The 254,250-nt window shown below is 51.0% G+C and overlaps 5 protein-coding genes, 1 long non-coding RNA gene, 1 other non-coding gene and 1 pseudogene across 18 annotated transcripts; 4 read left to right on the forward strand and 4 right to left on the reverse strand.

Annotated features, from left to right (window-relative positions):
* Positions 1 to 3,746: 3,746 nt before the first annotated feature.
* On the forward strand, positions 3,747 to 80,038 carry LOC112924083 (cadherin-23). 6 transcript variants are annotated; one of them, XM_072754989.1, is made up of 36 exons: positions 3,749 to 3,924; positions 5,133 to 5,261; positions 6,349 to 6,477; positions 7,235 to 7,462; positions 47,069 to 47,290; positions 47,596 to 47,715; positions 48,379 to 48,559; positions 53,370 to 53,503; positions 53,959 to 54,168; positions 54,690 to 54,797; positions 56,144 to 56,246; positions 57,603 to 57,728; positions 58,459 to 58,662; positions 60,105 to 60,563; positions 64,043 to 64,159; positions 65,189 to 65,413; positions 65,994 to 66,163; positions 66,367 to 66,504; positions 67,412 to 67,531; positions 69,042 to 69,219; positions 69,375 to 69,586; positions 71,684 to 71,875; positions 72,017 to 72,130; positions 72,703 to 72,832; positions 72,940 to 73,191; positions 73,270 to 73,431; positions 74,936 to 75,192; positions 75,503 to 75,600; positions 76,016 to 76,136; positions 76,215 to 76,294; positions 76,432 to 76,472; positions 76,653 to 76,713; positions 77,188 to 77,317; positions 77,521 to 77,643; positions 78,059 to 78,163; positions 79,057 to 79,835. In XM_072754989.1, exons 4-36 carry the CDS (start codon positions 7,337 to 7,339, stop codon positions 79,381 to 79,383), a joined length of 5,346 nt encoding a protein of 1,781 aa, XP_072611090.1. In that variant the 5' UTR covers positions 3,749 to 3,924; positions 5,133 to 5,261; positions 6,349 to 6,477; positions 7,235 to 7,336; the 3' UTR covers positions 79,384 to 79,835. The 6 variants fall into 6 exon arrangements, with proteins under 6 accessions (XP_072611085.1, XP_072611088.1, XP_072611090.1 ...); XM_072754984.1 differs by lacking the exon at positions 79,057 to 79,835 and having other exon boundaries at positions 3,747 to 3,924; positions 76,638 to 76,713; positions 78,059 to 78,593; XM_072754985.1 differs by lacking the exon at positions 78,059 to 78,163 and having other exon boundaries at positions 3,750 to 3,924; positions 76,638 to 76,713; positions 79,057 to 80,038.
* On the reverse strand, positions 13,876 to 38,284 carry VSIR (V-set immunoregulatory receptor). The gene is made up of 7 exons (XM_072754992.1): positions 38,038 to 38,284; positions 27,726 to 28,151; positions 27,055 to 27,111; positions 21,670 to 21,777; positions 18,327 to 18,354; positions 16,931 to 17,127; positions 13,876 to 16,757 (listed from the first exon to the last, which is right to left on the reverse strand). The coding sequence occupies exons 1-7, from the start codon at positions 38,117 to 38,119 to the stop codon at positions 16,720 to 16,722; spliced, it is 936 nt and encodes a 311-aa protein (XP_072611093.1). The 5' UTR covers positions 38,120 to 38,284; the 3' UTR covers positions 13,876 to 16,719.
* A 314-nt stretch (positions 80,039 to 80,352) lies between the features above and the next one.
* Positions 80,353 to 112,945, reverse strand: PSAP (prosaposin). The gene is made up of 14 exons (XM_026004101.2): positions 112,748 to 112,945; positions 96,281 to 96,414; positions 93,957 to 94,031; positions 93,260 to 93,385; positions 91,960 to 92,160; positions 91,230 to 91,373; positions 89,857 to 89,913; positions 85,739 to 85,870; positions 84,144 to 84,239; positions 83,667 to 83,853; positions 83,427 to 83,584; positions 83,021 to 83,101; positions 82,650 to 82,757; positions 80,353 to 81,530 (listed from the first exon to the last, which is right to left on the reverse strand). Exons 1-14 carry the CDS (start codon positions 112,785 to 112,787, stop codon positions 81,495 to 81,497), a joined length of 1,575 nt encoding a protein of 524 aa, XP_025859886.1. The 5' UTR covers positions 112,788 to 112,945; the 3' UTR covers positions 80,353 to 81,494.
* On the forward strand, positions 95,445 to 95,548 carry LOC112929083 (U6 spliceosomal RNA). The gene has a single exon (XR_003236873.1). It is a non-coding gene; the product is annotated as a U6 spliceosomal RNA (small nuclear RNA).
* Positions 112,946 to 113,393: 448 nt separating the features above from the next.
* LOC112924097 (RNA-binding motif protein, X chromosome-like) lies at positions 113,394 to 117,161 on the forward strand (annotated as a pseudogene).
* A 1,636-nt stretch (positions 117,162 to 118,797) lies between these two features.
* LOC140598428 (uncharacterized) lies at positions 118,798 to 142,364 on the reverse strand. The gene is made up of 3 exons (XR_012000856.1): positions 142,219 to 142,364; positions 141,200 to 141,522; positions 118,798 to 119,013 (listed from the first exon to the last, which is right to left on the reverse strand). It is a non-coding gene; the product is annotated as an uncharacterized lncRNA (long non-coding RNA).
* An 18,293-nt stretch (positions 142,365 to 160,657) lies between these two features.
* On the reverse strand, positions 160,658 to 161,792 carry LOC112928373 (NPC intracellular cholesterol transporter 2). The gene has a single exon (XM_072756239.1). The coding sequence runs from the start codon at positions 161,762 to 161,764 to the stop codon at positions 161,315 to 161,317; it is 450 nt and encodes a 149-aa protein (XP_072612340.1). The 5' UTR covers positions 161,765 to 161,792; the 3' UTR covers positions 160,658 to 161,314.
* A 12,562-nt stretch (positions 161,793 to 174,354) lies between these two features.
* Positions 174,355 to 209,020, forward strand: CHST3 (carbohydrate sulfotransferase 3). Of its 7 annotated transcripts, XM_072756241.1 has the most exons (4): positions 174,467 to 174,844; positions 200,393 to 200,559; positions 201,420 to 201,644; positions 202,846 to 209,020. In XM_072756241.1, the coding sequence occupies exons 3-4, from the start codon at positions 201,505 to 201,507 to the stop codon at positions 204,137 to 204,139; spliced, it is 1,434 nt and encodes a 477-aa protein (XP_072612342.1). In that variant the 5' UTR covers positions 174,467 to 174,844; positions 200,393 to 200,559; positions 201,420 to 201,504; the 3' UTR covers positions 204,140 to 209,020. The 7 variants fall into 7 exon arrangements, with proteins under 7 accessions (XP_072612344.1, XP_072612342.1, XP_072612341.1 ...); XM_072756243.1 differs by lacking the exons at positions 174,467 to 174,844; positions 200,393 to 200,559 and adding an exon at positions 174,355 to 174,460; XM_072756240.1 differs by lacking the exon at positions 200,393 to 200,559.
* Positions 209,021 to 254,250: the final 45,230 nt, after the last annotated feature.

The raw sequence follows: 254,250 nt of genomic DNA on the forward strand, positions 1-254,250 counted from the left end.
GCTAGCGATGAGAACACAGATGGGTGCAGCACCCCACTGCTGGGAGGGGGCTGGGAGCGCTGCTGACTGCTAACCATTTGTACCCTTGCCTTCTCTGCCTTCTCTCTCCCTTGGCCTCCTGCGGGTTCTGTCTACAGAAGGTGAGTGGCCTTGTGGACTGGGGCTCCTCCCTGGACTGTTGGCTGTGGCCAGTGCTGGCCCAGTCCCTGCCTGGCGCTGCACTTTCCTGCCTCCCCTGGAGATGGGCCTGTGGACAGGCCTGCAGCAGGTTCCTGCCCAGACCCTTCACAACCACTCTAGTCCAGTCTCGGGCACATTCCCCGCACCCAGTTCTGCCCTTCCTGCCAGTTCAGGGGGCATCTGGGGTTTGGTGGGGAGGGGGGAGGGTAGTGGTTAGATGCTAGCAAGCAGTAGGTAAAACACACAATGGAAGGAACACTGAGGCTTTGTCCCAGCTCTGCTGTGTGACATAAGCAAGTCGCTCAACCTCTCTGTGCTTCTCTTTCTTGGGTCTAAAACGAGGCTCATGCCAGCAGCCCTGAAGCTGGCAGGAGATGACAGATAAGAAGGCCTCTGTAAACTAGGCCCCAAGGAGCATATGAGGGGAGTGGCATCTGTAAAGGGGAACCTCGCCCTCTCTTGGGGGCTGGGGGAAGGGGCGTGTTATGTCACTGTATACGTGGGGTGGGGCACATGGTGCCCAGGCCCGGGGTGTGCGGGGCAAGGGCAGCCATGGGAACGGGGTGAGTCACTGCCCTCAAGGACTCTAGGGCAGGGACACTACGTGCTCGGAGCGTTTTGAGGAGGATGACCACTGAGGTCAGAGGTGTCCGGCAGGGTTCCTAGGAAGGTGGGCGAGGCAGGCAGGGGACCTCAGGCTGGGGGCTGAAATGGGGGAGTCCCCAGAGGAGGGGTTACCAGGAGGGCATCCTGCAGTGATAATGAGAACATGACCAATGGATTGGGCTTGGGCATCCAGCTCATCAGCACGTGGGGCGTCCAGCTGATCGGCAGCCTTGGTTACAGCCACATGTCCACTCCCCACTGAGTCCACATCACGTTAGTCTAGAGGCTCAGACACCAACCCACTGTCCAGGCTAAGAGGCACATGCAGCTGCTTGGAGTCCTCTGCCCCACTGCTCCCTGGAGGTGCTGAGTTCCAGTGGCCCTGGCTGTGGCTTGGCTGGACCACAAAATCCATCCACATGGGGCCAGCCTGGAGATAGTGGGGCCAAGAGCAGCCCCCTCCACGCCTAGTGCTCTCAGGGGACAGCCGGTGAGCAGAACCCTCAGTGGTGGACACTAGGCAGGTACGTTGTGTGCCACAGCTCCCAGCTCGGGCCCCTGGCCACCCCATCTGGAGATGCTGAGGCTCAGATTAAATGGGGCCCTCTCACCAGGCCTCAGCAGACTCCTCTGTAAAATGGGCCCAGTTGCAGCTCACCCCTCATTTTTATGAGAGTCTGGGAGCTGAGGCCAGGTGGAGCCTGCTAGGCAGCCAGGATGCTGCCCGCCGAGGCCGCTGGAACCCTTCCGTAGCTCAGCAAGCCCCCTTCCTCTGCCTGGGCACACACTCCTGCACAGGCCTTGTGTCTCCACAGTCACTTTACCCTCTTCCAGGAAGCAGGACCTACAGCCTTTTGCTCTGCCCTGGCTTCCTCCCAGGCCCCAGGTCCCACTGCCCCAGATACACCAGCCCTGTTGGCCCCAAGCACTGGTGGAGGTGCGGAGGCAGGCGGAGGGACCTTTTAAAGGTGGTAACATTTCCTCTGTAAGGCCGGAACCCCCAAACCACAACTCACCTCCACCTGACTCCGCCCAACCCCCCGCAGCCCCCGTAGGCCCTGGGATGGATGGGGAGGCAGCAGGAAGGGGCAGACGGGGGCGGGCTCTTGCATAACACCTTCAGGCCTTTGGAGGCAGAGGAAGCAGATTTGGACAGGGAGGCCCTGGCTGGGAACACAGACCCAGATCTAACTCTATAGACCTTTGCACCTGCCCCCCGTTCTCACCCACTGAGGCTGACTCTCTGCCGCTGGGAGCACCTCACGAACATCACAGTGGTAATCCCAGAGGAAGCACCTGTGTGCCAGGCTCTGGGCTCAGGGTACGATAGGAAACCAAAATCAGACATAGCCTCTGCCTTCACAAACCTAAGACACAGTGCGGGAGGGACTAAATTATCACACCGGTAAATGTATGCTACAGGAGAGAGGCTAAAATAAGATGTCAAGGAACTCAAGCAGGGCTTCCCTGAGGAAGTGGCTCAGGCTGAGATCCACAGAAAGCATAGACTTTTACCCAGCCAAGAAGGAAGAGTGTAAAGGCAGGGGGGGAATAGCATATGCAAAGGCCCTGTGGTGGAAGGAAGCTCAGGAAGCCTGAACAAGGCCTTGAGCGGAGCAAGAGAGTTTGGAGGAATCAGAGCATGGAGGCCTCCGAATAGCGTGCTGGGCATCTTTATGCCCGTTTCACAGATGAGCAGGCTGGGCTCTGGGACTTCACAGAACTCCCTGACCAAAATCATGATGGATGGGCAGAAGCCTTAGTGAGTGGGATCATGCCAGGCAGGAAGCAGGACGGGGAACTCCTCATACTGCCCTTAACTTTTTGTTTGCTCATTCATTCCCCCCAAAGCATCCTGGCACTCTGTGTGTTTTTGTTCCTACTTTCAGCTGAGAAATTAGAAAATCAGAGGGGTTGAATAATTTTTTCCAAGATCACACAGCTGATTAATAAGTGGTGGGGTTGGTCCTGCCACAGCTGATTAATAAGTGGTGGGGTTGGTCCTGCCACCAGACGTGGCTTGTTGCCACGTGGTTCTGACAGCTGCCTAAGGATACGGGGGCATGGCTAGGATGGAGAAGGAGGAAGGCCCGATCGGCAGGGAGGGTGCAGTGGGTCTCCTCTGTGGCAGCAAGGTTCTGCAGCCTCTCTGTGGGGCCTGTGTACACTGGAGACAGGCAGGCCAGCCTGGGAGCCCCATACCCCAGGCCCAGGGAAGGAGAGGATGAGGTTCGCCTTGGTGCGGGGCAGTGGGGGCAAGCCAGGCCAGGGATTCCTAAAACCTAAGCCCCTCTCACCCCCTCCGAACCTTCCATCAGTGAGCCTAAGGGGCTTACAGACACAAAAGCTACAGACACAAAACAAAACGCTCTTTGCATACAGCTTGCATGTTGCCATCTGAAAGTTGGAAATTCCTCTCTTCTCCCCACTGGGACCACTAGGCCACCTCATGATCCCCCACCTCGTTCTGAAGCCCCGTGTCCTTCCCTTTAATCCAGGTCTACAAATGAAATGGCCTTTGGGCAATGTCTGGCCGTCAGATGTGTTTTGGCCAGCTAGCACAAGTTTTTCCTTTAATTTTAATTAATCACATAATTCCTCATAAAAATCTGGATTCCTGGTTCCTCTTGAAAAACAGGAAACTCTACCAATGCCAAGCTGGCATTCCTCATGGATTTTTTTTTCCTGAGTAGCTTCTGTCCCCTGTAGCCAAGGCCCCATGCCTTCCTGTCTCAGCCGCACCACCTCTGAGCTGCGCCCCCCACCCCTGGACCCCTTTCCCGGCCTCAGCATCTGAGCATGTGCAACCCTCCCCATCACACTGCTAGGAAAGATATGCTCAAGACCTCTGCGTAAAGTCCAAATGCTAGTCAACCTTCTGGAATTATCAGAGCTCCAGGCCCCAAGTGGGCCCACCGTGGGAGCCTGCTGTTTGGAGCCGGGAAGGGGAAGGAGGTGGGAGGTCTCTCTGGCTGCCTTCACCCCCAGGTCTACATCACGGTGCTGGACGAGAATGACAACAGTCCCCGGTTTGACTTTACCTCTGACTCGGCGGTCAGCGTGCCTGAGGACTGCCCCGTGGGCCAGCGAGTGGCCACCGTCAAGGCCCGGGACCCCGACGCCGGCAGCAATGGGCAGGTGGGCACCTAGTGAGAGAGCTGGCTCCTCCCATAGCCTCTCAGCTAGAGGAGGGGTGTTCAGATTCCCCCCAGTCCCAGCACCACTGCTCTGTCTTCACCCTCATCCCCAAAAAAAAGGAAGCAGCGCTGTGCAGGCTGTTGGCCCTCCCTGGGTCAAGTGAACATGAAACCCGAAGGTGGGTCACAGCTCAGCCCCCCATAGCAAGCTGAAAGCAGAGGGGGTTCATCCTTCCTGGTGACTCCTTTGTCACCTTAGCCACAAACCCCTCAGCATCTAGGTCCTGTGTGCCAACCAGGTCTCAGAGAGGACATGCTCCTCCTCCTTCCTGCTTTGGGGTCCTGTCCCACAACAGGAAGTGGTCATTCCACATGCACGCTCCCCAGGTCTGGACACCCTAGAGTGCAAGGAGGAGGGGTGATAGAGCATATCTGTCTTCCTGCTGCTTTAATCTGCTTTAATCTGTCCTGTGAATTAGGCGGTATGTTTGAGGAGGTTTCCACCGTTTAAAAATGGCTTGCTCAAGGCGCCTGGGTGGCTGAGGAGGTTAAGCGGGTGACTCTTAAATTCAGCTCAGGTCAGGATCTCAGGGTCATGAGATTGAACCCCACATTGGTCTCTGCGCTCAGTGAGGAGTCAGCTTAAGATTGTCTCTCCCTCTGCCCCCCCGAAAAATGGCTTGTGCACCTTTGGGGGACTGACTTTGGGGTCAGAAGCACAGGTATTCAAGCCTTCATTCTCTTGGGTATTTGCAACCCATGTGACCTTGGCCAATTGTTCCATGTTTCTGAGCCTCCTGTCTGCAAACTGAAGACAGCATCTCCCTCTGAGCGTTGTCGTGAGGGCCAAATGGAACCCATGTCACACTAGGGCTTGCGCCTGCTTCTAGCAGGGCCTCCAGAACTCTTAGTACTTCTGCACCTCTGTCCTGGGAAACATCTGTGCAGCGGGACTCACACCCACTCTTCTGGCCTCTGGGCCAGCATGCTGGCATCTCTTTACCCGGGAACCTGCCACAGGTCCTGTGCTGCCTCAGTGGGCCTGCCACACACATTTTGAAGGACAGAACCACATTTGCATAAAATGTTCTCTTTTCAAATGCCCTTACTGAGCAGAGGGCCCGGGAGGGCAGAGGTGGGGCCCTTGGCTTAACCCGGTGGCCTGTCCTCCCCACTTTCTCGCCCCTAACCCTCCCTCCTCCCTGACAGGTGGTCTTCTCCCTGGCTTCTGGCAACATCGCTGGGACCTTTGACATCGTCACCACCAATGATTCCATTGGCGAAGTGTTTGTGGCCAGGCCTTTGGACAGAGAAGAACTAGACCACTACATCCTCAAGGTGGGAACTCCCCGCCCACCCGCTGCCCTCGGCCTCTGTTGACCATCCAGAAGAGCTCAGCACACCCTGGCAATCGGCTTTCTGTATCACTGGTCCTCAGTGGACCCAGAGCAGGAAGCAGCAGAGGTGTCCGTCCCTGTCATAAGAGCTGGGAGAGAGAGCCCAGCAGAGCTAGTAGAGCCCTGACTCTTCCACAAATAATATGACTTCGGGCAAGTTATTTGCCCTCTCTGTACCTTGGTTTCCCTTCCTGTGCAATGGGAGTTGCAGGTGAGAAACAAGCACAGGTGTGAGAAGTCACAGAGGCCATCATTATTGCTGAATTGCTATGGCCGGCACGTGTTCTAAGGACCCTGGGAACCCCAGGGCCACATTTCTGCAGGGGTCTGAGCCTAGAGAGCACTTTCTGCTGCCCTGCAGGCATCCAGGAAGCATCCAGTCTCCTAGGCACAAGGTCAGGGTACGGGGAGAGCTCCAGCTCATTGCTGAAGAGATTATGGAAGGCTCTCTCTATGTGCCAGGGCTCAGATAGGAGTGCTCAGGGGTGGGATCCCTGGGTGGCGCAGTGGTTTGGCGCTTGCCTTTGGCCCAGGGCGCGATCCTGGAGACCCGGGATCGAATCCCACATCGGGCTCCCGGTGCATGGAGCCTGCTTCTCCCTCTGCCTATGTCTCTGCCTCTCTCTCTCTCTCTCTGTGACTATCATAAATAAATAAAAATTAAAAAAAAAAAAAAAAAAAGGAGTGCTCAGGGGTATCTGAAGCTAGAGGCAGGAGCCCAGGGTCAGGTAACGGCCATGGTCAGGGGCTGGCACAGCCCAGAACACAGATCAGGAAGTAAAGACCGGGCACACCAGACTGATTCCAAATACTGGCCCCAAGTCAGACAACAATTGGGCAAGGATTGTTTGCAGCATGGGGCAAAAGGTAAAATCCTGGGGCGAGCCCAGGGCTGGCAGGCCACCCAGGGGTAGGGATGGACCAGTGAGTCTGTCTGCCTCCCCACTGGGCAGACTGCCCTTTTGGACCCCGTATTCCTGATCCTTCCCCTCCTTGTAGCCCTGAATCCCATCATCTCCTTTCTCCAGGTTGTAGCTTCCGACCGTGGCACCCCTCCACGGAAGAAGGACCACATCCTGCAGGTGACCATCCTGGATGTCAACGACAACCCTCCAGTGATCGAGACCCCTTTTGGGTACAATGTCAGCGTGAACGAGGTGAGGGCAGCGCTCGCGTCCCTATAGCTGCACAGGGGACGTGAGTGACCCTGAAGTACCTGTTTAAATGTCTGCCTGGCCCACGAGGGCCTCACATCCGGCAGGTGGGGTGTGGCCCACTCATTCACAATGCCAGCCGGAGTGCCAGCTCCTGGAATGCAGTATCTTTTTGTGGGAGGCATAAAGAGGAGACAAGAGGAGAGAGAAAGAAGGAAGCAACCTGTCTCCACTGCCACTGATAGGGAACTGGGATTTATCCCCGGGAGAGCTGCTTTTAAACAAGACAACGAGTTTACTATTCATTCTTAGACTAAGCCACTGAGGGAAATTTCTGCCTAGCATCACTGGGTATCATGCCAGTGATAGCACCACAAAAGCAAGGTGGTATAGGGCTTTAAAGGCCTGGTCTCAGGCCAGGCTCCCATGATTCAGACCCAGGCATGCTACTGAGAGGCCATGTGACCTGCATACATCCTTTCCCTGTATCTCCATCTTCTTGTCTGTGAGTGGAGATGACATCATACCGAACTCATGGGGTTACAGAGAAGAGTCGGTGAATTCATGCAGCCCCACGTGTAGTGGGCGTCCACAGAATGTTCACGACCAGCATCTGTATCCTCCTCATCTGTGCTCCACAGAAAACAGAGCAAAGCTTTCTAAAGGCCCAGGTGAAGCCCTTGGGCTCCCAGGAGCAGGTGCTAACCTTTGCCACCCAGGGTTTGAATCCAGAATGACCTCTTTCCTGCTCTCCCTGCAGAACGTGGGTGGAGGGACTGCTGTGGTCCAGGTGAGAGCCACCGACCGTGACATTGGGATCAACAGCATCCTGTCCTATTATATCACTGCGGGCAATGAGGACATGACGTTCCGCATGGACCGGATCAGTGGGGAGATTGTCACGCGGCCCGCCCCACCCGACCGTGAGCGCCAGAGCTTCTACCACCTGGGGGTTACGGTGGAAGACGAAGGCACCCCGACCCTGTCGGTGAGTAATGGGGGGGGGCGGCTGCAGGGAGGGCAGGGTGCTTGAAGGGCAGCTCTGACCTCTGTGCACGGGCGAACGAGGTGGATGGGGTGGGATGCCCGCCGTGGGTGAATCCTTGGCAATTCCTTTATTGTGCCTTTAGAAGGTCAGCCTATGAGTGTTTATGGAGGACCCGCGTGTGCAGAACTGGTGTGCTGGTGCTCCTGCCTCTGCAGCCACTCAGAGCCTCTGTTCAGCCCTCTCTGCCCAAACAGGGCAGCTCTGTGGGATGGTACAGATTGAGCCTATACCTTAGGGCCTGGCCAGCCCCACCCCACTTGTCACGCTGTATTAACCCATACTCCGCCAGATAAGAAAAGGTACTCTGTCACGTTGCTATGACGCGCTGTCACAGTATGTCTAGTTTGGACGGGAGGAATGCTCTTGGTCCAGTCTGGTGCTTGCTCAGAAAAAGCGCCCTGCCCAAGGCAACATGCAAGGTTTGTGAGGTTGGAGAAGGAGGCAGGACCCGTGGGACCGGATAGCAAGACAGTCTGGGGGTGATGGGCCGGGGTGCGAGCCGTTTGCACATTGAGAGGGGGAGATTTGGAGTCGGGAGCCCTGTGAGCCGGTTGCGCCATCGCCGGCAAGTTAGAACCTCTCGGAATGTCGGTCTCGTCATCTGTAAAGGTGTCTGGGGATTTGAATTAGCTCATGTCTGTGGAAGTGCTTGGTAAGCCCTGAGGAGGAGGATTGTATCAGCTCTGAATGGCCGCGGTAATGCTGCATCGAAACCCAAACCAAATGGGAAGACGGAACACAACCATTGATTTAGGGTCAGCTTTGCAAACTGTCAATTTAGGCCTGGTTTAACTGGGAGCCCATCTGTGTTGGGGGGGCAGCTATGTGGCGTTGGAAGGCTCAGCTTTTGGGGGCGGGTCGCCTATCTCTCCTCTTCCAGAAGGCTAGCTCATGCTTGTTCACGTGGAGCTAGAAAGGGTTCAGGACAGACAGTGAAAGCACACAAGGCCTTTTGAGCCCAGGCTTGGAACTGTACCGAGGTTACTTCTAGCACATTCTGTTGGCCAAAGCAAGTCACAAACACTCATCTTTTGAAGAAACAAGTTGCAAATGAGTTAAAAAAGAGTGTGGATACACAAATACAGTGTAAAGGATTGGGGACATTTTTGTACTGTCTTTCCTAGGAACTGATCTTCAATGAGGCCTCAGTCCCGTCCCTCTGCCTCCTCCAGATGACTGTTAGACCCCTCCCCTTTGGCAGCAGCCCTGTAGACTGTGAGGTCAGAGCAGGCCTGTTTACATGGCGTGTCTCTGGGGAGGATGGTGGAATTTGACCAATCCCAGGAAACCACATTCTGAGATGCCCAGCATATGGGACTGGCTCTGGGCACACCCTGGGCATCCTTAGTTCCATAGCTGCCAGCGTCCCCACTGGTCACTTCAGCCATTCCCACCCAGTGAGCTAAACAGAGGCACATTTACAGGACACATGCAACTACCTGAGGGGGGAACAGGTAGGGGTATCATTACTGTGTGACATGGAAAGAGTCCATTTTGACAACCCCTCCCTAATTGCACCTGGCTTTGGGGCAAGTCATCATCCTGGTCATTGCTCCAATAGTATTTAGAGACATGTTTGGCTATAAGTGACAGAAACTCTAGAGTTATAAATAAATCAGAATGCATTTTATTCACATAACAAAAATTCTGGAGAGAATTACAAATGTTGATTTTGTGCTCGGTGACGTCAGAGCTAATGCCTCCTGACCTTCCCCCATGGTTGCAAGATGGCCACTATGGCACCAGCCATCATGTCAGCATTCAAGACAGGAAATGACAAGACAGAGCTATGCAAGCCACTCCTGCCCCTTTATCAAGAAAGCAAAAGTTTTTCAGAACTACTCTCCAGAGTTCTGCTTATGCCAATGGCCCAAAGTGGTTCATATGGGCGCCCTCGCTACAGAGGAGATTGGAAAAAAATGACAGGATTGTCAGGACTGGCTTATAATATGGGAGCCAGATAGATCATTGCTTCAGACAAAAACAGAGCTCGTTAGTGAGGGAAGGGTAGAGGATGAATTGGGGGTGGGAAGCTGAGAGCGTGTGCCGTGCGGCTGCTCCTCATCCTGCCCTAAACCAGTGCACACACCAATCTCACCCAAACCCCACAGAGTTTCCTTGGGAGGCAGTCAGTGAGACCCATGATATCCTGAGACCCTGCATTTTGGAGGCAATATCTGGCTTCCTTTAGGTCCCCAGAAGAAAAGACAATCAGGGAACTGTGAATCACCCCAGCCACACTTAACCACCACGAATGGGTGGGCCACTACCCAAGCAATTTCTGTAGAACTTGAGACCAGTCCCTGTGGCCAGAAGGTGTTTTCATCTGCTGACACCCCACCCCCCCAGAGACCCAGCCTAGCCTGGTTGAGACCCATGAGCACTGCCTCCTCACCCATGGGTCCCTGATATCCTGGCCCTGCCTCGAAGCACGTCTCAGGCTTTCCAGCTCCCTGGCAAGACTATGAAGAGTTGGGTGATGAGAGGTGTCCCTTTCTCTACCGTCCACATTCTGGTCATCACCAGCTCCGGCCCCAGAAAGGAAAGCACCTTCCAGATGACTAACATCAGGCATGGGGGTCCCTGGGGCCATGACCGAGAAAACATGTGTTTGGCTCCTGGGCTGTAACACCATGCGTGATGCAGACAAACAGCACCAGGTACCACCAGGGAAAGGTTTACAGGAGACATTTTTTAGGTCCTTTGAACTTTCTTTCCTCCTCCTTCAGGTTGAGAAAAGAGCTCTGGTATTTGACTTGTGTAAGGGACACCCCACAGGGAAGAATGGCAGTGGCCACGGGAGTGTAGTTGAGAAGTGAGCACTAGAGCTTCTCTGTCCATTCATTCGTTTATTCATTCATTCATTCAGGCAGCCAGCCAGCCAGCCAATGTTCCCCAGATGTCCCTGTGTGCTGGGCACCAGGGACACAGGGAGGACCCACTGTTGGTTCCTGCCACAATAAAGTGCAAATGAGTAAGGGAGGCAGTGAGGCTCTCCGTACATTGAGGAGCACTAACAAGGGATTGGAGAAGGCTTCTTAGGGGTTAGAGGAGGTGACACCTGGGCTTCTTGTCACGTGGTCATAGCACAACAAAGGATATCCTGGACCCGGAGAGCTGCCTGAACAAAGGCCTAAGAGCAAGCAATGACCAGGCATGGCTTTGGGGAGCCACAGGTAGTTCAGGCCCAGGGGCAGCATTCAGAGCCGAGAGCATGGCTCGCTGTCTACATATCCTCCTGGGGACATTGTCTCTGGGGCCTGCCTAAGAGCTGATCACACTATCTTCTCAAGTGTCCCCTCTGCTCCCTCCTGGCACAGGACAGGCTGCAACTGGCAAGCCAGGGCACCGGGAGCCAGTGCTGCCCCACCATGATTGGCATTTGCCTCCAAGGAGCACTGGACCCTTGAAGATTTGCTTTGCTTCTGTGGTCAGACTGTCCCCTCTAGACAGTGAACCCCTGGGGTCAAGCACAAAACCGAGGACCAGGCCAGAGGTGACCAGAGGAGGTCCCTACCCTGCTATTGGGCAGATTTCACCAGATGGATATTCAAGGGTAGGGTTGTTTCAAGCCCTCTTGCATCAGTCAGAGCCTTGAGCAGCATCAGAACAACCAACCGTCCCAAGGTTTTAGGAAAAGTCACCATGGTTTTATGGGTAGATGCCACCCCACACATATCTGTCTAGGGATGCCCAGCAGACCCACACACTGTCCTCCTGTTTCCAACTGCAATTATCTGCCTGGTCCAAGCCAGCCCTCACTGGCCCAGGACTAACCTTACAAGGGCAAGTAAGAGTCACTCCTTTCTTCTTTCCTTCATTCATTTAACACCAAATACATGCCAGACCTGTGCTGGAGGCCGGGAAGTCAGACACAAGTTGGGTACAGTCCTGCCCTCAAGGAGCCTAAAATCTAGGGGGCAGGTGGACAGGTAACAGGAAGTCACCACTCTGGGATGTAATAAAGTGCCAGGAACTTGGAGTCAGGAACCAAGGAAGGTTTTCTGGAGAAGACAGCATTTGCCTCTGTGACTTACACGGTGAAGCCCTCTTACCCGGGGAAGCCTGCTATTCAGCGACCAAGAGAAATCTTGTATCTGAACCCTCTTATCTCTTCATTTCTCCCTGGGCCCCACACCCCAATTTCCTGAGAACTGTGCATTCCTGTCCCCACCCAGCTCTGAGCCCTGTGTCACCCAGAGCTAGGAACAGCTGTGCACCGAGGGGCATCCGGGCCAGCCCAGGCCCGCCACACAATGGTGTGCCAGCCAGCCAGGGGAAATCACTGCACGGCCTCAGCTCTCTGGATAGCTCCAGGACACAGGCAAAGGAGGCCAGGCTTGGGGGAGGGCTCTAAGTGGCCGGCAGAGAGGCCCCTGCAAGAGGAAGGGCCGGGCCCAGGGAGGAAGGATGGAAGGCAATAGCACCGGGGAGGTCAGGAGCTGCCTCCAGCCACAGAGGCACCTTGGCAGGAGAATGGAGAGAGGGAGGGCCTGACGGGGGCCTCCCTGCCGCACGAATCACAGCCAGCAGGTTAGATGATCCCAGCCAACCAGCTCTGGCTTCTCAGGCTGGGGGGTCGGGGAGGGGGGACCTACAGAAGTCGCCTGTCCAGGCAGAAGGTCAGAAGTTGCCCCCTGCCTGCTTGTTGGTACAAGAATTTCCAGCAGTAGCCCAGTGAAAGTCTGAGCTGGGGACATTGCTCTTGGCAGCTGACCTCTGATCTTCAGGACCAAGAGCTCTTCTGTCTATTAAACTTGGGCCCCACTGTTGTTGATGAAGTTTCCCCTGGCTCGAGCTCAGGAAACCCCCGCCTCGCCCCTTCCCTGCGCCACACACCAAGTAAGCAGGCCTTCTCTGCCCCACAGTGACATCCAGATCCTTCCCTTACCCCATATCTTGAGGGAGGTTCCGCAGCCGCTCACGTGCAGTGCAGGTCTCCTCCCAGAGACCCTGGTCAGCTGAGAGCTCCTCCCTTCCCCTCTCCCATAGTGAGCAAGCAGGGAGGGGATGGTGCATGGGCCCCCAGGCCCACCAGGAGTCCTGTGGTTTCAGGGTTGCCAGGCAGAAAGGGGAGTGGCCAAAACCTGCAGAAGGAAGGTGAGCCACGGGCCTGCAGGCACAGGTTCACCCCCCAGGGCCCTGGCATGTACCGTAGACAGGTCCAAGTCCTGGCCTATGATGACATCCGTTCAGTGAAGAGGAAGGAGCACAGGCCTGAGAAGCAGAACACCTAGACTTTAGTCCCAGGTCCACCTTCACTTATTGTGACAAGATACAAGTCTTTTGGAGTCTCATCTTCCTGTGCACTAAATGGATACAATAAAGCCTCTGGTAGGGGAGGGGGAATCAAAAAAAAAAAAAAAGGCAATAACACATGTGTAAATGTTTTTGGAAAACACAGTATCGTAACAGAAAAGGCAAAGAGATAGCACACCAGCTGCCACTTCTCCAACATGTGCCCGGGGCGCATTGCACGCTCAAGTCAGCATTTTCTCAGTAAGCTATATTGATATTTCAGAATCCCTCCCAACATATATTTGAGGAAGTCTTGCCACTGGATCAGAATTGCAAGGTGAAATGTGAAATGAAACCTCGGCGCCCCCCCGGCCCCCTAGCCCACACGAGCTCAGGGCTCTTGGGGAGATCCCACTAATCACAGACAGAGCTGCTAAGCACTAGAGCTAGTAGAGGGTCAGAGGGGGGCCCTGGGAGTGTCCAGAGAATAGGACCCTGGCATCCTGGTTCAACCCGTCACCCCGCAGCTATGCTTCAGTTGTCAGCTGTGCAACTAGGTCTGAAGGACAGGCTGCTACTGGAGCCACAGACCTTTTTGCACTCAGAGTAGGTAGGGAGGCCGCACCCGTACAGGAAAGAGGGGCGATGCTGCCAAACAGGCACGGTGAGTGCCCAGTGGAAGGGCTACATGGCCGGTGTCCACTGTGGGCTGGGACTCATGTGGAGCTGGGCTGTCTACTTCTCGAGAGGTCTCTGCACCTGGTGTCCTGGCTGGCAGTCCCAGTCCCTTTCTGCCCATTGCTGTGTAATCACAGACCAGCCTGGGCACTCCAGCTGACCCCCAGGAAGGCCCCTTCCAGCAGGCAGCGCCCCAGCTGCAGTGGAGAGTGAACCGGACCTCTACAGGTTGTCTTCCCGAGGCCCTCACCCTAGAGTACTCCCTGGAGAAGGTGGTGCGTTGGACCCCCTGCCCCGGCAAACATTCCTGCATACCCACCCCAGCACCCCTTGGCCCAGACCTCCCAGCCTGACCCAACAGCAGCATCCCCAGTGGCTTCCATGGCATGTTTTCAGGGAGTGACGATTCCATTCCCTTAACCTCTCCCTTGGCCATCTTTTTTTTTTTTTAAGAAAAAGATTTATTTATTTATTCATGAGAGACACAAAGAGAGAGAGGCAGAGACACAGGCAGAGGGAGAAGCAGGCTCCATGCAGGGAGCCCAACGTGGGACTCGATCACAGATCCCAGAATCACGACCTGAGCCGAAGGCAGCCGCCCAACCACTGAGCCATCCAGGCGTCCCATCTCTTGGCTGTCTTTATAAAATGCAGACTTCAGAAGATTACAGGAAGATGGCCCTGATGGTCCCTGATATATCTCTTAACAATGATTAGTGCCTGAAAGTACAGATTTCCTTCTGAGGGCCTCAGTCGGTGCCGTGATCTGTGAGCCTCCCAGCCCCAGCAGAAGCAGGCACAGTGATCCCCCTCCCCTGCTCTCCTCTGGGCACCCCAGCCCATGGGCACTGAGCTAGGGCCCACAGGGACCGGCCCCCAGGGTGGTCAGGCATCTCCTGAGGCACCACCACCCCCAGGCAAGCAGGGGCGTGGGCGGGGTGGGGGGAGGCCACTCAGCCTCCTGCCCTCCTCGCTAGCAGCAGGGAGGATGCCTTAAGGCCTCTAGCGGTGGAGCATGTGGTCATGGATGCAGATGGAGCCTGGAGCTCAGCGTAAATTTCAGTGAAAACAGGAAACCACGAAGCTGAAATGTGTTCACTTTTAAGAGTCCAAAGAAGAAGAGCTCGAGGCCATGCAGGAGGAAGCTGGGGAGGAAGTGTGGTAGCTTTTTGCTCTGGGCCCTCCTCCCTCCCTCCACACAGCCACAGCCAGGCTTGGGGTCTACAGCCAAATTCTTAGAAATTCTATCGGCCTCGAGGTCAGGAGCTGAGGACTGGGCCAGGCCTCCCATGAGGGCAGGAGCACTCTTCCTGAGCCGGGGGATGGAGAGTCTGGTCTGCAGTCTCCTCCTTCAATCTTAGGGGTGACCCAGCTCAGCCTTGGGCAAGGGTCACCACACTCATCCCTGCCATGGGCCCCCAAGGGCTGTTAGAGCAGCACCCCCTTTCTGTGGCAGCCAGCACTGAGTGTCCCTGGCAGCAGGTGAAATAGGAGAGGTACTCCCCAGGGATATAGCAGGAGCCAGGATTTTGGTGTACTGGAGGCTTCCGGGCAGCCTCAAGGCCCAGGCCCATCCATCCCTTGAGGCCCCCAGGCATAGCAGGCCACCCACACTGGCCCATGCCCTTGGGCCTGACAGGGGCTTTTGGAAGCAATGCCATGCATCCAGGGGGAGTTGCCTGGTTCTAGCTGCAGGCCTGGGGGCTCTCACTGCTGCTGGAGAGCCTAGAGCTGCTTTCTTCAGTCCCCAGCTCCTGTCTCCCCGACCACCAGGCAATCCAGCAGGTTCTCCCTGCCTGCTGGGCCCTTATGCAGGCCTGAAGTCCTGGCTCTGGGCACCCGGGCCCAGCTCAGCGGAGCCCTGGTAGGCTGCTGGCAGATGAACGCCCTCCTCAGTGCAGTGCCTGGGCCCCTACCCCACTCAAACTCACCCCTTCCCTTCTTGAGCCCCCATCTCTGCACCCCAGAGTATGCACAGGCCCCCCACTTCTCTCCCTGTTTTAAAACCCTTTAATCAGTATTCCACAAAGGATCCCCTCCCATAAAAACACATCCAGGACATGCCCTGAAGCAGGAGACGTAGCAGAGGGCCCAGAGCAGAGTGCCACAGACCCTTCCCTGTCCATGCTCACCTGACAGGGTCACAGGTCACTCTGAGGTGAAGGCTCAGCACAGATTAAATTGAATGGAAGACCAAAGATGGGGGGAGGTGGCAGAAAGGAGGGTTGGGAGCTGGAGGGGGAGAGGTGCTCCTTGGACCTCAGGCCCTCCTGGAAGCAGAGCAGGGATTAAAACCCAGCATCTACAGTCTATTCACAGGGTTTGCACTTGTTGCCCGTGGAGATTTTAATGGCACCCCCTCTTTCTGCTAGAGGGTCACAGTTGAGACAATACAGTATGTGGTCACCCTCTGTACTGAGCATGCTGTCCGGTGGAGAGGGGAGGGCGGGAGGCGGGGCCTCTCCACTCATCTTCCCAGCAGGCTCCACCTGCCCTCCCTTACCCCCCTCTGCAATGGAGAGTGCAACCTCTGGCCTGGCCCCCATTGCCCAAGATGCCAGTTGGCCCACAGTGGCCACTGTGCCTTGGTGTGCACTTCCTGTTTCAGGGACCCAGGCCAGTGAACTCTGGGGACCAGAGGGCAGGCAGCAGGAGCCCAGATTTGCTCAACTTGTTACAGTTAGCCACTTGGTAGTAGCAGACAGCTGGCCAAGACTCCCATGGCCCCAGGGCAGGCAGCCCAGCCCCGGAGCCCCAGGGTTACAAAGAAAGAGTCCGACAGATGAACAGCCTCAGGCGAGATCGGGGAGCTGGCTTTTTCCACATCTTGTCCTGTGTCTCAAGCCTGGGAGGATGGCACTGGATGAATGTGGGGGTGGGGGCGTCTGTCCAGTGCCCTCTTGTCCCACCTGTGCTGTCAGGTCACAAAACTCATGTCCCAGGGAGAGAAGCTGCCATAGGCTAGAAACTCTTGAGCTTCTAGGATGTAGGCCATTTGGCATTTGTAGCTGGTGAAGTTCGGGTCTCTGGGGTGGGATCTCAGCACCCCACCACCCTTGAGACGGGGACTGAGAGAGCCAACACCTTCTCCTTTCTGCCCTGTAGCACTCAGAGGAGTTGAGGGTCTGGCCATCAGAGATATCTCAAGGAGTCTGGGCTCAGAGCAAGAAGGGAGGAAACCAAGGCTGGGACCAAGGCTAAGAGGACCCCTCAGAGGGCCAGCTCTGCCTCAGATGCACCTGCCCCGGGCCCAGCCACAACTGCCACTGGCCCCAGCTGGTCTAGATGGCCTCAGAGTTTGGGGAGTCAGGCACAGGGTCTGCAAAAGAAAGGAGAAGTAGAATGAAACAGGGGCTTCTCTCTCTTTCACCCCCTACACCCACCTGGGAGGTTATAAGGCCACAGAAAGAGTGAGGCTGGTGCCCTGCAGGCCATGGGGAGGTCATGACCTTGCAGGCTCTAGCACCCCAAGGGTTGCTGGGAAGCACTCACCAAGGGTTGGAAAGAAGACATCCCCAGGGCCTGGCGGAGACAGAGGAGTGGAGGGCTCGGAGAGCAGGTGCCGCCCAGACTCGGACGGCTGCCGCTGAGCCATGTAGGACAGTGGAGGCCTGGCTTTGGCATCCGGCATGCCGTGGGGGGACGGAGAGATCTCAAAGCCAGGGTTTTCGATTCCTTGCGTGTTGTTGCTAGAAAAGCAGAACTGGCTCGGTCAATGGTACTGCTTGGGTTGGGGCCTTCACCCTCCTGCCGGTCCCACTTCTCTGCTTCCTTCTCCTCCTATGCCTTCACACCCCAGGCCTCAGCACCCCCTTCCCGGGAGGATCTGGGGTTAGAGAGAGAAAGCCAAGGCCGGCACTGTCCCATCTCCCCTGAGCTGAGGGCATCCAACCCCAGCTCCACCTGATCATTTGGCCATCTGCCCTGGACACAGGCAGGAAGCCTGGGGTCAGAGACATGTTGAAGACACCAGACTTAAGGATCTGCAACAGGTTCTTCTTTGGTCCGTAGAATTGATGGCATTAGGTTCGAATGTCCCCACATCTTGTAGTAAGCTGGAGGGAGGGACTTACCTTGACCTGGAAAATCATCCCTTTTGGACACCTAGGAAAGGTCCCAGGGCCAAGTTCCTGGGTGTAGCTCATTCCTAAAGACACCCTCAATGCTGGGCTCCACGTTAGCTTCCTGCCCAGAGCACCCCGACACACTCCCCTGGCCTATCTATGCCCAGCCCACAGCCCTGCTCAGAGCAGCCTCTGCCACCAACCTCCGCCCTTGTGGCCTGATGGCTTTCTCCTTGGAGCGCCCTGCAGAGAGGGACCACAGCTCCAGGTGTGTTGTCCTCCTTGGCATGTTTCACTGTCCTGCCCCTGACCCCACACCCCCAGGCCAGCAGACACTGAGGCCTGAAGGTAGGTGCCTGGCTCATCTGAGCAGCAACAGAGCTCAGCCCACTGGGTAAGGGGTGGCAGGGAGAGCAGCCAACTCGCACAGATGTGTAGGCCTTGGTGGCAGATGGCAGACAGCACAGATGGCTGGGCTTGGTGGCTGTATAGGGACCCTCCTGCAGAGCCCTCCTTCCTGACAGCTGACCCTGGGCACAGAGGACCTGGGAGGCCATGCCCGTGTGCTGAGCCCTGTCACAGTACAGGTTATCAGTGGAGGGAGAGGGTGAAAGGATCCTGGGGAAGAGGAGTCAGTCCAGGGCTAGAAGTCAGCCCCACCACCCCCCCCTTCTGCATTAACCCCAGCTATGGTCTGAGTGTAGACGCTGCCCTGCAGAGCCACAGGCCCAGGGACGGGCAAGCAGAGAGCGCGCCTGCCAAGCTTGGAGTTGGGGCCGGGGCAGCTGCGGGAAATTTTCTCAGGAAGATTCCATGGGCCTTACCTGTCCATCCGCACCAGTTCCTGGGCACCTGGGGACATACAGACAGAGAAGCTAGTCACCAAGAAGAGGCTTCCCTAGACGACGCCCCCTCCCCTCCCCTGGCAGATGCCCTTCGGGGAACGGGAGCAAGCCCAGGCTGGGCCACGCTCAGCCCCTTCTGTTGGCTCGGGAGGCCCCTAGGGCAGCGTTCATCCTGCAGGCAAGGCCTCGGCGCGCCCGGTGTTTTAGCCAGTGGTAACAAACTCGGGCTGCATTTCACAAATATAAAAGACAGCGTTCATCACCAGGAGGCCAAGGGCAACCAGTGCTTTCTCCTGTGGCTTAACTGGGTGCTGTGAGACCGTCCAGATTGAAGTATCAACCGAAAGCCTGACTCCTGAAATTGGTCTTTCCTGTTTGGACATTTGCCACCCTCTGGTCTGTCGCCATGAGTTCCTGAGTGGGAGGGCTTGCAAGGTCAGTTCCTAACTGGAGGGTTCCTGGTCCTCTCTGGCCTGTCCTCCACATCGCCTAGAGGGTGGCTTTAGCAGTGGCACCTCGTAGAGGAACCTTAGGGGCCTAAGACCCCGTTACTTTTCAGCCATTCTGCCACTTTCTGCTGCTCCTCCAAGCTGCTACCAGCTTGCCCCATTCTTGGGATTCCCCACCCCCAAACTGGCCACCAGCCAGATGCAGTGGCCCCAACTTCCCTCTTCCTTGTAGCTCCCCATATGCGTCTCATTTGCAAGAGCTTTACCAGATCGCTGTGGGGAGCCATGGTGGGAGGGGCACACACAGAACACACATGGGAAGTTGCACAAAGGTTCCTAAAATCTCTGCTCTCAGAAGGAACCACTGTTTCGAGGGTGGCTCTGCGCATCAGGCTTCGTGCAGGTGCCCAGCATTCCCTGTGCTCGTCCTCTCCACTCCTTGATGGCGGGATTGCTGGCCCCACTTTAGAGCCAGGGAACCCAACCTCCGACTAAAACTGGATTGGTTTCCACACCCATCAGCCTCTGCAGCAAGCTGCCTGCCTCGGTGCCCCCAACCCTTACTCTCTTCCTCCCTGAGTGTGGCTCACCTCTGAGCATGCTCTGGGAGCCAGCGCCCTGCCTACCCACAACGGACACACACTCCCTGGCCCCTTCCCCCCTGACCTGCCATCCTGCTGGGGCGCTTAGCCTCTGCCCTGCAGCCTGACTCCCGGCATTTCCCAGTGACTTCTGTTTCCATAATTCCAGCAGCAGCACTTTTCTTGTGAGGCTAGATGAAAAAATGTCCCAAATCTCCGCTCCCTCTCCATTTCGCACCTGGTTTCTCTCCCGGCATCTCTTGGGTCTAAGACTCTGATCCTACAACTCAATTTATTATTTATTTTTTTTTTTTTTGGAGTGGGTGGGCAGACTGGCCTCAAAAATACTTGTATTAGAAGATAAATTATTGGCATCTTTTTGTTACTGAATATATTGAATTTGGGGATAAGGAGCTGCAAGCAGCTGCATAATCAGGGTCCGTTTAGAGTTTCAGAGGACGTGTACTGCCCTGGTCACGGCACAGCCCTAGCGGGCCCACTGGACCACCTGCCCCCTTCTCAGCCCAGTTCTTCAGCCTCCAGTTCATCTGTCCTTTCCCGGGTCTTCCTCAGTTGGAAGCCCTCTAGGACTGATCCACCTCAGTCCCAGGGCCTGGAGTGGGAAATCCTAGGGGCTGACCCCAAGCTCCCCATGTCCTCAGGAAGCCCCCACGGTGTTTGGGCCTGCCCCCTGTCTCATTGACCTTCCTCTAGCCTGGGGCACAGGCACAGCCTTAGACTAACCTCTGGGGACCCCATGCAACAGGCTTTGGGGCAAGAAAAGCAAGAGCAATGGCCACCCCATGCCGATCCTCTGCCCTGAATTTGTTTTCCCATCCCTGTTCTCCCATGGAGGCAGTATAGTGGTCTGAAGTGAGGGGCACAGAAAGCACCTCTTTACTGGGAGCTGAGCGTGTCTCCCTCCTCGTCCCTTCCTCACCTCCATGAAAATACTACACAGATGAGCATGAGCTCCATGGTGATTACTCTCCCTGCCTGAGCCCCTGGGTTCCTCTTTCTGCTCTGAGCCCTTGACCTGCCCCCCAACTCCCCTGCCAGCCTCAGGTATCTCTGGAAGTAGGCTATACCGGGTTTCATGAAAGGAGTATGGATGTCCTGAGAGTAAAGGAAAGGGGATCACAGCCCCAAGTGAGCCACTGTGGGGGCTCCAGGTTGGGCCCCCAGGAATGAGGGGTGTCCAGGTGTTATGGTCCAGCCAAAGGACATCAGGTGTGAGCCAGAAGCCACCTGGCGACAGAGCAGCCCTCTCTCAGCTACCTTATGCAGCTGGCCAGGGAGGAAGAGGCAGGGGAGGTGACGCAAGGGCCAGAGTCAAGGACTCCCCACCCTCTTGCACTTAGAGGTCCCTGGGACTAGCCCAGGCTCATGGGTGGGGTCAGAGGAAGGGCAAGGGGTATTATCACCGCAGAGAGGGTGAAACGTGTTTGTGACCACAACTTGAAGCCTGACTCCACCCCTTAGTCAGTGTGAGGTTCCTCTGGTGAGTTCCTGAACCTCTCCCTGCCTCAGTTTGCTCAGTTGTAAAGTAGGAACAGTTATAAGACCAAGATTTCGCATCGTTTCAAGGATTCAGCAGGAGAAGGTATATAACATACTTGGCGTGGTACCCAGCACAGCAGCCTTCCCAGATAGGGGTTAGTGGCGAGGACACTCAATGCTGATGGGTATTTTGATGATATGGTGGGATTATATTCCCTGGGAAAGGCACGAGTTGAAAGCTCTGGCTTTGAGTCCCAGCTCTGCCGCTTAGTAACTTCTATCACATTTAGTTAATTATTTAACCCTGCTAAGAAGCTCAGGTTTCTCAGCTATAAGCTGAAAGAACTGAACTAAGTTATCTCCAAGATCCCTTCCAGTCCTGATAATCCAAAGTTCATATTTGTCCTAATGGTACTATGCTAGTTACACAACAAGCCTACCCGTACATTTAAGCAGGTCCACAAAGGATCTCCTAGTGGCAGCACTTCTATAAACCAATTTGAACTACTCCAAGTGATTATTTATTCATTCAACTGATATTTATTGAGTGCTAAGCCAGGACCACTTGGGACTGGTAGGCACTAAGCCCCCCCCCCCCCACCAGTGGCACACCTGGGTCCCCTCCTCTCTCCACCATTGAGCCCAGCTCCTTACAGGGACTGTAGCAGCTCCCATCTCTGGAACAGAGAGGAAATGTGCCTGCCTCTTGCCTTTGCTAATCTTAGGGGCTGAGCTGAGGGCTGGGGCAGATCACACACACCCTCACCCAGCCAGGCAGGCAGGGATACTCACGGCGGTTGGTGGCCACCTGCCTTTGCTTGTAGACGAGGAGCAGGATGAGGGGAAGGCAGAGGATGCCTACGATGCAGGCTCCTGTAGCCAGAGCAGCAGCTGTGATGCCTATAAAGACAGAGAGACAGCCAAGGTGAGACTCCATTCCCTCTGTCTCTCCTGAGGGGAAGCTGGAGCCCAGAGAGGCAAGTTCGAGGCAGCAGGGCGACCCAGCTTTACCCAGGCCCCACAGCCAGACCCTCAGTGACCCGCAGAGGCACAGGAGGCCCAGGGTCCTCTTTCAAAGAAAGCCCCATGCCTCCTCCCCAAGTGCGCCCAGGGCACATAGAAATGAGGCCAGGAGTTTACAGCGGAGGCAACACCAAGAAAGAGAAAGAAGGGTCTTCATCCCAGCCCTCCGGGGACAGCTCACCTGCCCTGGGCTACAGGTTGTTGCCTGAAAAGGGAAAGCAGGTCCTTCACAGACCCTGTGCCATGAAGTTCAAGATCAAAAGGAACCCCGGTGGCGAAAAACCTTTGGAGATACATAGTAGTGATGGTTGCACCACTTGGTGAGCAGAATCAATGCCACACACTTAAAAGGGGTGGAAATGGCAGATCTCATGTTATATATGTTGTGCCACAATAAAGAAAAAAATTCAAAATGAGAAAAAGCCCAACTCATCCGGAGAGACCCCTTAGCTCCAGACACAGCTTCTGGAAGTGATCTCACATATACAAGTCAAGGGGCGGGGGAAACGTGAGTGAGAACTAGAAAAAATGTGAATCCTTATCCCATGGCTTAAAATGTTTAACTTTCTCCTCCTCCTCTTCCACTCGGGCCCCCTGCAAAGAGACAATCACCGTCCCCACTTTTCTCGCATCTGGCCCAGATTTGTTCTCTGCGTATACAGCATACGGCTGCTTTTCGTGACGATCGCTTTTCCCACTTAGCATGGCTTGGACATCTCTGCATGGCACAGAGATCTACCTCCTTCTGCCTAGGGCTTTCTCGTGGGGCTCACCCTAGAATTTATTGAGACAGTCCCCTATCGGTGGGCATGCAGATTGCTTCCGTATTTCAACATATTTCAAATAACGGAGCAGCGAACTCCTTGTGTGTGCATCTTCGCTCGCTTGGGCAGGTACCTCCGTACATAACCTCCCAGCAGTAAAAGTGCTGAGCCAAAGAGTTTGTATATTTTCTTTGAGGCTATTGTCTAATTCCCCTCCACAAAGGTTGTACCGCTTCACCATCTCACCAACAGCATGAGAGGGTTGATTTGTTCCAGCCCATCTGCTGACACCAGGAATTTAGCTGGGAACAGACATGCCCTCAGAACCACAAGCATCGTAAACACGTTTCCTTCCCGATTTGCACTCTTCTTGAAATATGGGCTGGGATACCTTGTCACGGCATCAGCATAGCCCCGGGGAGCTTGGGAAAGGTGGATGGGCTGTAGTCTCAGTGTTGCCTTTGCACTATTTATCTGGGAATAAAGGCTGTTTTTATCTCATTGTATTGCTAAACAACCTGATGGTGTAAATAAGCTTTGGGCGGGGGGGGGGGGGGGTTGTTCATAACACGGAAGTGAACAAACTGTTTACAGGCACTTTAGACATACCCACCAGTACAGGAACAGTTGCTGTGCTAATTATAAAGCAAGTTCGAAGCCACGTAAAAGCAGGCTCCCTGCAGATCTTAGCAAGGCTGCATTTTGACATGGAAGTGTGAAAGTAGACATGTTCTATAATTCAGATATTTGAGGATTTCTAAATGACCATCATAGGACCTTCTTGTGGGCACTGAGAAGGGGGTTGCAAAGTGCTCTATTCTAGTCATCAAAGCAGGTCTCCGGATTGCTACTAAAGCCACGTTCAGTGAGGTTAGGTGCTCACTCACTGTGACTCCCTGTCCCCCTCTGGGCCTGACTCCTGTCCCCAGGCAGAGAGCCCCCTCTGCGACCCCTCTAGGGGATCAGGACTTGGTTTCCTTACAACCTGGGCTGAGTGTTGAGGCCGGGACAAGGAGGCAGGAGTTTGGGGACAGCTTTGTGGGCCCATGTGCCCTAGTAGCTTTGCAGAGCCCAGCCTCACCACAGCTCCCTACCCCTTCCCGCAAGCATGGCCAGTACCTGGGGAAGAGGGGGTGGATTGCATCCAGAGCCAAACTCATTGGCAAGGTAATCACGCACTGGCAGAGACAGCTGCCAGGCCAGCTCTGAGAATGGTGCCAGGCTTTACACAGCAGGCTGGGATGGGAGGGCCCCCCCCAACATTCTCAGCAGAGGATCCTTGTCTAGAGCCTGCCAGTACCCTGGAGGTAGGGAGGGAGAGAGGGAGGGAGGGAGGTACAAGAAGGGAGAAGAGCATTTGGTCAGGCTGCCTTGTCCCCCAGAAGGGGGCTTGGTGAAAGCAAACCAAACATCCTTCTGTGTAGGGTATAGGGAGGTGGCTTTGCAGGAGGTAAGCTGCCCAGCCCCCTTCCAGTTGGTGTTCAGTAAAAAAAAAAAAAAAATAGACCCTCAGCAATTTGGGGCTCCTTAGGGACCAACTTCCTCAGCCTCTCTCTGTTGCTGCTGCCTCCTCCGACTGACTTGGGCTTTCAGATGACTTCCTAGGCCAGCCACCCTCTTACTTCCCAAAGGGAATGTTAGAAGACAGGGCTGCAGGTAGAGGCATCTAAGCTGCTTGTCTGGAAGCATCATTAGCTGGTTAGGTACCAAGGTGGGCCGTGGGGCACCTGTCTTCAAGCAAGCAGGGACTAAGGTTTTTCCAAAGGTAAGCAGCACTGATGGCAGTAGCCAGCAGCCAGCCCTGAGGCCCTCTAGCCACATGGGTCACCAGGCAAATGTTTCTAAACCATTAGAAAACAGGTATGTGTCTACTGTCTGTTGTCATCTACTTGCCATCCTATCACGGCCTACACAGTATGTAACTGCTTTTGTTTTGTTTTGTTTTGTTTTGTTTTGTTTTGTTTGCCAACACTTTAAAATTGAGAGTTTATGTAAAATCTGGACTTCTGACTTTGCTTGGAAATGGAGTGGCTCTGGCATCCCCGGGGCCTCTCCAAGCATGCAGCAATTGGAATTGCACTTATAGGCTGGCAGCTAGCTGCTCGCCACAGTCTCCACCCCTCCCTACTGTCTACTCCCAGGTCCCTGATCCAGCCTCTTGGATAATAACACTGGTTACCTCCCTGTTAGTGGGAATGAGACATGCTTGCTCCCTTTCTCCGTGGACACATGACAGCCTGAAAATGGAAGTGCTGTCTCAAACCCCCCACACCACACCCAAAAGCATAGCTGGGTTTCTTTTCAGCTGACACCGTGCCCACCTTAGTGACAAGACTCCACCACAGCGATAAGTTTCCAGACCTCCAGAACCAAGAGTCTGGAAGGGGACTCCAGAGGTCCCCAAAGCCATCTCCCTGCCCTCAACAGCTAGGATAGAAGTAAACACATCCCTCTGCCCTTGGGGAGCCAGTTCACTGTGGCCAGTAGTTCAGGGAAGCAGGGACCAGAGAGGGAGGCTGCACATCCCTATAAATTGGAACGTAAGGCGAATGTCAAAAGCTGAGAGCAGAAGTGCCCAGCAGAGGAAGCCTGACCCACTCGTGACAGTCAAGTTCAAAGTCACCCTCAGGTTCTTACCGGCCAGACTCCCAGGACTTTCCGGGTGACTTCCATTTCCTTAATTCCAGCAGCTACTTCTCTAGGAGTCTAGATCGAGCAAAATGAACCAAATCTCTGCTCCCTCTCCGTTTTGCACCTGGTTCCTATGGGGTCCCTACTGGCATCTCCTGTTTCTGTCCCCAGGACTTTTAATTCATACAACTAATTGTCAGAAAATCGGTGTTGACAGAGGGGCGGGCAGCCTGACTCCCAGGGAAGGGTTTGTGACTGAGAATCAGGCACTCTGGCTGAGAGACTGGAAGTAATCCCTGTACTTTGGTTTCCCCATCGGTGAGAGGTGGGCAGTGGCACAGGTGAGCTCTGGGAGCTCCGGGAAGAAGAAGGGGGACTGCAGGGTTGCTCAGAATGGAAGGAGCAATGGGGAAGTGAGCACGGGCAGGCCCCTCCAGGTGAGGCTCCCTGCCTTCCCCTGTGCTCGCTCGGAGCACACCGTCCACCCTCTCCGGGGAGCTGCTGGTGGAGGAAGTGAGGACAGCAGCAGCTTGGTACCCAGGCAACACATAAGGTCTGCGGTGTGCAGGGACAGGGGCTTGAACCAGGGTTCCTTAGTTCTATGAGGGTCTGGCTCAGACTGAAATGTGTGTTCTAATTTTATTCCTGGCTAAAGCTGTGCGTCGGTTCAAAATAGAGTAGTTGGAGTAGAAAGTCACCATGGCCTCTGAGCTGGGCTTTGGCTGGGGCTGTAGTCTGAACTGTTCTCATTCCTGCCCCCACTCTATATGCATGTCCTCCTGGAGGGCAGGGGGAAGGTCTGCACTTTTGGGTCTCCAGGGCCTGGGCAGGGGCTGGTTACACTAGATGCCCAGTCAATATTGATGGATAAAAGGCTCTGGAAGCCAAGACCTTGTCCTCTCAGAAGAATGGAGCGCCCCTGAGACGTCTCCCCTTTGCCTGCTGCCTCCAAGCTGCTGGGCATTGTCTCCTGGCCTCTGAGCGCCCAGATGTCCCTCAGAGCAGTGCCCCCTTCCTCCACTGGATGCCTCTCTGGGCAAACACCAGGGGTGGACTGCCACCCACCCACTGCCCTGTGCATCCCTCAAGCTGGGAAGAAGGTAAAGTGAGCACACCCCAGTTGTGTGGATTTGAGCAAGTTATGTCACCTCTCTGGGCTTCTGCTTCCATGTATAGAAAGTGAAAACAGTGGTGCCTACTTCAGAGGGTTCTTGTCAGAATCCAAGAGATACCAGTACTTGCAAGGACTTAGCTCGGTGCCTGGCATATAGGAAAAGCTCTAAGAACGGTAGTGCTGTCCCCCTGCCTGAGTCTCTCCGTCCAATCTCCCCACGTACAGAACAAGGAAGTTTTAAGCAAGTGGACCTAAGCCAAGAGGACCCCCCCACAGCCCTCCAATCTTCCCTTGTTGGGGAGCACTGGTGAGCAAGAGCAGCACCCACTGATAACAGCCTGTGGCACTCAGCACCTGTCGGGAGGGGGGCACTTAGCCAAAGGCCACCCCCAAGGAGGCAGAGCAGGAGCCACAGGAGCCGGCTTCTTCGGGCTTTAAGCCTTGGAAGGGGAGTGGGCTTCTGGGACTGCAGCCCCATGGCTCCAATGACGGGGAAAGCAGAAGGGAGAGGTGATAGCAGAGGAGGAAGGATGGGGGTTCTGCGGGCTTGGGGAGAGGAGGTCTGAGTTCAGAGTGGGGCCTTGGTCCAAGACGAAGGCAGAGGAGAACAGAGAACCCAGAAGGGCCAAAAGGGTGGTCCCTTACTTTCACTCTCCCTGGGTGAAGGTGGGTACGAGATGCACTGGAATGAGGCTTCTTTGTCTGTAGAGCAAAGAGAAGGATCGTTAGGTGGGCATGAGGCCAGGGAGGCTTATCCCAGCCAGCACACGGGTCCACATGGACACGTATTCTCACCCCGTGGCCAGGTATGCCCTGCCCACTCTCACACATGCCCCCCAGTCATGTAGGTACCTGTTGGCACTCACATGTCTACCCAGCGTATTGCCCCTCACGCTCTCACCTGGACACACACACACACACACACACACACACACATACATGTTCCCCAACAACTGCTCACGGGCTCACACCCCAGGTCTCACAACACGGCCACCACAGTCAGGAGCAGTACATCCCAGCCTAGGTTTGTGCATTCCCTCTCTCTCACTAGACCGAACCACGTATACCCCCCTCTCCATCACACCCCACTAACCACACAGACCCATACACAGCTCCCCACACAGTGGCCACCCCATCTCAAACACATCCCTGGAGTGTCAGCCTCACCCATCTAGCATCACACATGGTCACGGCATCAGACACACAGCACCGCACCCCCAGAGCCACAGTGTCCTCGCCGCTTACCCTTGCAGACAGGCACCCACACCGCCCCGAGTCACCGCACCCCCGGGCCATCCCGTACAGGGGGCCCTCACCTGTGTGCACTTGCAGCTCCATGGCACCGTAGACCCTCTGCTCGGAGTGATGGTGTCTAATCTCTACCACCAGGCAGCAGTAGAGGCCGCTGTCCATGGAGGTCAGGTTGCGCATGGTGATGGAGAAGTTGCCATGGTGGTCGGAGACCGACTCCAGCCCGTAGCGCTGGGCCAGATCCTGGCTGGTGTTGGCCTGGTGGCCACTGTGGTGCAGGTGAAGGTCCTGGAATGTGAGGTTGCGGATAGGCCGGCGCTCCGAGCAGACCTGCACTTCGCCCCGCGAGCTGCGGTACCACGTCTTGTAGTAGGTCACATCGTGCCCTTTGGCCATGGGGCCCATGATCTTGCAGGTGAGGGTGACGTTTTGTCCCTCAGAACACACATACAAGGAATACGGTGTGGCGACCTTGAAAGCTGCTACCAGACCTATTCAGAGAGATGAGACTGTCACCTGCCTGAGCCAGACCCACTCCCAGTTCCTCCAAAGTGAGGAAGAACGTTGGCCTGGGGCTCCAAAGATGTGGGTTCCCCGGCCACAGGCCCCAGGCTAGTCAGCTGACCTCCCCAAGGCCTCAGCTTCATCATCAGCTCCTGAACCTGCCTCCATCCCAGGCTGTGTGGGAGGAGGAGCTTCTCCAGGCGAGGGACGCCCCTGACCCCAGGGAAGCTGGATGAGGCATAGGGAAGATTGTGGGCAGGCAGGCAGATGAGGCCCGGCCAGTGGGTCTATCTCCCCACACCACCCCTGCAGGCCCTGTGGCTCTACCCACAACTGGCCCCTGGCACTTCCAGCCTCCATGCCCTGTGCTGTCCAATGGGAAGCAGAACGAGCAGCACAAAGGCTATTTGAGAAGGCAGCCCTTTGCCCTTGACCACCATTCTGGGGCCATTAGCACTTTTGACCCCTCCCACTCATAGGGCTGGCCATGCCTTCCCACCTCCTCATCACGGAGCACCCCTGTGTGCAAGGCCTGTGCCAGGTGCTACATCTCACCTGGATGCTGAGCTTATGGCCTAGCCGGGTAGACAAAGCATGCGTTCCTGACCAAGTTACCCCACAGGCTAGTGGGCAGACTGGTGCCAGCATTCAGGGCACTTGGAGGGGGGAAGACATAGCCATCCTGGGGATGGTCAGGAGACTTCTTGAAGCAGCAAGTGTCTTTGGGGTTGATGGACAGGTAAGACTTCAGCAAGTAAAGGGGGTGCCCTGGGTTGAGGAAGCAGTTAAACCCAAGATGTCTCAGGGAAGGACCAGGAAAATCATCAAAGCTCACCTCATCCATGTACCTGCTGCCACCCAGTCTTCTTAGAAATATCTCCTAGTTCTTTTTGCTTTCAGTTGGCAAACAAAACCATCCCTTGCTCCTCTTTACCCTGCCCCAACGCCCTAGTATTTAACTATGTTGACCCCTCAAAGCACTGGCCCTTAAAAGCAGAATGCTGGGGCCGGAGTCCCGGCTCCCATCTAGCCCCAAGAGCACCCCCTTCCTCACATGTACAATGAGGAAAATATTCACACTACGCATGGTTGCAAGAGGACAGAACGAGGGAAAGCTGAGAACAGAAGATGTGAGTTCTAATGCCCTCTACAGACATAGGGAGGAAAACTATGATTAGTATATATTAGTGGTATTTGAGTTTTCATTGGCATTTCAAGGGCTGTCGTAAGTCAGACAGGGAAGGGGAGTTTGGAAATGTGAATAGAATCCCAACCGACATGTGTCTTCTATTGCCTCTGCCTGAATCAAGATAAGGCCACTTCCTCCTGCAGACACCCCCTTCCTGCCTTTAGAGCCTGGGACCCACCAGCAGAGGAGAAAGCTTTGCCCAGTCCGGAGGAAGGCAACCTGGTGTAGCTTTGGAACCGGACCAGCCTGCTCTGGAGTCCAATACCTGGGAGTCAGACTCTGAGCCTCAGAGTCCTCACTGTCAAACAGAAGTGGAAACATCTACCTGCCAGAGCTGAGGCCAGGATTACAAATAATTTACTTGAAGGGCTCTGAAAGTGCTTTGCTAGTTGTTGGTGCTTGCTACACAGAAGCTAGACAGCTCTGTCGCTCGTTCCGGCAAGTCAAGAAACATTTCCCAGGAGTGAAAATAGTTCTGCAGAATAGAATGGAGAAGGCGGCTTCAAATTCTTTCCCACTAAAGGTACGAATGACCCACAACAGCTTGTAATCCAGTCTTGGAGCGCCTGCATATGCAAAGCAGAGTGTGGGGGCTTAGCAAAGCATGGCCCCAAAGAAAATGTCTGCAAGACCCCTAGAAAGGAAGGAAGACACACACGAACCCCAGATCCTTCCATTCGCTCCACCCCCATGTAAGAGGGAGCCGTGTCTGGAAGCCCCAGATCTATGGAAGACCTTTGCCAAGGTGAGAGGAGATTTCAGAACTTCCTGGCAAGATGCTGGTCTCCTTTTCAGGCAGAAGAGTGGAGGCCCAGAAGGGGAAAGTGATTTTCCTAAAGTGCCACAGAGGGTATGGACTCAGAACCTGGGGGAGCATGGGCGGCTTCAGGTAAAGCTAGATCTAATTAGAACTAGAAGGAGGAAGAGCACGCGTCCCGTGCTATGCTAAGTCCTTTATGGGCATGTCTAACAACCCCATAAGGTAGGTGGTGTGTTTTTTTTTTTCCTTTTTACTGAGGAAAAAACACGAAGCCTGGAGATGTTGAATAATTCACTGAAGATCACAGTGACTTGGACTCTCCCTCATGGGCCAGTAGGGTGGCTGTGGCCACAAAACTTCTACATGTGCCAGTAAATGGAGGTGGGGTGTAGCTAGGGAAAGGCCCCTCCCAGCCACTCCCAGGAAGAAAACCCACCCAAAAGGCAGACCAAGGGCTTGTCTGCCCTGTGCTCCCCCCTTCCCTCAGCAGGCCCCAGCAGGCAGCAGCCCACCAGCACCTCTCCCAACTGGCGTCTTATCTTCCCTGTTCCCAACCCCACATCCACCCAGAGAACCCAAGGCTGGGAAACACATCCAGCTCCAGCAGCATTTGCAGAGATCCCACACACCCCTCGGGGGCTGGGCCGATGTCTGAGGTAGCTGCAAGGGGGGCAGGCGGAGTAGTGGTGGAGGCAGAAGCAGGAAGTGGAACATGGAGCTGAGCCAGGTTGGGGTGGGGGCTGCCCAGTGGACAGAGGTGTAAGTGGGGTGAGGCTGAGATGTGGGCAAGCTGGGGCATAGCTTGGGTGGGTGGGGGGAGCGGAGCAGGGTGGGAGCAAGCAGCAGAGCCTCCAGTGGGGCCCCAGCACCCGGGCTGCCAGCAGAGCTTGTGGGGCCCCAGCCCTTAAGGTCCAAGCCTTGGTGTCAGTGAGCCCAGAATTGCCTGGAAGCCCCGGGGAGAGGTTTTTCAACCCTAGATGCAATGTCCTTGAAAACCCACAGTGGGACATAGAATCAGGGTTGAGAGTAAGGGGAGGGGGACATGAGGAGGGGTGCATTGCACAATCCCCAATACCCTACACACCCTAGAGGACTTCTTCCCTTTTTACAGAAAAGAGAAGCTTGCAGTGGGATTCAGTTTTGGGGGATGGGGGACAGCATTCAATTTTAGCAAAAGGGCCAGATAGCAGTGGACCAAGTGTTCTCAGGATCTTGTCCTGGCACGGGGGTTCAGGGGCAGGGGGGTGGGGGTGGGAACATCCCCTTTGTTGTGTCTAAGACTCAAGCCAGGTCAAAGCCCAGGACAGCCTGTCTTCGGGAGGATGTACAAAGGCGCAGAGTTGGGGAGAATAATGCACACACCCTGTGCCACCAACGACTGCGCATGTGTTATCGGGGATATACATATAGCACAGCTGGATTTATAATTATTTGGCGGGAGGATGTTGCTTATTGTCAAGAGCAGATCCTTTCGGACACCTGGGTCATTGTCAGAGACTGGGGAGAGTGGGTGGGGAGGAAAGCCCTCGGCTCCAGGGCGGCCGAGAGCATGTGAGACAGGAAAATGACCCTGGCCTGGCCCTGAGCCTGTGCCCAGCCGGGACCCATCCAGTCATTGTGCTGCTCTTGGGCTAAGGAGGCAGAAGCACCCGGAGGAAGATTGCTTTGAACCTGGGAAATTCCAGGTCTCAGGATTAAAACACTTGGTCTGACAGATCCCTGGGCCCCAGTCCCCACTTAGCCATGTCCTTGCTGTGTGACCTTGGGCAGGTCCCATCCTTCTCTGTGCCTCCCTCCCTTCATCTCAAGAGACTCCCCATGTTCCTAGGCCTTTCTAGCTCTGAAAACCTGTGGCTGTATTTCCTTAAGGTAGAGGAAAGGGCAAGAATGAACCACTTCTTATGTGTCAGGACTTGCTTAGCACTTTATAGTCCTCACAGCTAACACCCCTGATGTAGGGATCATCATCCTCATTTTAAAGATGAGGAAACAGACTCAGAGAAGTCAGGTGACTTACCCAAGACCACCCAACCCTACTTGGCTAAGCTGAAACCCACACCTTGGACACACCAGCCCTGCAGGAAGGAAGAGTGTCCCCACTAACTCCTGCAGCAGGTGGGGCCGGCACCCTCATCCTCCAGCAGCTTGGACAGTGAACTGACCCCCTCCTGACAGCACCTTCTAGGCAGTCATCCTCGCCCAGCCTCAGACCTCAGCTGAAAACACCATTCCTTCATGTCACAGATATTTAACTGAGGTCCCACCATGAGCCAGGCCCAGGGCAGAGAGCCATGGGGGTGCAGAGTTCCCTAAGGGATGGCCGCTCAGACTCTAGCCCTGCTCCTGCCACCTTCTAGCTGTGGGATCCTCAGCCAAAGGTGGGGCTCAGCCCCTTGTAGAAGCTTCTGTTCCGGCACAGGGGAGACGAGCTCTTGATGGGCTCCGTCTCGGGATACTAGTTTTCATGACTTCACCTCTTTCCACCCGACAGGCAGCTCATGAAACCCTGTGGGTGTGCACGGGATGGGTGTGTGTGGGTGTGGAGAGGCCTGTGTATTTTCCCTGCCAGGGCATGAGTTTAAGCCCACAGTTGCCAAGGCAACGCCCCAGCCTTTGGAGGTGGGTCCCCAGCTTGATTAGTCAGGCCTGAGGCCCCACCCAAACAGCTGAACTCTGTCCAGCTGCTGCTAGGGGTTGGAAGTAAACAGCCTCTGATCTTCTGCTGTTGCTGTTGTTTGGCTAGATGCAAAAGGCCAGGTCCTCGTCCTCGGGAGGCACACCCAACAGACATGGAACTGGTGGCCAGCTCCCTGCCGGGCCCTGGCCCCCAGGACAGTCCGCGGAGGGTACAGGGAAGGGCTCGGTCCTGTCTTTATCAAGCTGCAGAGCACAGAGGGAAACAGAGGCAAGGACCAACCAGGAAGTGCCCCCGGTGCGAGGGGCTGGGCCGGCAGGTCAGCCCCTGGGGTCTGGGGCCAGCAAGGACAAAGGGCATCTCAGATGTGTTTATTGATACCTGCCCCCGCAGGAAGTGTCCATTCACATCAGACCAGGGAGTCTGGGAAGGGGAAGCCAGGCTCTATTGGAGGAAGCAGCACTTCCAGCACCTTGGGAAGGCATCCGTGCATCCGGGGCTGGAGGCCGTGGGCTGGCGCGCCTCCCTGGAGAGGGCCCGGGCAGCTGGCCAGACGCCCTGCCAATGGACACTCCTCTGGATGACTCCTTCCCAGCCTCCCCAGGCCCTCCCCGAGGATGACTGCTTGCAGCCGGGAACACTAGCTCTAGCCAGCTTCCCTCCAGGGTCAGTACTGGGAGGACTTCCTAAGGTCCACGTTCCAGTCTTCTGTGCCCTGTCTTCAACGCAGGCTGCCCGTGGTGGCTGACACTCACGCGACAGGTAGCCTGGGACCGACTGGAGGGCGCATGGCCTTCCTGCGGATGGACAGGTGGCCGGGCCAGTGAAGGCCCAGCTTGCTATAAGCTCTCTCTCTCTCCCTCTCCCCCTCCATCCCCTGTGGTTACTGGGATAGCTAGTTGGCCCCAACGGAAGAGAGGCCCCAGCTGGAGCTACTGTATTTACTTGGACAGTGTATTTATTTGAGGAAGGCAACAGGCTGGGAGGATCGGGGACTGGAAGAAGCCCAGAGAGGCCCTCTGACCCTGCCCTGACCTCTTAGGCTGGGGACTACTGCTCTCTTTCTTTTCCTCTGGGAGAGCTGACCCGTCCCCTGCCACCAGCTACCGCTCCGCACAGTGGTGAATTTGCTTCTGCAGTGATGGGGGGAGGAGCTGATGGTGACTGCAGCAGAGATGGTTTTACTTTTAGTTTTATGTCATTAAATGGCATCGAATCACATAGAAGGTTATCCTCCCCCTGGTTTGTTTTGTTTTGTTTTTAACAAGGGCCGGCAGGTTTCAGGCTCAGAGCCTTCCCCAGGCTATAGTTTCTAGCTAGAATTTAATATCCTTATTTGGTTTTCTTATTGTGTTCTTGTATGATTTTGTTCTATTTATGGCAATAATACTGGCTTTCCACTGGTGGCAGTGATAGAAAGTTTCCTTTTAAAAAATCTATTTACTTAAGTAAAAGAATGAGTTGATTGGAGGGAAAAACTAAGTACATAGGACAGGTAGATGCTTCAGAAATCCCAAAGGTGGGATACCCGGGTGGATCAGCGGTTGAGCATCTGCCTTCGGCTCAGGGCGTGATCCCGGAGTTCCAGGATCGAGTCCTACATTGGGCTCCTGTATGGAGACTGCTTCTCCTCCCTTTGCCTATGTCTCTGCCTCTCTTTGTGTCTCTTTAAATAAATAAATCTAAATTAAAAAAAAAAAAAAGAAATCCCAAAGGTAATGAGTAGGAGGCTGAAGCTCAAGAAGTACTCTCCTGGGACTCCCCTTCAGAACGGGGACAGCCTCACTGAAACCATGTCACCCAGCCTCCCTGTGGCTCAGAGGGTGCATTCACGGTCCCACAGGGAGCGAACAACAGGGGCAGGACTTGACCCCAGGACCCCACAGGAAATAGCATCCTATGTGGAACATTTAAAGGATGAGGTCTGCTTGGGCAGAAGCACAGAAAGGTCATTACTGAATGATGGATGGGTGCGGCAGCCCCAAACTGGGGACCTCATCCACTTGCTGGGAGTGAGCAACCAGAACAAATAGGCTAAACATAAAGATCAATTGCGGGAAAGACCCCAGTTTGACCACCAAACCCCAAACTGAGCTGGTAGACTTGAAAGTGCAAAAAGCCCCCATCTCTGGGGAGCTTGAAGAGAATCTGCAGGTGCCTCCATGGACATTTCACACTCCCAAGTGCCTGTAGGTGCCGACAGGTAGCTGGACCTGTGCATCCTCTGGGAATATTCGAGTCCACGCCCTGAGCTCTCCACCAGGCTCTGCAGGCAGCAAGGAGCTTAGATGGAGGGCCAATGGCACGTGGCCTCAGAAAGCCAAGAGCAAGCTCAGACACCAGGCACAGTGCTGAGGTTGCACACTGACTCTTCACAGCAGGCCCCTGAGGGAGGGGCCGTCATCATCCCATTTTAGAGATGAAGACACTTGCACAGAGATGCTGAGTAACTTGCTCAAAGTCACAGCCTGTAAATGGCCATCTTGGAATTGGAACCTAGATGGAACTGACTCCCCAGACCAGATGGTTAAGTGACTGGACTGTATGGGAAGCATACAAGGCACTCAACCCCAGGTCCCTTGCTCCGCCATTCCCATACAGGGTGCCATCAGCAAGGCCTGGGGCCTGCCGGTGCTGCTGCTAAGGGGACCCAAGGATCCAGCAGAAAGTGCACTGCCAATCCCAGGTTCACCCTGCCCAGGGAAAGCCAGACTGCCCCTGGATGAGTAGTCGGCCTAAAACTGGGGACCTCAAGCTCAGTATGTGGGCCTTTGTCAGTGCCGGTCAAAGGGGTCACTGCCTACAGGCCAGATGGGCACCGAGGAGCCCTTCCTTCTTTCCCTTGATCTGCTGGGGCCCAAGGTCCATATGTGTATGCATATAGGGAGATGGCCTCTTGCAGCTTCCCAGCACTGTCCCTCCCACCTGAGCCACCCTCTCCCAGGGAGATCAGGCCCCGGCAGGTGATCTTTGGCCTGCGTGGGTGGTGGTGGGAGGCAGGGGGACAGGAACGACCAGCCCAGCTGGGGATCCCTGGCATTGGGTAGATGCCCCCTCATGCCCATGGGCTGGCCTCTGGGGCCACCCCAGAGGCTCTGGACAGAAGATAGTAGATTTCCTAAGAGCTGACCTTTGCTGCATCACAGTCTTGCACCACTGGGTTACTCAACAAAGCCCCGCAGTCTTGTTTACCATGAAGGGGAAGATAGGGTCTCCCCTCCTTAACCTCACTGCACCTCCATATGCTAGTCCCAGAATCTGGGCCTCCTGGGTCAGCCTATAAGGACATGTTGAGGCCAGGAACTCCCTCAGGTCCTAGGAGAGCCTTTTGGGAAGGAAGAGTGTGCCACCCTTGGGGTCTATGGGCCCTGGCTCTGGAGATGCTTCCCTCTACCCGTCTCCCCCTGAATCAGGCCCAGGAAAGGGGCACCTTCAGCAGAGCTTAGAAGACAGGCCTACACACCCACCTCCACCTCACCTTCCCAGACATGAAGGCTTTGACCTTGAGCAGTCCTGCCCAAGGCAGCCCAGCACCTCAGGAGGCCAGCGAGTAGGTCTTTCCCACCCACAGTCCCTCCTGATGGTGCCTGTGACCAGGCCCCCCGTCCATTAGCCGCTTGTTACACACTGTCCTGGGCAGAGTGAATATTCATTAGCACGCCCATGCTCTAGTTAAGAATACTGAGTCCCAGAGTAGCTGTAAGCTAAGAGAATGCTTCTGATCCCCTTCTGGGGAAAGCTGCTTAGAGGCCTAATCATATCCCTGAGCTGGGCCCAGGAAGAGCTGGCCCCTTGGAGTGCCAAGCTGTCTGAGTAGCCAAGGCCTCGAGGGGAGAAGGCTCCTGGCCAGGTAGACCATAAGGAGCGAGGGCTCTGAGCCTCGCCGCGACTGGCTACTCTGCGATGTTGGGTACCTTAGCTCTCTCGAGTTCAGTCTCCCTAGTTGGGGTTGCCCAACAGAGAGCAGCCCAGCCAGGGAAGGGCAGGGGAAGAGGCAGGAAAACAGAAGGACCTCTCGGGGTCACTTGCAGAGAAAGGGGCAGGGCAGGTGCTCCCTGGTGCGTGCACTGCTGGCCTCCTGCCTGCTGCCATCCCCTGCTTTTTCTGGAAGCCATGTCCTGCCATGAAGTGTGGCCTTGGTGCCAAGACTGCCTCCCCTGTCCCAGGACTAGGCAGCTCTGTGTGAGGGGTGTGGGCTCCCTCCTCCTTAGCACAGGCCAGCTCGGAGCTGAGATAACAGCTGCCTACAGGCACCCACTTTGTCTGCAAGGCACACTACAGGCTCTCTCCACTCCCTGCTCTTGCTCTGACCCTGTGCCCCCCCTCCTTTCTTCTTCTGACCCGCCCACTCCGTCCTTGTGCCAAGCGCCCCACCTTCCTCCTGCCTCTCTGACTCCTGGCATGACTCAAGCTTTCCCTGGGCCCTTCCCACAAAGTGTAGTTCACAGGCTGCCTGCTGGCCCCCTCTTCCCTTGAGATCCAGCCACTCCAGTGCTGGGCACCAAGAACCAGGCTGGGGGTACCCCGACCTCTGCCCCCACACCTCCACCCCAGGAGCCCCTGAGTCCTGGCCAGGATTCCACTTGGAGCTGTGACCGTCTGGACTTTGGAAGAAGAAAGTGGCGCCTCCCTGGTGTAGGGCTTCTGAGCATGAGCTGAGGAAACCCAAACCAGAAAGATGCCATAAGTTACCACGGGGGACCCAGAGCGGGAGCTCCTGGCTGAGTCTGGAAAGTGGTCCACAATCTCCTGGGGGGCCCACACCGGTCCCTGAGCTGCAGCCTTGCTAGGCTGCCAGGAGTCAGCTGACCACTCCGCTTGCAGCTCGCAGACCCTCAGTATAAGGACAGGTGGGCGCCCACATCTGGGAGTGGGCCAGTGCCCCCCCCCCCCCCCCCCCCGCCCAGGGTTCAGCCAGGAGGGTCCCCAGGGAGCAGGGCGCAGAGACCAGTGAGTCCCTGGAGCCCTGAGGCAGAAGGGGCAAGGAGATGCCACAGGTGTCAAAAGCCCGAGGCGTCCCCTAGAAAATGCTGGGGCTGTCCCCGCCGTGTCTGTGTGTCTGTCTCCCGCGCCGCAGCAGCTACTCCTGCACGGGGCTCCCGGCAGCCAGGGGCCCGCAGGCGGCAGCTGGGGCAGCTGTCACAACAGGCAGATGTGCCGCCGCCCAGAGAGAGCTCGCCCCGCAAGGAGGAGACGGGCGGGGGGGGGGCTCCGCGGCGACCCCCTCCCCCGCGGGGTCGTCCCGGGGCGCCTCCCCGCGCCCGCCCGCGCAGCTCCTGCAGACCTTACCTCGGGAGGCGGCCAGGAAGACGGCGAGGAGCACAGGCCCCCAGCGCCGGCCGCCGGCCTCCGGGCCCAGGGGGACGCCCATGTCGCCGAGGGGCGGCGGCGCCGGGAGCCCGGGCCGGGCGGGCGCGGGCCGCGCAGGGGAGCTGCAGGCGCCCCAGAGCCGAGAGCCGCGAGCCGCGAGCCGCGCGCACGGCCGGCGCGGAAACCTCCGCGGAGCGAGTGCCGAGCGCTCCGTGGGCTCCGAGAGCCGCGGCTCCCGCCCCCCGCCCCGCAGCGCCCCCGGGGGGCCGAGGGGGGAACTGCCTCGCCGGCGGCCCCGCGGGAGGGGCTTCCCCGGTGACTCACGGGCTCGCCGCCCTCTAGGGGAGGCAGCCCCTGGCCTGCGGGCTCCGCGCGGCTGCTCTCTCCCACGCCCCCCCAGGACCGTGCTGCTGCGCAGCCTGGACGGTGTCACCCCAACTCAGCAGGCTGCGTCCCCATCGCGGGTTGTGTCTGACCTCACCCAGCAGCCTCTGAGCTGTCTGGGGGCAGGCACTTGTCCCCAGCACCCTCCAGCCAGCCCCGGCCTGGCGAGCGGGGGAATGAATGAATGAGCGAATGAGTGAAGGAAATCTAACTTTTGCAAAGGGCTAGGCAAGTGGGAGCCGACTTGACTGTAGATCCCAGAGCCTGCAAAACCCTGGTGCGTGCACACACACACACACACACACACACACACACAGACGTGGCACAGGTGCAGGGGTACACAGCAGCCCTGGCACCCCTACAGATGCATGTGCGTGTGCATCTGGCAGCGTGTCCCGTGGGAAATCATCAGGGCTCCTCTCCCTCTAGGCCCCAGCATCGCTTCCCACTTTGCACCCTCTCTAGCTCCCGTGCCCTGGATAGCCACAGGACCGTCATGCAACGCCCCCCTCAGTCCTCTGCTCCTGCACTGGCCTCCCCCTCGCCCTCAGGGCTCAATTCAAATCCTTCCCCTTCCCCAGGGGTCCTGAGCTTCGCGGGCAAGCACCCCTCCAGACCTCACCCTTCACACCCCAGTTGCCAACCAGCTGATCTGCACCTGAACAGATCTGCCCTCCTGAGCTAGACTGTGAGCTGCTCTGCCTGAGGTTCCCAAGTCCCTGGCACAAAAGTGGGCACCAAGAAGGTGTCTAAAGCACTCTTATCTGAATGAACAAACCGAGTAGTAAACAAGTGGCTTCCTAAATGGAGGAGTGGGGGTGGCTGTGCCTAAGACCAGGGGTCAGGAGAAGGGGGGTGGGCACAGCCATTGTACCATCTACCCCAGCCTTGCAGAAGCTTCCCAGGACTTTGCTGGCCCATTAGGGATCTTGAGCTCATGTGACCCAAGCCTGAAGGACAGAGAACCACTAGAGTCCATCTGGGTTAGGGATCAGTGGAACTGAAAGGTAGCCAGGAATTCGGGGTGCCCCATGGCTGACCTCATCCTGGTTAGAGGCTCTCCTGGAAGCTCGGTCCTGGGGCAGAAAAGTGATACAGAGGAAAGGCTTTTAGTACTAGGTGACAATGCCTGGGCCCAGTCCCCCTGAGATGGAAGCCCAGGGGACCACCAGGACATAAGTGGGTACTTCATCACGATCCTGACCTTGTGACTCCACTTTGGGAAACAGCCCAGGGCCTTTCCTGCTGGCAGAGTGTGAGCTCTTCCACCCCCAGGAGGTAGAAAGCCAGGTAAAATCAGGTGGAGACTGGGCCCTCTTCCCTCCCTGGCCAGCCTTGGACAGACACGAGGTGGGGTTACTGAAGGGTGAGACTCTAGAGCACCTGACCTTTCTCCTTGTATCCCTTCCTGGCCTGGCCTCACCCAGGCCACCCTTGAGACCAGACTCCTTCTGCCCCAAGGCCTAGAAGGTGGATAAAGAGTGCAGATCCGGGATTAGCAGGAAGGAAGCAACTACCCGGCCATCCCCTCCCCCCATGAGCCAGAACACCTGATTGGGGGCCCAGTGGGGCTTCCTTCCACTTCCTTCTTCCCCACCACACTGCCCACTGGTGTGCCTCCTGGGCTTGCATCAGAGTGAGACACAGGCATTGCCTAAGGTGTGGGCATGGTCCAGAAACCTCAAGCACTGTTTCTTCAGTGCCAGGGCAGGAAGGACCCAGCTGAGAGGGCCTTTGGGGCACTGACTTCCTCCTTACTCCAGAGACTGCAGAAAGTCAGACCCCTCCCCTTCCCTCCTACCCTCAGGCCGGGTCGCAGAAAGAAGGGGGCTCTGTGGGGTAACCCCTGCAACCTGCGTGATGGTTAGACCTACTTCTGGGAGTCTGGGGAAGTGGGAAAGGCCAGCACTCCTGCTCCCATCAGCGAGGCTGGAAAGAAGCCCCTGCTGGGTGAGGTGGTGCCCTCAGGCTCTGCTGGTACCTCAGGAGGACTCCACGCTGGGCTCCTGGCAGGTGAAGAGTGCTCATAGCTGCATCCAGGCCCATGCAGAACCATGAGATGAACACAGCAGCCTTCCTATATGGCCATTTTTTTTCTCAAACACTGGAGGCATCCACCCTTCATTGACATATAATTGACATAACAATGTTCTATTGGTTTCAAGTGTCTATCACAGTAGTGAATCGATATTTTATACGATATGAAGTAATCCCCATGATAAGTCTACTCACCATACAGAGTATTTACACTACTATTGGCTGTATTCCCTACACCATACTTTTCATCCCCATGGCTTATTTATTTTGTAAGTGGAAGCTTGTACCCCTCCCTAGTCCCCTTTACTTTTTTCACCTTTTATTTTGTTTGTTCATTTGTGTTTTTTATTCTACATATAAATGAAGTCATACAGTATTTTTCTTTCTTCATCTGACTTATTTCACTAAGCACAATATTCTCTAGATCCACCTGTGTTTTCCCAATGGCAAGATTTCATTCTTTTATGGCTAACATTCCATTGTATAGATACACCACATCTTCTTCATCCGTTCATCTGTCCATGGACACCTGGGTTGCTTCCATAATTTGCCTATTGTCAATACTGCAAAAATGCATGTATCCCTTGGAATTAGCGTTTCTGTATTTTGGGGGTAAATACCCAGTAGTGCAATTACTGGGTCATAGGATAGTCCTATTTTTAACTTTTTGAGGAACCTCCATACTATTTCCCACAGTTTGCATTCCCACCAAAAATGCACAATGTTTCCTTTGATTTGCATTTCCCTGCTGATGAGAGGTATTGAGCATCTTTCCATGTGTCTGTTGGCCATTTGGCGGTCTTCTTTGGAGAAATGTCTGTTCCTTTCTCTTGCCCATTTCTTAATTGGATTATTTGTTGTGGGAGTGTTGAATTAGGTTCTTTGTATATTTTGGACACTAACCCTTCATCGGTATGTCATTTGCAAATATCTTCTCCCATTCTATAGGTTGCCTTTTAGTTTTGTTGATTGTTTCCTTCACTGTGCAGAAGCTTTTGTTTTGATGTAGCTCAGTAGCTTATTTTTGCTTTCATTTTCTTCCCTCAGGGGACGTATCTAGAAAAATGTTGCTGTGGCTCATGTGAGACACACGATTGCCTATGTTCTCTTTTAGGTTCTTTATGGTTTTATTTAGATATTTCATCCATTTTGAATTTTTGTGTATGGTGTAAAAAAGTGGTCCAGTCTCTCTCTTTTTTTTTTAAGATTTTATTTATTTGGGACAGAGAGAGAAAGAGAGAGAGAGAGAGCATGATCAGAGGGAGAGGGAGAAGCCGACTTCCACTGGACAGGAAGCTTGTGAGGGACTCAATGCCAGGATCCCGGGATCACGACCTGAGCCAAAGGCAGACACCTAACCAACAGCCATCCAGGGGCCCCAAAAGTGGTCTAGTTTTATTCTTTTGCATGTAGCTGTCCAGTTTTCCCAACATCATATTTTGAAGAGACTGTCTTTCTCCCATTGAATATTCTTTCCTGCTTTGTTGAAGATTAATTGACCATATAATTGTGGTTTTATTTCCAGGATTTCTGTTCTTTTCCATTGATCTAGAACACTTGTGATCTTTTTTGTCTTTTTAATAATAGCCAATCTGACAGTTATGAGGTGATATGTCATTGTGATTTTGATCTGTATTTCCCTGGTGACAAGTGATGTTGAGCATATTTTCATATAGCATTTTCATCTGCTATTGGCCATCAGCAGGTCTTCTTTGGAAAAAATGTCTATTCAAGCCCTCTGTCCATTTTTTAATTGAGTTATTTGTTGTGTAAGTTTTTTTATATATATTTTGGATATTAATCCCATATTGGATGTATAATTTGCAATGATCTTCTCCCATTTAGTAGTTGCCTTTTGTTTTGTTGATGGTTTGCATGCAAAAGCTTCCTTTGTTGCCCTTGACTGGAGAAAGTGAGCCAAAAATATTGCTAAGACTGATATCAAAGAGCTCGCTACCTATGTTTTCTTCTAGGAATTTTGTGGTTCAGGTCTTACATTTAAGTCTTTAATACATTTTAAATTGTTCCCATTATATATTCTTGCCTCCTTTGTCATAGATTAATTGACCATATATGCCTAGGGGTTTTTTTCTCTGTTTTATTCTATTGATCTGTATGTCTGTTTTTGTGTCAGTTCCACACTATTATGATTACTGTGGCTTTGTAGTATAGTTTGAAACCAGGAGTCATGAAACCAGGAGTCATGATCTTGCCGGCTTCGTTCTTTCTCAAGATTGCTTTGGCTATTTGGGGTCTTTTGTGGTTTCGTATACATTTTAGGATTCTTTGTTCTAGTTCTGGGGAAAACGCCTTTGGTATTTTGATAGAGATTGCATTGAACCTGTATTTTCATTTGGGTATTATGGACATTTTGACAATATTGATTCTTACAACCCATAAGCATCGCATATATCTTTCCATTTTTGTGTGTGTCATCTTCAATTCCTTTCACTGTCTTCCAGTTTCCAGAGTACAGAGTATTCTCAGGTATTTTATTCTTTATGATGTAATTATAAATGGAATTTCTTAATTTCTCTTTCTGATAGCTTGTTATTAGTGCATAGAAATAGTCAATTCATATATGTCAGTTTTGTATCCTGTGACTTTATTGAATTCATTTATCAAGTTCTAATAGTTTTTTTGGTGGAGTCTTTGGGGTTTTCTATATATAGTAGCTTGTCATCTGCAAATAATAACAGTTTTACTTCTTCCATTCCTAATTTGGATGCTTTTTATTTCTTTTTCTTATTTAATTGCTGTGGCTAAGACTTCCAATATTGAATAAAAGTGGTAGGAGTGAACATCCTTGTCTTATTTCTGATCTTAGAGGAAAAGCTTTTAGCTTTTCACCATTGATGATGTTAGCTGTGGGTTTGTCATATATAGCCTTTATTGTGATGAAGTATGTTCCTTCTATATAATTTTGTTTAGAGTTTCTATCCTCAATGGATGTTGAATTTTGTCAGATGCTCTTTTTGCATCCATCAAGATTATCATATGATTTCTATCCTTCATTTTGCTAACATACTGTATCAAGTCGATTGCTCTGTGGTTGTTGAACCATTCTCACATCCCTGGAATAAGTGCCATTTGATTATGGTGTCTAATCTTTTTAGTGTATTGTTGAATTCAGTTTGCTAGTTGTTGAGGATTTTTGTGTCTATGTTCATCAGGAATATTGGCTAGTAATTTTCTTTTTTCGTGGTGTCTTTGCCTGGTTTTGGTATCAGCCTCAGAAAATGAGTTTGGAAGCATTCTTTCCTCTTCAACTTTTTAGAGTAATTTGAGAAGGATAACTACCAACACTTCTTTAAATATTTGGCAGAATTTGCCTGCAAAGCTGCCTGGTGCTGGACTTTTGTTTTGGGAAGAGTTTTTAAATTACTGATTAAATTTATTACTTGTAATCAGTCTATTGAGATTTTCTATTTCTTCGTAATTCCATCTCAGAATATTACATGTTTCTAGTTTTTAATTTCATTGACCTTACTATTTTTTTAGTCTTTATCTGTTTATTGCCACTCTGATCTTTATTTCTTCCTTTTACTAACTTTGGCCTTTGATTGTTCTTCTTTTTCTAGTCCCTTTAGGTATAACGTTAAATCATTTATTTGGGATTTTTTCTTGTTTCTTGAGGTATACCTGTATCACTATGATCTTTCCTCTTATAATTTTTTTTGCTTTATCCCATAGATTTTAGAAAGTTGTGTTTTCATTTTCATTCATCTCAAGGTATTTATTTTTTCTTTGATTTCTTCCTTGACCCATTGGTTGTTTAGTAACATGTTGTTTAACCTTTATATATTTGTGTTTTATTTTTAAGTTTTCTTCTTAGAATTGATTTCTAGTTTTATACCACCACGGTCAGAAAAGATGCTTGATATGATTTCAATGTTCTTAATTTATTAAGACTTGTTTTATGGCCTAACATGTGATCTATCCTGGAGATTGTTCCATGTGCATTTAAAAAGAATGTATATTCTGTAGTAGGGGGATGAAATGTTCTGTATATATCTATTAAGCCCATCTGGTCTAATATGTCATTGAAGGCCAATAGTTCCATATTGATTTTCTGTCTGGATAACCTATTCATTGATGCAAGTGGGGCATTAAAGTCCTATACTATTATTATACTACTGTCCATTTCTCCCTTTATGTCTGTTAACATTTGCTATATATATATATATGGGGGGAGGGGTGCGCAATGCACACGTGTGTATTTTATATGTGTGTGTATGTGTTTCATATGTGTATGTGTGCACACATGTGCACACATGCACATGCATTTTGTTGGGGGAATAAATCCCCACCACCATTTTTAATAAAAACGAACACAAACACATTATGGAAAAGATAAAATCCATATGAGGATTCAAAGATAACATGAGAGATTTCGAAGATATTTCCTTCTTTTTTTTTTTTTAAATAGAACTAAACTTTTTTATTATTATTATTATTTATGATAGTCACAGAGAGAGAGAGGCAGAGACACAGGCGGAGGAAGAAGCAGGCTCCATGCACCGGGAGCCTGATGTGGGATTCGATCCGGGGTCTCCAGGATCGCGCCCTGGGCCAAAGGCAGGCGCCAAACCGCTGCGCCACCCAGGGATCCCAGATATTTCCTTCTTAAGACACTTCAGAGTATTCTTCTTAGTTTATGCGAGTTCCTTCTCTACCCTGGTAGAAAATTTTGAGAAATGTTAAAATAATGCATTTCCCCTCTCTGTGCGATTATTGTTTTAATAAAGATTCATTGAGATCCTAAGACCCAGAAGAATGCCTCCCTGGTAGTGGGATTTAGTCCATGTGACTAATGACCACAGACCAGAATCCCAGGAAGTTTGAGCTAGAAGGAACTGTAACTATCAAGTCAGGTTCTTTATTAACAGAAAAAGTCCAAAAAGGAAATGTAATATGCCCAGGGTCACAGAGCTCCATCTCAAGGGTGTCAGCCCTACCTGCTTTGGAAACAACTTTAGCAACCACCTAATGCCCACCCCTCCAAGATCTACAGCTTCAACTCAGTGGACTCACTGCCTCCTCAGGGGCAGTGAAAGTCTTCTTGGTTCTACATCTTCTGCCCATCTATCCCTCTGGAGATGATTCCAGAACCACCCAAGCTGAGTTCCAAAGCCCCAAGAAAAAGATACGCATGAGCTGTCTGCATCCAGCTTTTTTTTTTTTTTTTTTTTTTTTTTGCATCCAGCTTTTTATATCACTTGTTTTCTGTTCTGTGGCTTTGGCCATTTGGCCATGGGCTAGTAGTCATATTCCCTCTACCCAGACATCTTTGCAGTTATTATAACCTTATTATCTAATATTAGTCGCTAATTATGGTTTGTCTTAGTCAAGGTCCTGGCAGGAAACAGATGGCACACTCAGGGCTCAGCTGAAGAGAGTTTAATGAGGGGACTGTTTACAGAGGATTGGTGAAGCACCCATAGAGCAGCAACTGCAGGAAGCCATTACCACCCACACATCCAAAAGGACAATAAGAGGAGGTGAGGTGGCATGGGCCCAGCGAGAGCTGGAGCCATGGAAGAAGGGCCATCCAGCAGGAGAAATACAACCCCTGGCACAACTATAGTGAGGAAAGGAATGAGTGTGAAAGAAATGCCCCCACCTTTCTTTCTCCCTTCCTCCTGGCTTCTGCTAGGACCTCCTGTTGGTAAACCCCATCTGGAAGCCAGATGGGAAGGGAGCCCAGATGAGGCAGTCCACAGGGGATGTCCTCCCAGGTGGAGAAGCAGAGAATGGCAGGGGCGCAGCACGAGGGACAGAGAATACCAGCACAGAGCTCATTTCCTTCTCCCATTTATCCACTCTGCTTGTAAAGTGCACCTCAGTCATGTCTCTATGGTTCTTGAGTGCTAATCACCGAGTTCCAACTGGCTGGATATTTCATGTGGTCTGATTAAACCAAGCATCAGCCAGAAATGGCCAGTTGCAGGAGAACATGTGGCAGAAAATGTTGCTGCAGTGAAGTCATGTTCTCTGAGCTTTATTTTTCACGGTTCAACAAATCCTGCCATTTAATTGCCCCAAACCCAGTGTCTTGCCTCTTAAAAATGCCAAAAATAGGTATTTCTTCCATTTCCATGAATAGTGGGTGAAGCTTATTACTGTGTTGGGCTGAGAACATGACATCCTTGCCTTTGGTGATCTGGCAAGAGGCCCAGGGTCAGTAAGGCCCCAACCCAAGCGAAACTGTGGCCCGAGGGTAGTGACTGAGGTTCATCTCCTGTGCTAATTTTAATCGCTAGGTTGCTGTGCTGACAAGGATCATGAGGTTGCATCTAGCTTCTGCAGTGCCACGGTTGATTAGTAATGTCTGCCACGGGCAGAGGTAAAGGAGTGGGGAATGGCAGTGCCATCTCGGACCTAAACAGTTACCTAGCTTGGCTTTTGGAGGAGCCTCTGTGATTTCCTCCTCTACTAGCCTGTGACTGCCCACATTCTCATTCTTCTCTCTTTGTCTCACCATATTGGATCACGCTGAGTGATCCCAGCCTAGGAGAACATCCAGCTGTCTGCACTTCAGTCCCTCTAGACAGCTGACCAAGGAACCTGACCACACTCTTCTTCACAGGCCACCACACACGTGTACGTGACCATCGTGGACGAGAATGATAATGCACCAGTGTTCCAGCAGCCCTACTATGAGATCTTACTGGACGAGGGCCCAGACACAATCAACGCAAGCCTCATCACCATCAAGGCACTAGATCTGGACGAGGGGCCCAATGGCACAGTTAACTACGCCATTGTTGCAGGCAACATCATCAACACCTTCCATATCGACAGACACACGGTCAGCAGCTGATGGTGGGGTTTAGGAGGAGGCTCAGCTGGCTAAGGGGATTGGAAGGGACCTCAATGGCATCATGGGAGGTGGGAGCAGGGCAAAGATGGAGTATGAGGGGAAAGTATAGGGGCAGCCAGTGCAGAAGGATGCAAAGCTTGGATGGGATGGCAACAGAGGCTCCCCATCATGATCGGGATGCCAGAGCACATCTCCTGGGGTGGTCTGAGAGGACCCCCTGAAGAAACTGGTTCCTGGGGCACCCCACACCCACCACCCATTGATCCACACTTGTCCCCTCTATTATCCCCCAGGGCATCATCAGTGCTGCCAAGGAGCTGGACTACGAGATTAGCCATGGCCGCTACACTCTGATTGTCACTGCCACAGACCAGTGCCCCATCGTGTCACACCGCCTCACCTCTACCACCACGGTGGGTGGGTGGGAGATGGGACATAGCCTCAACATGGGGGAGGACAGGGTTCAGAAAGCTCTAACAGGGAAAGGTAATAGGGAAAGATTGTCCAGGACAAGCACCTAAATCCAAGAGCCCTGATCTGGTCTTGGCAGCTCAGCAACACTTGCTGTGTGACTTTGAGGAGGTTGCTGAACCTCTCTGTGTGGCTGCATCTATCAGACAGATAGTGATGCCTGCCTTTCTCCCCCTCATGGGAAGAGCACAAACTCTGGTCAAACGAACAGAAGCTCAGATCCCTGCTCTTCCACTTCCTAGCTGTGTGACTAGGCAAGTCTGTTAACCGGCCCGAGCTTCACTTTCCTCCTCCACGAAAGGGAGATAGTTAAGGCTTGTCAGGGTGTGGGAGGAGCCAATGAGAAATAACCGTTGTGCAGCAATAATAGAAGTTTGTAGCATTATTATTAATAATAATATGATGATGCCCATAAAAAGGCTCTGACAATGGCAATAACCTATCCACAGGCATAGCTTGAAAGGCCCTCCCTATCCATGATCCCTGGGGATTCTTGCATCCGCTCCATGAGACAGGATTATCAGACCCACTTTATAGATGAGGGAACTGGGCTCAGCGCAGGGCAAGTGGGATACAGCCCCCACTAAGCTTGTCCACCATCTCAGGTGCTTGTGAATGTGAATGACATCAATGACAATGTGCCCACCTTCCCCCGAGACTACGAGGGGCCATTTGACGTCACCGAGGGCCAGCCAGGGCCCCGAGTATGGACCTTCTTGGCCCACGACCAGGACTCAGGCCCCAACGGGCAAGTGGAATATAGCATCGTGGATGGAGACCCTCTGGGTGAGTGGGGCCTGAGCTGGGCACGGAGGGCAGCACAACCCGGGGCCTCTCCTCTACACCACTTAGGAGCAGTGGCCTTGAGCTCTCTGGGCCTCAGTTTCCCCACCCATAAGGTGATGGGTATACTCTTCTCCCACCCCTCCCCTTCTTCACAGGGATATGTGAGAACATTCTGAGATCTGAGACTGGGAGCCTTGGAGGATCAGAAAGGCCCCTTTGAGAATCAGATAGAAAATGCCCCTGCGTCACACCCAGAGGAAAGACTCCAGGGTGGAGGGAGGATGAATATCCTTGCCCCAAACCTTCAGAACCCTCTGGATGCATTAGCACCTGGATTTTTCTGCATATCTTGTTACCATGAATAGCCTTCACAGCTACGTCGGTGGCTGTCCTCCGTTGAAGAGGAGGGTTGGCCTGGAGGAGGAATTCCAAACTCAAAGTCCAGGCAGGGGACACACATGGGGGAGGGGGGTCAGGCAAGACAGCAGGGAGCAATGGAGCCTGTGACGGCCCCAGCTCAGCTCCTGCCAGCGTGGCTATGTCAAAATGTTGGCCCAGAGGAGCTAGGTCTTCCCATCTTCAAAACAAAAGCTAGAAATCCAAATCTCTATGAAACATCCTGATTCTTAATGGATCATGCCATAAATATCTATTGAGCACCTACCATATGCCAGTCATGTTCCAGGTGCTGAGGATGCGGAACAGTACAAAACAGACACAAGTCCCTGCCCTTAGAGAGCATGTGTTCCAGTCAGAAGACTCAGGGAATGAACATAAGTGATTGAGTAGTTAACTTAGTATACTGGGAGGTGCTAAGTGCTATGGAGAAACATGAAGCCAGGAGACAGGGCCAAGCAAAAGCTGTGATTTTAGGGTACACAGGGAGGACCTGTCCAAGGAGGTGACATTTGAGCAAAGACCTGAAGGAAGGAGGAGTGGGTCATGTGGACATCTGGGGAAGACCATTCCAGGCAGAGAGAACAGCAAGTGCAAAGGCCCTGAGGCCAGAGCATGCCCTGCCATGTTCACAGAGGAATATAAGGGCCCTGATGCTGCTGTGAAGTCGAGCGAGAGGAAGAGCAGGAAGGGATGAGGTCAGAGAGGTGGTAGCGCCAGATGTCTTGAGCCCCACGGAGCATGATGAGGACCTGGCTTTAGCTCCGAGTGATATGGGAACCATGGGAGAGCTTAGAGCAGAGGAGGTACATAATTTGACTTAGATTTTACCAGGACCACTAATTCCTCTGCCCAGAAAAGACCATTGAGGTTAAGGGGTAGAATCGGGGAGACTATGGGAGTCTGCTACAATCACTCAGGCTGCAGATGGTATGGCTGGGACCAGGCTGGTGGCATCAGAGGTGGTGACAGGTAGACAGCTCTGGTATATTTTCAAAGATGGAACCAACAGGATGTGCTGACTTACGCGATGTGGAGAAAGTCTAAGATGACAGAGGGGTTTCGGTCTGAGCAACCGGAGAGAGGGCATGACAGTCAGCTTGTGGTAGGCTGCAGCAGGAGCAGGTGAGGAAGAAGAGGTGACGTTAGGTTTGAGATGTCGGGTGGGGGGACGCCTGGGTGGCTCAGCGGTTGAGCAACTGCCTTCGGCTCAGGGCGTGATCCCGGGGCCCAGGATCGAGTCCCACATCGGCCTCCCTGCATGGAGCCTGCTTCTCCCTCTGCCTGTGTCTCTGCCTCTCTCTCTCTCTCTCTGTCTCTCATGAATAAATAAAATCTTAAAAAAGAGAGAGAGAGAGATATCAGGTGGGGGTTAGATGCTCAAGCCAGGGCCTCAGGAGAGACTTCTCTGCTGGAGGCAGGTATGTGGGAGCTGTCACCATAGAGACAGGGAAAGGCCTGAGATGAGAGGCAAGGACTGGCCCAAGGATAGGACGCGAGGTCCAAGGACCAAACATAGCACCTGGGGTGTCTTTGCAATCAAGAACCTAAAACTTTGTTAGAGCGAGGCTGGGAGCCTTGCTCTCCATTCCATTCACTCCAAAAGTCCCTTCTCTGGCCAAGCATTGTGCCTTCCACTTCTGACACCAGCAGAGCAAGGGACTTTCTGTGTTATTCTCACAAACACAGAGGCTTTATGGTTGCACGGGTGTCCCTGCGCCTGTTCACCGGGCTGCCGAAGCTTCGTGGAGAGGTGAGCGCTGGGCAGGCAGCTGAGTCCCTTCTTGGTAAGAGGCCGTCACTGCACCCAGCTTTGGGGTCAGGCTCACACCAGTATCCTAGCAAACTACAGACTCCTCCATGCCATGGGCCTTTGGAGTCATGAGCAAAACCTCCTGGTTAAATTTACACATGATCATGGTCAGCCATAGGAATTTAGGATCTTATGGGTGTGTCGCAGGAGACAGAGAGGCACCACACACACACACACACACACACACACACACACACAGAGGAGTAACAGAAGCTTGGGATCCGCTTCCCCAAGGAAGGAAGAGTAGATGTTCCAAACCCAAAGATAACTTCAGGATCCCAGAGCACGGCCCCATTGCAGGATGGACAAGTGAAGGCTGGGGGTGTGACTGGCTCCACGAGGCGCAGCTTCCACCCCGCCCACACACACAGCTCCCCCTCCCTCCTGGTTCAGTGACACCATGGTGGTGCCTTGAAAACTTGACATGCTACAAATCAGGGCTGTTTCTGTGGAGAGCCAGTGTAGTGCCCCACCAGTGGTGAAGGCACATGCCAGGGCCACCCAGGTCCCAGCACTGCAGCCTGAGCCTGGAGGGGCTCCTGTTGGAGGGGGACACAGCAGGCACGGCACAGTTTTTGCAGGCCCCACTAGGCTTGACAGAGAGGACTCATGGTCAAGAAATAGCTGGGAAACAGGCCATATCCCCTTGAGCCCCTGGCTCTTACCTTGGCCTTCCCAGGACCTCCAGTGGCTCCTCCCAATCAAGCCCACTCCTCAGACCTATCACACATCCCCATCCTCCTTGAAAGCCCCCCACTGCCTGGGCTTCCTTTCCAGGTCCCCCTAATGATACCAAGACCTGCACAGATCCAGCACACATGAGGCGGACCGAGCTTTGTCCAGCCCCAGAGCAACCCTGCAATGGCACCTCTTGATTGGCCCATTCTCCATATGGGGACATCGAGGCAAAGCTCAGTAGCATGCCCAAGGGCACATGGGAGTGAAGTCAGGGTGCAGATGGAGTGGAATGGGGGCAAGCTGCTGAGGATAATTTGTAGTGGGGTCCTTGGACTGCCCACCTCCCCGATCTTCAGTCCTTGAGCTGATTTCATGGGAGTCTAGCCCAGGCCTAGGCCCCCAGAGCCTTAGGCCTTAGGCCGCCCCCCTGAGCTCTCCGAACCCCTTTCCTTCCTTCAAGACGGTGGCTGGCTTTGGAGACAGGGCTGGATGCCATCTGATGGCACATGGTCAGGGGCCCAGACAGGGCTGGGAAACCCCTTAGAAAGGGAATCCCCAGATCTTGTGAGCCCTTGAAGTGTCAGGCTTAGGAAATCCTGCTTCAGATAGCTTCCACCCATCCAGGGAGGTACAGCCCATGAGGCTGCAGGTGGGCCACAGAAGGGCTGCTAGTATAGTCAGAGCAACCGGAGCTGAGCAGGGATGGTGAGGCCGGATGGGAAGGAGCAGGCAAAGAAGATTGTTGGCGGTTCGGGCCTCCACCCTTGCCCCCACGCCCAGATGCTGTGTGTCCACCAGCAAGTTGATGCCCCACTCTGGGCCTTTGCCCCCAAGCATCAAAGGGACAGTGAAGCAAGTCATTCCTCTCTGTCCTTAGTTCCTGGGGACAGTCCCCTTGCCTCCCCTGCTCTTCTCCTATCCCCCTGGGCTCCCCTCTGCCCTGCCCCCCACGCGCTCCTTGTCCCCACCCTTCCCTCCCAACCCCCCCCCCACCCTCGTGCGCTCTGATGGCGGTGTCCGGAAGACCACTGCCCTGTGCGTGCAGTGGGCTGAGACCCGGAGCCCTGGATTTTCGAATACTGGTTCTGGAATGAGCTTAGGCAAGTTGTCACCCTTCTCTGGACTCTCTGTTCATTTTCTGAAGGACGTGAGGGCCTGGATGGTCTCTGAGGTCCCTACCAGGTCAGTCCGAGAACCTGAGGCTCTTGCTGGGGACACTCCAGACATCCGGGCCCCTCGGCCAGGCCGGAACTAGGACCAGAGCCAAAGGGCCAGCTGAGGGCTTTCTAGTACATCAAAGGAAAGAAGTCAGGTCTGATGAGAGGCCGAGACGTGGCCCCAGGCCTGGCAGGAGCCTGTTGACACACCAGCTGTGGCTCTGACCACGCCTGTACGTGGGGCAGCTGGGGCTCCCCTGCCCTCCATCATTTCCGCTCTGTCGTACTCGGGGTCCCTCACCAAGAGCAAGCCATTCCCTGGGGGTAATACATGGTATCTGGAAGGAATGGCACGTTACAGGGTACCCGAGACCTTCATTAACCCGTTTCTGATCCCTAGTGGTGAGAGGGTGCCTGGGTCAAAAGGGGCCCCCACTTTTGCCGACGTAATGGTCTTACTTAGGGTCAGTCCCTGTGCTGTGTCCTGAGCGTGGCCCAGGGAAGGGAACTGGCCCAGCATCTCAGGCACTCTGGGGTAGAAGCAGGCTCGAGAGCACCCACACCCCTAGCACTGCTCTGTCCCCCTCACTCCTGCACTGCTCAGCCCTTGGCAGGCTCCCCGAGGCTCTGAAGCTGGGGTCCAGGAGGCCCCGCACCCAGCCATCCCCCCCACACCGGGCGAGTAGTAGGAAGCTGGGGGAGGCTAGGGCTTTCCGGAGCTCCCGGCCGGTCCCAGCTAACTCAGCCTCCCCGGGGCAACACGCAGGGGAGTTTGTGATCTCTCCAGTGGAGGGGGTGCTGCGGGTCCGGAAGGATGTGGAGCTGGACCGGGAGACCATCGCCTTTTACAACCTGACCGTCTGTGCCCGCGACAGGGGGGTGCCCCCACTCAGCTCCACGGTGAGTCCAGGGCCCCCATCCCAGTGGCTTCCCTTCACTGCTCCCTGAACTCTCCATAGAGATTTCTATGTATATATATATATGCCCACCCTTGCGCCCAGAGAGGCCCCAGGCTGACCTGGAGCCAGTCCTGACCCTTAGGGCCCTAACAGAGCTGCCAGTGCCTCTCGGGGCTCCCTGGGACCTGGCAGCCAGGGCCGTGCAGAGCTCCCCCCACCCAAACGGCCAGGCCCCGATGCCCACCCGCTGCCATTTGCACCCTGCCCTCTGCCCCAGCTCTGCCTCTCTGCTTGCTGCTTCTCCTCATTCTCATCCTCATGCCTTTTTCATTATCCTGGTCTTCCTCCGTCTTCCTCCTCCATGGCCACCTGCGCCTTTCCTTTGCAATCACCATCCCCTTGCTCTCCTGCCTCATCTGGAGCCCATCACTTCTCCTCTTCCCCCATCTGCCCCAGATGCTGGTGGGGATTCGAGTGCTGGACATTAATGACAACGACCCCGTGCTGCTGAACCTGCCCATGAACATCACCATCAGTGAGAACAGCCCTGTCTCCAGCTTTGTCACCCATATCCTGGCCAGTGACGCCGACAGCGGGTGCAATGCGCTCCTCACCTTCAACATCACTGCGGGCAACCGAGAGCGGGCCTTCTCCATCAATGCCACGGTACGGAGGCCCCAGGGCTCCGTCCGAAGAAGAGGACCCTGCCCTAGAGGCTTTCTGCTCTGCTGTCTGGGCATCTTCTGGTTCACCTTCCTCCTCGAGCCTCTGCCCTCTGCTGGGACATGGGGGTCTCTGGGTAGCATGGAATCCTGGATTTCCAGCTGAGCCATCCCTGGGGTCCCTGTCACCCCGAAGGCTTGTTGTGTGCAGAGATGGGGCCAGAGCCTCATTCCAAGATGCACCAGCAAGTCATTTGTCCTGTTGGGGTGTTACCAGCTCCTAGCCCCCACAGGGTCTTCAGGGGGCCCACCCCTTTCACACAGCAAGACTGGGCATTGGTGGATCACTTGCCCTGGCAAGACCCTGCCAGCCTTTTATGGCCTTCTCGACCAGATCTTGGGCAGTTTAGGGAGAGAATTCACACCTGCCCCTGTGGTTGCAGGCCAAGCAGCTGGGCATCTGTGGACCAGAGCCCAAAACAAGGGGCAGGTTGCTGCTCAGCTCACCAGCCTTCCATATCTCAGACAGGGGTCATCACCGTGAACCGGCCACTGGACCGCGAGCGGATCCCAGAGTACAAGCTGACCATTTCCGTGAAGGACAACCCGGAGAACCCACGCATAGCCAGGAGGGTGAGGCTGGAGGACACAGGGGAGCAGGCCAGAGGTGGCAGGCAGCATGCCTGGGGATTAGATGCACAGGCTTCAGAGTGAGCAAGTGCCCTGTTCAAATCCCAGTTCTCCCTGTCACTGAGTGTGCGGCTTGACACATTTCTCTCCTGCCCCATTTTTCTTCTCTTCTGCAAAATAAAGACCACCCCTACCCCAAAGTTTTAGAAAGGACTTGAAGGAGCCAATATCTAGACAGTCGTCAACAGTGTGCTTGGCACATGGCAAACACTCAATGAACACAAGCTGTCATCTTTTCTCCCCAAACCACTGACACTTGAGCACACGCCACAGCTGTGTGTGCATACAGACCTGCATACACTCACAAACACATACTCTGGGTTCTGAAAGGGTTGCGTTTTCCAGGTGGCTTTCCCTCAAAAGCCAAGAAACTTGGATGTCTTTGCTAAGAGGAGGTGGGTATTGCAAAGCAGTCCCTTTGGGAGTAAGAGTCAACCCTCTAATCCCCAGCGCATGAGGTCTGGGGCAGAGCCCTGGCCAAGAGCCCTTGGGTCTGGCTCCTCTCAGCTCTGTTTCTGACAAGCTGCATGACTCACTGCCCGTTCTGGGCCTCGGCTCCCCCATCTGTATAAGCCCCTCATCTGTGTTCCTCTCCTTTCTTCCATCTCTCACTTCCTGCCTCCTCCTCTTCTCCCCGGCTCTCAGCTCCCCCTCACCTGCCTGTGCTGGAGGAGGACTGGGTCATCCTGGAAGCAGCAGCCCTGGGGGAGGGAATCGGCTAGCCCCCACTCTGCTGCTAGCTTGCCCTGTGGCTTTGAATAGCTGCCCCACCTCTGGGCCTTGGTTTGCTCAGCTCTGCAATGGGATGGCATCCAGGGATATGGAGAGGTTCTAAGATAAGGACTCTACTGTGGTTTTTGAAAGGTGTGAGGTACAGCACCGGGGGAGAGTTTGGTTGAGCCCAGACTGGAGCATCAGGCAGGCCTACAGGGTCTGAAAACAAGAGTCCTCTTCCTGCCGGAAGTCCTTTCTTGCCAGGAGATGGAACATGATTAACTGCTGTTCTCATCCATCCTGGTCACTTCACCATACCTCTGTCAAGGAGTTAGGATTCCCATATGCCAGACTGGAAAACTGAGGCCCAGATAGGAGACATGATTTGCCCAAGGCCACCAAGTGAGCTGCTAGCAGCACAGCAGGGACTTGAATCCAGGTGTCTGGACCCCAAGTGGGGGCTTTTTAATCGTCTACCTCTGTGCCCTGACCCCCCACCTCTCAGCCCTCCCTCCACTGGAGCGTTTTTGCTAGAACCTGTCCTACAACCTATCCTTCCCTTGTGCCTCCCTCAGGATTTTGACTTGCTGCTGATCTTTCTGGCAGACGAGAATGACAACCATCCCCTCTTTACTGAGAGCACCTACCAGGCAGAGGTGATGGAGAACTCTCCCGCTGGTAGGTACCAGACACCCCTGGGAACTCCAGCTGCTGCCAGGCACCACCTGGGCCCCAGATGCCTGAGGACCTCCCTTGCACTTGATAGGGGCCTGGCTGAAGCCTGGCGAGGGAAGCGGCCTCGCCACATGGCTGAACACAGACCCGGCAGGTGCAGAGGGTGTGGACGGGAGGAAGGGGCACAGCTCTGAGGGGCTGATGGGCCCCAGGTTGCCACACCTCTTGGGGACCAACCAAAGAGGCTGTAGATCTGCTTGGAAAAGAAAGCTGTGATCATTGGTCCCCAAAGTGATCCGAAAGCAGCCCCATTACCACCCCCCCAAGAGGGACAATTAAGGCATGAAGACTACCCAGGAAGGGGGTAAGCTCACCCCACCCCACTCCCTCACCCCAGGAATACAAGGCATCCTAGGGGCTTCTGGAAGCTCAGGGAGCATGTATAATCAGAGGAGGGGGGCCACGGCGCCCCAGGTAGGCCAGCCTAGCCCTTACCCTGCACAAGTACACTAGCCAGCCTCCCCCTATACAGAGGAACCGAATCTCCTTTTTCCTGTGCCCCTGGGGAGGCCCCCTCACCCCTCCTCCAGCCTCCCAGCCCCAGAAGCTTGGATTCTAACTCAGAAAGAGATGAGCTAAGATGCTCCTTGTCTCTCTGGCTGGACATCCCCCCCGCCCCCGTCTCTCAATCCTGCCTGTGTGCACGCTCACACATGGTTATGCCAGTATGTGCCCGTGTCAAGGCATAGGTGTGGGTTGGCTCATGCACAGACACACATAGGTACATGGGTAGGGGCCTACACAGTGTGCTCCGCGTGCAAATGTGCCCACTTGCAGAGTCAGACAGGTGCACAACCATGGGATCCCTGGCCTGCCGGCGCTTGCGTGTGTGTGCACTCATGACCGAGGACATGGGAGTCCTGCACGCATGTGGGTGTCACGTATTCCTAGCTGGGTACAGCCAGACGCCTGTAAAGAGCGTCTTGAGCACACACGTGCAGACAGATGGGGCCGGATGTGCATAGCTTAGACAGGGCCCACACACTCAGGGAGCCCCCGACCCTCCCATGGAGTGACCCTCAAAGGCTGCTGGGAAGGCAGGCGCGCTCCAGGCGGGCCAGAGGGGCTTGCTCACGGCTGTTGTGTTTTCTCCCCAGCAGGGCTTTGAGGCTGCTCCCCAGGCATCTGCGTCAGTCTGCCAAGGCTGCCGCAGCCCGGCCCAGGGCCTCCCCACCCCGTCCACCTCACCTCCCTCCCTCTCATCCATCGTCAGCCATGGCTCACCGGGGCAGGGGTGGGGGTGGGGGAGGGCGGGGGCCAGGTCGGCCCCGCAGTGACCCCTCTCCACCCCCGGCCCAGGGACCCCCCTCACGGTGCTCAATGGGCCCATCCTGGCCCTGGACGCAGACCTGGACATCTACGCTGTGGTGACCTACAAGCTGCTGGGCTCCCAGAGTGGCCTCTTTGACATCGACAACAGCACCGGTGAGGCCTCCGTGCTACCCCCATACTCCCAGCCTGGCTCCAGTCTTCCTGCTGGGGTGGGAATGACCCACTGCTCAACCTAGGGCCTCGCTTCTCAGCACTAGATCCAGGCTCTCCGTGGAGACCTCATTCCTCCCAACCCCCATTTTGCAGCTGGACTAGGCCCCCTAGGGCCAGGCAGGAGGACCCAGCAGGAAGCTTGGAGCCAACATAAGGGACCCACTGGTGTATAAGCTCTTAGGCAAACCCCCTCCCTCCATCTGCCCATGCTCTGGGCAGAGGCTCAGGCCCCTAGTCAATCGGAAGCAGCCAAAGGTCTATCTTCAGACCACATCTAAAGTTCCCCAGAGACCATGTCCCATCATTCTGGTCCTGGACAGGAGACCAACTGGGTGACAGGTGACAACAGGGAAGGATATGTTGGCACCTGTCTCAACAGAGCAAGTCAGTGATCCTTTGTGGGCCCCTCATCATAGGCAAGACTCTGGAACACTGCAGAGGGTACCTGGGGGGAGGACAGTCACAGGGAACTGGCCGTAGGGCCCTCCACAAACATTGCTTGTTGAGCCTCTGGGGAAGAAAGTCACTGCGTTGTCTTCTCTGCTCCTCTTTCATCTCCTCCCCCTACCCTGCCCCTGTCTCTCTATCCCCTCCTGACTGGCTCTTGCCCTGTCTCCCCACTCTACCCCTTTTCCTTTGTGTCTCCCTGGTTGGTGGTACTGGGTGCCAGGCGTGGTGACAGTGAAGTCAGGTGTCACCGTTGACCGGGAGGCCTTCTCACCCCCGGTCCTGGAGCTGCTGCTGCTGGCTGAGGACACTGGGCTGCTCAATGGCACAGCCGACCTGTTGGTCACCATCCTGGATGACAATGACAACTGGCCCACCTTTAGCCCATCCACCCTCACTGTCCACCTGCTAGAGAACTGCCCACCAGGTAAGCATGGCACAGGCCCCAAGCCCCAGGCAGGAGCTACTTGGTGGTCCACAGGGATTGGAGCCTCACAGGCTGGAGACAGAATTTACCCAGTGGAGAGAAAGAAGGGCAGTAGGGTGGGTGGAGAGAGCACTGGAAAGGAAGTCAGAAAAACCAGACCGCCCTCACTTATTTGTCTGTAAAATGAGATTATTAAGATATGTTCCATCCATGTTCCTAGATGGAAAGACTGTTTTAAAGTCAAAATAGGATTAATATGATTCCCATTAAAATCAGATATGATTTGGAGGGTATATTTGATTATGAAGGTCATCTGGAAGAGTTAGAACATTTTGAGATAGAAGTATAAATAAGGCAGATTTGCCTTTCCAGATATTAGAACATATTACAAAATTGCAGTATTCAAAACCACACGATATGAATACGAGACTCTGGGACAAAGTAACCCAGAATCACATAAGGATAAATTAAGGAAAGTAATACTATGTGATGAAGAAAACAATGAAGGGTACCTGGCTGGCTCCATCGGTGGAGTGGGCGACCCTAGTTCTCGGGGTTGTGAGTTCGAGCCCCACATTAGGTGTGGAGATCACTTAAAAATAAAATATTAAAAAAAGGAAAGGAAACAATGAAATCAGTTGTGAAAACTACTTATGCAAAATATTAATATTTAGTGTAGAATCTCACCAAATATCAGACACCAAAATGAAACCCAAAGAGATCCTAGAAAAAATACAAAAGAGTAGAAAACTTTACAAGTAAAAGAAGAAACTTTGGTGAATATTTTTCTGATTTCTGATCAAGAAGTTCTAAGCAAATGAGAAGAAAACTATCAAATTTTCGTGCATATTCAATTCAGTTTCTTTACACCAAATAATAACAACCAATATTAAAAGACAAACTGAGAAAAAGATAAGTCTCCAGTTATCATAATTCTATAATTTTCATACATTGACAGATAAGGGGACAAATGTCAAAAGCAGACCATCTGCCAAAGATATTACTAATCGCTAACAATTTGCAAAAGATATTACTAATCATTAAATTATTAAATATTTTTCAATCTCTTAAATAATCCCAGAATGGGGCACCTGGGTGATTCAGCGGTTGAGCGTCTGCCTTTAGCTCAGGGCATGATCCCGGGGTCCTGGGATCGTGTCCCACATTGGGCTCCCCACAAGGAGCCTGCTTCTCCCTCTGCCTGTGTCTCTGCCTCTCTCTCTGTATCTCTCATGAATAAATACATAAAATCTCTAAAAAATAAAAATAATCCCAGAATGTGAAATAAAGTTACCCACAAAGTTGCAAACATGCAAATTGTGTAAAGGATACCCACTGGCAAGACCCAGCCCTTAGGAACCTCCAACAAATGTATCCTGGTTTAAGGTTTTTGCAAGAGCCCACTTTGCTCAGCCACTTCCCATACCCCCCCCCCCCCGTAGGATTCTCAGTCCTGCAGGTCACAGCCACGGATAGGGACAGTGGCCTCAATGGGGAGCTGATCTACCGAATAGAAGCTGGGGCTCAGGACCGCTTCCTCATCCACCCAATCACTGGGGTCATCCGTGTCGCCAATGCCACCATCGACAGGGAGGAGCAGGAATCCTACAGGCTGACAGTGGTGGCCACAGACAGGGGCACTGTCCCTCTCTCCGGCACGGCCATGATCACCATCCTTATCGACGACGTCAATGACTCCCGCCCGGAGTTCCTCAAACCCATCCAGACGGTGAGCGTGCTGGAGTCGGCTGAGCCAGGCACCGTCATTGCCAACATCACTGCCATTGACCGCGACCTCAACCCAAGGCTCGAGTACCACATCATCAGCATCGTGGCCAAGGACGACACTGACCGCCTGGTGCCCGACCAGGAGGATGCCTTTGCCGTGAATATCAACACAGGTACAAGGGCCTGCTCCCCTGCCACCCCACTCCTAACTCCCTGCCCCAGCCTCTGTGCCCTCTGCTTTCTTCTTGATCCTCTTCTTTCCGTTCCTCCCTTCCTCAGCTGTTCCTCCTCCTACTCTCTTCCCCACCCCCAACACCACACTGTTCCCTCTCTTCCCTCTCTCCCCTGGCTCCTTCCCTCTCTCCTCACTCCTCCTCCTTCTCCTTGGACCAGCTCCAACTCTCCTTTCAGGGACCCTCACTCTACCAGTGTTCCCATGAGAACGCCCCCCTCACCACACTCTTGCCAATACTAAATATTATAAAGCTTTCGTGTTTGTAATTGTGTAAGGAAAATGGGACCTTGTTTTAATATGTATCACTTTAATAACCGGGTAGTTGAATACTTTCTTCAAACATATACTAGTCATTTAAGTCATTTGTAAATCTTATATATACCCTCAATGATTTTCTTACACTATCACAAAACAAACAACTGTGGCCTTTCATTTTTTATCTTAATTTTGATGGCTTTACCATTTTCCCAAGAGTTTCATGTTTTTGCTACTCCAGAGTGTTAGGAAGGGGCCATGGGACCCCTATAGGTATACTTATTAAAAGGCCCAGGAGAGTGACAGAAAAACTAATGTGGCTATGACAAAATTCTAAAAATCATTGTTACTCAGAAAAAAGTATAGTAAAACAGCAATGATATATTAATTTTCTATATGTAATTAAGATACTGGACAGTATTGAGTATTGGTGACAATGTGGGGACATCAGAACACTCATACACTACTGTAGAAGTTTAGACTGCTTCCCCCATCTCGACAGCTATATTGCTATATTGCATAAAGTACACTCATACCCCATGATTCAACAGTTCTGCTCCTAGGTATATGACCCAAGGATATTCTCAGGTCAGTAACGGGACTGTATGCCATGCTACCTGTCATGGTGGGAGTTGGAGGCCACCTGGGCATCCATCCCTGGGAAATTGGAAAGCAAAACACGGTGGGTATATACCATGAATACTATACAGCAGCCAGAAGCAATAGATTAGATTCACAGAGAAATGTGGGTAGACCTTAAAAATAAGGACTTACTGAAAGAGTAAGAAGTAGAATGGGAGATATGTATAGATATAGGTATAGATATCACAATCCCATTTGTGTAAAGGTAAAATACACACAAAAAATAATACATGATTTTCAGGAACACTTTCAAGTCCTGCTTCAATCCCTTATAGTGATTGACCTTCAGAGAAGGACAAACATTATATGGTCTCATTCATTCGGGGAATATAAAAAATAGTGAAAGGGATTAAAGGGGAAAGGTGAGAAAATGAATGGGAAATATCAGAGAGGGAGACAGAACATGAGAGACTCCTAACTCTGGGAAATGAACAAGGGGTGGTGGAGGAGGAGGTGGGGGGGCAGTGACTGGGTGACGGGCACTGAGGGGGGCACATGATGGGTAAGCACTGGGTGATATGCTATATGTTGGCAAATCAAAACCCAATAAAAAAATATACTAAAAAATGTAATATAGTGATTGGCAAAGGGGAGAAGAGGGGAGAGGAGTATCGGAATAAAAGAGAATAGATGCATACATAAAACAAGAGTGGTACCAATGAATGAATGAATGAATGAATGAATGAATGAATGAATAAATAAATAAATAAATAAATAAATAAATAAATAGTGGTACCAATGATCACAGGGTGCAGTAAACCAAAGAGTATGATTCACTCAATATGCATCTGAGGCCCAAAGGAAAAAAGAAGACAGGAAAACCATGAGCACTAGAACAATCTCAGTAGGTTAGCCAGGCCCCAGGTGAGCAAGGTTGCCCGCCGCAGTGGCTGGTCAGGACCATGGAAAGCTGCCCTGTGCCCTGCCCCTACTTTATGCTCTACTGATGCCTCTACCGCTTTTCTCTTCTCTGTTCTCCCTCCCTCTGACTGACTCTCTTCTCTCTATTTTTCTTTCCAGTGTCTTCTCTGCCCCCTCTTCCTCATGCTTTCCCTCCCTCCCTTGCTTACCTTTCCTCCCCTTTCCTCTTGCCAGAGCCTCAGCCCCTTGAGTGCTTCTATCCAACGGGGCTCCCACTTGCTCCCCTGGCTTCCTATCCCCCTTCCCTTCCACTCCCTTCCCTCTCAAACCTCCTGCCCCTGTCTGCTCTGAATCCTACTGTACCCCATGCCCTGCTCTGCTCCATCCCCTCTACACCCTGAACTAACTGATGTTAACCCTCTTCTCTCTTCCTCATGGCTGGCAGGCCTGCAGGTTTGAGCTCTGTTTCTCTGTCACTTGCCACCTCATCTCTGCTTCACCCCATTGCCTTCCTCCATACCACACCCCTACCACCCTTCCTGTCCTGTGGGGCCCAGGCCAAGGCCGTGGCCCAGCCTTTGCAGACTGAATGCAGCCACCCTCTCCCCATCCTCGCTCCCCAACCTCGGGGACGGGGAGCGAGAGTAGGAAGAGGAGGAGGAGGAGGAGGCAGCGGCCCAGGGTAAGTGACCACCCCATGGCTGGGGACCCGAGGAAGACAGAAGCCCAGCAGGGGATCTGCCAAGGGGGAAGGGAATCCCAGATATCACACTGCTTGAGAGGGAGCTGGAGACAGAGAGAAAGTTTCACCTAGGATCAGGCCACCAGGCCCTCCAACAGAGCCAGCCCTGAGATTGGTCCAAGTGGGTCTCTCCAGTTCAAGCCCAAGCCTCCAGAGGGTTCCTCTGTGATTCAGGGGCAGGCAGGGGCTGGGGTGGGGGGGTGGTCAGGAGAAAAGGAAACAGCTCCTTGCTAGTACTAACACAGGTCAGTACTCCTTTCCCACTATCAGGCCCTGTCAAGCCTCACTTAATCAAGACAAAGAGATAGGCCTGACTACCCAGTCCACCCCACCACTGTCCCCTCCAAGGAATACCCTCAGGGATTACTCGCTGCCTTGACCTTTTATACTTGGTCTCCCTAGAATACAAGCATTGTTTAATTTGTGATAAAATTCACATAACATAAAATTTATCATGTTAACCATATTTAAATGTACAGTTCAGAAGTGTCAGTATACTCACATTGTTATAGAATATGAGCATTTTTGAAACAAGCAATTACGTGGCAGTATGTGTCAAGCACCATTCTAAACCCTTTGCAAATGTAAGCTCATTTTACAGTTATGATCCTCAAAATAGCCCCATGCAGTAAGTATTGTAATTATCCTCATTTTATAAGTGAGGAAACAGGTGCAGAGATGTTAAATAACTCTCCCAAGTTCACCTGGCTAGTGAGCAGTGAGTGAGGGGCAGAGTGGGATGCCCCCAGCTTGCAGGTGCCTGTGGTCTCATCCCAGCCAAAGATGTCACCGGCAAGCCCCAGTTCTACTGGGGATCATTGCCCTTGGTGTGGTTTGGGAAAGCTAGCCAGGAGCGCCCCCTGGGAGGCCCAGACGTTATGGGGTTCCCCTCAGACTGAACCTAGTCTGGTCTACAGGGTCCGTAATGGTGAAGTCCCCACTGAACCGGGAGCTGGTTGCCACCTATGAGGTCACTCTCTCAGTGATTGACAATGCCAGCGACCTCCCAGAGCGCTCTGTCAGCGTGCCAAATGGTAAGGTCCCCCCCCAGGCATCACCCCTGGGTAACTCAGAGCCCATCAAGGCAGAGGCAGCAGGCTGGGGACATGCACAGTGGGGGATCCAGAAGCCCAGAACTGTGTGTGATCTTGAACCCAAAGGCTCAGAGTGGGAAGAAGGCTTGATAGAGGCTGGATGGGGATTGAGAAACTGACAGGCCAGCCGAGACTTAGGCCAGGCTCCCCTCGTCAGAACCAGTGCAGAGGGTGTGGCTGGCATGTGTGACAGGGATCTCAGATCCAGGAGCAAACCATGGGGTCAGCCCAGAGGAAGGAAAGCACCAGGAAACGTGAGTGTCTGTGGAGGCTAGGACACTACTTTGGAAGGTGCAGACAGCAGAGCAGAGAGGGGCACAGGTCATTGCCCTGCCTGCAGCCTGGGGCATGACAGGTTACGGGCTGCTGAAGGAGTGGATTTTGTGTAGGCAGAGCAAGAACAGGAGGGGGACATAGTGATGGGGTGGCCTCAAGTCACCTCTGCCTTGAGGCACAGACCGCTGCTAGGATGGGGAGATAGGCCTGGCAGATAGTGGCTGCTTATCTTTACAGACCAGAGGCCCAAGTTTTCAGGAAGGAAGGGCAGACCTGGTCATTGCCTGCATGTCCCCCACTGAGAGGACAAGGACCCAGGCGGGTTACATGGAGGGGACAACTCAGACAGGAAGTAGAAGGCTGAAGAGCAGAAAGGGTCTTAGACCCTTAGACCACCACAGTCCCACCTCATTGGACAGGCTGGAAAACTGAGACATAGTGAGGGCCAGGGGCTCCACCAAGGTCACTCAGCCTGTTGGTAGAACCCAAACCCCTTCCCCTATGGAAGAGTGAGCGACTAGACCAGAGGGAAGGGTCACATGCCACCGCATGAGGGTTGGGTTGAGCTTCAGAGAGTCCCAGGAGGACAGTGAAAGGCCACCACCCTCTCCAGGCTTGACTGACACTTAGGGAGGCCAGGCCTTGCCATATCGGTGTCCCTCATGTCACCCTCACCCACTGCCTCCACCCTAGCCAAGCTGACGGTCAACATCCTAGACGTCAATGACAATACGCCCCAGTTCAAGCCCTTTGGAATCACCTACTATACAGAGCGGATCCTGGAGGGGGCCACCCCTGGCACCACGCTCATTGCTGTGGCAGCTGTGGACCCGGACAAGGGCCTCAATGGGCTGATCACCTACACGCTGCTGGACCTCATGCCCCCAGGCTATGTCCAGCTGGAAGACGCCTCAGCAGGTGGGTGGTAAACTCCAGAAGAGGGTTGAGGGACATGTGTCTGTGCCTGTTCAGCCTCTCCATGGCCCACTTGTCACCCTCCAGTTGGGGTCCCACCATAGCCCCTCAGTGGGCTGGCCAGATCCAGTATGGCCAGCATTCCCATCACCCCCAGATGCCCAAACTCCAGGAAAGGAGAGAACCTAGACCCGGGTGGGGTGGAAGCCTCCTCTGAGGTCTGCTGGATACCTGGGATACTCCACCAGCATCTCTACCAGCCAGAACAGGCTTCTACTATGAGTATCACTTAGGGAGTGAGAAGGCCAAGAGCAAAATCTCTCAGAGGAGGTCCTGGACTAGTTGGTTCTCATCCCTTTGACTTGTGAAAAGCTTTCTCACCCCTGCCGGTAAGGAGCACGGCTGGCTACCAGTTGCTGTGAGGCCTCTGGCCTGCCTGCCACCAGATAGTGCTGCTGGGCCACGGTCCTTCTCCAGGGGACCACACCTGCCCCTCAGAGTTCCCAATTCGTCTCTTTGTGCTTTGGAGAGCTTCCACGAGTGAGGAGTGGCCAGACTGGCAGTGGGTGCCTCTGTGTCTTAGGGAAAGTCATTGCCAACCGGACAGTGGACTATGAGGAAGTGCACTGGCTCAACTTTACCGTGAGGGCCTCGGACAACGGGTCTCCACCCCGGGCAGCTGAGATCCCTGTCTACCTGGAGATCGTGGACGTCAACGACAACAACCCCATCTTTGACCAGCCTTCCTACCAGGTGGGCAGCCGTGCCCACGCCTTGGGGCCGTTGGGTATCTTCCAGCCCTCCCCTGCCAGCTTCTGAGCCCCGGGGGCATGACCTCCCCGTGAGCAGCTTGGTGCTCTGGGCTGTCTACCAGATGAGTGGTTAGGGGAGGAGCAGAGCCTCCAGGATGGACCCGAGCCCCCGCTCCTCTCTCTCCCTGCCCTCTGGGCTCCCAGGAAGCCGTCTTCGAGGATGTGCCTGTAGGCACCGTCATCCTGACTGTCACTGCCACAGATGCCGACTCAGGCAACTTTGCCCTCATCGAGTACAGCCTCGGGGATGGAGAGGGCAAATTTGCCATCAACCCCACCACGGTAAGCAGGCAAGCGGGCAGGGAGAAGGGCCCAGGGTCAGAGGCTGAGAAGCCACCACAAGTATTATAGTCATCCCACTTTCTGGGACCTGCCACCGAGACCTCTGTGGTCTCAGAGGGTTTTTTTTTTAACCAAGTCAGCAAGCCTGGCAAGAGTCCCAGACATCCTGTAAGACTGTGGCCTTTCCGTCCCTGTGGCCAAAGTCTTTTGGAACAAGCCTCTGTTTGACACAAAAATTCTGAGATGTGTCCCCACCGGACTAGAAAACTTGATTCGAGTCCATGTGACTGCTTTTCAAAACTGTCAAAAGAGAGGTGTGGAAAGCTCTGCAGAAAGTGGGCACAGTGTTTGAGCTCCTACTGCATACATGGCCCTATACTCAGCTGGTGGGGAGGGAAGATGCCCCCATGGGTGCATCCCCCATGCTGCCATGGGTGTCAGACTTGTGGGAGAGTAGAAACTCAAGACAAAGGGTGGGTGATGATTTCCAGTGAATGTAAATTGGTTCAGAGCTAGCTGGTGTGTCAGCACAGGGTGAGACCACTGTGGCCTGGGGGTGGTTGGTCAGGTGGGGCCTTCCCCGGGAGCTAGGCCAGAACTGGACTGTCCCTCTGCCTCTCACTGCCCACATCCCCCTGCACTCTGTCCTGTCAGCAGGGCTCTCTCCTTCCTGCTTGGTGTGAACAGTCAGGTGGTGAGCTCCGGCCTGGGCGGTCCATCCCACCTCCAGGTGGATGGGAGTAGTGGGGGCAAGCAGGCAAGCAGAACCGCTAGTCTCCAGGCTCCATGGGGGTAGGGGCTGTTTCTCTCAGTGCCGCAGCTCCAGAGCCTAGAACGCTGTCTGGCATATAGTATATGCTCAATAAATATCGGTTTGAAAGAACTGGTTCCACTCTCCCCCTACCAGGGTGACATCTATGTGCTGTCCTCTCTGGACCGGGAGAAGAAAGACCACTATATTCTGACTGCGTTGGCCAAAGACAACCCTGGGGATATAGCCAGCAACCGTCGAGAAAATTCAGTGCAGGTAAAAGGGCCACCAGCCCGGCCCAGGGACCCCCTAAGGACTGGAATTGCGGAGGCAGCAAGCAACGCTTTTATTTTAGAGAATGCAGAGCTCCCCGGTCCCCTCTGAGACATGGTGGCAGGAGTAGACAGCAGGAGCTTAGCTGGGTGACTCCAAGTGGCAGTGGCTTAGGGAGATGGGGACTCTCTAAGAGACATCTGTTGTGCCAAACCCCTGCTGAGGCAGTTAAACAGACCCGAGTGTAACCCAAGGGGCTCCACGTGTCCTACTGTCCATTGTGTCCCAGTGAAAGCAGCACAGCCCAGCAACGAAACGTAAGCGTAACGCAGTTATCTTTATAACTTTGTTCCTTGAGGAACATTCATGGGGGATCCGGTGCCCAGACCCCTTCCCATTCCAGCCCCAGCATCAGCACGGTCACCCTGAGGCCAGCGTTCCACCTTCTGAGCTCTCTCCCCACTCCTGTCCAAGCCCCGAGGCTTGAGGCTCTGTCTCCCGTCTTCCTCCCCCTGTTCCTGCCGCTCCTCCCCACAGCAGCCTAACCATCCAAGGGGAACTCTCCTGAAGCGTGGGGGCTGTCGGGAAGCCGGGTGGGCAGAGACCGTCTTGTCAGCAGGTAGCGGCAAGGGGCCAGGAGCACTCGCACATCTGAATCCAGGCCCTGTCACACTGGCTACGCTGTGTCGCGTTGCTGTGCCGGGAAAGGCGCAGTATCTGGAGTCTGAAGACTAAGGGTGCGCAAGCTGAGCACACTGCGTTCGGCTTGGACGCTCTCTGAGCCTCAGGTGTCCACTCTGCAGGGGGGGGCGGGGGGGCAGCAATGACGCCTCCTGCCTGAGGCAATGGTGGGTCAGGGGGATGGACACTCGGAAGGTGCTCTGTGCACAGACAGGGTTCTCAGAGTCACCGCTGCGAAGGGCTCTGACGAGGGCGCCATCAGGCAGGGCCTCAGGAGCGGGGAGGAGAAAGAGCCTCCTGGCCTGGTTGGGCCCATAGGCCCCGCCCTGGTCTGTGGGGTCCACAGAGGGAGCCAGGTCCCAAGCCAGACACAAATCCCAATCGACAGGGAGCTTTGGGGATGAAAGAATCACAGTCCAGCATTACGGTCCAGAGATTAGAGTCGGATGTTGAGGGCCGCTGTGGGAAGGAGCCAAGGACAGAGCAGGAGGTGGCAAGGAGGGGTCCCTGCTTCAGGACCCAGGCACACATTACCAGGTGACTGCAGGGCCAGCTGCGGAGCGTTTCCCTGGGCCAGGCGCTGCGCATCCACACCATCCCAGGGGAGCCTTTCCAGCCCCTGAGCCATGGGACACTACTGTCTCCCCAACGTACATACAGCTAAGGAAACTGAGACTCTAGGGGTCGGATAAATGGAGGCTGGACTCCAGTTGTGGGCACTGTGTACCCTGGGTTACTCCTGTTAGGCTGGTTGGCCTGAAGCAGCCACCCCCGCCAGCATGCTTCTGACCTTTGACCTCAACCTACCCGCCCCCCCCCCTCCCCGCCCCAGGTGGTTATCCAGGTGCTGGACGTCAATGACTGCCGGCCACAGTTCTCCAAGCCCCAGTTCAGCACAAGCGTGTATGAGAATGAGCCGGCAGGCACGTCAGTCATCACCATGATGGCCACCGACCAGGATGCGGGCTCCAATGGGGAGCTGGCCTACTCACTCGAGGGGCCCGGTGTGGGTGAGTAGTCTGCACCCCACCCATGATGCCTTGGGGGCGAGAGGAGCAGGCTGTCATGGGTGCAGCCCCAGGCCGGCAGGAGGGGGAGGACAAGGAGGGGTGGGAGGGACGTCTCAGCCAGAGCCAGGACGGCTGTGCTGTCTGCCCCCTGCCAGAGGCCTTCCACGTGGACATGGACTCAGGTCTGGTGACCACCAAGCGGCCACTGCAGTCCTATGAGAGGTTCAACCTGACTGTGGTGGCCACGGATGGCGGTCAGCCGCCGCTCTGGGGCACCACCATGCTCCTGGTAGAGGTCATCGACGTCAACGACAACCGCCCCGTCTTCGTGCGCCCGCCCAATGGCACCGTCCTCCACATCAGAGAGGTACTGCTGTCCCCCGGCTCTCCCGCCTCCCTCCCGGTGCCCAGCCCGCCACATCCCCCCACAGTCATGCCTGGAACAGTGCAAGGGTCCCGCTGTGACAGTGGGGAAACTGAGGCCAGGGAGGGAGGCAGACTTGCTCGGGTCACACAGGGGTCAGTACCAGAGAGTGGGTAGGAGTAGGAGCTGTGTCGGCACAAGGTCCTGGTCCTGTCACTACCAGCCAATGACCTTGAGAAAGTGACTTCTCTGAGTGGTTTTTCAGCCACAAAATGGAACTAAGAATAATAAATACCCTATCTCTCGTTCCTAGACGTCTGCTCCCACAGGCAGCCTCCCCGGACACCCACTTCCCCTGTATTCGTGTCTCAAAATACACACACATGTTCCTTCCGTCTGTCTGTTCCTGCTGATACGAGGCCTAGGAATTGGGGAGGGGCGTCAAAATAAGAAACAAGGGGAAGTGGCTGAGGTTCTAGAACTCCCTGATCCTTCTTTCATCCCTTGCTCTCAATGGCCTTGTAAAGGCCGGGTGTACGCTTATCCCCCAGCCTGCCCTGCCTTCCTCTCAGCACCAGGCCTGACCAGCTCCTTGGGGGTACACTTGGGGTGTCTCCCACATGTTCCCCAAACTTCAGCGGGCCTCCACCTCTCAGAATGTCAGCGTCGGGTCCTTGTCACTCTGTCTCTGTTTCTTTGAGGCCCCACAAGGGGCTGAGCACCTGAGTGGGGCTGAGCACCAGGAAACGCTGTGCTCTTAGCTCATGAGTTGCTTTTCCCGGTGCCCATGGCCGTGATGGGTGGTCCTCTTTGCGCTGCCCACCAGGGAGCTCAGAGTAGCCAGCCCCAGCTCCATGACTCTGCAGGGACTGAGTGCACAGACCTCGCCCCCCTACCCCGTTTCCATTTTCCTGCCAACCACTTATTTTCCTTTACCCCGATTTTTTTTTAACTTCTCCGCTCTTGTAATAATTTACACATTCTTGTAGGTTGTCTCCAGTCTTCTTTGTAGAATAAGGCAAGATATAAATTTAAAATAATTGAGTTCTTTCCACAATAAAGGTCCCATTTGCTATGTGTTTCCCTTCAAGACACCGTATTTTGAAAGATTCCTGTCTCCCAAACAGCCAGCATTTGCTAAGTAATGCTCTTTGTCATCCCACTTTCTATTAATTAGATGTAAGTGCCATTTGGAGTTTCTGATTGTCATGATCAGTGAGATCAACAGTAAAACCATGCTAAGCTGATAATTTTTCAAGTAAAAGCCTAGAAAGTTGCTCTTTTCCTTGTGCCCTGTGCAGCCTTATTATGGGTTCCTGTAGGATGTCCATCAGATTTTTTTTTATTTTATTTATTTATTCATGAGAGACACAGAGAGGCAGAGACGTAGGCAGAGGGAGAAGCAGGCTCTATGCAGGGAGCTCGATGTGGGACTCAATCCCAGGACCCCGGGATCACACTCTGAGCCCAAGGCAGACGCTCAATCCCTGAGCCACCCAGGGGTCCCTCCATCAGATTTTTTGATATCTTTGACTTAACTCAGGGGAATCAGGAAACTGAGGTCCAGAGCTGTGAGGCGGCATGTCTAAGTCACCCAGTAAATCGGTAACAGACTAGAACCCGGGTGTTGCCTCTGTCTACCATGTCATCCTTGCCCGCCTGTCCCTCGTTTTCAGGTACCGTTGGGCAGATGCTGTTGTCTGGGGATACCTAGGGCCCTCGTGATTAGGGTAGCTGAGAGCAAGACAGACCCAGGAACAGAGAGCCAGCTGTGGCCTCAGCTTTTGGATTCCCCTCCTGCCTTCCAGAGGGATCCGAGGGATGGGGAAGCCCCTGGAAGGGCAGTAACCCTGAGAGAGCTTGAAGCACGGAGGGCAGAGACCAGGCCAAGCCGTTTCTGGGCAGGGAGTGGGGATGGGCCAAAGGGATATTCTAGTAGATGCTCAAGACTCTAGGCAAGTCCAGCTAAGCAGGCAGATGTTTCCTAAGGATGCTGGAAGGTGGTGGCAAGGACTTTCCGCTCAGTGAGGAGAAAGAGCAAGAGCTGCAGCGGGGCCTGGGAGCTGGGGTTCCCTCAGATGTACCCCCCACCCCCCGCAGGAGATCCCGCTGCGCTCCAATGTCTACGAGGTCTATGCCACAGACAAGGACGAGGGCCTCAACGGGGCCGTGCGCTACAGCTTCCTGAAGACGGCGGGCAACCGGGACTGGGAGTACTTCACCATCGACCCCATCAGCGGCCTCATCCAGACGGCTCAGCGCCTGGACCGGGAGAAACAGGCCCTGTACAGCGTAAGGGGGTGGCCCTGGGGGCGGGGCTTTCCTCTGGGCACAGGGCCTCCACCTCCCACCTAGAATGCCTCCCAAGGTGGTGACCCGGGCCCCCAGAACTGCCCCCCTGGTGCCCTCTGACTGTGTTCCTCTGTTCCCCAGCTCATCCTGGTGGCCAGCGACCTGGGCCAGCCAGTACCGTACGAGACCATGCAGCCTCTGCAAGTAGCCCTGGAGGACATTGATGACAACGAACCCCTCTTTGTGAGGCCTCCAGTGAGCTCATCCATCCCCCCGCCCCGCACCCTCCCACCAGCCACATCCATACAGGGACGCACCTGCCTGCAGGCACACCTGCACACGCTCAGTGCACACTGTGCTTACGCACGGAAACTGTGCATACACCCCCTAGAACCAATACTTATTGAGCGGCGACTATTTCCAGGTTCTGCGGGGCAGTCAGAAAAGCAGAACAGGCCTGCCTCGTGGGCTGTAACCCTCCCAGCCGCACACAGGAAACCTGAAATTCAGCCCCGCTTCACTGAGCTGGGGCTGAGCCCCTCGCATGGACTCACTCTACAACTTGGTGGGGGTGTTCCCTTGTGTGCACATGGGATGTGAGGCTCCCTGGAGACTGCGTGAGTGTGGGGGTGTGTGCATGTGCATGGGCACAGGAGTGTGCCCCCTTGTTCAGACAGCCATTCGGGGGCCGGGGTACGTCACAGAACAGGCCGGGCCCGCTCATGCTCCCTGGATGTTACAGTTCTGCTCACCCCATAGGGCCCGGGCAGTAAGGTCCCTCAGCACCCACAAAAGGCACTTAGCCTCCTGTGACCTCCCCCCTGCAGAAAGGCAGCCCCCAGTACCAGTTGCTGACCGTGCCCGAGCACTCACCACGTGGCACCCTCGTGGGCAACGTGATAGGCGCCGTGGACGCAGACGAGGGCCCCAACGCCATCGTGTACTACTTCATCGCAGGTGGGGCCTGCCAGGGCCAATGCCCCACTGCCCCCAGGGCTGGAGATGACCCCGGTGCGCCCCATCCCAGCCCTGCCTCTCACCCCGTGCCCTGGTCCCGCCCGCAGCCGGCAACGAAGAGAAGAACTTCCATCTGCAGCCCGACGGGCGGCTGCTGGTGCTGCGGGACCTGGACCGGGAGCGGGAGGCCGTCTTCTCCTTCATTGTCAAGGCCTCGAGCAATCGCAGCTGGACGCCCCCGCGTGGGCCCTCCCCGGCCCTCGACCTGGTTGCTGACCTCACCCTGCAGGAGGTGCGCGTCGTGCTGGAAGACATCAACGACCAGCCCCCGCGCTTCACCAAGGCCGAGTACACTGCAGGTGCCGGGGCCAGGGCCTGGGTCCGGGGTGCGGGCGGCCCCCTGCGCTGCCACTCACACCCGCCTGCCCGTTCTGCAGGAGTGGCCACCGATGCCAAGGTGGGCTCAGAGTTGATCCAGGTGCTGGCCCTGGATGCGGACATTGGCAACAACAGCCTGGTCTTCTACAGCATCCTGGCCATCCACTATTTCCGGGCCCTCGCCAATGACTCTGAGGACGTGGGCCAGGTCTTCACCATGGGTAGGAGCCTCCACCCAGGATCTCGGTCACTGCATGGACCGTGGAAGAGATGGGTCTGTGTGGGCAGGGGGTGAGGGCCTGGCCGGCCGGCCACCATAAATCCTTCTGTTCCCCCACCCACCTAACCGTCATACAGCCAGCCCCTAGTTGATCCTTTGCTCCATCTACCTTCCTAGTTTCTGACCCACCTCTCTGTCTACCCACCAACTTTCTTCTCTTTTCTCTCCATCTTCTCATCCATCCATTATTCATCCATCCACCCATCCATCCATTCATCCACCCATGTGTCATCTCACATCTCACAGCTCACCCTGTGCATCTGCCCACCTGTCCACCCATCTGCCCATCTGCCCACTCATCCATCCACCTTCCCTTCCTCCCTTCCATACATCCACCTTTCTTCCCATTTGTGTACCTCCCCATCCCCTGGGCCAAGCACTGGGCTAAGCACTGGGGAGCCAGAACCCAAAGAGCACATGTACCTGAAGGTACAATGTTGACTTGTGTGTTTGCCTGTGTGGATAGCTGAGCCTCTTAGGTCAGGTTCTAGAAGGTGCCCTGGTGAGTGTCCCAATACCTTACTTTCAGACCCAACCCCTTCCCCACTCTTCTTGCCTACGGGAGTCAGTATAGACTCCTCCCTTGGATGGGCTTTCAAGGTTCACCAAGTCTTCCTCCTGGATCCTCTTCCCGTTTCCACAGCCCCCCACTACCTGTGCCCACCCAAGACAAATGCCTCACCACTCCTCCAGCCTTTTCTATACCACCCTCCACTGGCCTTGGCCCTTCATCTTCCCGTCCTGAAATACCATCTTGACCTTCCCCTCTGCCTTCAGATATGCTCCCCCTGACCATCCTCTGAAGCCTAATTCCCATGCCACCTCCTCCAGTCACAACTAGACCCCATCCCTATGTGCCCTGGTCTACTACTGCTCTTAGTTGAGTAAATTAAGGCACAAAGAGGCTATGTAGCTTGCTAAAGGTCACATAGCTAGAAACTGGCAGATCTCAAACCCAGGTCTAGAGTCTTCTAAGAGAAGACTGTGACACCACCTCTGGTCATCTCGTTGGTATGGCCGTGGAATTCTGAAGTGTGTGTGTGAGACAGACAGAGACTGAGGGGCTCAGACGTGTTCCATGGTCCTCCAACATGGGACAGCAGAATCCCAAACTTACCATCCTTAGGTCAGTGCAGCCCAGAGCTGTGTTTCAACTTGCAAGTTTAAGTAAAAACTTGGAAATCTCCAGAAGTACAAGTTCTGGCCGCACTGGCTGCATTCTCTCAGGATACTAGGCAGCCAGGCAGAGGCCAGCACCACTGCTCCTTCAGATGAACACTCATGCTCATTTGTCCCCTACTCCTCTGTCGTCTTTGCTCTCTCCTGGGCCTGATGCCACCTCCCCTTAGTGTGTCCACATTCCCCTGGCCCTCGGCCCTTCCCAGGGAATTCAGGGGCACCGGGTGGCCCCTGAGCTGCACCCTGCCCACGGGCTCTTCCTGCAGGGAGTGTGGATGGCATCCTGCGCACCTTCGACCTCTTCATGGCCTACAGCCCTGGCTACTTTGTGGTGGACATCGTGGCCCGGGACCTGGCAGGCCATAATGACACGGCCATCATTGGCATCTACATCCTGAGGGATGACCAGCGTGTCAAGATCGTCATTAATGAGATCCCCGACCGCGTGCGTGGCTTTGAGGAGGAGTTCATCCGCCTGCTGTCCAACATCACTGGTGCCATCGTCAACACTGATGATGTGCAGGTGCCCCACGGAACCGCCCTGGGTCTAGGAGCTGTGAGGGGAGGAGGACCAGGCCACAGGGGCAGGGCACCGTGGAGAGATCAGGGGTATGAAAGGGGGTCGTCCCCTAGCACCATGACCTTGGGAAAGTCCTTCCATGACTCTGGCCCTCCGCATCCTCCCCTGTAAATGGGGCCGGTGCGGTGATGTGACTGGCATCATGCTTGGTCCTCAGCACTCAGCAGCAATAGGTCTGTCGGCAGGGCGGGCCGGGGGGCTCCCATCCCACCCCTTGCTCCTGCCACACCCCATAATGCCCCTTCTCGCCTAGTTCCATGTGGACAAGAAGGGTCGGGTGAACTTCGCACAGACAGAGCTGCTCATCCATGTGGTGAATCGCGATACCAACCGCATCCTGGACGTGGACCGGTGGGTGGGGGTCTGTTGTGCTCAGACCATCAGTCCCCCCTCCTGCCCTGGAGTTGGGGAAGGGACCCAGCAAAGGAGACAGCTAACACCATCAGGCGGCTGTGGGGGGGCTCTCCCCCAGCAGTGAGCAGGGCTAGTGGGGAATCGTTTGGGGGTGTCGTCACCCTCCTGCGCCTTACTCTCCCCATCTGTGAGACGGGAGCATTCCACGGATCGCGAGGAGCAAGCAGGATCCCGTGTAGGCGTGGTGAACCCCGTAAGATAGAAAGCTGTCCTCGCTGGGCAGGATCGGATCTTGCGAGGCCTGGTGGGGGTGAACGTGGGGGTGGGGGTGGGAGGCAGCAGCCCTTCCTGAGTGGGACCAGCTCCTGAAGAACGGCTGACTGGGGAGCTGAGGCCCCTGCCCCTCGCCCAGGGTGATCCAGATGATCGACGAGAACAAGGAACAGCTTCGGAATCTCTTCCGGAACTACAACGTCCTGGATGTGCAGCCCGCCATCTCTGTGAGGCTGCCCGACGACATGTCTGCCCTGCAGGTAGTCCTGGTGACCCCCAGCCCCACCACCCCCCGCCCCGGACGCTCCCGCCCACTCATGCCCGGCCCGCTCCCCCAGATGGCGATCATCGTCCTGGCCATCCTTCTCTTCCTGGCTGCCATGCTCTTCATCCTCATGAACTGGTACTACAGGACCGTGTGAGTGACCCCTACCTCCCCGCCCTGGGCCCGGCTGCCCAGCCCTGCTCCTGGGACAGTCACAGGGGCAGGCAGTGCCCTGAGGTGCCAGCCCAGTGCAGCCCCCTTCACCAGCCCCTCTCTCTGCCTCTCTCCAGACACAAGAGGAAGCTCAAAGCCATTGTGGCTGGCTCGGCAGGTGAGCAAGGGCTGTGATGGGGCTGGGGCGGGGGGGGGGGGGGGGGGGGGGGTGGATGAGAGGGCAGAAGGGGCCCTAGGGGCCTAGAGGGCTTGCCTAGGCCTCATGAGGCTGGCTGGGGCTCCCCCAGCCCAGCAGGGTGCATCTCTCCCCTCCATGCCCCAGCACTTCTCCCTACAGGGAATCGTGGTTTCATTGACATCATGGACATGCCCAATACCAACAAGTATTCCTTCGACGGGTGAGTGGGGTCCCTGAGCCCTCAGGGTGCGCTTTGGGGAGGCCTGCCCAAAGTCGGAGTGGATTCTCTACCACCCCTCAAGCTCTGAGGGACCAGACTAGCTAAAACCTGGGGTGTGGGTGCCCCCTAGTGGGCCAGGCACCCTTCTCTACACTCTGAAACTATTGGCTGAGCTGGGATCCACACCCTAAGTAGGCCCCCAGTTCCAGGGGACACAGACTTTGGACACCAGAGGCGGAGTGAGGCCTCTGCAGCAAAGCCAATCCGGACCCACAGGCTGGCCTGGTTCTTTCAGGATCCTAGTGCGGGGAGGGTGCACCAACAAGGGCCACAGGCAAGGGCCTACTTCTCATGGCCCTGAACCCCCAGGCCCGTGCTGGCCAGGGAAAAGGATGGGGGTTAGTGGTGGAGAAGCTACAAGGGCATCTCTCCACTCGGGCTGCCCCTCCTTGCTCCCCTCCTTTCCCCACGCAGAGCCAACCCCGTGTGGCTGGATCCTTTCTGCCGGAACCTGGAGCTGGCTGCTCAGGCTGAGCATGAGGATGACCTGCCGGAGAACCTGAGTGAGATTGCAGACCTGTGGAACAGCCCCACCCGCACCCACGTGAGCTGGGGCCAGAGCTGGGGGCGGGTGACTGGGGGGGGGGGGGGCGTGCAGTCGTGAGGGACAGGACGGAGGTAAAGCAGGTCTTCACGGCTCGCCAAGGGGCTGCGCTGTTAGGGTGGGGGTTGTACCCACCGCCCCGTGTGCGTACCTGTGCAAACACGAGGTCTACCTCTGCTCCAGCCAATGTTCCCTCTCCCCAGGGAACTTTTGGGCGTGAACCGGCAGCAGTCAAGCCTGATGACGACCGGTACCTGCGGGCAGCCATCCAGGAGTATGACAACATCGCCAAGCTGGGCCAGATCATTCGGGAGGGGCCCATCAAGGTGAGTCCTCCCTGCGGCTCCTGCACCCACACCCCGTTGGGGCCCTACACCCAGACCTCTGAGCTTGGACTGGCTCCAGACGATACAGGGATGGGGGAGGGTCCTGGAAAACAGCTTTCTCCGCCTCTAGGCTCAGCTAGATCTGCTCTCCACTGGGCAAGAGACAGGGCAGAAATGGGGGCCCGGGCACCGGGCTGATAGGGCGCTGCTTCAGCCTGCAGTGGCCCAGAGCCCATGTGGGTCCTGGCCGGTCACGGTCACCAGGCTCTGCTCCCAGCCCTCTCTCTGCCCCTGGATCGGGTGCCTGTGCACCCTAGACTATTAGCACCTTCCATCGCCTCCAACAGTTACGGGAGTGAGGGGTGTGGCAGGCAAGGGAGGGCCTTGGTGGGGGTTAACCCTTTCCCTCTCCCAGGGCTCGCTGCTCAAGGTGGTCCTGGAGGATTACCTGCGGCTCAAAAAGCTCTTTGCACAGCGGATGGTGCAAAAAGCCTCCTCCTGCCACTCCTCCATCTCTGAGGTAGCCGGGCGGCCCGGAGCTGTGTGCTGTGCCCCAGCACTGGGGATGCTCACTCCTTCCCTGCTTCCCTCCCTCCCTCTCTCCCTCCAACCCTCCCTCTCGCTCCCCAACCACCCTTCTCTTTCTCAGAGTCTCTGGAGATTAGCAGCCAGGGCCAAAGACAGCAATGGGTGGGGTCCAGGAAGTCAGGTGGCAGCCCCAGGCCCACTCTACTTTCTGGGCTCTGCAGGGGGCTGAGGAGTGTGTCACACTTGAGGAGCCCAAAAAGGTGCCTTGAAGGAGGGATGTCCTATAGGAAACTGATCAGTCAGGGTCAAATGGGTCCACGTAGATTTGTTTGCCTGCAGTGATGTCAACACTTTAAAAAACTCAGACTTAATGTTTAAAAACCCAAATTTCCAGTAAGACCAACCATTCCCAAATGGAACAGGCTAAAGCTAACAGTTCCACACAGAAGTGCCACATGCTGAGTCCCACTATATCCCATCCCCTCCAACTTCATCTGTGGACCTACCTGGTCAGACTTGATCCTGCTTGAGGACAGACTGGTAGTAACACATCCAGATACTAAAACTGCCTCATGGGATCTTTAGAGATCATCAAATACACAAAATAGAGGATTCTTATGGGAGGCCCACCTTCTAAGAACACAACTGTAGCACCCTAAGTGCCCATGGTTCCCCTTTGTACCCAGTGTGAGAAAACACGGTCAGCTGGATGGCGGCCTACTGCAGCATGAGCCCAGAGACCCCTGCAGTTACCTGTGTGCAGTAGGGAGGAAAAGGGGGACACAGCAGGTGCGGCTCTGGGCCAGCCAGCTGCTCAGCCCTCGGGCATGGCCTTGAGCCCACAGGTGGGTCCCAGAGCCATTGGGGGATCGTGGCCTCTTGCAGCTGATCCAGACTGAGCTGGACGAGGAGCCAGGGGAGCGCAGCCCTGGCCAGGGCAGCCTGCGCTTCCGCCACAAGCCGCCGACAGAGCTCAAGGGGCCCGACGGAATCCACATGGTGCACGGCAGCACGGGCACACTGCTGGCCACTGACCTTAACAGCCTGCCCGAGGATGACCAGAAGGGCCTGGGTCGCTCGCTGGAGACACTGACCACCGCTGAAGCCAGTGCCTTTGAGCGCAACGCCCGCACAGAGTCGGCCAAATCCACGCCCCTGCACAAGCTTCGTGATGTGATCCTGGAGAGCCCCCTGGAGATCACAGAGCTATGACCAGACGGGGGGCCTCGGCGGCATGTGCAGCACCTGTCCCCCATCCCTCCCAGGGCAGGGCAGAGCAGGACCACAGTGCGGGCCCCTCCCCAGGCTGGCTCTGGGCCTACGACCTCGGGCAGGCCTGGTGGCAGCCCGCACCAGCTGCTCAGCGTCCACTTCCGCCAGATGCCCATTCAGCACCTGACCTCTACCTTCATAAAATTTGTTATTTTTTTAAGAAAAACCAGACACAAATGATAAGCATCTAAGGACAAGGTAAGGAGGGTCACTGGGGGCCCCAAGAGTCAGGACGAACTCAGCCAAGGCCGAGCCCCAAGAGGCGGAGCAGGCCCTCTTCCCCACCCCACATCACGCCCGTCCCCCTTCACCCGCGCCCAGCACCAGGGAAGGGAGGCCCAGAGCTGGCATTCCCACCTGGCCTCGACTCCCTGACTTCGGTTCCAGTCCCAGTGCATTTCCAGCACATCGCCAGCTGGACAGTGATCCCTGCCTCCCCACGTGGACATGCTCAATGTGAGCGAACTGTTCTCTACATTCCACCGGCTTCCCAACTGTGCCCGGCTCATAAAGAGAAATGACTGGTGTTCCCCTGGGTTCTGAATGTAGAGTGTTTGTGTGTATTCCTTTTTTAAATTAAGTTATTCCCTCAACATTTCCCCTTGATTTTGTTTAACTAGTACTCGGTGAACGTTTCTGGAATGGTCTGCATTTTAAATAAGAAAGGCAACTCACAAGAACAGCAAGTCGCTGTGCCTCTAGTAAACTACCCTCGGGGCTGGGCAAGGGGGAGAGGGCCGGGCAGGGCAGATGTGTGCCTGACCTTCAGGTGTTCCCTTGACCCACTGCGCCTTCTTTCTGTGGCCAAGAGGGCCAGAGGACCGCTGGACACCCACAGGTCTGTGGCCCTGGAGCTATTCAGAAACCAAACTCACTGGCTGAGGTATTACAGAACCACTCAGTCTCAGGTCTGGTTAACAGATTTTATTTATTGTTAAATCACAGAAACTTTAGTGCAAAACAAACCAAAAAGTCATTAAGTCTATTTAATAGTAACTGCATGTCTCACTGTCTCCTGGCAACTTGAAGTGAACAGAAGAGGTGGCCAAGTGAGAGAGGCAGGGCGGCAGCCAGGGCCCCTGGAGAGCACGCCTAGCACACCCTGCACCTGACAGCCAGAGGCTTAGGAGCTTGTCATCCACATTTACCTAAAGGTCAAACGAAATGGGGGTCGCAGGGGAGGGGGCCGGGACGCCCAGAGCAAAGGCGGCTCCGGGCAGGACTACAGATGCACAAGGCAAGGCTTCAGCAGCCGGGCGGACACACAAGAGCAAGCAAGAGGCAGTCACCACACACACACACCCACACACATACACAGACACCCACACACACGAGCCAAGCCCACAGGACCTCCACACAGAGCTAGCAGATTACATTCAGGAAGGTTCTTCCCCTCCCACCCAAACCCACAGAACTTCGGAACAAGGCATCACCAGGAAAGACACCGCAAAGCTGAATCAGAGGTTGACCCGGGGACAGCAAACCCGAGACCCACCCAGGCCTCCTGAGCAGCCGCTTCCTGAATTTCCCCTCCAGTGAGAACTATGTGGTTTTTAAGAAGTCTAATTATTCTGAGCCTCTTTCTTATAAAACTGCCTTTGTTTTGCTTCTCTAGATAGCAGCCCAGGAAGAGGGGAGGTCCATGCTTAGGGGTAGGTGGAGGGCTCAGAACAAGGCCCCAGCCAAGGAGGATGGAGAGCCTTCTGTCAAGCAGCTCTGGCTCACGCCAGCACCCAAGGCCCCCACCACCTCCACTGCCGCCGCCTCCAGGTAGCCACCGCGCAAGGGCAGGCTGAAAGCCCTCCAAGTGCACAGTCCTCCTCACCTGTCTAGGCAAAGGAAAGGGACAGTGAAGCAGTGGTGGCAGCTGCAGGCCAGGTGCCTCCCACACAGACAGCGATGCTACAATCGAGAGACAGGAGAGGGAGGGAGGGAGGAAGGGGAAAAGGGGGTCCTATTTTTATAACCGAGTCAAGAGATCGGTGTGTTCACTGCCCCAGACACACAAGTAGGAAAAGATGCCGCGGTTTCTCCAAGATGGAACGTCTCTCCTAGTTCCACACGTGACGTTTGCAATGCTCGACAGCCTGACGGGAGAGGAAGCTGGGTTTTAGCCTTTGTGTGACAAACTCCACTCCTGGCCCATCAGTGCAGCAGACATCACCCAAAAATGGGACCCATTATCCTGTCCGAGGTTGGCTGGACAGCACCCCACCCAGACCTGGGGAGTATGTGGCTACCCGAATGTCAGGGACTCCTATGGCAAGAGTCCAGAGTTGCAGCTGCATAGCACCTTGTGCTTTAGAGGCGAGCACCCACACAGGTAGGGCCCAGGCCCCCTCCATCTAGTTACACGCTGAGTCTTGGCACTGCGCAGAAGCCCCAAGGCAGAAGCCCTCTCACTCTCACCCAACAGGGCGCACAGCAGCTCAGGCCTTGAAAACAATGACCCCACAGGCCCATTTACCAGGGCAGCGGCAGGCACCTGCTCCTCCACTGACTGTGCTGTGGGCTCGGGCCTGGCACAGCAAGGAGCCGGACCAGGCCAGGGTGAGCATCACTACCCACCCTTCCCCACAGGGGCCCAAACTGATGCAACCAGACCCACAGTCATGCCCCGCTGGCCACGAGGAACCCGCTTGAGGAAGAAAAAGTTGCATAAAAACATTAAGTAACTGACTAGTCCACACGTCCCACCCAAGCAATATGTCGCCACCACTGGTGGCTGCCCAGTGAGAACAGCGCCACGGCACCCTGGAGCCGCTGGGCAGCCGTCACCTCAGGGCCACTCAAGAACAGCTGGTCAGCCCTGGGTGAAGATTCAGGCCAGGCTCCAGCCGAGACTGACTCAACGGAGAGGAGGACTTGTGCCATCTCTCGGGCAGCCTCATGTGGATCTGATCCTGACCCTGTGACAAGGGAACCAAAGGCAAAAAAAAAAAAAAAAAAAAAAAGAAGGCAGAAGCAAAACCTACTAACAAATACCCACACCCTTCACTTCTCACAGGCAAGAATGCAGTTAGTCCTCTTGCCTTTGCTGGGCGGCCGCGAATAAGTCTAATTGCTTCTCCGGGGCCTCCGTGTTTTCCCGGACACAGAGACAGGGTACAGAGCACTGACTACGGAGGCTCCTCCTCACGCAGGATTGTCCCGGGAGCTGCCTGACTGGCAAGGCAGGCCTGTGCAGCGGTCGCCGAGCTACTCACATTGCACTGGGTTGCTGCCTCCATGTTCTGGCACCAGTAGCTGGGGCCCCACACGCACTTTTCGGTTCCCAGAAGGGGCTTACGGGCAGCGGGGCAGGCTCCAATTTTCTATATGATGAAAAGGGAGCAAAAGAAGGGGCAAAGAATTAGATGCACCCTACTAATCCCCAAAACCGGAAACTATCAGCTTCTAGAAGCAGCCAGAACTACAGCTCTGACATGCCACTTCCAAAAAGGCAGTGCTGCTGAGCCAAGCGCTGAGGGCCTAGAAGCCCTGGCCTCCCACAGCCCTTCCCCCAGAGACTGCCAGAACCCCAGAGGACCCCTCCGTGCGGAACTGCCCAGGCTACGCGCCACCCAGAGGAGCTTACCAAGCACACGAAGGAAGGGTCCATCACCTCCACCAGGATTTCTATCAGCACGGGCTCATACTCAGTCACAAACTGATCACACTGTTAGGTAAACAAGGGTACGGGTCCAGGTCTAGGTGTGCCCACAGAGTGGGAGCATAAAGGGGGGCGGGGGGGGGGGGTATGCATGCTCTTCCATAAGAATTCCGGCCACTACCAGCCCAGGCCCCCCTTCCCAGGTGCCCCATCTCACCTGTTCCTGTTATTTTCCCCCAGAGGCTTCCCTTGAGCCAACAGACTCCCATAAGAAATGGCTAATTTTCCCTGGAAACCTCAATCAGGCATGCAGGCAGTCCATGAGCTACCCTAGCCTTTGCGCTCCCCAGGCAGGTTCTGACACTCTGGCCCAAAGCAGCCTAGGGCGTACCTGCTTCTGGTATGGGTCAGGCAGGAAGCTGCAGCCTTTCTCGAGGGCAGCCAGGATCTCCTGCTTTGTGCTGTTTTTCTCCAGGTTGTGGTCCAAATAGCTCACCAGCTTCTTGCATACCTCACAAAAGCCACCATCTTTTGGCTTAATCACACGTACTGCACACAGGAGCACAGAGTCAGGACTGGCAGGGCCCTTCCAAGCGGAGGGGGCCCGCCCAGCACACACACCCCTGCTCACCAGGCAGCACAGGCAGCCCCTGAGAGGAGCACAGATGGAGCATGCGGCACACCAACTCAGGGCTCGCCTCCTGCAGGAGGATCGACAGGATGGAGGAGCCATAAGTGTCCACCACCTCCTGGCACTCCTTGGATAAGGACGAGGGCAACTTCAAGCACACTTTGTCCAAAGTGTTAAGTATTTCTTCCTGGAACACAAACGATCATATGAGAAGATGGGAGGCTGGACGATGCTGGGAATGATTCTCAAAATACGAACGTGACCAGGAAACCAGCCAAAACCAAGGTGCTACTTCCTCCCCAGAAAGGCCTGACCTAGGAAGCAGCCTGACCCCAGCCCAGAGGGACCCGCCGGAGGGCAGCAGGTGTGCGGGTTCCCAGGGCCAGTGTCCCATGAAGGCAAGGACCAAGCCCACCTCCTCTGCTAGTTCTGCCACCAGGGAAAGGGAGCACGGCAGCATTCTGGAAATGCACATACCTCAGTTCTGTTGTTGTCAATGAGCTTGACCACCTCCTTCACCACGTACTCGCACATCTCACAGTAAACATCTGTCTTCTCCTCAATCTTGTCCTTCTGTGGAACGGGCAGGAGAGCACTTCAATGCTGAGTCCCTCACCTCACCCCTGTGTCCCGCTGCTCTAAAGGGAAGGGATACCCTGTGGCCAGGGACCGGAGAATGTCACACAAAAGGTGGCTTCTCCCAGCATCCAAGTTCCCATCCCTGCTGGTTTTGTATGGTGGGAGACCCATCCTTTTGCCCGGCCCTCTCTGATACTACCACCTACCACATACCCCCAACCCTCAACCCCCACCACACACACACACACACACACACAAAAAAAAACAGGAATTCACAGGTCAGGAAACAGAGGCAGGGAAACCACCCCCTACCCTAAAGATCTGTCCATGTGACACATTTGGTCACAATCATTTCAGCGCTCTGGAGTAATCTGGGGAAGGGAGAAAGCAGGGGGGGAGCCAGATAAGAGTGTGGACTCACTACTTGCCCACTGTTTAGAAGACAAAGCTTTAAACACATTTCAGGTCTGCTCTAGAGTTTCAAGTCTCATGAGGACCTGAGCTTGCTTTCCTAGAGCCTGCCTTTAATAAAGGAACACTGCTAAACCAGAACTTTCTGTGACAGTAGAAATATTCTTCACCTCTGCTGTCCAGCAGAGCAGCATGGGCCCCATGTGTGTCTATTAAGCACTTGAAATGCAGTGAGGGTAACCAAGGAACTGGATTTTTTAAAGTTTTCAGTAATTTAATTTAAATATAAGTAGTCACATGTGGCTAGAACATAAGCTGTAATGACCCCTCATTTTCCCTGGCTATTAATTCAGTCAGCAACACAGGGTAGGCACAAGTGCTTCCTCAGCTCCATCTGACTTCCTAACCCTGTGTCCACATGCTGCATATGTTAAGGGAGGACAGCAGAGGGAGGAGAAAGCTAAAGGTCAAGTGACACACAAGTTCTGAAACAAGAAATGCATGCGTGTGCCATGTGATTAAATGTGACATGCGCTCCTAAGAACTGAACTGTGAGCCGCACGAACATGAGGTCGGTCTTGTTGACTAGTGAACGGTTTCAGGACTCAATCTCTAACACACTGCTAGAAGACCCATGAAAGTGCTAAATGTAAACTGATTTTGGAATACAGTGGATCTTTACCAAGTGAAGGGTGCTAGGAAAACAAAACGTACCCACGCATGCAAGGCAGCATGCCGAGAGGCTTCCGTGCAAGCCCCAGGGTGTTCTGGAATAGGAGATTTGCATGACAGCGGGCAGGGCAGAGGGGCAGAAACATCAGGAGGTTACAGACATGCCACAGATGGAGGCCGATTCCGTGGAGCACTCGGGTTCAAGGAAATCAGTATACTGGGTGAGACTGGGTGAGAGATGCCACACTAGTTTAGGGGACACCATAAACTAATGAATGGTCCCAAACTCAAACACCTTTCGGAGTGAGGCAAGGAACCAAGAAGGCATGTGCCTCATACAGCATGATGTAACATGCAGTGGCCTGGGAATCACACAGCTCTGGCCAGCACGACACGATGACACCAGGTACCTTAATGGGCTCCACCAGTTCCAAAGCAGGGATGACGTTCTCGGAGACCACTTTGGCAGGGATCAGAGTCTGCATGGGCATCTCCTTCGCTTGCTCACAGAACCCAACCAGGCCACAGATCTCCTTGGGTTGCTGAGGAAGGCACCGAAAAGGCAGTCAGATGCAGGCTCATGCCCATCATCCCTCAGTCCCGCTCTCCACACACAAAGGTCGGGGTGCTGGGGGAACACCCTGGTCACAGGGTCAAGTCTGACTGCCATGTTAAATCTAAAGGGACTCCTGCAGGTGCAGATGTACTAGTTTCACACAGGTAGGAGGCCATACAAAGCTCTGAAGGGAGAGCAGAACTGCTGACCCTGCTCCAACAAGGGAGCACCCCAGGGAAGCAGGATTTCTGGCACCTGAGTCCCTTTCACAGGCAATCATATCCTCTCAGAGGACACCTGGTGTGCTCTAGAACCTGTTTCTTGGTCCAGCTGGTTTACTTGCAGTAGGAAACAAACTGCATGATCTTTCTAGAAGGGGAACCACCAGGCTCACAAACAGCCAAATGCTTCCCCCTGGCAGGATCATTTAAGAAAAAATGATGGACTTTTTTGAAAACTACATTCTATTTTTACAATTGCACAAACCCAGTACACACAAATACCCAATGACCCAAACCAATGAATTCTTTCAGGTCACAGAAGCTCCAGATTGATCCCATTCCCACCCAGATACCAAACTACAGGAAACAAGGTGACTTGGACACCCTGACCATTTCAATATGATGGTGGCCAAGAATGAGAAAAGCATATATGCTTTGTATGCTTTGTGAATCAAATGCAACCAACACCTAGCTCTGGGCCTGAGAGCAATTGCCTCCCACCACCAAACCATAAAGCAGAAGGACAGGACCACTAACACAAGACCTGTGATGCAAGACAGCTAGACCATGGCTATTGTTCACATTGTTTTAATATTGAGAAGTCTCTAGAATTAAGTAAAATAGGGAAATCTGAAAGTATCCTAAATATCCCGTCTTTGGCACACTTTAAGAATGGGGAAAAAACCAGAATGGGGCCAAAGACACAGAAAGCTTTTTAGAGAAAAAGACAAAGACTCAGGAGATGTGTGGCTGCTTTGTCTCAGATGAACTTTGTTCTACTCCCTCCCTGGGACATCCCAGGTAAAAATTCAGATATTTCAGCCCAAGTTCTCTCCCATTAGATTTCAAAGCACCTTTGAAAACTCTTAATTTGCAAAAAAGAGATACCAGTGCTCAGAAGGAGGCATTGGCTCAGTAAGTGTGGTCTGGGGGCTTAGTCCCTGTGTTATCGCCACCATTGGCCTGGCTCTTGAGCCGTCTGATGTGGCTCCAGGATCTGCAGGACCCCATCACCCAGAGGGGCAGAAGCCACAATCAAGAGATTGTTTCCAACTCTCTGGATCCAACAGACGGGAACAGTCTGCTCGCTATTTGCAAATGATATGCTCATGCAGCAGAAGCATTTCTGGGATCACGGAAAACAGCACTGAAGACATGCAATGCTCCCTCAAGTCATGACAAAAACAAGGCGTCCCACCGAAAGTCAGGCCTACAGTTAAGGAAGCTGAGGAATCTCCAGGGTACCCGTCACTTCCCATCATCATGCCAGTGGCATGCACACGGTCAGCTAAGTGCTGGTTTGTAACTGGACTCCAAGGCCCTGCTGACTTCTCTTTCTGTCCTCTTGAAGGAGAAAGGAGACCCTCAATACCTCAAGTGATAAATCAGAGGGGAGAAAGGCAGAAGCTCCCCCACCAGCCTACTAACACAGATCATGCCATTAAAAAAAAAAAAAAAAAAAAGAGCAAAGTAACTATAACAAGCAGCAGACCACTACTACAAGCAAATTCCCCATCACATACCTGATCCTGCTGTTGAACAAAAAAACAGGAAATCGGAGATGAAAATAAGAGAAAGGAAAGGACACAACAGTTAAGAAAAAATTAAAATAACAACAATCAGTTAATGAAGGCGTAAAGATATCACCAGAAGTTCAGGGGAAAACTTGCAGTCACAAATAGGCATCCTACCTTGTTCCTACCATTTCAGGGGGCCCTGAGAGCTATTCTGGCCCTCAAGGGACAGACCACACTGTCCAGCTTCTGTACATTATCCCCATGCCCCTGACACACCAAATCATACTCAAAACACTGGGCAGCAGGTCCCAGAAAATGCCAGGTTATGAGGAGCTCTCCATCCTCAGAAGCCTAAGCCCACCATGAAGGCAAGGTGATATGCAGCCAAGTGGAACATGACACAGGACTGCCCAAATCAGGGGTATATGCTATATAATATAAAATACATCCAGGGCAGGTATAGGTACATCTCTCAGGTCCCCACCCACTTCAGGAGTTTTGTTCAATAAACTTTTTACTATTACTCAATAAACTCTGCTTTGCTGCCCCCAAATAATATATATATATATATACATATACATATATATGCATGTGTATATATATATATATATATATATATATATATACACAGACACACACATATATAAAAATATAAATATATATATTAAAAATATAAAAATAAAACACACTCTGAGGGGTCAGGGATCCTGAACCACACCTGCTGCTGCCTAGGCCTCAGGGCAACTACCCCAGGTAGCCAAATGCAAGCCTAGAAGGCCAATTTGACAAGAGATCAAAAGCCTTACCCTTTGACTCAGCAATTACAGTTCAAGTTATCTGTACTGAAGGAGAAACAAGGATCTGCATATCTATCTAACAGTAAGGGGGGGGGGGGGGGTTCATCATGCTTTTGATCCCAAAGGCAAACGTTAAAGCAACCTAAAGAGGATTGGTTATGTAAATTATGTGCTACCCAAAAGGTGGATTATGCAACCACTTAAAAATCATTTTGTACAAGAATGTTTTGTAAGCAAAATAATGCAAACTACAAAGTCTGAAGTACTATATAACCATATTACCTCACTGATATTTTTTTAAACCACAAATGATTTTTTATTTGGGAAGTATTATCTGTATTTTCAAAAAAATCCGTGTTTATTATACTCTTTATAATGAGAAAATTTTTAGTTAGTGATGAGGAAGCATTTAACCAAATCAAAATCAAAGGCTTACTTTAAAAAAAAAAAAAAAAGGCTTACTTTTATTTCCTACTTTAGCTGAGTATCTTTGTATTTTTAGAATAAAGTATGGTGTAATAATCCCAAATTAACTCTCTTATGCCTGAACGGAGCCCCTGAGCAATTAACAGCAGCGCCAGAGGATAAATCTTCTGTGAAAGCCATCAGGTCTCAACTCTGCAACTCTGTTGTCGCAGCAAGAAATGGAATGAGCATCACTGTTTTCTAATAAAACTTTACAAAAAACAGGTGGTAGGCCACGGTCTGCTGACCCCTGGTTAGAGAACAAACTCAACATAGTCTCAACCAAGTCAGAAAGTCAGCAGGATGGAGAGACAAGAAGTGTAACCCACCTCCTCAACCCCAAATGCTCAGATCCAGGAAGCCAGGGCCCATTCCCAACGTAAGAATCTCTTCAGACCACCCTGCTCTGTAGCACAGTTTTCTGCATGGAGCTAGCTAGCTTACTTCCACAATCAGTATCTTCTACCTCTAACAACGGAGGGACGCCCCTGCCACCTGGATGCATCAGAAGCAAGTGCAGGAGTTACAGGCTCAAGCAGCAGCTACAGCTAACACTGCTGCAGGGTGCAGGACCGACTCTGACCGGCAGGACTCCCTGCACTTCTAAATTCAAGCTGCAATGTAGCAATTCTCAGGCCTGGCCTAGCTACAGAGCAGACTATTCCCATGGATCCCAGGGTGAAAGCCAGATACTAGAAATCTGATGGTCAGCTCACATATGCACAGGCCAACGAGCCACCAGGAAAACCACCTGGGGGTTGAGCTGCTTCAGCCTTTCCCCTGGCTAGGGAAAGTAAAGAGGGGGTACTGAGTTGTGGTCAGAGAATCTACTGGTCAGAAAGGTTCATTTTGACTCAATTTATTATCTGAAGGGAGAAAAGGAAAACTAAACCATGTAATTTTCAAAATCCTTGGGATCACAAAGTGTGAGACAAAGAATGCTAACAAGGAGCTTCTTCCCCTGCCACCTACCATATGCATCATCATCTGGACAGCAATGTCAGAATACTGGTTGATATAGTTCTTGCACTGGGGAGAGAGAAACAGGCAGTTAGTGACACACCAAAATCCTAGCCTTCCTAGCAATGTCAACAGGGGACTATCAAGTTTCCAAGAGTAGAGTCTTACAAGCATCTTGAAATAAAGATGGCAATTTATCTTATGCCTTGTAGGAAAAGGTGTGCTAGGATGTTTTGAAAATGTGTCCCAAAGGCCCTTAGAAGAGATGAAGTCTTCCCATCTCCTTTTACAGCCCAAAGTCACCCAAAGGTCACAGAGCAGCTACTCAGGAGCAATTCTGAATGTGGCTACAGACACGCTGCTACAAACCCGAAATGACTTTTCAAACCTACTCATGGATTCCCGGACAAGATTATAAAGTTAAACACAGGAGGAACCAAGTTATGATGATTTTCAACTCAACCTATTTTCATCCGCGTCTAGGTATTTCCTGTAGACCCTCACAGACTAGTTCTGGTTACACTGAGTGCCTCCACAGTGAGAAAGTCAAAGTGCATAATAGCCCGCAGGCAGGGATGAAGTGGGGAAGCCAAGGTAACATGGCCATGTACAAAGATACTCCAAGGAAGCCAAAAGACTCCTGCCCAGAGGAAGTCAACAGAGAAGAACCCAGAGCTTCCAGAACCAGCCATTTCTACCCAAGAAGGATGCTCTACGATCCCAGACCCATGGAGTTATCATCACCAGCTTCCCTACATCCAGTCCTGCCAAGGTTTCCCTGCTGCCAGGTACAAAACTAGCATTTTGGTTTTACCTATCAATTTCACAGGCATGTGGTTAATGCGAACAGGATCCAAGAAGTGAAACTTTCTAAGCACCTAACAAAATGAGTTTACCCTGCAGGACTAACATTCACCAAGGTAAGGAAGGTGTCCTGCATGCCAGCCTACAGGGCTTCCCATGGACAACAACCCCACTGGCTGTGGGGAGAGCACACTTAGAATTATGAATATGTAACAGCCAGGTTTTTTAACACGAGGCTATAAAGGAATCTAGTGTGGTTTCTTATACATACAGTGACTGGCAGGGGAAAAAAAATCTTCACAAAAGTGGTCTCCTTCCACTATTTTTTACTCCAGGCATCTTGTTACATACATGAATTCAGCTAACCGACAAAGTATTTAAGTACCCACCAACTCTCCCAGATGCTTTCTGGGAAAAAGGAAATGGGAGTTGTATAAACAATCTCTTCCTCAAAGCCCTGAGATTGGAACTTAAAACAACAGTACCTCAAGAACTGAAGTTTTCTCAGTTCCTCCATGCCTATCTCCAGAGCCAAGCTCCCTGGCCCAGAACACCCTCCTGTGCACAAAGAGAAGGCTCACCATGTCGGCCATGCCAGGCCCCAGGAGGTCACACTGTGCCTTGGCATGGTCCACCAAGGCCTCGACAAAGGTGGAGTTGGTCCTTACAGCAGTCTGGATGTCAGTGACCATCTGGATACAGTCCTGGCAAACATCCCCACCAGCCTGCAGAGACAGAATTAAGGGGGGGGGGGGGGGGGGGGCTGTAAACACAGCATATTTCTATGATAACAAAGAGGCTTCAAATTCCCAAGAAAATTTCCTCATGTGCTCATGACCACAGCACTAGAGAGTGTCTCACTCAACAGTTCTGGGTTTTTAAAGTTGGTGGTTTCTTAAGTAATGGCTCCACCCAACATAGGGCTTGGATCTATTGGATCTACAACCCCAAGATGAAGAGTTGCACACTCTACCGACTGAGCCAACCAGGTACCCCAGCTCTGTGTTTTTATAGGCTCTAAAATTATCAAAAGACTTAAAATCAATTAAGCACTGATTTCAAAAAAATTTAATTGGAACAAAGAGAACTGTTTGCATATATTAAATATCCCAAGTTCTTCAGAACCAACATGGCACAACCATTTGAAGGGCTGCTCAGGTACCTACAGTGTCAGATAAAGGAAAAAGCCCCCCAGTTTGAGAAACGAGCACGCACATAGACAGACACACACACACACACACTGCCCCTCTCACGTCTCATCTGTAATCCAATAAAAAACGGGGCCCGTGGTGGCTGGGCCTATGGCCTTACCTTTGGCTGGGGCTCACTGTGGGGGCCATCCTGAGGGTACAGGAGGAGGGGGATGTTGGCCATGAAGGGAGCTACCACCTCAGCCACATCCAGCTCCGGGATCTTATTGGACTCGAGCTGTTTCTGGTGATTCAGTTCTGCCAGGTGCTTCTGAAGAGACTCGCAGAGATTGAGAGCGGAGCACACCTCCCCAGGATGGCTCTAGTGGGGAAAGAAGTCCAGCTGGAAATGCTCTCCCCGGAGGGAAACAAAACCATCGGCTGGTGCCCCTGTATGAGGCCCTGTCCTTACCTCCTGGCCTGACTCACAGGCATCTCAAACAAAACCACCTGACCTGCTCCCCCCTCCATCTCCACTTTAGCAAATGGGGGGGACCTGCTCCCCGACCTTGCTCCTAGCAGCTCAAGCCAGAAACCTGGAAGACGTTCCTCACTCCTCCCTCCTTCCCTGCCCTCCATCAGCAGGTCCAGCCCGTTTCTCCTCTGAACCAGAACGTGCATCTGTCCATCTCTACCGCTCCAACACATCTCACACAGACTGTCCCGCCAGCTTCCCCTCTTCCAACTCCCAACTGGTGGGAGCTAGACCGAACCCTTTAGAGAAGGCACCTATGATCATGTCACTCCTCCCCCTTGAGCCCTCCAACAACTTCCTATTGCACTTGTAATCCTTAAAGAGAGCCTTGCATGGTGTGACCCATGCCATCCTTGCCAAAACCTTGGTCCAATCTCGGGACACTCCTGCCTGCTGGCCCTGTGTTTTAAGCACCTCCTCTTTCTTAAAAAGAAGGTCTTTTACGACCTTCTTAAGGTCTTTCCAAATACCACAAAACCCAGCCCCTTGTCTGTTGCTGAAAACCCAACCTGTGCAGTGGCACTTGGTTTATGCACAGTAGATGCTTATTTGAAATGCAGGCAGAACTCTGCTATAGCTCAACCCCCCAGTACATTCCCTCAATTACTCCTCAGGATAAAAATCACAGAAATGAAATGAATTGTATGCTCAAAGGGAGAGCTAAAGATGTGACAAGAGTTAGCATATGGGCACATATATGAACGTTACAGCAGTTTACAATTCCCTCAGTATTCTCCAAGTTCCCATCTCCTGGACTCTCCCTCAATCTTGAAAGTTACAAGCACAGTGTTCTGCTGGGCCAAAGCCATCTCAGAGGTCAGAACTGTAGCAATAAGCTGCTGAGAAAATCCAAATCCATGAAAAGACTTTTCGCTTTAATCATTGTCTGGCACCTCCCAGGGCCCCAGAAGTTCCCTGAAGGAAGAGTCTATTCTCCACCACGTACCATTTGTCCTTTAATCATGTCCAGGATGACTGGAAGGTAGGAGTCAACCACCTCCTTGCACGAGGCAGACAGGTTCGGACTAGGCAGCCAGTCACAGGTCTTCTCCAAGTACACGAGGATCTCTTGCTAAGGAGATACAGGCAAGGGTGAGATCAGGATGGACTTCTGCTCCACAAACAACGAGAGCAGAGGACCTCCACAGCTCCCAACAGACAGCAGCCTCAGGGAAGAGGCCTGGGAGAGGGCCACTGGGTGGCCGTGGCTCCATCAGATAAATAGGCAAAAAGCAGACATTCCTCAAAATGAAGCTACTCTGACCTACAGTCTCAAGAGCACAGGGACTTCTGAGCAGAAATGGCCAAAACGGACCTAAAAGGTAGCAAAAAGCAATACAAAAATCCTCATCAACCCTGGGCATTTACATGCCAAAGTCAGGGACAGCAAGTTACCTCCCACAGCCTGTTTCTGTATAGCCCGTAGCTGTACAGGATGGCTTTTACATTTTTAAAGGATTGGGGGGGGGGGGGGGGAGTGGACAGAAAAAGTATGTGGCTCAGAAGATCTGAACTACTTCCTACCTGGACTTAGACCATTCCTCCTTAGACCCCCAAAGCCACAGACAATCTCTGAAGGAACAGACACACATGGCCACACAGCCACTGCTCACACGTAGTCACACATACTCATGACGGCTCACCTCAGTGGCATTGTCTTTCAGCATGTCGCCAGCTGCAGTGATAACATCTTTACATATGTCGCAGGGAAGGGATTTCTAAGAGGAAAGAACATGAGGGAGAGAGATCCATATTTGTAGGACGTAAGTCTACAGCTAAAAAGCCCCTTGGCCTCTGTCCTATCTACCCAGGGATGTCTGCCACACTGGCACAGCCTGGTTCCTCAACCTAGATGAGAAGTACAAGGACGCCACAGGGGAAGAATCAGCAGATGGGACTGACCAGAACACTGTGCTTCTACAGGGTAGATACCCTTTTCTTGTACCCTCTATACCTCAGCACATATGGCACAGGCCAAATGTCGTGTTAATGCTCACAGCAGTTCCAGGAGGAAACTGAGGCTTGAAAGGGTGAAAAAAAACAGAGAAAGTCAGTCGGTCACCTGGGGCCAATATCACTATCACAGAGTAAAAGGGGGGTGGGACAGAGAAGCCCAAGCAGACACTGGCACTACCTCCTGCACTATATCCACCTCCCACCATGCAGGTGCAGGTATGCTCACCTGAAAGCCATATGTCACCACCCCAGAGCTTAAAAACAGCGTGCCTGTCCCCTGATAAGCCTGAACACCCACAGCTCTATGTGGCCCCAAACATGGAGACTCTAGCTGCTTCTTGAGGTTCGTGAGAAGCTCCCTTCTTGAGGGCAACTGATTTATACCCCATGAAGAAGGAAGGAACTAACACATGTGGGTGAGATGAAGGAAGACCTGTGAACTAAACTGCATTGAAAAAAATCAATTTAAGGGCACCTGGCTGGCTGAGCCAGTTAAGCATCTACTTTCAGCTCAGGTGACGATCTCAGGGTCCTGGGATCAAGCCCCATGTCTGGCTCCCCACTCAGCCTGCTTCTCCCTTCTCCCTCCCCCTGTTTGTGGTTCTCTTGCCCACTAACAAGTAAAAATAAACTTAAAGAAAAAATCAATTTGAACCTTTGGGCCTCATCAGGCTACTACCAGATTCAGGCACCCATGAGACTGTCCTGTCAGAAAGAGCAAAAGTCCCCTTCCCCTTTGTCACATGCTGAATTTGAAAAGCGGAAATCATGTTAAAAACAAAATGAGAAGTAAATTGAAAACCAAATCAGAAAGTAATTTTGGCCACAGAGGGTAGAGGCCTGACGAATTCAGACACTATTTCTAAAAGAACAGGGTTTTTAATTTTCTTCTCTTAATGAAGAGAAGAAGCACCTGCGGCCACTAGTGACAAGTTTTAGATCTGGAAATCCAGGCAAAATGGGCCTGTGCCACAGGAGGTGGCACCTCACAGAGCGAGCCACGAGCATGTTCTGCAATCAGCTGGTACGGCCAGCAAAGCTCAGCCATCTCCTGAGAGGGGTCAGGTCGCAGGAAGAATGAGCTTTGTCATCTTGGAGTAATTCTCCATGAGTATTGAGAGCTCCACATTAATATGCTATATTTAACACCATTTAGATGAAAAATCAGTAGCATCATGCTCACTTCAGCAGCACATCTACTAAAATTGGAATGATACAGAAATCAGTGTGGCCCTTAAGCAAGGATGACACGCAAATTTATGAAGTGTTCTATATTTAAAAAAAAAAAAATCAGCATCTTTTCCAGTTTGGCTGTAGCTAGAAATAAAATTTTAAATAGCTACTAAACTCTAGAGTTTGAATTAGTGATCTGCCTGAGAGGCAGAGGGTGAAAAATGCCAAAAAAGTGGAGAAGGACTTCAAAAGTTTAGCACTTTTTTTTTTTAAAGATATATTCATTTATTTGAAAGAGAACATGCACACACACATGCGGGGAGGAGCAGCAGAGGGAAAAACTCAAGCAGACTCCACGCTGGGTGCAGAGCCCAACACGGGGCTCAATCTCATGACCCCAAGATCATGACTAACAGTCGGATACTTAATTGGCTGTGCCACACAGGCACCCCTAGCATCTACTTTTTGGAGTGACCTAGGATGGAGCTCTGCCCATGCATCCAAGGCCCGGGAATAGAAATTGCATACCTCCTGGTCCTTCACCTGGCGTGGAGAGGTGGTGCACCCAGAGGCCCGGGAGGTGGCATGGTGTGCACACAGTGGGGGCCGTGGGCAGGCCTCATCCTCTGCCTCCAAGAGACTCAGTGACCTCGGGGAAACAGAACCCTCACCGCTCTGCGACTGTTTCCACTGTACTACAATGGGTTCACCCTGCAACAGGTCCTGCCTCCCTCGCAGGGCCACCGTGAGGAACAAACGAAGCAAGGGAAAGCACTTGGCAAATGGCAACAGCTACAGCCAATATGAAGAGATAGAGGACGGCACCAGCGGCACTTACCACCGTCGGCTTGTTCCACACAGTCTGCAGGCAGTGCTGCAGGGCCCCGCAATCGGCCGCCGTCTTCACATTCTGGCACCACACCGCCGAACCTCTGGTACATTCTTTCAGGCCTAGGACAGGGCTGGCTAGAGCTAAAAGAAAGACCATCATGAGAAGGTAGCCCACCTCACTTACCTACTCAGGGGGAAGGACTAGCCCAGGCACTGAGCTGGACAGCGGCACGGCCCCTCACCCAGCGGCGTGCCACACGAACCACAGCGCCACTGGCTCCAGGCCAGAAGCTTGGTGACCACCTTCAGTCAAAGTCACAGGACTGAGAGGGACTAATTTATCTGGTTTGCTTTTATCCTCTCAAACTATTTCTAAACTGTACCAGGCCTTTTAATCTTTAGAACCTTAAGAATCTTCCATGAAGTAATAAAAGAAATCAAAGGAGTAAACCTGACAGATTATACAAAATTTTAAACTCCTGTAGAATGACAAATTAAGTTTTTTATTAATCTATAGGGAAAACAAGGTTCATATCCTTATTACAAAAATGATTCTTAACATTCTAGTAGAAGAGCCCTTTTACAAATCTAACTTTGTGAACACATGCTCATAAACAAATTTACTAACAAAAAATCCTCCATAATCCACTTTGGTATCACAATAAACGTGATACGGTGAACATGTGTCTACTCAAAGTCAGGTGCACAGCATGGCATCTGCTGTGGTAATGAAGAAAGGACTCAGGCAACAGTCACAAGCACATTAAACTGGGAAAGCACAGGAAAGGTACAAGTCACCTAGGACCAAAGAAATGCAGGTTACAGCAAGAAGGTGCCATATTTTGAAAGTTAAATTAGCCAAGGAGGGAAAAAGTGACAAGGTTGTAGTAAAATATACATTTGTAAGGCTGTGACTGGTCAGGACTTTTTAATATATTAATATATTTCAAAAAATGGAAAAAAATCCCTCTTCAAAAAAGTTATCCACTTTCAAGGTCGCCTTGGAGGCTCAGTCTCAGTCGGTTATGCATCCAACTCTTGATCTCAGGTCAGTTCTTAAACTCAGGGTCATGAGTTCAAGCCCCACATTGGGATCCAGGCTGGGTGTGGAGCCTACTTTAAAAAAAAAAAAAAAAAAAGTAACCCACTTCTAGAAATAGATTTTAAGGAAATACAGCAATCCAAGAGGCAAGATATAATATGCATAAATATACTTATTAAATGTAATTCACAATACTAAAAATAAAAGTAGATATAACTTGAATGACCAAAAATAGAGAGGAAAAACTAATGATACTCTTACTAAAAAGAATATGTAAAAAAAAAAAAAAAAAAAAAAGAATATGTAGCTGTTAAGTATAAAATTATATATCAAATAGAAAAAAAAAACCCAAGAATAGGAAATTATGTAGGAGTTGTATAAAAAAACAGAATAACAAAGCAGGGTGGTTGGCTGAAACTCCCAGTGTTATGTTGTATGTGAGTAATTCTACAAAAATATTTTATAAAATGCCTTGAAAGTACTTATGTTTCTTACAATAGGTCTATAGTAACCTTGACTTTGGAACCTCACCTCTAGGCCAACAATTTGGCTAGAGAACAATGGATTCCATCGGGTTACACAAAGACAGGTGAAGACGGGTGACGGTGCAGGCAGCTAACTCCAGCAAACACCTCAGTAGGGCGAAACCACCTTCTACTGTAAATAGGTAACACAAGGCCCAAGTCTGAGGAGAAAGCCCACAGCTACCCATGAAACAGATGGAGAACCTCGGGAGTCACGCAGCTCAATACAAGCCAATGAGAAGGCACAGATAGCAGCCTACAGACAGGGAACGCACACACAGTACACAAAACACGGAGGTTGGTAGGTGCTCTCACTCCAGGAGAGGGCAATGAAATGTGGTCAAAGCTATATTCCACGAACTATTCACACAAACACTGAGTCACAGGTCCGCAGAAAGCTTAAGCCAGATGATATGCACCCTTTCAGACACCGGCAGTAATTATTAATCTGCTACCCAGGTTACAGCCTTTCATGCCCCTTTGCAGCAAAAACTGCATCCATAACCAGTTCACAAACACAACTGAACTGGCCACCTTCCAACAGCTGTTGGCTTAGATTCCGGTTTCTACGGGAAACATGCAGCAGATTTCATACTAATCCCCAGATGGTTCACAGGAGTTTAGTACCTATAATGTAGCTACGCTACGCTGAGGCCAGCCCTGGGCTGTAGGTCAGGGTTCTGGGAAGTGGGGGGTCATCACAGAGACAGCACACACAGCCCACAGGTTCCACCAGCGCCTCCCATGCTCCTTCCAGGTACAGGGCCCTGGAGAATCCTGAGAAGCACCCAAAATACACCAACTGGTTCTACCTGCAACTGGAAGAAAAGAATCGGAAAAATAACAGAAAGCTACAAAATGAAAAATGAGCCAAGAATGCAGAGTGAGACACAGGGAAGCCAGGAAGAAAGAGGGGGGGACAATAGCTGACCAGAGCCACACAGGGTTCAGAGAGAAAGGCAGGGCCAGTGAGCAGCCCTCCCTACATAAGGCCCGACTACCATCTCCAGTCTCAAAAATATACAGTCAAATAGGACTTTAACCCAGGGGGTTTTCTCCAACCATCCCAGCCAGGAGTTGGCCACAAGGGCCAAAATCTATCAGGCTTGGGGAGGAAGATGCACCATGCTAGGCCTGAGAGGCAAGAATACTTTGTAGTTTGTTCACTAGTTCAAGGAACTTGAAACAGTAATCATTTGCAATAATGACTTTGTTACCAGTTTTAGCTAAACTGTTCTGGACTAAGTCTTTTCTGGTAGCTGGTTATTTGTGATCCATCCAGCTAACAAACAGCCAAGTCATTCCCAACCTCAACAGTTACTGTTACTCAACAGCCCACCTCAGAACTTTCAGAAGTAAAATGCATGGTGGGCAACCTGTTAGACCTATGATGTCCTCAAAGTCAACACATTACATGGACAATGAGAAATGAAACTAAACTCCCAGCTCCTAGAAATTAAATTCTCACTAAGACATTCCCATGTACCTCCAACCTAAAGCCAAATTTTTAAAATTGCACTTTATACAAATAGTCTGTGGTGTACAACAAATCTAATGTCCTAAAATGACCTAATGTGTATTTACAAAGAAACAACTGTGTATCCTCAGGATTGGCAATGTGAGGCAGAAATGCAAGCATGGGTGATGCCAGGGAGCCACCTGGGGAGGGTTCAGGTGCTTATTTCAGGACCTGATCCCCTGTGAAGGAGCCAAAGAGTGGGTCAGAACACTACTGAGACATGAATCCTTTTCCCGGAAAATGTATTTAGACACAAAATCCTCACACCACTTCAGGGAGCTCTTATGCACTACACCTGTCAGATCCCAGCTGTGGACTGAAGGCTCTAAAAGCAAGCATGGATGGCTCTTCTCCAACCAAGTGGGAAAACCACGAAGATGAAGGCTGATTACCAAACTCCACTGACTGGGCCAAGAACAGTGCACTCAAGCAGCAGAACAAAGTGGACACACTTGGGGTCTCTGACTCCACAGTGGGACGGGACAGGCCCCGAAGAAATGGCGGTATGTAAACAGAAACACAGGGAATGACAAGCCCTGGAGCAACAAAATTACTAACTGCATAGGGGAGCTAGAGGAAGCTTCTTCAAAATGAAATTTGAACTGGCCCCTAAAAACAGAAATACAAAAGACTGGGTGAGAGAGAAAAACGGAATTCGTGAACATTCCAAAGGAGGAGAGAAATCTTTGTCTTCTCCCAAGCCAGGCTGCACAGAGAGACCCCAGGCCCAACCAAGAAGACCTCATCTGACACACTCATCCCTGTGTGAAAACTCACCCTGTGGGCAAGAGCTCACACTAGTGTCTTAAAAACCAAGGCGTCATAGAGCAGAAGAACTGACAAAAGGAGGAGGGGAATTCAGATGACGGGGCACCTAACTGGAATGCAAGCTCACACCAAAAATTCCAAGCAAGAAGCAGTAGCAACCAAGACTCAGAGAGAAGCTAACAAAAAGATTCCACAAGAACAGACAGCTGGGAAAATGAAACTCAGAGGGTTAAACGTAAATGTGAACACAAGCCCGCTGAGGGGCAGCACAAAGAACACACCTGTGTGCTTTGCTTCCCAGAGTCAGAGACAAGCACAGCAGGTTGGGAGGGTGAGGACGCGTGACACCATTCCTGACGCCCCTACAAGACTGGAGGTGTTAACTGGGAGAGAGAACGTCTCTTAGAAACAATGCTATTTTCATAGGGGAAGGAGGCTTTCCACCTATCACGCGGGGGCAGATCCGGGGGCAGATCCGCTGTGTGGCCTCAGACCCAGCTATCAGAGCTGCGAGTAGAGGTTAAGGGAAACAGACGACGGCTCCAGGTAGGGGCCATCCACAGGTTATAAAGAGGGAATGGGCTGCCTCGTTAGATGATGACCGCTCCAAAAGCAGAAGGAACCGCGCAGAAACAAAATGCTGAACCTCCAAGGAATTCTGTGGGAAGAGAAATCCTGCGTGATGAGCAGGACTAGAAGTCCTCTGAGGGGCTACACATCTTCACTCCTATAAGAATGAGCCAAATGACATTTTCAGTGTTTATACATAACCAATACATAAAAAAATCCTAAACCACTTTCTGATGAGTTATTTCTCAAAACATGTTCTCAGCAAAGCTTTCATCTCTATTCTCATTCTCCCACACTCTGCCCCCAAATACCAACTTCCTTCTTTTGAGACAATAAGTTGAACTCTAAGAAAGTTCTTAGAATGTGTGCCTGACCTCCTCAAGAGTTCTAATTAAATATGTTAAGACACAAACACTCCTTTTTTTTTTTTTAATTTTTATTTATTTATGATAGTCACAGAGAGAGAGAGGCAGAGACACAGGCAGAGGGAGAAGCAGGCTTCATGCACCGGGAGCCCGACGTGGGATTCGATCCCGGGTCTCCAGGATCGCGCCCTGGGTCAAAGGCAGGCGCCAAACCGCTGCGCCACCCAGGGATCCCCAAGACACAAACACTCCTAATGGCAAACCAGGCACTAGCTCCCCTCAGTTCTGAGGCCTGCCATTTGAGCTCTCAATGACAACAGAGATCAGAGAAATTACCATTTCAGAGACACTAAAACCCTATAGGCAAGTTTCCTTAAAGACAGACGGGCTTTGTGTTGTTTTTTGAGACACAGAACTTCAATTGTATTTCCTTAGCAAAGGGATGGGTGCACTGTGTTTCCTTTTGACTCCCCAGGCCTAGAAGAAAATAGCCATGTTCTAAATGACTCACATGTAGGTCATTTATTAAAAAAAAAAAAAAAAATAGGCTATGATGGAATTTTACTGTATTGAGATCGGCTGCCATGAGCTACACCAGAAATGGGCTTTACGGCAGCTAGACTCTACATAGACACACACACAAAAAAAAAAAATCTCAGTGAGCCTGGAAGGCAGGGAGAACTCACTAGAGCCATGTTGTTTTAGGTGTGATGATTTTTTCCAAAAGAAACTAAACCTTGTGATTAGAAATGGAGAAATCTAAGGTAACTGACCCACCACCTAAATGAAATGTTTTTCAAATGTGAGATACTGAAAAGAAAACCAGATCTGCCTCCAAGTCCCACTCAAATAAATGACCTTCACCCAATCGCTGTCCTGAGCTTGTTCTTCATCCGTAAAATAAAGATGTAGCTACTGGTGGGATTGTTGAGAATCACAATGACACAGTTACACACTTTCAACTGCCAGAACATTACATCTCTCAGCCATCATGCCTTTATGAGCATCTCTCTGGCATTCTCAATTATCCACTATCTCAGCTCCCCTACCAGGCTGGCTTTGAAATCAGACAGTCAAGGGCTCAGATCATGCCTCCACCAATTCTAGTCAGGTGACCTTAAGACTTCAGGCTTCCAATCTGCAAAATGGGCTTATTACTAGTACTCCTAGGAGTTTATACAAATTAACCAATATTTGTAAAACACAGAGCAGGGCTAGTATGCTACAGAAGTCCAGTAAGTGATATTCATCATCACCACCACCTGTAGTAAACAACAGCAGCACCTTTCTCTGATCCAGTTCCTTGCCCCAAACAGATGCTCCCACTAATAGCAGAATCCAAGCTATTCTGTTGGTTTACTCTGCATTTTATCAAGGACTTAACTGGCAACTCAAAGACCTAGAGAGTTATATCTCAAATCCTCAGAAGCTGTCAGTTAGTCACACAGAGGGAAACATAGGCTCTATTGTTAGAAGCTCGGGAGTTGACGCTATGTGCTGAATAAGAGGTTTGCAGGAGCAAGAATGAGAGGTGCCCAGCAAAGTGCTAAGAACATTACAGATGAAATCCTCTCAATAATTCATGGCACTGGAGCTATGGGCTTATTTTCCTCTAATCCTGATATAGTTGTCATATTTCAAATTATTTCTGGAACCCATCTTTTATAGAGCCCCCTAAAAACCTTTTTTTTTTTTTTTTTTTTGGAAGGATGAGGAGGTATATGACAAAATGACTGGTGCCCTGCATATTGGGGAGTAGACCAGACTGACTGAAACCCCCTGCTCTGCTATCTACGAACTAAAGCCAAGAACTGGTCAATTACTTAGGCCACAATCATGTGGGAAAAATATAGGGTAAAAAAAAAGAGTGCCCCTTTCTCAGGAGTTCTGTGAAAATCAATGAGAAAGTAGAGAAAGGACAGTGTCTGGTACCTACGAAGCTCAGTTAGTAGCGCACCTAATTGTTAATGATGGACTTGAGAGGAAGAACCACCAACTGAAGGCATTCACATTCTGATTTTATAACATGGTATAATTTTTCTCCATGTTACTTTTTAAAGTCAGAAAAAACTTAAACCTTACCATCAGTTTCAGGAATAATTACTGCCCAATGTGGCAGAAACAAACTGTATCCCATAGGGTTAATAAGGTTGAAACTATCAGGAAATCTAAAGCTTGTTTTTAATTGGCCTGTTTCTCCCTAATCAACTGTTGTTTCTTTTCAGATCTAACAAATACACTAGATGTCCCTGCACAGGCCTGGGCTGAAGGTCACAGATAAGGTTCCAGCCTAGGAATAAGCCAGGCCCTGCATTCCTTACCTGAGATAGAAGCAGAGACCCTTTCCAGTTTATATGGGCTCTCGGAGATCGCACATAACCCCCAGACCCTCTTCTCCTAAGATGACCGATCTGACATCAGGATCCCAGTTTTTCCTCATTTTATGTCCCCACCCCAAAATGAACATGGGATATGTCACCTATATGTTTACTCAATGCACATACTCCACCTTTCCTCATGAATAGTCATGTGTCCCTGCCCTTTTCATCAATATATGTAACCTCAACCCCTATGATTATAAAAAACATGTTCTCTCCCCCTTCAGGGAAGAGTATTTAAGGTTTGCTCTCTTGTCTCCTGGTTTGGCTAGCTCTCAAACTCCTCCCTAACTGCAAACTTGATGTCTCAGTGACTGGCTCTCTTGCAAACCCAAGCGAGGAACTCCGGTTTGGTCACGAGACAAGTTGTTCCTATAGCCACTCTCCACTCCTTTCACAGGAACAGAACTAAGGATTTTTAGCTACACACATGGCTGCCAAGATTTAAAAGACTACATTTCCGAGTCTCCCTTGCAGCAAGGTCTGACCATGAAGCCACATGTGTAATGGGATGCTAGTAGAGGTCTCACATCTTTAAACACAAGTGTGATGGCTGGATCTTTAGCACTCATGAAGAAAGGGGCTAGACCTCAAGGACCCAGTCCCTCACCAGACACTAGCCCTGGAAGGTCGGCTCCTGAACTTCCTGTGGAAGGTTAGGGATGGTTCTATTGTATTTAAGCCACTACTACTCTAAGTCTCTTATCTCAAATCAAACCTAAGCCTAACTACCAGCTTAATCATCTACCAGAAGAGTCCCAAAATAACAAGTCTTTATAAGGACATTTAAAAACCTACATACACAATGTAGCCACCAAAGGTTTTCAAAAACACTCTCAGAATGAAGGGGACCACCTTTCCTAGAAGGTGCACCTTATATTCCATATGTTAGAACAGTCTTACTCTTTTATCCATTGTTTTTCCCCAGTAAATATCTTAGATAACATATGCTAAATACCGTTCAGAGTCTAGTTACCAAAAAAAGAATAAAAGAAAATACGAGCAGCTTTGCAGTACCAGTGATCAGAGCAGACATTCCACAGGGCAATGGATCTGCCGCCTTGGTAACGGAGCACCATGGAAACAGGCAGGCTGCTAGGCAACCAAGACAGGCTGACCCAGGGAGGGGCAGCATCTACTTCAGGCTCCCTGCATTCAGACATTTCTCGGAATTCATGCACTTAGATCCTGCAGGAGATAAACCACTGCACTCAACACCAACTGCTCCATCTGAGAGCTGGCTTCTATGGCAGAGGGACCTGTCTCTTCTTCATAGGATCCTGCTTCTGAAAACATTCTGCAGAGTAGAATAAAAACGTTTTAATCATTCAGAATAGCATGTGCTCAAAAGCAGCCTGCCTTGATCTGAAGGAAGTAAAGCCCAAAGATTGCTCTTATTACAAAAGAAATCTGTAATGAGCTGATTTGGCTGACGCCCATCACCTCCAGCCCCAGTAAGCCATTAGTTGTGTATCTAAGACAAAAGTTCTTCCCTATTTCCCCTCTCCCTCAATTTTTCCCTCCTCTTGCTCCTTAATTTTTCTCACAAGCAAGACCATTCCAGGACAAAAAACTGATCTACGCGGAGAAAGCAAGAGAGTCATCAGGCAAATCAGTTTGTGCAATCATTAACTGAGACACTGAGGGACAAGAATGCAAACCTCTTAGATTGCATAAGAGTGATGCAATGTAGCATAATTAATTTTGAGAAGAGAAATTCCTACCTAGTTCGTTTGATAGCACTCCAATCCAATATATGCTAGCAAAGCTCTTCTTCCAAGTATCAAACCTATCAGGTAATGATCAGAGATGAACTTCAATTACCTTAGATAAGATGCTGCCACAATTGGACCATGAAGAAATGAGCCCTTGGCCAAACTGCTCAGGGTCCAGTCAGGTGAATAGGTCCAGGCAGAGGGCAGCATCACATCTACATGGTCCTAGTTCTGGCCCGGGTGCTGCACAGAAGTTGATTCAGTCAGCTAGAAACTGGCATGGGCTATACCCCATCCCTGCTAGCAGGCTGAGTGATCTCGGCACACTTGTAGAATAATACGCTAAGAAGATTTCATGCAAACCCCACTAATATGGAACTTCAGTGCTCTGAGCCTGTCCCACAAGATCATTAACTAAAAAGTTTCAAATACATATAAATATGTCAACTATAAAGGTTACTTTTGACTCACCTTAGGAACAGGAATACCATCCTTCATTTGAAATGTCAAAATCTACACTTCAGACCACAGCACAGATTAGGGCAGGATATTAGGATGCCCTAGCATTCTGATTCAGTTGCTCTCACCTCACAGGGCAATTGGGAGGATTAAATCATCCTTCAGGACGTCTATGAACTCAAAAGTGTCGTAACAGTAGTAATGCCAAGGTGTTAGCTGCCTTTGTCACTCATTTACTCCCAAATGTGCAGTGGAGTTTTTCTGGAGGCATATGGCAGGTAAATGGCAGCACACTGAATGCAGCAGCAGCAGAGAATCTAACCAGGTATTAGAAAAACTGCAAAAAGGTAAAACAAGCCATTCTTCTCACTTACCATGTCTGTGTTTCAAAAAAGTTTTTTTTTCACTAAAATTGTAATACGTTAACATGTTTACCATTTCTAAAGGATTATTTTTTAATTGTCAGCTTAATTTATATAAGATGATAAATATTGATAGCTAGGGCCCACATAAACAAAAGCTCTTTGGGGTCCCTCAATAACTCACGAGTATACAGGGATGCAGACACCAAAAAGCTTTAGAGCCACCATTTACAAACAGCCAATTTTTGAAACCCAACAGAGAGAAAACTACTTCTCAAATTATAGCTAGTTCCCTTTTCCGATTTACCACAAATCACAGCCACCAGAGTATCTAAGTTCTGTTAGGCTCCTATATCTCTACTGCCTACACAACACCCCTTCCAATAGGTTTGTGGGCCCCTCTAATCTGGACATAAACTGGTCAAGATTTCATCTGAGCTCAAATTCACTGCCAATTTGTCAACTCCAAGACACAAACTCTTAAAACTATTTTCAGTAAATTTTTTAAAAGATGTTTTTATTTGTGACAAAGACTTGGCACTACTAACATCGAAGTTTCGTGCAATTAACCTCAGCACTTCCTGGGCTGAAATCCACTTGGCTGTACCTCACACTCCCATTTAGCAAATCTAAGCACCTATTACGGGCAGAGCAGAGTCACTTGGCTGCAGATATACCAAGTGATCAAAACAAATACACATATCACAGAATGCCAGGTAGTGGTGAGTGCAATGAAGAAAAATGCAGCAAGGTCAAAAGAAAAACAAAACTAGAGCAGGATGGCATGGCCATTTGGACAGAGCAGTGGGGAACTGAGAAGGCAACAACTGAGCAGACAACTGAGTAGAGGGAGGAATCCACATGCATCATCTCAAGAGAAAGAGGGTCCAGGCAGGTGGAATACAAAATGCAAAGGTTCTGAGCTACATAAGGCACCAGAGACTGAGCGTGGGAGGGAAAAGGAAGAGGGAGAAGAGCTCTGAAAGGCACCCAAAACCTAGATAACATGCGATCCCATAAGACAAACCTTAAGTTTTTTAAAGATTTTATTTATTTATTTATTTATTTATTTATTTATTTATTTATTTATTTATTTATTTAATTTATGTATGTATGTATGTATGTATGTATTCATTCATTCATTCATTCATGGGAGACACAGAGAGGAAGAGAGACAGAGACACAGGCAGAGAGAGAAGCAGGCTCCATGCAAGGAGCCCAACATGGGACTGGATCCGGGGTCCCCAGGATCATGCCCTGGGCTGAAGGTGGCGCTAAGCCACCCGGGCTGCCCCCAAACCTTAAGTTTTATTCCTTGTGAGATACGAAGCCATGTGACCTCTGGTATCAATGCCTACAATTGCAGAACAACATCTCATCACCACTGGTACAGGATTTGTTTGTTTGTTTGTTTTTACTGTGACAAGTGACATCACAAAGACTGGCCAAAAGAACTTTCTCTAGTATCTCCCTCAATCTAATTTATGAAATATCCCTTAAAGTAATTTCTTGTCAAAAGCAGTTATCTGTCTAAATACGGCTAGGATTCAATTTTAAATTTTAAAAGTGTCATTAGTATTCTCATTTTTTTTCTGAAAAAAAGATGTTCATCAACGAAGTTAAATTGACACATGCATACAATGAAATCCTCTGTAACTGTTTTTTAAACAGCTGGGAGGTAGGAGGAGATTAAGGCACAACTAAGTGCAGCATGGTACTCTGGATTGGATCCTGGAACAGAAACATGAGATTAGTGGGAACACTGGTAAAGGCCACATCAAGTCTGCAACATAGTTAACACTGTCCTGATGTTCACTTCTTTCTTTTGGCAAGTACACAAGTGAATATATAAAATGTTAACAGTGGAGGAAGCTGGGTGAAGGGTATACAGGAACTCACCATACTATCTTTTTAATTTTTGTTTAAATCTAAAAGTATTCCAAAATTTAAAAGATAGATCTATCTGTACTAGCATGAAATGGCCTCTGAGGTATAAATTTAAAAAGAACGCAACCCTATTCATTCTTTTACAAAATTGGCAAAGTTTAAAGTCTGACAACATCAAACCTAGACCCCAGACCTAGAGAAATGTCTGCTCATGTGCACAAGTTTATAGAAGCAGTTTAAGATAAAAGCAAATCTAGAAATAATCTAAATATCTAGCAACAAAGTATGACATAAATGAAGTACCACAGTGAAAATGAAAGAGCTACAGGTTATTGACATGAATGAACTTCACTAGCCAAAAGAAAAAAACCCAAGAATACATACAATATTCGTAAAATGTTTAAAATACCCAATACTATACATACTGTTGAAGGTCATACACTTGAGAGGATGAAGGCCTGCAGGGAAATGATAAATAACAAGCCCAGGAAGGTGGTTATTTAAAAAAGGAGGAGGAGCTTGTTAGTCCCTGTTTCTTAACCAAATGCTGCATACATGGGTGCTCATTATAATTATTCTCCCACTTTTCTGGAGGCCTACAATGTTCTACATGTGAAAAAAGACCAAGCTGGTGTAACAGGCTACCATTTGTGGCTTAAAAAAAAAAAGAGAGAGAGAGAGAAGGGGGACTCTCACACACTGTCAACTATACGCTGCTCAGAAAGGCTCCCAAAGGAGCTTACCAGGCTATCTCTGGGAAAGGTCTGGGGGACAGTGGTGGGAAGGAAACACACTCTTTGTCCTAATTTTTACATGGTTGGACTTGTTCAGTGTGTGCAGCTATTATCTCAACAGTTCGCCCCCCTTTTCTGGATGGGGAAACCAGATGAGGGGACTTAAACAGGTACCATGGTAGTAACAAGAGCCTAGAAAAGGAATACTCAGATTACCAGGACAGAGGCCCTGATCTGCTGAGCTGCTGATAAAAGCTGATCTCCTACTAAACCAAGTCTGGCAACTACAGTAGACTCCCACCCCCTCTTAACTGCAGACTACCTACCCTCATTTGATTTCCTGCCCAATAATTACATACAGCACACACATTTCTAATTCAATTTAATGGTTTTATTAAATATAAGACCTCTGAAATGAATGAGGCTAGGGAATATCACAAAATCAAGGGCAGAGGAGAATTGCTGTGCAGGTACAACAAGGACAATGACAAACATGATACGGATTTTATTCATGGTATAACAGCCAACCTTACTGTACCTACTACCTATGCCATTCTACAGAGCAAAATAATAAAGCCTCATAGCAACCTTATTAGATAGGAATGATCAGTGACTCTATTTTGCAGATGAGGAAGTACAGTGTAACTTGTCCAAAATCATCAACATAGTATCAGCAACATAAAATTATCTTCCAGTTTCCTCTCAATCCCATTATAATTATAAATTCCCTAAGAAAACATGCAGTTTACATAGATTATTTTTCAGTACACAAATTATTACCCAAGGACAGAATTTTGGTCTTCATGGGGAAAAAAAAAAGCACCCAGTACCTTGCAAGAACCAAACTGTTCATCCCAATCACTGTATTTTTCACTATTGTTTTAAAATTATTTGGGGGGTGGAGGAAAAAGGGAAGGTAACATAATTAGTATTCCCTTCAGTTGGTTTAAAGAAAATCCTGAAAAAAGAAAAAAAGAAAATCCTGTCCTTCCTTCCTTCCTGGTGGCAGAATCAAACAGGAGCCAGAGAGCAAGGCTCTGAGCCTGACATCCAGTAATCTAGAATGACCATGCTAGAAGACTGTCTCCAAAAGCTGTGGCACACACTTGCCCAAGTAGCAAGGTCTTGGCTTAGAGAGCTTCCCATGCCTCATTATGTGCTTTCCGCAGCCAGCAGCACCATGTCCAGCCTCCCTCTTCCCCATCTAGTCAAGTCCCAGCCTGGCCATTCCAGTTTCACAAACCAAGAAAATGGAGGAACTACTCCTTCCTCTGATCTAGAAAAACCCAGACCAGTCAATCCAATATACTTCCACTTAAAGAACCACTTGTAAAATGTATTAAATACAACTTGTCAAATGCAATTAAAGCACTTACCAAATCCTTGACTGGCTAATACAAATAAACCCCTCATTAACTGCATTATTGTTTTCAGAATAAAATTAATGATTGAAAATTGAGAATTGGGATTTATTCTAAATTCCTGTCAGGTGAGAACTGAAGTTCTGCTGATATTCTGCAGACTGCACCATAAATTTATGTCTTGAATCATCATAAACATAAGCTATCAAATGAATATATACGTACACATAATACAGCCTAGCATCCCCAGAGAGCCTACCTGCCTCAGCACTGGGCACATAGCATTTACCTGGTTAGCCACTACACAAGGGACAGTAACAGGGCAGCTAGGCTTCACTAAGCACATACCACATTCCAGGCACCACGCCACATGCTTTACACATACCACCTCATTAATACTAGCCCTGCTTCTTCCACCAGGAGTCACCCAACAATATGCCCTTCGCATATGATTCCATTTGCAGAAAGTTCAAAAAGTTATTTTTACATCTATGGTGCTAGAAGCTAATTAAGTTGTTTCCTTTGCAAGTGTAACAGGGTAGCGATTGGGTGAGGCACAGGGGCTTCTGGATGCTGCTAATGCTCTCTATTCCTTGACCTGGGGGGGCTGCTTACAGTGGTTATGTTCATTCTGTGATAATTCATCACATTGTACATTTAAAATGTGCATGCTTTCAGTATGTAAATTACAACCCCTTCAGGTGACAAAAGCTAAGTGTTGATGGAAGGCTATGGAAAGTGCAAGCACTACCAGGAGCCCTGGGTTCTGATCCTGACTTCCCCTGTAAACAGCCTGTGATTTGGGGGCACATCAGTGTTTTCATTACCTACAAAGAAATTAGATTAGATGCTCTCCAATTTTCTCAATATACCATTACTTTCCTTTATCAGGTGAGGAAGAGCAAAGGACCATGGGATGAATTAAAAAAAAAAAAAACCCTCAAAACCAAGCGTCTCTATAATCACCAGGACATCATTATTAACTCACAACAAAGCTCATCCAGGTTCAGGATGACACTCTGTACTACAGTAGCGCCATGCTGGAATGGCAAGTTCTAAGAACCTCTCAGAGAGCAGAGAGCAGAGGATGGCTTCAGTCACCACACACCTTCACTAACAAACTCAGTCATCACTAGAAATTCTTAACGTTGGGGTAATCCTAAAGGCCAGACAGCAAGGTTAGAACAGGCCTATAATTGTAACATACTCCCATTTACTCAAGTGTTCAGGGAAAGGGAGAGGGTCTCTTGATTAACCAAATATTCTGGTTAACCATACTCCCAAATATACCAGAGGAGGATTTTACACTTCAAAAGAAACAAGTCCCCTTGTGGTGATTTGAGTGATTCAGAATTCCTCAGGGTCTCGTGAGGAGTGACTCACTGCCCAACAGGAACAACTGTTTGATATGGAACAAAAAGTCATTCTCTCAATCCGTGCAGAAAATTTAGAGACTAGTATTAGTTTATTCTACAGACCACAGAATATCAAGAAGGATCAACCCCAGTGAGAAATACATTTTCTTCAGTGACTATAAAATTGAAAATCTTTACAAGCAGATCACCTTTCACAGCATACAAGTAAAAGAAGTGTAAGAGCATCGTTTAAGGTCAAGACACATTCTTGGGAGGCACTCACAGCTAACACAAGAAAAAACATCTTCAACTTATTTCAACTATACAAGCTTATTTTTATTCATTTTTTTGGTTTTTCGTCAACTCCATCATCTATTTTATTACTGTTTATCAAAATCTGAATAGCTGCATGACAGAATGGAAGCCAGCCCCTAATTACAGTTAACTAGAGAAACAGAAATGGAGGTTGGCCTTAAAGATCAGGTTTATTTTCCTTTCTGTAAGCTATATAACCTGGAAAAAAAAGGGGAAAAAAAGACTTGGGATCTTCTCCGTATACAAATTAAAACCTGGCTTCACGACTATAAAACTAGAGGAGTTTGCTAAGTACTCAACTTCACTCACTTTCCTTTACTATGATGATTTAAAGGAGGTTATGATGCGAAGGCACGAGTCTGGGGCACAGAAACTGAGAAAGGTCACAGTGACATGGGGAGGGCAGGAGGGATCCTAATTCCAGGAAAGCAATGCAGCTGGTTCCCAAGTGTTTCCTTCATAGCCTGCAACGATTTTAATAACATTTCAGGGCAATCACAGCTTCTCACGTATTTATACATTTTCCTCTAGATAAAGGCCGCTGCTAAAACGGGCCAGCGGCTTTGCAAGATCTTTTAAAGGAGAGGAAACTTGAACTTCATTGCAAAATCATCTGCGCAAAACGCCGTATCATCTTTGAGATGCAGAACCAAGGGTAAATATATAGGTCCAGATAAACATCGACAGAGACAACATACTTAATGTGCTTCCTGCAATTTCAACATTATTAAAAACTGGGGCAAGTGAGGTCAGAATGGGTCCCGCTGGACGGGACTGCAGTCCGTCTCGGTCACGTGCGCCCGGCCCCCAGCACAGCACAGGTGCAGGAGGGGTCACCTGGGGGCGCCCCCAACCTGACCCCCGCGGGAGACGCAGCGACTCCCCGGCCCCGCCCCCCCGCCCGGGGCCCCGGCCCCGGCCCCGCCCCCGCCCCCTCCCCCGCCCCCTCCCACAGCCCCTGCGCCCGCAGGTAGCAGCGCCCGGCGCGCCTGCGCAATGAGCGCCCCTCGTCCACAACCGAGAACGGAGGAGCGAGGCCCCGGGCGGTCAGCGCCGGGACGGGTGGGCCACGCTCTGCGACGATCCCTTCCCCGACGGGGCGGGGGGTCTCAGGGCTTACCCGCGCCCAGGAGGCTGGCCAGGAGGCAGAGAACGTACATGGCGACGCCGACTCCGCAGCCTGCAATGCAGAGCGTCAGCTGATCCTCGGCGGCTATAAACCTGCCCCACCCCGAAGCCGCGCACTGCGCAGGCGCAAGCTCCGCCCGACCAGGCCTGCCCCCGCGCTCCCCGCCGCCCTGACTCAGCGGCGCGCACGGCGCCTGCGCGACGGGAGGTGGCGGGGAGGGAGGGGGATGGGAGGGGGATGGGACGGGGGATGGGACGGGGGACGGAAGGAGGGACGGGAGGGGGACGGGATGGGGGACGGGAGGGGGACGGGATGGGGGACGGGAGGGGGACGGGAGGAGGACGGGAGGGGGACGGGAGGGGGACGGGAGGGGGGACGGGAGGGGGACGGGATGGGGGAGGGAGGGGGACGGGAGGAGGATGGGAGGGGAACGGGAGGGGGACGGGAGGAGGACGGGGAGGGGGGATGGGAGGGGGGACGGGAGGAGGATGGGGGGGAATGGGAGGGGGGACGGGAGGGGGATGGGAGGAGGACGGGAGGGAGATGGGAGGGGGGCGAGGAAATGTGTGGTGGAAGGAAAGGGACAGGTCCTGCAAAGACAAAACTAGTAATTGAAGAAGTCCACATTAGAGATTTTATTATGTATGAATATCTTTCATGCCTCACATTTTTTTCCGTGATGTACCATTTTTTCTTATTATAGAGAAACAATATTCTGTTATTAATTCCATTCCATTTTTCAGGTGGGAATCCAAACTCAGAAAGGTTAACGACTTTATCTAAGTCCTCGAGGTTATTATTCAAACTCATCCACTGAACCCACATTGTCTCCCAAAGGATGTTTATCTATTTACCTAGCTGGGGCCCGAGTGTGGCCTCACTCTGGGCCCGGATTTTCCCTGTTAACTTTTCATATCCACAATCACTTCTCATAGCCTACAGACGCGCTTTCAATATTAAGTACTGTCCCTGCCAAGGTCCTACCCTGGTTTGTCCCAGAATTGAACAAAGTGGAGGGGAAGATGGGGAAGAATAAGAAGGGCCTCAGCCATTGGAGAAGTGAAGCTGGAATTTGAGAACCTGGCTGTGCATCAGCCAGAGGCCTTGTTGGAGAAGGAAGTGGCCCCACACTGGGCAGCCCTTAATCTTCTTCTCATTCCAGAATAAGAAAGCCGCAGGTGGCCCATACAAAATCACCTGCCCTCTACCTGTGTCAGATCCAGTCCGGTTCTGAGCAGAGGTCTGACCCTGCCCCTGTCCCCTCCTAAGGAACAAGTATCTGCCAGCCCAAGGAAGGAAAGGAGGGAAATCTAAGCCTATTAGGGCAAGTCTAAAGATCAGCTAGCTCCATTACATCTTTATACCAAAGGGGAAGTTGGGAAAGAGAGGGAAAGACATTTATCCAGTCATACCTGACCAGAGAGGGGCAAACCCAGTGATCCATCTGCCTCCAACAATCTGTACTCCTTTAGGAACCAGAACCGGCCACCAAAAGGTCTCAAAGCCTTTGGTTCACCTCCTCCCCACCACCCCCACACTGTGGCTCTTATTTCCCACTGGTTGCTGACAGGGAAGTGTGCACCCCAGTGGGCGATGTGAGAGCCCTGAGTAAAGTTGGGACAAGATTTGATCTAAACTGGGTACCTCACTGGTTGGCCTCAGTGGCCAGATGGCTGCACGGCTGCCCCATTTTCAGGCTTCCTAGGTACGGGCACAAGCACAAGGCCGATCACCCCAACAGCCAGATAAATACAAAGGAGGTGGGACTCTAGAACACAGCTCTGTCCCTCAGCTCCAGCAAAGCATCTCTGTGTGCCATACAGACATGACAAGACTCTCCGCCAAAAGGAAGTTTAGAGACCCTTTTGATCATATGCTCTCTCTTTGGTGGAGCTACTGAGCTCTCAGAGCTGCTGAATGACAGAGTGAACCAACCACAACTCTTTTGTAATACCCTCCTGTCTCATAACTAGAGGGATAAGACAATGTTTTTGAGATACGCTTTTTGCTGCCTTCATTTACATACCTAGAACACAAAAATATGATCCTGCATCCATCTTGCTCCCTGTAGGACAGAATTTTAATGAAGAATATAAAAACAGTAAGTGGATTATTGTAACTTTTTACCAAGTCAGTAGATGCTTAAATCTCTTAAAATACCTTCTTAGCCATCTGTACATAGGCAACAAAGAGCTGTGATATTGTTTGGACCCCTTGACCCTATAATACCATTCCAGGGAATATACCCCCCAGGAAAATAATCCAGAGCTAAGAAATATTTTATCCAAAGTGGTCACAGAAGGACTCGGTATAAGAGTGGATACTAGAAAGATCTCAAATGCTGAACAATGATAGCTAACTAAGGAAACTGTCCTGACAAAACACTAATACTCAAAAAGTGCCTTTGAAACATGAGCTAGAAGGAGCAAGGGCTGGTATACAGCAAGCCTCAGAGGGAAGTAGGTTCCAGGAAAATACAGGCAGAGCAAGGCCCAAGCCCCATTGTCCACTTCAAGTCCTGCTGCAACTGACTTGCCAGAGGATAGTGTGGAGCTGGAGAGGGAGCTTCAGCATCCCCCAGTCCAGGCACGCACAGGGGCAGCAAAGCCCTCCTGCCCTGTCTCCCCCCCTAGAAGTGGGATTTTTAGTGAGGAGAGGAACAGAGAACTGGAGGTGGGGAGAGAGTCTGCTGACTTGGATTATCTCATCTTTGCCCTATTTTACTCATTACAATGTCCACACGTGTTACTTTATGTTTTTTAACGAAAAAGATTAGCTCATTGTGCAATAGTGCTAGCAGTTTCACTCTTCCATTCTCAGAACCGGCAACCCTCCCTTGGGCTAAGCTGCTACAAAGCCCCTACTGGCGAGCCTGTAGGAACTTGGAATGGTCTTCACCCCTCTAACTCCCACCAGGGGGAAAAAATGGTTGAAGCAAATCACCCAGGAAATGAAAAAGCCTTTGAAGCAGTATTTGGCAAATATGGACAAATAGTGGAAGTTCTATTGATGAAAGATTGTGAAACCAACAAATCAAGAGGATTTGCTTTTGTCACCTTTGAGAGCCCAACAGATGCTAAGGATGCAGCCAGAGACATGAATGGAAAGTCCTTAGATGGAAAACCCATCAAGGTAGAACAAACAACTAAACCATCATTTGAAAGTGGTAGACATGGACTACTTCAACCCTCAAGAAGTAGAGGCCCTCCAAGAGGTCTCACAGGCAGAAGAGGAGGAGGGGAGGAACCAGGGGACCTCCCTCATGTGGAGGACACATGGATGATGGGGGCTATTCCATGAATTTTATCATGAGTTCTTCCGGGGGACCACTTCCAGTAAAAAGAGGACCACCAACCACCAGAGTGGCAGTCCTCCTCCTAAAAGATCTGCCCCTTCAGGACCAGTTCACAGCAGCAGTGGAATGGGAGGAAGAGTTCCTGTGTCATGTGGAAAAGATAGTTATGGAGGCCCACCTCGAAGGGAACCCCTGCCCTCTCATAGAGATGTTTATTTGTCCCCAAGAGATGACGGATATTCTACTAAAGATAGCTATTCAAGCAGAGATTACCCAAATTCTTATCAAAAAAGAGATTATGCACCATCACCAAGAGAGTATACTTACCATGACATGGTCATTCCAGTTCACATAATGACTACCCATCAAGAGGCTATAGGATAGAGATGGCTATGGTCATGATTGTGACTATTCAGATCACCCAAGTGGAGGTTCCTAGAAAGATTCATTTGACAGTAATGGTAACTCACATAGTGCTCCACCTATATGAGGGCCCCCACCATCTAATGGTGGAAGCAGTCGCGATGATTACAGCAGCTCACGTGACAGATACGATGGAAGTCAAGACAGCTACTCAAGCAGCCAAAGGGATCTCTCTATTCAAGTGGTCATGATCAGGTTGGCAGACAAGAAAGAGGGCTTCCCCCTCCTGCCCATGATTCCTACAGCAGTTCAAGCTACGGAGCACCAAGAGGTGGTAGCTGCAGAGGAAGCTGATCTGCTAGAGGGGGAGGCAGAAGCAGATATTAAAAACAAACAAAACTTTGGACCAAAATCCCCGTTCAAAGAAACAAACAAAAAAGTGGAACCTTTCCTGTCATAACTACCCAAGACTACTAAAAGGAAAAATTACATTACCGTTTTAAAATTTCCTGTTAAGTTCCCCTTCCATAATTTTTATGTTCTTATGAGGGAAAGAAAGTCAAATCTGTTTAATATTATTTGACCTTATGACATCGCTTTCGAGAAGCAAATGTTAAATGTGTTAAGACTTGACTCGTGTACTCGTGTTTAACTCTTCAAGTTAAACGAAGTGTCATTAAAGGCCACTTTCTATATCTGATTTTTCCTAGTAAATGAGGCAAAGCAATTCTAAGACCTTCCACAAACATCTAGCCATCTAAAATGGAGAGGTGGGTCAAAAAAATAATAAAATAAATAAAATAAAATAAAATAAAATAAAATAAAATAAAATAAAATAAAATAAAATAAAATAAAAAATAAAATAAAATAAAATAAAATAAAATAAAATAAAATAAAATAAAATGGAGAGGTGAACCCTCTGCCTATACAAGCAAGCTAGCTACTTGAGGGTGGTCGGGGTATGCTACGCTTAGGATTTCAGAGTGTCTTCAAACTGAAATCTCTATGTTCTCAGTAATGAAAAACCTGAGATCAGATGCTTATATAAGGAAAGTGCTTTTCACCCAGTAAATCCAAAAAAAGCAAATGGATAATGCTGGCCATATTTTGGGAATCTGCAAGAGCCTTCCCATCCTGCTTCCCCAATAAGACCATTTAAGTGTGTGTTAAGCAACTGCAGAAAACTAAATAAAAAGTTTGGCCAAAACCAAAAGAAATTTTAAAAATTAAAAGATTATGGGAACATTTTATAAAGAAAAGAAAATCCCTTTCATTTCCTCCCTACTGTGAGCTCAAGTTTTCAGGAAACTGAAAAGATCTCTTTCTTCAGAAATGTGAGCCATACTTGGAAATCCCAGCAGCGATCCTGATGATTATCCAGTTCTGGGTCCTAGTTCCTCATGAGGCCCCATTTTCAGTGCCTGAGTTCTTTTGAAACACCCACCTGCCAGATCCATTGGTATTTCACTTTTGGCTCCAGAGAGCTTTCATCTGTTTCTAAACCTGAAAGGGTCCATGGCCAAGATAGCTGATTTAGCAGAGGCATCCACTGTGAAGGCCCGGCTCACTCACTTGGCTCCCCAAACAGCCACCCTGGCACCTCATCCTGCCCTGGAAGCCCTCTGAGCCTCTGTGTCACAAACAGTGACATCCAGCATCTTCCTCCTCAAGACCTCCAGCCTTCAGTCTTCCCTGCCTACATTTGCTTTTCTCCTATTTTGGACCCCTCAGGCAGCTCAAATATCAGCCCTTCATGAGGACCACACTCCCCATAACACTTCAGTCACCCACCCACCAATTCCCAGCCTCTAATTTCTTCTCCTCTATCCCCACCAGAGAAAGCTGCTGGAGAATCAACCATCCCAGTTAGGCTCACAAAGCCCTCTGTGCTACAGCACACCTCTGTAGCTCTCCTGTGTGGTCGATTCTGCTATGGTCTCCTAGTGTCCTTCACCTCTTTTTCCTTGACTTTATAGTTAGTAATCAGCACCCCCCCCCCATTTCTGGCTAGTACATGGCCACCCAGAATAAACACCAATTTCCCAACCTCCCTTACAACCATGGGACCTTAGTCTGGCCAATGTGATAAAAGAACAAGTGACCATTTTATGAATTCTGGGTACTGTCCTTGAAGAGACACATCCAGTGCAAATATTTAACAACTGATATGCCAGGACACTAGCCATAGTACTGGGGGAATGCCGTGAAAGTTCCCAACTGACCCAGGAGATGAGTTGGGGGGAATGGGGAGGTACACATGAGGGAGTCATCAGCTATTGTCAGCTGGTGGAGAAGTATTTCAATAATTTCACTACTGAAAAAGCTCTACTGATTTGCACCAAATGCCAGCTCTGGCTACAAACTCCTTTCTTATTCATGCTACCTGGATTGCAGAAACGACAGCAGGAGCTCAAGCTTCTCTCAGGATCATGAAGTGAAAGCCTTGTTAAGAATGACAAAGTGGGGATCCCTGGGTGGCGCAGCGGTTTGGCGCCTGCCTGCCTTTGGCCCAGGGCGCGATCCTGGAGACCCACGTCGGGCTCCCGGTGCATGGAGCCTGCTTCTCCCTCTTCCTGTGTCTCTGCTTCTCTCTTTCTCTCTGTGTGACAATCATAAATAAATAAAAAAATTAAAAAAAAAAAAAGAATGACAAAGGGGAGGGTGAGAATGACAAAGGGACAAGATGAGAGCCTCCATCCCTGATGATTATATTTGCTCAGTGAGGCCCACCCCCAGACTTTATTTATGTAAATGCACCCATATCTTGTTTAAGTTTCCATTGTCTCAAGTTTTTGTTACATTCTAGATCTTCCCCACAACACTCAGGAAGCCCCTGCCTCACTTTATCTTCATGCTCATTTCCCCTATTACCTCTTTGAGGAAGCAATCATTTTCTTCTCTGTAGGAGGCTAACCCTTATATATACCCTCCTCTGCTTTTGCCAATCAGCTCCTGTGACCTCATTCTTATTCCCCACTTGCACCTTAGCTATTGTTAAATTTTTTTTTTTTTTTATGATAGTCACAGAGGGAGAGAGAGAGAGGCAGAGACACAGGCGGAGGGAGAAGCAGGCTCCATGCACCGGGAGCCTGATGTGGGATTCGATCCCGGGTCTCCAGGATCGCGCCCTGGGCCAAAGGCAGGCGCCAAACCGCTGCACCACCCAGGGATCCCCAGCAATTGTTAAATATTTTTAATGTCATCCCTCTAGCACTTTGCTCCATCAGTATGCTTTCCTTTTTTATATCTTCAGTCTCTTGCCTTGCCACTGACTCTTCCCCCTTGGATTGCAAGCATACCCAAGGCTCTTCCATCCTAAAAGAAGTCTTTCCTCACTCATGATTTTCACTTTAGCTGTGGACTTTTTCTCACCTCCCCTTCACTACTCTTTGAAACAATCACCTACACTGACCATATCCCCAATTCTCCCTCCAGACTAACCTGAACCGAGCCCAGCCCTCCACTGAATGGCTTTCTGAAAGCAGATTGTAAATTCCTACCTGGAAGGTCCCTCTTCTCATTTCCTTTGGCCTCTGACACCGTTGGTCTGCTTCTCCTTCCTCCAACTCCCCCACTTGACATCATTGACACAGCACCACCTCGCAGGGATGCTGAACATCCAGCCCACGGTCCCCAGGCCCACTTCTTCACCCATGGAAGAATCACTACTAGGACTTGACCTCCAAAACTTTCTCAACTCAATCCTCCAGCTGCTTTTACCAGCTGGTCGAAGTTGGCTCTTGGATTGACCTATTTGCCATCTGTCTCAGGTTGGATCCCCTGGGAAATATGCTCTGATGCTGAGATATGAGTGCAGAAGTTTACTGGGGCATGTTCTCAGGACTGCACTCCTGAGGCAGTGAGGGCAGCAAGCCAGGGCAGATGGGGAAATCCAAGGGCCATGAAGTTGCATTAGAGTCCTCAGCCTACCCCATGTTGAATCTGCTGCCCCTGGGAAAGGGGTAACCTTGAGCCAGGGGTTCTGTTTGGCTGAGGGCAATTCCTGAAGAGGGGCTATGATGCACTGGATGTTTGTATCCACAACTCCCCACCTCCCCCAAATTCACATATTGCAATATTGAAGCCTAACCCCCAGTGTGGCTGTATTTGGAATTGGAGCCTCTAAGGAAGTAATTAAGGTTAACGAGGTGGTTAGAGTGGGGCCCTGATCCTATAGGATTATTGTCCTTATAAGAAGAAACACCAGAGCTTGCTCTCTTCCCCTCCCACCCCCGCTCTCCCCTGCACACACTGAAGAAAGACCGTGTGAGGATATAGTGAGAAGGCAGGACGAGAGCCCCCAGCAAAAATCTTATTAGTGGAAACCTGGATCTTAGACTTCCAGCCTCCAGAACTGTGAGCAAATAAATGTCTGTTGTTTAAGACCCCTGCACCCCCAAGTCTGCAGCATTTTGTTAAGGCAGCCTGAGCACATGAAGATGTGTGCAGGGCTGTGAGCCCTCAGCAGGCAGCCATCCAGGCAGCAGAGAGCTGACTTCCTTGGTCCCGAAAGAGAGATGTGGTTGTAGACTGCACCACAATACCTTCTGGGCTGTCAGATGTCTCCTCCTACTCTGACATTTCAAAAGGCAAGGCCTTGCCCCCCCATCTCTGTATTCCCCATTCCCTCAAATTCCCAGGGTGCTCTCCACCCTGGGGTTCCAGCCTCTCTGCCCCACTCTTTCCTGGCAGCCTAAATCAACCCTTACAGTTTCACAACTCTGTGGCCCTGCCCTACCTCAAATCGTTTGCTCTAGTGAACTCTCATTTAACTTTCATAACCCAGCTAAAATGATATGCAGCAGAGAGAAGCCTTTCCTAGGGCTTAGGAGCCAGTCGAGATTCCCTTCGTCGCTGCTCCCACTGTACTTTGTCAAGTAGCTGTCTTGGTGGCATTCAAGCAATATCTTTATGGAGTACCCACGGTTTACTAAGCACTATGCTAGGGGCCCGAGGACACTGAATGGAAGGAAACAGGCTGAATGGAAAGGCTTCGCGGGATCCCTGGGTGGCGCAGCGGTTTGGCGCCTGCCTTTGGCCCAGGGCGCGATCCTGGAGACCCGGGATCGAATCCCACATCAGGCTCCCGGTGCATGGAGCCTGCTTCTCCCTCTGCCTGTATCTCTGCCTCTCTCTCTTTCTCTCTGTATGACTATCATAAATAAATTTAAAAAAAAAATTAAAAAAAAAAAAAAAAGAAAAAGAAAGGCTTCGCAAGGGGCCTGATGTTACCTTAAGCCAGAGTTGCATTTGGAACCTCGAGGCCCTGCCACCTTCTGGGCTGGAGACCAATGAGCACAGTCCCAGGCACAGTCCATTCTGGAGGCTAGCAGGCTCCCAGGACATGGTCAGGTCCCAGAACTCTGCCCACAGGTGTCCTCATGGTGCCCTATGCCTGGCTCAGCCAATCAGATGCTCCCTTGGGGAGCTCAGAGGAGGGCTGCTAACAGCTGGTGAGTCAGCAGTGGACAGCGGAGCCCACGGGGAGTGCTGAGTCACTGTAAGAGAAATCTGTAAGTCTGTGAGGTCAGAGCCTTTGGAGAATCTGCTGAGAACCCTGAACACTCTGCCAAAAAGTGCTCAGACACAACATTTTGCATTGTTTTCAGGAGGTTCTCAGACTTCTGCCATCCATCTGTGAACATCGGGATGAGAACTTCAGTAAACACAAAGAAAGGAAGTGACTTAGACAGTCACAAGGCCAGTAAATAACGGAACTGGGACTAGAACCAGCTCTCTGAAATTCCAGCCCTCTCCATTTACCAGCTAAATCTCTCTGTTCCAAGCACTCACTTTTATTCAATAAAATAAAAGCCTCCCTTTTATTTCAAGGTCCAGCTGCATTCCACCTCCAGGGAGATCCCTGCTTCCACTAGCCTTAGGCATATTTTTCCCTTTCCAGTTTCTAGAGACACTCAGCCCTTGCTCTGGGCCAGGCTTGGAGAGAGAACAAAAGCAAGGATCAGATTAGACTGAATAGCTTCTGAAACTGAAAGGGAGAGTGAGAACTGGGGTATCATCAAACTGACTACAATGGCTTATCTTTAAATGTAAAGCTTCCTGGGGCACCTGGGTGGTACAGTCAGTTGAGCATCCAACTCTTGGTTTCTGGTCACGTCATGATCTCTGGGTCAGGAGCTCAAACCCCAAGTCCAGTTCCTTGCTCAGCCAGCAGTCTGCTTGAGACTCTCTGCCCTGCGCCTCTGCACATGCATGCATGCTCTCTTTCTCTCTCTCTCTGAAATAAATAAATCTTTTTTTAAAAATGAAGTTTCCTGGGATCCCTGGTTGGCTCAGCGGTTTAGCGCCTGCCTTCAGCCCAGGGCCTGATCCTGGAGCCCCGGGATGGAGTCCCACATCGGGCTCCCAGCATGGAGCCTGCTTCTCTCTCCTTCTGTGTCTTTCATGAATAAGTAAAGAAAATCTTAAAAAAAAAAAAAAAAAAAGAAGTTTCCTAAGGAACTTGGAATTTAACAGAGGAGGGAGAGAAGAATCAAAAAGGCAAACTGGGGATCCCTAGGTGGCTCAGTGGTTTGGCACCTGCCTTCGGCCTGGGGCGTGATCTTGGAGTCCCGGGATCGAGTCCCACGTCAGGCTCCCTGCATGGAGCCTGCTTCTTCCTCTGCCTGTGTCTGTCTTTCATGAATAAATAAATAAAATCTTAAAAAAAAAAAAAAAAAGGCAAACTGGCATCAAACAATAACAGCAGTAACAACAACAGCTGTCATTAATTGACCGGCTATTATACACCAGGTTCTCTACTGATCACTCTACGTACATGATCTCAAATCCTTAAATCAAGAAATAATTATGCCCATTTTACAGACAGAGACACTGAGTCTCAGGAGGCTGACTTGCCTAGGATATCCCTAATCCCAGCAGAACCAGGATTCACGCCCAGGAAAGTTTGGGGCTGAAGTCTACACCACACTGTCTCCACTCATGCCCAGAATTGCCCGGAGTGCCTCAACTAGGACACTCACCTTCGTGTCCAGGGCAGACAGACACCAACTACAGAGAAGCAGCAGGGCTGTCAGGTGTCAGGGCCCGACACCATCAAACAACCACCCTTCCATGTTCAGGTGCCACACGCCCTGAGCAGACTCGGTAACTTGCCTGACCGGCCTGATGGCACAGGAGAATGCGCTGCCTGGCTGGGCAGATGATCCCATTCAGGTAACAGGGCTATTTCTCAAGGCAAAGACTGTTGGTCTAGTTTATGTATCAGACTCATGAGTTTGCTCGTGAGCCTCATCAACTCCAGGCCCTGAAACAATGAAACTTCTCACTTGGCCAGGTGGACCAAGCCCCTTGGACCACCATAACCTCAAGATCATGATGCTGTGCAGCCAGTTGGAAAAAGCTGTGCCCCCAGAAGGAATTGTTGTGACTCTGAGAGGCATAAGCCTGTTTCAAGGTCAAATTTGCCTCTTCAACCACAAGTTCAACTAATCCATATTCATGGCCAGGACTGGGTAGATGACAGCACAGAGGTTTTTCTGTCCTCGAGAGTTGGCAGTCCGGGTGGAGACTCAGAGGCTGGCGATTTCTGAGCAATCTCTCCCCCCTTCCTTTCTACCAAGGATCACAAAGGTATGCTTTGTAAAGACGCTTTTAAATTTGAGACCCGAATCCTTCACCAAGGGGACCCGTGCAGTCCTGACTCCTTCAGGGACTCTCCAAGGTCAGTTCTGATAAAGTTAGTCCATATTTATACTACAACACACAAAATGGAGGCCTGAGTCACAAATCTAAACCTAAATCAGCCTGCACTTAGGGGAAACACCTGTCAGGGAATCGTGCACCAGTCACGGGCCTCCAACTCCACTTTAGCTAGCATTCTTTATCCTAGGAAACAGGATCTTCCAGCTTTCAAAAGAAATCCCAACCTCCCAGCCAATCATGCCCTGTTTCTCTCTTTATCCCTTTTAATGCTAGAAAACCTGCTCTTGCCCCCCAAGTCCCTCGGGAAGAATGTTCCCCTGCTTGCAAGGCCCTATATGTGCCCAATCCGTGCACTGTTTTCTCTTGAATAAAGGACATCAGTCTCATTACTAAATTGTTTCAGTTCCGTCATTGACATTTCTCAAAGGACCCCCTACCCCAGCCTTTCAGTGGGCTCTAGCCCCCTCCCTGGTGCTGGGAGCAGGACTTGAACAGGGTGAGCTTCCCCTTCAAAGCTCTGTTACCTAGGGGCACCTGGGTGGCTCAGTGGGTTGCGCGTCTGCCTTCAGCTCAGGTCATGATCCTGGGGACCTGGGATCATGCCCTGAGTCAAGTCAGGCTCTCTGCTCAGCAGGGAATCTGCTTCTTCCTCTTCCTGGGCCCCTCCCTGCTACTCATACCCAAACTCTCTCTCAAGTAAATAAAATCTTAAAAAAAAAAAAAAAAAAAAAAAAGGCTCTGCCTCACAAAACTAGAGCAACAGTAGAAGGGTTAGTGGTGGCTGGGAGGGTGGGGAATAACCGACAGAGCAGAGGATTTTGAGGGCAGTGAAAGGATTCTGTATATCGTAATGGGGGATGCCTGACATCCTGTGTGAGTTAAGACCCCACCACAGAGAGTGAAGCTGATGTAAGCTCCGGGCTTTAGTTAATAATAGTGTATCCATATCTGTTCATTCATTGTAACAAAGTAATGCACACTAATGCAAGACAGTAATAATGGGGAAGTGGGAGGAAAGGGAAGCGCCATATGGGAACTCTATTATCAGCTCAAGTTTCTATTAACCTAAGACTGCTCTAACAAAGGAAGTCTATCACTTTAAGACAAAATAAAACAAACACACACAAAACCCTGCCATAGAGATCAGATCCTACAAGGCCTCCTGGATGCTGGTGCCAGGGATGCCTGATTCGCCCTCATAGAGAATTAGAGGCTCGTGGTCCTGCAGACACGCTGGGATCTCTGGTGGTTCTGGCAGCACTAAAGCAATGTCGAAATATGCAATGATATAAGGCAGAAAATCGAAGTACAGAGCAGTTGTTTAATATACTCCATTTGCGTAGAAACAAGAAAGAACATTTGTACATATTTTTCATTTTTGCACAGAATATCTCTGCAGGAATTCAGGACAGGTGGAATGGAAAGTTTTTACTAAACTTCCTTTGGAATTCATTGAGAAACCACATAAAGGCATTTCCTTTTTTTTTTTTAAAAGGTTCTTCTTCTTTTCTTTTTTTACGTAAGCTCCACAGCCAACATGGTGGTTGAACTCACAACCCTGAGATCAAGAGTCACACACTTTACCAGCCAGGTGCTTGGGTCTATTTTTAAAAAATAAAGAAGATTGGAGCACCTGAATGGCTCAGTTGATTCAGTGACCAACTAGTGATTTCCGCTGGTCTTGATCTCACAGGTCGTGAGATTGAGCCCTTGCATCAGTCTCCCTGCTCATTGCGGAAGAGTCTGCTTGAGATTCTCTCCCTCTTCTCCCCCTCCCACTTTTTCACTTTCTCACTCTAAAAAGTAAATAAATAAATGTTAAAAAAAATAAAGAAGATTAAAACTATTCTAAAAAGTGGCCAATATCATTAGTTATCAGAAAAGAGGCTCCACATCATTTGTCATCAGGAAATGGTTGTCAAAACCACAATGAGATGCCCCTACACGCTCACTAGGGTGTCCATAACATCAAAAAGACAGTAACCAGTGTTGGGGAATTCCGGAACCCTCTTACATGCTGGTGGGAACGTAAAGTGGTGTGGCCACTGTGGAAGACAGGTTGGCAGTTCCTTGCAAGCTTACACATAGAGTTGCTGTGTGATCCTAGGTATACACCCGTGGGAATTGAAAACCTATATCCACACAAAAACTTGTACATGCAGCATTATTCATAGTCGTCCCAAAATGGGAATGACCCAAATGTCCACTACAATGTACTGCAACATGAATGAACTTAGAAAACATTATGCCAAGGGAAAGAAACCAGTAAAAAAAAAAACACCATACACATTATATGGCTCATTTATAGGAAAATGTCCAGGATAAGCAAATCTACAGAGGGAGAGGTGGGAACACTTTGGTGAGTAACGCTGTCCTGAAATTGTTCTAGAGTTCATGGTGCTGATAAGAGCGTCGCTCTGTGCATGTTGTGCAAGCCAGTGAATTATAACCATTACTATGTGAATTATATCTTAAAGCTGTTTTTTAGAAAATGTTCTCCTTTAAAAGGAAAAAAAAAATGCCTAAACAATCTTGGCCCTAAAATGTCTAGGGGAAGAGACACTAGGGTCCAAGTCCCAGCTCCATCACTTGCTGTACCAACCGTGGGAGCCTGGACAAGTTGTCAAGCCACAGTGTCCTTATCCAGAAAATGAGGACAATGGGTGCAGTTGTGTGACAGGGCTGCTGTGAGAATGGGATGAGATGGGGCGCGTGAAGCACCCCAAACCAGAAGCACCCCAAACCGGCCTGCACAGTGCAAACAGAACTAGGAGCAGGAGGATGTTACATGTGGGGGATGGTGTGTGGTTTTACTTCCTTATTATTTATTAAGAGTCAGAGGAAGGGGCTTCCTCAAGTGTGGAAAGAGAGAGGGGAACCTACCCAGAGCCTGCATGTTGTCCTCCACTCCCTTCCCCCTACAGATGGACCAGTATCTGTCCCACAATTTTCGATCCCCTCCCCCCAGATGTAACCACTCCACAGCCCCATCACCATGGTCACCTCACCCCTGTGCTGGTGGCAGGGCTAGAGGCCTGCAGTGGCTGGAGTGGCTGGGGATGTCAATGCCCAGGGAAGGAGAGGTGCCCTAGTCCACTGTCACCAGCCCTCCCCTTCCAGCTGCTGATGAGTGATGAGCATGCTTTCGTGCTTCCTCTGGTCTGTCTACAAATGGCAGGTGCTCCTGCAGCTCCCCCCACCCCCCATCCCAGCCAGCCCAGTAGGTGGTAAGAGGGTATCTGACTAAAGCCAGACTCAAGATGCTGGGAGCCTACTCCCTGCTTCCCCAAGTGGCTTTTCCTGGCCTAGAAAGCTGTGGCCCAGAGAAAGCACCATGATAGAGGTCAGGAGCCCTGGTTCCTGCTTCCCCTTCATCATGACTGAGCTGCAGGACCTTGGGCAAGGTGCTGCACCTCCCTGGCTGTGCTGTTGCCATCACCACTGGAACAGTGAGGGGCTGGGGTGCAGGCTGTCCAGGCCCCATTCAGGCCCTGACCCCTGCAGTGATGAGGTGGCTCAGACCAGTACATCCCCGGTAGTAGGAAATCCCCGTGAGACTAAACATTCACATGGATTCTCTCTGACCCTGGGAAGAGTGAGAGGAGGGCCTGTGACCTTACCATGTGTGGGGCTCTGAGCCCTCTGCACACTCCAACTAACTCCCTGGCCTGTAAGCCCATGAGGCTGAGAGATCGGCATCCTCCAAGGCCCTGGGGCTGGACAGCCTGGGCTCAACCCAGTTCCACCATGAACTAGCGCATGACCTGGGCAAGATAGTGAAGCTCCCTGCTCCATTTCCTCATTTGTAAAATGGAGCTGATGCTAGTGACTTCCTTATAGAGCTGTGAGGATCAAATGAGTAAATACATGTAATGTGACTAGAATAGTGACTGGCACCTGCTAAATGTATATTAGGATTGATTGCTATTATTTTTTTTGTAAAGATTTTATTTATTTATTCATGAGAGACACACACACAGAGAGGCAGAGACACAGGCAGAGGGAGAAGCCGGGTCCCTGCAGGGAGCCAGATGTGGGACTTGATCCCAAGACTCGAGGATCATGCCCTGGGGTGAAGGCAGACACTCAACCACTGAGCCACCCAGGTGCCCTGGATTGACTGCTATTATTATTCTCATTTTATTTGTTTAAGATTTATGTATTTATTTGAGGGAAGATGTGGGGAAGGAGGAGAGGAAGACGGAGAATCTCCAGCAGACTCCCCAGTGAGTATAGAGCCTGACCTGGGGCTCCATCTCAGAACTCTGAGAGCATGACCTGAAAGACCTGAAATAAAATCAAGAGTCATTTACCTGACTGAGCCACCCAGGTGCCCCAATTCCTGTTTTAGAAGGAACCTGGGGTGTAGAAAATTTACATGACTTGTCCAAGGACATGCAGTAAGGAAATGATGGTGCCAGGCTTCCGGCCCAGGTCTGTCCAACCCTCCAGCCCAAGTCCTTTCCACCACCCAGCACTGGGCTCCCTAGAAAAAAATCCTGAAATGAGCACAGCGGCGGGTGCTGATGGCTTCAGGAATGGTACTAAAAAATAATAATGGGCTTTCTTCCCTGATTACCAAAGCAGTATACCTTCACAGTTGGTAGCTGAGAAAATGTGGAAAGGCACAAAAAAGCGATGAAGGATAGTCAGAAGAAAGGCTGGCAAGTTCAAGCCCCCCACCCCAAGGGGAAACCACCCTTTTTAAAAAAAAAAAAAAATATATATATATATATATATATATATATATTTATTCATGAGAGATACAGAAAGAGAGAGAGAGAGAGAGGCAGACGTGGGACTCGATCCCGAGACTTGAGGATCACGCCCTGGGGTGAAGGCTGGCGCTAAACTGTTGAGCCACCCAGGTGTCCCGGAAACCACCCTTTAAAGGATTTTAGACCACCCTGGAAGGAGCCCTCCACTCTTTCCCACGCCTTAGGCAGATGACAAAAACCCGATTGGGTGACATGCACCTGGAGGGTTAATCAGATGAAAACAGCCCACCAGCAAAAGCCCAAAAAACCCCTAGACTTAGAAACTCCCGTGGTAACCCTCTCGGGTCCCCTCCCTCCTCGGGAGCTTTGTACTATTGCTCAATAAACGTTGCTCTGCTGCCCATCACCCTTCGTCTGGTCCACCTCTTCATTCTTCCAAGTGGCGTGACCAAGAGCCACTGTCACTTAAGGAGAAGAAATCCTGCAACAGGAGTAAAAGTCTTTTTCCTCTACAGCTTTATAAAAACCTCATCTCCTGAGAACTATAGAAAAGGAAGGGACCTTCACTCACTTTAAGTGAGGCCTCACTTAAGGGGACCGGAAGGGTTAACTCCTGCTCTCCTGGGGCAAACAGTCCCTCCTGGGCCCTTGTCACCTTCACCCTGGGCCTCCAGGCCCCCACGTGGGGTTACAGCCTTGAGGAACTTCACCGTCAGCCCAGCCTGCAGCTGCCTGGGTCACATGCTTGGGTAGGAAGCCGGTCATAGGGCTCAACTTTCATAAAACTGTCTGCATCTGGGCTACTGAGCAGGCCTGGGGTCATATGCTGAGCCACAGATATTGGCCTAGTGTCACCACTTCCAGAAAATGAGAGACAATCAAAACTATGATTCCCTTGGGTTTCTGGCTTCTGGCCATGAGCAAAAGGCTCAGTAGAGCCTTGGACCGAGGGAAGGGTGGGGAGACAGGGGGCTGGGAGTGGGACAGGCAGGTGGGAGAGGTTGCTTGTATCAAGCACACTGCAGGCTGAGGAGAACTTGCCCCAAGGCACCAAAACCAGTTAAGATAGAATTTACAATTCCTCAGAGATCCCCCTAGGGCAATGGTCTTCTTGTACAGAAGGAGAAACTGAGGTCCAGAGGAACAAGTGAGGTCACTTGTTCAGCTAGAGGCAGAACTCTAGTTTCCTGACTCCCGGGACAGTTCTTTTTCCAGGGCTTTGGCCTTTACCTTGGATCTAATCTGCTAAAAAAATTTTTTTAAAGATTTTATTTATTTATTCATGAGAGACCCAGAAATAGGCAGAGACACAGGCAGAGGGCAAGACAGGCTCCCTGCAGGGAGCCCGATGTGGGACTAGATCCTGGGACTCCGGGACTATGATTTGAACCGAAGGCAGATGCTCAACCACTGAGCCACCCAGGTGCCCTGAATCTGCTAAAAAATTAATTTGAGGCCCTTCAGCCCAGGGCCTGATCCTGGAGACCCGGGATCAAGTCCCACGTCAGGTTCCCGGCATGGAGCCTGCTTCTGTCTCTCTCTCTCTCTCTCTCTCTCTCTCTCTCTCTCTCTCTCTCTCTGTGTCTCATGAATAGATAAATAAAATCTTTTTAAAAAATTAATTTGGGATTTCATTTCATCTCTAGAGCCTAAGGAACCATGCCCAAGGAAAGAGGAGTGCTTATCAAGTTTGGATAAGGAAGTTTATAGATACTATCAAGGTGGGAAGCTGCCATGTGCCTAGGCCAGTCACAGCTGGTATTTCTGGAAAAGGCTTTGCACGGGCAGGTCAGGGCCCACAGGTGTGTTGGGGGATGGGTGCCCCATGAGTCACCATGGAATCTGGCATTACTCTCAATTTCCCTTCCCCATTCAGGATGACACTGGAGTCTAGCCTTCTTTGGGCCTTCAAAGGTGAGCTGTGGGTGGGTCCTACCACCCACGGTGGATGTTTCTGATGTATCATCCTGACCAGGACACTTTGAAAGTGCTCCGGAATATCTGGTCTCCCCAGCGATCTAAAGTCCCAGGCTTTATGGTGCATTCGAGGGTCAGTCAACATAGGGGTTAAGGTCCCGCTGGGCAGGGGATCCCACACCTGATGGGAAAGAAAAACTGAAGTCTCTGTCCTGGAAAAAAACTCTGTCCCAGCAGGGAGTGCACACAATCACGTGACCCAGGAAAGTAGAACAGAAACTATCAAAGCTGAAAGGGCGCTTTGAGATCTCTAGACCAATCTAGATTATTGCCCTTCTTGTACCAATGGGAACCAGCGGCTTGGAGAGGTTGAGAGCCTTGCCCAAGGTCACACCCCAGAAGATAAGGGATTCAGACCTAGAATTCCAATTCTCAGCCCCTTATGGACTATGCCACTCAGATCCCCTCCTACTTGAATTTCCCTCAAGGCCACAACACACACGCCTACCTGGAAGCTTGCCAATACTCTGGCTAGCACTGGTTTTGAAAATTGTTCCTTACCCTGGACTGGTATCTGTCTTAGTGTGTGTGTGGGGGGGGGGGGGGGGGGGCGGTGATCTGATCTGCAGTCCCCGTGGGCAGCCAGGCTCTGCACATTGTAGGGCTTTGGTTACCTCGTGGGTCTAAACTCTCCCCATTAGAATCTCAGCAACATGCCTTCAGAGGTCAGCCTGGCCCACAGCAGGGCCTCAAGAGGGGAAACTGAGGCCAGAGGTGCTTCTGTGAGGGAAGAACAGGTTGAGCAGAGCTGAGCCAGGGCTCCTGGGGCCTGTTGATTGTTCTTTTCCTTTCTGCCTCACCTCTGATCTATGAATTGGACCATTCAGATCATAATTGAGCAATATTTCTGATTAAGGAAATGCCTTTGAGTGGTAAGCTTGAGTAGTAAGCTTGGGCTGTGGGATGCTCAGAGAGTACAAGGAGTGACAGCCTAGCTGAGGTCCTGAGTCACTGGTGCTCAGTACCTTGGGTCTTTGAGACCCCAAGCCTTGAAGGTATGAAGCAGGGTTAGCCTGAGGCTGAGTCTGGACGGTGATGTCTCAGGAACCCAGTGTGCCTGCCCTCCTGAAGCCCATCCCCGCCTCAACTCCAGCTTTACAGCTTCCTGACAATTAGGCAAGGCTGGACCAACTTGACAAATAATCCCCAGTGAGGGTAAATGACTTGTCAAGTGTCAAGGTCACACAGCGGCTTAGTGGTGGGATTGGGCCTTAAGTTCCTAGGTCTCTGCTCCTTCTACCAGGCCCGGGATCAGTCACATTTCCAAAGAAGTGTTCCAGGCTCTACTATCTGGAGGAAGCCTAATATTTCCTGAACTCAACCACCTCTCACCACTGGTCCCACCTCGCCCTCACAGAATGGTCTCAGTAGCCTTGGCGGTCTCCCAGCTCCCTCCCCTGTCCCCCTGCTCTCCATCCTCCATGCCAGGAATGTGGGTGCCTCTGTGTAGAGGTCACAAAAGTCTCTTAAAGCATCTGTACCCATGACCCTGGTATATGCAGGAATATCCACTCAGCTGAGGCCCACCTATCTTGCTTTCTCAAGTCCCCGTTCCTGGGTATCCTTCTCCCACTCCTTACCCTCCACCCAACCACATCCTCTGTGGAGCACTGCCCCATGCAACAAAGGGCAGTTTGAGAAGGCACCTGGAGGCAGAGCCTGGTTCCCTCAGCACACCAACCAGGGCAGAAATAAGGGCCCCACAAGCCCCCTGCAATCTCTCAACTTCAGAGCTCAGAAGCAAAGAGGCCGTCATGGGCACACATGCTTATTAGAATTTTAAAAAGTGAAGTTAGGGGCACCGGATGGGTCAGTGGTTGAGCATCTACCTTTGGCTCAGGGGGTGATCCTGAGGTCCCGGGATTGAGTCTCCTATCAGGTTCCCTGCAGGCACCCTGCTTCTCCCTCTGCCTATGTCTCTGCCTCTCTCTGTGTGTCTCATGAGTAAATAAATAAAATCTTTTAAAAAAAATTAAATAAACAAAAAGTGAAGTCAGTATTTGAGCTTTAAAAATTTCAGTGACCATCAGTTGGGGCCAACCTGTTACTTGCTTAGAAGGAAAATATTTTTGATCCATAAGTTATCTTTAGGAGTGGAAAGTTTTTAGTAAGGATAAATCATATGACGCAATTCAAATGCTCCCCTGAATGTCACAGGTAAGTCATAAATGTTTAGGAGTTAGTTATAACAGCAGTTTTTACACTTCCAAAGATATTTTTTTTTAAAGATTTTATTTATTTATTCATAGACACACAGAGAGAGGCAGAGACACAGGCAGAGGAAGAAGCAGGCTCCATGCAGGGAGCCCGATGCGGGACTCGATCCCGGGTCCCCAGGATCACACCCCAGGCTGCAGGCGGCGCCTAACCGCTGCACCATCGGGGCTGCCCTTCCAAAGTTTAATTTAAGCAAAAAAGCTTGTTAAAGGAGTGCTCATTATATTTTTCCTCCAGGACTATTAGACATTTAGATCCAGATCACTGGTAGGATTACATTATCTGTTGTACATCTATGAGAAATTTGCACTGTGGCTCTTTAGTTATTTGTACTGTGTTGCTTAGATGGTAAGTGAGTTAAAGAACAAATTTAAGTGAAAAATAATAAAAATAATAAATAAAGTCAGAGGCTTTCCGATGGAAAGCAAGTCTGTCTTGGCTGACTGCAGTGACGGCATGTTGAGGGTAGACATTCTTCTTAAGTCAAAGGAGTTATATCTGGAGCCCCAAAGTTGGGTGAAACAGTATTTTAAAAATATCTACCAAAAAGAAATCTATAACATATAGTAAGTGACAAAATGCATCATTTGCAAGTTTAAATTTTTAAAATTTATGGTATAAAAAATTTCAGTGTTTTTTTTTAAAACTCTGTGCCCAATGTGGGGCTTGAATTCACAACCCTGAGATTAGGAGTTGAATATTCTTCTGACTGAGCCAGCCAGGCACATCTTTCAAATATGTTTTAAAGAGTGCCTGTTGGAAAAAAATTTTAAAATAAGCAAATAAATAAATAAAGAGTGCCTCTTGGGGAAAAGTGTGATCATTGCCTTGTTAAAACAATCTTTTTTTTTTTTTTGAGTTAAAAAAAAAACCTTTTTATTGAAGCATAATACACATAATGAAAAATGCATGTATTATAGGTATAAACATGATTAATTTGCATAAACTGAACATACTAACTGGCATCATTTGGAGAGTTTTGGCTTTTGCTTTTTTTGTTTTTGTTTTTATTTTTTTATTGGAGTTCAATTTGCCAACATATAGCATAACACCCAGTGCTCATCAAAACAATATTTTAAGACATCCATCAGCCCTTACTGTCTCCCTGCTCAAAATTCTCCAGTGGCTTTTTGCTGCTGTTACTCCTCCAACACACCCAGCTCATTTCCACTTGGGAAGGAGTTGCCCTTTGTTCTTCTCTCAGCCTAGAGCATTCCTCCCCCAGATACTCATTCTGGAGTCTGTTCCCCTATGACCTCAACCAGAATGGCTTCCACTCTCACCTGTCACCTGTCAGCACTTTCCTCTCGGCCTTATCTTTGGAGTTGTAGCATAGGTTTACTTTCTGCCAGCCTGTTTGAATATAAGTATGATGGAGGCAGAGACACTCTTGCCGTATCTCTGGCCACTGGGTCAGGGCCTGGCACATAGTAGTTGCTCTGGAAACATTCTCCAGATACAGAGGCAGTGACAGTTTGGGGCCACAGACAAGCATTATGTGAAGAATGAGCAAGTAAATAAATGAAGGAGCAAAAGGATATGGGTCCATGGCCTGGAATGCTTGCACTCTCTCCCCAGTCCAACAAGCTCCTTACCCATCCTTCATGATCCAGCTCCAGCATTACCCAGTTTTTATTTTCTTAAGATTTTATTTACTTATTCATGAGAGACACACAGAGAAGCAGAGACATAGGCAGAGGAAGAAGCAGGCTCCCTGAAGGAAGCCCGATGTGGGACTCAATCCTGGAACCCTGGGATCATACCCTGAGCCAAAGGCAGACGCTCAACCTCTGAGCCACCCAGGCGTACCCATTACCCAATTTTTTAAAACCTTCCTCAGTTCCATAGGAGACCACATCCCCCATGATGCATGGGACAACCTGGGTTGGTCTCCAATGCCTGTACCAGCTGCCTCCCTCTCCAGCCTGGGAACCCAGGCATGCCTGGATCCCAAGCTCCTAGAGCATGGTACTCCTCAGTAAATGCTCCAGGGACAAATGGGTGGTGGTGAGAAAGGAGGGGCCCACCCTGCCACTCATTCAACCAACACTTTGAGCCTCTACTATGTGCCAGGCACTGAGCCCCAAATCTCAGCCTCCATGATGTGGAAACAATCCATCCCCTTTATATTTTAATTTTTCACTCATTTATTTATACATCTTGTCAAAGAAAAATGTAGTTTTTAAATAATTCTCAAAAGCAGGAGATTCAATTGGAAACAAATTTTGGAAAATACAAGAAAAATATAAGGAAGACAAATACACATCTCCTATAACTCTGTGCCCCTTTGGCCCACAATCAGCTCCAGGCAACTTGATATCTCACCCTTCCCTGGTCCCCAGGTAAGCACTCTCACCTCCAGGTTTTTAATGGGATGGAACAAAGGCCTTTGGGGCCAGGGCTCTAGAAAGACAGAGGTGAAGTGGGATAGTTTGTATCCAGTTTGGGCAGCAGATGTGTTACTATCCCTGAAAGGCCTTGGGGGTAGTTGACTCCCTAGGAAGCCAGGCCTTGCCCAGTGAAGTTCTGGAAGGGACCTTGAGTGGGTCCTAACGTGGCCAGAAGGAAGCCAATCTCTGCCCAAAGCTGTGCTTCCTTTGGGAACAATCCTCATTGTTCTCTCCATATCTCTAAAACACTTGATCTGGGTTTAGAGACAAAAGGACTCACTGAGAAACAAGCTAGGCCTTCTTCCTGGGCTGGGAGACATCAGTGGGCTGGTGTTGACAGAGAAAATCATATCTTCCACCTCCTTTGCTGAGAGGAAGGCATAGCGGAGCCCTGCCTTCAAGAGATTCTCACTCAAGTCCCAAAGGGACCAAGAGATGACCTTCTTATACATTCTCTCTGCCCCATCCATCCCCCACTCCATTTTCGGGGACTCCCTAAATCTCAGAGGCCACCGTCATCTTCATTATCATTTCCTACAGCCATCACAAATGGCTTCACATAAGCTATTCCCATCTGATACTACCAAGACCATACAGTCTTCTTTTTTTTTTTTTTTTTAAGATTTTATTTATTTATTTGAGAGAAAGAGCATGAGAGAGCACCAGCAGAGGGGAGGGGCAGAGTAGAAAGAGAAGAAGACTCCCCACCGAGCAGGGAGCCCAATGACACCAGAACCCTGAAATCGTGACCTGAGCGAAAGGCAGGAGCTCAACAAACTGAGCCACCCAGGTGCCCTTTTTTTTTTTTTTTTTTTAACAGACATTAGGGAAAATTTTATTAGTCATCATCCACACTCATGGCATAGTTTTCCCTGCAGGCTTCCAGTTGTGAAAAATGGAAGGATCTGTGAGAACAGAGACTGGGTCCACCCTCACTGTCACTGAATTCCAAGAGCCCAGAACAGTGTCTGGTATGAAGGAGCTCAACATTTTTTGTTGAATAAATGAGTCTTGGGGCAATGAGAAAGATTTGTCGGGCCAGAAAGCTAGGTGGAAATGGAGTTGAACCCAGGTCTTCAGGCTGTACAGAGCTGGGCCCATCACACCACATGCCACCGCACTCTGCTGATACTTTTTGCTCAGTAATTCTTGCTGTCTCTCTACTGCTCATAGGACCAGAGCCAAACCATCTCCCTGGCAGTCAACACTCAATTCCTCTCCCCGCATCTCTCACTGCTCTCCAGAGTGCCCCCTTCACTTTCAGCCTCTGTGCCCACAATCTGCAATGCCCACCTTTCTTACGCACTCCCTGTCAAAGCCCTCCACCCAGCCAACCAGATAACCTCACATCTACTATGCTATGCCGCCATCTTGTCTCTGCTTGTGCCAATTTTTTTTTTTAAACCTGGAATGCCTTTCCTCCCCATCTGCTCATCTGATTCCTGCTCACTCTGTGAAGCCAATTCACATCCCACTTCTTTCAGCACCATTGGGCTTCCACAGCATGCTGGAGAGCCGTACCTTTCAGAGGGTTTCACTTCACATTGCCTTGGTTCTCTATACACTTATCCCCCCCAAATATTTTTTGAGTGCCTACTGTATGCAGAGCATTGTTGTTTTTTTTTAATTTTTTAAAATTTATTTATGATAAGTCACACAGAGAGAGAGAGAGAGAGAGAGAGAGAGGGGCAGAGACATAGGCAGAGGGAGAAGCAGGCTCCATGCACCGGGAGCCCGACGTGGGATTCGATCCTGGATCTCCAGGATCACGCCCTAGGCCAAAGGCAGGCGCCAAACCGCTGTGCCACCCAGGGATCCCAGAGCATTGTTTTGGATAAAATAGATACAAGGTTCAGTAAGATAGATATACTCTCTGCCCTCAAGAGGTTATAGTCTGATGGGATGACTAACAAGAGAAGGTCATAGAATGTGTGATCAGATTTAAAAGGAGGGGCTGCCTTGGAAACACATGGGGGCTGCTCAGTCTGAATCTGGACAGTCCTAGAAGGCTTCTGGGAGAAGGCAGAGCTAAGCTGGGACCCATGGATAAGCAACAGCCTGGCCAAGAGGGCAGAACATGGAAGCCTTCCAAGCAGAGGTTCCAGGAACACCAGGTATCTGGTAGAGGTGGACTTGATCATTCAGAGCTCTGCAGGCTGAAGCAGTCCAAACTTGATGGAAAGGGCCATCAGAAGCCTGTGATAGTCCCACCCTGCTTCCCTCAACATGTCACTTTACAGGGCAGAGGCCTTGGTATTTCTCAGAGTGCAGCAAGGCAGGCACCCAGAAGGAGGCCTCCATTAACCCTAGTGGGATGTGTGACTAAATGAATGGTCTAATGAATGCAAACATGTCTCAACAAGTAAATACATGTCTCAACAAGTAAATACATCCAGGGATTCTGGTGCTTTTTACCCTGAATCTTCAGTAGGAACCGCAGTCTCCAGGTAGGCCAAGGAGGAAGAAGGTCACTTGCAAGTTCTCTATACTGGTTTACAAGAAAGAGAAAGACAAAGCTGCCTGGGAGCCAACACGTCCCTGCTCTCTCTCCCAGGAGAGGAAGGCCTGAAGGAGAGCAATTGCTTTGGTTCTGGGAAAGGCAGCAGGACATACCCTTCACAAACCAGGAGAGCCTTTCTTGCCAGATCCCTGGAGGACAAGGTTTGGTGCTGTCCCAGAGAAGAAAGAGAGTAACACTCTCCAAGGTCAGGTGCTTTATCTTTCCAGCCACATGGGAAGGAAGACAGGAACTAGAGGAAGAAGATGGAGGTCCAGGGAGGTCAAGTGACTTCCCCAAGTCACACAGCTAGTCACAGAATCAGTCGTGATTTAAACCCATGGTACCCTGCTTTTGTCCACTAAACCATAGGGAGGGAGGACAGGGGTAGGGGGAAAATGAGTGTTTGTGGGGCAAAGATTCAGAAAAGGAAACAGTCTTATTTGAAAATAATATAGAAAATTGCCTCTCAGGAGTGGGCCCCGTGCAGGGCTGGTATAGGGGATACAGTCCACCCTCTCAAAGAGCAATTTGGCAATGAGTGCCAAGGACTTAAAAAGTGTTCCTTCCCTTCAGCCCACTAATTCAACTGCTGGGAACTGACCCTAAGCCTAGAAGCTTTAGAAAAACATTATGACAAAGATGCTCATTACAGCATTAGTCATAACAGCAGAAAGTCTGAGATGACCCAAATGTCCGACAGGAAGAAAATGATAAGGAACATCGGCGAGACAGTCATAGAATATTACACAGCCACCGACAGTGCCATTTGAGAAGGGTTTTTCATGGTGGGGCATGTGCTTACATTAAAATGCAAGGCGGAAAAAAAAATGGGATGTGAAATTTTTAATGCCAAATGACAACAGCTATCTAAAAAAGACACGGGGAAAAAAAACAGAAGCAAATGAGCTAAAGTGGTCCTGCCATAGGTTTTGTGGGATAGAACCAAAGGGAACTTGGGTTCTTTATTCTATTTTTCTGAATTTTCTCTAATAACTATGTATTCCTTGTGTTTTTTTAAAGAAAATATTTTAAACATAATAAAAATTATAAAATTATACATTCTGTGGGTAAAATTTTTTAACAATATAGATATGAATGAAAGTACAAAGCAAAAGAACTCTGTAATTCTACTGCTCAGAAATAACCAGTGTTAGTATCCTCTTAGTCACATACACACACGGAATCATACATATACATACACACGTCTACACATACACACATATATTCATACACACATATGTACACAATCATACATAAATGTACATACATACACACCTATATACACACATATACATGAATATGTGTACATATGCAAATATACACATATATTTAATTTTATACAAAAATTAGACCATACCCAAACACCATTTTGAAGCTTGATTTTTATCAAGTAATATATCCATTTCTCCATGTCAACATCCATAGGTCAGACTCATCCTTTTTTTTCAACCCTTTTTTTTAAAAAGTAGACTCTATGCGCAAAGTGGGCCTTGAGCTCACATCCTCAAGATCAAGAGTCACATGCTCCACCAACTGAGCCAGCCAGGCACCCTCAGATGCATCCTTTTTGATGGCTGTTTATTGTTCCACAGTGGGATGCAGAATAATTTATTTTTTGGGTCTTTTTGCTCTTTCCAATTATTTTAAGAGTAACAAATAACATATTTTACATGTATCTTAGCACATGCATTTTTCCTAGAAGTAGAATTGCTAGAGCAAACAGAATGTATTTTTTTAAATGTTTTTAATCTGTATTACCAAATCCCCTCTAGATGATTGGATGGGTATGATTTTAAGAGGAGTGCCCACTTCCCCACGTTTTTGTAGCATTAAGCATTTCATCTTTGCCAATGGTATGGGTGGGAGGACGTATCATCTTTGGTTTAAATTGTGCGTCTTAAAAAAATAAATAAATAAATTGTGTGTCTTTATCTTGGGGTTCCTTTTCACGTGTTAACAGGTCTTTTGGATTACTTTTGTGAATTGCCTACCCATGTACATCTTTTTATTTTTATTAGAACTTTATTGCCTTAATATTTGGAATAGCAATGTAAATCTTAATTAAAAAGAAGGAAGAAAACATACTTGTCTTTACCTGTGATCTCTGAATCCAAAGACAGGGAAATTTGCAAATACACTGGAAATTTGCAGAAAAGGTGATCTGAGAGGGAAGAGCCCTGGAGTGGGCAGCAAGACTTCCAACCCCAGCGCTGCTTTGCTCCTAACCCACTGTGAGGACTCCATGTCCTCCTTTGAGGTCACTGGCTTTCAAAATCTTCATGTGGACCACCCCCAAACCCACCCCACGATAGCACAGTGCTTCTCAGTCCTGGTGGTACTTTAGACAGATCTGAGGAACTCATTAAAAAAAAAAAAAAAATACGTGCATTCCACAAGCCCACCCTAGATATCCTGATTCAATGCTTTATTTTTTTATTTTTTAATTATTATTTTTATTTATTTATTCATGAGGGACACAGAGAGAGAGAGAGAGAGGTGGAGATACAGGCAGAGGGAGAAGCAGGCTCCCTATCTGGAGCCGTATGTGGGATTCCATCCTGGGTCTCCAGGATCATGCCCTGGGCGGAAGGCAGCTGCTAAACCGCTGAGCCACCCAGGGATCCCCCTGATTCAATGCTTTAAAAAGCTTTCAGGTGACTTATATGAAGCCAGGGTGGAGGATACATATCAAAGGAGGGCTGCACTGGCTAAAGAGAGGCAGACCACAAACCCCACTCGGTGCCCTCTCCAGCCATCCCCGAGGCCAATCCTAGGACCCCAGGAACTCCAAGAATCTGTGGCAAGTCCTTAATATAGCAGCCCCACCAAAAATATGCTGCCACCAAAAATAACAAGGTAGCCTGCATGTGCCTGCCAATTGGGAACATTTCCCACCATGTATTTTTAAGTAAGAAAGACAAATACTGAACAGCATGTATTGTATATGATCCTTGTGTTTTTTAAAAAGTCTACATATGGGGCACCTGGGTGGTTCCGTCAGTTAAGTGGAGGACTCTTGATTTCAGCTCAGGTCATGATCTTGGGCTGGTAGGATCCAGCCCCACTTTGGGATCTGTGCTCAGCTGGAGATTCTTTCTCCCTGGCCCTTTGCCCCTCCCCTGAATTGTGCATGCTCTCTCTCTCTCTCTCTCTAAAAATAAAATCTTTAAAGAAATGAAAAATAAAAAGCCTACGCATGTGCAATATAGAAAACTGTATGCATTTGCATGCAAAAAAATATGATGCACACCAAACCTTCAGAATCCTTACTACAATTAATAGTTATGCACTTGTTTTCCCACTTATTTGTCAACTTGCCTTCACTACACAGTGATTTCGCAGAAGCAGGAACCATGTCTGTTCAGTGACACATCCTTGGGCCCAGAACATCCCGTAGCACATGATAGGTCCTCAGGAAATATCTGTTAAAAGAGACACCAGCAGAGAAAGAGAAAGGAGAGAAAAAAAGAAAGAAAAGGAAAGAAAGAAAAATTTGTCCAGAGGAAGAAGAAAGAAGAAGGCAGGGGAGAGGTCCTGGCGGTCCACTGTCTTACTACGCCGAGCACTGGCCAGAGGGGCCCGGCCTCGGCCTCGGAATCAAGCTTGGATTGGGTCCCTGCTCTCCCACGAACTCTGGTGACCTTGGGCAAGGAGGAAAGAAAGAAGAAAGCCAGAGTTGGAATTTCACTTTTACAAGTTTAATCGGTTGAATTTTTAAAAATAAAGATTTTACTTATTATTCATGAAGACCCACAGAGAGGGGCAGGGACACCGCCGAGGGAGCAGCAGGCTCCCCGCAGGGAGCCCGCCGCGGGCCTCGATCCCAGGACCCGGGTCACGCCCCGGGCCGAAGGCGGACGCTCAGCCGCTGAGCCCCCAGGCGCCCCCCAAAATAGTTTCATTGTAAAATAGAACAGAGCCGGGAAATCCTGGGCTTCCCCGCGCGGCTGGGCCCCGCCAGGCGCCCCCCGCCCCCCAGCAGGGAGCGTCGCCCCGACTTTTCCGGGGCTCGGGCCGGCGGCGGGGGCGGGGGCGGGGGCGGGGGCGGGGGCGGGGGCGGGGGCTCTGGGGCAGCTCCCGCCCTGGGCCCGCTCGCTCCGAGCACACCCCTCCCCCCCCTTGCGCAAGGCCCCCGGCGCCCTAATCCTCATCCTCTTTCGAAACGCAGTTTCAGGTCGTCCCCGCGGACCCCGCAGTCGGTTCTCCAAAGGAGAAGCGAAAGAGGATCCGAAAGCGCGCGGAGGGCCTTCACGTTCAGGTTCAGGCCGCGCCCCTGGGGTGGGGGTGGGGGTGGGGGTGCGGGTGGGGCCCCCGGAGGCCCGCGGCGGGGCCCTCACCTGCGCGCGTCCACAGCGCGGCGCCCACGCGGCCCGGTCGCTTCGCCCCTTCCCGCAGCCCTGGCTCATCTCCCGGACGCCAGCCGCGCGCCTCTGCCCCCCTCCCTGCTACCCTCCCTCCTTTCCTCCCTCCCTTCCTCCCTCCCTCCTTTCCCTCCCCCTCCCTCCCTTCCTCCTTCCTTCCCTCCCTCCTTTCCCTCCCCCTCCCTCCCTCCCTCCTTCCTTCCTTCCCTCCTTTCCTCCCTCCTTTCCTCCTTCCTTCCCTCCCTCCTTTCCCTCCCCCTCCCTCCCTTCCTCCCTCCTTCCTTCCCTCCCTCCTTCCCTCCTTCCCTCCCTCCTTTCCTCCTTCCCTCCCTCTTTTCTTCTTTCCCTCCTTCCCTTCCTCCCTCCTTGCCCCCCCCTCCCGGCGTCGGAGTGAGCATGCTGAACATCTTCCTGAAGTCGCATCACGGAGAGCACTAGAGACCTGAGTTCATCGCCTACCCCCATCTCCGCATCAGGTCCAAGCCCTTTCCCTGGGGAGATGGTAATCATACTCTATTCCATAACTCTCACGTGAATCCACTTCCAACCGGCTATGAAGATGAATAAACAGAACCTGGACCACCACCCAGTGGGGACCACAGGACTGGTTTGGACCATGACTCTGCACACGGACCAGAAAAGTATATGGGACCTTAAGCTCACCTTCCTTACTTTGATGACCAGTATACTGATCCTCCATCCTTTTGCTTATGGCAGGAGATGGCTTAAATAAATAACTTAGATTGGTCAAAAAAAAAAAAAAAATCCCCCCGCCCTCGGCCACCTGGGTTGTCAAATGGGGCTGAGGTCAAGGCCTGCAGAAGTGCTGAGGACCACCAGGCACCTCGCACCTTCCACCCCAGAGAGGAAGGAGGCAGAGGCCTGAATTCCACCCTGTCTCCACCTCTCCCCGCCACTCAGAGGCCCTGCCACGGGCCTGCGGCTTCCCTGGCTCAGTCACCCCATCCCTGGGTCCCTGTTTCACACTCATCCCTAAAATGAAGGAGTTGAGGCCCCTGGATTTTATATTAGACTTAGAAATACTAACGAGGCCTGCCCCTGGGCTCATGTGAAGAAGGCAGCTTTGGGTATTCCTCAAGCCTGTGGTCTAGGCCTGGGTCCCAGAGTCCTTGGTTCCCTGCCCCATCCTGAATCCCACCTCTCCCCCTACAGCCCCCCACCCCCAGCAACATCCCTGGACCATGCCCCTGCAACCATGGTGCAGGGTCCTCTCAATGTGGCTCTTCCTCTGGCCCTGGCCCTTGAGCTCCCCATCTCCCACCCCCAGAGACCTTACTTCCTTCAGGGGAGCTCTTCCTGCTGCTCCTTTTTCTTTACACTGGCCAGGCATGAGACCACTGGGCCATTTCCCTCCCCTGAGTCTCCCACAGTCCCCCAAATTTGTAGGATCTCGTTCTCTGAGCTGCGCATGCTGCTGCCCACAGCATCTCTCCCCTTGGTCCCTCCAGATACAATGGGGTCACTCCACACCTTCCAGTTTACACCATTCATTGGTGTAATCCATCAGTTCCAGATATTATTAACCACTCCACACCTTCCAGTTTACACCATTCATTGGTGTAATCCATCAGTTCCTAGATATTATTAACCATGACCACCAGCCCTGTGTCAGGCCTGTGGGGATGCAGGAGAGAACTAGAGCTGACCTGGCCTCTGTGGGTTCACAGCTCTAGTGGGGAGACAGACCCAGGAATAGGGAGAGTGAGAGATAAATGCTCTGGTGGGTGATTACAGGGCTGCCAGGGCACTTGACTCAGACTTAGGAGGGTCAGGAAGGGCTTCCTAGAGGAGGTGGTATCTAAGGTGAGACTTGGAAGGTGAGTTATCAGGCTAGTGCAGCAGGTAGGAAAGGGTTTGGGGGCAGAGGAAATAGCATGTACAAAGGCCCTGAGGAGACAGAGAATATGCTACCTGCAGGGCCCTGGAGAGATAAGGCTGGACCTGGAGGATGCCACCCTGAGGACAGGAACAGTTCTGGAGTTTGGAAGGACTCCGTTCCCTGCTCTCTGGCTGTCCAGGCCGTCAGAGGCCCTGACATTCCACAGCTTCTTGAAGATCAAGTCACACAGATGCTGTGCAGCAGATGTGCCTGCAAGCACCCAGTTCCAGGCCAGCACCCTCACCATGGCGCCGATCCATGGTGACACCGTAGAGGTTACCAAAGGCAGCCAGCCTGAAGTCACAGGCTGCTCCCTGGGGGACCCTCCCCTGGCCCCAGCCTGGCCTCAGTCACCCTCTGTGATAGACAACGTTCCTGTCTACCCCAAATACGCATGTTGAAATCCTAACCCCCAATGTGATGCCATTAGGAGGTGGGACCTTGGGGCAGTAGGTCGGTCATCCGGGTGGAGTCCTTGTGAATGGAGCCAGTGCTCTTATAAAAGGGACCTCAGAGAGCCTCCTGGTGCTTTTCTTCTCCATGTGAGGCTATGATGAGACATCGACAGTCTGCATCTTGGAAGAGGGGCCTCTCTGGAACGTAACCATGCTGGCTTGTGGATCTGGAACTTCCAGCCTCTGGTACTGGGAGAAATACATTTCTGCTGTTCATCAGCCCCCCCACTCTGGGCTTTGTCAGCAGCCTCCAAGGACTGAGACACTCTGGGTGAGCAGCAGGTCCTGGGGGCCCTGGGGTTGGATCTGAGGCAGGGGCTCCTGCAGGGAAGCAGCCCCTGTGGCAAGTGTGGGGTCTGTGCAGGTCTCTTGGCTCCTCGCAATGATGAGGGAGAGGGACTGCAGGCATTTGTGGGGGTTTTGTTTTGTTTTAAATTTATTTTTTGTATTTTTTTTTATTGGAGTTCGATTTGCCAACATATAGTATAACACTCAATGCTGGGATCTCTGGGTGGCGCAGTGGTTTGGCACCTGCCTTTGGCCCAGGGCCGGATCCTGGAGACCCGGGATCGAATCCCACTTCGGGCTCCCGGTGCATGGAGCCTGCTTCTCCCTCTGCCTGTGTCTCTGCCTCTCTCTCTCTCTCTCTCTGTGACTATCATAAATAAAAAAAAAAAACACTCAATGCTCATTCGTCAAGTGCCCTCCTCAGTGCCGTCACCCAGTCACCCCATCCCCCCACCCACTGCAGGCATTTGGGGCTAGGCAGCAAGGCCGACCCTGCACTGCTCAGGGCTGCCCCCTTGAGACAGAAATGTTGTTTCCAGTGTCCTCTACTGATTTTCAAAAGTCTCTTCAGATATTCACGTCAGTAGAAAAATCCAAACTGCATTTCACACTTAAAACTCCATTTCACACTTAAATACAAGGTGGTCTTTTGCACCTTTTGAATCATACCCTGAGGATGCAAATTAATGGGAGACTATATTTTTTTCATAGGCAACCCCCCTGGGAGTTTTAGCCATTTCAGAAAAATCACAGCTCTAACCGAATGGGATTCAGGTCCCCAAAACAGGATCCTTGAAGCCACCTGCATCTGTGGTGGGGCATATGTGTTGCGCTTGATGTGGCATGAGTGTGTGGCGGCCACCTTGCATCACATCGTGTCTGCTGGTGAGATGCACATACATTTACTATGACTTTCTTTTTCTGTTACTTGTTAGTTGGGGCATTATACTGTTCTTTTTTAAAAAAATTATATGTATACATAAGTTCGATTATCTGCATGGAAGATTTTATAGTGAAATCCCTGAGACCCTATGGGGCAGTACTAAGGGAGTGCCTTTCTCACCACGAGGACATTTGATGATGCAGAAGCCATGGCAGGTCAAACTGCTGAAACCTCAGCAGGAAGCAAAGCAGTGGCCCCAAACTTGGAGGTCGCCACTGTATCCTGCATAGACACACACTCTCAGTGACAAAAAAATGCCAGCATCATTCAAGAGTGTCCTTGGTGAAACAGTAAAAATGGTTAATTTCTTTCCTTTTTTAAAGATTTTATTTATTCATTCATTCATGAGAGACACAGAGAGAGAGGCAGAGACACAGGCAGAGGGAGAAGCAGGCTCCCTGCCAGGAGCCTGATGCAAGATTCAATCTCGGCACCCAGGATCACACCCTGAGCCAAAGGAAGATGCTCAACCACTGAGCCACCCAGGCACCCCTAAAAATAGTTTATTTCTTTCAATCTCTGCCCGTGAGTGCCTGACTTTTAATATTCTGTGTGATGAGATTGGCCATGTGTCTAGAACACTTGGGCTGATAACTAAGTTGGAAGCAAACTAGCCTCTTGGTCCACAGAATATCATTTTTACTTGAAAGAGTGACCAACAGAGAAAGGGGCACCCTCTTGCACGGTTGGGAATGCAAGCTGGTGCAGCCACTCTGGAGAACAGTATGGAGGCTCCTCAGAAAGTTAAAATAGAGCTACCCTATGATCAGCAATTGCACAACTGTATATTTATCCAAAGGATACAAACATAGTGATTCAAAGGGACATGTGCACCCCAATGTTTGTAGCAGTAGTGTGTCCACAATCGCCAAACTATGGAAAGAGCCCAGATGTCCCTTGAAGGATGAATGGATAAAGAAGATGTGTGTGTGTGTGTGTGTGTGTATAGTGGACCGACTACTACTCAGCCATCAAAAACTGAAATCTGGGATCCTTGGGTGGCGCAGCGGTTTGGCGCCTGCCTTTGGCCCAGGGCGCGATCCTGGAGACCCGGGATCGAATCCCACGTCAGGCTCCCGGTGCATGGAGCCTGCTTCTCCCTCTGCCTGTGTCTCTGCCTCTCTCTCTCTCTCTCTGTATGACTATCATAAATAAATAATAATAAAAAAAATTTAAAAAAAAACTGAAATCTTTCCATTTGCAACAAGACGGATGAAACTAGAGGGTATTATGCTAAGGAAATAAGTCAATCAGAGAAAGACAATTATCATATGATCTCACTCATATGTGGAATTTAAGAAACAAAACAGGATCATAGGGGAAAGGATGAAAAATAAAACAAGATGTCACTTCAGGGGAAAATGATCACATTTGTTGTCGATGAATCTGAGCTGTAAAGCAGAAATCAGAAATTTGGAAAACTTGTATCCACCACTGTGGGCTTGACAGCTTGCTAATATTTAAAAACTTTTCTGATGAGATGAATGACGATGTCAACAAATGTGATTTTTTTTTGCATTGTTTAATGATGTGTTATCTTTTGGAAGATCTGCACCATTCGGCAAACCAAACACTTCCAAGTGACCGATGCATGATACCTGGGTTAAAGATCCATTTCCAGTGCAAGATAGACCATGGATTTTAAAATAAGACAATACTGGGGCACCTGGGTGGCTCAGTCTGTTAAGCTGGCAGCTCTTGATTTCGGCTCAGGTCATGATCGTCCCAGGGCCACAGGATCGAGCCCTAGGTCAGGCTCTGTACTCAGAGAGGAGTCATCTTGGGGATTTTCTCTCTCCCTTTGCCCTTCCTCCCTTGCATACTCTCTCTCAAAAAAAAAGTCTTTAATAAAATAAAAATGTATGAAATATTCATGGATGTAGTTTCAGATTCCACATAGCAACTAATCTTTAAGAAACTTACCACTTCTTAAGTTCTGGTGTACTATCAAAGAAGAAAACCCACAATTATGGAAAGGCTATTAAAACCACTCCTTGGGGCACCTGGGTGGCTCAGTGGTTGAGCATCTATGTGCCTTTGGTCAGGTCGTGATCCCAAAATCCTGGGATCGAGTCTCGCATCAGGCTCCCTGCAGGGAGCCTGCTTCTCCCTCTGCCTATGTCTCTGCCTCTCTCTCTGTGTGTGTGTCTCTCATGAATAAATAAATACAATCTTTTTTTAAAAAATGAGTAACAAGCATTGGCAGGGACGTGGAGAACTTGGAACCCTCACCAAACACTGTGGGTAGGAAAGTAAAATGGTGCGGCTGCTGTGGGGAAAAGTCTGGCAGTTTCTGAAATTGTTAAACCTAGAGAGAAACAATCCCACTCCTAGGTATATATACACGAGAGAAATGAAGACATGTGCCCAACATAAGAATCTGTGCAGAAAGGTTCACAACAGCATTATTGATAATAGGCAAGCATAGAAACAGTCCGAATGTTCATCAGCTTATGAATGCGTAGATAAAATGTGGTATATCCATGGGTAGGAGATGATTTTACAATAAAGAGGAGTGAAGTTCTGATCCGTGCTGCACCGTGGAGGAACTTTGAAAACATTGTGCTAAGTGACAGAAGCCAGTCACAAAACACCATATGCCGGATATCATTTATAGGAAATGTCCAGAAGGTACAAATCTATAGAGATAGCATATTAGTGGTTGTCTAGGGCTGGGGCTGGGGTGGTGGGAATGGAAGAAGTGACAGTTAGAGGATGGGGGGTTTTTTTTTGAAGCCCCGAAAATGCTCCAAAATTAGATTTTGGTGGCTCATCTGTAGAAGTATGCCAAAATATGTTGGATGGCATGCTCCGAATGGCTGAAGTGTTTATAGCATATGAATTATAGCTCAATAAAGCTGTTAAAAAATAGTCTCCCTTTTAAAAAAGCTGGGGTTAAGTGTGGGACGTGTTGGGGGTTAGTGTTGAGAACCCTGTTCTCTGGCCACCGGTTGCCGCATAGCATCTGGAAGGCGAGGAAGCTGGCACTTGCTATCTCAGGACTGACCACAAGAGGACAGAAGAACACAACGGTTCCCCGGCTAACCCTTGGGAACCCTGGCTCCTGCGCTAAAACCCCACACCCAGCTGGGGTCCCAGGGACAGGGGACCAGGAAGAGCCAGGCTGGTTCAGAAGGGACCTTATAGAGCTGCTCACAGTGATGCATGAAACGCCCCAATTAGCAGGCTAAGCTATTTCCTCTGGCTTCCATATAAGCAACCCTGGGGAGAGGCACACCCTAGACCCCTAAACCCAGAGGGGCTGAGGAGGGCGCAGGATTGGGCAGCAGCAATCTGGAATGTTATTGGATGCCAACCTTGGCCACTACTGCCTTGACTCTGGGAACCCCCGATGTATATAAAACTTTTAGTTGCTAGCAGGTGCTCGACAGAAGCATCCGCTCACGTGTTTAATGAAGAAAAGATGTCTGAGCACCTGGAGAGTGCCAGAGGTTGTACCAGTCACTGAGGACACAGTGACGAGCAAGAAAGCCCCAGGCCCACATGGGGCTTCCAGTCTAGCAGGGGAGATACACCAGCAGCAAAATCCACCAAATTAAATTAAAGAAGAGCCAGCAGTTTCTTCAGGGTCGTGAAGGAGAACAGGTGCTCTTAGGACCCCGTGAGAGAGGGGCCTTGTTTATCCTGGGAGTCAAGAAAGAAACCTAAAGGGGCACCTGGCTGGCTCAGCAGGTGGAGCATGGGATGCTTGATCTCCGGGTTGCGAGTTGGAGCCCTACATTGGGCATAGAGGTTACTTAAAAATAAAATCTTTAGGGGCACCTCAGTGGATCAGTGGTTGAGAGGCTGCCTTCAGCTCAGGGTATGATCCCGGGGCCCTGGGATCGAGTCCCGCATCGGGGTCCCCGCAAGGAGCCTGCTTCTCCCTCTGCCTCTTTCTCTGTGCCTCCCAAAATAAATAAATAAAATCCTTAAAAATAAATAAATAAAATAACATCTTTTAAGAAAGAAAGAAAGGAAGGTAAGAAGGTACAGATAGGAGTTCACCAGGTGACCACGGGAAAAGGAGAGTTTCAGGCAGAGCGAACAGTCTGTGCAAACACGTGGAGGTGAGAAAAAGCATGGTGCCCTCTGGGAGCCAAAGGAGGTGGGTTTTGTTGGAATATTTATCAGCTGTGAGGAGGAATGAAGCAGTCGTACGTACTACAGCATGGATGAACCTCAAAAAAATTTATTTATTTATTTATTTATTTATTTATTTATTTATTTATTTATGATAGTCACAGAGAGAGAGAGAGAGAGAGGCAGAGACACAGGCAGAGGGAGAAGCAGGCTCCATGCACCAGGAGCCCGACGTGGGATTCGATCCCAGGTCTCCAGGATCGCGCCCTGGGCCAAAGGCAGGCGCCAAACCGCTGCGCCACCCAGGGATCCCCCTCAAAAAAAATTATGCTAACTGTGCGAGGTCAGTCACAAAAGGTCACATACTATATGACACATGCTATATGATTCCATTTTTATGAAATATCCAGGCTGGGCAAATCCGTGAAGGCAGAAAACAGATTGCCAAAGTCGGGGCAGAGGGCAGGGGAGGTCTGCTTCAGGGGTGTGGGGGTTCCCTAACCACCCAGAGGTGACGGCTGTACAACACTGAAGGTGTGAATGCCACTGACAGGTGCACTTTAAAATGGTTGAGCTTACATCATGGGGACTTCACCTTGAGAAAAGAGTCCAGGGTGTGGAGCCGAGGGAGCTACAGGGAGACAGGCCAGGAAGGGGCAGGTAGGGCAGAGCCAGGTTCAGCGGGCCTGGGAAGGCAGGGAGGAGCAGGTGTTTGCTCAGGGTTGGGGAAGTCAGTGAAGGTTGACCTCACCTGAGTCAGGAGCTGGACGTCTGTCCCATGCTTCATCAGTTGCAGTGACAGGGACTCAGCCCCTTTCACGCAGCCGTCCTGTCACCGGGTTGTTCTGATGTGACAAGAACTTCCTTGTTTTGAGCTGAAATCCACCTGCCTGTTGGTGCCACCCGGGTCTCTGGGCAGCCTGCACTCTTTCCCACAACAATCCCTATGTAAGCCAGAGACCGAGTTCCTTGTGGATCCCCTACATCCCTTTGAATATGCCCTGGTCCCACTTACTGCTCTTTATCTGATCTATCATGTTGCTTTGTCCACCTGGGCACGTTCCTATGAACAGTCTTTCTCAAGGGGTAGAGTCCAGAACTGTACCCAGCCTGTCTGGTGTTACGGGAGATGAAGGCCAGAGAGCATGTGCCACCTCCTTTGCCTTGCACGCCATGCTCCTATCAATGCAATCCGAGAGCCCATCTAGAAGCCACCTCGCACTGCTGACTGATCAGAGTTGATGCCAGTTCAAGCCCTTAAACCTTTTCTCCCGTTCTCAGTCAAGCCATGTCACCCTGTTGCGTCATTCCGAATTGATTTTGTGGAGATTTCTGGACTCACATTCATCTTGCTGGGCCTGGGCCCACTTTCTGGTTAGGAAACAGATGGCTTGGTTCTGGACTGGGTCTGCCCCAGCTATGTGCCCTTGGGCAAACCACGGTACTGGGGTGTTCAAAAAGCCACCGAGCCAGAGGACCTGGGAGAGTGCCTGACTCAGCCTCTGCCTTGCTGCGTGCGTGACTCTGGACAAACCGCCTTGCCTGTAAAACAGATGATAATAGTGTGCACCCCTCGAGTGTCAGGACTGAATGGGGTATAGAGTCCAGCCCCCGTGGCCCAGCTCGGGACAGGGTGCCATTGCTTCACAGGCTGAAGGATTTTGAATGACCCTGGGCAGGTGGCATTGCCCCCTCAGGAAGGCACGAGGGGGAGGGACCATGCATTGCTTCAGCACACGCTTCTCAGGGGCCTGCTGTTCCCACGTGGGGCAGGTGTGCCAGGAGGACAACTCGGGCTCTGTGGCCGGTTGCCAGTGGGCCAGTGGCTGTGGACACAGGCTTGAGTAGGTGCTCATGCGGCCACCACCTGAGTGATCTTGGAGAGCTGGGCAGGCTCAGAGGCAAAATCCTGAGGACCCAGCCCCAGGCTCCTTGATGCCAGGACTCGCTGCTGAGTGTGGGGCAGGGGGATGCGTGTTACTGGCACGCCCGCCTGGGGAGGAAGGAGATTGCCCAGATGCTCTCCATCCCTGGCGAGGGAGACACATGACTGTGGCGAGCTGGGCTGCTCGCTCTCCTCCCTCCCCTGCTCTCTCCCTCCCCGCCTCCCATTTGCTGAACTCCTTACACATTTTTCCCAAAACATTAACTTTATGACTTAGTTTGGGTCAAGCAGGTGACAAACAATACCATGGATTCAATGTTCATTGTTGGAAACAAGGAAAGAAGGAAAGAAATATCACCCCTAGTCCTGCTCCTGAGAGAGGACCACTGAGAATATTCTGGAAGATATCCCAGTTTGTTTTTTTTCTTTGTGTGCATCCCTTTTTAATTTTTTTTTTTTTTAGATTTTATTTATTTATTCATGAGAGACACAGAGAGAGAGGCAGAGACACAGGCAGAAGGAGAAGCAGGCTCCCCGCAAGGAGCCCAATGTGGGACTCACTGGATCGATCCCAGGACTCTGGGATCATGCCTGAGCCAAAGGCAGACGCTCAACCGCTGAGCCACCCAGGCGTCCCTGCATCTCGTTTTTATTTTTTTTTTAATTTTTATTTATTTATGATAGTCACAGAGAGACAGAGAGAGAGGCAGAGACATAGGCAGAGGGAGAAACAGGCTCCATGCACCGGGAGCCCGATGTGGGATTCGATCCCGGGTCTCCAGGATCGTGCCCTGGGCCAAAGGCAAGCGCCAAACCACTGCGCCACCCAGGGATCCCTGCATCTCGTTTTTAAAGTTGATGTATATTTTTATGCAGTGAGGTTGTTCTTGTATACACTCTTCTACAGCATTGCCTTCGTAATCCATATGATTCCCATTTAAGATAGGGAAACTGAGGCAGAAAGAGTCCAGTGACTGTCAGAATGAGTGGGGCACAGATCCTCTGTTCCTGTCCAGGAGTCTTGACTCCTAGGACCACCTGGGCCACTCTGCATGGGGCCGTGGAGCAGTCCAGGGCCTACATGGAACAGGCTTCCCCTGTCCTCTCTCCAGAGTATAGAGGACCCAGAGTCCTTTGTCAGTCCTGCAGAATGACAAAGATCTGAGCTCCCACGGGAGGGCCTCCCTGGCCCATTCCCTGCCCCTCCTGGACACACACCCTCTCAGAGCTGCTCATGGGGGCCTGAGCTAAGTGTCCCTGAGTTTTTCCTTAATGCTCAAAACCAGGGAAAAAACGGTTCAAAAGTCACCCCAAATCCCACTACTCTACACATTATGCAGTAAGAAGTAACAATTTCCATTTGCCCACCCTCCTGTCCCCTGTCTCTATCCTTTTCTAACTAGTTACCAGTTAGGTAACTAGTTACCAGTTAGTAACCAGTTAGGGCCCAGTCTCTTCAAATCCTGCCCCAGTTTATGTTGACACAGCTTTACATGTGAGTCTATAGAAAGCACACAGCAGAAGACATTTTCTTCCTTTCTTTTCAAAAGTGGGATGATGCTGTTAGTATTGATCTGCATTTTTTTTTTCACTCAGTAATTCATCATGGACATTTTTTCAGGTCAGTATTTGTAGATCTACTTTATCCTTTTAAATCATGACCTAGAATCCCATTACACATATACATGTTATTTTCGGTATGACAAGGTTGCCACAAACATATCTAAATCTAGAACTACATGCTTGCATCGACCTCTCACTGATGTTTCCAGGCTTGCTGTATTTCTGTGTGATTCATTCCTAGAAGTAGGATTGTTATTTCCATGGAAGGGGTTCATGGATATAACATTTTAGTACCTGCTGTAAAATTGCTCCCCTGAGAGGTTGGACCAATTTCCAGCCCCCTGGTGCAGAGGATGAGCATGCAGGGGCCCCCAGCACTGGGGCTCCATCAGTCTTTGAACGATCTGCTGCTCTTTCTCCTTCATAAAACCAGAGGCCAGGCTGGTGGGATGGAGGAGAACTGAGGGAGGCGGTGTAGCTGGTTGAGTGGTGCCCCCTCGGGGATGTCCATGTCACAGCCCCCAGGCCCTGTGGACGTTACCTCACAGGCAGAAGGGCTTGGCAGAGGTGGTGAAGGTTATAGGCCTTGAGGTGGGGGGACAACCCTGGATTGTCTCACCATGTCAGCTGTGAACAGCAGAGAACCTTCCCTGGATTTGGTCAGAGGAAGCGGTGACGGTGCAAGTGGGGTCAGAGAGATGTGAAGCTGCTGGCTTTGAAGATGGAGGCAGAGGCCACAAGCCAAGGAAAGTGGGTGGCATTTGGAGGCCGGAAATGGTTTCTCCTGGGGCCCCCAGGAGAGGATGCAGGCCTGCAGCCACCCTGATTGGAGCCAGGGAGCCCCAGGCAGGACTTCTGCCCATAGGACTGTGCAGTGTTGGCTTCGCCTTGTTTTAAGCCACTAAGTTGGTGACCACTTGTTATGGCAGCGCTGGCAAGTGGAATCGTTGCCCCCTGCCAGCCACGCCGGCTCCGAGGCCCTCCACCTGGGAACCACACCCAGAACCACCAGGCTCCTTCCTGCTTCTGTGCTGATTCTCCCACCGAGGAGGCCCTGCGTCCTCCCTCTGAATGGTTTCCTTCACCTCCTCCCTTCCAGCTCCCCACCCCACCCACTGGAGCCCAGTCAGATGGCAGAGAGCTCTTCTTCCTACCATGGGAATCGGGTCATACAATCCACACTTTTTTTTTTCATGCCTTCCCCCCTCGACAATGATGGGAATGTCTTCCTATGTCAGTGTCTATAAATCCACATTGTCCTTTTTAAGAGCCGCATAGTTTTCCGTGGATATATATATAATGTATTTTCCTAATCCCAGTTCTGCATGCAGACAATACTGGATAAAATCCTTCTGCGAGGGCATCTGGGTGGTTCAGTCAGTTTAGTGTCTGCCTTTGGCTCAGGTCATGATCTCTGGGTCCCAGGATCGAGCCCCACATCAGGCTCCCTGTTTAGCAGGGAGTCGGCTTCTCCCTCTCCCTCTGCCCCCCACTCAAAATAAATTAAATCTTTAAAAAAACCATCCTTTTACAAACACCTTTGTGCACTTCACCTCTAATCTCTTGGGACACATTCCTAGCAGTGGAATTGTTGGATGTAAGGCCTACCCCTGTACCCTGCCCTCTTCTTCCTCACCCCCTCTCTTCTGAGCCTTTCTCTACAGTAAGCAAAAGAAAAACATAAAAGTTGTCCATCCATCTGTACCCCAGCCACCTGGTTCCCCTTCCTGGAGGCAACTAATGTTATCATTTTCTAGAGAGTTCTTCCCAGGGGTAATCCAAATGTATATTCCTCCCCAGCCCATTTTTCACACAAATGGTAGTTGACTAGGTGCACTGCTCTGCCTTTCTAGAACATTTTAAACTCCAGGGTTCTTAAGAAAGATTAAACATAACACACTATAAGCTCCAGAAATAGGCTTCAAAATATTATTCCAAGTTTTTGTCTGTTTTGGTTTTTCAATCAGGCCCAAAGATGGGACAAAAGTGAAATAACTAGCATTTGAATTTTAAATCTTCTTTCTTGCCTAGATCGTCTCTGGAAAAGTGGCTCTTGGCTGGCCAACAGGTGAGGCAGGGCCGGGGTGCAGAGGCCACCCTGAGCGGGGCTGGCCCTCCTGCGGAGACTACTCACAGCCCCATTCGTGGCAGCTGGTTTGACTGCAGAGCTACATGCAGAAGGGAGTGTGACCCTGCCACCAGTGTCTTGCCAAGGCCATGTCTGAAGCTGCCCCAGTTCTCTAAGGGGACATGCCATTCCTCACCTCCCAACCTTGGCCATGGATTATTTTTATCCATCCCAGTCACCACTTAGCCTGGCAGCCCTGTAATTTGGAAGCCTGACCACTTCTCTGCTGCAATTCCCCAGCAGACACTCAGACCTCGAGACGGCCCCTTTGACGTGCACTTTGGCTATGCTCTGCAGCCAGAGGTCTCTTTTGCAAATTAAAGTCAGGGCTCAGTGCTACGGAATCAAAAATGGGGTAGGAGAGGGTGTGGAGGCTTCTGGATTTTCTGCACCTGCCTTGTCCCTATCACCAAATTGGTCTCAGTTATTTTAAGAATATGCTTGTGCTGTCTCTTCTGAAAGGAGATAGGTTGGTGCTGAGCACGAGGCTGGCTTTACAACAGGGAGGCTAGGGGAGCATCAGGGGAGGTTGCTCAGGCTCAGGGGTACCCTTCAGTAAAGTGCACCCCTGTTTTTCTTTTTCTTTTAAAGATTTTTTTTTATTATTATTCATGAAAGACAGAGAGAGGCAGAGACATAGGCAAAGGGAGAAGCAGGCTCCCTGCAGGGAGCCCAATGTGGGACTCCATCCCGGATCCCCAGATCACGACCTGAGCCAAAGGCAGATGCTCAACCGCTGAGCCACCCAGGCATCCCATACCCTAGTTTTTCCACACCTGGTGTGTGTCCACTTGTGCGCATGCCGACTTTTCTGGCCAGCCTGGCTTGGCATCAGTGACATGCTCTCCTGCCTCAAGGAAGACTCAGGGACACTTTGTGTGCCTGTCATGTTCTTTCACTAAAACCCAACTCCCACCATGCCACTCCTCGAACATCCACAAGATAAGCCCCAACTCCTCAAAATGAAGGGAATTTAGTATATTACTAGGGACTTACAGAGTACCCGACACAGAGTTGTTTTGGTTTTGGCAGATTTTCATTTATTTAATGAGTATTAGTGTCTCCATATGCACCAAAACCTTAACAAGAGAAAAAAAGAAGACCTCGTAATAAAATAAAATCAGAAACTAGATGGACTTCTTTGTTAGATTGTTTTTCACTTACTCATGGTGAGTCTTTGGCTGAGAAATATGTCCTTTTTCTGGCGTCATTTACTCTGCTTGGTGAAGGTTTTGTGGTGTTATTCGATCCTCACAACATCCTTGGGAGGTGGGCATGCTTCATTGTGGGTCACAGATAAGGAAAACAACGCTCACATTTGGGCCAGGAGCTTTGCCCAGGCCAGAGACCCTTCTGAACACATTATCTAAAATAGTCTCCCTCTACCCCCCCACCCCATGCCCCCAACCATGAATCCTTCTCTGTCCCTTGCCCTGGGTCATATTTGTTCATTGCCCTACCCTCTACTTGCTAGCATGGCACACCACACTCCTCTTCATTCCATTATATTATTTGATTGTGGCCTGTGGCTCTCATTAAACTAAAGCCTTTGAGGTCAGGGAGCTAGCTGGCCGGCTTTGATCACAGCTGCACCCCAGGACCCAGACCAGGGACAGCCCTCTGTGGGCACTCAACAAATTTTGTTGAATAACTTCAGGGCCAAAGCCTAGATTCAGACACAAATCGGCCTGGTTCCAAAGTGGGTGCTTTTTCTATCCCATCATCCTGCCAAAGAAAGCAAGGCGGCTCAGGGAGTTTCCATGATGGATGGAGCCAGCTGAAGGCGGAGCTCAGGATCGGAACCAGGTTCCCCAGTCCCAGGCTTTCCTGGTGGGTTTCCCAGCAAGAGAAGCTGCAAAGGACGTTGCCACCACCCATGTTCCTTCCTCCCACCTTCTGCCTGGAAAGTTTCAAGCAGAGGGATTTGAGTGTTTGATGGGTAACTGGGATATTCTTTTCTTTTTTTTTTTTTTTTTAAGATTATTTATTTAATTATTTAATTATTTAATTATTTATTTATTTATTTATTTATTTATTTATTTATTTATTTATTCAAGAGAGACACAGAGAGAGAGAGAGGCCGAGACATAGGCAGAGGGAGAAGCGGTCTCCCTGCGGGGACCCTGATATGGGACTCGATCCCAGGACCCCGGGATCATGACCTGAGCCAAAGGCAGACACTCAATCACTGAGCCACCCAGGTGCCCCTACCTGGGATATTTCTAAGCATAGCAGTAGAGCCTATTCAAAGTCTCTAGCACAGTGAGGGTTACTAATCTGACTACCCTGGTATAAACTACCCCCCCCCCCCCCCCCCCCGCCACACACACACACACACACACAGCCACAGAAGCAGACTCCTGGCCAGCTTGGGCCCTGTTGCTAGCCTATAGTTAAGAGTCAGATGGGCCTTTGTGCTTTTCAGCAGCCCCTGGAAGGCATTCTTGTTACCATAGAAACTGGGCCCATTGGCTTCTTTCTGAAGAAATCTCTGGACACTATCCCATCAGCCCACAAACCTCCGCTTCCCAAACTGACCCTAGAGAGAGAGATGCCAAGTGGGCTGAGGCCTTCAGGGCTTCGGGGGTGACCTATTGACCCAGTTTCTGGTCAAGATCCCATGGGGTGTCAGGCTGGCTCAGTGGGTAGAACATGAGACTCTTGATGTCGGGGTTGTGAGTTTGAGCCCCATGTTGGGTGTAGAGATTACTTTTTTAAAAAATGATCCAGAGGCATCTGGGTGGCTCAGTCAGTTAAGTGTCTGACTCTTGATTTCGGCTCAGGTCATGATCAGGATGGTGAGATTGAGCCCTGTGTCTGGCTCCCTGGCTGGGTGGGGAGTCTGCTTGGGATTTTCTCCCTCTGCCTCCGCCATCCCCCTGCACACACACGTGTTTCTTTCTGTCTCTAAAATAAATAAATAAATCTTAAAAAAAAAGTAAAAGATCTGAAGACAGGAGACACTGACAGGCATTGGCTCATCTGCCAGGGAGGTGTGGGTGGCTGGGACCCTGTGTTCAAAGTGGGGAAACAGAGCTGCTCATCCAGAGCGTGGGGCCTGAGGATAAAGGGATGTCCCCTCCACTGTATCTTTCACATAATGACAGTAGCCGTACAATAAGCACTACGCCCAGCCGCTATGCTAAGTACCCGCGCTGCAGAGCCTGCTGCTGCCCCATCTTACAGATGAGGTATCCTGCCTCTCATGCTGACTGCCTCGTTCTGGAACACTTAATGCATGTCTGTCCTGCCACCAGCATCCAAGCTCTCCAGTTCGGGGACCATGTGTCGAATCTACCTCTGTCTCCCCAGCACCAAGCATAGGGCTAGACATGTAATGGGGCCTGGCAAATGTTTGTTGAGTGAATGATTATAAATTGCAAAGCTCTCTTCCAGTATGATTTTTGTTTCTTCACTCCTTTTCCCCTACTTTTGGCTCCTCCCCAATAATCATGCCTGTCTTGATGGCTCTACTTCCCTGACATCCTGAAAGGCTTTGGAATCTATGCATACTAAGGGTTGATGTCAGAATGGCAAAGAATGCAATCTTTTTTTTTTTTAAAGATTTATTTATTTATTTATTTATTTATTATAGACAGAGAGAGAGAGAGAGAGAGAGAGGTAGAGACACAGGAGGAGGGAGAAGCAGGCTCCATGCTGGGAGCCCAATGCGGGACTCAATCCCGGGACTCCAGGATTGCGCCCTGGGCCAAAGGCAGGCGCTAAACCGCTGAGCCACCCAGGGATCCCCAAGAATGCAATCTTTAGAGCCAGATCGCTTACATTTGAATCTTGGCTCTGCTATTGACTAGCTGGGTGATCTCAGCATCAGTTTTCTCACCTGTAAAATGGGGATAATGGTGGTGATGATGATATCAGTGATGATGGTGCACTGGACACCTCTTAGGGGTGACTTCAGATGCCCTTGGCCTCTGCTATCATTCATTCTAACCACTGCAGTGGCAACTAACTCTGAATGGACTGTGAACGGCCTCACTTGGGCACAGTCTGATAGCACCTGGTCTTGTGTCCACACTGCATGCTCGGCTTCCTGTCCTGGGGCTTCTCCGAGGCCATCAAAGCATGAGATGCTGCAGGGCTCTGCTTGGTGTCTGCTGCTGTGGAACCAAGAGTTCTTTGGGGTGGACACTCCAATGGGAGACAGGAGCTAGTAGATAAATTCTTTCTCCTTTTTACCCTGGTCCAACTGTCCTGAGGTACATTTTAGATGCCTTCTTGAAGAATATTCCCAGGGGATAGGACATTCATTCATCTGCTTTGGAGGTAGAGAGTTGGATTGCACACCTTTTTTTTTTTTTTAAGGTTTTATTTATTTATTCATGAGAGACACAGAGAGAGAGAGGTAGAGACATTGGTAGACGGAGAAGCAGGCTCCCTGAAGAACTCCATCCCAGGATCCTGGGATCACGACCTGAGCCAAACACAGACACTCAACCACTGAGCCACTCAGGTGCCCCTGGATCACATACCTTTATATCAACTCTGCCTCCTTCCCTACTCCACTCTGTGCTCCTCTCTCCCGCTCCGTGTGGCCTCTCCTCCTAACAAAGCAGTAGGCACCAGCATTTGGCTTCTTAGACTTTGCTTTATATGAATCCAGGTGAGACAACCATTATTTTCTTCTAAGAGTTTGTGAGAAGGTGAAATTAGCTCATTCATGTGGAGGGCTTAGATCAGGGTCTGCCCCCAGTAGGCCTTCTGTCTCACTACTGAGCGGGGCTCTCCCCTTGCCCCCTTTCCCATATTTGGTCAATCACAAGGCCTCACCCATGCCACCTCCTAAAGTCATCTTGACAAGGCCCACCTCTCTCCATCCCCATAGCCATCATCTTGTCCAAGCCACCACCAGCTCCTCACCTGGACCCAAACTGGGTGCTAGCTAACTCCAGCCTTCCCTGGCCCAGCCCTCCTCTCTTCCATGTGCTCAATGACCTCCCTAAAGTAAAAATCTGGTTGTGTCACTCTTTTACTTTAAATCTCGCCATTTTCCCCTATTACTCCTCAAAACTGTTTAAGCTTTTATTTTTTTTTTTATTTTTTATTTTTTGCAGAAGACAAGACCACCAAGTTTTATTTATTCAAAAGGACATTTCCAGTTGCACAAAGAGGCCACAAGTTAGTGTTGTTAAAAAAAAAAAAATCAAACATCTGCTAATCAAGTGCTGCATTTAATGAAAACCACCTTAGACAGAAAAGGAGATAGGAGAGAACTATAGAGAACTGGCCACTCAGACGTGAGTTTCTGTGGTTGAGCATATCCCCTCCATTGACATGCTGGGCACCACTGGACAGCCAGTCACTGTTGTTGAAGCAGCAGAGCTGGAGGTGCTGTCACAGGTCAGCAGACTTGCTGGCCCAATGTACGGAACTCAAGGAGGCACTTGGAGATGAGGAACTTGCGGATGTAATATCCCAGGAGGTGGGGGAGGTTGGGAACCCGTCCTCCGCTGCAAAGGCTGATCACCCGAGGGCAAATTATCCAAGGGCCCTATGCAGCCTCATTTGGGTCCTGACCAGCTGGACCCTCCGTATTCCAGCAGCAAGAAACACTAAGGACAATTAAATTCATGCCTATCCCTCCCTCTCTCTTCTTCCCTCTAACCCTTCAAAGAAGATATTACAAGGGCAATAGTTCTGAGCTCTCAGGAAACAGGGTCTGGAAACTTCTGGAGGCTGAGAGGCATAAAATGGTGGTGTGGAAATTCCTTTCATCTTATGGCACTGATTTAGGTTAGACTGGATTTCTCCTGCCCTCCCTCCACTTGTGCTCTCTCACCCCCAGATGGACATACTGGCTTAAACAGCACTAGCCTTCAATCTGAACTGGGATTTCCCAGCAGAAGAGATGCTGGTTGTTGTCGCCCAGAAGCATCCACTGCACCACCAGTTTTATAGAGGGGTATTCGTTCTTCACTGGCAGTTTGTTCAGGTAGCTGTAGGTCTTATCTTTCTGGATGGGGCAGTTGATTCCACTCTTACAACCATCAGCCTCAGGAATGGGAAAGGGAACTGCGACGCCCAACACGATGCCATGCACCACGGCTTTGCTACTTTGAGATGGAATATTACTGGTGAAGGTGACATTGACACTGTAAGATTGGCCTTTGTGCAGTTTGCAAGGCTGGGTAGGGCATGGGTTCACATTCAGTTCTTTTATAACTCCAACTGCAGAACCACAGTCCTTGAAATGCACCGGCTCCGCCAGGGCCGAGGCGCCGAGCGCCAGGAGCAGGAACGCGGCGACCAAGAGACGCATCGCGGCTAGACAGGTTCCAAGCGCTCCAGGGAGCTGTTTAAGCTCTTTAACGTAAGGAGACCCAAGACCGACTTTCCAGGCTCCTCTCTGGCTACCCCCTCTGCTCCAAGCAGCTTTCTCTTCCTTCTTCCTGCATTGTCTTCCTGGGATAGTCTCTGACTGTCCTGTTTCCTTCTTCTCCTGGATGACATCAAGTATCAGCAGAAATAGAGAGCCTTTCAAAGAAGTTTCTATTGAAGAAAATTTCAAATACATACAAAGTAGAATAGTATAATGAGCCTGATGTACTCAGCATCCAGCTTGAACAATAATCACTACCTGGCCAATCATGTCCTATCTGTAGTCTCCCCAGCACTCCTTCCTCCTCTTCAGATTATCTGGAAGGAAATCCCACACATCATGCATACCAGTTCATCTGTAACTATTTCATTGTGTACCTCTATAAGATAAGGACTGTCTCACAAAAATAGTACCACAACCTCATTATCACATCTATAAAACTTAACTATAGTTCCTTAAATCATCAAATATGTTATCAGGGTTCATATTTTACCAGATATTTTATAAATTGAAAAAATAGGGGGCGCCTGGGTGGCTTAGTGGTTGAGTATCTGCCTTCAGCTCAGGTCATGATCCCGGGGTCCTGGGTTCGAGTCCCACATCAGGTTCCCCACAGGGAACCTGCTTCTCCCTCTGCCTACGTCTCTGCCTCTCCTTCTATGTCTCTCATGAATATATAAATAAAAATAAAAATCTTTGAAAACAAAGTAGTTTATTTGAATCAGGATCCAAATAGTCCATACATGTGTTTGACTTATGTGTCTCTCTGATTTCTTATGGGATTTTTAAAAAGATTTTATTTATTTATTTGAGACAGAGAGAGTGAGAGAGAGAAAAAAATCATGAGCAAGGATGAGGGGCAGAGGGAAAAGCATATTCCCCACTGAGCGGGTGCCCAATGGGGGGCGTGATCCCAGGACTCTGGGATCATGACCTGAGCTTAAGGCAGACACTTAACTGACAGAACCACCCAGGCGCCCTGATTTCTTATTCTTAATTCAATTTCTTTTAATTTATAAGGTTCCCCTCCATCTCTTTCTTTTCTTGCAATCTTTATTTAGTTTCTGTAAATCTTCCATCTGTAGAAATTTCCACAATCTGGATTCTGTTAACCTTGATGGTAGGCATCATTTTAGCAATCCTCTGTTCCTTGTATTTCCTTAAGTGAGCTATTAAATTCAGGGGCCCCTGGGTGCCTCAGTGGTTGAGCATCTACCTTTGGCTCAGGTCCTGATCCCTGGGTCCTGGGATGGAGTCCATGTCGGGCTCCCTGCATGGGGCCTGCTTCTCCCTCTGCCTGTGTCTCTGCCTCTCTCTCTCTCTCTGTGTGTCTCTCATGAATAAATAAATAAAATCTTTAAACAAGAAAAAAAATAGTTGTTAGATTCAGGTTTATTTTTTTCTCTTCCTCTTCTGCTTCTTTTTGGCAAAACTATTTAATAGGCTATATTTTGTCCTTTCGTTAGGAGATGCACAATGTCTGGTGATCTTTCTTTTTGTGGTATTAACAGCCATAGATGATCAATGCCCAGATTCCTTAACTCATTAGGGATGCAAAATGGTGATACTTCTATTCTATGATTCCTTCTTTGATTATTAGCTAGTGTTCTGGAAAAGAAGAACGACCTCCAAAGGCCAAAGGAGCCTTAAGACCCAAGAAAAAGGCCAACAAGTCCAGCTTGTCGAGAAATATTTTATTAAGGGGCCGGCTGCAGGAGGAGTAGATCTTCCACAACCCCACCTCCCTTAAGATCACCTAAAAGAAGAATGTTGAAGAAGAGATGTGGGTCATAGTCACATCTCCAGGGCAGATCAAGGACAAAGCCTTCCGCTCCAACCCCCCACCCCCTTAAAGGTGTGGTTAAACAAAAGGAAAGAATGTGGGAGGGTGGCTGAGCTCAAGAAACTTTCAGGTCACAGCAAGGTCATCATGGAGGATTTGCCCAAAGATTAGTCTGGTTCACACAGCTGGGACATTTCACAAGACTTAATGCCAATGATTCACCAATCTTTTTGATTTTCCGGCATCTGTTCTCTAGTGGATTATCCAGAAGGGGTTCAAGGGAAGAATATTCCTCAGGCTTTTCCATGTCTGTAACAGTTTGGCTCTTATCCTTGATGGTCAGTGTCACTCCGTGTTAAATCTGTGGTTCACATGTCCTGAAATACTATATTGTCTTATATTAAACATGACATTGTCTTCTGACATAAAGCATCGCTGTTGACAGCCAGATGGCAATTTGCTTTTCTTTCTTTCATCAGAGAGTGGTATGGTCTGTTTGCTTGGATGTCCTCTATTTTTTTTCTTTCTTTTTATTCTTTTTAAAAATATTTTTTATTTGAGAGAGAGACAAAGCACGAGCAGGGGGAGGGGCAGAGGGAGAGGGAGAGAGAGAGGGAGTAGGAGAAGCAGGCTTCTTCTGGAGCAGGGAGCCCCGTGTAGGGCTTGATCCCAGGACCCCAAGATCATGACCTGAGCCCAAGGCAGATGCTAAACTGACTGAGCCACCCAGGCGCCCCTATTCTTTTTTAAAGATTTTAGTTTGGGACACCTGGGTGGCTCAGTGGTTGAGCATCTGCCTTTGGTTTGGGGTGTGATCTCGGGGGTCTGAGGATAGAGTCCCACGCTGGGCTCCCTGCGGGGAGCCTGCTTCTCCCTCTGCCTGTGCCTTTGCATCTTCCCTGCGTGTGCCTCATGAATAAATAAATAAAATCTTTTAAAAAAAAGATTTTAGTTTTAAGTACTCTATACTTCACATAGGGCTCGAACCCACAACCCCGAGATCAAGAGTTGCATACTCCCCAGAGTGAGTCAACCAGGCACTCCTTTATCTTTCTTTCTTTCTTTCTTTCTTTTTTTTTTTTTTTAAGATTTTATTTATTTATTCATGGGAGACACACACACACACAGAGACAGAGACACAGGTAGAGGGAGAAGCAGGCTCCATGCAGGGAGCCCAACATGGGACTCGATCCTGGGTCTCCAGGACCAGGCCCTAGGCTGAATGCGGCACTAAACTGCTGAGCCACCTGGGCTGCCCCCTTTTATCTTTCTTTAAAAGCCCAGCAGTCTTCCCAGACTTCAGTCTCTGAGTTGCCAAGCCAGGTATACTGCATGCCTCCTCAATATGAAATTTCAGGCCATGCTCTCTCTGAGGAACAGTTTTTTGAATTACAGCTTTTCATATTTGTTCTATTCCATTGTTTTGGTTTTCTTTAAGGCTCTTTGTGGATTTCTATTAACATGGATAGTGGATCTTCCTTTGCTCTGTACGCGGATCACTTACCCCTAAATCTCTTTTATCCCTTGGTTTTATTTCTAGATGTTAAAATGGTTTCCTCTCGGGGTGTCTGGCTGGCTCAGTCAGTAGGGTATGTGACTCTTGATCTCGGGGTTGTGAGTTTAAGCTTCATGTGGGATATAGAGATTACTTAAAAATAAAATCTTCGGGGATCCCTGGGTGGCGCAGCGGTTTGGCGCCTGCCTTTGGCCCAGGGCGCGATCCTGGAGACCCGGGATCGAATCCCACATCAGGCTCCCGGTGCATGGAGCCTGCTTCTCCCTCTGCCTGTGTCTCTGCCTCTCTCTCTCTCTCTGTGACTATCATAAATAAATAAAAAAATTTATAGAAAAATAAAAATGAAATCTTCAAAAAATAAAATATAAAATGCCTTCCTTTCTATCTCATTTTTCTCTTAGAATATTATCTTTTGTATTTCTTCTCTCTTCTGTTTTTCCTTTTTTCATCTTCATTTCTGAAAAGGTTTCTTATTTTACTTTTTAAAATATTTTATTTATTTATTTGAGAGAGAGAGAGAGAGTAAGAGAGAGAGAGTGGAAGAGAACATGAGCAGGGAGGAGAGGGAGAGGGAGACTCCTCGCTGAGCAGGGAGCCCCATGTGGGGCTCAATCCCAGGACCCTGGGATCAGGACCTGAGCTGAAGGCAGACGCTTAACGGACTGAGCCACCCAGGTGCCCTGGTTTCTTATTTTATATTTAGTTATTTTCTGACTTATCATCACTTTTCCCCATTTTTTTTTTCCTCATCACTTCTGAGTTTCTCTAATTTCAATTTACATCATTTCACAACTTCTATCATTTTTCTAAAAAAGATTTTATTTATTCACTCATAAGAGACACGGAGAGAGAGAGGCAGAGACACAAGCAGAGAGAGAAACAGGCTCCATGCAGGGAGCCTGACATGGGACTTGATCCCAGGTCCCCAGGATCACGCCCTAGGCTAAAGGCGGTGCTAAACTGCTGAGCCACCCGAGCTGCCCAACTTCTACCATTTTAAAAAAGTTTCTCTAACTTGGTTTTGAAATATTCAGTTACCATTTCCATCTCTTTTGTGGACATGTTTTTCTGGCGTGCTTCTATTATTTGTGGGAATATTATTTTGCTACTTATTCTCCTTATTCTTATAACTTTACGCAGAATTCAACCTGGTGCTCTCTCAATGCTTCTTTTTAAATTAGATTGATTTTTTTCCAGCACTTTTAGGAGACATAAGGCAAGGATATTTTTCTACCTTCATGGCTCTTGAGCTCCTTATTCCGTTGAGTCTACAATGTGATTGTCATAATTCCTACTGCTGCCGACCAAACCACCCCAAATTTACTGTATTAAACAAGAACCATGTTATTGTGTTCCCAGATTCTGTGGGTCAAACAGTCAGAAAAAGTACAGTGAGGATGGCGTGTCTCTGCATCTTGATGCCTGGTGGCTCAGCTGGAAGACTGAGTGGAGGTGACCTGATAGCTGGGGGCTGGGGTCATCTGAAGGCTCCTCACTCATATGTCTGGTGGTGGATGCTGGCTGTCTGGTAGACTATCTATATGCGTCCTTGTTGGGTTTCCTCACGATGAGAGGGGATTTCCAAGAGTGACCTTCTTAAGAAAAAAAGGTAGATGTACATGACATTTGAAGGTCTTGGATGTGCCATGGCCTTTATTTCCACTGTACTGTGCTGATCAAGCCAGTCACAGAGTTCCAACGAGGTGCCTAGATCCCACTGTTTAATGAGATAAATATCAAGGTCCCATTGTAAGAAGAGCACTTGGGATGAGGAGATCATTTTTGCAGCCATCTTTGGAAATTAAAATCTGCCTCAATGATCACACACACACACACACACACACACACACACACTTATGTGAGTTTGTACTTCCTGGGGTTCCTCAACCCTCCCCTGGCCCCCTGGCAATGCCACTCTCCCCTGGAGCTTCTCTTTCTTTGTCCCTTAGTGGGTCTGTCCTCATCAGTTTGGATTCTACTCTCAAAGTCCCAGTAAGGGACTTTGTCATGAAAGAGCTTCAGTCAAAAAAAAAAAAAGAAAGAAAGAAAGAAAGAAAGAAAGAGCTTCAGTCTATTAGCTTCGTGAGTTTATAGGGGGAAGCAAAAGCGAGTTTACGAGGCCAGGTTGACTCCAACACTGTTTGACCTCAGTGTGCCGCGGTCCCCTGGCACTTCCATGCTAATTGGATTCTGCACAATTGTTTTCCAGTTTCCCCTACTTTTAACAGACCTGCCACACTTTTGAGCACCATTGGTGATTTGGGAGTTTACCTATTCCCAGGATCATGAGAAGCCCAGTTTTCTTCCTCCTGCTTCCTCTGACACAGACACTGCCTGCCTGTAGCTTATTCCCAACCTGCCTGTATTTTGGGCTGGTGGCTTTAACTTGTCACCTAGGTTTTTGTTTTTGTTTTTTTCGTAGATACTGTCTGTGGATCTCCTGATATTTTTTTAACCTAGTTTTTCATTTTTTTTTTTAAGGGGAGTTGCTATATTAGTGTGTTAGAGCTGTCACAATAAAACACCATAGGTGAGGTGACTCAATTAATAGAAATTTATTTTCTCACAGTTTTGGAGCCTAGAAACCCAAGATCAAGATGCTGTCAGGGTCTCCTTCTTCCTAATAGCTGCCTCCTCACTGTGTCCTCACATGGCTTTTTCTTGGTGGAGACACAGAGAGAGAGACTGAGAGAGCCATCTGGTCTCTTCCTCTTCTATAGACACCAGCCCTTTTGGATTAGAGCCCTACCCTTATGACTTCATGTCACCTTAATTACATCTTAAAGTTTCTGTCTCCAAATATGGTCACTTTGGGGGTTAGGAGTTCAACATATGCATTTGGGGGAGAACAGGTTTCAATCCCTAATAGCAGGAATTTGGGAAGAGATTTCTGCTTTCCACCATCATCCCAGAAGAAAAGAGGCTTTCTTTGGCTGCAGTCCATACAGGCCAGTCACCCAGGATGGAGAGCAGAGTGGAGAAGGGTGGGCAGCACTCTTGGCAGTGAAGGGAAGGTGCCCAGCACCTGATGAAGGCCCTCTATGGCTAGGCCTCGCCTTTGTCCTCCTCTCATCGACTCCTGACACCCACTGCTTTCCCCAGGTGCTCTGGAGACAAGCTGTTTCTCAGTGTCCCTGAACGCACCATCCTATTTCTGGCCTCTTTGGCTTTGTTCACAGTCATGACTGCCCATTGCACCCTCCCTACCTGCCCACTTCCCTCTATTTCAGTCAACTGCTCCTATTTATTTTCTCTTGTAGCATTTACCTTGGGTATCTTCTCTAGAATATCTTCCTAAATGTCTAGCTGGGGCGGGGGCGGGGGGGGATGTGAAATGGTGCAGCCACTCTGGAAAACTGTGTGGAGGTTCCTCAAAGAGTTAAAAATAGACCTGCCCTACGACCCAGCAATTGCACTGCTGGAGATTTTCCCCAAAGATACAGATGCAGTGAACTGCCGGGACACCTGCACCCCGATGTTTATAGCAGTGATGACCACAATAGCCAAACTGTGGAAGGAGCCTTGGTGTCCATCGAATGATGATGGATAAAGAAGCTGTGGTCTATGTATACAATGGAATATTCCTCAGCCATTAGAAATGACGAATACCCACCATTTGCTTCGAGTGGATGGACCTGGAGGGTATTATGCTGAGTGAAGTAAGTCAATCGGAGAAGGACAAACATTATATGGTCTCTTTCATTTGGGGAATATAAAGAATAGTGAAAGGGAATAAAGGCAAAAGGAGAGAAAATGAGTGGGAAATATCAGTGAGGGTGACAAAACACGAGAGACACCTAACTCTGGGAAACGAACAAGGGGTAGTGGAAGGAGAGGTGGGCGGGGGGTTGGGGTGACTGGGTGATGGGCACTGAGGGGGGTGCTCGACTGGGTGTTATGCTATATGTTGGCAAATTGAACTCCAATAAAAATATATACAAAAATAAAATAAAATAAATATCTAGCTGGTGGCAGCATGTGTGTGTGTGCGCACACACCATCATGCCACCCACCTATACCTCCTCCTCGTACCTACCTCACTGCATAATTGTGTCTCCATGATTACTCCCCGCTAGACTGTGAGCTCCCTGGGGGCAAGGCCTGTGCCTGGTCACCTGTGGCAGACTGGATTTCTGCTCTCAATTCTTATTTTCCTTGTCACAGAACTCACTGTTATTGCCATGGCTTCAGAGTGGATAAAATAGCCCTCTCTGCCTTCATGTCTTCAGATTTGGGCATGGCATTTGCTTTGGCCAGAGATGTCAGCAGAGGCTTTAAATGTACTTGGGCGGTTTGCCTTGTGTCTTGTACTCCTGTGATCTATTCCGAGAAGAATGTGTCACATGTAGCCACTGGACCAAATAGAATGAGGGGACACGCACAGTAGACCTGAAACCAACACAGAGGCTGGCCCCAAGCCCAGCCAACCCATGGCCTGAAACAAAATTCCATGTTCAACTGCTGACCTACTTCTGAACGAAGAGAATCCGTACTTGCTGTAGGCCACCGAGATTTGGAGGATGTTTGTTTTGCAGCATCATTGTAGCAATAGCTGACTAAGGCATCATTCATCCTTGTGTTTCCAAGCCCAGTGCAGACCCAGGCCCAAAACTGTTGAATAAAGAAGCAAAAAAAGACATTCTTTGATCCAATGCCTTTGCAAGGTGAGGGGGCTCATGTCACCACACTGCCTGAGACGCTTGCTACCTCTTCTTTTCTGAGAGCATAGTCATAGTTTCTTTGTGGCACTGCTGTGAGGATAAAAAAAATCATGTGAAGAAAGCTCCTGGCACTTTGTGTTCAACAACTGACACTTTTCTCCTTCCATCTCTGCCCCTAACCATCTTTTAGTGAGCTCTTTGGTGAAAATGACCAGGGAGTAGAGGAAGCTGAGTTAGGGTAGAGCGGTGGGGAGAGGGGAGGCTCTTGAGCTTCTGGGCTCCTTAACTCCAGGTGAGGCACCCTTTAGATTTTTCCTCCTTCCCTCTTCCTTTGCTGTCAGCATTCTTCCTTGAGTCACGGCCAACTTGGTCTCCCTGACCCAGAGAGGAGGATGGGCTCCAGATCCCAAGAATGACTCTGCAGTTCCCTGGCCCAGTGTGTGACTGGGCTGCCTTAAGAGGACACGCAGCTTATACTTCCTCTCTCAGAAGGGAGCTGCTCTGGAAGACGCCTGTCTACTCTGGAACTACCTCACCGTTAGGACACCGAGCTCGCCACATGGGGAGAGAGACGCTGTGCGGCGGAGCACTGGGGTGCCACACTTGGGAGTGAAGCCTTCTCTGATTTTCCAGCCCAGCCCACCTGCCGGCTGAAGGCAGCAGAGCAAGTAGCCTCAGTTGATGCCATAAGGAGCAGAGGGAGCTTTCCAGAAGTACCCAGTCAATCCACAAGTTTGTGAGAGATCATACATTTCCGTTGTTTTAAGTCATTACGTTTAGAGATGGTTTGTTTACAACAGATAAATTAATAGATAAATGAAATTCTTTCACTGTAATATGTATTCTATGCATAATGCATATAAGGTTTACTTGTTTAAAAAAGATTTTATGTTTGAGTAATCTCTACACCCAACGTGGGACTTGAACTTATAACTCTGACATCGAGGGTCACATGCCCCACCAACTGAGCCAGCCAGACACCTCTAATGTTATTTATTTATTTATTTACCTATTTATTTATTTATGTTTAAGATTTTATTTCTTTATTTGAGACAGAGAGAGAGAAAGAGAGATGATGATGAGCAGAGGAAAGAGCAGAGGGAGAGGACGAGGGACAAGCAGACTCTGCTGAGCATGGAGCCTGCTGCAGGGTTTGATCTCACGATCCTGAGACCACAACCTGAGCCAGAATCAAGAGTCAGATGCTCAACAGACTAAGGCACCCAGGTGCCGTCCTAATGTTTGTTTTTATTAGTATTTCTGAGCAATTTAAGAGGAAGTGGTAAAAATTATGACCCTAAAGACTTCAGTGTGTAACTGTAATGAACCAAACATCATCTTACAGAACGGTGCAGTTATCAAACACAGGAAGTAGAACACTGACATGATATTAGCAATCATTTGGCCCCTACTCATATTTTCTCGATTATCTAAATAATGTCTTTTATAGCATTTTTTTTTTCACTCCAAAGCGTGGCAGCTTAAAACAGCCACTTTTATTATCCCACAGTTTCGTGGGTCAAGAATCTGATGTGGCTTAGCTCAGGGTCCTTCAGTTCAAGGTGTCTGTCGGCCAGGGTTACTGTGATCTCAGGGTTCCACAGGGACAGGATCCACTCCTGGGCTCATTCAGCAGGTGTTGGCAGGATTCAGCTCATAACACACTGTTGGCCTGAGGCGTTAGTGCCTTGCCACATGGGGCTCTCCATAGGGCAGCTCTCAATTCCAGCAGGCTGGTAAGACCCAGAGAGAATGCAGCGAGACAGAAGACACCGTCTCTTGTAACCTAAATCATGGTCTTTTGTAATCCAGAAGTTCCACAGCTTTGCCATGTTGCATTTGTGAGAAGCGAGTCGCCAGGTCCAGGCGCACTCAAGGAGGGGGGACTGCAGAGGGAGTGAACTCCAGGAGTTGGGGTCATCGGGGACCATCTGAAACGCCTGCCTACCACAGTGCTCACAGCCTTCTCGTCTCTTCTAATCTGCAGTGGTTTCTTAGTCATTTCCTTTGTCTTTTGTGTCTTGACATTTTAAAATATTACAGGCCAGCTGTTTTGTGAATGTCCCTCAGTTTGGGTTTGTTCAATGTTTCCTCATGATTAGATTCAGGTGGTGCATTGTTTTTGGCAGGAATGCTTCATACTCAACATTGTAACCTTTCCAGCGTATCACATCAGGAGGGACGTGGTGCTGGCATGCCCCTTTATTAGTGATCTTAACTTGGATGATTTAAAATGGTACTTAGGCCCCCCCACCTTCTTCCTCGTTCTGCCATTTTGCCCCTGGCCTGGAAAGTTCTTTTTTTTTTTTTTTTTGAACAGGGCAACATTTTTCAATTATTTTTCAAACAGGGTAAACAAAACAATACAAAAGAAGACAAAAAAAAAAAAAAAAAAAAAAACCGAGACCAAATCTCTTGGCAGACCAACTGTGGGAAGAAGTGGAGCCTGGAAACTATTTTAGGATGAAAATCTCCAATGTCCTGTCAAAACTTTACCCTCTCCCTCTCCTTTGCAGCCACGATACCCTCAATTGAAGGCCCATGTATTGGCCACCATGCCAGCCCAAAGGAACCCGTTTCTTTAGATTGTTGGTCACTTCACCTAGAAAGCCTTGCCCCATCTCTGTCTTCTCTTCTACCCGCAAAACTTCAGCTCCTCTCTGAAGCCCATGCCTGGGGTCTTCAGCTCCAAGAATAAGGCTGCAGCACTGAACGACTCCAGGGGCCGACAGGCACATCACATTCCATCTGCCTGGGGCCCCTGGAGCTGGGCAAGCCTGTGATCTTGTTCTGGAGACACCCACTCCCTTGATACTAGTAAATATCACTAGTATTTACTGAGACATAGATCTGGCTTCTCTGGACAGAAGGGGGGACTAAGGCTTGTCTACCTCTGTGGGCCCCACTACCCAGTAGGTGCTTGACTAAGTATTGGGGGAACACAGGAATTTTGCGGTGGCCGCTTGTGCTCCTCCTCCCCACCCCTACCTCAGTAGCACCGCCTCTGCTCTATAATCTGGTGGTGACACAGTCCTAGGTTTTAGTCTTTGTGTCCCTGAGATGCTTACAAAATTCTGGCAATAAAATCCCAGACTCCATGTGTCTGATTGGAAGATCTCCCTTATAAGGCCAGCAGGTGCGGCTAAATGTAACTTGTGGACAGTTCTGTGGGGCTCCAATGAGGCCAGAGGAGAGATGATGGAGTCTGGAGGGACCCACTTGCTCTGGGAACTGGTTGGAGAGCATGCAGACCGATTCTAGAGCAGAGGCCCGTGCCCTGTGGACACAGCCAGGGCAGCCAGGGCTGCAGGAGACGTGCAGAGGGCCTCGGAATGCTTACCTAGGAGGTGACTTACGGTGTCAGTTCTCACCAAATTTCTAGTCCCCTAGAGCAGGTTACAGAACTGTTAACAATAGAACTGAGGCACCCAGTTTGGGTTTTCTGCCAAAAGAAACATCAAAGCCTCTCACCAAGGCCTTGCTTCACAGTCTGGAGCACTTTGCTTGGGTCCCCTCCAGCCCACACTCCAGGTGGCAGCTTGGGCTGGTCCTGACCCAGGTAATGAACAGGGACCTCCGACTTCCCCCACCTGTGAGGACTCTCACCTACCGATGCCCCCACCCCCAACGCCTGGGCCCTGTTCTGTTCCCTTTGGGTTTCTTTTCTACTAATGTTGAAAAATGACAAGGGAGGCAAAGTGCAGATGTTGAGGGTTTTTTTTTTTTTTTTTTACCTTTTTCTATTTTCCTATTTCTCCTGAACAGGAAAGGACTTCTTGTTCTGAGCCCTATATCATTCCCTAAAATGCCAGGACCACTGTCCCAAAGAGGCCTGGATTAGCTCCGGACGCTGAGCGCTGAGAAGACTCAGAAGAAAAGCCCGGCGAGCCCCAATCAGAGCCCGCGGAGGCCGGGGCACAGGCCGGGTGCGGGCAGCTGACGGGGAGTCGCGCTGTGCCCTCCCGTTCCCAGCGCTTCCCCAGGCTCCTGGCGGGGTTGGCCTCGAACCCAGGGGCCGGCGCTGCCTAACCGGGCACTGCCCACGCGTGGGAGCCAAGCGGTCCCGAGCTCGGGTGGAGCCCGTGGACCGCGCTCCCTCCTCGCTCCCCGGGCGTCGGCTGGGGGGTCGCGCCACAGGAACTCCTGCGTGGAGGCGCGAGGCGGCGGCAGGGCGGCTGGGTGGCCCGTGGCCGCCCGGGGGGTGCGCTGTGGCCTTTGAAGGCGCGAGGGACCGTCCCTGGGCCCCCCCACCGCACCCCCCCGTGCGCCCGCGGGCAGAGACGGCGCAGCCGAGACATCTCCGGGCAGAGGGAGCCGCCTCTCCGCTCACCTACTACCCACCCCGGGCCCGGAGCTCCTCCCCGCCTCCCCGGGAGGGGTGCGGGGATGCGAGCGGCCCCCCGGCGAGCCCCCGGGGAGGGCGGGCGGCCGAGCAGCGCCCGGAACAAAGGCCCACGGAGGGGGTCCCGGAGCGCGCGGCTCCCCGGGGCGGGGTGGCCCCCTCCCGCCCCCTCCCGCCCCCTCCCGCCCCGCTCGGCTCCTCCCCCCTCCCTCCCTCCCCTCCCCTCCCCTCCCCTCCTTCCACCCGGAGGCCCGGCCGGCGCGCAGTCCGAGCTGCGCCAACTTCGCCAACGGCTCCCAAGTTGCCGGGCGCGCTGGGCTGGCAGCTGGGTGGGGTGAGGACGGAGGGGGGGCGGGGGAGGGGGAGGACCCCGGGCTCCTGGGACGCGGTGCAGGAGGCCGCCGCCGGCTCGGCCCGAGCGAGGAGGGCGCCGGGCAGCCCCGCTCGCTCCTCGCCGCGCAGGACCGCGCCCGCCTGGCGCCGCTTCCCGCTCGGCGTGCGCCCCGGCCGGCCTCCCCCTCCCCTCCCGTCCCGTCCCCGTCCCCCTCCCCTCCCCTCCCCCCGCCGCCCCCCGGGGCGCAGACCCGGGCCGGGCCCCGGAGCCGCCGGGCCGCTCCGCGCGGTCTGCGCCGAGGGGCAAAGTCGCGAGCGGATGCTGCGGCGCCGGAGCCCGGCGCACAGGCGGATCCGCCCCGCCGGAGGAGGCTCGGCGGCCGCGGTAAGTAGGGCGCCCGCGCCCGGGCCGCGTCCCGGAGCCGCCTCCCCGCCCGACCCCCGAGGAACGGGGCGAAGCGGCGCGGGAGGGGCGCCCCGGCCCGGGACCTCTCCGCGCGGGCACCGCGACCGGAGCCGCCCCCCCGCCCCCCCCGCCCCTCCGCTCCCCTCCCCGCCCGCCGCTGCCGGGCCCTCGCAGCTCGGGGTCGCCCGGGGCACGCGCCAGCCGAGCGGGCGCACGCGGGCCGGAGCGGCGGGGCGGGGGCCGGGGCCGGGGCGGGGGCCGGGGCGGGGGCCGGGGCGGGGGCCGGGGCGGGGGCCGGGACCTTTAGACCAAGCCCGCCCGCCGCCCGCCGCGCTCAGGGACACCCACGGTCTTTGTCTGCTGCCCCCGCTGCCCCCGGGAAGGGCGGGAAGGGCTGTCTCGTCTTGGAAAGTCGGCGGCACCTCGAGGCTCCACGCAGGGCAGGGGAAGCGGACAGTGCCGCGGGCTCGGTCGCCCGAGCGGGTCTGGCGCGCGCTGGCGCTGGTGATGTGTCCGCCGTGCGCAGCCCTTCCGGAGGGAGGAGGGGTGATTCATGACCTGGACCGGGGTGCGGGCCCCGCCGGGTGCTGACAGCGGCCGGGCCTGCGGGGAAGGCGCAGATCTGCACACACACACACACACACACACACACACACGCACACGCACCCAGCGGATGTGCTTCCTCAGAGGGACTTCCAGGAGGACCAGCGGAGGAGATTGCAGCCCTGGGTGTGTGTGTGTGTGTGTGTGTGTGAACCCCGGGTGGAGGACGTTTAAGACTCCCAAGGTCCCGAAGAAACCAGGGCGGTGGGGGAGCCCTATTTATGTTCACTGCACCTGAAGCTGTGTTTGTTTTCAGATGCCCTGGTGTGCTGGGGCCCCAGGATGTCTCAAGGATCGTCCTGACCCGAGCCCAGTGCTCGGCACATAGTGGGCACTCTAAGTAGTTGTTGGATGATGAATGACGCCAATAATTCATATTTGCTAAGGACTCACTATGAGGCGACCCTGGTGGCCTCGGCTGGGTTGGATTGGTCTTCCTGCAGAGGAAGGGGCCCTGAGTGGTTCCGGGGAGCCCTGCCTGATTTGTCTGGAGAAGTGGCCCAAGCAGCATGTCCCACTGTGCCATGTGGGCTGGCACTGGAGACTTGGATCTCATCAGTGACCTGTGTTCCCCTAAGAGGGGCAGCGGGGAAGTTTCCATTTCTACATCTGGCTAAGCAGGGGATGGTGTTGGGTGTTTCTTCCTGGCTCTTGCAGGCCTGGCTGGAAATGGGTCTCATGAAGGGCCTAGGGGCTGTGTCGTCCAGCAAGGGCTTGACCCTGTAGAGGCAGCAGGTGGAAGGGTAGTCAGAGTCCCTGCACTGAGCAGCGGGCAGTTTCCTCTGTGCCAGATGGCAAGAGTTTCCCAGAGAAGCTGAAACATCTCATGTTCCTGGAACTGGGATTACAAACAGTCCTGGGAGTGATTCCCTGTCGGCATGGGATTGAGAGCGTGCAAGGATAGGAGACAACCTGGCCATGGAATCACAAGGATATGTGTCATTCCCCTGCCCCTTTGTGACTTGGTAGAGTCTGCATTTCAAGCTTCTAAATGGTCTCAGTGCTGAAATCACCAAAGTATGTGGGAGGCACCAGAACTGTGGCCCCAGGTGAGAGAGGGAGGGAGTGACCAGGACTTGGCCACCTCCAATTTCAGGTGGAATGCTGCAGCCAGTCCCTTCCCCGTATCACCTTCCCACCTTGTGTCTTCTGTGCATCTTCTTTTATCTCATTAAGCCCTACATCCCTATGAAGTTAGCATTTTATCGCTGTTCTGCAGATTAGGAAAAACAGTTAAATAACTTTTCAAAGCCACATGGCTGATAAGGAACAAAGCTGGGATTTGAACCTGGACAGTCTAACTCTGGAAGCATGCTGTTTCCACCATGCCAGGCTATCTCTAAGGTCCCTACGGGTTCTCCATGGCAACAAAGAAGCAACACTGGCTTCTTACTAACACTTGTGAACATGGTCCTGGGGCCTCTGACTGCAGTCCTTTTCCCACACACTCTGCCCAGATTGGGTTACACCACTGGCCATGGGAAATCAAAATCTGGGTGGCTCCAAGCTGCTAGAACCTTCCATGTAGAACGGGAGTCAGGAAATGACAGAGATTTGGAAGTGATTGAGAGAGATTTTGCAGTAATTCTATTGAGACATGATTCGCTGCTTACCCCAGAAGTGGGGAGAAAGCTGCTACTTTAGACCATACAAGTTATAAGTTTGGGTTTGGGAGAAATTGCCAGGTAAACATCCTCAAGTGGATTACTATATTCCTTTCTTTTTTCGGCTGTCATCAGAGTGGCAATCTGTTATACATGGAAATCAACCCTCGCCTGCCGCCTCCTTCCTGGTGAATGTAAAGGAACATGTTGTGGCTGCCCTTCCCACACCTGCCATGTGCTCTGGGGTGGCTTCTGGTCCCCAGGAGAGATGGGTGAGGCATGGTAATGTATGGCTCAGCTGGTCCCGAACCTGAGCTTCCCCACACATGCCCCAGAGAGGGACAGTGGTTATTGTCCCCACTTTACAGATGAGGACATGAGGCTCAGAGAGGTGCTGTGGATGCCCAAGGTCACGAAGCTAGGGCACAGCAAGCTATGCTGCAAGCAATGGAGGGTGATCGCTACCCAGCTGGCCCCTGCCCACCTTCCCCAGGAAGCCCACACTGATGAGCTCCATGTGAGCTGAGCCACAGGTGTTGGAAGCCTCCTCCGCCTCCCTTGTGGAGTGGGCATGCTGTCCAGGATGGAAGTTGGGAGATGGTGTGGGGAGAAGCTGCCCACCCGAGGGACAGGGTCTAGACGTTCATCTTTGTACCCTGGCTCCATTCCACTGTCTGAGACATGGAAGTACTTGGGAACGTTGTCAGGTGATGGGTGAAGCCTAGGGAGGGGCTGTGAGCGAGCGAGAGGCTCTGCTGGGAAGTCCTACAGCGGGGCAGCCAAGGGAGTCTTAGCCATGAGGAAACACTCATAGAGGTCTCTGCCTGTCATGAAGTCATGCAGGAGGAAAACAGCTCTCCATTTCATTCCTTAAACAGAAATAAGACATAAATGTCATCTCTTCTTCTCTGATGACTAAATAGATGATGATAGAATGCTGCTTGTCCTGCCCTGAGCATGTGGCTTCCACGGCTGGGTGTGGGGTGGTCCCTGGCCAGCTGGACGGTTCATTCTGTACTTGGAGGTAGACAGGCTCAGTCTTTGGCTCCATTGCCCCAAATCTGGCTGGTTGCTCCCCCCCACCCTTATCCACCACCGTGGAGAGAGGGGGCAGGCAGGCCATGGGAGCCCCCAGCCACCAGTAACTCCATCCCCCCATTCCTCCCCCTCTTGCCTCTCCCCTCCGCATGTCCCCCACCCCCCTCTCTCCCTGCTCCACAAAGATGGCTGTGTGCTGAAGGACTGTGGGTTTCTCTGGGCCCTGAGAAATTTATCGCTGGGGTTCTAGAGGACTCTCTGAAAAGGATTTGGAGGAAAGTGTGGAAAATAAATAAGCCAGTTCCCAGTTGAGCGTCTCCTAAATACCACAAGTAAACAGCCATCCCGGAGGCCAGCCTGGGAAGGTCTGTGCTGGCCTCCCTTGGTTATACCTGGCTCACTGGCTGCTTTCACCAGCTCCCCACTCCCTCCCCTCTCCCTGTCCAGCCCCTCCTCCTTGGCTTTGGGAGCCTCAAAAGTCTGGGAACACAGGGGCCCAGACTGCTGGCCTGTCCTTGTGCTGCGGGAGGTTGGCATCCTGGCTGCTGGGACCAGAAGGAACATGTGGGGGCCAGCTCAGCCCTGCTCTATCTGAGCATGTCTCTCGGCCTTGGCCCCACTCAGCGAGGCAGAGGGTGGTCTCCCGGTTGGTGAGTTCAACTTTGGTGATGGAGAATGGCGGGGGCGGGGGGGGGGGGGGGTGTCCAGGCTCGTGGCACCTGATGAAGTTTTGCGTCTTAAACATCAGTTGAGAGTGGATGGACTAAAGCTAAATTTCCCCTCTCATGCCCCGACCCCTGGCCCAAGATGGGGCTCACATGTGAAGAAACCCTCAAGGCCTGTGCATTTACCTTGAAGGGCTTTCAGGACTAACCAGAATGTCAGGGTTCTTTGCGTTTGGCCAGAGTCGCATCAGATTAGGTCATATCAGTGCAAGGCACTGGTGGTGTGAGTTCATGCCAGAGGTTTCAAGGAGCTCTTGTGCTGTCGCGAGTTACTGGGTCTACGGGGGAGGAAGCAAATTCGTGATAGCTTAGGGACTTTGTGCTTTTAGTTGAAGAACTCTAAAACCCAGCGCCTAGTGAGAAGGGAGACGGAAGGCTCTGGATGGGGGCAGTTCCTGGCTGGGACCCAGGGAGTGGCTAGGGCCGTTCCATTGTATGTGACTGCACCGAGCTGGATCAGCAAACCGAAACCTCTGGGATCTGGAGACCAGGCACTGCTGGGAGGCTCTGGGTCCTGCCTCTGGCCAAGGAGTTCTTTTGTCACACTGCGGCCAGGCTGGTGAAAGAAAACTTGGGGTGAGCCCCCTAATTTGCAGCCTTGGTGGGTGAGAGACTGCATCCCTACATACTTACCATCACATCATCACGGCCTAAAATACACGCACACATATGTCCCCCACACACAAATATTTCAGTAAACAGCTGGACATACCGTATACCAAAACATTTGTAGGCACAAGTGCATGCGTGCACACACACATAGATACCCAAACACAGGGACACACTCATTCCGGAAGGCAAATTATGTAATGGTTAAGAGCCCATGTCCTGAAGCTAGAGTACTCGTGGTACTGCTTAGTAGCATTGTGACCTTGGGCAAGTTACTTAACCTCTCTGGGCCTTAGGTAAGAGGGGATGATATAATAGGTCATAGGTAATTGGGTTGTCAGTGAAATAGTGTCTGTGGGGAGTTTAGAAATGTGCCTGTACATAGAACTAGGCATGTGTTTACAAGTATTATTCACCACACACCCTCTGCCCCAGTTATTCAGACCCAAGTTCACAAGACTTCTCAGAGAGGTACCCACAAACTTGTCAGTGAGGGGAATCAAACACCTTGTACTTTCTGGGCCCTGATTCTCAGAATGTGTGGCATTTGTAGGACTAGACTCAAAAGATAATTTATTAGGAAAATAATTTCATCTTCCCTCAGAAAGCTCCTTATTTTAAGACAATGTTGGTACTAACTCTCCCCAAGGAAGGGCGGGAATTCCTTTAGCAGCAGGGGTTTTCAGACTAGGTTCCCTGGAGCCCCAGAGGTCAGTGGGGATCCCTCAGAGGCCTGCTGAGGGTGGGGTTCCAGAACTCTCCCCACCTTGTCTGTTGTTCACATTGGGCTTCTTCTTCTTCTTCTTCTTCTTTTAAATCCTATTTATTCGTGAGAGACAGAGAGAGAAGGAGACACAGGCAGAGGGAGAAGCAGGCTCCCTGATGGGGGACTCGATCTCAGGACCCAGGAATCATGACCTGAGCCAAAGGCAGATGCTCAACCACTGAGCCACCCAGGTGCCCCACACATGGAGCTTCTGAGGGAGGTTCTGGTTCAGAAGAAGGCTCCACGGCTTGACAGCCCCCCTCTGCAGGCCGACGTGCTTCCATCCCTGTGCGTGTGCATGCCCGTTCACGCGCGCCCCAGCCCACGCAGCCACCTGAGGGGTGGCCCGGCCTCCCCCACTCTCCTCCCCGCCTCCCTCTCCTCCCTTTCCCTCCAGCTGCCTCCCCATCTGCAGGATTCCGCAGAGTGCTAAGGGGCCGAGCCAAAGCAGTGCTATCAGAAGAAATATTTTGAAAACAACTGCCCCCCCCCCCCGCCCCCGCCAGCCGAGAGGGCACCAATATTCAGCAAGAAATTTCACAACTGGAGTCCCGCCTAGGGCACGCGGCCCCGGCTCGGCTGTGACCGCAGCCCGGGCCGGGCGGAAGCCTAGCACCTGCGAGGAAGGGGAAGTCAGCCTGGGTGGGGGGCGAAGAACCGAAACACCCGTGACCATGAAGATCAGGCCCCTCTCTTGTTTTTCTCCGGAGAGGAGCTGTTTTCTCACTCGCAAGGTTCCTCTTCGGCGTGTCGGGGTGCAGGTGCCCGGCCGCGGGGCACGCAGGAAGCCCCGGCCCAGCCCGCTGCTCCCCGAGGCTCGGACGGAGGCGCCTCGCTGCCGCCCTGTTCCAGACCCCGCAGGCCCAGGCCTTGCCCGCCGCCCAGGCCGCTGCGAGGTGCAAAGCGGAGGCGTGCCCCTGCATGGCCGCGGCGAGAGGAGCAGTGGCTTCCCAGCCCGCCGCTCCGGGGCTCGGCCGCGGGCCCCCGAGGGTCCCCAGCTTCCCCGGGGCTGACCTGGACGGGGCCCCTTCCCGTGGCCCGAGAGCTCCTTTGGCCAGGCCGGCCGTCTGCCGGTTGCTGCTTCCGCTTGGCAATGGCCCGGCCTCAGGAAGCGGCATCGATGGCTGGAGAAGGGATTTGAGCCAGCGAAGAGGAACTGGCCGATCGGGGTGCTCCAGCAATACAGAAGGCCCCCCCGGGGTAGGTGTCGAGGTGCTCAGGGTGCCAGTGGCTTTTCCTAGATGGTCATTCTTCCCCAGCCTGCCCTCCCCAGCACCCCCTGTCCTCGCTGTTCCCCGGCCCAGACTGTCCCCATTCCCCAGACGCACCCTCCTGCTCTCTGCGGCCTCTCCTTCCTGCTGTTCTTGTGGCCAGCTGCCTTTCGGCCTCAGCGTGGGGGTCACCCCGGAAGCCTAGGTCAGCGGCGGGTGTGATGGGATGCTCCTGCTGGGGAGTGGTCTGTGTCTGGGCGGAGGTGGTGGGAGTCGTTGTGGACCAGAGCCTTGTGTGGGACCGGGTAGAAGCAGGAGACTGGGACCGTGGGCTCGTGCGCTGCCACAGTTGTTACCCTATGGATTGGGCAGGGCCGAGATCCTGACAATGGGCCTGAGGCCCTCTGAGAGGCCCCTTTGCATTAGGTGGGCTGGTGGGAGGTTGCACTCTGGGCTCCCCCCCATCAGCAATGGTTCTCAGTCCTGTGCCCTTGTGGAAGATGCCCCTCCAGCCCCTCCAGTCCCTCCGGGGTTCACCCCCCCAAGGCAATGCATGCCTCCTGTGGCTGAGTCTGTTCCCCTGAGCAGAGAGAAGGAGGCCCAGCTGGCAGGCTGCCTCCTGGGGCTGGTTCTAGCTGCAGGCCTCGGGCTGTTCTTGCAGAAGTAGTGGGGACCCTGAGTGCCAGGTTCTCCTCCACACCACCCAGGGTGCACACATTAGGGGCTTCAGCCCGAGCATGGCCTGCCTGTCCAGGTACTGCATGCCCGCTCATGCTGACACTGCACAGAGTGGCCTGGGGGTAGCAGAAGGTACCTCCAGTCTAGAAGGGGAGAGGAGATAGCACAGATAGCCACCCTCAAGTCCAACACAGGTGGCCATGAGGGAGGACTTGGAGAGGGCTTCATGGACGAGGTGGGCATTTGTGCGCAGGGAGGGAGCCTGCGCCAAGGCACAGGGTGGGAAGGTTCAGATAGAATGCAGAGTATGGCGAGGAGTCCAGTTGGACTGAACTGTAATTTGCAGGATGTGTGAAGATGAGAGATGAGGCAGGATGGAGCTGTAGCTGCAGGTGCAGGCTGGAGAGCCGGGCTGCTTGCGAGGGAAAGGAGCCTGCTCCTCACTGCTGTGTGACCACGGCCGAGTTGCTTCACCTCTCTGTGCCTCAGTTTTGTCATCTGTAAAATGGAGATGCTAACGATACCCCCACACACACACACGTGGGGGTGATAGGAGAATAAAATGTGTCCCTATACAAGTGTTTAGAGCAGTGCCTCGCATACGGGAAGCATCAAGAAGAAAGAGCTATTATTCGCATTTTTAAAATAAATGCAGCTTGGGGATGCCTCTGTGGCTCAGCAGTTACGTATCTACCTTTGACTCAGGGCATAACCCCGGAGTTATGGGATCGAATCCCACGTCAGGCTCCCTGCATGGAGGCTGCTTCTCCCTCTGCCTGTGTCTCTGCCTCTCTCTGTGTGTCCCTCATGAATAAATAAATAAAATTTTTAAATAAATAAATAAATAAATAAATAAATAAATAAATGCAGCTTCAAAAGTCAGTGGGGGTCAGATCATAGAGGCCCTTGAATGCCATACTTTGCATTTGCTAAGCACCTGCTGTGTGCCAAGTACTTCATAGACCGGCTCACTAAGCCCCATATAGCCTAGCAAGGTTGTTGGCAATGTGTCCGTTTTGCAGATGAGGAGACTGAGACTCAGAGAGGCAGGTTAACCCACCCCAGATGGCTCAGCGAGGAGGAGTCGGGGGCAGGAATGAGATCCAAGTCTCTCTGGCGGTTAGGTCTGTCAATGTGGAGGTTGCAGAGATGTGACAGAGGCAGCACCAGGGGCACAGCCAGGAGCGGTGCACGGATGCTGTAGTCATGGGCCCTCCCTGGGGCGGGGAGGGCAGGAGGAGACGGGGGAAGGAGAGAAACCGTGCTCCGAGGGCAAGGAGACAGGGAGGCCTTGAGGCCGCAGCACACAGCTCACCATTCACAGCCCAGGGGCACCACTGAGTCATTCTGGGAAAGCTGACATCACTGAGTCTCACTGTCTGCTGCCTACTTGCCAGTCTGCCCTCTGTGGTTCTCTGGTGACCTCATGCCCGAAGTCCTGTAAGGGACCCTCACAACCTGGGTAGCAGAGCCAGGTCAGCTTTCCGGCTTCCTGTCCTGGCTTCTCCCCAGCTGCTGTTTCCTACCTTCCCAGTGTTTCCTTCCCTGCCTGGGGTCCGCACCACACCCCTGACTCATAAGCTCAGCTGTGACAGAAGCTTCTGGAAGTGGTGATGGGCATGAAGAACTTCCAGAAGTATATCCTTGCCAGGTCTCTGATTGGAACCCTGGGAATTGCAGTGTTGGAATCACTTTTAAAAAGTAAAGCCTGAGGGGGGTGCCTGGGAGGCTCAATCGTTTAGCATCTGCCTTCAGCTCAGGTCACGATCCCAGGGTCCTGGGATCAAGCCCCACATTGGGCTCCCTGCTCAGCTGGGAGCCTGCTTCTCCTCCCTCTGTCTGCTGTGTGCTTGCTCTCTCTCTCTGTCAAATAAATAAATAAAATCTTTAAAAAAAAAAAAAAAAAGTAGAACCTGCTTGAGCTGTGTGCCCAGCACTATGTCAGATCCTAAAGGCCTCTGCCTTCCTGCTAGGTGCTGTTGAGTATCTGAGATCTCTATATGTACTAAGCATCCTCAGGCTGAGTGCTTTATTCGCATCACTCTGATTGCACGAGGTAGCCCCATTTTACAGATGCCAGCGCTGAGGCCCAGAGAGGTTAGGTGACTTGCCCAAGGTCACACAGCCAGGATTCAAACCCTCAACTGCCCAACTATAGCTGTGCCTATGCTCCTAGCCACTCCACGATCCAGCTGCAAAATGAAGCCACCGGAGAGTCATAGGAGGTAGGGTGTATGAACCCATGCCTGCCAAATGGTGTGCAGACAGGAAGTGCCAGGAGAGTTTTCATCTTTCAATGTGAATCACTCCCCGGAGTTTCTTGGAGACTGTGGATCTCCAGGGAGGTAGGAGAGAGCACCCAGCTTCTTGGCCATGCAAACCCTGCTGACGTGGCCTTTTGGGGTGAAATTCACGTCTCTGGAGGGAGCACGGGGGTCAGGGGGCACCCGTTCTGGTTTTGGTGGGCCAGACCTGGAAAAGGAGTGTGAGTCAAGAGAGGGGAGGAGTGCCAGCTTCCTCAGCGCAGTCTGCGGGCACAGGATGCCAGGCTGCTGCAGCTGCTGCTGCGACTCCCAGCTCCTCCCGCCCCAGCTGCCCCAGGCGGGAGGAGGGGCCGGGGCCTGCCCTGTGGTCTCCCATGTCCTCACCCCCCCAGCCTCACGAGGGAGGCATGGTTAGCTCCATCCTCCAGGTGAGGACACTGAGGCTTAGGGGGGTTTTCTGGCTCATCTGAACTCCTTTGGCCGGAAAGGGAGGAAACTGAGACTCTAAGTCTTCTTTCTGTGAGGAGGAGGACGGGGGCGGAGGGAGGAGCTAGCCTCTCCTCTGACACCAAGGGTACAGGCCAGCTCTGTTCTCAGGCTCGAATTTCAGATTCACTGTGCAGTCACTGGGTCCCCTTGTCACAGTGAGAATGACCCCCTGGGGGGAGAGAAAAGCTCTGATTTCCCTTGGGCTGTGAGTTACTATTTTTCCGGAGTACTTTGGAAGCCATGGGGCCCTCCCCCAGCTTCCACCAGAAGAGCCGGCCCACTTGAGTCCTGGCCTGGAAACCAAGGGCTTCCACCAGATACCTGGCTGAGGTGATCACTCAGCCTGTGACTCAACCGACAGGTGCCAGATTTCCAGGGGTCCCTCATCGCCTTTTGCATGCCCAAGTCCCAGGTTAGCACAACTCCAGGTGCCCCCTCCACAGATATGTGGGGATCCCCCGGGGTTCCACAGTCTGTAGGGTGGCTCCTCCTGACACTGCCCCCGCCTTAGGCCCCAGGACCCCTCAGGTTTCAGGGGTGGCCACCCCCCCCACACCCAGAAGGGAGGGGACCCAAACCAGTTACTCCCCCTAACAGCCAGAGCAATAACTTCTGGACCCTTGTCCCTTTTCTTGCAGGGAAAGTAGACTGTTAAAGTTTGATGGGAGGGACAATCTTGTTTCTCGTTGCTTCCTGATTTTCCTTGCTGGCTTTGCCGCTGCTTAAATTCAAAGGCATGTTAAAATGGGAGTCTCCACCTCAAAAGAACTTTGCCTCTACTTCTATGAGGAGAAACTGGGATCTGCTTTAAAAATTTTTTTTGTTTTTTTTTTTAGTTTGATTAAATTTTATAAACTAAGTAAGATATGCCCATGGTCCACAATTGGAAAGGTACAAACAGCTGTAAGGTGAAATCTCTTCCAAATTGAGGCCCAAGCTCGAGAGTAGCTGCCCTGGACAGTTGGTGTGACCCCTGCCCGGGGTCATTGCTCAGCCAGTGAGTGCTCCCTCGAAGGCTGTGCTGGCTGCCACTTCGCAGCCCCCCTCGCAGTCAGCTTGGACTCCACCCAGGTGACACAAGGGCCCCCACATCCCTCAGTCCCCACAGCCCCAGCCTGGCCCCTTAGCTGCCAAGGGTGGCAATCTCCTGTGCTCCCAGCTGCCTCTCCTCCACTCCCCTCTCTTGTTTGGCTGGGCTGGGGCCTGCAGCTGGGGCCTGTGGGGGCAGATTGCTGCCTCTTGGCCAGACTGCATGTTCAGGGTCCCCTAGGTGTGGGGGTTCATGCAGCCAGGTCCACCCTTCTCCATTGCCATTCCTGGTGTGACCTAGTGTGACCTTGGCCTTCCCTGCTCCTCCCCTACCCCCTCCTCTCTGCATCCTTCCCTTCTTCCCACCTTCTTTCCTGACATATTTATGTGGTGCTGTATAGCAAATGTTAGCTCTAATACATAAGAATGGAGCAAGCAGAGGAATAAATAGTGCCAGGAGAGCAATGTGCTGGAGATCTGATGTCACAGACCCTGCCCTTCATATCTTGGCCTTGCATCTCCTGCTGGGTGACCTTGACCAGGTAGCTGAGCTTCTCTGAACCTTCCTCTCTCATCCGGATAATGAAGGCAAAGGTGGTAGTAAGGATCCAGGCTGTGCACAGGGCTGGCCTGAGGACCAGTAGTAGCAAAAGGGCTTCCTGGGAAAGAGAGGGTGACAGATGTGTGGGGGTATGTGGGGGCAGTGCTGTTCCTCTGGGGGACTGATTATTGCTGAGGGGGCTGGGTCAGGGAGGGCTCTGGGGACATGTGGGGCTCTGCCTTAGAGTAGACTTTGGCCAGGCACGATGCCCTCTTAGGCAGCTTGGCCCCTGGGATAATGTGCATGCCCTCGCATGGGAATGCCTTTCTTTTCCCTATTTCCACCCAGAAATGAACCTTCAGCTGTATTTTTTTAAGTGACGATTTTATAGTTTTTATAATAGTTGTAGATGCTTACTGTGCAAAATTCAAGTAAAATGGACAAATGCAGATGAGAAAGCTGCAGCTCCCCCCTCAGCCCCACCACCCAGATGTAACCAGTTGGCTATTTGGTGCACATACCTCTCTAGGCATGTATACATAGAAGAGGGGGCAGTAGAGAGGCGGAAAGTTTTATAAACATGGGGAAATGCATAGTTTAACTTTTAGGCCAGTGTTGTAAGGAGGCTGTGTGCCCCAAAGCAGCCCCTCTCATCTGTTTCCCTGTCCCTGAGGGCATGTGGGGAGGGGAGTGTGGGGGTCTCTGATCTTTAAAACCTCCTGATTCAGACCAATTACAAAAGGGGAGCTGGTTGAAATGGGTACATGCCAGCTCCAGAACAGTGGTTTTCTTTTTTCTTTTCCTTTTAAGGTTTTATCTATTTATTTGAGAGAGAGAGAGAGCATGAGTGGGGTGAGGGGTAGAGGGAGAAGCGGACTCCCTGCTGAGCTGGGAGCCTGATGCAGGATTCAATCCCAGGACCCAGAGATCACACCTGAGCCAAAGGCAGGCACTCAACCACTGAGCCACCCAGGTGCCCCCTGGAACAGAAGTTTTCAATCTTTGGACCAAAACCTTAGCCAAAGATACTGAGAAGTAAAACAAAAGTCTTATGAACCCCGTCTGAATCCTTATTACACATGATACACTCTGATATTTTCAGTTCTACACAATTCTATTTAATTTTTTCTTAAAAAGCCTGTCCACCTACCAAATTGATTGCAAGCTGGAGTTTGAAAAATATTGCTCTAGAAGAATGATTTTCAAACTTTACATCAGACTTACCTAGAGAGCTTATTGGAACAGCTTGCAGATTCTGGTTGAGGAGGCCTGGGGACAGGCCGAGAATGTGCGCTCCTCCCACCAAGCTCCCAGGTGCTGCTGCTGCGGCTGCCCTAGACCCCATTCTGAGATCCAGCCTTCCTCAGTTGCTTTTTAAAGCAGTGTACTTGGGGCACCTGGGTGGCTCAGTCGGCTCTGGTCGTCATCCCAGGGGCCTGGGATGGAGCCCCACATTGGGGGGGGGGTCCCCGCTCAGTGGGGAGTCTGCTCCTCCTTCTGCCCATCCCCCTGCTTCTGCTTTCTCTTTCTCTCTCTCAAAGAAATAAGATCTTTAAAAAAAAAAAAAAAAAGCAGTGTACTTCTCAGCAGAGACTGCCAGAGGATTTGCTTTATTCAACAGATGAGGATTGCGGAATTCGGGTCTCTGACATTTTTGAGAGTGCCAGTCAGGCAATATCCTCGGGATCCTAGATGCGACTCTCCCAAAATCCAGCTCACACTATTCATATCAAGTGCCGAACGCAGAAAAGGTCTGCTAAGCAAAGGGACGTTTATGCCCGACCCTGGTTGAATTACCTGCCTCTTAAATCCCCAACCCACAGGACATAAAACCCTCCCAGGCCTTTGGAAAACACTGTTCCTCTATAGCCAATGAAAGGTGCCATTTACCACGTAGGTTTTACCCATTCTGGTTTTTTAAAGGGAAGAAGGGAAGTCAAGCGTGACCATCCCATGGGGAAAGCTGTCCCCCTCACTCTGGTTGGGGTCTGCTGGGTTTCATTGGCTCTCCCTGGATCCCAGCTTCCCCTGGAAACTTCCTGGCGTTGCAGCTGAGCCCGTGCATCAGCACCCGGCTTGCCCAAGTGTTAAGCTGCCTCTGCTCCTCCACCCGGGGAACCCTCAGCCCCCACTCCTAATCCTCCCCCTTCAGAGCCTGGGGGGGGGCCCTCCCCAGCCCTGCAGTCCTCTAGAAGCCAACCCTCAGCTGGGAGCAGCCTCGCGAGGGAGGGAAGTGTTAAATGGGCACAGAGCCCCTCTGTTCCATTAACAATGGCCCGTTGATGACTGGATTCTGCTCAGGGCGCCCCCCTTGACTGGACTTCGGGGAGGAGGAAGGACTCCAGCACCCCTCCTCCCCTCCCCACCCCAGCAGCCATTTCTGGGTGTGAAGTTGATTCAAGTCCTTGGCCTCTGCCCACAGAACCTCATTCTTCAGGCCCTGATGCAACAGTGAGAAGCCCGCTGGCCCTTCCTATCCCATTCCAGGGCTGGTTCGAGGCCCCAGGGGTGCTTCAGTTCAGTGTACTTCAACAAACATCTATTGAATGGTTGCTGGGCATGGAGGCCCAGTGCTAAGTAGCTGTGGGGAATAAGAAAAACTGCTGACATGAATTCAGTGCTTATTAGAGTCAACCCCATCCCTGGCTGCCCAACAGAGTCGTTAAGGCGCTTATACCAATTCCAGTGCGCAGGCCCCTCCCAGATCTTTGGGAGTGAACCTTAGGCCCTAATATTTTGTAAAAGCAGCTGGAAAAGTGACTCTTGTTCCCAGCTGGGGTTAAGCATCAGGGGCCTCCTATCGGTTAGACGCCACACTAAGCGTGGGACTTGTAGTACCCATTTCATGAGGGACGTGCTCACAGGAGGCTGAACGATGGCTCCCCGAAGATGTCTACACATGAACCCCCCACGCCTGTGGATGTGTTACTTCCCAAGGTAAAGGGTCTTTGCAGTGTGACTAAGTGAAGGATTTTGAGACAGGGAGATTACCCCGGATTATCCAACGGCCCGATGTCAGCATGCGGGTCCTGATAAGAGGCAGATTTGACGACAGAAGAGGAAGTCAGAGTGGTGCCTGACTAGCTATTGCTAGCTTGGGAGATGGGTGAGAGGGCCACGAGCCATGGAAAGCAGGCAGCCTCTAGAAGCTAAGCTGGAAATGTCAGGGCTCTAGAAGGAACACAAGATGCCTGTTGACATCTTGATTTTTGTCCAAACTGATCTCGGACCTCTGACATTCAGAACTGTTAAGGTAATAACTATGTGTTGTTTTGAGCCACTGAGTTGATGGGGGCGTGTTACAGCAGCTATAGGGAACGAATCCAGGGCTGTCCCCAACTCTGTTCTACAGATGAGGATGAGAGAGGCAGGCAGTCAGCTGGGAACCCCTCGCCGCCCCGCCCCATCTTTGCAGCCAGACAGACATGGGTCTGAACAAGCCCAGTCCGCCATGTTGTTTCCTGTGTCCCTTTTTTTTTTTTTTTGAAGATTTTATTTATTTATTCATTCATGTGAGAGAGAGAGAGAGAGAGGCAGAGACACAGGCAGAGGGAGAAGCAGGCCCCATGCAGGGAGCCTGTTGTGGGACTCGATCCCGGGACTCCAGGATCAGGCCCTGGGCTGAAGGCGGCGCTAAACCGCTGAGCCACCCGGGCTGCCCTCCTGTGTCCTCTGTTAATGGTGGGACCCATCTGGGGAAGGTAGGGGTGGGGTGGGGTGGGCATGTGGAGGAAAGCTAGGGTGGGCCCTGTTGTTCCCAGGTAGGATGCCATGTTTGAAGTTGTTTCTGGAAGAGCAGAGCCCACGGGCACCGTCTCCTGTCTTCTCTGCGGCATGTCCTCACGCTGTCTCTCGGGGCCACCGGCCTCTGGGATCTGGCCTCCTGCCACGAGCCAGGCCCCTGTTCCGAACCACAGGGTTGGCCGGGAGCAGCTTTCTACTCGATGTCCTCCACAGCCAGCAACAGCTGCTTATCTGGGACAGCCAGCAGGCTCCCGTTTCCTGGGAGGCCAGCAGTGGCCTTGTGCCTTCAAAGGATGTTTCTAACAAGACTCCAGGCACCCCGTATCTGAGGTCATGTGTGTCTCTTTGAGGAGTGTGAGATAAGCAGAGGTCTAGACAGTTGTCCACACAGCAAGTGGGCGACAGGTCCTGGCAGACGAGATCCCGGCCAGAGCCCTGAGCTGCCTGCTGCTGTGCGGCTCCCACCTTTTGGCTAAACCTGGTTGCTCAGTGATACAGCGTAGTAGTTGCGTTCCTGAAATGTGGAGCCCGACTGCCTGGGTTCAAAACCGAGCTTTACCTTGTGCCTGGAGGTGGGTTGTGTGGCGCCTCCTTGCCTTAGTTGGGGGTGGTGATTAGTAGCTGGAAGGGTCCTGTCCCACCTTCCTCATAGGGTTGTTTCGAGGACTAAATACATTGATGTGTGTGAAGTGCTTCCAAGTACCTTGCTCACGGTCAGTGGGGACTCGTCGCTCAGCTCCCCTAGGGCCGAAACGGTGTCTCTCCCTCCCTCCATGGCCAGCGCCTGGGCCACAGGAGCAAGTACTCTGCAAGTGAATCGACTTGTCCTGCATGAGCTTCTATCATCCAGAGGTTCGCAAGGGACTTTCCCTAGACTTTTAACTTAATACAAATCCCACGTTTGTGCAAACCCTCCTCCTGCTCCTTCTTGCCCGGGAGCTGCAGAATGGCCCCCAAGCACCTGAAGCTTGCTCTGAAGCTTGCTCTGCCTCTTTTTTTTTTTTTTTAATTTTTATTTATTTATGATAGTCACAGAGAGAGAGAGAGAGAGGCAGAGACACAGGCAGAGGGAGAAGCAGGCTCCATGCACCGGGAGCCCGACGTGGGATTCGATCCCGGGTCTCCAGGATCGCGCCCTGGGCCAAAGGCAGGCGCCAAACCGCTGCGCCACCCAGGGATCCCTGCTCTGCCTCTTGATAAGTCCCAGGAGTAGTTCAGAGATCACCCAGGTTCTCAGGACCCATGCGTCCCAGGGTTACACCATTGCCAAGGCCATACCTGGCTAACCTACAAAGTTCTCGCCGGGGTCTCCGGGCCCTGTGGCAGCACCAGTGGCACACTGAGCCTTGTGTGGCCTCACATGGACCCTGGGCCTGCTCCCAGCATCTCCTCTACTTGGAACCCACACCAGGCCTTCCCGCTGATGGGGGCAGCAGCAGCGGCAGTGGGGTGCAGCTGGTCACAGACCATGGGGGTCCCTCAAACCCTCAAATCCCATCCCTCTCTTTGTCTTTCTCCTGCTGTGAGGATGGGGCGGTTCTACTTCCTCCCTCAGTTTCCCCTACAAAAAGTCCTCAGGCTTATCCTTGCACGTGGATAGACCCCAGGGGCCTGGCCAGTTCATGATTCCACAAAAAAGCCAAGCTCAAGGTTCCAGTTTGGATTCAACTAGTTCAGTTGCCCCACGAAGACCATCTCTGCCTCTAGCTGTATTTCCAAGGTCTTCTTCCAATCTCCCTTCTGTGGTGAGAGCCAGTTTCCTTTCGTTCTCTTTTCGGCTAAACTTTTTAACTTTTTAAACGTTTTTCTTTTAATTCCAGTTAATTAACATACAGTGTTATAGTCGTGCAATGTAGTGATTCTGTAATTCCATACATCACCCGGTGCTCATCACAGGTGCAATCCGTAATCCCCAATTTCCGAATTTTTTTAGTTTTGAGATAATTATAGATAGACACACATGTAATTTTTGGAAATAATACAGAAAGATCCCATAAACCCATTACCCAGTTCCCCTTATGGTAACATCCTATACAGGCTCCTACAAGATCACAACCAGGACACTGAACCAGTCAAGACAGAGCACCACAGACATCCCTCACGTGGCCCTTTTATAGCTGGACCATGCCTTCCTTAGATCCTGACAATGCTGATCTGTTCTCTATAATTTTGTCATTTCTAGAATATTATATAAACACAATCGTGCAGTATGTAACCTTTAGAGACTGGCTTTTTTTTTTACTCAGTACCCCTGAAATTTGTCCATGTTGTGTGTAATAGTAGTTCATGCCTTTTTATTGCAGAGTTGTAGCCCATGGTATAGGGGAGCTGGTTTTTAGTGGACCGCTCCAGCACAGGCCTAGAAGCTCCCCAAGTGCTTGTGTCTTGAGTAAAACAAGGAACACAGACCTGTACTCCTGGCATCCATCCCTGGTGAGCAAAAGATCAGCAACCCTCCCCCGGCCACTCCCTCCCCTCCCCCCTCTCCCAGTCTGGTCTTGCTGCGGAGCTGGTGCCATAGGCAGCTGCTCTTTAAGGAAGCTGGATGGTCTAAAGCCTGGCTTTCAACCCTTGCCCATTCTAGGGTAGAACCACCCATGGAACTTTAAACAATCAACGCCCAAGCCATACCCAGACCAATTCAGTTGTAATCGCTGGGGTGGGACTCAGATGTCAGTAATTTCTGAACCGCCACCCATCCTACCCCACCAGTGATTCACCTGCCATCAGAGTTGAAAAGAGGGAGTCTGCTTGCCCCTCTGCCCCTCCTCCTGCTGTGCTCTCTGTCTCTCTCTCTCTCTCATAAATAAATAAATAAAATCTTAAAAAAAAAAAAAAGAATGAAGCAGGAAGCGGATCCTGGGCTTATACACTGAGAGTTTTTTCCTACCCAGTGATCCCAGAAATGCCGTAGTGGAGTTATCTTCACAAAGGTGCAGAGCAGGCTGGGAAAGCTGTGTAATATTAAAGGGCACCTCCAATCCTCCCATAGCTGCCATGGGCTTCTCCTGAACACGTTCACCTATGATGTGCCCATCTGCATGTATACAGGTTTACGAGTGAAGGGTTGCTGACCAATCAAACCAGCAAAAGCTCCCAAACCCACAAATAAGCACAGAATTTTGTAGTAATGAACATGACCAAAATGGAAATAATAGGGCACATGAGGAATGAGAGAAGAAAAGAATTCCATGACCCAGAAGATTCCTAGCCTTCTTAGGCTGCTCCTCCTAAAGTAAGTGACAAGTATGTGACACATGTGTCGACCCTTTCCCAGCCTACACACGCGGCAGACATCACTAATCAACTACCACACTTCCTCCTGGAACACAAGCTTGGCCTCAGTCTTGTCCCAGAACTCTAATACCCATCTATTGGCTTTGGCTCATGGGTTGAGGATTATTTGCTGTCCTCAGCCTAAGCGCATTCTTTGGTTCAAGACACTGGAAACCTGGTACAGTCACCATCTTTGTCAAGCTCCCTCTTGCTTGTGCTGGGTTAAGTGTATCACAGAGCATAGGCAGACTTGATCATTCAAGTAAAAACATTAAGCACGAACTGTATATAGGGCAATGGGTTACAACACAATGTCATATATTCTTTTTATTCTTATTTTATATCCACTTCCTTTTTTTAAAGATTTATTTATAGAGAGAGAGAGAACATGAACTGGGTGGAAGAGCAGAGCGAGAATCCCAAGCAGCATCCACATTCAGAATGGAGCTCAGTGTGGGGCTCGATCCCACACCCCTAAGCTCTTGATCTGAACTGAAACCAAGAGTCATAACAAACTGAGCCACCCAGGTGCCCCTATAACCACTTCCTTTTATATGGACAGAGTAATAAATAAGCATGGTAAATTCAAACGATACAAGAAGGTATATGTGAAAAATGGGTCCCCGTTCCCACCCCTATTTCCCAGTTCCCTGCAACCACTCCTGCCAATTTCTTGTTTTCCTCTCTAGAGAGATTCTGTGAATGAGCGTTTGTGTGTGTGCACCCCTGATTTTATACAGATGTTTGTAGACCTTGCATTTGCCCCTACTTTGTATCACTCATGTCTGGAACGGCATTTCACATCAGCCCACACAGAGCTGCCTCTTTCTTTTTAATCACCACAGAGGATTGCACTGGTAAGTGTACCATCATTTATCTCCCTGGTTTGGGGGCTTTTTTTTTTTCCCAAAGGCAGACGCTCAACAACTGAGCCACCCAGGTGCCCCTCAAACTAGCTCTTTAGTCCTGAGTTTTTATTTTTGTGCCTGTTGACAGACATTAGGGTTATGTTCAGCCTTTTGCAATTATGAACAGTTTACTATTGTGTGTGTCCTCGTATCTGTGGGGGTGTATCTGCAGGATTAATTTCTGGAAGTGGAATCGCTGGGTCAAAGAGTGTGCATATTTAAAATGGTGATGGTTTTGCCAAATTGTCCTTCAGAAAGGACGCTCTCATCAGCATTACCAGAAGATCCCGTGTGTTAGTTAGGACGGAACAGGCTGTATGCTGCAGTAACACACCCCCAGATCTTAGTGGCTTCGCCCCACAAAGGCTTATTGCACTGCATCTGACACAGGTTTGGGGGCTCTCCCATCAATAGCTCAGGATCTAGACTAAGCCAGCTGCAACATGTGGCCTCCAGTGTTGCCACAGCAAGAGAAGAGTGGGTCTGAGGAATGTGTAGGATCATCGGAAGGACCAGGCCTAGAAGTGGCTCACATCGCTCCAACCTACATCCCACTGAGCGAAACCTGGTCATACGCCTCAACAGGCTGGGGAAGGTGGAGGCATGCGGGGTCTTGATGAGCGCCAAGTGTTTGCCAGTTTGCCAATTGTTTCTCCATAACTTTACCTGTACAGTAGATTATAGAAGATGTTGTCTTTCAATCTGATATGTGAAAAAATGGGCCCCGTGTGTCGTTTCCATTTGCCCTCATGTGCTTTCTTTAGGCAACTGGCCTCAACCTTTCTCTGCCGTAGTACCCACAGCAGCTTATGTTCACACTTAAGACACACTCCAGTGGGCTTGCCCAAATTTTGCCAGAACCCAGAAAACATTTTGTGGGGAAGCCCTGAGACTTTTTAAGTTTTGGCTCTTATTCATAAAAACATATAAAGGCATGTGAGTAATAATATAAAATTAGCCGTGTAAAGATCTTTGCCAGCTGTGGTATGGAATGGATTGGCAGCGGTTCTGTGCAATTTCCTAGGCTCTCGGTAACTCCGCCTCCACTCTAGTTCAGGAAAGCACAAGCCACGTGAGGGAGAAAGGTGGAGCTCTAAGAACTTTGCATCCATTGCAATTCTTTTGAAAAAGCAGGTTTTTTTTTTTTTCTTTTTTGCCAATTTTTGTCTTAACTATTCTTAGTAACCTTCACCATTCATGATAATCTGCAACGTTTTGTTCAGTAAAGGGCTTTATGGGCTAAGCTAAGGGCTTGGAGGGTGGATGTATGAGGCACATGTGCTTGAATGGAGGGCCTATGTAAGAGGAGACTTGGAGTTTGGGCTGGCATTTCAGGGTGACATCAGATCGTAGGATGCCAAACTAAGAGGTGGTGAGGAATTTTGTTTGGTAGCCAGTAAGGATCCTGTAAAGTTGGGAGGGCAAATTGGTTTTATTTCACCTGACAACTCTAATGGATTGGTGCTGCAATAAGGTTTATGAGGCCACATGCAGTCGCAGCTATGGAGAGGACATTGATGAGTGACGTCTGCTCCAGGCACAAGACACGTGAGTGGTGGTGTGTGGTGCCGTGTATTTGCCATCCCGGTAATGAAGCTTCTTAAGTGGCCTAAGCCGTGAGAGTGAGAGTGCTACACTGGGACCTGATGGCAAGGCCATCACTAACCTGGGAGACAGAAGACCCGTGTAGTAGTTTGAGTTTTGTCACCATCCACTTGTATCCTTTAGTCTCTCTGAGCCTGAATTTCTATAGATAAAAAATGAGGAAGGGCAGGTAAGAAAATTTCCAAGTCCCGACATTCTGCAGGATTAGGACAAGAGCTATGTTTTGTTTTTTTCATGATCTAGGGGGAGGAGTATACAGGATGCATTTCTTTGGACAACCTGGACCCCAGCTTCCACTGCAGGCCCCGACTGGACAAAGCCCAGAGTGGGGGTCAGCTCCGACCCAGCCCAGGGTTGCAGGCTGAGTGTGAGAGGTGTTAGAAGTGCCTTTGCTGACAGGCAAGCCCTGGGACTGTTCTCTGGAGCCCTGTATTTCATGTGCCTGTTGGCTTTAGGGTTTACACGGGATGTTTTGCTCACGGGGCTGAGCAGGCCCTGATGAAACAACTCTCAAATGGGAGCAGAGAGTGTGTTGTCCCACATCCCCACACTGCAAAACAGGGCTGAGGGGCAGCCGGGGTCTGTCCCAGGCGGAGCTGATGCCCCGAGAGTCTGTGGCAGCCCCATCCCCACCAGGCTGGCCCTCAGCCCGGTCCGTGGCCCACCTCGTGGCTGTGGCCCACAGCTTCTCACAAGTTCTTGGATGTCCATTGTTGCTGAGGTGAGACGCACCTTCAACTTTGGCTGCTTCTCGTCTGTCTCTGTCTTGGCTGGGGCTGGGCGTAGGCCCGTAAGGAGGTCCTAGAGGGGTTTGTTCTTGGGAGAGGAAGCTAGAGTCCTGGCCTGTGAGCAGGCTCGAGGAGGAATGACAGCCCCAAGCCGCGCAGGGGAGCATCAGCCAGACATCCATTTACGTCCTCACTCTCTTCTTCCTTCACTCCCTGGTGCATCCAACAGCCCTTAGGCATTTACTCTCCTGTCAGACACTGGGCTTGAGATACTGGAGCCTTGGTCCTTCCCAGGCCCTCCTTACCTATGTGAAACGGAACCCAGCTTGGACAGGCCACTGGATGGGCTTCTGCATTCCCCACGCAAAGATGGCCTACATCAGGGGCAGGCCCAGCGTTGGAGCCCTTCCTCTCTGCCCTGCCCTCTGTCCTACTCTCTGGGGGATTCAGAGACAACTCCAGGAAGCCCTCCTGAGGTTTCCCCTCACGGGCTTTGGTGGCATCGTGTGTGGGGCACCTCCCCTCTACCCCCGGGCTGTGGCCCACGGGATGTTGGTTTAGAGTTTCCCACAGGGGCCTTCACTGCACCCCAGAGCCCTCGGGGTGGCTCATCCACCGATGGAACAGAAGGGGGAGCAGAGCCTCTGACCGCTGAGGCCCAGCCCCCTCGGTGCTCTTGGCCTCTGCATGCGAGGGGCGTGCAGTTTTGCTGCCTGATGCAATGTCTGGCAGGGCCCGTCCCTTATCAGAGCTCCATTCCCAGCAGACTCGGGACCCCACCTTCCCCTAGGGGAGGCAGGAGCAGACTGGGAGGCATCCAAGTAGAAAACTGTTGTCTAGTGAGGGCCCCCTCGCTGGGCAGGAGGGAGGCCTGAGCAGAAAGGCCCCCGAGGGGAGAGGAGCAGAGGGAGGTTGGTGCCTAGAGTTGGGGCCTTAGCTCAGCCCACTTTCTCTTCAGTTCTCCCACACTAAGATTTATGTGGGATACCCTTGGCGGTTTTCTGGCCTCCTGTCACTAGCACATAGCTGTGCGGGCTTGAGCTGAAAGCCCCAAGGCTTAGTTTCTTCATGCTCAAAGTGACATCCCAGGTTGACAGTGATAATTCCAGAGACTGACAGATGTGAAGCCCCAAGTGTGAAGCTGCACCCATAGTACACACGCACAGTATTTGCCTGTGGTACACACCTGGCACATCCCTATAGTACACACTCAGGGCATATGCTCAGAGCGCACACCCACAGTGCATGCTCACAGCACACACATCGTCCACTCATCCAGGGGACAACTGCTTTTTCTTCTTCGTGTGTCCCACTGACTTAGAATGAGCAAGCAACTCCCGCTGGGCCAAATGCTTTGGAAATGGCATTTGTCCACTCGTTCAACAGGTATTCTGGGGCACCTGTTCTGTGCCTAGTACGCCCAGAGTAGGACACGGGGATTCTGGGCACAGAATACAAGGATGCAACAGATGGACGAAGCTCTCCTTTCTCATGGACCTACACGCCAGGGGCTGCATTAGGCAAGAAACCAGTACATCTCAGGCCAGGAAGGAAATAAAGCAGGATGCTAAGAAGGGAAGGGAAGTGCTGGGGGAGGGGAGGTGGTCCGCGTGAGGTTGGTGGTCAGGGAAGGGCTCCCGGGGAGGACTCCCGAGCCGAGCACTGGGTCTAACTGGGCCAAGGGCTGTCCCACCCCCTGCTGCATCCAGGCACAGCTGGGCTGGCCCGTGCTTCTGGCCTTCTTCACCATTGGCCCTGCTGCCCTGGAAATGGGATCTCAGCTGGCGTCTCCCCTTTTCCTTTGGCTGTCACATCACTTGCTGGGTGTCAGGGGAGAAAAGATATCGAGTATTCCCTCGGGAGGCGGCGTCTGCCAAGAGAAGGAAAAGATGTTTCATGCTTCCCATGAGCTAAGCAAGGGCGCACTATGGGTTTTGGGAAGGAGGTAAGCACAAAGGTTTGACTAGTGTTCACAGATGTTCACAGACCCATTTCTTACAGAGGGCCTCTGTCAGGAGCTTTGCCAGGTGACCCCACATCCTGGCCCCATCTTCCTCCCTCATGACCCTGTGACTTACTGGCCCCTGGGGCCCCCTTGCACCTCCTGGGTCTAAGGACCTCCCACATTCCCCCTAGGACCTCTAAACCTCCCTTACCTCCCCGCCCACCACTGTCTGGGCTTCTAGAGCTAAAGCTAGGAGTGGCCTGCTGGGACAGGGCGAAGGAGCCAACAGCCTGCCCTGTGTTTTGTGTCAGAGAGTTTTCACCATTGCTTCTTCCTTTTAGGGCAGGGAAGGTTCTTAGGAATCCTATATTATTCAGGGGGGTTAGGGGACTGGGGTGGCAGCTCAAAAATAGAAACAGTGCTTGCAAGGGAAGGGAGGCGAAAGCACGGGAGCTTCATCATCAAGACAGCCGAACTTCTAATCTTACCAAAGACCCAGAAGGGCCAGATCAGCGAGGGCAAGGCAACTCCCTCCACCCACCCCTGCCCCTTCTCCCCTCTCATATTTCATGAACACTTACAGTGCCCCAAATACTATTCCTCACGGCAACCTTATATACAGGTTTTTTTATATGCTACAGGTTGAGAAACTGAGGCCCAGAACAGTTAAGTCACTCATATAAGGTTAGACAGCCTGATAGAGAGGAAGAGAGGACTAGAACCCAGGACTTCTGGACCCGGCTCCTTCTGCTTCCCTCATATCATCAGACACAGGCAACTCTCAGCCGAGAGATGAGAGGGAAGAAAGTCAGGATTTCAGTCCCTGGTGCTCTGCAGACTCAGTGTCGGGTCTCACCCTTCCAGAGGGACGGGTGGCCTCGCACCCCACCATGGACTAAACGGGGAACCTAGCTCTGCCCGTCATTCTGCAAATTCATGTGACAGCCTGCCAGGCACCAGTTTTGACAGGTTTGCTCACTCGTGTTTTGTCAGGCAGCTGGTATATGGTGGGTGCCGTTCCAGACACAAGTCCCTACTTCAGGGGACTCGGAGTCTGAGAAGGGAAGACAGACAGACCACCAGCTGGAAAGCCCAACCATACGTGCTATGGAAGGGGTGACTGGGGAGCAGAGAGAGGCTCGAGTGACCTGGATCTTGGGGAGGCGATGAAGGCTGCTGCTGGAGGAAACTGGGACGGGTGATTTAACCCCTTGGCCTCAGTTTCCTCATCTATAAAATGGGATAGTTGCTACCTAATAAGACTGTAAGGATCTGATGAGGAAATGCAAATCAAGTGCTTAGCTTGGCACCGGCCACAGAGCTGTAAGCACTCAATAAATTTTGGCTACCCAAATAATTCCAGTTGGCCTTTCCAACCCGAATGGAAGCTTCCTGAGGGCATGGACCAGGTCTGCCTGTTTACTGCTGTATCCCCAGAGCCTAGACCAGAGGCTGGCACAGAGTGGGTGCTCAGAAAGGAGTTGTTTAGTGAGTGTGTGGGGAAAGGCCCAGGAGAATTAGGAAGGGGCAGGAATATTCCAGTTGCCCTGGAGCTGGCCTGCAGGCCTCTTCCCTCCTGAGCCCCTCTCCAGTCACCCACACTCAGGACATCTCACGACCCCTCTGCCCCACACAGCTGGGTGCCGCCACTCAGCTGCCAGGCTACACATCTGCCTCCTTGCGTTGCAGAGCCCCCGTCCCCCCTGCCTTCCCCAAAGGACATGCTCTGACTGTCCCTCTGGCCATTTCCATTGTGTGATGCAGGTGCAGTCCCGGGACCTGCCTTCCTGCCCTCCTGCTCCCCCATGTTGACGTCAGCTGCTTTCTGTGGGAATATCCATCTTTTCCAGAAGGAGAGATGATCCTGGGTGCCCTGCACCGGGTCACAAGACTTCTCCACACTTGGAGCAAATAGTAACTCGTGGATGAAGGTCCTTATGGAGAAGGGATAGACTTTTCAATGGGGGGCGGGGGGCAGGTGTTGTGCTGGAGTCCGGGGCTCATGATGCAGGACAGGGGTGTGTGTGATGGTGAGGAGGAATGCAGGAAATGGGCACCATCAGGCCGTGCTGTATTTGCCCCAGCTTTTAAAATTGTATGCATCTTCCATTGAGGGTCATTTATTCCTTTATCCATTCTGCTATGTGGTGACCGTGCTCAGGTGTCTCCTGTGTGCCCAGCCCGGTGCTAAAGGATAATGAGGGTCCTGGACAAACTCCCTGCACTCCACAGAGGGATGATCAGCGTTGAACAAATCACTACAAGTGGGCTCACATTATGACAGTCTCAGGTGCTAATAGGAGTCTTTGCGTGGTGGTGGGTGCAGGGGAGCCCTAACCTAGCCACCGGGAGGCTGCTCCAGGAGGCTGAGACGCGAGGGCCATGTAAGGGATTTTGGAAGGGACCGAGTGAAGGATCTAGTATATGTATTAGGTTATTTGCATCAGCACTCATAGGGCCATCTCCATCATTTTTTTATTTAGGTATTGTAGTCTTTTGCAAATGCAGACATTTATAGTGCAAGGAACATTCTTACTGCGTACTTGCCCTGAGTGTACTTGCCCTTGAGTTACGTGTGAGGTCAAAGGATAAATTGATGGAAGTGGGATGAATGAATCATAGGGCTGATTGGCATTTGAAATGATCTGATCTCACCTCTCATCCACTGGGAGAGTGGGTCTGGGTTTCTGGCTGCCTAATCAGGGCCACAACCCTTGTAAGTTGGGTGGAAAAACTCATCTTCATTCCTCATCTCCAGACAGGGGTGTCCTGACCACCGGTCTCTTCACAGGACAAGGGTGTCCCCCACCTGAAGACGACCAGCCAGGCCCTGAGTGATGCTCCTGAGCTGAGTGCCCACCGCCCCACCCTTCCCCATGGAGAAAGGACTCGCTTTTCCCCAGGACTGCCGGGACTTTCTGCACAGCCTGAGGATGAGGAGCAAATATGCCCTTTTCCTGGCTTTTGTGGTGGTGGTTTTTGTCTTCATTGAAAAGGAAAATAAAATCATATCAAGGTGAGGGATACAAGCACAAGTCTTCCTTATCAGGGAGGGGCGGATGGGGAGAGAGATAGCTACAGGGCTCTTCGTGGACCTACAAAGGCAGTCCTTCAACCAGTAATCATCAGGTCCCTCCTGTGCCCGGGCAGTGGGCCGGCACACGTCCTCAGGACTACATAGGGGTGACACTTGGGCTCTGGACTCACGCAGCCTGGGTTGGAATCCTTATTCTGGCTCTTTCTAGCTGTGACAGCTTAAACAAATTCACTCTTCTGTGTCTTAAGTTCTGTAAAATACGGCTAATGATGGGGCTTTCCTTATAAAGATTAAATCAGGACATGTAAAACATTTACCTCAGTGCCTGGCATGCAGTTGGCATCTAATACTTGCTGACCATGGCTATTATTATTCATTTACTTCCTGGCTAGGATGACGCCTCACATTAACAGCCCATAACCAGCCCGAGGCCATGGTTGAGGGCGAGCCCATGGAAAGGCGGGGTCCTGGTACACAAACCCTGATGGTCAGGGCTGCCATGTGCAGCCGTCCAGGTTGTACACTGCTAAATTCTGGGGCTGTGCACTCACCTCGACTACACTAAGAATGCCACCCCCTGGAGGTGGCATTTCACCGTGTGCAGTGGTTCTGCTGGAGAGCTTGCTAGACACAAAAAGATTTCTTAGACCTGCTCTCCCAGTACAACACCTTCCAAGAAAGCAGCCGCCAGGGATGGCCTGTGTAGCAGGCACTGTGCCACCGCCCCACCTGGGTTCCTCAGCATGGACTGTTCCAGTTGGGGCCCACAGGGTCCTACTGCCAGCCCCTGCAGCTCTCTGCCAGAGAGCTTTCTGTCTCCCCGCACACAGGTAAGCTAGGGATACCTCTGGGAGCAGCCTTTAGCTAAGACCAGCTGGAGCTTCACAACCCTTGAGCGAGACAATCCTCGGGTATGCCCCTGTGGGGTTGGTTTGCCCACAGGGACACCTGCTCACCCTTTACAGACCTCTTTTTCTCCCCACCTCACCTCCTGCCTCTCTACCAGTTCTCCCTGTGATCATGTCCTGGCTAAACTCAAATCCTTGCTCCGAAGTCCGCTTCCAGGGAAACCCAGCTATGGGAGGCCTGGGGTGATGGCCCCGGGAGGATGCTTCAGGTTGCACAAGGGACGGTGCCTCCGGTTGCTCGCTGACCCCGATTTCCCTTCTTTCGCCCCTAGGGTGTCAGACAAGCTGAAGCAGATCCCACAACCCCTGGTGGACGCCAACAGCACCGACCCGGCCCTGATCTTGGCGGACAACGCGTCCCTCCTGTCCCTGAGCGAGCTGGATTCAGCCTTCACCCAGCTGCAGGGCCGCCTGCGGAACCTGAGTCTGCAGCTGGGTGTAGAGCCCGCCGGGGAGGCCGAGGCCGGGCTGGAGGCCGTGGCCCGGGACGGGGGGCCACCCCGGCCCACCGAGGCCCGGCCACGGCGCCACGTGCTCCTCATGGCCACCACGCGCACCGGCTCCTCGTTCGTGGGCGAGTTCTTCAACCAGCAGGGCAACATCTTCTACCTCTTTGAGCCGCTGTGGCACATCGAGCGCACCGTGACCTTCGAGCCCGGAGGTGCCAACGCGGCGGGCGCGGCCCTGGTCTACCGCGACGTGCTCAAGCAGCTGTTCCTGTGCGACCTGTACGTGCTGGAGCACTTCATCAGCCCGCTGCCCGAGGACCACCTGACCCAGTTCATGTTCCGCCGCGGCTCCAGCCGCTCGCTGTGCGAGGAGCCCGTGTGCACACCCTTCGTCAAGAAGGTCTTCGAGAAGTACCACTGCAAGAACCGCCGCTGCGGGCCGCTCAACGTGACGCTGGCCGCCGAGGCCTGCCGCCGCAAGGACCACATGGCGCTCAAGGCCGTGCGCATCCGGCAGCTGGAGTTCCTGCAGCCGCTGGCCGAGGACCCGCGGCTGGACCTGCGCGTCATCCAGCTGGTGCGGGACCCGCGCGCCGTGCTGGCCTCCCGCATGGTGGCCTTCGCCGGCAAGTACGAGGGCTGGAAGAAGTGGCTGGCCGAGGGCCAGGCGCGCCTGGGCGAGGAGGAGGTGCAGCGGCTGCGGGGCAACTGCGAGAGCATCCGGCTGTCGGCCGAGCTGGGCCTGCGGCAGCCCGCCTGGCTGCGCGGCCGCTACATGCTGGTGCGCTACGAGGACGTGGCGCGCTGGCCGCTGCAGAAGGCGCGCGAGATGTACCGCTTCGCCGGCATCCCGCTCACGGCGCAGGTGGAGGACTGGATCCGCAGGAACACGCAGGCGGCCCAGGACGCCAGCGGCATCTACTCCACGCAGAAGAACTCCTCGGAGCAGTTCGAGAAGTGGCGCTTCGGCATGCCCTTCAAGCTGGCGCAGGTGGTGCAGGCCGCCTGCGGGCCCGCCATGCGCCTCTTCGGCTACCGGCTGGCGCGGGACGCCGCCTCCCTGGCCAACCGCTCCGTCAGCCTGCTGGAGGAGCGGGGAACCTTCTGGGTCACGTAGGCCGCCCTCCTCGTCAAAGGCCCACCTGCCTTGCTCGCGCCCCGGCCGCCCCTGAGACGGTGGCTCCCGCAGAGAGGGTGGGGGGCGCGCGGCCGGCGGCCTCTCCCGCGGGCCAGGCCGTCCCCCGCCGCAGCAGTAGGCGCCCCCTCCGGCAGCTAGCTCTCCCACCGCAGCCTTGGGGCTGGGGTCTCCCCGAGAGCGAGCCGCTGCCTGTCCGGCGAGGACCGCCAGACCCAGGCCTAAGGGGCCGCGGCCTCCCGGGCAGGCCCTCGCAGGCCCACATGGGCCCAGAACTGTTGACAAGCCTTTTTCTCTCTGTCTCTGTCTCTGTCTCTGTCCCTCACACACACACACACACACACACACACACACACACAAAACAGGCATAAATGCCTGCAGACCCTGTGGGCCAGAGTCCGAGGGCTTAACCAGAAGGGACTGTGGGCACCGACCGGTCACAGGCTTCCTGCTGTACTCAGTGTTCATCTTTCAGTTTCTGGATTTCTACACAATCCAGTGTGCCATCTGCATGGATCCCTGGGGAGGGACCGGAATGGCCCAGAACGTCAGAGGATGGCAGTTGAGGCTTTTCAACCAAGTATTTTCAGTACTGAATATATTCAGTATTTTCATAAATGAAATAGCCATGCTGGTTACTGATGAAATCAGCCCTGCACAGAGCTACGAAACACACCTACATGGGTAAAGACAGTGCCTCTACGTATACCACACACACACACACACACACACACACACACACAAACACACAAAACCGTAGAAACGCAAATCCACGAATACACATCCACAGTCTTCCTTGTTGCTTTAGGCCCACAGGGTTTAACAATCACACACCCGAAGAGGAGGCTTTAATTACATTTTTAGAATTATTTGGGGATGGGGAAGGAAACATGGTCCCAGGCCATGACCCCATTCCGACCAGCTTTGGGACTGAACGGTAGATACAGAACGGCCGAGTCTGTGGCCCCCGCCTGCCTTGGTTTCTCCTGGCTACCTCCTCTGGCCCATTCACGTCCTCCCTGCTGGCAGGCAGGATGTTTTGAAATGGTGGGCCAACTCTCACGTGACTGCAGCCCAAATGCCCCGTCCCAGCTGGGCTGGCTCCCTGAGAGCCTGTCCATGTTTGAAGGCTGCCTCGGGCCTGACTGGAGCCAAAAAGCAGCTCCTGAGTCCTGCCATTTCCAGTCAGGCCTTGTGTGGGGCCGGGCCTAGAAGAGAATACAGAGTGCTCTTGGGGGAGAAGTCACATCAGGGTACCCCCTCCCCTGAGAAGACGGGGGACAGAGGTCAGCCCCTGGTTGGTCACCATGGTTACATGATTAGTGTCTGGAATTCCAGTTTTCAGGGCTCTGGGAAGAGTGTTGCTCAACTTGGGATAGGCTGGGTGTTTTATTTGGACTTTTAAAAAAAAAGTTATTTATAGTTTGGTATCTTGTTTTGTGGCTATGTTTCTGATTTTGTTTCTGCAGGAGTGATGCTTGGAAGTGATCTGGGCTTGAGGGGGCTGGGAGGACCAGCAGGAAGCACTCTGGCTCCTGCTGAAGGGAGAGGAGGAGGAGGAAGAGCTTTCCCCAGAAGGAACAGAGCCTAGGCGGCCACCTGGCATCCTGCAGTGCCCCACGGGCTTTTCTGTTTGAACCCCATGTGGAATGAATCTCAGAAACCACCAGGGTTCTTTGCTGTCTATCCAGAAGCAACATAAATCAGCTCTCACCCTCTCCCCGAGATGAGGCCTGATTTGAATGTCTCTTCCAGGTCCAAATGCATCTCCTGGGGGGTCAGGGGCCTATGGCCAAACAGCAAATGTCCCCAAACTGGGGAGCAGAAGTGAGTCCACCTCAGAACTCAAAGAGCTGCCCAAGTTCACAAGGGCTGTTTCTCATTTCCTGGACAACTTCTATGTCAGATCTGTCCTGTTGTCAAACCCAGAGGGCTGAGTTTCGGTTTGAGTAACATGGGCACAAGGGAAATAGAGGATCTGAGTCCAGCTGGTGCTGCCATGGGGAGTGTGTCCTGGCCAGAAGCTGCTGTTTGAGAGGGTGGGACCTTAGCCATTTGTGGGGTCTGTTATAATCACTGCATTTGGAGCTGCTGGGTCTCCATCCCCATGGTCTACAGCCATTCAAGGGGGTCTCCAGCCTTGGGTTTCCAGCCCCAGGATAAGTTGTGCAGGGAGCTGGCTCTGATTTGGGGTCCAAAGGGACTCCAGCTCTGCAAACTTGACCCCGGGGCAGAACGAGACCCAGATGTTTCTGCTGGCTGCTCCTCCCCAGCCTCACCCTGCTCCCTGCACTGTTCCCCACCTGTGGTTGGTGGGGGCTGGGGCAGGACGGAGGCAAGCACCTCCATCTGGGGCTCTTCTTGGGGCCCTCCTGGTGTGGACAGCAAACTGCTTCCTTCCTTCGCCTCTGGGGCTGAGGCATCCACCCCCGAGCTCAGAGGACAGTGCCGAGAATGGACCTTTGGGACTTCTCGGGACATTGACAATTTGTACACTGCAAGTTGACTTAATTTATTTATTTTGTGACAAAGGAGAGACATAAAATGCCTTATTATTTGCAGGGACTCAAAGCTGTACCCAAATCAAGACAAAACAGTGATAGAAAACGTTGACTCAAGCCATGCACACGAGGACTCTTGAAGATGATTCAGAATGCAAGAGAAGAGTAAACCCAAGGGCAGGGGGGTTGCCCTGGCCCCAGGGTATCGTTTAAGGAGATACCTTGGTTTTCTCTTGTTGCTTTGAAGATGCGACTTCTAAGGCCCTTTCTGCTGTATTCCCTTTGCCCTGGTGTCTGAGACAGGACACCACGCGCGCGTGAGTGTTGCCTTGGGGCTCAGCAGCGCTCTGGGAACCTTTGGGGTTTGGGGAAGGACAGGACGGGGGCAACTACTGACTTTCCACTCTGGGGACCTGGTGGGGGTGCATTTATGGTTTTCAGCAGGCAGCTGGGCTGAGGAAGGGGGGTCCAGCTAAGGCAAGTGCCTCCTTTTCCAGCGAGGCAAGCACAGGTTTCTCTGCTCTTGCCGGCTCTACCGGGAGCCTTCCCCCCGCATAGCGTCCACCTGCCTGCAGACAGGGAGCAGTTGAGGCCTTACCTCTGGGGCTGCCAGCTTCCCCGGAACAAGAGGTCTATTCAGCAATGAGTGTTTACTCATTTTCTTTTTCTTGACGAAGACCTCTTTAGCCTGTATAAATAGTACAGAACATTCCAGACCTTAGTGAGACAGGGGAGTGTCTTAACACCCACAGGCTGTCACCACTGCCTCCTATTCCTGGTTTCTCCTCCAGCCTTGTTTGTACACCTTGGAATAAGGCGCCAGGTTGGGGGTGGGGGTCTCAGGGACCAGTCGGTGGGGAGCAGGGTCCCTGAGTCCCCAGAGGAGGAAGAAAGAAGCAGATTCGTGGCACCCTCCCACCTACTGCCCACCCCTCACTGCAGGTTATCACCAAGCTCTTCCTGAGGTTGAGACATGAACAAATTCTCGCCTTTGGTCCCTTTATGTGATGCATACACTTGAAAATAAATAAGTAAATGAATAGGAAAAAAAAAGTTCAATGAAGAGTTTACGCTGGTGTAAAGGGGCAGCAGCTGACTGGAGCCCTGAGAGCAGAGGGCCTACCCCACCCATCACAAGGGCATCTTTCCCCACCACCTCTGCCCTGTCTGATGATGGAGTAAGTTCCAGCAGGAAGTCAGGGGATCCCTGTCCCAGAAGATGCACGCTTGGCCTGGAGATGGAAGGATCAGATGGTCTGGTCCTGACCCCAAGGGTCTCTTCCAGCCCTGGTGGTCCTTTCCCACATTAGGGGGGAACGGACCTGTTTTAATTGACTCTAGGGCCTGCCCCTTGATTATGAAGGATTATGAAGGACGGGAGCCGAAGACCAGATGGCTGCATCCCTGAGGCGGTCCCCTGGTCCCATCCCCGAGGCTGAAAGCAAAGATGGGTCTTGAGGGGATGCATTCCCAAGGCAGGAAGAAGAGGGGGTGGGCGTGGGGAAACGAATCTGCAGAAGCCGAGTAGGCCTTGCTGATCTGCGCAAAGCGGAAGGAGCATCAGCTGAAGTCTGGGGGGCCGAGGTGGCGGGTTTGCTAGTGGAGATGCCAGGACGCGGTCCAGCCGGATAAGAGGCGGAAGGCTCCTTGGGCACCTCCTGAATGCAGCCGCATCAGCTCTCCGCTGCCCACAACTTCAGGAATAGTGGCAGCTGCCCTTTACCTCAACAGGATGAAACAGAACCGACAAGTTCGGATGTCTTAAGAGCTTTGAGATCTTTTGGTCTCATGTGCTTCATCATTCCGTGACTGTGCCTGGAGGCCGGAGCAGTTGTGTGTCCACGGGTATGGACGCGGTGCCACCCCCATGGGCCAGCTCATAATGTAGACCAGGCATTTTACTGGGGGAAATACCCTGCTTCCTCTACCATTGGGAGTGAATCGGGCACCCCAAAAGTCTCCATCTGGTCCGTGTGTTCTAGGCCCTTTGTACCTGGCACCCCTGCTCCCTCCTGGGTCCCACAAACTCCATTTTTTTGCCAAGCCCTCGGCCCTGTGTCACGGTTCATGGTCATGTGATATGGGACCCTCCCTTCATGGCCGTGTGTGGCCGTGTACATACGTGTCCACACGTGTGGATGTGTAGCATGCAGCTCGTGCTCAGCCACGTGGCTCCCAGCCCCCTTGCCATCACGTGCCCCAGCTGTCCTTGTCACGGCTACGGTCGGCCGTCTCCTGGAAACGCAGGGGGCTGCCCTTCAGAGAGCCCGTCAGGGTCTGCTTTGTGGAACAGAATGTGAACCATCACTCGATGGCTTACTTGCCTTATTTAATTAAAAATGAAAACACGCAGTGAGCAAAATCTCCAGTGTGTCTCTGCCTTTCTTTTGCATTTGTTCTCAGCAGCCATCAAAAATTAACAAGAAACAAAATTAGCAGCAGTAGGAAAGGGGTGCTTCTAGCCTGAGACAGGGCAGAGGAAAGGCCCTGAGAAGTGAAAGACTCGGGGAAGCATGGCTGAGTGCAGGGGGTGTGATGATCCTTTTACGTCACCAAGATGGCAGAGCTGGTGGCAACTGTGCTTGGAGCCGGCTGCAAGGATGAGGTCTGAGACATGAATACCCCGGTGTTACAGGGCAGGGACAGGAACATTGGCTAGAGGTCAGGGGACCCGGGGACAAGTCCCGGCTTTGCCACTGTCTGGCCCTGTGACCTTGGACAAGTCACTTCCCTCCTCTGAGCCCTAGTTTCCTTGAGAACGAGGCATGTAATCAGCGACTTACAACTGCTGTTCCAGAAGTCAGCTGAAAAAGCAGGCAATGCCCTCTCGCCCGGAGCAGCTACATATCGATCTGCTTCACGTGTTGAAATGGCACCTACGAGTCCTTTGGCCTTCAACAAAATCTCAAAAACCACATGAGGCGATCGTCAAAGAACCTTTCGGCTAAGAAATGGAATGGGGTCCTTTCAAGTCATTATGACCTGACTCATCACTGTAGTGCCAATTAGATTTTGGCCCTTTTGTCTCCTAACAGCCACCTGGAGACAATAGGCATCTCCCAAGGAAGAGGGTTCCTTTTTTTTTATTGGAACCTGAGAAGACGGAGCTGGTAAAGCTTTGTGGGTTTGGGGGCACAGGGGAGACAGGTCAGCAGCAGCCATGAAGAGGGAGAGAACGACTGAGCACTCGTGAGCAATTGGGTACCTGGAGTTGGAGGGAGGTGACAACAGAGGCAGGCATGATGTGAAGGAATGGGACCCCTTCCCCAAAACTCAAACCCGTACCTCTGCCATTTCACCCAGGCCAGGCCTTGGGAACTCAAACCATCTTCCTCCCCACCCTTGAAATACAGCCGTTTGCAATGACACCCCAACCTGAATATCTCTGCCACCCCACCCCCAGCCAGGTGCCATTGCTGCGTCCACTCTTCTGGGGACTGCATATATTTAGTTTAATTTCTGGGCTATGTTTCCTACCACAAATGACCTCCTGCAGAAACAAATTGCCATAATCATAGAGCAGAGAAGCCTGGCGACCTTCCCACCCACTTACGCTCTCAGTCACCAGCCCAGCCTGGAGACAACCTTCCTCCCTGCTCTCAGGCCTATTAGGACTCCTGAATCTTCCTCCACTATTCCCCGAGTTATCCAACCCTGGGAAGGAGCCAAATACTCCACGGGGTCTCCCAGGGAGGGACAGTCAGCTGGATCCATCTGGGAAGCAGTTGGGCACCAGCAGGGACCAGACCTGTGTCATTTGCTCACGGCAGGCCCAGCACTGGAGTCTGCATCAGTGTGTCTCCTCATGTGTCTGGAGGAGCTGTGGTCGCCTAACCGTGCTTAGGATGTTACAGTGCATGTTAGCATCTTAAAGGCTCTGAGAAGTCCTGCTTTCCTTTGCCCCAGCTGACCAGAATTCTCTCACAACTGTTTTTATGGGTAGAATTCTTTCATCGTGAGAAGTGTTTTTGGCCAAACAACCTTTTCAAGACGCTGGCATTCTACTGAACACCTTGTAGCTTTCAGAAACCTGCAGATATAAGCATATGGGACTAAAAGCCATGACAAGCAGACAAGAAGAAGGTTGTGGGTAAAGAGGGTGGGGAAAAAAGTTCAGGCTTGAGAGTCAGGGCCCCATCCCACCTTCGGGCCATTCTCAAGCTGCAGGCCAGGAGTGAGTTGGCCGGTTGAGAATGTAGCAGCCTCAGGGGCACTGGGGGGAGGGGTCAAAGTTCACACCCCGAGGCATCCACCCTGCTGTCTTAAAAACCTCCGGGTCACCTGAAACCCTGGGTCCTTGGCTTCCTCAACTCAGCCCACACCTGCAGGGCCTCTGCGGCATTACCCAGAAGGTGAGGTGACCCCCACAGAGGGTGGGCACCCTGGGGAACCAGGCCAGGCGTAAACACCACAGGACACCGTTGATCTGAGCTTGGAGGTAACTCTTAAAAGGAGCCATTTCTTAAACAGCAGGACAAAGGTTACCGACCGTAAACAGGTTCCCTGGAGATGTAATCCACCTCCCGCAGCTAGTAAACCCCTTGCTAAACCTGCTGGGCGGTTTATTGGAAGAACAAGCGGGTAGTAAAGGCTCAGCGGGAGGGGCGGGCCCAGGAAAATCAGGCCGTGAGAAAGGGAGGAAGGAAGGGGGGGTGGGGGGTGATGACAAGGAGGGGTCATCCGCGTGAGATGCAGGGGAGGAAGACAGCCAAGTTGCTAAAAAAAGAACACCCTGGAGGAGAGCCACGGCCACCAACTCTGAGAACTCAGGACCCAGGCACAGCACCCGCCCTGGACCAAACCAACCCTGGATGTGCGGCCCAGGCAGTGTCTGGTGTTGTTTTTAAACAATTGGCATCAGAGGCTGACACTTAAAAAGTAAGGGGTTTTATGTGAAAACCAGCTTCCTACTGCCTCTTGAACATCGGGTGTCTTGGTTTGAGTAACACCTGAAGTTGATGCTGAGATAAGGGTTAGAGAGCAAGGGGTTTATCTGGGCCCTGCAGCCAGCCAGCAGGAGAGGGGGTGAGGAGCCAGCAGGGGAGGGGGTGGGGGGGAGCCAGCAGGGGAGGGGGTGGGGGAGAGCCAGCAGGGGAGGAGGGGAGGGGGGGAGCCAGCAGGGGTGGAGGGGGTGGGAGGAGCCAGCGGGGAGGGGGAGTGGGGAGAGTCAGCAGGGGAGGGGGTGTGGGAGGGGGGGGGCGGTGTGAGGTCCCCTGCTAGGCCAGCTGCCCCCTCCAGGAAACGGTAAAGCCTGAGCCTTAGACTCCTTCTCCCCCGGGATGAGTGAGCCTGGAGGGTTCCTACACCAGTCCTTGTCAGACTTTGGCTGAATACTAATTCCCCAGCACAACCTTGCCGGCAAAACAGCATTCCAGAATTCTGGAACGAGCCTTCGGGCCCAGAGATGCCGGCGGTTGGAAGTTTCCAGAACACAGTGTAAGTACGCAGAGTGGGCTGTAAGGGCAGGAGGAGTCTGGCAACACTTGCTCCGGGTGACGTGGGGCTCTCGTTCCCGCAGGGACAGGGGGGCGGCCGGGGGAGAGGAGCCGGGTGCCCCGGTCGCCTGGCCTCGCCAGCACTGAGGCAACATCGACCAGGGCACTTGCGCCTCCAGCTGAGCCACCTCTGAATCCGCCTCTGTCCAGGGTGAGACAGCAACGGGCCAGCGGGGCCACTGCTGGACTCCATTCACTATGATCGCTCCCCAGGCCCCATAGGCCTTTGAGTTTCCAGCCTCCAGCTTGAAGCCCTGGTGGCATGCGGGGGTCCGGGTTGGCTTTCGCAGCAAGGCCTACCCCGGACTCCGTGGCCCTTAAACCTGAGGAATAAGCTGGTGAGTCTGGACCTCGTGGTCTCTGCGTCTGTCTGCCTGGTCAGAACACTGAACCCAACCACCCTGTCTGCACCCATCTGGGTTTCTCCTGCCCACCCCCACCCCAGAGCAGCCGAGGCCCATCCGAGCAGGGGGGCAGAATGAGCATTGAAGAAGAAGACAGGTGTTTTTGGCCAGCTAGAGGCTGGGGGTAGGGGGGGCAGCTGGTGTCCAGTCCCTACCAGAGCCGCCCTCTCTGGAAAGGTTTCAACTCCTTTCTCTTGAATGTGCATAGTGGGTGATGCTCCCCTGTGCAGTACACAGGTCCCCCAGCGTGCTCTTGCAGTGATCGCGGTGGCAATCCCCAGGGCCTGGGTTCAAATGCCACCCCATTGTGTCTCACCCAGGAAAGCTCAGCAGAGGGCACCCCCCTCCCCAGAGGCAGCATGCCCAAGGGCCTGGAAGACAAAAAGGATTGGCTCTGCTTGTGGCCTGAGGAACAGCTTGCTTCTGATGAGACAGGAAGCTGGAGAGCAGAGCTGGGCCGGAATGCTCAGGCATCTCGAAGCCACACTAGGAAGGGGAGGGACTTGATCTTGCAGCTAGGGAGCCACTAAAGGGAGAGGGAAGCAGAGGGGCCTGCTGTGCTCACTGTGTCCCATTTCACAGATGAGAAGAGTGAGGCCCAGACAGCTGACATGACCAGCAAGTGTCAGGATGTGAATCCATGTCTCGCATCCTCATAGACCCTTCTGTTCCATACTTTGCCTCAACTCTCCCACTGCGATCTGTTGAGCACCCACAGGTCATGGAAATGCCAAGGAGGCATAAGCACAGAAGCAAAGGCGACAGATGGCACAAGCCCAGCCCCTCTTCTTTTTTTTAAATCTTCTTTAGATTTTATTTATTTATTCATGAGAGACAGAGAGAGGCAGAGACAGACTCAGGGAGAAGCAGACTCCGTGCAAGGAGCCTGATGCAGGACTTGATCCCGGGACCCTGGGATCATGACCTGAGTCAAAGGCAGACACTCAACCACTGAGCCACCCAGGCGTCCCCGACCCCTCTTTTAAGCGCCCACTTTTAAAGTCTGCTCTCAAAAAAAAAAAAATAAAATAAAATAAAGTCTGCTCTCTTCCAGGCTCGAATAGCAGCATGCGTCCTAGCTGTGTGACCTTGGACCAGTGAATTGTCCTCGCTGGGCCTTAGGTTGCTCATGTGTAAAATGAGGACAATATCAACATGAAAGACAGGGATGTGGGCCTGTGGGCCTGGTTCATGAGGAACCCTGAATAAACAGCTACTGCTTTCACTTGGAGCCCGTCACCCCATGCTCGCCCTCTTTTGAATGCTTCTCAATCAGTGAACTGACAAATATTTTGAAGGCTGGAAGGGACACCCAAGTAGAACTTCTAATGGAACCCAGGGCTGAAGAGAATGGGCCTCTCAGCACCTGCCACAGGCAGTCAGGTTGCCCTTTGTCCCAAATCCTGAAAAGCAGAGCAGAGCTTCAGGGACAGGCCCGAGATGCCCCATGGAAAACCTCCCAAATTTGGGTAAAGTGAACAGGGGCTAATCCCATTTCCTCCTGTAAGTTTCCATTAATTCCCCTTCTGTGCTTTAACGTCTTCTCCCTCCTGGCTCGATGGGGATTTCTGTAAGCGGCGTCCTCCTGGGACAACCTGCCCTCTGCCTTCTGCGTGCATGAGCAGAGAGACCGACGCTGGGGGGCCGAGAACACTTGGGCGGAGGTCAATTCATTCAAAACATTGCCTGGTGGGCGCTGCTCCCACTGCCCTGGCCCCGACTAGAGGCGCGTTCGCAGCTGGCTTGGAGCCCACTGCTTCCCGACACACGTCCTGCTTGGCTGGGGAGCAGAAGAACCATTGAGAAGACATGTCAAGACTTGCCCACGGAAGCAGGAATCCAAGGACCCCCATTATGGGGCAATGCTCCTGACATCTTGCCTGCAGGTGCCAATGTCCCCTCTTCTTCTTCAAGACTGAATAAGCCTGGGGGACAGGGACATGGGCTCCCGCTGTGCCTGACACAGCACAAGTGGTGGTTGCATGGATGAATGAATGAATGAATGAATGCTCTACTATTAGTGACATTTAGTACATGCATACTGTGCAGCCATCACTACTCTCTGGCTCTAGAACATTTTCATCACCCCAGAAGGAAGCCCCATATTCCCTGCCAACCACTGATATGAATTTGCCTATTCTAGACATTTCATGCAAATGAAACCATGCAACATGTGACCTTCTTTCTGTGTCTGGTTTCTTTCACTGAGCATCATGTTTCTGAGGTTTACCCATGTAGGATGTATCAGAACTTCATTCCCTTTTAAAGCTAAATATTATTCCACTGTCTGGATGGACCCTATTTTGCATACCCATTCATCCGCTGATGGCCCCTTGGGTCATTTCTACCTGTTGGCAACAGTTTGGTTTCAGAAACATTTCCTGCACACCTACGGTGACCTGTATACCTGTGCTGGGCACTTGCCCGTGATCTCTTATTGAACCCTCAGAACTGCTCTCAGCTGGGTGGAAATTATGTCCCCATTTCACAGATAAAGGAACTGAAGCCCCGAAAGTAACAAACAGTTGAGCCCAGCCAACCCTGGCTGCGTGCCCACCGTGTGCCAGACCCCACGCAGAGCTGCAAGATAGAGAATCGAAAGCACAGTCCCTATCTGCACAAGAACAGACATTCTGTGTTAGACTTTTCAGGGCGGACTCAGTATTACATATTTTTATACTTTCCAACACAAGAAATTCATTAATGATTCTAATGAGGCTTTGTAACCACCTGTGTACCTAAAAAAAAAAAATTCCAATTGGGGAAAAACAAAACCCACCATCAATACCTGTGTCTGTGTCCATCCCTTCCTGTCTATGATGGATGGGAATGTCCAGGTCGAAGTGGCTGGGGCCTCCCTGGCTCAAGTTTAACTCACCAGTTCCTTTTGGGCCTTGACAGTGCTGCAGTCTGTGTCTGCGGCTCCGAGGGAGCTTTCTAGGTCTCCTCAAGAGGTCCAGGACTGCCACTGCAGCGCACTTTATCTCAGACCCGGAAGCAGAGTGACCAGCCCCCAGTCCTGTGGCAGGCTCCATGACTTCTCAGCAGTGGGCCCAGAAAGCCCTATGGTCATGTGGTGGTGGGAGCAGTGTGGAGTCCTGAGGACATGAGCAGGAGACGGTTCATGCCAAAACTTCTAGTCATTGAACTCCCTGGGGCAGGATCCAGAAGATAAGCCTAAAGTGGCAAGATCCGGAGGATCAGAGCCCATCCCTTCGTGTCTTTTCTCAGACGTTGCAGGAGGTTCAGTGCCTGTCCTGGAAGCTACCTGCAGAGCCCTGGTGGTGCCACACGTGACCTCTTGGAGCATACACTGAAGTGGAATTAAAGTGAGATCGGGCATTTTCCCCCAAAATAGACAGAAGCGCTACCATCTTTGCAAATATCAGCATCTGTGTATCTTGGAGGACGAGAGTGTGTAATCCGGAGCCAACCTGCTTGTTCTCAAATCCCGGCTCTGCCCCCATCCATGCTGTGTGACTGTGGGCAAGCCATCCGACTGTGCTGTGGCTTCCTCATCTGTAGAATGGGAATACAGATGGTGTCTACCTTGGGGGGTAACTGTAAGGATGAAGTCAAGTAGTATGTGTAAGGGCCCAGGCCTGTAGTAAGTGCTCATAAATGTTAGGTATTATGTTAAGAGTCTGGCCAGAGGTGGGAGTAAAGAGAATAAAATGGACTTCTGATGAATTTTCTTCCCAGAAATGACAAGATTGGTTGGGTGTCCATGAACATTTCAAGCAAGTGAACATTCATATTATTGTTTCTCACTCCAAATGGCTCCCTTGAAGCCCTCCGGATACTCACGACTGAAGGAGAATCATAATGACAAAGATTTACTGAGCGCGTACTGCCTGCTAGTACTGTGCCCAGTGCCTATCATGCATGATCTCATTGGATGGTCCTCCCAATCTGTGACATGGGCACTTGGTTATCACCCGTTTTACTGCTGAATGAACTAAGGCTTACAGAAGTGAAGCGAGAACAGATCAAGGTTGCAGACCCAGGTCTTCCTGCCTTGACCTCAGAATAGCTATACCACACTGTTGTGGGGACATCTGTGAACTCTGGGACTTCAGCACCCTCATCCCTTTCCTTGATAGCACTTATTCATTGGTCTGGTTGTCTGGGATCTTGGGCGATCCCTACAGATGTTGTCTGCCGCTGTGAACGGTGCTTATGGGATCCTGACCTGGACAAGAAAGAGGCAATGAGATCAGAGACTCCCTTTAGAGCTTGGTTTTCGATGACAGTGGCATGGAGCTAAAGCAGGGAAACATCATGTGCGGGGATCCCAGAGGAAAGGTCTTGCTCCCAAGACATGCGCCCATAACAAACATAGGAATAAAGCTCAAACACAGCAGAGAACCAAGAAATGTGAACCAAAACAAAACAATAATGACCTCTTAAATGGGCAACAATGTTTTTAAAATAGTAAAACCCAGTGCTGGCGAAGGTGTGGAGAAACATCCATTTATCTTATGGGATGCTGGAGGAGGAAAGTTTGGTGATATGTATCAAACACCTTAACATTTTTTTCATATACTTTCATCCAGCAAATCCAATACAGGCATTTATCCTAAGGAAATAACTGTGGCTAAATGCTAAAATTTAATGTTGTCGAACTTAAATGTTGCTTATAATAGTGAAAAAGTAGAAAACCACGTAAGTGTTGAATAATAGAGAATCGGTCACATAAACTGTGGTTACACATATGATGTAGCCATTAAAACCATGCAGAAGACTTTTTAAATGACAAAGATGTTTAGGAAAATTACATGACAAATAATCTATAAAACAGCAAGTACCATATGACTTGATTTATAGAAAATATTCTCTGTACTGTGAATACATTTGCACAGAGAAATGATTGGAAACACACAAGCCAAACTGTTGACAGTAAATTACTTATCTGAGTTTTCAATTATTTCTTTAACAAACATGTATTCCTTGCATCTGTCACTTGGTGTTTAAGAGTATAGCCTCTGGAGTTAGGCTGCCCGAGTTCAAATCCCAATTCTTTTCCTTTTTTTTTTTTTTAGGATTTATTTATTTATTTTGAAGAGACAGAGAGAGAACAGAGGTGGGGCAGAGGGAGAGGGGGAGAGAGAGAATCTCAAGCAGACTCCACACTGAGCATGGAGCCAACACAAAGCTTGATCCCACGACCCCTAGACCATGACCTAAACCAAACCAAGAGTCAGATGCTTAACCGACTGAGCCACCCAGGCACCCCATCAAATCCCAATTCTATCTCTGGTTTACAGAAACATCTCTGAGTTTCCATATTTAAGTACAAATGGGAATAATGATAGTCGTGCCAAAGCACCTGCTCAGAGGGTGTTGGGAAAGGGAGACAGTATGTGTGAAGCCCCTAACACAAAGCCTCGCAGTGATTTACCATTACCACTACTATGATTACCATGACAAATTACCGTTAGGATTATCACTGTACCTCTTGCAATTAGGAAGGACAAACGCCTGAGTGTTTGCCTGCTTCCCCTGACTTCTTGCAAGGCCTTCAGCTCACACTTGCCAGGACTCCTGTGTTCCATCCTCCTTGCCCCTGGCCACAGATGGGGCTTGGAAGAAACAACCCAATAAACATTGGTCTGCTGGCCCCTGAGCGAGACACGGGAGCTTACAAAAATGCATAAGCAAATGTTTGATTTGGGAGGAGAGAAGGAGCAAGAAAGGAGACTTCTTAGTGAAGCCCAGGAAGAGACTAGCATCTGTTGCTGGAGCCTCCTTGTTTGTTCTGCTTGTTTCTTCACTTCATCCTGACCACATCATTTGCTGTGAAGCATCTGGCTCCAATATGGGGCTGATTTTAATAAATCCAAGACATCTCCCTTAGCCCAGCAGACTTGGAAGAAGCCAGGGAGAAACCCTACAGTGTTGCCAGCAGGAGCCCTGAAAGGCAGAGATGGGTAGGAATGAGGAGGGTGCTTAATAACCTAGTGACGGCCAGGGTGCATCTGGGGGGAGGCATGTCCATGTGGCCTGATGTATTTAGAAATCAAGAGGGATGGGTCAGAGAGAGATGTGCCCATTGGAGCTGACAGTGGCCTCTGGCAAGTGTCCACCTTCCCTGGGTTTCTATTCTCTTCTGTGCCCCCTCGGGAGGCAGCAGCTGGCTCATATGGTCACAGATCTCTCCAGATACGAGAGAATAGGATCATGGGACATGTCGTAGCTGTTCCCCTACACACACACACACACACACACACACACACACACACCTCCTTCCAGATGGGATAAGCAAAAGCATTATAGGGTTTCCAGCCAGATTCCATCCTCCACTTGGTTTAACCCAGAAGGATGCGGGTGTTAATTCCGTGGAGCCAACACAAGGCAGAGCACTGGTTGTCGCTGGATAAAGCATCAGGAAGGGTGAACAGAAGCATTAGGTTGAAAATGAGAGAAAGTGCATTTAAAAAGCTGTGATTCCTAGAAATTCCCACTCCACCCACTTCCCACAACTATTCTATTACTCCAAAATGAGAAATTAATTCCTCCAGGATTAGGATTGTGAAGGATGGGCCAAAACCCAAGAAAAAGGCCTTATGTTTGCAGGCCATGAAGTTGGTCCAATGGAGTTCATGCAGAAGCAGCTAAGGGAGCCTGTGCTGGACTCTTCTGCATATCAGTAAAGTCTCAAAATACCATTGGTCAAGGATGTCCTGAGCAGGTTTGGGGCTGGTCTCCTCTGTTATTGCTGTTAGTAATAGGATGATTGGGCAGGAATATTAATTGTGATGATAAGTTTTGCGTTATTCTCCCTCATGGATGTAGAAGATGTTCAAAGAATGAGCAGATCATGTTCCCTTCCTCCTCCAGGGAGTGGAGACCAAATGCCTTCGTCCTGAACTCTGGGGCTCAGCAGGGAAAAGATTAGCCACTGTTGAAGAAGCCACTCAAATCAACACTTGCCCTTTTACTACTTACTTAACTACAACAAAAAAATGGAGCTCCCTAAACTGTCCCAGTGGCCTTCAACTCTGGACACACATTAAAATCACCCACTGAAGATTCTCGGGGCACCTGGCTGGCTCAGTTAAGTGTCCAACTCTTGATTTCAGCTCAGGTCATGATCTCAGGGTCATGAGTATGAGCCCTGTGTTGGGCTCTGTGCTGGGCATGGAGCCTGCTTAAGATTCTCTCTCTCCTCTGCCACTCCCCACTTCTCTCTCTCTCTTAAAAAAAAAAAAATCACCCATTCATTCTCAAACTTTTCTATGCATCAGAATCTCCTGGAGGACTTGCTAAAACACAGACTTCTGAGCCCAACCCTAGAGTTTCTGACTCAGTGGGTCAGGGTGTGTCAACTGAAAAAGAAAAAAAAAAAAGCCAACCTCAAAATAGGTTAGTAAGTGCTTTATCTGCTGTCTTACTGAGGCTATATGTCCTTACAAGCAACTCTGCAAGATGTAATTGTGCATCACAAAGTATAATTTGTTCAGGTGTAAAAATGGAGGTTTACTGATTTCCATGTTAGTCACATAGATTTTCCATAATATATCTTAATATATTATGTTTCTCTCATACCTGTTTGTTAAAAAGCGTTGCCTGCCTGCCTCTGCTGAACTAGTTTTCTGGCTCTTCTTGGTTTGGAATCTCCTTGAGGTCACTGGAGATGGTCACAGAAGGCCAACAGAGTCGCCTGTCTTAATACACTGCAGTTTTAGTGCACGAGTAGGACCTGCAGAGGGCTGCTAGTCTCTGGGCCACACTTTGAGAACCGCTGCCCTCCCCCTGTCCTCAGAGACTGACTCAATTGGTCTGCAGTTGGGGTCTGGGCATCTGTTATTTAAAAGTGGCCACGGTGGGGCCCCTGGCTGGCTCAGTCATGGAGAAGCATGCAACTCTTGATCTTGGGGTTGTGATTTCCAGCCCTACACTGGGCATGAAGCTTACTTTAAAAATAGTTAATTAATTAACTTAAAATTAATGTCCAGAGGATCCCGAGAGAAACTCCTTCACCTCCAGAGCCAATTAAGGGGAGCTGTGCTACAAGAGCACATTACAAAAATAAGTACAAACATCCAGTTATCTGTTAAGGACCAAAGAAAATCCAGCTGTTCTCAATCATGGCCTTATCTCACTCCCATTCCTTTTGTACATCAAAGAGGGATCTTGACTTCCTTCTCTGACTTGGCTGGTCTGCAGCTTCCCAGAGGCCATCCTGCCTGTCTCTGCTTTGCTCCAGATCCTGGCTGAGTGCTGGCATCACCCCTTGGTCACAAGCTCAGCTCTTGGGTTATAGGTTCCTTGGTGTCTTTCTGCTCTGTGCCTTTGCTTCATCCCAAGAGAAACATCCCTTCTCCCGGCCCATGTGTAGAGATCCCTTACAAGAAAGCTGACTGGCCTGGATCAGTGAAAGCGCCAAGGTCCCGTGAGCCCACATCCTCAGCCTGGGCGGGCAGCTCCGGGAAAGCAGCATCTGAGCATGCAGCTGACAGTCTGATCCTTGGTCTTCGAGGGCAGGAATCCCCATTGGAGCCTCACAGAAGGGGAGCCACAGGCCTCCAGCCCCGCTGTGGAAAGATTTGCAAACCAAAGAGCAGATGCTTTGAATGATGACTTCACTGAAGAATGGAGCCCAATAATACTCCCATCAGGGAGGGAAGGGTCAGTGGATGCTGGCCCATTCCTGCTCCAGAAGTGGAGCCTCAAAGAGACACAGCCAGGAACGCAGATGGACCCTGGTACCCCCAAGAGCAGAGGGAGGAGAATGAGCACACTCCACTTCCCCTGGGGTCAGATCTTACAAGGAGTATCTTATTTAATCCTTACACCAATCCCCATAGGGAATGGCTGGCATCAGGTCCTGTTTCGAAGATAAGGAAACAGGCTCAGAGATGTCAAGCACCTGCCTAAAGTCACACAGCTAGTGCACTGGCTAACCTTTATTGAGTCATTACTAGATGCCCGGCACTGCTTTAGTTGTTTTACACATATGGACCTATTCAGTCCCCACAACAATCCTAGAGGTAGGCAGCATAGGCTAGGTTGTGCTGTGGCCATCCCCAAAGTCTCAGGGACTACATAACAAAGTTTATTTCCCACTTACTCAGAGCCTACTCTGAGCCCATGTGGCTCTGCAGGGCAACTGTCCTTCATTTAGTGACCAAGCAAGCCAGGCAGTCATGATCTTGTGGGTTGGCCAACTGAACAGGAAGCCACCTTGGTGCTGAGAGGAAAAGGAGGGTCATGGGCTGCCCTTTCTATGCTTTGTCCCAGAAGTGACTTGTTGTGACTCGTTGTGACAGCCCACAAGCCATTGGCAAATGCTAGTCCCATGGCACCTACCAAGTTGCAGAGGGCTTAGAAATGCAGGGGGAACAGATACAATGCCTGGTAACCATGTCTATCTCTGCCATAGGGAGGTGTTCCCTATTTTAGACAAGAAAACTAAGATGAAGACATGAGGGCACTTTCTGTATTAGTTTGCTAGGCAGCCACGACAAAGCCTCGCCAACCCGATGGCTCAAACAATAGAAGTTTATTGCCCCAGAGCTCTGGAGACCAGAAGTCTGAGATCAAGTTGTCAAAAGGGCTGATTCCTTCTGTGGACTATGAAGGAGAATCTGTTGCATGCCTCTCTCCTCATTTCTGCCATCCTTGGTGTTCTTTATCTTCTAGAAGCTTAACCCTAATCTCTGCCTCCATCCCACAAGGCATCCTTCCTGTATATATCTGCCCTAAATGTCTCCTATTTCTAAGAACACCAGTCATATCAGATGATAGGCCAACCCTATTCCAGCACGACCTCATCTTAATTCATTTCATCAGCAACAACCCCATTTCCAAATAAGACCTCATTCTGTGAAGTACTAGAAATTAGTTCAACATAGGAATTTTCGGGGACACAATTCAACCCATACCACCTGCTCGAGATCACATGTGGCCAATAAGTAAAATAGCTTGAATCCTGGTCTGTCTCATTTAACTCTCCATCCAAGGCAATAATGACTTCCTGTGAGGTGGAGGGCTATAAAACATCTGGAGCCACGTTGATGATGAAAATGAATCATGTTTTTCTTGTCAGTCCCCAGAGGCAGGGATCAGACCTCATAAAACCACTCTTACACTTGTCCTGACTCTATAAACATGAAATCCATTTAAACTCTTCAACAGGGATGTTGCAAACCTCCAAGAAATTAAAATTCCTCTCCCTTCGTACTCCCTCCACACAAATGGGGTGCGGCATTCTCCTTCAAACAAACAGCTGTGGGGCTCTCTTACGGTCCTACCCACAGGCCTGGTCTAGAAGGAAGACACCACTGCCTTCCCCATCTTTACCAACCGGGGTGGTGATGTGACCCCGACAGCACGTGTGGGCATCGCAGCCCACCTCAATCTGGGAAATGGGAAAGGGTGCGTGTGCGCGAATATTAATTCACATACCTTCCTGAACTCTCCCCTGGGTTCCTACCCATTACTCCTCCCAGCCCATCGGCACACAGACCCCATCTTTATTTAAGTCTCCATGTTTGCCCATAGCCTCTCCCTCAACAGGGGTCTCCTGTTGAATTGATGCAGGATTTGCCTTAGCCCAGATGGGAAGGAAACAATCCAAAGATTTTAGAGTTTGGGTGTCTATAGTCACATGTGTATTTGATAACTCGGCCCTTAGAGCCTCCTCCCCCCTTGCCTCTCTGAATCTCAGTTTTACCATATATAAAAGGCAGGCAGTGAGGGCAGCATGAGGGCTTCTGGTCAAGTTAGTTTTACATTCAGGCTTTGAAGGCCTCATGGTTCCAGAATCATAGTAATAACAAGCAAAATAGATCTGTAAAAATTAGAAAGCTCCTTCTCCCGCCAAAAAGATAAAACGACAATCAAAAACATGATAAACATTTTTGTGGTGCAGAAATGGAATGAAAACCCCAAACTGTGAGGGGCAGAAGCCATGGGGTTGGAGGCAGAGCCAGTGAAGCCTGTGAAAAGCCACACTTTGGGGACAGGATGCAGCAGGACACAGTATGAGTTCCTCACCAGGACTCACAGCCGGGCCCTCTCTGCTCAGGAACCCGCATCTGGTCCCCCCAGTATGAGTGTGGGGCGGTCCCCGCAAGATGCCCATGAGCCCATCTATTCCAGACTGTGGGCTCAGAGAGCAAAGGCCAGGCATTGAGAGCAGGAGAGAGAAAGAAAACAAAAACATAAACCAACCTCCCATTCACAATTGGCCTTGAAATTAACCTTCCAAATCACATGAAGAAATGTAATGCTGGGCAGCCCGGGTGGCTCAGTGGTTTAGCGCCGCCTTTGGCCTAGGGCCTGATCCTGGAGACCCCGGATAGAGTCCCACGTCAGGCTCCCTGCATGGAGCCTTCTTCTCCCTCTGCCTGTGTCTCTGCCTCTCTCTCTCTCTGTGTCTCTCATGAATAAATAAGTAAAAATCTTTAAAAAAAATAAAAGAAATATAATGCTAAAAAAATGAACAAACTCAACAATAAGAAGTAAACTCAGTGCAGATGAATTTGAAAAAAAATACTTTAGAAGAAGTATCTTTAAGCTCCTTAGAGATCAATGTAGGAATCAATTCTTAAAGAAGAATGAGCCATTATGAAGCCTAAGAAGGAAGAAATGAAACGAGAACAGTGAATGTAAAAATACTTATTTATAAAAATCAACAAGTTAGGACCACATCAGACTAAAAATCTGCACAGCAAAAATAAATAAATAAATAAAAATCGACAAAATGAAAAGGCAACCTGTGAAATGGGAGACAATATTTGCACACCATACATCAGGTAAGGGGTTAATATTCAAAATATGTAAAGAACTCCTACAACTCAATAGTAAAAACCCAAACAATCTGATTTAAAAATGGACAGAGGAACTAAAAAGACATTTCTCCAAAGAAGACATCCAGATAGCCAACAGGTACCTGAAAAGGTGCTCATCATCACAGATCAGCAGGGAAATGCAAAGCAAAACCACAATGAGATATTATCTCACACCTGTCAGAATGACTATTATCAACAGATTGTTTTGTTTCTTAAATTCCACATATGAGTGAAATCATAGGATATTTGTCTTTCCCTGATTGATTTCCTTTAGTATTATACTCTACCTCCATCCATGTTGTTACAAATGGCAAGAGTTTATTCTTTTTTCACAGCTGAGTAGTATTCCATGATATGACCATAAGGGAAAAAAAGAGAGAGGCAAACCAAGAAGTAGACTCCTAACTATAGAGAACAAACTGGTGGTTACCAGAGGAGAAGTGGGTGTCTGATTGGTGAACCAGGTGATGGGGATCAAGGAGGGCCCTTGGGATGAACACCAGGTATTGCATATAAATGTTGAACCACTAAATTGTACACCTGAAACTAGCATTACATACATATAATGATATGTATGTATATATGTATTACATATAATATATGTATATATACATATATAATATATATGTATGTACACCTGAAACTAATATTACATACATATAATAATATGTATGTTTATAAACTAATATACATACATATAATAATGTATGTTAACTGGAATTTAAATAAAATTTTTTTTAAAAAAGAAGACAACAGATAACAAATGTAGGTGAGAATGTGCAGAAAAAGGAACCCTTGTGCACTGCCGGTAAGAATGTAAGTTGGTGCAGCCATTGTAGAAAACACGATAGAAGTTCCTCAAAAAATTAAAAATAGAATTACCATGTGACCCAGTAATTCTGTTTCTGGATGTGTATCAAAAGGAAATGAAAGCAGGATCTTTTTTTAAAAAGATTTATTTATTTATTTTAGAGAGAGGGAGAGAGAGCAAGAGCTCTCTGGAGGGGCAGAGGGAGATGGATAAGCAGACTCCTCACTGAGCCCCATGTGAGACTCCATCCTACGATCCTTAGATCATGACCCCATCCAAAAACAAGGGTCAGAAGCTTAACTGATTGAGTCACCTAGGTGCCCTGAAAAATAGGATCTTGAAGAAATATCTGCACTAGAATGTTCATTATTCATAATAGCCAAGATATGGAAACAATCCCAGTGTCTGCCACAGGATGAATAGATAAGGAAGATATATGATGGAATATTATATATTATAATACAATATTGTATTATATAATACTACATATATACATATATACAATGGAGTATTACTCAGCTATGAGAAAGAAGGAAATCCTGCTATTGCGACAACATGGATGGAACTTGAGGCATTATGCTAAGTGAGATAAGTCTGACACAGAGAGATAAATCTGTGTGACATCACTTATATGTGGAATCTAAAAAAGCCCAACTTTTTTTTAAAGCCAAACTTTTAAAAGCAGAGAGTAGAATGGTAGCTACCAGGGGCTGGAGGATGGGAACTGGGGAGTTGTTAGTTGTTGCAAGTACAAACTTGCAACCAATAGATAGATAGGCCCTAGAGGTCTAATGAACACCATAGTGATGATAGTCAATAACACTGTATTACAAACTTCAAAGTTGCTAAGAGACTCGATCATAAATGTTCTCACCACAGGAAAGAAATGATAATTAGGTGGCATGATAGAAGTGTTAGCTAACACTACAATGGTAGGGGTGCCTAGGTGCCTTAGTTCATTAAGTGTCTGGCTCCTGATCTCAGCTCAGGCCTTGATCTCAGGGTTGTGAGTTCAAGCCCTGCATTAGGTTCCACACTGGGCAAGGAGCCTACTTAAAAAACTAAAAATTAAAGAAAATAAAAATGAAAAGACACAACAGTAATTATATGCAATATATAAATGTATCAAATCCATGCATTGCATGCCTTAAACTCATACAATTGTTATATGTCAATTGTGTCTCAGCAAATTCTTAAAATATCTGTAGAGTAAAAAAATATGTCATTGAACTCAATGGATACACTCTATAGCTATTCAGCTCAGAGAAATTCACCCTGAATGGAGCAGAGAGATAGGTAATATAAACATCAATTTAACTGCTGCATAATATTCCATCATGTGTGAATTCAGCGAATTTGTGGGATATAAGATCAACCTAAAAAAATCAATAACATTTCTGTATGCTAATAGTAAACACATAGAAACTGAACATTTAAAAACCCAATACAATTTACAGTAGCTTTGAGAGAATAAAACATTTAGGTATTCACTTAACAAAACAAATATAGGATCTTTACTGAAAATTACAAAATCCTGATGAGGGGATCCTTGGGTGACTCAGCGATTTAGCACCTGCCTTTGGCCCAGGGCATGATCCTGGAGTCCTGGGATCAAGTCTCACATCGAGCTCCCCACAGGGAGCCTGCTTCTCCCTCTGCCTGTGTCTCTGCCTCTCTCTCTCTCTCTCTCTCTCTCTCTGTGTCTCTCATGAATAAATAAATAAAGTCTTTAAAAAAATAAAATAAATGAAGAAGCATACCATGTTCATGAATTGGAAGACTCACATAGAAAAATGTCAATTCTTCCCAAACTGATCTATAGGTCTACATTTCCTATCAAAATCCCTACTATGATCTTTATAGACATAGACAAACTTATTCTACAGTTTATATGCAAAGACACAGGTCCTAGAATAACTAAAACATTCTTGAAAAAGAAAAATTAGTGGGAAGAATTACTCTATCCAATATTTGTTTTTCCTGTGTAGCATCAGCAATAAAGACTATATGGTAGGGGGCACCTGGGTGGCTCAGTGGTTGAGTGTCTGCCTTTGGCTTAAGGCATGATCCCGGAGTCCTGGGATCAAGTCCTACATCAGGCTCTCTGCAGATAGTCTGCTTCTCCCTCTGTCTATCAGACCTATACAGCTATGTCCAATTGATTTTTTTCACAAAGGCACAGAAGCAATTTAGTAGAGGAAAGAAAGTTTTCAATAAGCTGTGCTGGAGCTATTGGACATCCATATAGGCAAAAATACAAACCTTGACATAAACCTGGCACCTTATACAAAAATTAAATCAAAAGGATCATAGATTTCAATGTAAAGCATAAAACTCTAAAGACTCTTAGAAAAAATTCAGGATCTACAAGTAGGTAAAAGATCCATAAAATCATGAGCCATAAAAAGGAACAAATGATAAATTGGACCTTATCCAAAAACACTGTATGGACCTCATTTGGATCTTGATTTGATCAGTCAACAATTATGAGAGAATGGAGAAATTTGACCACTGGTTTGATGCTCGATGATATTAAGGACATAGTTGAAAGGATATTCAGGATTTAATTAAAATTCTAGATGGAATATTGGCACTATGATTTTTTAAAAAAGAGTTCTGATCTGAGATACCTGATCAAATACTTGCCGATGAAATCATGTAAAGTCTGGGATTTTCTTCTAAATATTTGGGGGAGGGCAGCCCTGGTGGCGCAGCAGTTTGGCGTTGCCTGCAGCTTGGGGTGTGATCCTGGAGACCTGGGATCGAGTCCTACGTCGCACTCCCTACGTGGAGCCTGCTTCTCCCTCTGCCTGTGTCTCTGCCTGTGTCTCTGTGTGTGTCTATGAATAAACAAATAAAATCTAAATATTTGTGGGAATAGAAGAGGGACAAATCAAATGAGATTGGCCATGAGTTGATAGTTCTTGAGACTGGGTAATAGGTAGAAAGTAGTTCTTTATATCATTCACTCTACTTCTATATACATTAGAATTTTCCATAATAAAAAGCTGAAATATATTTTAAAAAACAATATATAAATGTTGTAGTAATAACCTTTCTCCCCTGCTTTTCTTATGGTATAATTCCTAAGTTTTTTGAGGAACACATGACCTCCCAGAAGTAAAGATTTCTCTTGTCATTCCTGAAATCTCTTACAACTAGGAAAAGCTATATAGTTAAGCTCTAGTCAATGGAAAGTAAGTGGAAATGTCAGGTGTAAGTGAATTCGCAGAGCAACTTTTTTGCTTCTTCTTCCTTGTGATCGCTAAAATGCAGACATGATGGCCACACTCAAGCAGCCATATTGGAGCACGAGATGAAAGCTCCTCACTGAGGATAGCTGAATTAGAAATAGCCTGAATCCCTGATAGTCATAGAGGTGTCACACTAGCCTAGACGATTTGTCTCTGGACTTTTTTTTTTTTTTTCCTTACAGAGGGGGAGAAGGGGAGAGGCAGAGAGAGAGGGAAAGAAAGAGGATCTTAAGAAGCTCCACACCCAGTGCAGACCCCTATGTGGGGCTCAACGTGGGGCTAGACCTCAAGCCTGAGATCATGACCTGAGCAGAAAGCAAGAGTCCAGCACTTAACCAACTGAGCCACCAGAGGTGTCACATTTACCTAACTATTCATTAAGCTGGGCAATCAGATGAACTTTCAAGTGTTTGCTCTTCTACATAGTGTAACATGAACTTCTTTCTGCAAAAACAACAACAACAAACTCCATCTAAATCAGTGGGGGTGGGGGGATGGGGTAACTGAGTGACAGGCATTAAGGGGGGCACTTGTTGTAATCAACATTGGGTGTTACATGCAACTGATGAATCATGAACTCTACCTCTGAAACTAATAACACAGTCTATGTTAGCTAATTAAATTTAAATTTTTAAAAAGTGTATTTAAAAAATAAATCTGTGTATGTGTGTGCTCATATATTTATTATTTTTCTGGGATAGATTTCTGGTCTTGAAATTTTAGAGTCAGAAAATATCAACATTTTAATATCCCTCAATGCACACTGCCATGTCACTTTCTGAAATTATATTCCTGCCAGTTGAGTATCTAAATGCCCATTTCAGGGTCTCTGCATTTTCTCCAAAGCCCTCCAGCAGGTGAAGTGTGGCAGGGTGTTAACGCTTCAAGGTCATGGGAGATGGTGAAACGCATCTGGATGTTTTGGTTTTTTTTTTTTAATGTTTTTCATTTGTTTATTGTTTAGGGTAAGAATTTATAAAAGAGGAAAGAATGAGTCAACAGGAGAATGGATAGGGATGAGGCCCAAATAATGAAACTAGCCATCATGGATTTAATGCTTACTGCTTACCAGGTTCTGTTTGGGTCTTGACATAAAACCACCTCACATCAGCCCTGCAAGGTGGATATTTCTTATTCCCATTTCACAGATGAAGAAGCGAGGCCTGGAGCTGTGAAGTAACTTGCTCGAGGTCTTGTGGCTAGTAAGTAGAAGGGCAGGATTTGAACAATGTCTGTGCCCTGCCTCCTCCGAGGCACCAGAGTGTGGGGCAAGAGGCGCTGGTCCCAGGAGGGAGGGAAGGGCAGACATTCAGAAATTTAATCCCAGTTGGCCCTCTGCAAACTGAGAATCATGAGAGCACAAACCTGTTGGAGCCTGTTTCTCCTCATCCCTTCACAACCCCCCTCCGCCCACTCTACCAGTCCCAGGGCTCCCCGGGGTGAGGAGGGCAGGGGGGGGGGGTTGCAGGAACCAAGGGAGTGAGTGGTGAGTGGCTTTGAGAGAATCATCCAGCCTCTCTCAGCCCAGGCCTTGTCACCTCTCACACGGAGGATGGTGCTGTCCCTGAAGGGGGTTGGGAAGCGCATTCCAAGGCTCAGGGTAACAGCCCAGGTATTCAGCACTTACCAAGTGCCAGGTGCTCCCCCTAACCAGAGATTTATTTTCCCCTGAGAGGTCAGCACACCTGTGGGGAGCTCCCTCTGTCACTGCAGGTGTGTGGATCACCTGGGGCACGCCTCTTCACTTCGTCCTCTCCTTTTATGAAGACACTATCATTGTATTTAGGGCCCACCCTCATCCAGTATGATATTATCCTAATTACATCTTTATAAATGCTGTTTCTAAATAAGGTCACATTCTGAGTTCCATGTGGATGTGAATTTGAAGATAGTTTTAACTCCCCCATTTAGAACATAGTTTTAACCTCCCCTGAGCTGCCTGCGAATCCAGGGTCACCTGGGCTTGTGACTGCCCTTCTTAGCTTCAGTGTTCGCATCTGTGATGACTCCTGGGGCTGTGTGGACACTGCGACAGTTCATGAGGTTGTGCAGGCACAAAGAACTTGGAAGAAAGCTCGGCAGGTAGAAAGGCTGAAAAAGGCTAGCTGGTACTTGCAGCAGGGATGCACTCCAAATCCCTGCCTCCTAGGAGAGGAGAGGCAGAAGGGGTACACAGAAGAGACTTAATGACTCCCCCCCCCAACCCCAGCCAGGTCCCATAGGCCGCCAGGCCAGAGCTCTGGAGCAGGTGGAGTCTCTGAGCCTTTGAGGGGCCCCAAAGTGGGACCCTCATTCCAGGCCCCACTGCCTCCTTGTCTGGCCCCCAACACCTCCCTGAATAGCCTCCTGTGACCTGACCCAGAGAGAGGCTGGGAGTGGGGGCTGGGACGGGGCAAGGCCAAAAACCCAGGAACCTGTCTCCTTCAAAGATATAGAAACAATGCTTTGCTGTTTTGATTGAAAAGAAAAAAAAATCCTCCTTGTCCAAACCCACTCAGTGCAGAGAACCCCAGCGGGTCACCTACCTCCTGGGCTCTTGAGACTCTGTCCTGAGGAATGACCCTTATCCCAGCCCTACAACTGTCTGTCTTTCAGGGCACTTTCCATCCCCTCCCCTTCCATCCCCTTCAGGGCAGCAGAAACATCCCCCACCTCTCCCCTCCCTTCCGCAGTGATAGCACCCCCCACCCTGAGGCTTTAACCCACTGAAAAACAGCAAAAATAAATCCCAAACTAAAACCACAGCTGGGGACACCTGGGTAGCTCAGCGGTTAAGCGGTTAAGCGCTGCCTTCAGCCCAGGGCGTGATCCTGGAGTCCCCGGATCGAGTCCCACGTCGGGCTCCCTGTATGAAGCCTGCTTCTCCCTCTGCCTGTGTCTCTGCCCCTCTCTCTCTTCCCCTCCCATGTCTCATGAATAAATAAATAAAATCTTTTAAAAAATAAAAAATAAATAAAAGCACAGCTGTTAGGCTTTTAGCCCTATCCTCTGCTGTAGCTTTAGATAATAATAATCATACTTGGCTGGAAGGATATTCAACTACTTTCAATGCTCACAACAACCTCGGAGGCTGGTCATATTATTATCTCCCATCCATGGTTGAAAAAGCTGTCACAGAGAAGTTAAGACACAGAAGGTGACAGATCAGAGAGAAGATTGTATCAAGGCCTCTCCTGCCCCCCTCCAGGGGCCCCCCAGGATTGCTGAGGCTCTCTCTGCCCTCCATCCTCAGGGACTTGTATGGCCACTTGCATGCCCACCCCTAGCCTAGGCATCTCCACTCTCGAGAGTGGGCTCGGGGAGCCTTTCACCGGTCACGGGCAGCAGTGTTCTGAGCGCAATGTCATGCCTGCCTTAGAAAATCCTGTCCCGGGGCACCTGGGTGGCTCAGTGGTTGAGTGTCTGCCTTCGGCTCAGGTTGTCATCCCTGCTTCTCCCTCTGCCTGTGTCTCTGCCTCTCTCTCCTGAATAAATAAACTTTTTCTTTTTTTTAAGATTTATTTTTTTAAGATTTTTATCTATTTATTTGTTTATAGAGACAGAGAGAGAGAGAGAGAGAGAGAGGCAGAGACACAGGCAGAGGGAGAAGCAGACTCCATGCAGGGAGCTGACGTGGGACTCGATCCAGGGTCTCCAGGATCACACCCTGGGCTGCAGGCGGCGCTAAACCGCTGTGCTACCCGGGCTGCCCAAATAAAATTTTTCTTAAAAAAAAGAAAAGAAAAAATCCTGCCCCACCTTTCAAATAAACATGGTGCATATTGTTCTTTACAGGACTATTTCAGTGGTGTAAGTAATAAATAGTTTTTCTTAGAACAAACAGACCAACAAACAAACACATGAACAGAGAAGGTCCTGCCCCAGACGGTGAGCCTGAGCATCCTCCCTGGTTGCCGTCCGTGTTTACCGTGGGCCGCCCTGCCCAACAAAGGCTCCTTGTGCGGGTCCGGAGGCAGGTCTTTAAGGACACGGGTTAGTACCAGGTTGTTTATTCTAGTGCTGGGCTTCCTCCCTCGGAGGGGAGGAAGTTGCTATCACAGGCCGTGTGGAAACCCACCCACCCCATCCCGCTGCCTCTCCTCTGCTGGCTGGCCCCACTTCCTCCCAGTTACACCTGACAACTTGCCACCCCCACACACACCTGCAAATACACCCAGAGACACATCCACAGCCTTCCAGGCAGCACGGGAATCTTTGATTGGCCTCATGGGATTCTTGCACATCTAGTCGTTTGCAAAATAGTAGCGTATGTGTAAAGTGCAGGCACAATCAGGACATAATTCGTGGGGCCTGGTGCAGAATGAAAATGTGGGACTCGCTGTTTGGGAAGTTTTAATAGTTTCATGATGGCAACAGCGAAACATTCAACCAAGCACCGGCCCCTTCTGAACACAGGCCCCGTGTGACCGCACAGGGCCCATGCCCAGGAAATGGGCCCTGTGCCTGTGCCCATGGGTAGGTTGCCTGTTTATACTGCAGGCACCTCTCAGGGCTCTTGGGGCGCCCAGGGTGGCTCAGTTGGTTAAGTGTGTGCCTTGGGCTCAGGTCAGGGTCCCAGGGTGCTGGGGTGAAGCCAAGGGGGGCTCCCTGCTAGTGGGGAGTTGCTTCTCCCTCTCCCCCTGTCTGTCCCCTACCACTCGCTCATGCTCTTGCTCTCTCTCATAAAGAAATAAACCCATTAAAAAAAGAAGAAGAAGAAGAAGACTCAGGGCTTTCGTTAGAATCTTGAAGGGGTCCATGACTCTGTAAGGGTGAAGAACCATCTGGGAGCCGAACGCCAGAGTTCGGCCGGCCTGAGTTTGAGTCCCAGGTGCATCATTTACTAGCTGCGGGACCTGGACCAAGTTCCTTACCCTCTCTGGGCCTGTTTCCTCATCTGTAAAAGGGGGATTGTGCTAACACCTGGCTCACAGGGTTAATGGGAGGCTGGGAGAAATGGGATAAAGAGATTAGCATAGAACCTGGCACGTTAGCACCCAGTACATGGTTCGCTAATTAACTGCTCATTAATACTGTTCTGTTTGTTGTGTTCAAAGTCACGTCCTTCTGCCGGCCTGACCCTAGCAAGCTGTGCCTTCCTGGTAAATAAATGGTGGTCAGTCATTTTAGGAACATTGTCCAGCCGTTCTTATAAAAGGTAAGCGGGTGGACGCAGAAAGGTGTCTGGGATGTATTTTTAAGTAAAAAAACGACCATTGCAAAACAATATACACAATGTCAATTGTTTATGTAAAAACAAAATATACACTGTCTAAACATATTTATGTACAGGGGCAGGTCTAGAAAAAACATTTCAAATCCATCCTCAAGGCTGCCTTTGAAAAGGGAGGCAATGGAAAGGGTGGTCCAGAAGGACATACCCCCCACCTGGCAGGCACCGGCCCCGGTCCTGCAAGCCCATCCCCGCTGCCAGCTGCGCCCAGATAGGATGGAATTTCGAATCCCAGGGCCAAGGCCATGCTGCACATTTGGCATCCGGGGTGGGAATGCCAGCAACGGGGTGGGTGCTAGAGCCTGGCAACCAACTGCCAAGAGCTGTGGGGGGTCTGCGATTTTTACTCTGCTCACAAGCTAGCCGTCCGCCTGCCAGTTCCATGAATGCTGCAGAAGACACAAGGCTTCTGGGACAGAGACGGAGGACTTACAACTGCAGGTGAAACAGGTGACAGGAGTTCTGTTCCCGTTGGTTACCTTCATCTCCTTGTCTCATGGGCCAACTGGGAGGTGAGCCCAGGTGGATGCTGCACCCACAGGGGACTTGGGTCACAATTGAGGAACCCTGAGATGAGGAAACCCCCCATTTTAGAAGGAGGCTTCTAGCAAAACTGTCCAGTCTTCCCTGGGGCGGGGGGGAGATGTTGTTTTTATTATCCAGGACAGCCAATAAATCTGCTCTCTGCCCTAGAGGGAGATACGATGTTTATCCTCCAGAGCTATTTGCTAATAAACATCCTTGAAAAGATAGTCCGGAACAAAAGCTGTCACAAGACTTCCAGAAATTGCAGAGGCCTTCTGGAGAATTGACTCCCCACACTGTCAGTCTGGGAGGTGAGGCTCTGAGAAGTTGAGTGGGTTCCCAGGGTCACAAAGCAAGAATGCAGCAGAGTTTGGGTTCACCAGGTAATCTGACTCCAAACCCCTTGCTTTTTCCTCCCTGCCTCCAAAATAGGACGGGCACTGAGGGGGGCACTTGATGGGATGAGCACTGGGTGTTATGCCAAATGTTGGCAAATTGAACCCCAATAAAATGAAATTTTAAAAATAAATAAATAAATTCTGGTTAACATACAGTAAAAAAAAAAAAAAAATAGGGCTGCTGATCGAGGCTGGGAAACCAAAGAGCCATGGACAATGTTGCTTCAGAGGCAAAATCCACTCTGAGTTCCCAACAGCCACCTCTGGGGGAATTGTGGGAACAGAGCCTGTCTGTGGCTTAGGGACCAAGCGCCGCCCAAAGGTGCCTGGCCTGACTCCCTCTCAGGGGATGAGAAGAGAAAATCCCTCCCATGCTGCCCCTGGGTGATGTCAGAGAAGAGCTGGAAATAAAGAATGAGCTTCTGGAGACGGGATAAATGCTCTTTTCTTCTGCAGAAGGGAAAAAATGTCATGTCATTCCCCATTTACTTAAATGAGAGATTTATTTGTGGAGCAAAAAAGGTTGGTGTTGGCTTTCAGCGCCCCATCAGGAAATGGTCTGGGCTTGTTGCTGTCTCCTCCAGCATCTTGTCCCCCGATGACCCAGTCTGATTTTCAGAATTGAAGGCTGGTCCTGTTCCTGGTTCTCAGGCCTCCCCTGACCCACCTCCCCTGACCCACCTCCGCTCCTTCGTGCCTGGAGAATGGGCATCATCAGGTTCCCCTATCGCCTGTGTTCCTCATCTGCAAAGTGGGGACATGCTTGCCTGCCCTCACATGTCCCTCGTCGATAAAAAGGAACTAATAGTAATAATTAATAATAATTTCTGGGGCACCTGGGAGGTGCAGCCAGTTAGGCGTCTGACTTGGTTTTGGCTCAGGTCATGATTCCGGGGTGGGGAGATGGAGCCCCGCATCGGGCTCTGAGCTCAGGGCTGAGTCCACTTGGGTTTCTCTCTCCCTCTGTCCCTCTCCCCCTCTCCCCCTCCACCCTCTCACGCTCTCGCTCTCTTTCTCTCAAATAAGTAAATAAATCTTTAATAATAATAATAATAATAATAATAATAATAATAATGATTTCTAACTTGGTGAATTGCTACTATGTGCATCTCTGAGGTATCATGATTCTCATTTACAGTTAAGGAAACTGAGTTCAAGGACTTTGGCCAAGCGGGCCACCGTCACATAGGCCCCGTTGCAGAATATCTGCCTCCTGTCACAGTGTCCCTCCCGAAATCCTCCCGGCCACCAAGGAAGGCACATGTCCAACATCTCCTTTGAGTTCTGTCCGAAGTTGCATGGGGTTTGTCAAGTGAGGGGCTTGGGCAGGGAGGGCTGAGGCTGGGTCTCATCCTACAAATAGCAAAGCCACTTCCCCAGGAGCTGCCCTATATGAGGCCCTTTATCTCTGTTTACCTCATTGTAACCTCATGGCACCGGTAAGGGAACGAGAGCTTTGGCTTTGTTTTATAGGCAGGGACGCTGAGCCTCAAGAGCCTTGCATGGCCAGCTCATGGCTAGTGGGAGCCAAAGATGGCACTAGGAGCCAGGTTCTGTCCTAGGCCTGACTTCTTGTTCCCACGCCATAGAGCCTCTGAACCAGCAGCCTCCGTTCCCCCCTCTGCCGCAGAAGGACAATATTGGGCTCCTTGTCATCTGTGATTCTTAGGCGTTTCTGAGTTTCCCTCAACTGAACTCTGTGCTAGTAGTTTGGAAAGGCCCATCAGAAGACCACTGATGTGTTGGGGTCCCCAGGGAGCTTCAGAAGGGTCTGGAGAAGGCTGAGCCCCCTGCCTTCAGGCCAGTGCTTTGTCACCAACCCCATACGGCACAGGCCTCTGCAGGGAAGTAGGGGTGATGGGTAAGGCTGAGGCCCTGTCTCAGGGGTGGGGGCGGGGCTGAGGACCAAGTTCTCCCCCTGAGTGACACCAGTCCCGGGTAAGTCCCAAATAAGCTTCTATGGCAGACAGGGAAATTACAGGGTAGGGTGATGGTGGGGAGGCCGGGGCGGGGCTGGAGGGCAGAAGAACAGGGAGGAGCAGGCTTGACACCCACCCTTTCCTGCCCAGAGGCAGCTGGAGCTACAGAGAAAAACACAGAGGCAAGATGTGTCTGGGGGACCTCACGGAGGACAGGGTCCCCATCCCAGGAAAATCCTACTTGAGCTGAGGCTGGCGAGCAGCAGGGTGAGAAGGACTCTGAGGATGCCCCTCGCCCCCACACCCCAGGCAGGATGATGAGCTGTTGTCTCCTCCTTCTAGAACTCTTCCTGCCCCCTCACCTTTTGGGTGTCATTTGAAAGTCGCCTTCTCAGGAAGGCCTCGCTGACCTGCCCGTGTAGAACAGCCCCCTCCCTACTCCTGTCCACTGGGTGTTCTTCACGCCTAGCGACTATAGGTTATCTGCTTTGTTTCGGATTCTTGGTCCCGAGCCCCCAGCCTGTGAGTCCCGCAGAGTCTAGGCCCTGTCTGGCTCTGCTCCAGCCACGCAGGACACAGCACAGGCTGCCATGTGGCGGGTGCTCGGACCTTATGAGTGGGACGTAGACTCCTCATCAGGGTTCACCTGCTCATTCAACGGCATAGCAGAAAGGTGGGGACTTGCCCTGTGTTTCCAAAAGGCAGCAGAGAAGCAAAGCACAGGACATCTAAACTGAGACCCGGGTTTTAAGAGAGCCCAGGTGGAGCCAGGCACCTCCTCCCAGAGGCCAGCAGGCTGCCCAAAGCAACGCTACCCCAGCAGCCCCCACGCTCGCTCCATCACACACAGAGCACGAAGAGAGGGTCTCCTGTGGGGAAAGTGCACAGGTGATGGGCCACTATTCCCACCCCATAGCAGGAAGGGGGCTCACCCTGGTCCCGGCCCCAGCCGAGTGTTGGGGGGCACTCCTAGTATCCCACATGGAGACTAGGGGTTCCTGTGAGGACCAGGGGCTGCCATCTGGCGACCCAGAAGCATAGGCTGAGTGCTCAGGAGAGCTGGGCCTTTGTCCCTATCAGTCTGAAGTGGAGAATGGAGAAGCTGATTCTTGAAGGCAGGTCCCAAAGGATGTGCCGGGTGGAGGCAGGGCCTGGTGTCACACGAAAATGCCTTCTTCAGAGACCACTGAGCAAGGTCAGCATCAACAGGTGAAGTCGGGTTGCTAGGTACCTTTGACAGGGTGTGATGGGGAGGCACTTCCTGCTACGGGCTGTCCCCACTCCAGGAGGGCCTCCCGGAGACCTCTGTGAAGCAGGAATTGAGAAGAGAGAAGAAGCCACTGGTCAATACATATTTGAAAAGATGTTTGGCTTCATCAGAATTCAGGATAATGCAAATTAAAACAATGAGATACTATTTTTTTTACCCTTGAATAGAGGAGAATTTAAAACAAAACCACAATAGGGGCGCCTGGGTGGCTCAGTTGGTGAAGCGTCTGCCTTTGGCTCAAGTCACGATCCCAGGGTCCTGGGATCGAGTCCTGCATCAGGCTTCCTACTCAGTGGAGAGTCTGCTTCTCTCTCTGCCTCTGTACTCCCCCCACCCCCCACCCCCGCTCATGCTTGCTCTTGCTCTCTCTTTCTCTCTCGTGCCCTTTCTCTCTCTCAAATAAATGAAAATCTTTAAAAAAAATAAAAAATAAAGCAAAGCCACAACAGCTGTGGTACTGAGGCTGTCTGGGACACGGTAGCAGGACTTCGCCATCAGTGTGCTGTGTCACCTTTTTGGGATATAATCTGGCATTTCTTTCTCCTAAAATAGGAAAAACATACATATTTTAGCCCCGCGGTGCCAACAATAACAGATTTCCTATGGGAACAAAAGCACCCACCAAAAGGATACATAAGAAGGAGTACGTTTTATAATGTTTGAAACCCTGAGCCCCCCACCCCCACCAGGTGTCCCCAGAGCCGTTGGTAGAGTCCAGCTGTGGCTGGTAATGCAGGTGTCACCAACAGTGGATTGCCCTACCTGGAGGCCTGTGTGCCCACTGCTAATTTTAGAAGGCAAGTTGCAGAGTTGGGGCACTGGACGCTGCAGGCAGGACAATTCAATGTGCAAAACTGTCCCAACACATTCAGGACATGGGTCATCCCTCGTCCCTTCATGGTACTCCAAGACTGCTGCCTCCGTGACCATAACACAAAAAAGCCTTAACATAGCTCCAAACATTCCAAGCTGAGCACTGTTGCAATGGTGAGGTCTGGTATGGCTTTGTCTTGTGGGTTTTGTTTCGTTTTTTTGTTTTGTTTTAAATAAATAATAGCAAGGCCCTAGCTGTGTGGATGTGAGGTCCTGGGGAGGTGCGGGAGGGCCCAGGGCTGACGCAGGAGCGGGAAGGGGGAGGAAATCCTTCTGTTCTTTTTCCATCTTCCCATGGAAGATGCTCATCATAAATGAGCATACGACTTTCATAATTACCAAAGTTAATATTGAGAAAAACCTTTCAAAAGGAAAATGATTTAAAAAATGTAAAAAGGAAGGAAGGAGGAAGGAAGGAAGGAAGGAAGAAAGGAAGGAAGGAAGGAAGGAAGGAAGGAAGGAAGGAAGGAAGGAAGGAAAGAAGGAAGGGAGGAAGGAAGGGAGGGAAGAAGGGAGGGAGGGAGGAAGGACGTGCCCTGGAGACCAGAGGCCCCAGCTTCCAGCAGCGCAGAATGCAGACAGCCACGGGGCCCAGCCCGCCTGCACCCAGGCACCTGCCGGCCACCCACCCCCCTGCAGCACCCCCAAACCCCCGACACCCTCACCCCCACCCCCGCCCCCGGGCACACAGCGCCAGCAGCCCCCCTGACCCAGCGGCCGCCCTCCACTAGCCAAGAGGGCCCCCCTCTCGGGCTGTTGAAGCCAGGCCCTCCTCCGCCACCGCAGCCACCTTAGGGCAGCTGTATGGACGCTGTATGGACGTGAGCATCTGCCGGCCCCAGCTGTTGCCTGGTCCTGTCCTGCCAGCAGCCCCCCCCCGGGCCCCGCCCAGGCTGCAGCGGGGAACACACAGCCCTGCTCCTCCAGCTCTCCCGGGTCCCCAACAGCCCGCATCAGGGAGTCCTGAACCCCTGCGCCGGGCAGCCGGGGCCCTTGCCAGGAGCCCGTGAGGCTGGGCCCTGATCCCAGGGCTGCTCCCCAGGCCACGCCGGGAGCTCTGCCAACTCACGCATTTCTCATTTTGCAGACACTGCGTGTATTTAAACATGTCCTGCCTTGTCCCGGAGAAGGTATAAAACAGCCACAAAGATGCATAAAATGCAACCGGCATAAATTAAGCCCGGGACAAGACGCGCCTAATGATTTTGCTACGGAGGTTTTCAGTTTGAAACAGTGGAACATTAGAAGATCCCTACACGGCCAACAATAGGGGACTAGTTAAATGAATTATAATAGAGCCACACAGTTGAATGTTATGCAGCCATAAAAATGAAAATTATAACTATAGAACCTTATTTACTTATAGTTTGTTTATCTGTAGAACCTGATGCCAAGTTCATATGTATAGGCCCAATGATATATATATATATATATATATATATATTTTTTTTTTTTTAGGAAAGGGACTAGAAGTCTCATGAGCTCCTTGAAATGACTATGGTCCCTAAGAAATAAAGAGTCACTGTCGTACAGAAGGTAAATAATGCCACGGTGAGATACCTGTGTTGTATATAAACTGTGCCTTAGTCCCACTTTTATGTTTGTGTGCAGTCTGGGAGGCTATACCACAAAATCCAGTTTCCTTATCTCTGGGTAAGAGACTTGTAACTGATTTTTTTTTTCTCCTTTGTTTTTCTACCAGCATGATCTCTATGGTGAACCACAGCTTTGGCCATACATTCTCTAGCAACCAAAGCAAAAACAGAAATGTGGCCAGTTACTAGTTGCTAGTGTCCATAGAAGAAAGTTAAGTGACTGCTTTTGGCCTAATACAGGGTAGTGAGTTCTCTGGAGAAGTGGGGCGGGTATGGGAGGATGTTGGTTTATAAAGTGTGTGGTGTGTCCCCTTCTGATCCCAGAGGACAGGGCGCAGGTCAGCCTTGATGTGGGGCTAACGGTATGCAGGTACCAGATGGTCTGTCCGGAGAAACGTCCTGCAACCCTGCTCTGCTGGCCTCCCCCTCAGGAGCGGAGCTGACTCCTTCCTTCACAGAGCAGGAGGGTGAGATGGAGTCAGACTCTCTCTCTGTTCACCTCTCATAAGGAGAGCCAGGACACATCCCAAAGAGTCAGTAATGGTGAACTTTCTGGCACACGTAGCAGGACGTGTAGGCGTTACTGAAATCAGAACACAAGGAAAGCTATTCCCTCCACCCAAGGCTAGGAGGATCTCACTACCCACCCGAGGGGAGCGGGGGTGCGCTGCCAAGGAAGCAGGTATCACTAGCAGACAAGGGGCTCCAGTTGTCAACAATAAGCAAATGTTTTAACAGTGTTCCTGAGAGGCACTGTGAGGTTCCCAGCACATTCACAGCTAGAGTCTGGTGGAGACAGAGACACCAGGCCACTAGCTCCTGCTGGGTTCTCCAGTCCAGAGGCAAACTGAAATGGCAATAATAAATAATAATGGCAACAACATGATGACAGTAACAGAAATAATGTGCTATGACCATTGTCACAAAACCAATGACATGGTTATCTATTGCTGAGTAACAAACCACCCCAGAACCGGGTGACCTAAAGCCACAACCACTGTATTATCTGTCATGATTTCTGTGGGCCCGGAAATCAAGGAAGACTCAGTTGGTTCAGTTGAGTGGTGCTGGCTCAAGCTCTCATGAGGCTGTTGTCAGATAGAGGCCGCTATTGGAAGAGCATGAGACTAGAACAGCTCAGGGATGGCCAAGCAGCTCTTGCCACGTGGTCTTGGGCATACGCCATCTCTTCGAGTGCGATAGTTTGAGCTTCCTAAGAGCACGGTGGCCTCAGGATGGTGAGTCTACTTACCTGGCAGCTCAGGGCTTCATGCCCGAGTGTTCTGACTAACCAGGTGCAAGCCATTTCTTGTTTTATGGGCCAGTGTTGGAAGTCATTGCTATTATTTCTATTGCGTTCTATTGATTATGAGCAAGTTAGAGACCCATGGGATTCAAAGAGAGAATAACGACTATCTCTCAGTGGAGGCAGTGTCAAGGTCACTCAGTAGCGGGTAGATTGGGAGATGTTGTTGCAACCATCTTGGGAAGATATAATCTTCCACACTGAGCCATCACCAATTTCTGGGGCAGACAAGGACAAACTGAGGCAGATAGAAGCCCTTTGACCTTTGACGTTGGTACTCCTGGACTACCTTGTGTCAGCCAGTTGAGGTCTCAGTTGACCCACAAATACTTTGAGCTGTGATGGCACAAAGGCACTGCCAGTCAAGAGAAGGACTGTGGCAGCAGCCGTCTTTGAGTTTTGGGCAATTACGTGAATATGTTATAGAGTTTTACCCATATTATCTGATTTTTTAAAAAATAAATGGAAAACAGAAAAGTTAATCAGCCAATGGGAGTGATGAAAAATGTGTGGGGTCCCACATTAAGATAGTTGAGTCTTAGGGATGGAGTCAAGAGGGGCTGTCATTGACCTGAGCTGGATGGTGATTGGCCTTGAGCCAGCTGGCCATGAATTTTCTCTCAAAGAGAAAGAACAATAGAAACAGAATAACAAAATAAAAGAATGTGTACTACTAAGGTGTTTCTGGATGAAATGACACAATGTCTGATATTTGCTTTGAAATACTGCAGCAAACAAACAAAAAGTAATATGGGGTGTGTGTGGGGGGGTTGGTCATGAGTTGCTAATTGTTGAAGCATGGAGGTTCATCACACCACTCCCTCCACTTTCGTGAATATTTGAACATTTCCATAACAAAAAGCAAAACTAAATTTATCTTAAATATTGGAAATCTATCATTAAGATTGCATCTAAAAGCCAAACTCTGATTAGGCATAATTAAATTCCTGGAAATGCCCGCTCCGCATAACCATTATACATTCACCCTGTGATTTTCGTAAGGATTATCAGGGTCATGTGTACAGACAAGTCAGTAACTGTCTAGACTGATACTTAATTCCATTGTGCAAACAATGCAGCATTTTCCTTTCAAGAAAAGTGTATTTATAAATGTGCAACAACAGAAGTAATCCTCGCGCCTGAGTTCAGAGCTCTTGAAGCAATAAGGAAGTGTTAACCGAGACAGCAGGGGTTGGCAGTGGGAGCAGGAATATTTTGTATGATTTGGAAATCTTTTTTTGCCGTGTGTGTGTCAATTTTTTAAAGTTAATTGGTTTATTTAGGATAAAGAACAGCTGTTGAACGCGTACTATTGGCTGTTCCACTCTTCCTTCTAGAGTTCATCTTTGCTCCCTTTGTTTTGTCTGCCCCAAGAGCAAGTGTCACTAACAAGCAAGAGGTAGCAGACATCAAAGATTGAGATAATGATGGAAGAGTACGTGAAGGCTGGCCATTATCTTAATCACACTCTCCTCCCCCTTCCCCCAACCTCACCTCTCCCTCCCTCCACCCCATAACCCCCCCCCCCCCCCCCCCCCCCCCCCCCCCGCCCCATTGCTGGATCTCAGCCCCTGGATGGCTCCCAGGCCTGGTTGGCAGAGGCCAGCCTAACGCAATGACTGGCGCGCCATCTGGTGGCGTCCGCAAGAGTCCTCGGCCCTGTTCCCTGAGCTCGCTCATAGCAGCCAGGTTTGAATTCCCACCAGAGGTCACAAACCCGAGCTGCAAAGACCCAACCTACATGTGCTGTCTAGAAATGCATAGATGTATGGGTCACGATGCTAAAAACATGTTTGAATATGTTGCCAGCGTTTATAAATCTGGATGTTTCACATAAAAACCCAGATCTCGGGGCATCTGGGTGGCTCAGTGGTTTGGTGCCTGCCTTTGGTTCAGGGCGTGCGTGATCCCAGGGCCCTGGGACCAAGTCCCACATCAGGCTCCCTGCGTGGAGCCTGCTTCTCCCTCTGCTTATGTCTCTGTCTCTCTCTGTGTGTCTCTCATGAACAAATACACAAAATATTTTTAAAAACAAAACAAAACAAAAAAAACCCCAGATCTCTGGCTTCTTTTAAAAACAGGACCTGCCAATTGTTGAGGCTGAGGTCCATGCTCTCCAGTTACCTGCTCAGCCTCTGCTGCAGCTGCTTTGGTTTGTCCGATTTGTCCTATGCAGGATCCCTGGAGTGTGTTGAGTAGTGTCTCCTAAACATTCACATCCACCCAGGACCTCAGCAAGTGACCTTATCTGGAAATAGGCCCTTTGCAGATGTCATGAGTTAGGGATCTTGAGATAAAATCATCCTGGATTTAGAGTGGGCCCTCAATCTAATGACAGGTGTCCTTATAAGAAGAAGAAAGGTCACAGAGAGACACAGAGGAGAATTCCATGTGAAGGGAGAGGCAGAGCTTGGAGGGATGCATCTGCAAGCCAAAGAATACCACCAGAAGCTAGGACAGAGGAATGAGCTGGATTCTCTGAGCCTCCAGAAGTAACTAACCCCACTAACACTTTCATTTTGAACTTTTTGGTCTCCAGAACTGTGGGAGAATAATCTCTGTTGTTTTAAACTACCCAGTGTGTAGTCATTTGTTATAGCAGCCCTCGGAGACTAACATACCACCCCCCTAAAGTCCTCACCTTTGTCCAGTGTCCTCCCCAAATAGTCCTGTCCTCTTAAAGCTCCAGGATGGAGAGCTCATGATGTCCCATCTGTGTGATGGACGAGTTGTTGGAAACTTCTTTCTGCTAAATCAATAATACAAATAATGACAAAATCCAGGATACAGTTTATAGGGGTGAGGCGAAACCAAGACCAAAAAAGAAACAAATCCTGGCCAATTGTGGGATCAGGGGAGGCTCCATGGAAGTGGCAACACTTGAACTGGGCCTTGGAGAATGAATATGATCAAAACAAGGAGAATCAGGTGCAGGGGCCGTGTTCCAGGTGACAGGGCAGCAGAAGGCTGAATGCAGAAACATCCGTTGACCCCTTCTAAGAATATTTATTCACTAAGCAGCGAGTAGCAGAATGAGGGTGTGTGGCTGGATCTGGATGGGGTCAGTAGGTTGGGATTAATAGTGAAGGATCTAAATCTTTAAAAATCCTGACCTCCTAAGCATGCTAAGTAGAGGGTGGGGGCATTCATCTACAAGAAGCTCTCCTTCTCCTCTTGTATAAAAATCTGCTGGGGGCAGGGAGAGTCTGTTGGGCTTGCGTCTTTCCAGGACCTTCCCTGTGTCACCTCCTCCAGTAACACTCCCACATGGCAGCCACAAGGACGGTCGTGTGGTCCGGTCCTGGCCAGTCACAGCACTCCAGCCACCTGGCAGCAGTGATGGATCCAATAGGAGTCCTTGCCAGGACTGCTAAGACTCTGAGAGCAAGCAGCTCTCTCTCTGCTGGAGCAGCGTGCCTCCTGCCTCATGGAGAAAGCCCATCAGGGGCCAGAGAGAGTGAGGCCAACAAGCAAAAAGAAGCAGAGTAAAGTGGAGATGACAGATGGCCAGGGTCCGGGGACATTAACCTCCCAGTTGCCATGCCGAAGTCTTGGTTCCTACACTTGTTCCTCCATTTCCGGAGCTGTTCCAGTATCCATCCTCTTCACGAGGACCAGTGAACTCCTTCTCTAAGTCTGAGCTGGGTCTCTGTCACTTGCAACCAAACTGTCTTGGGTGATATGGTCCTGTGTCCCAAACCCTCCAGCTGGTGGCTGAGCAGCCAGTAAGAGCAAAGGAGGATGCCGTCCAGAGCAGCAGCCCCACTGCAGTTCAGAGAGGTCGCCCCTGTGCATGTGTCGGTGAGCCTGTGAGCCCTCCGTGCTGCTAGGGTGAAACTGAAAAAAGCACAGGGCGTGTGAATCCAGTGAAATATAGATAAGGAATGGGAGCCTCTCTGGTGTTTCTGCCCCCCAGAGACACGCACGTGCATCCTTAGAGGTTCAATCCTTTGGTTTAGGGCTCCTTTTCAAACATAAGTATGAGCTGGGGAGAGAAGTTTAGGAGGCAGAAAATAGGCCAATTTGCCAAAAATTCAATATGCCTTAGACGAATGCACCAAATTCACTAAATTAGATTAGCAAAATTTAACCCAAAACTTGTTTCTTTTATCTACATATAAAGTTTTCAGCAATTCATAGAAAATGTTAACATTCTGGTTTCCAACGAGAAACAGTTGGGATATGTTGGCTTGGAATCAACTTGCAGGAAGGTTCTACAAGAAAGGGTAAAGTTGTTCAAGCAACCAAAGAGAAGTGAGTCTCTAATGGTGATAAGCAGCACCAGGAGTGATGATAAATATTGTGGGCAAGGGTGATGTTGGGGTTGCGTGGAGACAAGATGATCCATCTAGCCGTTCACTTATTTAACATATACATTCTAGTTACCTGCCCTGTGCCAGGCCCAAGACTCAGGACACAGCTGTGAGAAGAAATGATTTGTGTCCTCAAGGAAATCAGAAGGCGAAAACCCAGGGCGTCATCAGCGAGATGCAGCCCCGTGGTTGTGGGACAAGATACAGACCAGCACAGGACCACCGAGGCACCTGGGGAGTTGGGGGGGGGCTTAGTTCTCTCTGCCTGAGGAGGTGGGAGGACATGATGTGTGATCTGGGTTTTGAAGGATGTGTAGGGGTTTACCAGGTAAAGAAGAAGAACAGGGAACAGTTTCAGGCTGGGGTGGAGCCCACGCTAGGGCTCTGAGGCACAGGAGATGGGGAGGAAGGAGGAGAAGGCGCTAATGAGGAGAGTGGAGGCCAGATCCCCAGGCTTCCAAAGAGCCAAAGAGAACTTTACTTTTCCCCTAATTGGGAGCCACTGGGGGTTTTATCAGAGGAAGGAAGCGCCTGTCTCCACGGCAGCTCTGACCCAGATGGACCAGGAGTGCGGCACAGGAGGGCACCAGACGACAAGGTCGGAGGCCACAGGTGTCCGCGTGACAGATGAACAGGGTGGAGTTGGAATCCCTTCATTCGACAGACTTTACTGACGGCCACCAGACTAGATCCAGGCACGAGGGACCCCGTGATCCCCGCCGGGGATTCAGTGGTGGGAGGAAAGCTGGGTGAACGAGAGTAAGGCAGGAGAAGAGGCTTCCAGACATCAAACAGAATGTGGGGGTCCCAAAGTGGGAAGGATTTAGGCTCTTTTCAGGTATAGAAGGAAGACCAGCGTGGCTGGGGCCTCAGGACTGCAAACAAGGCTGGGAGAAGCCGAAACTGAGGCTACAGTGGAGCTAGGGACAGTCCCTTGAGGCCTGGTGGAAATGCCACTTCCACCAGGAAGCCCCCCCAGATCACTGCGGTCAGATTCATCTCTCCTTCCCTCAGCTCCTTGCCACTCGTATGAGGACGACGCTGGAAGGTTTTTCTGGTCCAGAGCAGACACTCTGTAAATGTTTGTTGAGTGAATGGCTGTTTGGAAGGGAGGAAAAAGAGTGGTGTGGGGCAGGCTGTGTTGTGTGGGAGTGGAGGGTGGCAGGGAAGCAGGGAAGCTGGTGCCTAGGGTGAGCAGGTCAGCCTGGACAATTGTCAGGACAGTGTTGTTCAGACTTGCAGTCACAATTTAGTGAACACATACACACGGGATTTTAAAAGAAGTGAAATAGACCTCAAATATGAGAATGCAGAGTGCACAGAAAGGGTTCGTACCGCTGCATGAAGCCTCGCTCTAGTTACACACACACACACACACACACACACACACCCCACAAGATCAAATGTGTCGTGGCAAAAAAAAAAAAAAAAAGTTGGAAACCCTCAAAATTAGGATAGGGATCTGGCTTTTGTATCCGAGGCCAAAAATAACACCGGCTTAAACAAAATAAACAGTTTTGTCTCTTTCCACAACAGTCAGGCCCCGGCAGTCCCAGGCTGGAATGTGACTCCAGGGTGGGGGGGCCCAGCTCCTGGGAGCCGCACGGACTAGATGGAGCCACCGTGTCCACGCCCCAGCCGGTGGGGAGAGGCAGCAGGAGAGGGGAGGCCATGGCCTCTTCTGGAGGCCACAACCAGGCCGTGGTGCAAGTCGCTCCTCACATCCTCCTGTTCACCGCGGCCTCACCTGGCCATGTGGAGCCACAAGGGAGCTGGGAAGTGTGGTGTTTGTGTGACAGCAGGCTGCCCGGCTAGAATGGGGGTTTCTGTCACTATAGAAGAGGACAATGGGCATGGGGTCATTCAGCAGCCTCTGCTCCAGCCTGTGTTTGAAGAACAGCTAAGGATCCATGCAGTTTGGACCAAGGAGTGCCCTTCCTCTGGTCACCGGGGGCTCTCAGAGACCCCCTTGCTCTTCAGACTGTGCAGACTGAACAAGAGGCCCCGGGGGTGAGCCCACCATGTGGTGCGGGGCCTGGTGCCAAGCAAGGCCTCGGGGAGTGAAGCCATCTGCGTTGACATTTCCTCTCCAGACCTCTTAGCCCCGGGAGCCCGCTGTCAGGAGCTCCTGACGCACAGTCTATAAATACTCTTCACCCAGCACCCAAGGGACCGCTCTCTTCTGCAGAATCCTGAGAAGGATCCGAGACGATCCTGTCAGGATTCTGACACCAACTGACCCGAGGACGTCCCTGCGTCGGGGGCCCCAAGACCTCTTCCAGGTGGGGTGGCTTGCTAGGACGCACAGGAGCCCACAGGGAGCCGCACTCCTGTTACAGCAGACCTGTTACAGTGTGAGGATACAGAGCAAAGTTCCACAGGGTAAAGGCTGGGGGAAACCAAGCAGAAGCCTCCCAGAGTCTTCATCTTGTAGAATCACATAGGACACGCTTAAGTCATCCAGCAACGTGTGTGACAACGTGCGTGCAAAGTTTTCTGCTAGAGAAGCTCATGAGAGACCTAGCGCCCAGGGTACTTGCTGGGGGCTGGCACATTGTTACCCTCTTCCCAGAAGCACCAAAACGCCAGGCTCCTCCAAGAGGAGCAGGGCTTCTGCGTAAGCCGTATCGTTTGCACAAACGATTTAGGCATAGTGAGCCCTTCTTCTCAGAGACCCATGGGGGAGCTCCCGAACCCCGAGTGCCAGCCGGGGCCAGGCTCGGGAGCAGGCCTTTCAAAGGACGGTGGTCTCCGGCCTGCTGTGCTAACTCTGCTCTGTACAGTTGCCAAAGAAAGGTGGCATTTGACGTGGGGAAGTCGGACCAATATCGAAAGGACCAGCCCCTGCCAGGTTGATCCCAACTCCCTCTCCAGCCCTCTTCTGAACCTTTTCCTAAGTCCCAGTCATTATACACACACATCTGAGCAGCAACGGCCCCTTCGCACGAGGCACGCCCCTGCCGCAGTGTCACAGGACCCACAGGCCCTGTCAGCCTCTCACCCTGAGTTTGCGACCCTGAGAGAGAACCTTCCTGCACCGCAGGAATCACATTCTGACCGTGTTCTTGTGCACGAGGCTGTCTTCTCAGTTGGTCTGTGGGGTCCCTAAGACAGGCCGAATCTTCTATTTCTTCTCTCCACTCACCCCCCCTCCCCTGGCCCCTCCATGCTCTGCCGGGCAGAGAGCCTTGCATACAGCAGGGGCACCAGAAGCTCAGCCCCGCGGAACTTCCCATTTCTGGGGGTCAAGGATGGTGTGTCCCTGGGGAAGGAGTTGACCGGATGAGCCTCAGCGTCCCTGGGCTTGATGATTCTTGGAGTCGGAGAGACTCAAATTCAACGTGGCCACCTGAACCCTGAACAAGGAAGGCTCTGGAGCCCAGTGTGTGGGCCGAGAGAACAGAAAAGCAGTAAAACCAAAGAGACCCAGGCAGGTGGAGTCCTGACCCCTCAGGGCATCAGGGGGCAGCGCAGGGCCAGGAAGGAGCCCAGCTGAGGGGCAGGCGCTCAGCTGGTCTGCGACTGAACGGGAGCCCTCAGCCCTGGCCCAGCAGCCTGGCCTCTGCAGAAGTGCCCCCCACCCCCTGCTGCTCCTGAGGCTCCCTGGGGAGATAGACTTCACTGAGCAGCTACATGGGGCTAGGCCCTGGCCTGGTCCCCCAGAGCCAGGTAAATGTCAGAGTGGCCAGCTGGGGCCGGCTGCCTGGCACGGGTTAGGTTAGTGGGCAGAGCAGGGGTGAGGTGGAGGAGAGCCGGCCCTGCTTGCAGTGGAGTTTCCGCTGGTGTCTGTCTCCAAATGTGGCTACAAATGTGTTTGGGAGGATTGGGCACAGGGAGGGGTCTCCTCCCCACAGGGCCAGGGAAGCAAATGTTCAGGGAAGTCTGGAAGGAAACCAGCCCCCCTGTCACTGCATGGCAGGAATCAGGAAAGGATGGGAGGAGGGAGCAGGAGCCTGACCTTGGGGGTCAGTCCAGTCTTCTCTGGTGGCCAACCCTCTCGGAGCGAGAGGCACTGGGGTTGCCCAGCCTTCCAGAGAAGCAGCACAGAGTCGATCAGATGGCAGCCCGGAGCATGGCCGGTGGTGCCAGGTGGACTCAACGTGGCCACTCACTCAGCCAGCTGCCCTTTGCTGCCAGTGCATCAGCCTCACCATCTGTAAGGGGGGGGGGGGCAGCAAGAGGACTTGTCCCAGATGGTCTTGGGACTGGTTTCCTCACCTTTAAGATGGTGAGGGATGTTGCAGGCTCAGATGAAATCATGTGTGTGGAGACTCCGGCCTGGCCGGGGCCTGAGGTGGACGTCTGCCACCTGCTGGGGCAATGTCAGTGACAGAGCCCTGGCCTCAGCCTCCTTGGCTGTCACCTGGCAGTGTGCTCAGGCTAAAGGGGACACTGCTGGCCTTTTCCAGCCTGTGTCCCCAACTAGAGAAAGTGCCATGCCCCCAGAATCTGGCCGCGGCCTCCAAAAATTCCCAGCAGCATCCCCCTGCCAGGGCATAAAGCATCTCCAAATATCATTGAGAGAAACACTTAAGTCATTGGAGCCTTCAAAAAGATGGTGGCTGTCCCTTATATTCCATCTCCAGCTTTCTTTTTATTTGTTTATTTAATTTATTAGATTTTATTTATTTATTCATGAGAGACACAGAGAGAGAGAGGCAGAGACACAAGCAGAGGGAGAAGCAGGCTCCATGCAGGGAGCCCGATGTGGGACTCGATCCCAGGGCCCCAGGATCACGCCCTGGGCTGAAGGCAGTGCTAAACCGTTGAGCCACCTAGGCTGCCCAGCTTTCTTTTAAAAGCACAGTTAGGGATCCCTGGGTGGCGCAGCGGTTTGGCGTCTGCCTTTGGCCCAGGGCGTGATCCTGGAGACCCGGGATCGAATCCCACATCAGGCTCCCTGCGTGGAGCCTGCTTCTCCCTCCTCCTGTGTCTCTGCCTCTCTCTCTCTGTGTGTGTGACTATCATAAATAAATAAAAATTAAAAAAAAAAAGCACAGTTAATTTTGCTTTGCAAATATGTAAACCCTTGGGGTTAATTAGAGCAACTGTGGAATGTTCCAGAGAGAGAGAGAAAACCCTGAACCTTGCAGAACCTGATTTCTGGATTCGTACCTTTGCATTTCTTCCACAGAATCATGAAACTGCACAATCTAGTCATTTTACAGATGGGGATACTGAGGCTCAAGGGAAGGTGCTGGGAGGTAGAGTCAGACAATAGCCAAGCGTCCTGACTTCTTCCCTGACACTCACGCTGCCATCCATATTCACCCAGGACTTGTCCAGGAAGACACAGGGCTCCCTGCAGTACTGGTTACTTCCCTGGGGTGGGGTGGGGGGTGGGGGTAGCATGAGGGGTGGCAGTGGAATGTGGGGGCTGACCTTGGAGTCCGCCAGGCCTACGGTGACGGTGACGTCACATTGTGGCTCCATGTGAAGGACCACAGGCACCGAGGTTGGCCCTGGGAGGCATAGTCGCCTCTTGTATAAAATGGGGCTGGTTGAATTTAAATTTTAAAAAAAAACTAAAAGAAAAAAATAATAAAATAAAATGGGGCTGGGTGTGTAATACTCCCTGCCTCACAGGGTCGTGGGCAGCATCAGATGGGACAGAAAAAACCTGCTGATGGGAACATAGAAACATCTGTGTTTTCCTCATCTCCCTCACCTGTTTTGCTCAAAAAGAAATTTCTTAAAAATTGTCTTTTAAAATTAGAGAATTTTTTAGTAATTATTATTTTTTAAGATATTTTATTTATTCATGAGAGACACAGAGAGAGAGACACACACAGGCAGAGGGAGAAGCAGGCTCCATGCAGGGAGCCTGATGTGGGACTTGATCCCAGGACCCCAGGATCATGCCCTGAACCGAAGGCAGATGCTCAACCACTGAGCCACCCAGGCATCCTGGTTATTATTTTAATTGTCTGTGTTTGTTTGCTTATTTGTTCGTGGTCTCAGGGGGCCCCCTCAAGGGTGGGAGACCAGCCACAGGCACCGGACCCAGGAGGCAGTGGGGGGAGGCTGGTTCTGTTCCTTTGTAGCTGTATGGGTTTGTGTGTTCCTCTTTTAGGTTTGTTCTCAGGCCCCAGTTATTCACCAGAGAGCAGTAAATATTCGGTCCCTGTCCCCTGGAGGGTAAATTTTAAGGAAAAACCCTTTGTTTTTTTTTTTCAGAACGAGGTGGCACCCGCAGCGTAGAGAGAGGGTGGGAGGGCCAGTGCTGAGGAGGGACCCCATCCAGGATGAGGTGGAGGCAGTGGCGCTTCCTGAGTCTCCAGCAACACTGAGGCCAGCCCCCCCAGTTCTGTCTGAGCCACTTGCCCTGGGAACCCAGGTTGCTGGGACATGGTGACGATGGATGTCAGCAGCTAGGGTTCTGCCTGGCCTCTACAGTCCCATTGCCTGAACAAATGTGATCATCGAGCGCAAACACCAATATTTCCCTGCAGGTTGAGGATACTCACTTGGAGGGTTCCCCCAGGATGGACGCCTACACCCTCAACAGGCTGAAGGCTCTTCAGGGATCCAGGAGGAAGGCATGGCTTGGAGACTGACAAGATGTCAAATAAAAACAATAAAATGCAAGCCTTTCTGCCCTTGAATCCCCCATAGGCCTCACCCTGTCCCCAACGTAGAGCGGGGGTTGGCGGTGGGGGGGCCAGTCTTGGCTTATTTCTGCCCCGGTCTCTTGCACATCCTGTCTCCACCCAAGGGACCTGTTTCTGTCTGCTTAGCCATCTGGCTACACATTCGTGTCACCTGGGACCCTTTAAAAATCTACTGATGCCCAGGCCCCAAGGCAGAACGATGAAACCAAAATCTTTGCAGGTGGGGCCTGGGAACCTACACTTCCCCAAACGATTCCTTTTTTTTTTTTTTTTTTTAAGATTTTATTTATTTAGAGACCGAGAGAGAGAAAGAGAATGAGAGAGAGAGAGAGAGGCAGAGGGAGAAGCAGGCTCCATGCAGGGAGCCTGACATGGGACTCCATCCTGGGACCCCAGGATCATGCCCTGGGCTGAAGGCGGCGCTAAACCGCTGAGCACCCCCCCAGGGCTGCCCTCCCCAAACAATTCTGATGTGCAGCCAGGAGCAAGCCACTAGACCATCTCTACCCACGTAGGGGGCCTAGCTGAAGGGCCATTCCTGCAGGAAGTCTTCCTGAACTTAACCTCGTGCAGGTGACTCTCCTCTGAGCCACATGAGGAGCCACCTGAGGAGCCGTCACTGGACACTGGGGCCTGCTACATCAGATGGTAGACAGCCAGCAGAATCCAGGCTCTGCCCCTTACCAGCCGTACATCCTCGGTTGCCACAGAACCTCTCGGAGACTTAGCTTTCTCATCTACAAAATGGGCATCCACAACAGAAACCCCACCCCCCCACGGGGTGATATGACACTCTTGCTGATGGGTTCCAACCTCCAGCCCTCCCGACCCCGTGAGTCCTCTATTTCTAAAGCTACAGGTTCCTACAAGCCCAGCAAGTGAAGCAATTCCCAGAAAGCTCTGTCCCCGTCTCTCCCCACGCTGCCCATGCCTGCATGCCAGGAGCAGCCCCTTGGCAAGCACATCCTTCCTTCCGGGAAGACTTCTGGGCCTCCAAGTCCACCCTTGCAGGCAGCTGTGAGAAGCAATGAGGGCAGAAACCGCCCCCCCAGAAGGTGCTCCCTTTCCTTAGGATCTGTTCTAGCCTGATGGGCAGAGCCTGCCCTGGCTGTGAGCTGGCAAAGGCAGGGAGGGAGTTAACTGGACATCGTAGGCTCAGGGTTGGGGGTGGGGGTGGGGGGAGCTTTCACGGTTTAGAAAGCACGTCTTGGGGGGCACCAGGGTGGCTCTGGCTCAGTCAATTAAGGTCTGCCTTTGGCTCAGGTCACGATCTCAGGGTCCTGGGATGGAGCCCAGCATCAGGCTCCCTGCTCAGCGGGGAGTCTGTTTCTCCCTCTCCCTCTGCTCCTCCCCTGCTTGTGCTCTCTTTCTGTGTCAAATAAAACCGAAAAGAATGTTTTGTTTTGTTTTTTAAAGTAAGCACTTCTGCAGGTGATCCAAAGGGATCCCTGTGGGATCCCTTCACCTGCCAGATGACTTGCTGAAGGTCACGATTAGCAAATTCTCAAGCTAGTGTTGAGAGTGCCAGGAAATTGGGAAGAGCCTAAATGTCCCAAAACTGAGAAATTATCACATTCACTAAGCACATCCATATCATGGAATACTATGCAACTATTAAAGTCATGTCTTCAAATAATTCTTTTTCTTTTCTTTTTTTTTTATTTATGATAGTCACAGAGAGAGAGAGAGAGAGGCAGAGACACAGGCGGAGGGAGAAGCAGGCCCCATGCACCGGAAGCCTGATGTGGGATTCGATCCCGGGTCTCCAGGATCGCGCCCTGGGCCAAAGGCAGGTGCCAAACCGCTGC

Source organism: Vulpes vulpes, chromosome 4, assembly GCF_048418805.1.
Source record: "Vulpes vulpes isolate BD-2025 chromosome 4, VulVul3, whole genome shotgun sequence".
Classification (NCBI taxonomy): Eukaryota; Metazoa; Chordata; class Mammalia; order Carnivora; family Canidae; genus Vulpes; species Vulpes vulpes.

Bases quoted from the DNA above. Each gene is read 5' to 3' on its own strand.
- LOC112924083 (XM_072754989.1), top strand. From the start codon at position 7,337: ATGACGTTCCGCATGGACCGGATCAGTGGGGAGATTGTCACGCGGCCC. The intron at 57,729-58,458 runs GTGAGGCCTCCG...ACTGGGTGCCAG, and splicing joins TGACATCGACAACAGCACCG to GCGTGGTGACAGTGAAGTCA. The intron at 76,473-76,652 runs GTGAGCAAGGGC...TTCTCCCTACAG, and splicing joins CATTGTGGCTGGCTCGGCAG to GGAATCGTGGTTTCATTGAC.
- VSIR (XM_072754992.1), bottom strand. From the start codon at position 38,119: ATGGGCGTCCCCCTGGGCCCGGAGGCCGGCGGCCGGCGCTGGGGGCCT. The intron at 28,152-38,037 runs GTAAGGTCTGCA...CTCTCTGAATAG, and splicing joins CTTCCTGGCCGCCTCCCGAG to GTCTGGTAGCAGCTTTCAAG. The intron at 17,128-18,326 runs GTAAGGCCCATG...CTGCTTTTCTAG, and splicing joins GAACTGGTGCGGATGGACAG to CAACAACACGCAAGGAATCG.
- PSAP (XM_026004101.2), bottom strand. From the start codon at position 112,787: ATGTACGTTCTCTGCCTCCTGGCCAGCCTCCTGGGCGCGG. The intron at 83,585-83,666 runs GTGAGCAGGGGT...TCCTGTGTGCAG, and splicing joins GGGGCTGCCTGTGCTGCCTG to TACGTGTGATTAAGCCAAAA. The intron at 81,531-82,649 runs GTGAGTAGCTCG...CTCTCCCGTCAG, and splicing joins AGGCAGCAACCCAGTGCAAT to GCTGTCGAGCATTGCAAACG.
- LOC112928373 (XM_072756239.1), bottom strand. From the start codon at position 161,764: ATGCGTCTCTTGGTCGCCGCGTTCCTGCTCCTGGCGCTCGGCGCCTCG.
- CHST3 (XM_072756243.1), top strand. From the start codon at position 201,505: ATGGAGAAAGGACTCGCTTTTCCCCAGGACTGCCGGGACTTTCTGCAC. The intron at 201,645-202,845 runs GTGAGGGATACA...TTTCGCCCCTAG, and splicing joins GAAAATAAAATCATATCAAG to GGTGTCAGACAAGCTGAAGC.